General features: G+C 42.0%; 11 protein-coding genes, 2 long non-coding RNA genes and 1 pseudogene across 18 annotated transcripts; 2 read left to right on the forward strand and 12 right to left on the reverse strand.

The window, feature by feature from the left end:
• Nucleotides 1-7,432: 7,432 nt before the first annotated feature.
• On the reverse strand, nucleotides 7,433-110,553 carry LOC106545924 (E3 ubiquitin-protein ligase TRIM11-like). Of its 2 annotated transcripts, none has more exons than XM_087711686.1 (7): nucleotides 110,127-110,553; nucleotides 108,585-108,680; nucleotides 107,758-107,988; nucleotides 106,276-106,298; nucleotides 59,812-59,930; nucleotides 10,461-10,493; nucleotides 7,433-8,091 (listed from the first exon to the last, which is right to left on the reverse strand). In XM_087711686.1, exons 1-7 carry the CDS (start codon nucleotides 110,538-110,540, stop codon nucleotides 7,577-7,579), a joined length of 1,431 nt encoding a protein of 476 aa, XP_087567812.1. In that variant the 5' UTR covers nucleotides 110,541-110,553; the 3' UTR covers nucleotides 7,433-7,576. The 2 variants fall into 2 exon arrangements, with proteins under 2 accessions (XP_087567812.1, XP_087567813.1); XM_087711687.1 differs by lacking the exons at nucleotides 7,433-8,091; nucleotides 10,461-10,493; nucleotides 59,812-59,930 and adding exons at nucleotides 98,212-99,596; nucleotides 102,883-102,915; nucleotides 103,710-103,828.
• LOC148047708 (zinc finger protein RFP pseudogene) lies at nucleotides 11,898-12,407 on the reverse strand (annotated as a pseudogene).
• LOC148047709 (E3 ubiquitin-protein ligase TRIM39-like) lies at nucleotides 15,895-72,944 on the reverse strand. 4 transcript variants are annotated; one of them, XM_087711689.1, is made up of 7 exons: nucleotides 53,939-54,542; nucleotides 28,183-28,278; nucleotides 27,385-27,615; nucleotides 25,270-25,292; nucleotides 22,837-22,955; nucleotides 19,434-19,466; nucleotides 15,895-17,479 (listed from the first exon to the last, which is right to left on the reverse strand). In XM_087711689.1, exons 1-7 carry the CDS (start codon nucleotides 54,350-54,352, stop codon nucleotides 16,965-16,967), a joined length of 1,431 nt encoding a protein of 476 aa, XP_087567815.1. In that variant the 5' UTR covers nucleotides 54,353-54,542; the 3' UTR covers nucleotides 15,895-16,964. The 4 variants fall into 4 exon arrangements, with proteins under 4 accessions (XP_087567815.1, XP_087567814.1, XP_087567817.1 ...); XM_087711688.1 differs by lacking the exon at nucleotides 53,939-54,542 and adding an exon at nucleotides 32,144-32,672; XM_087711691.1 differs by lacking the exons at nucleotides 27,385-27,615; nucleotides 28,183-28,278; nucleotides 53,939-54,542 and adding an exon at nucleotides 72,757-72,944.
• Nucleotides 35,719-49,865, reverse strand: LOC148047710 (E3 ubiquitin-protein ligase TRIM11-like). Its single transcript, XM_087711758.1, has 7 exons — nucleotides 49,327-49,865; nucleotides 47,396-47,491; nucleotides 46,596-46,826; nucleotides 41,429-41,451; nucleotides 39,488-39,606; nucleotides 38,650-38,682; nucleotides 35,719-37,102 (listed from the first exon to the last, which is right to left on the reverse strand). Exons 1-7 carry the CDS (start codon nucleotides 49,738-49,740, stop codon nucleotides 36,609-36,611), a joined length of 1,410 nt encoding a protein of 469 aa, XP_087567884.1. The 5' UTR covers nucleotides 49,741-49,865; the 3' UTR covers nucleotides 35,719-36,608.
• On the forward strand, nucleotides 35,918-98,572 carry LOC148047711 (uncharacterized). The gene is made up of 2 exons (XR_015696170.1): nucleotides 35,918-36,030; nucleotides 98,518-98,572. It is a non-coding gene; the product is annotated as an uncharacterized LOC148047711 (long non-coding RNA).
• LOC148047712 (E3 ubiquitin-protein ligase TRIM39-like) lies at nucleotides 79,672-88,026 on the forward strand. Its single transcript, XM_087711759.1, has 7 exons — nucleotides 79,672-80,254; nucleotides 81,311-81,406; nucleotides 81,969-82,199; nucleotides 84,608-84,630; nucleotides 85,041-85,159; nucleotides 86,577-86,609; nucleotides 87,346-88,026. Exons 1-7 carry the CDS (start codon nucleotides 79,841-79,843, stop codon nucleotides 87,834-87,836), a joined length of 1,407 nt encoding a protein of 468 aa, XP_087567885.1. The 5' UTR covers nucleotides 79,672-79,840; the 3' UTR covers nucleotides 87,837-88,026.
• On the reverse strand, nucleotides 93,467-94,135 carry LOC148047713 (zinc finger protein RFP-like). Its single transcript, XM_087711739.1, is given in 2 exon segments — nucleotides 93,467-93,796; nucleotides 93,799-94,135. Coding segments are annotated over 2 exon segments (474 nt in total). The 5' UTR covers nucleotides 94,016-94,135; the 3' UTR covers nucleotides 93,467-93,539.
• A 2,281-nt stretch (nucleotides 110,554-112,834) lies between the features above and the next one.
• LOC148047714 (E3 ubiquitin-protein ligase TRIM11-like) lies at nucleotides 112,835-132,190 on the reverse strand. The gene is made up of 7 exons (XM_087711697.1): nucleotides 131,754-132,190; nucleotides 124,857-124,952; nucleotides 124,098-124,328; nucleotides 118,550-118,572; nucleotides 116,560-116,678; nucleotides 115,715-115,747; nucleotides 112,835-114,159 (listed from the first exon to the last, which is right to left on the reverse strand). The coding sequence occupies exons 1-7, from the start codon at nucleotides 132,165-132,167 to the stop codon at nucleotides 113,666-113,668; spliced, it is 1,410 nt and encodes a 469-aa protein (XP_087567823.1). The 5' UTR covers nucleotides 132,168-132,190; the 3' UTR covers nucleotides 112,835-113,665.
• LOC148047715 (E3 ubiquitin-protein ligase TRIM11-like) lies at nucleotides 112,835-162,065 on the reverse strand. Its single transcript, XM_087711698.1, has 8 exons — nucleotides 161,586-162,065; nucleotides 158,042-158,137; nucleotides 157,249-157,479; nucleotides 156,698-156,720; nucleotides 154,505-154,623; nucleotides 153,673-153,705; nucleotides 151,405-152,134; nucleotides 112,835-113,428 (listed from the first exon to the last, which is right to left on the reverse strand). The coding sequence occupies exons 1-7, from the start codon at nucleotides 161,997-161,999 to the stop codon at nucleotides 151,644-151,646; spliced, it is 1,407 nt and encodes a 468-aa protein (XP_087567824.1). The 5' UTR covers nucleotides 162,000-162,065; the 3' UTR covers nucleotides 112,835-113,428; nucleotides 151,405-151,643.
• LOC148047716 (E3 ubiquitin-protein ligase TRIM11-like) lies at nucleotides 134,460-148,025 on the reverse strand. Its single transcript, XM_087711693.1, has 7 exons — nucleotides 147,556-148,025; nucleotides 143,260-143,355; nucleotides 142,475-142,705; nucleotides 141,010-141,032; nucleotides 138,827-138,945; nucleotides 137,999-138,031; nucleotides 134,460-135,725 (listed from the first exon to the last, which is right to left on the reverse strand). Exons 1-7 carry the CDS (start codon nucleotides 147,967-147,969, stop codon nucleotides 135,217-135,219), a joined length of 1,425 nt encoding a protein of 474 aa, XP_087567819.1. The 5' UTR covers nucleotides 147,970-148,025; the 3' UTR covers nucleotides 134,460-135,216.
• A 74-nt stretch (nucleotides 162,066-162,139) lies between the features above and the next one.
• On the reverse strand, nucleotides 162,140-232,210 carry LOC148047717 (uncharacterized). Its single transcript, XR_015696174.1, has 2 exons — nucleotides 231,924-232,210; nucleotides 162,140-162,320 (listed from the first exon to the last, which is right to left on the reverse strand). It is a non-coding gene; the product is annotated as an uncharacterized LOC148047717 (long non-coding RNA).
• LOC148047718 (E3 ubiquitin-protein ligase TRIM39-like) lies at nucleotides 168,945-179,109 on the reverse strand. Its single transcript, XM_087711692.1, has 7 exons — nucleotides 178,683-179,109; nucleotides 177,373-177,468; nucleotides 176,559-176,789; nucleotides 174,719-174,741; nucleotides 173,255-173,373; nucleotides 172,182-172,214; nucleotides 168,945-170,155 (listed from the first exon to the last, which is right to left on the reverse strand). The coding sequence occupies exons 1-7, from the start codon at nucleotides 179,079-179,081 to the stop codon at nucleotides 169,629-169,631; spliced, it is 1,428 nt and encodes a 475-aa protein (XP_087567818.1). The 5' UTR covers nucleotides 179,082-179,109; the 3' UTR covers nucleotides 168,945-169,628.
• LOC148047719 (zinc finger protein RFP-like) lies at nucleotides 197,937-230,840 on the reverse strand. Of its 2 annotated transcripts, none has more exons than XM_087711684.1 (7): nucleotides 230,280-230,840; nucleotides 229,727-229,822; nucleotides 209,133-209,363; nucleotides 204,915-204,937; nucleotides 203,070-203,188; nucleotides 199,886-199,918; nucleotides 197,937-199,102 (listed from the first exon to the last, which is right to left on the reverse strand). In XM_087711684.1, exons 1-7 carry the CDS (start codon nucleotides 230,691-230,693, stop codon nucleotides 198,588-198,590), a joined length of 1,431 nt encoding a protein of 476 aa, XP_087567810.1. In that variant the 5' UTR covers nucleotides 230,694-230,840; the 3' UTR covers nucleotides 197,937-198,587. The 2 variants fall into 2 exon arrangements, with proteins under 2 accessions (XP_087567810.1, XP_087567811.1); XM_087711685.1 differs by lacking the exons at nucleotides 229,727-229,822; nucleotides 230,280-230,840 and adding exons at nucleotides 210,334-210,429; nucleotides 226,929-227,392.
• A 728-nt stretch (nucleotides 232,211-232,938) lies between the features above and the next one.
• LOC148047720 (E3 ubiquitin-protein ligase TRIM11-like) lies at nucleotides 232,939-243,382 on the reverse strand. Its single transcript, XM_087711683.1, has 7 exons — nucleotides 242,911-243,382; nucleotides 241,971-242,066; nucleotides 241,168-241,398; nucleotides 240,596-240,618; nucleotides 236,418-236,536; nucleotides 235,591-235,623; nucleotides 232,939-234,039 (listed from the first exon to the last, which is right to left on the reverse strand). The coding sequence occupies exons 1-7, from the start codon at nucleotides 243,367-243,369 to the stop codon at nucleotides 233,561-233,563; spliced, it is 1,440 nt and encodes a 479-aa protein (XP_087567809.1). The 5' UTR covers nucleotides 243,370-243,382; the 3' UTR covers nucleotides 232,939-233,560.
• Nucleotides 243,383-243,793: the final 411 nt, after the last annotated feature.

Genomic DNA, 243,793 nt, shown 5'->3' on the forward strand with positions numbered 1-243,793 from the left:
TCATCCTCCAGCTCCGCTCCCTCCTCCTCCCCCCACTTTGATCCTGTGGCACCATTTCACACTGCCCGGTCCCCATTCACCGTTTCAATGGCAGCTGCTCTGGAGGCCTGCAGCTCTGCCACCGCGTTTCAGTACCAGTGGATGCCAGCCTTGCAAATAAGTCAAATAAATATTTTGGGGTCTGCATGGGAAGCCCCTCCACCAGGGATGTGCAGTCACTAGAGGCAGGGGAGAGGGGGCCTCACCAGTCTCCTGAGGAAAAGGAAAGAATTTTAAAGAATTTTTTAAAAATAATTAAAGCCAAGGTAGTTGCTGCCAGACTACAAGTCACAGTGACTTGGAGTCTGCTTAGTGTTAACTGTAGGAGGAGGCAAGAGAACTATGGGCCTCCTTTGCATAAGGAATTTTTCGCCTTTTAAGAGTTAAGCAAGAGTTAAAAAGCGAAAAATTTCGTATGCAAAGGAGGTACGTGATTCTCCCGCCTCCTGATCTGGGAGCAGCGAATCATGCCTTGCAGTTCAGCATGCTTACGTTGGGCGGGTTATTTCGGAGGGCGCGCTTCAGAGGAGAGAGGAGTGGGGGAGAAGGAGGAGGCTTGCTCTTGTCAGAAGAGACCGCACGAGAGCCGAGTCCGGGAGGAGTCAGTTCTTCAAGCAAACTTCATGCTCGAGGGACCGCCTTCCCTCCCGCCGCTGTATTGGCAGAATACAGTAAAGTAAAAATGAATTTATTGACATGAAATTGCACAGGAAGGAATTAAAATCCACAGGGACGGTGTAAACTTAGAATCAATGTTACAATCAATAGTTTGAACGTTGTAGATAACTGAATTAGTTAAGTGTAAAAAGACAAAGCAGTGCTAGATTCTTAAAAAAAAAACAACTATGATGTAATGCTTAAGGTAAAGGTTCCCCTCACACATACGTGCTAGTCGTTCCCGACTCTAGGGGGCAGTGTTCATCTCTGTTTCAAAGCTGAAGAGCCAGCGCTATCGGAAGACATCTCCGTGGTCACGTGGCCGGCATGACTAAACACCGAAGGCACACGGAACGCTGTTACTTTCCCACCAAAGGTGGTCCCTATTTTTTCTACTTGCATTTTGTACGTGCTTTCAAACTGCTTATATTGAGTCTAATACTTCCTAAAGCCCTACTAGGGTTTGTTCGAATTATGACAATTATGTGTATATTTCAAAGGAAATAGAAAAAAGTGGTGAGGGAAGGGGGAGAAAAGCAGGGAAAATTTGCGAGGACCTAAGCAATCTTTGTGCCAACGTTTCAAGTAATACACCCATTGAAAGAAGAATTCCGAAGCAGGTAGATTCCTCAAAGAACAGTTTTATTGGATACATCATATTGGCACAACTGGTGAAAATCATCTCTGAAAGTTCCCGCAGTTTTTACCTAATTAAAAAAGTGAAAGTTCCCCCTTTCCCCAAATTATCAGTCACGCTGTCCAATCGAGAGGCTGGCCAGTTGCTTGGGTATTGCTCTCTTCCTCTCTGTCAGGCACCTATTAGAATGACCTTGGTTCCCACAGGAAAACTTTTTACCTTTTGCTTAAGGTAAAGGTAAATGTTCCCCTCGCACATCTGTGCTAGTTGTTCCCAACTCTAGGGAGCAGTGCTCATCTCAGTTTCTAAGCCAAAGAGCCAGTGCTGTCCAAAGACGTCTCCGTAGTCATGTGGGCGGCATCACTAAATACCGAAGGCGCACAGAACGCTGTTACCTTCCCACCAAAGATGGTCCCTATTTTTCTACTTGCACTTTTATATGCTTTTCAATTGCTAGGTTGGCAGAAACTGGGACAAGTAACAGGAGCTCACTCTGTTATGCAGCACTAGGGATTCGAACCACCGAACTGCTGACCTTTCTGATCGACTTTATTAAAGATAAAGGTATCTTCAATATTGATACACCTGAACACACTAAAGCCTATAAAGCTGCTACAGGACATCTCAATGATGGTCAGGCTATTCCTTTATAGATTGAGCAATTCTTTCAATATATAAAGCCACCTAACTACAAGCAATTCACTGTGGCATCCAACATTAAGGAAAGAGCTGAGGTGGTGCAGTGGTTAGAGTGCAGCACTGCAGGCTACTTCAACTGACTGCCAGCAGTTCGGCAGTTCAAATCTCACCAGTTCAAGGTTGACTCAGCCTTCCATCCTTCCGAGGTGAGTAAAATGAGGACTCGAGATTGTTGAGTGCAATATGCTGACTGTAAACCACTTGAAGAGGGCTGTAAAGCACTATGAAGTGGTATTTAAGTCTAAGGCAGTGGTTCCCAAAGTGAGCTGTACCGCCCCCTGGGGGCGGTGGGATGACTTAGGGGGGCACTAAGAGGCAAGAGGGGTAGCAGGGAGGTGCTAAGAGGCAAGGAAGTGGCAAGGAAGTAGGAGTTCTGGAGGTGGCCCCCTCGCAGGGCGCAAAACTCTATCTGGAATGACAGGGCCATAGAAAGGGATAGTGTGTTGTGTGTAAATAACAAGCCCCAGAAAGGCCATCCAGCCTCCAGCGAGGGCCTCATACCAGCGATAGGGAAGAAAACGGAGAAATGCATACCAATGGGTGCATTTAAAAGCAAAGCAGAGAAGCCAACTCATTTCTTTCCCAAGGCTTCTTCTCCCCGCTTGGGAGCTCCTCTCGAAATCCTTACCCACAAAGCAAGGGCTTTGCCTGGCTATTCCATTTTGTGCCCCTCCTCCCTGATTTATTTGTTTTTTAAAAAACCCGGATTGAAAAAAGCAATCCAGGGTCGCCGTAGGAGCCGAGCTTCCTTCGGCGAGTTGAGGCACGAAAGCCCGAGCGTATCGGCCTCCCGTCTGCTTTGCAGCCCAGAAGTGGGAGAACGGAGAGGCGGGTTCCTAAGCCCAGAGAGAAGAGTGCCCTGCCAATCATAAATACAGCAGGGAAGCTGAGGAGGCAGATGGGAAATACATGTGGGGGGGGGAGGAATCCGTCGTACCCGCAAGGGAGTTTTGCATGACAATAAATGGAATGGTTTCATTGGAAGTCGGGAAGAAATGGGCCATTTCAATATTTAAGGATTAAATCTAGAAATCAGGGGTTCTAGTTTTGGGTACCACAAGTTCCCCCTGTGGCTTGTGCAGACAAAGAGAGGATCAGAGTCTTGAGCTTTTCCTCTGCCTGTAACCAGGTTTTTAAAAAAAGGATACTCGGACTTCCGGGGGAGGGTTTTGCTGCCGTCGGCAGCTTAACAAAGCTGCCCTCAGAGTTCTGGTTCGTATATCTATTTAAGATCTTAGATATCTCTTTTTTCAGGCAAGAAAAAAGTAGGGAGGGACACAGCTAGTTAGAATCCTCTTTGTAGTTCGCAGCTCTTTTTTTTTGGCTGCGAACGAAAGAGAAGGATCAATGTAAGCTGAGTCACTTACTCCGGCCAGATCTTCTCAGCTGTTTTTTTCAGCTCAAGGCGAGTTACACCCCCCCCCTCAGGACAAGCCTTTGTAATTAACTCATTTAAGATCAATCCGAGCAGAGACCATACCCGTGAACCCTTTTTTCTCTCTATTTAAAATACCAGCTTCAATTTTATAAAAGACTCCTTTGTTTAATTTTTTTTTTTAATGGCGATTTTATAGCTTCCGCATTTGCTATAACGATATATCTTCAACTTCCTGGCACAGAATTAAGGAAATAACTTTTTACAAACCAATTAGCCCGGTTCCCTCGAAGATTTCTTTTTATCAATTGCCAAAAGTTTATTGAAACTACCTTATCTCAAATCAACGTGAGCAGAGACTCTGTTTGCTTTCTTTTTATAATGGCACTGAAATCGAAGCACCCCAGACGTTCTCTTACATCTCAGGCATTTGTTACAAAGCCGCAGCTCTTACCTTCCACGCCCCCTACTGGAGATTTGTTAACAAAAGAATTTCTTTTTGAGACTCTCAAAGAATTTAGAGAGGAGATGAAGCAACTTGTTACAGATTTATGTGACAAGCTTGATACCAAGATTGCTCAAACAAGGGAGGATATGACAAGAGTCATAACTGTATTGACAGATTATGTTGCTGGAATGGAAGATAAGCTGGAGCTCCTGGAGGAAGCCAACTCCAACCTGACATCTAAAATTGAAGTGCTACAACAGGAAGTTGAGAACGCAGAAAAACAACTCGTTATGACAAATTATAAAAAGATGGAGCTTGCTTTAAGAGTTAGGGGATTACGTGAAAATGAACGGGAGAATTTGAAACAGACTTTTTCAGAGGCTTTCAGTCATTTGGTGGGAAGTCCGGGACTTAACTTTGATTGGCAGATCCAAAAAATTTATCGCCAGAATTCGTGGGCGGCAAAACAGAGACAGCTTCCGAGAGACATAATTATATATTTCACTACAAGAGAATCCAGAAATGCGATACTACAAGAGTTTTATAATACCAGGCTGCGAATTGATGGACAGGACTTGATTGTTTTCAAAGAAATACCACCCCAAATGTTAAGAGCTAGGAGAGACTATGCTTTTCTAACTAAAGAACTCAGAAACCGGCAGATACAGTATAGATGGGATGTGCCATTTGGTATTATAGTTACATTTGATGACCAAAAATATCGTCTTAACTCTGTTTGGGAAGCCCGAGATTTTTATTATGAGACCCTAAAGGCGGGACACCTTGAATCACCTGGACTTGGAGAAAGACAAAGAGAAGGAGAAGAGAAACAACAAAATACACAATTACAAGACAGGAAGTATCACTTTCCCCTTCCGGAAAAGCAGAAGACCAGAGAACAAGGATCTAGCCGTGCTCCCAGACGAATTGAAAATAAAGTGGATCGTAGCAACATCTACAGGGCGGGGCATAACCTTTTCCTAGGGGGTCACAGCAACACTTGTAATAACAACACAAATAATTCATACACCATTCGAAAGCCCATCAAAAACTGAGTTTATTGACACGATTTAATAGTCAGTATGACCACCATTAGCCCTTCGAACAGCATTCAAACGAGGTGGATAAGAACACAACAAATCTTCAAACAGTTCCGTTCGATTTTCCAGATTTTTCAACACAGTTTCCAAATTCATTCTCAAAGTTTCAACCGAAACAAATTTAACATTTAATAGCTCATTCAATTCAGTTTTTTATGGGCTTTAAAATGAGGTGTCGCGGAAGTTGTAAACTGCTGTCGATCTTGCTGTGACCCCCTAGGAAAAGGTTATGCCCCGCCCTCTGGAAAATCTGGAAAATCGAACGGAACTGTTTGAAGATTTGTTGTGTTCTTATCCACCTCGTTTGAATGCTGTTCGAAGGGCTAATGGTGGTCATACTGACTATTAAATCGTGTCAATAAACTCAGTTTTTGATGGGCTTTCGAATGGTGTATGAATTATTTGTGTTGTTATTACAAGTGTTGCTGTGACCCCCTAGGAAAAGGTTATGCCCCGCCCTGTATGAACATCAGCCATTGATTAAGGAGATATTCATGAAACCTTTATAAACATCTTGCTATATTAAATAGCCTTAAAATGATATAACTTCTTTGCAAGGAAATTATACTAAATTAACTGATTTAAAATATTGGCTTAATTCTCAACTTGAACAATACTCTGTGACTTTTGTTTTGCATAAAATGGTATAGTTGTATACGGATGAAGAGACATTAATGCTGAAAGAACTGATGCTGATCTCCTTGGAAAATATATTGTATGGGACTTAAAAAAAAAAAGACGATGGATAATTCTGAACTTTTATATAAATTACTAATGAATTATTTTCCAGGGTGAGGAGGGCGGAGAGCTTGGTGTTTCTGGATCGTGGTTCAGGTTGGAGGGAGTTGGGAGGTGTGGTGTAGACGGGAGGGTAGTGGAGGTTGAATTAGAGTTTATTTTGAGATAGAAAGTAAATTGATTTTTGTATAAACTGTTATTTGATTATAATGCCTGGAAGGATACACCCAGGGAGTCTGTAGGAAGGCGGAGCATATATGAGAGGAGTACGGATGAAAATAAAATATATGTATGTGTATGTATATGTATATGTGTGTGTATATACATATATATGTGTATATGTATGTATATGGACACGGATAGAGGCAGGACGAGAAGAGTTGGAAAAGGAAACCGAGAGAAGAATTTGAGATGTGTTTACAAAAGGGACAAATTAAAGGTTTGGAATCAGACAGATATTTAGATAAAGAAATAAGGCCCCTAGCTAGAGAAGAATTCTATCTGGTTAACTTATTTGGTTTCAATACAGTTTGAAATCCTGCAAGCAATTAACTAACTGAGATTAGGAATGACGTACATTGTTCAAGTCTTAACAATGATGGGAAGCTGAGCTCAAAGTAAAGAGTTTATTGATTTTTCCTTTTTTTATTTTATTATTTCCTTCTTTTTTCCTTTTTTTTTTTTCCATCTCTCAATTTTCAATGTATTTGGTTTTAATATACTCTAGACTGTGTTTGATAAAAAGCTAAGCCGGGTATGGGATCTGGGAAGTCTGAAGGGGGGTAGGGAGGGGGGAAACATAGTTTCAATTTTCAAAACAACAAGAATGCACTTGTATACTGTTGCTCTTTTCCTTTCTTTTTTTTCTTTTTTCTTTTCTTTTCTTTCAATTTTAGTATAAAATACAAATCGAATATACTAATGAATAGCAGAAATACATCGAAGTGAGGAGTAGAGGGAAAGAAGAGGGAGGAGTAGAGAGGGAGTGAGAGGGGAATGGTAGGAGGGTGAGATGGAGGGAGGGGGAGAAAGGAACGTTAGAGGGGGAGGGAAAGTAGAGGAGGGGATTGCGGAAGGGGAGAAATGAAAGTTGGAGGGGGAGAAAGAAAGGGTGTGTGGAGGGTTGAAGTGTTATGTTGGTTTTGTATTTTGGAATATAAGAAGAGTTGTGTTTATTGTTTCTTTAATTGCACAGTATATAAGTGATTGTATAAATTGAAAATGAAAATGAAATAAAACATATATTGATTAAAAAAAAAGGATACTCCAGGTCCCACATCCTGGAGTTCGGCCTACAGTTTGGGAAATAGCTCGTTTCCACTTCCTTTGAAAAGACATTTTTTTCTGGTATCACTTCATCAAGCCCATCCATCACATTATGAATTTACCGAACAGTGAAGTAGTTACTAAATTTTACTGAGTTTACTAAGTTACTAGTTACTAAGGTTCTTGATAAATGACTATCAGACTTTGAAAACCTGCTATCACTGGATCATGTTCAACAATTTTGTTGAATTAACATTAACTAAAAAGGTTTTGAAATTGGATTTTGAATAAATGTGCAATTAATTGTCACAGTTTTGAATTTTACTGTTACTATCTTCCTTCCATCGTGCAAACCGCCCAGTCATATGACCACCCCCCAGCCACGCCCACCAAGCCACGCCCACAGAACTGGTAGTAAAAAATTGAATTCCACCACTGGGGGGGGGGGCACTGAAGATTAGTTTGTAGCACCAAGGGGGCGTTGGACTGAAAAAGTTTGGGAACCACTGGTCTACGGGCTATTGTTAAAGTATAGCAGCAAAAAGCTAAGGAACCTCTGCTTTAAAGCTGGTCAAATAGGGATTTTTCCAAAGTTTTGTTTATGGATGTCCCCTCTTTTAGGTGAGTGTCACGCAGGCACCATCATCCAAATAGAAACAGGGCAGAAGGGTGTCTCCAACCAAGGAAGGGTCTGAGAATGTGTGGAGCAGAGCTGCAGTCTTGGCATCAAAAAAGCTCACTTGTCCCCCTTCGCAGTTGAGAGAGACGCGGATCCTCGTGGGCTCCTCACTCAGCACCAGTTCCGAGCGTGCTGAGGGAGAGGAGATCATGTATTTCCCTCTCAATTTCCTAACCTGCCAGCGCCTGGTCTGCCCATCAACATTTATTACATTTGGTTGCTTTTTGGCAACCCCTACGCCCCATCCTGCTGTATCTCCTACTGTAACTTCCCAGAAATATCTCCCTGTTGAGAACCTCTGACAGCCCAGGACGTAAGGATTATATACAAATCTTATGGGGTCTGGGACAAGATATATTGCTTTAGCTGGTTTATGTCCTTTGACGCGTTTTTGATCGTCGGAGATGTCCAGGCGGTCAAGATGGGCTGTGTCTGGATCCAGAATTACATTCACTGAAAGTGGGAAGGGAAGGAAGAAGAACAAGAGCTTCAGCTGCAGACCTGGGTTATCGTGACCAAGATATCAACCTTGCAGCCTCCTCTCTGAGTTCGGTTTCTAATCACTCCCTCCAGGAATGGAAGATTCACTGCTTATTTAAACAGCACCTAAGCATTCCCTAGTTTTTTTCCAACCCCTTTATAGTGCTTCATCCCCTTCTAGCATCCTTGCACAATTCTTCTTAGCTTCCTTCTTGCAGGTGAGAAGAATTGGGAGTGAAGAGTGATTGGCTTTGCCTTCAGCTAATTCCTGGGAGGACCAAAGTGGGAACAGAAACTGGAGTTTTAATCCAGAGACCAGGCGGACAAGATGCTGCCATGTTTCAATTCTGAACTGGCAGAGTCACAGGGATAGCACCCAGAGGTAACTTGGGGCCTATGATGGAATGTGAGGAAGTTCTACCCTTTTCCCTATGACAGACCTGTCAAACTGGCGGCCCGTGGGCCGGATACGTCATGTGGAGGCCACTCACACTACGGCTCCGCAAAGGCAAAAAAATGTCGACGTACATCACATGACGGGATCAAGTTTGAAACCCACGCTCTACCAGCATCAGGATATCACAAGCATGTACAAAAAGGGGAGTGGGGAATCTTGCATAGGAAACCTCTACTTTCATCAGTTTTGATGGCCCTCAAGATGGAGACAACCCTAGTGTTCCAACTTTGCTATTTGCTTTGACCCAAAGGACCTACCGTGTTTTTCGGAGTATAAGACGCACAGGAGTATAAGATGCACCAAGGTTTTGAAGAGGCAATTTTTTTAAAAAAAATAGGTAGGTAGATAGAGGGATAGAGAGGGAGAGCACGAGAAAGAAATACAGTAGGTAGGGAGAGAGAGAGAGTAGGTAGGTAGGTAGATAAAGGGAGAGAGAGAGAGAGAGAGAGACAGAGACAGAGACAGAGAGACAGAGAGACAGAGAGAGAGAAATACAGTAGATAGGTAGGGAGAGAGAGTGTGTGTAGTTAGGTAGGTAGGTAGGTAGGTAGGTAGGTAGGTAGGTAGGTAGGTAGAGGGATAGAGAGAGAGAAATAGAAAGAGATAGAGAGAGACAGAAATACAGTAGATAGGTAGGGAGAGAGAGAGAGTAGGTAGGTATGTAAGAAGATAGAGGGGGAGCGAGAAATACAGTAGATAGGTAGGGAGAGAGAGAGAGTAGGTAGGTAGGTAGATGTTTCCATGTGTATTTATCCATGTGCTGGAGAAGGAAATCGCTGTCAATCTGCAGCACCTAAGACTTTGTTTCTGCTAGCACAGCACTTAATCAATGTAATTCTCATCAATCAGTTAAAGAGCTTTCCAAAAGGAAAAAAAAACAATTTTTGCACTCTGCAAACCTCCAAAAAATGGCTCGTTTTTCGCAAAAACGGGCCTGTTTTTTGTCAAAAATATTGCATGCATAGCCTTATGCATGCTTTCAGAGTGCTGCTGGGGGCTGGGGTAGGGGCAAAAAATGCTCTTTCTTTTTGCTCATTTCTGCCCGCCCCAGCCCCCAGGAGCTCTCTGAAAGCCTCCATAAGAGGATGCACGGCCATTTTGGTGAAGGGGCGGGGCTTTGGGAGGCAAAAAATGCTGTATTCAGTGTATAAGACGCACCCAGATTTTCAGCCTCTTGTTTGAGGGGAAAAAGGTGTGTCTTATACTGCGAAAATACAGTAACTTCTCTGCTCCCAAAGACCTGGTCTGTCACCAACTTATAATCAGACAGAAAAAACAAGGGGACTCTAAACATTCTTTTCAATACCAGCCCAAATTTTCCCATTTGTCCAGATATTCCATTCTACACCAAGATTGACTTCAATTATCTAGGTCCGTGATGGCACGCATGCCACAGGTGGCACGCAGAGCCATTTCTGAGGGCACATGAGACGTTGTCCTGTCAGCAACGCCTCGTGTGTTTCCCTGCCCTGAGAGCATGGAGCAGGGGGGCATTAAATTATAGGGGTGGGAATGTGGGCGGGTGCAATAGTGTGGGCGCGCAGGCTTTTTCCACCCAAGGCGAAAAAGGTTTGCCATCACTGATCTAGGTTATGTTTATTGGATCTTCATAATCTTTAAGGCAGTGGTCTCCAACCATGGCAACTTTAAGACTTGTGGACTTCAACTCCCAGAGTTCCTCAGCCAGCAAAGCAAAGCTGGCTGAGGAACTCTGGGAGTTGAAGTCCACAGGTCTTAAAGTTGCCAAGGTTGGAGACCATTGCTTTAAGGTATCTAATCTTATACTTTTTTCATTGCCACTGTATTATATTTCTCTTTGAGTTACTGGCATCAGAGCTTAAAACAGCAAGCGACTGAGATTCTTTTAAATTCTTATAATATTTACCTTTCTGTAGATGAAGTCCACTTTTCAGAGTATCTGGGGAAGAAAAGGGAAGGATTCAGTATCTCATCACTGGAATTAGAGCAACTGAAGGACCTCCCTACAAATAACTTGATTTCCTTTGCTTGGACTCAAATAAGGAAATAAGAAATAACTATATATATATATGACTATATATCCGTGATGGCGAACCTATGGCACGCGTGCTACCGTATCAGCGGATACGCAAGCCATTGCCCAAGCTCGGCTCCAGCATGTATGCGCATGATGACCAGCTGATTTTTGGCTGGCCTAGTCATTCTGCCTTTCCCTTCCCAGGAGTCTCCACGCGATGCACAGAGGCTCTGGGAGGGCATTTTCAGCCTCCGGAGAGTCTCCGGGGGTTGGGGGGAGGCTGTTTTCGCCCTCCCCAGTCTCCAAGAAAATTGTGCGCACATGCGCTGGGCATTGGGGGGGAAGGTCACGCACACATGTACAGGAGGCTCAGCGCAGGGGGGCATTAAATTATTGATGTGGGTATGGGAGCGCGTGCAAGCATGCACGAGCCACACAATAGCGCACATGCTTTTGGCACCCAAGGCGAAAAAGGTTTGCCATCACTGCATACATATAGCAATAGCAGTAGACTTATATACCGCTTCATAGGGCTTTCAGCCCTCTCTAAGCGGTTTACAGAGAGTCAGCATATTGCCCCCAACAATCTGGGTCCTCATTTTACCCACCTCGGAAGGATGGAAGGCTGAGTCAACCCTGAGCCGGTGAGATTTGAACCGCTGACCTGCTGATCTAGCAGTAGCCTGCAGTGCTGCATTTAACCACTGCGCCACCTTGGCTCGAGAACCCCATCCACCATCTTTAATAATAGGCAGCCTGTTTGTAAGTACAAGTTCTGACTTAAAGGAAATTCAAGTTAAAGATTGTTTTAGGGCACAGAACTTGTTCTTAACCTGGGGACTGAGATGTCACCATTGGCTGAATGAGTCACAGTTGGGTTTAAGTGCACCTATTCCATGAGCCGTGTTTTATGCAATTGGTTTGGCTTGCTCAATAAATTAATGCAAACTATATTTCATCTTATGGAAAACATTGTGAAGTCAAATATTTTTCTCTCTACTTTTTTGGAATCCCTGATTGCCAAGAAAAGTTTCATGAGAGATCATTTAAACTGGAGCCTTTTTTTTTCTTTTTAGAAACCTGAGATATTGGAACACTGCTATCATGTTTCCCCTAGTCCGTCTTTTCATTAAACTAGACATGCCCATTGATTCTTAGGGTGTTAACTTCCTTAATCTGAACTGTATAAAATTTGTATTTGTATTTGGTTTGGGGTCTTTGCTCCTTCAGCTGCTGAGACCCTTTTGATGAAGTACTTCAATAAAAGCTCCTTGAACCACATCTCCAATCTGGTTCTGATTGGCATCTGCGCCAGACTAAACCCAATTAGCATACAACAGAGGAAGCAAGTAAATTGGTCCAAGGATCGTCAGGCAGGATCTGGACGCCCCTCCGCAGCGATTCCTCCTGGCTGACTCCTACCTGGTACTCCAGGAAAGCCTCCTCTGCAGGGATCACCGAGTGGTCCTTGTGCTCTTTGGATCGGTCGCAGACCACGCAGATGAGGGTCTGGTGTTTCTTACAAAAGAGCTTGAGGGGCTCCCGGTGCTTCGGGCAAAAGCTCCCTCCTTCCTCGCCCCAACTCCCCCCGCATCGCTTGGCCACTTCCACCATCCGCGCCAGCTGCCTGTTGGGGAGGAGGCTGCGGGGCGCGAAGCTCTGTCTGCACTGGGGGCAGGAAGCCTCCGACTCCGACGCCCCCCAACTGCGAGTCAGGCAGCCCCGGCAGAAGTTGTGGCCGCACTTCGGGACGAGCACGGGATCCTGGAAAAAGTCCAGGCAAATGGAGCAGGTGGCTTCTTCCAGCAAATCCTGCAAGGACCCTTCGGCCGCCATCAGAAGGAAAAAGAATGTTAAGTTTCGTTTCTTTTCCTGCGAATCAGGTGACCGCCTTTGAGCTCTGCCCAGGAGAGACCTCCGGATGAATTGTTGTTGCTATTGCGGTTAGTTTCAGTAACTTCTTAAAGGAAAAAGATAGTATTTTGAAAAGAACAAATTGGAGAGAAGCAAGCCTTCCCAAAACGGATCCCCGATCAATTATTATTGGCCCATTCAAGTCGTTAAAAGGGGGGGGGTTAAAAATGGGGAGAAGCAAATATTATTGGGAGGGACCCCCCAATAGATTACGAATCCAAATATCCTGCTAGAGGGAAAGATATTGAAATCACCTGGGGAGAAAGAAACATCCATGGGACGGATTCACCATCAATTATTATGCAGACAGCCGCTTGTTAAATGGGAAAATGCTTTTTTTAATTAAAAAAAATAGCAGGAAGAAGGAAACATTTATGGGACAGACTGAAGTAAAGTTGGCATGGAAGAAATTGGGAGAAACAATTAGTAGCCTCAGGCCAACTTAGGACAGGGGGATCCATTGGGGGTGGGGGGAATCTGGTGGGTGGAGGACATTTTATAAGCCCTTTGTTCAAGGGCTTTGGGGGGAGACTTGGTCACTGGGACATGGACACTCCCAAGCCCCTTTCTTCATCTTGCTGTTGTTCCCAGTTGTCCCCAGTTCGGGTCTGAGCCAGGTCCCGAATCCAATGGACGCCAGACACGATGTGCAGGTTTTCTGATTGCTTTTTATTGGAGTCCTCCAAGGGAAAGGGTTCCTGGTCAAAAGGCCAAGAACCAAAAACAAAGGATTAACTGAGCTTCATACATTTTCACTAAAGGAGAAGGTGGGGACAAAGTGAAATAATAAGAAATATCCTCTAATAAACATTTTAGCAATAATTCTACAATTTGTTCTCTTGGTCTCTATCTGTCCCTATTCCTAAGCCTTGGCTAATGAATGCCCCAGGAGTTACCTAATACAGCCATCTCTATTCCTAACTTTTAGCTGAGGTCTGCAAGTTGTCTAATACTTGTTAATTTTATCAACTTTCTAACTACCCATAATTGCTACAAGCTTTACACATTCATGTTTCTTGTTGATAAGCATTCTTTGTTCTTGCTAGACTGACAAACACGCACCTCAATTACAGTCTTCCTGATTTACTTTCAAGTGTGTGCCATGACCTTGTTTTAGCAGCCAGCCCATCATTGCCATTTCGGAGGTGGCACCTCATTAATGGAATGTCCTCTCCAGAGACCCTCAGTTGGCACCAAAGGTGGCTTCATTTTGGCACCAGTTGAAGACCTCTCTGCCTTCTGTGTTGGAAAGAAGGAAGGAAGGAAGGAAGGAAGGAAGGAAGGAAGGAAGGAAGGAAGGAAGGAGGAAGGAAGGAAGGAGCCACTGATATGACTGAGGCTACTATGGTAGTAACTAAACAGATTTAGGGTCTGGAAACTATAGAGTCCTAATTTCAATAACATTCAAGAGCAATGGGGAAGCCTTAGTAACCATTTGACTAACTTAATGTGAGATATTAAAACCCAATTTTTATGCTCACAATTCAAAAGACAAGTCTGGTTCACAATTCAGAAGTTTTTATTGCAAAAAAATTGAAAATTGAAAATTGGTTACAAGCGCGGCCTCCCAGAATTCTTCCCAATGGCTTGAATACTAGGAGCTCAAAGACAGATTTCAAGTAATACAATTAATATGTTTCTACTCATCATACATGATGCCTAAGAAGAAGCCCTCCCCATTTCCAAAATCATTCATTAATTCGCATTTCAAGAGGACTGCGTGACTTTTCCTGCTGACCCCTTTTTTCCTTATCTGTGCTTCTTTTGTTATTTCAATTTAGGCGGAGGATGTTACCATCTCACCAATTGGTGTTCTTGTCTGTATTTCAATGTCAAAGGAATTTTAGCAAGTCATCCTCTATTGACTTTACTGCTTATATTTGTGCTTCAAATTTACAATCAAGAAAAACAGCGCCAAGAGTCTCACCCTTTTGTGTTACATTTTACACTTTATATGAAAGAGTAACTTATTTTTTATTTTTATTTATTTCCTCCATTAACAACTGCAGTGATTCACTTAACAACCGTGACAAGAAAGATCTTCATGGAGGCGCTACCTGCAAAAGGGTCACTGGGGTTCTGGTTCCCCCAGGCCCCTTTTCCAACCCTCCAGGCTCCTTCCCCTGACTCAGTCCATTCCTTGTGGCTCCCACTCCACTCTGCTCCCTTTGCTCAGGCACCTCCAGTTGCCCTGCTCGGCTGGACTCTGCCGTCTTCCAGCCGGTCCCCTCCGGAGTCTCCTCTCAGCAGGCGGATCACACAGTTGGGTTGTGGTCAGACAGTCAATCGGCCTTTCTTCCTCTTCCTCCTCTCTGTCACCTGCTTCTCTTGCTGGTCTCTCCTGCAACTGCCTCTGCTCCTTCCTTGATTCCCCTGCCTGCCTCCTTTTCTCTCCATCTCTCTCCTTCCTCCTCCTTTCCTCACACACTTTTCCCTACCTTTCCCCACCCTCCTTTCTCCCCTTTTCCTCAACCTGTCCTCATGCGTCGCTTCCCACTCTCACTTGGTGGGGTGGAGGCCAGGTGAGCCTGGAGGCCCCACTTCCCTTCTCTGCCCCCAAAGAGACTCACCTCTCCCTCTCTCTCTATCCCCTGCTCTCCTCCTCTTTCCTGCCAAAACCTCATTTTCATTCCTTTCTTCCACCATGATTCAGTTAAAATGGGGCAAAGCTCACTTAACAGCTGTCTCACTTGGTAGCAGAAATTTGGGGCTCAATTGTAAATCCAGGACTACCTGTATTAGGTATGTTCCTTAGGATTCCACATTTGCTCCTTTGCCAACAGAAACTCTTCAATCTTCAGTTGTTGAGTTGCTTTGAGGTGTTCCAGAGATCTGTTCTCAGCATTCAAAGCCACCATATCAGAGTTTTCCTCTTATTTATTATGTGTATCCTGCTTTTATTATTTTTACAAATAACTCAGTGACAAACCTCTCATTTTCCCAACAACCTCTGAGGTGGGTTGGACTGAGAGAGAATGACTGGGTCAGTTACCAACTGGCTTTCATGACTCAGGCAGGACTTGAACTCAGAGTCTTCCTCTTCCTAGCCTGGTGCCTTAACCACTAGACCAAACTGCATCTGATGCCCATCTCAATATTGAAGCCAGTTTTGGGTTGCCTCAGATTGTTAACACTTGGTGGCTACCTGGAGGGATCTCCCTGCAGTTTCCTTGGTTAAGATTCAGGAGTGGATTTCCATTGCCAACTTCCTAGGCCTGAGTGAGAGTGAAGGGTCCAAGGTCACCCAACTGGCCTTGTACCTAAGGGAGGATTAGAACTCATGCCTTCTACCTTGATTTCTTAACCACCACACTAGATTGGCTTCTTCTTTAACTCAAGTTACTTTTGGTTATTCAATAAAAGGCAGAGTGGCTTAAAGTAAGAAGGAAAAAAAGTGTTATTCTCAAAGAATGTATTTATTTAATAATGTATTTCATTTTAACAATTCTATTAACAATCCTTTTTTACTTTTGGCTTGAGCCAGGTGACACATTTAAGGCACATAGCACTTACATTTGCTATCTTGATAACAGATGGTATGTTTTATTTTTTTCTGTTTTCTGCGCATCTTCAGTTTCTATGTATTGCACTGAATACATTTATGGGCATAAAATTGCAAAAGAAGGAACTACAATCCATGAGACATGTATAAAATTACGATCAGTAGTCCCACTGTTGTAGATAACTTACATAAGTATAAAAGACAGAAAAAATACAAGGATTTGTTTAAAAACAATAATCCTGTGAGCTTATATTATTATTTGCTGAAGCCCTAAAATGGTTTATTGGATTATGATAATTATATGTAAAAAGGGGGAAGGAAAGAAAAAAAGAAGGGAAAGATTACAGAATATCCCGAGTTATGGGTACCTACACAATCATTGATTGAAATCAACGTTAAAGAAACAAACATGATCCATAAATGGGATGGAGATTTGCAACAGACATATAAAATCATAGCAATAGCAGTAGACTTATATACCGCTTCATAGGCCTTTCAGGCCTCTCTAAGCGGTTTACAGAGAGTCAGCATATTGCCCCCAACAATCTGGGTCCTCATTTTACCCACCTCAGAAGGATGGAAGGCTGAGTCAACCCTGAGCCGGTGGGATTTGAACCGCTGAACTGCTGATCTAGCAGTAGCCTGCAGTGCTGCATTTAACCACTGCGCCACCTTGGCTCTATCCAAATCATGATTGACAGGCTTAGCTCTAAGGTACCTTTAATACTAAAACACCTGAACACATGATGCTAACGCGTTTAAAGCTCCTAGGATACCTTGTGTTTTTTTTATCCAGACAAATAGAAATGATGATCAGGTTATTCCTTTATAGACTGATTGACAGATCAGGGTGCATAGAACAACAAAGGAAGCTGAAGTAGCAAAAGGCTGAGGAATCTCTGTTTTAAAGGCTTTCAGAGATCACCGCTTGGCAAATAGGGATTCTTCCAAGGTTTTGTCTATGGTTCTCCCTTCTTTTAGGGGAGTGTCACACAGGTGTCTTCATACAAAAAGAAACAGGGCCGAAGAGTCTCCCCAACCAAGGAAGCCTCTGAGAATGTATGGAGCAGAGTTGCTGTGCTGGCATCAAAGAAGCTCACTTGTCCCCCTTCGCAGTTGAGAGAGACACGGATCCTCTTGGGCTCCTCACTCAGGACCTGGTCAGAGTATAGTGATGGAGAGAAGATCGTGTATTTCCCTCTCCATTTCCCAATCTGCCAGTGCCTGGTCTCCTCATCAACATTTGTTAAGTTCAGTGGCTGGTTGGCAACCCCTATAGCCCATCCTTCTCTATCTCCTACCATAACTTCCCAGAAATGTCGCCCTGATGAGAACCTCTGACATCCAAGGACATAAGGGTAATGTAAAAATCTGTTGCGATCTGAGACAGGATGTTTTCCTGTAACTGGCTTAACTCCTCTGACACTTTTTTGATCTTCAGAGACATCAAGGCGGTCAGGATTGGCTGTTTCTGGATCCAGGGTTACATTCACTGTAAGGGGGAAGGGAAGGGAGGAAGAACAAGAGCTTCAGCTGAAGGCCTAGTTTGTCTTTACCCCAAAAAGTTTAACCTTCTTGTGTGAATGGGGTTCAGCCTCCAAACACCCCCTCCAGGACTGAAAGACTCATTGTTTTCTTAAAGAACACCTAAGCCATTGCCTGGTCAAGAGTTCTCCAACTTAAAGTAAGACTTGTGGATTTCAACTAACAGAATCCCGCAATGTGGCTGCTAGTCTCCAGGTCCCCTCTGCTCCCTTTCCTCCAAGAACTCCCCCACTATGTTTTTTCCATCCTCTGTTAACTTCCGGGCTGTTCAGTGCCCCTCTGGCCTTCTTGTTCCATTCACTTAAGTTGCCTTCGCCATCTTCCAGTCCAGCTGCCACTAAGCTGCACATCTTTAGGATCCATTGACTACCTGTACCGCTCTTAACTCCTCCACTCAGCTCTTCATCTCTTGGCTCCACTGATCAATCCCCCTGGTCTCTAGTCTCCCATGGGGCCTCCCCTCTGTTGATTGTCCTCCAGCTCTGCCATGCTGCCTGGAGAATTCTGGGAACTGAAGTCCGCAAGTCTTAAAGTCGCCAAGGCTGAAAATCCCTAGCCAAGTCCTTCAAACACTTCATAGTGCTCCACCTCTTCCAGCCTCCCTGCACAATTCTCTTTAGCTTCCATCTAGCTGGAGTCTTAATCCAATGGATCAGGCAGAGAAAGAGGCTGCCACGTTTCAATTTTGAACTAGCAGAGTCAGAAGGATCCCCCCAGAGGGAACTTAGGACACAGGATGGAATATGATGCAAGCATCAGGGTGTCACAGACATGTAGAAAAGGGGAGCAAACCTCTGCTTTCATCAGTCGGGTGGCCCACATGGTGGAGGAAACCCGGATGCTCCAACCTTGCTCTGTGCTTTGACCCAAAAGACCTAATTTCTTTGCTCCCAAAGACCTGGTCTCTCACCAACTTATAGTCAGGCAGTAAAATCAAGAGGATGGCCATATATCCCAGGCCACATTTTCCCATTTGTCCAGATATTTCATTCTACACCAAGATTGACTTCAGTTTTCTAGATTATGGCCCTATGGAATGAGCTACCCCCAGAGATCCGGATCATACCCACTCTCATGGCCTTCCGTAAAGCTATTAAAACCGGGCTTTTCCAGCAGGCCTGGGGCTGTTGACCTCTTGATTGAGGTACAGCCCCCCCCCCTTTGATTGGGTGCATGTTGTGTTTTTTTTCCCTTAATTTTGTTGTATCTTATTGTTTTAATCCTTTTTTTAATATTTTTCATTTCTGTAAGCCACCCGGAGTCCTCCGGGATTGGGCGGCCTATAAATTCAATAAATGAAATGAAATGAAATTATGTGTAGAACGAAGCAGAGTAGGAATAGAACAGAACAGAACAACAGCTTTATTTGGACAAGTGTGATCAGACACACAAGAAATTTGTCTCCGCTGCATTAGCTCATGTTGTATATATAAATGGCAAGTAATACTTCAGTGATGGCTAACATTTTTTGTTGAAGTGTGCCAAAAGCCGGTGGAGCATGGGGGGGGAGTTGTGCACATGTGCCCACGCCCATAATGCAATGCCCTCCCCCCTGCACATATGCGCATAACACTCTCTCCCCTAGGGCGCTTCCAAAAGCCTCTGGAAGGTGAAAAACAGCCAAATAAGTGTGTGCATGCACATTGGAGCTGACAGGGCAATGCCTTGCATGCCCTCAGAAATGGCTCCGTGTGCCACCTGTGGCACGCATGCCATAGGTTCGCCATTATGGTAATAGTTCATATATCATAAAATCATTAAAGTTTACTGGATCATCGTAGTTTTTAAGGTATCTAATCCTATATTTTTCTTTTTTGTTACATCTATTATATTTCCCTTAAAGTTACTGGCATTAGAAATTAAAATAGCAAGCAATTCCAATTCCTATAACTCATATTTACCTTCCTGTAGTTGAAGTCCACTTTCCAGAGTATCTGGGGAAGAAAAGGGAGGAATTCAGCATCTCATCACTGGAATCGGAGCAACAGAAGGGCCTCCCTTCAGATACCCTGGTTTGCTTTCCTTAGACTCAAATCAGGAAATAAGGAATATGGAAAGCCACAAGCCAGAATGTCATTGGTGGCTATATATATTTCATCAGATATAAATACATTCTACTATATATTCCGTATACAGGTAGCTCTCAACTTAAAACTACTTTTGTAGTGAAGTTACAGCGCGGCACTGACAGAACTGATTTGTGACTAGTTCTCACACTTATGACTGTTGCAGCCTCCCCAGTCACGTGATCAAAATTTGGGCACTGGGAACCAGCTTGTATTTACAACGGTTGCAGCATCCGATGGTTCTGGGATTGTCCTCTTCAACCTTCCTGGGCAACCTCTGACAGGCAAAATCAATGCATGAAGCCAGATTCATTTATCAACCCTGATTCACTTAACTGCTTTGATTTTCTGAATAACTCTGGAAAAAAAGGTCACTTAACTTGCTTGCCTTGCTTAGCGAGACAAATGTTCAGCTCAACTGAGGTCATAAGTCAAGAACTACCTGCATATATTCCATTCTACTTAGTGGAACCTGATTCTGCTTCCCCAGTCATCAGTGCATGTGGATTTGGGATACAAAGAACACAGGTAGCTTTACAATGACAACAGAGCCCACAATTTATGTTGCTATGTGAGAAATTTGATAAGTGAATGACTGCAGTTGTTAAATTGGTAACCCGGTTGTTAAGAGAAGCTGGCTTCCCCATTGACTTTGCTTGTCAGAAGGTCACAAGAGATGATCACTGCAACCGTCATAAATATGAACCCTTTGTCAAGCATCCAAAAGTAAATCATGTCGTTGTTGGGATGATACAATGGTCGTAAGTGTGAAAAATGGCCATAAGTCACTTTTTTCCAGTGTCATTATAACTGAACGATCACTGTGAGCTGTAGTAAGTCAAGGAGTACCTGTAAATGGTCAATTATGAGTAGCTAATGGTTCCTGTATTTTAGGCAGCCCATCATTAATGGGAGAAACCAGAAAGCCCCTGTTCCCTCTTGGTGCCAAGACACAAAGCCTTTCCACAGAGAAATGAGGGTGTCTCTTCCACTGATTCTGGATCCCTCTTTGATCCACGTGACATCGACCCAGAATCTCTCATGGAGGCTCTGGGATCAAAATGTCATCCAGTGGGGAAGAAGGCGGGGCTTAGCAGTGAGAAGATGGAGTTTCAGGCTACTCCTGAAATTCCTCTATACCGAAGGATTTTTGGATGGGTTCTTTGAACCCTAGCTGTCCCGGAGACGACAATGAAGGTGAGGAGAGACCCAGGACCTCAGAGATACCCGCAAATCTCTGGGGGGGGGGGTATTAACTCCTCGTGCCAATTCCTTTCTGGATTAGCTGCGTGCTAACTGAAACTGCAGGTTGCCCCTAAGAATGCTAGAAGTGATGTCATCTGGTAAGCTGATTTTATTATCCAAGAGAGACTGTTCGTGTTAAAAACTTAAGATAACTGAAACCAAAGAACAGGGAAATTTAGCGGCGAATTGGCTTTTTCTAATGGATTTATGACTGGTGGTTACTTTACTTCTTAAATGCTTCAAGAAACTCCTCGACACCCTCCCCCCTCTGAATCTCCTTAAGTGGATCGTAAAATTTATTTTCTACTAATTAGCCCGTCACGATTCGACACTTTTATTACTTTACTACTCGGCTTTGTTTACAATCACAGCCTGTGAGAGACTAAGAAGTCTGTGGGGAAAAAAAAAGTTTGCAATTTTTAACTGTGACACACATCATGGCGTCCCAAAATACCTCTAAGATTTCATTTCAGAGACTTTTTTCCGCATGTAGAGGACTCTTTGATTCTTATCAAAGACTGGAAAGAAAATTGGATCATCTGATCTTAAAATATGAAGCAAAAACTGAGATTGTTGAATGTTTAAATGCTCCTGAAATACAAACGGAAAATGTGAGAAATGGTGTCTGGTCTATCTCAGAGGAAGAAAGGAGGGGGGAAGCTATAAAGAAGACTCATTTAAAAAGACAGAGTGCAGGAGGAATGGAAAATCCACCCTTGAGAATTAAAGTTAATTTGGAAAATTTTACAAGCCCATAATAATAATAATAATAATGTTTTTATTATTATTTTCATCATTATTATTATTTCATCACTGACATTCAGAGTCCAAAGGTGCCAAAATATCTTTGTCTGGATTTGATTATGAAAACATTTGGTAAATTTATCCAACGCGTGGCAATTGGCTGGAGAGGATCTTGCTATTGGAGAGACACTGGCTGATAGATGGAAGAACGTAATTTAAAATTTAGCTAAATCTGATTACCTTAATGTGTAATAGATATAGCTGAATAATGACTGATATGGATAGTAATATATATAATTTGGAACTGGCTGATAGATTGAAGAACACAATTGAAAACTAGTTAAACCTAATTGCTTTTTCTTGTAACAGATATAGTTGAATAATAATTGATAGATAGTAATGTATATAATGTGGAGTTGATATGATAACTAACAATTGGAAGATTATACATAAAGAGTATTAACTACAATAATTATCACTATTAAAAACTAAATAAAATACATACAATCAAATGTTAATCAATACTGGGAAAATGTTATGATATATGATATAATTAAATATTATGGATGTCCAGCTAAAATAGGATATGATGATTTGATGATAATAGAGGATTTTATAAATAAGTAAATGAATTGTCAGCATGTGTTATGGATTAATTATGTAATGCATAGCTAAGGATGAAGGATGTTTAAATAACCATAGGTAATTAAAATTGGAGGTATAATGATGTTGATATGGTAAATATTCGAGTTAAGATATTTGAATTAATATGAGTTAATGGAAGAGAAGCACCAAAGCATGTTGTAACCAGTTGATATACTTCTTTTTTTTTTCTCATGATAGACACCTGTGTTTTGTTTCATTTTCCTGCCTTGTCTCTTGTCGTTTTTGTCTTTTTTTGTATTATTTTTATTTTTTATTTTAATTTTTATTTTTTATCTGTCCCTTTTTTTTTTCCTTTTTTTTTTTCCTCTCCCACCGGTGTGGGCAGGGATTGTTCAAGATTATTACTTTCATCAATATTGCTAAATAGTAATTACAGTTAAATGAAAATGGATATATAATAATGCCTTAGTTAATATGAGATGTTGGTTGACTGTGGAGGAGATGTACCAAAACTTATCTGTAATTGATTGATATAATTTTTACAGATGTAAAGAAAAATGTGTACCTGTTTTAAACTAAAATTAAAAAACATTTATTAAAAAAAAATGTCATCCAGTGTAAAACCTCGTTGGCTGTTTTTTACCTCTAAATTTTTTCATTGCACTTTTCAGAAACACAGTGATATCACTGTAGTCCCAGATATTCCAGTTCGGGTCTTCAGGTAAATCCACCAGATTCTCATATGTTTCCTTGGCCTGGTAACTGGCAAGACAAAAAAAAAAAAAACATCATTTATCATCCTGCCAATGGAAGTGTCAGGGTTCCAAATAACATCCAAAGTTAAATCAGAGTCCAAAGCAAAGAATTGCTCAAAGCTACAATTTATTAAGAAAGTCATGTTGGTACATCTGGGAAAACCCAAATCTGAGCTGCCTGGGTTTTCCCCACCCAGTTGAAAGTTCATGATCTTGCCCCCACACCCACAAGTCCATCACACGGTCCAATCTTCCACTGCCATGCTGGCAGTTCCACCCATCCAGTTCCGGTCAGGTGAAGTGGTGTAGAGACAAAGGATGACCTTGGATTCTAGAAAGGAATTTTATTTTGGCTACATAGCATTTTACTCCGTACTTTCCCCCATTATAAACAGCATAGTACTACTGCAACGTGCTCTACATGGGGCAGCCCTTGAAGAGCATTCGGAGACTTCAGCTTGTCCAGAATGCAGCCGCGCGAGCGATCGTGGGTGCACCTCGGTTCACCCACGTAACACCTATCCTCCGCGAGCTGCACTGGCTGCCTATTGGTCTTCGGATACGCTTCAAGGCGCTAGTCGTCACTTATAAAGCCCTTCATGGTATTGGACCTGGGTACTTGAGACACCGCCTGCTGCCAATTACCTCCACTCGACCGATTAGATCCCACAGATTAGGTCTCCTCTGAATTCCATCCGCCGGCCAGTGTCGACTGGCGACTACCCGGAGGAGAGCCTTCTCTGTGGCTGCTCCGACCCTCTGGAATGAACTCCCCGTGGAGATTCGAACCCTCACCACCCTCCAGGCCTTCCACAAAGCCCTAAAAACCTGGCTGTTCCGACAGGCCTGGGGCTAAAGAGCTGTTGCCCCCCCGCCTCGAATGGTATGACTGTTGTGTGTTTTTAAATTATGTATTGTTATGTTTCATCTTTTTTATTTCCTGTTTGTACTCCCCCTTCCCGATTTGAATTGTGAGCCGCCCTGAGTCCCCTTCGGGGAAAAGGGCAGCATATAAATGTAATAAAATCCAATCCAATCCAAATCCAATAGTAAAATAATAGAAAGTGTGGCAGGCCAAAGATCCAGAAAGAAATATAGCAATAGCAATAGCAGTAGACTTATATACCGCTTCATAGGCCTTTCAGGCCTCTCTAAGCGGTTTACAGAGAGTCAGCATATTGCCCCCAACAATCTGGGTCCTCATTTTACCCACCTCGGAAGGATGGAAGGCTGAGTCAACCCTGAGCCGGTGAGATTTGAACCGCTGACCTGCTGATCTAGCAGTAGCCTGCAGTGCTGCATTTAACCACTGCGCCACCTGGCTGTAGGCCTGACAGGAAGAAGCTTTGTGATGCCTGGTTGTGTGTAGCTTTTAGTTGTTAAGTGGGGGTGTAGATGGCCAGCTCATTGAATGTCGTTTTGTGTTTTCCCGTCCTTGGCTCCTGGTAAACTGCTGGTAAATCAACACTCGTGTTGACCGACAAAGGCCCCTGTTTCCCAGGCTTCACATTTCTCTGGCTAGCTATTCAAATATGGGCCCCATAGTAACCCAGTTTCAGTTTGGAGCTCCCTACTCTGGAATATTCTTGTGAATCTCTTGGCCAAAAAAATGGGTTGTATCTTACCAAATGACTGATGACTAATAGGGGTGAGGTAAATAATCATTTAGAAGATGGATATAATGTTCAAACTGATCTTGATGGATTAAAGGTAATGCAATGAAATTGAATAGAGACAAATGCAGTTACAAGTAACCTTCAATTTATGACTATTAGTTAGCAACCAGCTACAATGGCTCTCAAGAAATTGACTTACAACTATTTAACATCTGTCACAGTGTCCCTGTAATCACATGGAGACATGGAAAGATATATCAATCTCCACAAGAGAAGAATGGATGGAAAAAGTGATGGAACTAGGAAAAAATGACAAAATTGACTGCTTTAATTAGATGTGACCCATTGCTTGGCAAACGTGATGGATTTATGATAGTTGCATTACTTGGAAGAGCAATGATACTTTTAAACCATCAAACATCTGTCTCTTATTGGGGAGGACTCAACAGGTGGATAAAAATGCCAAATTAAATCTAAACATCTGGCTAACTGTGCAACCCACCATAATAATTGACCATATCAAATATTGCTAATTATACTGTTATCTGAGGTTGTCTAAGGAAATATCTAAGAAGCCCTGAAAATACAGTACGTTGTCTTGACATCCAAATACTGCTAAATAGAAACAGAACTTTCCAAAATAGGAAAACTGCTGGAGGAGCTGCTGATCTCGGAGACTGTAAGGAAAAAGTTGGATTTACTTACTTTTTCAATATGCCTCCAATGTCCTGAAAAATAAAGAGAAGAAGCACTGAAAGGAGCCATTTCCTATGTAGAAAATTAAATTCTTACATTCACAAATACACAAGTGAAACATCTGGGCAAGCAAACACTAACAGACATATAAAGTTTAATTTTTTAAATTAAAAAAATCCCATTGCTCTTTTTCCCCAAACTGTTCAACCTCTTTTAGAGAGGCATTGTTTTTACTTTCTTACATAAGAAAAATAATACCCCCGTTGAATCCAACACAATTACAATATTGGAAAAACAAAATAGTGCATCAATAGGATTTTAAAAAATCCCCTGCATTTATGCTTCCAGAATCAAGGCCCTTTGGGGAATCCAAGTGGTTATAATACTTTGTAGAAGGTCATCAGTGTTGGGTTTCTCCTGGCCTGCAGATTAAGGGGAGGGGGAAGACCCTACATAAACACCCACACCACATCCCCTAATAGGGGATAGGAACCCTAAACAGGCATTTTTACATTTGTGAAGAATATACAGAGACAGTGACCAGTACTTTGAATTCTTGCTTCTCGCATAGCCTGCTTTTTCTGTATTACATTATGTATCTCTAACATTAGCCTTTACAGGTAGTCCTTGACTAAGTAATTCATTTAACGACCGTTCCTTTCCATAGAAAGAGTCAAAAATATTTCTTAATGAGGAGTTGAAAAAGAGATTTTGAACTTGGTTGAGTGCAGCCAGAATCCTACATGGAGACATGGAAAGATATATCAATCTCCACAAGAGAAGAATGGATGGAAAAAGTGATGGAACTAGGAAAAAATGACAAAATTGACTGCTTTAATTAGATGCGACCCATTGTTTTTACTTGGAAGCTTCTTCTAAACTTTGTGCCTGAGATAGCACAAAAAATAAACTCTTTGATGCTTCATTTTCCTTCTTAAACTAATCTGTTTTACACATGGCTAATAATTACTAAATATTCAAAAATGAGGCTTTAATTTTACTTTATATTTTACTAAGCAGAAAAAAAGTTGAAAGAAAATGGTTTTTTTTCTTTTCTTTTCCCTTTATCCTACACTTATTTCCCATTCTTAGCCTTCTCCATTTCCCTGTTTTCTTTATTTTCATTTGTACTTTTCACTATTATAATTTCAATTAAATTTATGAAAAATAAAAAAAAGGACAGAGTCAAATATTCTCAAGAGGGGCTAAAGAATGCAGAGGGGAGCAGTAAAGATGATAAGGGCTCTGGAGGCCAAACCATACAATGAATGGCTAAGGGAACTCAGTATGCCCTCGCTAAAGTCCTCAACTTACGACCGGCCACAAGTCCTTGACTTACGACTGACAGCCGGCAACAGCCTAGCCACGCCTGATTGGCTAAGATGTGGCTGGCTAAGCCCGGTCTGCCAGAGGCACTCCCATTGGTTGCCCTGCTTGACAGCTCCGTATAAATAGCTGTCAAGCAGGGCAAGGTGCTGAATCCTATCGGTACATAGTTGCCTGTTGATGTTGTACAATAAATAGCTGTTCGCTCACTTCAGCCGCCTCACGTCTCGTCTGTTCCTTCGAACCTTCAACACTTAGCCTAACAAAGAGAAGGCTTAGGGGAGACATGACAGTCATCTTCCAATACTTGAAGGCCTCTCATAGGGAAAAGGGCCTCGATTTACTCCCTGTAGTCCCTGAGGGCAAATGGTGGAAACTCATCACAAGGAGCTCCAACCAGGCATGAAATGCTCTAATCCTCACTACATCTTTGGAACCAGGAGCGTGTGCTCACTTCGCTCACATGCGGTGCTTCTGCGCATTCGTAGAGCGTCTATGATTACATCTGGATGGGTGGGGGGGAGCCTCCCACTGCCGCCACTACTGGTTCACCCGAACTAGGGAGAACCTGCAGAATACCACTTCTGGAATAAGGAAGAATTTCCTGACAGTGAGAAGTATTTATCAGTGGAACAGCTTCCCTCCCTGAGTTTTGGGTGCTCCATCAATGCAGAATTCCAATAACAGTTTGGACAACCATTTTTTTCGGGCTAGTATAAGGCCCCCTGCATTGGGCAGAGAAGACCTCCAAGCACCCTTCCAGCCCTAGGATTCTATGATCTCCACTTCCTGCCTGACCTGTAAGAGTTTGCTGGCTGGCTGCTGAAGCTTCTCTTCTATCTCCTGGATGAGATGGTCAAGAGAGCAGAGTTCCTCCATGTGCGTGGCCAAACCCTCCTCCTTTCTTGCCATAATCTCCTTCTCCGTCTCTTCCATTCTAGTCAATAGAAGCTTCTCTTGTCTTTCTAACCAGAGTTGTAGCTCTCTGAATTCAGCCACTATATTTTCTCTCTCTTTTTTGATGAGGTCCTAGAACAAGAAAGAGAACAGGCAAAAGGCGTAGTTTTTATTTTATTTTAATTATTTTACTTAATTATTTTCATTTTAATTGTTTTAATAATTAAACAGATTCCTTGAAGAATCCAAAAGTGAGGTGGGAGAATTTCCTAAGGAGAAAAAAAAATACTTTTGATATTAAAAATGCAGAGGGGAAAGGTTTCTTTTTTAAAAAAGGCTCCAGTTTATATGATCTTTCATTAAAATTTTCTTGGCAATCAGAGATTCCAAAGAAAACATTTGAATTCACATTTTTTTCAGTAAGACAAAATAAGGTTTGCATTAATTTACTAAGAAAGCCAAACCCATTGCATAATACACGGCTCATGGGACAGGTGCACTTAACCCAACTGTGACTCATTCAGCCAATGGTGACATCTCAGTCCCCAGGTTAAGACCAAGTTCTCTGCTCTAATACTGTCTTTATCTTGAATTTCCTTTAACTTGTACTTACAAACAGGCTGCCTATTATTAAAGATAGCAGATAGGATTCTCCTTCCTATTAGCTCAGAAGCTCCTCACTGTTGGATCCATACTTACAAGCCTCTCCTGCAGTTTTTTCTCTGTGTCTCTTTTGTATGTAGCTATTTTTTCTTTCTGCTCCTTCTGAGCCTTCAGGCAATTCCCAACCTTCATCTAAAGCAAAAATACAAGTTTTGAGGTTTTTTTTCTTAAAGAATTACATCAGAGTGAAGACCCAGTTAGAAGATATATTCCAGTGATGACAAACCTTTTAGACTCCAAGTGCCCAAACTGCACATGCGCACATGCCCAAAATGAAAGGTGCGCATGAACATGTGATTGCATGGTGATGCACAAATGTGTGCATGCATGGACATGTACATATGCGCAGTAGAGACCCGAAGGCCAGCGGGAGGCAGGGCATCCCAACAGCAACAATGTGGCAAGAGGCAAGATCTTTTTCTTTTATGAGCTTCTGTTTTGTCATTTGCAGGGAAACAGAAGCTCACAAAAGGAAGGCAGGGCTGACGTCGCTACAACACAACATGCAATCTTGGAGCTCCAGGATTGCTCTTGATATCTCTGTTGCTGGACGGTCCTTTTGGACCTAAACTGTGCAAAGAGACGGTGATAGAGAAGAACATTTCCTGTTGATCTCAGGGATATCGCAAAGTCCCTGATCAATCCAGGAGAAAGCTCTTTTTACCGGCTACAAGAGAAGCAGCCATTTTTAAGCTGCATAAGGTTGGGACAGACCCCTGAATGAAAGCTCAGCAGGAGAGAGAGTGTGTCGTAACTGGTCAGATAAATTTTACTTTTAGAGAACACCCAAAAAGATTTAGAGTAAAGTTAAAATTGAAGACAGAAGAGAGTAAGCGGCAGATTAGCCTGAATTAAAACTATTGTGTTATCTTTTTTCTTTAATTTTGTTTCCTTTTTATGGATGAAATTTTTACAAATGCCTCTTACTTTTTAAATTGGACTGGTCTCTTTTTCCCTTCTTCTGTTTTTCTCATTTTTTGTATTTGTGGATTAAGGATTCCTTTCTTATCTTTTCTTCAAGGCACAGCAGGATTGTCCTTTTTAACCATTTTTTTTTCTTAACTCAAATAAAGCTTAAAGAGAGAGCTAAAAGCAGAGAAAAAAGAAGTAACACTGCCATCTAGAGGCTGGAGGCTTGGAAATATATATATGACGTATATCTCATGTTTCAAGGCTTCAGAATTTGTTTATTGAAAGAATAGTGGGAAGAGTACAGTTTGTTTACACAGGTGCTCTTCTGGAATATTATCAGTAGCTGGACTGTAGTAAAGGGAAAGCCTTGACTTGAAAGATTATAGTGAATTTATTTGAAACCTAGTAAAAGGCCTTGGATGTCCTAGTGGCAGAGTTTACAACCTTGAAAAATTGCGCAATATGAAGAAGAGGAGAAAATAACTTTGCAAAAAATTATGCTAGAAATTCAAAAAGTCCTAATAAGCATAGAAAGAATTGAAAAGAATCTGGGGATTATAGAACAAAGAACAGAAAGAATGGAGGGAAAAGTTGAGGATATTGATGAAACAATGATGAAACTTGAAGATATAACTCAAAGAAACTGCAGAGAAATATGAACAAAGTGACAAGAACATTGTTGATACTGACAGCAAACTGAGAGTGGAGAGAAATGATACGTATGGAATACTGAAAGGAGAGGTAGACAAATTGGATCTCTACCTCATGCTTCAAAATATAGATGAAGAAAGGGGAGAAAGCTTGACAGAAATAATGAAAATATCTTTGGCAGAAGCACCAGTGATAACCAAAGGCAAGCTGATGAAAGGAACAGATGGAGGGTTTCGAGTTTTTTTCAAAATATGCCATGAACAACAAGTTGCCAAGAGAAGATCACATAAGACTTATCAAGAAAACACCTAGAATACAGATTTTACAAATGGCAAGAGATATTGGACTGCACTACTACTGGAAGGATACAGATACAGGATGATGAAATGAAAAGTCACAATAAAATTAAGTTAAACTTAGTTAAACTTAGAGTATTATGTATAAGACACAGTAATAATAGTTATAGTCAAATAAATGATTAACAATGATAATAATGCATTTATATATACTAGATTGTTATATGGAATTTTATCAAAGCTGTAAATGAGGACCATGGAGATGAGGTGGAAAAGCTTTTTTTTTTATAAAAGATAAACAATTTTATATAGAATAGAATACAAAGATGTAACACCATTGGATGAGTCCAGGATGATGTAATAAATGTATTTTAAATTTAGTATGCTTCACATAAAAAGGATGTAATAATAGCTATATTCAATGAATGTTTAACAATCATAATAATTGTATGCACATATATTAGATTGATGATATGAGCAATGGAATGTGCGAAAATGACTAAGTTGACATGAAATTAGAGAACAAGAAGACAAATAATTTTATAGGACATGGTATCTATTTAATTAGTGGTTAAATTAAAAAAATAATATGGAATTGAAAATTTATTAGAGAATGTTACCAACACCAAAATAAGAGAATGATTTAAAATAGGATATAAAAAAATACTTATTATTGGACATGTTGAAGATGATGTAACAAATTATTATAATATAAATGAACCCATATTTAGAATACCTTGTTTAAAATGAAGAAATAATAGTGACAGTCAAACAAATGAAGTACTATAATAATGTATACAAATATTCTTGATTGACAATATGTGACTTTATATAAAATTTAAGGGATGATTGTGGAAAGGATGCACAAAAAACTTGTAACCAATCGACACACTGTACGGAATGGAAGATGTTTTTATGTTACGTGTTTTGTTTGTTTATGTTTGTTTTAAAAAATAAACACACACACACAAACACATATATATACATATATACATATACATATACACATACACATACACATACACATACACATACACATACACATACACATACACATATACATATACATATACATATACATATACATATACATATACATACATACATACATACATACATACATACATATAAGATCAAGGATATATCCTTATATATATACGTTGCATTTGTGCTGTGACACAATACATTTATATATATATAAAGCTCACAAAAGAAACCATAGAGATCTGACCTGGGCCGACGGTGATCATGCCAACAGAGGGGGCTCTGAGTGCCACCTCTGGCAGGCGTACCATAATTTCACCATCATGGATATATCCAATCATCATAAATGCATGACAATTGGCAAACATCCAAATTTTGATCATGTGACCACGGAATGCTGCAATGATTACAAGGGTGAAAATGGTTTTAAGTCATTTTTTTCAATGCTGTGGTAACTTTGAACAGTCACTAAACAAATGGTTGTAAGTGGAGGACTATGGTAAATCTGTCTTCATAAAGATTGTAGCCACAAAGGATAAAGTAGGAAGTGAAGATGTCAGGCTGGAATTAGGGAAGTTTGTTAAAAGAATGACCCAGTCAGAAAGTTGCACAGGACTGTAATAAGACCGGTAAGGAATAATGGGACACTACTAGCTAGCAACAAGAAAATTACAAGAAAGTTAGAAGGACTCAGGTTAGAAGGATGCTAAGGTACATAAACATAAACTTTGGTAACTTCTAGCTTATTATAATAATAAAATGCACAGCATTTTTTATAAGAAAGCTAATTAGCACTAAATATGCTATGTATGAAGGAGGAGGGTAAAGTGGGCCAGGACAAGAGATCAAGATACAAGTGTCAAGGAACCAATGAATGATTCTTAGGGTGTTAACTTCCTTGATCTTAAGTGTATAAAATTTGTATTTGTATTTGACTGGGGGGGTCTTTGCTCCTTTAGCTGGTGAGACCCCTTTGAAATATTTCAATAAAGGTTCCTTGCACTGCCTCTCCAGTCTCGATCCCACTGGCATCTGCACCAGGCTAAACCAAATTTGCAGATAACCGAGAAAGCAAGTAAAGTGATCTAAGGATTTCTAGGAAAATCAAGGATCTGGATGCCCCTCCGGAGCGATTCCTCCTGGCTGACTCCTACCTGGTATTCCTGGAAAGCCTCCTCTGAAGGGATCACCAAGTGGCCCTTGTGCTCTTTGGATCGGTCGCAGACAACACAGATGAGGGTCTCGTGGTCCTTACAAAAGAGCTTGAGGGGCTCCTGGTGCTTCGGGCAGAAACTCTCTCTTTCCTTGTCCGGATGGGTCCCGCATCGCCTGGCCTCTTCCGCCACCCGCGCCAGCTGCCTGTTGGGGAGGAGGCTGCAGGGCGCGAAGGTCTGTCTGCACTGGGGGCAGGAAGCCTCCGATTCCGACGCCCCCCAACTGCGGGTCAGGCAGTCCCGGCAGAAGTTGTGGCCGCAGTTCGGGATGAGCACGGGGTCTTGGAAGAAGTCCAGGCAAATGGAGCAGTTGAGTTCTTCCAGGAAATCCTGCAAAGGCGCTTCGCCCGCCATCGCCGCGCCCTCCGCCGGGAGAAAGAAAGTGAAAATTAAGCTTCTCTTCCTCTAAATCAGGTGACTGCCTTTGGGCTTTGCCTAGTTGGGAAACCGAGGTGATTTCTTGTTGTTTTTGGGGTCATTTTCGTTTATTTTTTAAAAAACTACAGTGTTTTAAAAAGAACAAATTGGGGAGGAGCAAAAATTCACAGGACAGACCCCAATCAGTTATTATTGGCCCAGCCAGCTCTTTAAAGGGAAAATTGTTTTAAAAACTGGAAAGAAGCAAACACCCTTGGGACGAACCCCGGATCGATTACAATTGATCCCAGCATCCTATTAAAGCGAAGAAAAGGGTTTTTAAAAATTGGAGAGAAGCCAAAATTCATGGGCTGTCTCTCCCCCCCCCCCATCAATCTTTTTTTTAAAGTTTTTATTTTTAGACAAACACAAACAAACGAAACAAAAAACATAAAACCATCTTTCATTACAAAAAGTGTGTCGGTTTGTTACAAGGTTTCTGTGCATCCCTTTCATAGTCACGATGGGATGTCTCAGAGATGAAGGGTAAATCAGAGTCTTTTTGGTCACTTTTTATAGGAATATCCTGCAGAGGAAGAACTGCCAGGACTGCCCCCTTTCCAGCCAGCCAATCAGGAAATGGATCAGGAAAAGCTCTAAAATGATTCTGTTTTTACATCCCCCAAACTCCCACAACTTTAACCTTAACCTGTCTGCTGTTGACCTCACCCCGTTCCTAAGAGGCCTGTAAGGGGCGGGCATAAGGGCACCATTGTGCCATCCGTCCCTGTCCAACTGTCTCCATTTATTCCTACCCATTTACTGTCTTCATATTTATGTTTATACTTATGCCTGTTAACTTCTACATGTTTGACAAACTAAAATGAATGAATGAATGAATGAATGAATGAATGAATGAATGAATGAATGAATAAATAAATAAATAAATAAATAAATAAATAAATAAATAAATAAATAAATACAGGGCAAAAGTCGCCATGAAGACTATCTTGTAGATGGAGAATATGGAATATGTAGAATGTGGAATAGGATCATTTGCTGGATGGAAATCTTCAGGTTAGATCAATGAGGTGCCTCTTAAGGCAAAAGATGGATAGAAAGAGCCATTGGTGGTCTCAGGCCAACTTAGGACAGGGGGACCCATGGGGGGAGAGGGGGGAATCTGGAGGGTGGAGAACATCTTATACTCTTTTGCCCTTTGTTCAAGGGCTTTTGGGGGAGGCTTCTTTAATCACAGCAGGGTCTCTGAGGGGACATAAGGCAGTCCCAAGCCCCCTCCTTTTCCTTGCCTTTTTGGTGGTGGCACTTAATTTCTGGAATGTCCTCCCCAGAGACAATTAATTAGCAGTCACAGTGGGTCATGTTGGCACCAGGGGAAGGTGTTTCTGTGGAAGGAAGGATCTAAATCTCTTTTAAATAATCCCCAGAAGTGGGGAGATGCAAAGCAGGAACAACCCTAGAGGGAGTCAACAAAGGCCTAAGGGAGGGAAGCCCCACCCCTTATTTAGGTATGGGGAAAAGGCGGGGCTGGCTGCCATCTTGACTTTGTTGACCTGCCTTGGGACCCCCTGGCTGTAATCCCCATCCCTTTTGCGAGTCTGTTGGGCCGAATCAGTGACTCTCAATTTGGTATCTGGGAAGTAAAATCTGTGAAGGGTCCCTGCGTCATGTGATCACCCTTTGTGATCTTCTGCCAAGCAAAGTCAAGATTCACTTAGCAACTATTTGACTAACTTAACAACTGCAGTGATTCACTTAACAACTGTGACAAGAAAGATCGTCATGGAGGCGCTACCCCCAAAAGGGTCACAGGGATCCAGGTTCCCCCAGCCCCCTTTTCCAACCCTCCAGGCTCCTTCCCCTGACTCAGTCCATTCCTTGTGGCTCCCACTCCACTCTGCTCCCTTTGCTCAGGCACTCCAGTTGCCCTGCTTGGCTGGACTCTGCAGTCTTCTCCTTCCAGCCGGTCCCTTCTGGAGTCTCATCTCAGCAGGCGGATCACACAGTTGGGTTGGTCGGCCTTTCTTCCTCTTCCTCCTCTCTCTCCTGCTTCTATTGCTGGACTCTCCTGCCACTGCCTCTGCTCCTCCATTGATTCCCCTGCCTGCCTCCCTTTCTCTCCTCCTCCTTTCCCCTACACAATTTTCTCCATTTTCCCTCACTCCATTCTCCCCCTTTCCTCAACCTATCTTCATGTGTCACTTTCCCCTGCCCCCATTGTGGAGTGGAGACCAGGTGAGCCAAGAGGCCCCATTCTCTTCTTCCCCCCCCCCAAAGACTCACCTCTTCCTCTCTCTCTATCCCCTGCTCTCCTCCTCTTTCCTGCCAAAACCTCCTCCTCTTCATTCCATTCTTCCCCAGTGATAGTTAAAATGGGGCAAAGCTCACTTAACAGCTGTCTCACTTGGTAGCAGAAATTTGGGGCTCAATTGTAAGTCCAGGACTACCTGTATTAGGTAAGTTCCTTAGGATTCCTCATTTGCTCCTTTGCCAACAGAAACTCCTCAATCTTCAGTTGTTGAGATGCTTTGAGGTGCTCCAGAGATCTGTTCTCAGCATTCAAAGCCACCATACCAGAAGTTTCCCTCCCCTTATTATTTATTGTGTGTATCCTTCTTTTATTATTTTTACAAATAACTCAAGGTGGCAAACCTATCCAACACGTCTTCCGCCTCTCATTTTCCCAACAACCCTCTAAGGTGGGTTAGACTGAGAGAGAATGACTGGCTCAAAGTTATCAACTGGCTTTCATGGCTAAGGCAGGACTTGGATTCAGAGTCTTCCTCTTCCTAGCCTGGTGCCTTAACCACTAGACCAAACTGAATATAACACCCATCTCAAAATCAAAGCCAGTTTTGGGTTGCCTCAGATTGTTGACCCCTAGTGGCTACCTGGACGGATCTCCCTGCAGTTTCCTTGGTAAAGATTCAGGAGTGGATTTCTATTGCCAACTTCCTAGGGCTGAGTGAGAGTGAGGACCAGTCACCCAACTGGCCTTGTACCTAAGGGAGGATTAGAACCCATGGCTTCCAGCTTGATTTCTTAATCACCACACTAGATTGGTTTCTTCTTTAACTCAAGTTACTTTTTGTTATTCAATAAAAGGCAGAGTGGCTTAAAGCAAGAAGGAAAAACTGTTATTCTCAAATAATGTATTTATTTAATAATTTATTTCATTTTTTAACAATTCTATTAACAATCCTTTTTTACTTTTGGCTTGAGCCAGGAGACACATTTAGGGCACATAACATTTACATTTGCTATCTTGATAACAGATGGTATATTTTATTTTTTTCTGTTTTCTGCGCATCTTCAGTTTCTAGGTATCCCATGGAGATACATTTATTGGCATAAACTTGCAAAAGAAGGAACTACAACCCACAAGAACCTATAACATTACAATGAATCCTACAATCAGTAATCCGATTGTAGTAGATAATCTACGTTAAGTATAAAAAGATAGAAAAAGTACTAGAATTTGTAAAACAAAAAAAAACTGTGAGGCCGTAAAGCTTATATTGAGTATAATATTTCCTGAAACCTTAAAATGGTTTGTTGGTTTATGACAATTATGTGTCAAAAGGAAACTGGTTAAAAAGGGGGAAGGAAAGGGAAAAAAAGGGAAAGATTACAGAATATCCTGAGTTATGGGCACCTACACTATCATTGATTGCAACTAACATGAAACAAACAAGCATGAAACATAAATGGGATGGAGAGCTGTGACAGACATATAAAATCATGATTGACAGGCTTAGCTCTAAGGTACCTTTAAGGCTGATACACCTGAACACATGATGTTAAAACCTATAAAGCTCCTAGGACACATCGGCTTTTTTATGCAGAGAAATAGAAATGATGATCAAGTTATTCCTTTATAGACTAATTGACTGATAAGGGCGGCATAGAAGAATAAAGGAAGATGAAGTAGCAAAAAGCTGAGGAAACTCTGCTTTAAGGGCTTTCAGAGATCCCCGCTTGGCAAATAGGGATTTTTCCAAGGTTTTGCCTATGGTTCTCCCTTCTTTTAGGGGAGCGTCAGGCAGGCACCTTCGTCCAAATAGAAACAGGGCCGAAGGGTCTCCCCAACCAAGGAAGCGTCTGAGAATGTATGGAGCAGAGCTGCGTTTCTGGCATCAAAGAAGCTCACTTGTCCCCCTTCGCAGTTGAGAGAGATGCGGATCCTCTTGGGCTCCTCATCCAACTTCAGAGAATCGTATTCTAATTCAGAGAAGGCCGTGTATCCCGATTCGAATTTTCCAAACTCCCACCACCTGGTCTGCTCATCAACATTTGTTAAGTTCAGTGTCTGGTTGGTAACCCCTATAGCCCATCCTCCTTCATCTCCTACAATTACTTCCCAGAAATGTCTCCCTCTTGAGAACGTCTGACAGCCAAGGAAATTACAATCTGAGACAGTATATTTTCCTTTAACTTGCTTAACTCTTCTGACATTTTTTTTATCTTTGGAGACATCAAAGCAGCCGCGATTGGCTGTTTCTGGATCCAGAGTTACATTCGCTGTAAGGGAAAAGGAAGGAAGGGGAAAAAAATAAGAGCTTCAGCTTGAGGCCTAGTTTGTGCCTTCAGCCCCAAGAGCTTAACCCTATGGCCTCTTGTGTGAATAGAGTTCAGCCTCCAAACACCCCCTCCAGGACTGAAAGACTCATTGTTTTTTTAAAGAACACCTAAGCCATTGCCTGGTCAAGAGTCCTCCAACTTTGGCAACTGTAAGACTTGTGGACTTCAACTCCCAGAATTCCCCCAATGGGGCTGCTAGTCTCCAGGTCCCCTCTGCTCCCTTTCCTCCAAGAACTCCCCCATTATGTTTTTCCCACCCTCTGTTAACCTCCGAGCTGTTTGGCACCCCTCTGGCCTTCTTGTTCCATTCACTTAGGTTACCTTCCCCATCTTCCAGTCTATCTGACTCCCCTTCAGTTACCACTAAGCTGCACCCCTTCAAGATCCGTTCATTACCTCTACCGCTCTTGGCCCCTCTGTTCACTCTTCGTCTCTTGGCTCCACTGGTCAAATCCCCTGGTCTCTAGTCTCCCATGTGACCTCCCCTCTGCTGATTGCCCTCCAGCTACGCCATGCTGGCTGCAGAACTCTGGGAACTGAAGTCCACCAACCTTACAGTGGCCAAAGGTTGAAGACTCCTGGCCAAGTCCTTCAGGCACTTCATAGTGCTCCACCTCTTCCAGCCTCCATGCACAATTCTCTTTAGCTTCCATCTTGCAGGTGAGATTAATGGGATTGGGAGTGAAGAGTGGTTGGTTTTGCCTTCACTGATTTCACAGCCAAGGTTGAACAGGGACTCTACCTGGAGCATTAATTCAGAGGATCGGGCAGAACAAGAGGCTGCCATGTTTCAATTCTGAACTGGCAGAATACAGAGGGAACTTGGGGCACATGATGGGATATGAGGAAGCTCCATCCTTTTCTCTGCGAGCATCAGGGTGTCACAGGCATATACAAAAGGGGAGGAACTTGGAAGGGAAACCTCTGCTTTCACCAGTCTGATGGCCCACATGGAAGAGGCAATCCTGATGCTCCAACCTTGCTATTTCCTTGGACTCAGAGGACCTAATTTCTCTGCTCCCAAAGACCTCATCTCTCACCAACTTATAATCAGGCAGCAAAATCAACAAGATGTTATTAGCTTGGTAGGAATTCAATATTCCTTTCAGTCCCAGACCATATTTTCCCATTTGTTCAGATATTTCATTCTACACCTGAAGATTTGCTTCAGTTTTCTAGATGATGTGTAGAATGGAATGGAGAGGAGCAGGAGTAGAACAGAACAGAACAGAACAGCAGTTTTATTTGGCCAAGTGTGATCAGACACACAAGGATTTTGTCTCCTCTGCATTAGCTCATGTTGTACATATAAATGACAAGTAATTCTTCAAAAATCATAAAATCATTAAAGTTTACTGCATCATCAAAGTCTTTAAGGTACCTAATCCTATATTTTTCTTTTTTGTTCATCTATGATGTTTCTCTTAACGTTACTGGCATCAGAGGTTAAAAGAGCAAAAATTCCAATTCCTACAACTCATATTTACCTTTGTGTAGTTGAAGTCCACTTTCCAGAGTATCTGGGGAAGAAAAGGGAGGAATTCAGCATCTCATCACTGGAATTGGAGCAACAGAAGGGCCTCCCTCCAGATACCCTGGTTTGCTTTCCTTGGACTCAAATCGGGAAATAAGGAATATGGAAAGCCACAAGCCAAAATGCCATTGTTGGCTATATATATTCCATCAGGTATAAAATATATTCTACTATATATTCCGTATACAGGTAGTTCTCAACTATTTGTGTAGTGAAGTTAGAGTGCCAATGAGAAAAGGGTTTTATGACCGGTTCTCACACTTACGACTGTTGCCACCTCCCCAGTCACATGATCAAAATTCGGGACCTGGGAACCAGCTTGTATTTACCATGGTTGCAGCATCTCATGGTTCTGGGATTGTCCTCCTCAACCTCCCTGGGGAGCTTCTGACAGGCAAAACCAATGCATGAATCCAGATTCCTTTATCAACCATGATTCACTTAACAACCGTGATTTTCCTGATTTTTTTGGTGGCAAAAACATTCGTAAAATGGGGCACTGCTCATTTAACAATTCCCTTGCTTAGCAACAGAAATGTTTAGCTGAACTGAGGTCGTAAGTCAAGAACTACCTGTATTTATTCCATTATATATAGAATAAGTGGAAGCTAATTCTGCTTCCCCAGTGATCAGTGCACATAGATTCGGGATGCAAAGAATACAGGTAGTGTCAATTTACTTCACCACTGATCCTGAAATTGATTCCTCTTTGATCCATGTGACACCAACAAGAATCTCTCTTGGATGCTCAAAATGTCATCCAGCATAAAACCTCAGCGGCTGTTTATTACCTCTCAATTTTTTCATGGCACATTTCAGAAGCACAGTGGTATCACTGTAATCCCAGATTGTCCACTTCAGCTCTAGAAGTAAATCCTGTGGATTCTCATATGTTTCCTTAGCCTGATTCCTGGTGAGACAAAATAACAGAATTGGAAGGGACCTTGTAGGTCATCTAGTCCAACCCCCTCTCCCCTGTCCAAACAGGAGACTTCACACCATTTCTGACAGATGACACTCCGGTCTCTTCTTGAAAGCTTCCAGTGATGAAGCTCCCACAACATCGGAAGGAAAGCTGTCCCAGTGGTTCATTCTCCTCAGTCAGAAAATTTCTCCTTATGTCTAGCTTGAATCTCTCCTTGATCAGTTTCCATCCATTATTCCTTGTCTGGCCTTCAGGTGCTTTGGAAAACACCTTGAACTCCTTCCTCTGTGACAAATATTGGAACAATGCCATCTGTATCCCCTGGTCCTTCTCTTCCCTGGACCAGCCATGCCCAGTTTCTGTAACCCTTATCAACCTGCCAATAGAAGCTTTCTAAACATCAATTGGTGCTTGAGGATTGGCTAGTGACAGGATCCAGTCTGTGTTGGTCACCAGAGGTTTTCTCTTCTGAGCTTTCGGACACATGCTGGAGCCCATCTTCAGGGAACCTCTCTCCCTCCCCCCCAGAATCTGTGTACTGGGCTGTTGTAAGCTTTATATGTATGTGGTGCCTGGTTGTGTGTAGCTTTTAGTTGTTACATAGGGTGTTGATGGCCAGCTATTAAGTCATTGATTGTTGTTTTCTTGTGTTGCCCCGTCCCGCATCCTAAGTACTTGGTAAGCTAGTGGTAAATCGGCACTCCTGTTGACTGATAAGAGCCCCCATTTCCCAGACTTCAATCATTTCTCTGGCTGTCTATTCAAATATGGGCACCATGATGACTCAGTGGATCCTGACTCCGAACTGCACTCATCCACCCTCATCAAGTTAAACGAGAGATCTAGTAGAACCAACTAAGATTCAGGTTTGGGCTCCCTACTCTTCAAAATTCTTGTGAATATCTTGGCCAAAACAATGGATTGTATCTTACCAATGGACTGATGACTGGTGACTAATATGGGTGATGTAGGTAATTAGATGATGGATATAACATTTAAACTGATCTTGGTGGATTTTAGTTCTACATTTAACACAATTCCTCCACATAGACTAGTGTCTAAACATAAGAACCTTGGGCTTTCTCATTCAATCTGCATTTGGGTTATAGATTTCAGATTAGGCAATCACACCTCCTCCGCCGTAATTCTTAACACTGGTACACTACAGGTTTGTGTGTTTAGTTTATACTCTTTATGTACATGACTGCATTTCCACTCACGCCAGTAATACTATTATTACATTTGCAGATGATACAACAGTTGTGGGACTCATCTCGGGGGGGGGGAAGGGGGGAGATGAGTCTGCCTATTGAGATGAGATGGACCGGTTACTTTCATGGTGTGGAGACAATAACTTGGTCCTTAATACCAATAAGACCGTATAGTGGACTACAGAAGGAACAGTTCAGACATCCAGGCCTTGGTTATCAATAGAGACCAAGTGGAACAAGTGGTCAGTTTTAGGTGCTTCGAAACTGGCCTGCATTTATGATAGTTGCATTACTTGGAACAACTTACATCCTACAATGATATCTTGAAAACCATCAAATATCTTTCTCTTCTTGGGAAAGACTCAATAGGTAGATAAACATCTGGCTGAGTGTGTGACAGACTATAAAAATTCACCATATCAAATACTGCTAATTATATTGTGTTATCTGAGGAAATGTCTAAAAGGCCCTGAAATACAGTATGTTGTCTTTACATTCAAATACTGCTAAATACAAACAGCACTTTCCAAAATAGAAATACTGCTGGAGGAGCTGTTGATCTCTAAGACTATAAAGAAAAAGGTGGATTTACTTACTTCTTCAAGATGCCTCCAATGTCCTGAAAAATAAAGAGACAAAGCATTTCCTATGAATAAAATTACACTCTTACATTCACATAATAAATGAGAGAAACGTCTGGACAATCAGACGCCAACAGACATATAAACTACTTTCATTTTTTCAATGAAAAAAATCCCATTGCTCTTTTCCCTCCAGATCTTCAAACTCTTTTTGAGAGGTATTGTTTTTACTCTTTTGCCTAAGAAAAATTATATCCCCGTTGAATCCAACACAATTACAATATTGGAAAAACAAAATAGTGCATCAATAGGATAAAATAAATCCCCTGCCTTTATGCTTCCAGAATCAAGGCACTTTGGGAAATCCAAATGGTTATAATATTTTGTAGAAGGTCATCAGAGTTGGGTTTCTCCTGGCCTTGGAGATTAAAGGGAGGGGAAGAAAATACAGAAAACACCCACCAACACATCCCCTATTGTGAAGAATACAGACAGTGACCATTACTTTGAATTCTTGCTTCTCACATGGCCTGCTTTTTCTGTATTACATTATGTAGCCCTTAGCCATTACAGGTAGTCCTTGAGTAAATAGGTTATTTAGTGATCTTTCCTTTCCATAGAAAGAGCCAAAAAGATTTCTAAATGAAGAGTTGAAAAAAAGATTTTGTACTTGGTCGAGTGCAGCCAGAATCCTGCATGCAGACATGGAAAGAAATATCAATCTCCACAAGAGAAGAATGGATGGAAAAAGTGATGGAGCTAGGAAAAATAACAAAATTGACTGCTGTAATTAGATATAACCCATTGTTTCTACTTGGTAGCAGTTTCTAAATATTGTCCTTGAGATTAAATAAATAGATTCTTGATTTTCCTTATTAGACTAATCTGTGTTTTCTAGACATGGCTAATAATGACTAAGTATGCAAAAATAAAAAGTTAGGGCTGTAAGTTTATTTTGTATTTTACTGTGTAGAAAAAAAGTTCAGACATTTTCCCCTTTTTTCTTTATCCTACACTTCTTTCCCATTCTTATCCTTCTCCATTTCCCAATTTTCTCTATTTCCATTTGTACTTTTCACTATTATAATTTCGACTAAATTTATGAAAAAGGAAAAAAAGGAAAGAGTCAAAAAGAGTATTCTGTGGAGGGCGGGGCCGAAACCGTGATGAGACGACGTGTGATCTCAGAACTCTGAGATCGCAGTCAACATTTTTATTACTGGGGGGTCCCAATGGACCTAAATCATTCCGAAGAGATGGTGAATAGGAAGATTACGTCTTGCTGATCTCGGGGAGATCGCAAAATCTCCGAAAGAAGTAAGAAAAAGTCTTCAAGCCGGTAATAAAAATTCCAGTCTTTTGTCAAGACTGACAAAGTCAGGGTGGCCCCCGAACAGACTGATGTGGAAAGAGAAAGTGTTTCCAGCTGGTGAGAAACTTTTATTGTTTAAAAAAAATGGACTGCCTATAAAACCTAAAAACCAACTTAAATCAAAAGAATAGAAGAACTTAGCCGCAAATTTAATCTTTGTAATGGTTCTGGACAGTGGTTATCTTACTTTTAAAATGTTATTTACATGGATTGAGTCTAAGCAAACCTTTTTCAAATGGATGGATTAAGCTTTCTTCTTCTAACATTTCTTTGTGATTTTCTGCAAGCTACAGATTGATTATTTTGACTTCGACATTGCAAGCTTTTACTGCCTGGCTGTTTGGCTTAAGATCTGATAAGATTTCACAGCTGTCCCTTTGAAGTTTGTTTTCGCTTACAGAGAACTTGTGAATGTATGTTTTAATCTTGCTGACCTTCTAAGAAAAAATATAACTGTGTATGGCATCCACAGAATTTTTGAATTTGCAAGGAATACTTTTAGAACTGCAAAAATTATTAAATACAGAGGAAAAAATTGAGAGAAAATTGGAATTTTTGGAGCATTTAACAATAAAATATGATGAAAAATTGAGGATGTTTTTCAAATACAAAATAAGAAGATTGAAATTCAAAAAACTGAAATGGAAGATGAATATAAAGAGATTAAACCTGTTAATATTCATGGCAATTGGTTTATTTCTGAAAAAAGAAAGAATGGAATATTGAAAGAAGAATTAAATGGAGAGAAAATTTATTTCCAAGGACAGGACATAGAAGAAGAGGAAAACATTAAATAATTTATGGACTATGAAACAATGTTCCCTCTAATTTTTTTTCAGTGTGAGCGGAAAAGTATAGTGTTTGAGCGGTACATTTTCATGCCTGAGCACCTGGATTTTTTTCACAGATGTCACCTAAGACAACAACGAAATCAGTGTTATTTGAAACTCAAAGTTATGTTTATTCAAGGGACCCGCTTAATTAAAAGTGTTCTACAATATCAGTATGACTTATAATACTGCAGGTCTGCAATATTAAAATACTTGTATAGGGGATCCTCGGGATCCCCCGAAGAGATCAAATCACAACCAGTATGCCACCTTCTTGGTATATTGTTTTTATTTTCATTGAGTTTTTTAAAATGAGCATTATTTCATCCTTTTTTCTTTATTTTTGATTGGTATCTGCAATTTGTGTTAATTCTGTTCATACATATAATATAAATGAAAAACCCAGCTCTCTTAAAAATCTTTTAAGTTCTTTGCAGTGCTCTCTTTTTGAATTGGCCAACTAATATTTCTGTTCCCCCAACTAATGCCAGGCAGAGTTAACTGAAAAAGTAATTTTTCATGAAGGGACATTTTCCTAGTATTTATGAATAACAGTTCATATTTATATCTGCTAGGTTCAGCAGAGGATGACCAATTATTCTAAAGCTATTATTGTTGCTTGTATCTCCTAATTTCAATATTTTTCTTGACACTCAGTATATCTTGCAACTATTTGCATTTGGCAAATAAATAGGGTAAGTGATTATGCTTTTTAAAGACATTTAAGTAATTAATAGTAATTAGTATTTTGCATGTTGTGTACAAAAACTGAGTATTCCATACTGGGGGAGACATTCCCCAAAACACAGGAGGAACAAAAAAGATAACATTCCCTCCCCTTCTCCTAAAAATCTTTCAACTGGAAAGTTCACAATAATTACATGCACTAACCTCTTAAAGGAGCCGTTGCAAATACCCATTTTTTTACTGTTTTACTGAAATGTGAAAACTCAAGATAAATGTTTTTAATTCATTGCTAAGGAGGGAGGGGGCAGGGGGTGTTTATTGTTTACTACTTTATTGAGGGCTCCAGATGTCACCCTGTGTCTTGCAAAAAGCATGATCTCACACCCACTAAAATCTCCCCCTCCGCCTCAGTTCATTATCCCTTTCTGCAGCCACTTTTCCTCCTCCCTCCCCAAGATTTCCCCGCCAACACCAAGAGGAACAGGAAAAGAGGCGCTATCTCTGCCCGGTGCCCCATACTACTGTGCCCCGAAAGCCAGCCGGAACCCCCCAAAGCAGCCGGTTAATGAGCTTCCCCACTTCAGTCAAGTGAAGCCTCTGCCACGAGGGGGTGGGCGCAATCCAATCCGAATGGGAGCCAACAGCCGTCGCTCATTCCCTGCTGGCTCTAGATTGTCCTGGGAACCAGCAAGTGTGAGCAAGAGAGGGCGGAAGACGCCCACTTTATCTCCCCCCCCCACCTAAGTCCGGCTGCACAACCAACCACAGAGCAAAACTTTCCCTGCCTCCGCCCCGAGAGTGGAGAGGTATAACGTCTGTGACATAAATCAGCTGGATGTTCCGCAGCTTGGAGCAGAATCGGCAGGGACTCCAACCATTATGCAAAGAAAGCCCCGGAGCGCAAAAGTTAGCGCCGGGAGCGGAGAGTGGCCTCTCATCTAACAGGATCATGCATGGCACTTGGAAACTGCTGCGCAGTGTTTCCATATTATGTGCGCGTCCGCGCATGCGTGCACTTTAGAGGGAACACTGCTATGAAATACTATTTGCAAAATATTTGATAACACTGCTGATAATTAAAGACAAGCTGAACAAGGAAACAGAAAGAGGGCATCAAGACTACACGAGAGAGGAGTTGCTAAGAGGAGTCCATACAGATTTGATCAAGAGGATGTTTGGAGGACTGGATCCACAAATGGCAGAAGACATTAGATTGTTTTGCTATTGGAAAGATACAGGTAGATAGATGGAAGAGTATAATTTAAAATTAGCTAAACTTAGTTAAATTTAGTGACAATAGGTATAGTTAAATAAAAATTGATAATGATAGCAATGTATACAATGTCTAGTGTTATGATAAGTAATAATTGGACCTGAATATTGAATGTTACCCGTGAAGGGAAGGTTAGAAATACTTTTGGACTATACATAAAGGTTATTAATAACAATAATAAAAAAGAACAAAAACTTACAAACAGCTAAGTTTTAATTATTGGGGGGAAAATGTTATGATATAGGATATAGTTAAATAAAGAAAGGATAATGATAATAAATTATATACATGCTATGAGTATAATATAAGGGAATTGGATGTAAATGGTAAACAGGGATTTGGAAGGGAGGATTAGAAAATTTTGGTATTAAATATTATGGATGTTTAGCTAGAATAGGATATGAGGATTTAATGTTAATGGAGGATTTTATAAATAAGTAAATGAAAAGCAAGTATGTGGTTATGTATTAAATCTTAATATATTTTATGATGAAGGACATTTAAATAATCATAGTCAAATAAAAGTGGAGGTATGATGATCGTAATATAATAAATATCTGAGTTAAGATATTAGAATTAATATGAATTATATTTGATGGTAGTGGAAGAGATGCACAAAAGCCTTTTGTAACCAACTGATACACTTTCTACAGTATATAAAGAAGGAGGATTTGTATGTTTGTTTTGAAAATAAAAATATGTTTTTTTTTAAAAAGAGTATTCTGTGGGAGGCACTTGAATGGCCGTCATAGAGAAAAGTGCATCAGTTTAGTCTCCTTAGCACCTAAAGGCAGAACAAGAGGCACAGGGTGGAAGGGTGGAAGCTCATCACTGTGAGAATGATTAATCACTGGAACAGCTTCCCTCCCAGAATTTTGACTTGTCCATCACTGGAGGTTTCCAATAACAGTTTGGACAACCATGTTTTCGGGATGGTATAAGGACTCCTGCCTTGGGCAGAAAAGACCTCCAAGGTCCCTTCCAGCCCTAGGATTCTATGATCTCCACTTCCTGCCTGACCTGTAAGAGTTTGCTGGCTGGTTGCTGAAGCTTTTCTTCTATCTCCCGGATGAGATGGTCAAGAGAGCAGAGTTCTTCCATGTGTTTGGCCAAACCTTTCTCCTTTCTTGCCATAATCTCCTTCTCCGTTTCTTCCATTCTAGTCAATAGAAGCTTCTCCTGTCCTTTTAACCAGAGTTGTAGCTCTCTGAATTCAGCCACTACATTTTCTCTCTCTTCTTCGATGAGATCCTGGAACAAGAAAGAAAAAAAGCAAAGGCAAACTTTTATTTTAATTATTTTACTTAATTATTTTTATTATTATAATAATGAAATGGATTCGTTGAAGAATCCAGGTGGGAGAATTTCCTAAGGAGAAAAAAATCCTTTTTGATATTAAAAAAACATGGGGGGGGAGGTTTCTAAAAAGAAAAAAAAAGCTCCAGTTTCAATGATCTCACATGAACTTTTTCTTGGCAATCAGGGATTTTCAAAAAGGAGACAGAAAAATATTTGACTTCAGAATGTTTTCCACAAGATGAAATATGGGTTCCATTAATTTATTAAGGAAGCCAAACCCATTGTATAAAACACAACTCATGGGATAGGTGCACTTAAACCCAACTGTGACTCATTCAGGCAATGGGGACATATAATTCCCCAGGTTAAGAACAAGTTCTCTGCCCTAACACCGTCTTTATCTTGAATTTCCTTTAAGTCACAACTTGTACTAAAACACAGGCTGCCTGTTATTAAAGATGGTGGATGGGGCTCTCCTTCCTATTAGCTCAGAAGCTCCTCACTGTTGGATCCATACTTACAAGCATCTCCTGCACTTTTTTCTCTGTGTCTCTTTTGTATGTAGCTATTTTTTGTTTCTGCTCCTTCTGAGCCTTCAGGCAATCCTCCACCTTCCTCTGAAGAGAAAATAAAAGTTTTGAGTTTCTTTTCCACAAAGAATTACATCAGAAGGAAGACCTAGTTAGAAGATATATGTAACCGTCAGAAATACTTGGCCGTTGGCAAGTGTCCATATTTTGATCCTGTGGCCACAGGGATGCTCCAATGACCATAACCGTGAAAAAGGGTTGTAAGTGGCTTTTTCCATTGCCGTTGTAACTTTGAACAATCACCAAATGAAAGGTTCTATGTCGAGGAATATTTGTAAGGGTGACATATGGTGAAAAGATGGCCGACAGACAACACGCCTGGGGAAGGACACCTGAAGTGTTTTTCCCTGGACTGTAGCTCTTTCAAGTGCCAACAGAAGGAATCGACATTCTTATAGGACTCTCCTGGCTTAGGAAAAGTCCTAGAATTATTCCCCCAAATCCTCTGATACAGCAAAGGTCTGTAAGTAGCTTCAGGAGCTGTGCTTCAAAGCAGCCCCTGTGCTGAAAGCTGAGGGTTGTGGAAGAAGCAGCAATTTTGGAATTTATTTTTCAAAGGGACAGTGCTTTGACTTTCACTTCTCAATCATTTTTAAGGACTATTAATCTTTACTAAGCTAAAAGAGATTTTTAAAAAGAGCTATTAGAAAGTTTTGATTTTAGAAATGTTCATAAAGAAATGTTTAGTGTTTTCAAATGGATGGGGGGGAAGTATTTTTCACTTTAAAGTTAGAGAATCTGAAAGAATACAGTGAATTTTGTTAATATAAATGGTGGTCATTTATAAAGATTATTAAGTGTAACTAGAAATACATATACATATACAGCAAGGAAGATAAAGTAGAAATGGTTAAATTGTTTCATTCAAAGAGGAGACTATATTTAATTATGTTTTTTATTTGGATATCACTTCTGGATTTTGTGCTTGTGATGAAAAATATGATGATGATTATTATTGTTTTGCTGATTAGATTTATTGTTATAGAAATGACTAATTATATACTAATGTGTAAAAGTAAAAATCTGAGGCTGGATTGTTATCTTGTACTGTGCTAAAAAGAGTTGGAAGTCAACACTTTCTTTCTTCCCTTGTACCTCAAGCTTTCTTCCTCCACCCTTTATTTCCCATTTTTATTTTTCTTTGTATTTTATACATTGATAAAACAATAAAAGCCATGAGGTAAAGGAATACTTGTAATGGCAGCAAAGTGAGTTGCCTGAGTCTCCTGCTTGCAGTCATCCCAGAAGCAACAGGTTAGGCACCGAGAAACCAAAATTTGGGCTGACATGGCTTTGGCCTAATCCAGCAGGAGAGTTTGGGAGGATCTGCACTCAAGACTTTGGAGGGGTCTATGATGATCCTCCCCTACAGCAAATGTAGAAAAGTGTCATCGGAAAGAATGCCCAGTAGTGTCTCCTTCTCCACCTGATCTCCAAACTGCAGCTGGTTAATCCTCTTGCTGAGATTTAAATTGGATCCTCCTTGTTTTTCCTTAGAAAAAGTGAGCTGGCAAAGGGAGCCTATTTCTCTCTACAGGCAACTTCCACTGCTAAGCAAGACAGTTAAGTGAAGTTTTGTCTCATTTTCCAACCTTTCTTCCCACTGTTGTTAAGTGAATCAGTGCAGTTGTTAAATTAGTCACACAGCTGTTAAACGAATCTAGCTTCCCCATTGACTTTGCTGATCAGGTGGTCACAAATGGACATGACAATTGCCAAGCATCTGAATGTTGATCAGGGATGTCAACCTGTTTTTAAACAATTGCAGGCAGGGAGATAAGGGGTGGGATAAAGCAGGAAAAAGACTGCGAGGGCTGCCACTGGACGCCCCTCCGCAGCGATTCCTCCTGGCTGACTCCTACCTGGTATTCCGGGAAAGCCTCCTCCGCAGGGATCACCCAGTGGCCCCTGTGCTCTTTGGATCGGTCGCAGACCACGCAGATGAGGGTCTCGTGGTCCTTGCAAAAGAGCTTGAAGGGCTCCCGGTGCTTCGGGCAGAAATTCCCACCTTCCTCCTCCGGATGGCCTCCGCATCGCCTGGCTACTTCAGCCACCCGCGCCAGCTGCCTAATGGGGAGGAGGCTGCGGGGCGCGAAGGTTTGTCTGCAATGGGGGCAGGAAGCCTCCGATTCCGACGACCCCCAACTGCGGGTCAGGCAGCCCCGGCAGAAGTTGTGGCCGCACCGCGGGATGAGCACGGGGTCCTGGAAAAAGTCCAGGCAAATGGAGCAGGTGGCTTCTTCCAGCAAATCCTGCAGGGGGGCTTCGGCCGCCATCACCGCCGCCTCCGCCGGGATAAGGAAAGAGAAAATTAAGTTTCCTTTCTTTTCCTGCAAATCAGGTGCCGCCTGTGGACTCTGCCCAGTTGGGAAACCGAAGTGAATTGTTGTTGCTCTTGCGATCGATCAGCTTCGCTGGCTTTTTAGAGGAAACAAAAAGTATTTTAAATAGAACAAGCAGGAAAGAAACTAATACTCACAGGACGGACCCCCGACCAATTCTTATTGGCCCAACCAGCTCGTTAAAGGGGAAATTGTTTTAAAAGCTGGGGAGAAGCAAATATTCTTGGGACGGACGTCATTTAGAATAGAACAGAATAGAATTCTTTATTGGCCAAGTGTGATTGGACACACAAGGATTTTGTCTTTGGTGCAGATGCTCTCAGTGTACATAACAGACAAGATACATTCGTCAAGAATCGTAAGGTGCAGCACTTAATGATAGTCACAGGGTACAAATAAGCAATCAGGAAACAATATCAATATAAATCGTAAGGATACAAGCAACAAAGTTTCAGTCCAGCAGTCGTAAGTGGGAGGAGATGGGTGATAGGAACGATAGCAATAGTAACGCAGCCTTAGTGAAGGGTTTGACAGTGGTAAGGAATTATTTCTTTACAGAGTGATGGCATTGGGGAAATAACTGTTCTTGTGTCTAGTTGTCAGTGTGCAGTGCTGTATAGCGTCATTTTGAGTGTAAGAGTTGAAACAATTTATGTCCAGGATGTGAGGGGTCCGTAAATATTTTCACATGCCTCTTTTTCACCCGTGCAGTGTACAGGTCCTCAGTGGAAGGCAGGTTGGCCATAATTGTTTTTCTGCAGTTCTTGTGACTTGTGGACTTCAACTCCCAGAATTCCTGAGCCAACATCACTGGATATATACAGATGATTGTAGTGTGATGAATAATTGTAACACATCTACAGTATGATTCCATTACTTATGGATTGATGACTTGAGGGGAATTGAATGGGTGGATAGCATCTTATAGGGCTTTTGGGGTAGGCTTTCTAAGTCACAATGGGGTCCCCGAAGGGACATGGACATTCCCCCACCCCCTCCTTTATCTTTCCTTTTCAGTGGTGGCACCTTCTTTATGGAATGCCCTCCCCAGAGATGGCACCCACACTGGCATTATTTTGGCACCAGGTTGGAAGGAAGGAAAGAAACTTTGGAAGAAAAATCCATCTGGTTCAGTTCCAAGCTGGAAGAAAGACGCTGGAAATAACATGGAGGCTGATTGGAAAGAGAGTCCGTTTATTGATGAAGCAGAACCAGCAGCAGCATGTGGTTCTGGGACAGCTAACCAAATGGCTAAATGAGTAGATGGATCTTTATAGTTTCTGTAACTTTGAAGTTTGGGATTTGTACAATATGGGCTTTGTGTTCTGAAAGGGTGTTAATTCTTCTTGTGGCTGATGGTTATGTCCTGTGTTAGATTTTTGGGTGAGGGGCTGCTTGCTCTAATCCTATCACTCAGGTTTTGTTAGCTGTCGAAATTGCTGTAAGGGATTTTGAAATATCCTGCCTTGAATGGACTTCTGCTGCCAGCATTTGCTTTGCTTATGAATGGAGCCATCTAGTTACCTGGCTTCCTCTTTCAATAAGCTTGTTATCTCCTTAAGTGCTGGCATCTGCTGAGGACTATTCAGAAAGACTGTGGGCTGCTTCCTGCCTCAAAGAACATGTTTTTTCCATGTCTCCTTTGGGGAAATATCATATTTTGCCTCTATTAATATTCCCCAAAATATTTCATTTTTCTAGAGGGACGGAAAGAGACACAGAGGCAGAATCCAAGTCAACATAGGACTCCAGAAACCTCAGCCAAGCCACTAGTCCCTTTTCTGTGACAAATAGAATCTGTTAAAAAGAAGGTGTTTAATTACCTCGCTGGGGAATATAAACCAGAAAGGGGTTGGGGTTGGGGATAGTACTGTTTATGCAGCCTAGAACTGTATTGGATTTTTTGGCAGCTGCTGCACACTGCTGGCTCATATTTAAATGGTTGTCCACTAGGACTCCAAGATCCCTCTCACAGTTACTACTATTGAGCAAGGTACCACCTATATTGTACCTGTGCATTTCGTTTGTCTTGCCTAAATGTAGAACCTTACTTTTTTCACCACTGAATTTCATTTTGTTAGATAGCGCCCAAAGTTCAAGTTTGTCAGGACCCTTTTGTATCTCAAGCCTATACTCAAGTTACTTTTGGTTATTCAATAAAAGGTAGAGTTGATTAAAGCAAGAAGGAAAAACAATGTTATTCTCAATGTATTTATTTAATAATGTATTTCATTTTTAATCATTCTATTAACAATCCTTTTTTACTTTTGGCTTGAGCCAGGTGACACACTTAGGGCACAGAGCACTTACATTTGCTATCTTGATAACAGATGGTATGTTTTATTTTTTTCTGTTTTCCGTGCATCTTCAGTTTCTATGTATTGCAACGGGCCATTTTTGGGAGGTCTGCAGAGTACAAAATTTCCTTGGCAATCAGGGATTCCCAAAGGAGGAGACAGAGAAATGTTTGAGTTCACAATTTTTTCAATAAGATGAAATACGGTTTGCATTAATTTAGTAATCAAGCCAAACCCATTGCATTATACACGGCTCATGGGACAGGTGCACTTAACCCAACTGTGACTAATTCAGCCAATGGTGACATCTCAGTCCTCAGGTTAAGGCCAAGTTCTCTGCCCTAACACAGTCTTTATCTTGAATTTCCTTCAACTTGTACTTACAAAGAGGTTGCCTATTATTAAAGATGGTGGATGGGGTTCTCCTTCCTATTAGCTCAGAAGCTCCCCACTGTTGGATCCATGCTTACAAGCCTCTCCTGCACTTTTTCCTCTGTGTCTCTTTTGTATGTAGCTATTTTTTCTTTCTGCTTCATTTGAGCCTTCAGGCAATTCCCAATCTTGATCTGAAGAGAAAATACAGGTTTTGAGTTAGTTTTCCTAAAGAATTACATCAGAGAGAAGACCTGGATAGAAGATATATTCCAGTGATGATGAGCCTTTTAGACTCCGGCTGCCCAAAATGCGTGTGCGCACATGCCGAAACTGAAAGGTGCGTGTGAACATGTGATTGCATGGAGATGCACGAATATGTGCATGCACGGACGTGTGCACATCTGCAGCAGATACCGGAAGGCCAGCGGGAGGCGGGGCATCCCAACAGCGACAGCGTGGCAAGAGGGAAGATCTTTGTCTTTTATGACCTTCTCTTTCGTCCTTTGCAGGGAAACAGAAGCTCACGAAAGAAACGCCATGGAGATCTGACCTGGGGTGCTGGCGCTCATTCCAGCCACAGGGGGCTCCACCTACCACATCTGGCAGGCCTGCCACAGGATTGGCATCATGGATATATTCAATCACCATAAATGCATGACAATTGGCAAACACCCAAATTTTGATCATGTGACCACGGAATGCTGCAATTATCACAAGGGTGAAAACGGTCATAAGTCACTTTTTTCAATGCTGTGGTAACTTTGAACAGTCGCCAAACAAATGGTTGTAAGTGGAGGACTATGGTAAATCTGTCTTCATAAAGATTGTAGCCACAAAGGATAAAGCAGGAAGTGAAGATGTCAGGCTGGAATTGGAGAAGTTTGTTAAAGGAATGGCCCAGGCAGAAAGTTGCACAGGACGGTAATAAGACCAGTAAGGAATCATGGGACACTACTAGCTAGCAACAACAAAATTACAGGTAAGTTAGAAGGACTCAGGTTAGAAGGATGCTAAGGTACATAGACATAAACTTTGGTAACTTCTAGCTTATTATAATAATAAAACACAAAGCATTTTTGATAAGAAAGCTAATTAGCACTAAATATGCTATGTATGAAGGAGGAGGGTAAAGTGGGCCAGGAGAAGAGATCAAAAGAAACACCTGTTAAGGAACCAATGAGTGATTCGTAGGGTATTAACTTCCTTGATCTTAAGTGTATAAAATTTGTATTTGTATTTGGCTGGGGGGGGGGTCTTTGCTCCTGTAGCTGATGAGACCCTTTTGAAGTACTTCAAGAAAAGTCCCTTCCACCACCACTCCAGTCTCGATCCCATTGGCATCTGCACCAGGCTAAACCAAATTTGACAACAGAGAAAGCAAGTAAAGTGATCTAAGGATTTCTAGGAAGACCAAGGATCTGGACGCCCCTCCGCAGCGATTCCTCCTGGCTGACTCCTACCTTGTATTCCTGGAAAGCCTCCTCTACAGGGATCACCGAGTGGCCCCTGTGCTCTTTGGATCGGTCGCAGACCACGCAGATGAGGGTCTCGTGGTGCTTACAAAAGAGCTTGAGGGGCTCCCGGTGCTTCGGGCAGAAATTCCCACCTTCCTCCTCCGGATGGCCGCCGCATCGCCTGGCCACTTCAGCCATCCGCGCCAGCTGCCGGTTAGCGAAGACACTTCGGGGCGCGAAGGTCTGTCTGCACTGGGGGCAGGAAGCCTCCGATTCTGACGCCCCCCAACTGCGGGTCAGGCAGCCCCGGCAGAAGTTGTGGCCGTACTCCAGGATGAGCACGGGGTCCTGGAAAAAGTCCAGGCAAATGGAGCAGGTGGCTTCTTCCAGCAAATCCTGCAAGGGCGCTTCGGTCGCCATCGCCGCCGCCTCTGCCAGGAAAGGCAAGAGAAAGTTAAGTTTCGCTTCTTTTCCTCTAAATTAGGTGACCGCCTTTGGGCTCTGACCAGGCAGGAAACCGAGATGATTTCTTGTTGCTTTTGCGGTCATTTTCGCTGACTTTTAAAAGACGAACTACAGTATTTTAAAAAGAACAAATTGGGGAGGAGCAAAGATTCCCGGGACGGACTCCTGGTCAATTATTATTGCTGGCCCAACCAGCTCGTTAAAGGGAAAAATGTTTTAAAAACTGGAGAGAAGCAAACATCCCTGGGACGAATCCCGGATCCCTTACAATTGATCCCAGCATCTTGTTAACGAGGAAAAAAAAGTTTTTAAAAATTGGGGAGAAGCCAAAATTCACGGGATGCCCCCCCTCCCAATCAATTATTGATCCAAACATTCTGCTAAAGGAGAGACGGACAACCTTGGCCCCTTTATGACTTGTGGGTTTCAAATGGTATGTATGGGGTCTTCTGTTTGAGCAGGGGGCTAGACTAGAAGACCTCCAAAATCCCTTCCAGCTCTATTCTGATTGGTTGATTGATTGACTTCAACTCCTAGAATCCGCGAGACAGCTGGCTCAGGAAGTTTGGGAGTTGAAGTCTGCAAATTGGACCATCGTTTTCCCCACCCCCCACTTGCTAAAGGAAAATATATTGAACAATCCTGGGGAGAAAGAAACATCCATGGGACCGATTGCCAAACAATTATTATTGATCCAACCAGCTTGTTAAAGGGGAAAATGCTTATTAAAAAAATCGGAAGAAGGGAACATTTATGGGACCAGTGAGGGTAAACTTGGAATGAAACAGACTGGAAGAAGCCCTTGATAAAAGCCCAAATCCAATGCTGCAATTGATGGGATGTCTCAGAGATGAAGGGGAAATCAGACTCATTTTGGTCACTTTTTATAGGAATATCCTACAGAGGAAGAACTGCCAGGACTGCCCCCTTCCCAGCCAGCCAATCAGGAAATGGATCAGGAAAAGCTCTAAAATGATTCTGTTTTTACATCCCCCAAAACTCCCACAACTTTAACCTTAACCTGTCTACTGTTGACCTCACCCCGTTCCTAAGAGGCCTGTAAGGGGCGGGCATAAGGGCAGCATTGTGCCAACCGTCCCTGTCCTACTGTCTCCCTTTATTCCTACCCATTTACTGCCTTCATATTTATGTTTATACTTATGCCTGTTAACTTCTACATGTTTGACAAACTAAAATGAATGAATGAATGAATGAATGAATGAATGAATGAATGAAAAATAAATAAATAAATAAATAAATAAATAAATAAATAAATAAATAAATAAATACTGGGCAAAAGTCACCTTGAAGACTATCTTGTAGATGGAGAATATGGAATATGTAGAATGTGGTATAGGATCATTTGCTGGAAGGAAATCTTCAGGTTAGACCAATGAGAGATGCCTCTTAAGGCAAAAGATGGATAGAAAGAGCCATTGGTGGTCTCAGGCCAACTTAGGACTGGGGGACCCATGGGGGGAAGTTCAAGGGCTTTGGGGGGAGGCTTCTTTAATCACAGCAGGGTCTCTGAGGGGATATAGACAGTCCCAAGCCCCCTCCTTTTCCTTGCCTTTTTGGTGGTGGCACCTCATTTCTGGAATGTCCTCCCCAGAGACCATTAATTAGCAGTCACAGTGGCGTCATGTTGGCACCAGGGGAAGGCCTTTCTGTGGAAGGAAGGATCTAAATCTCTTTTAAATAATCCCCAGAAGTGGGGAGATGCAAAGCAGGAACAACCCTAGAGGGAGTCAACAAAGGCCTAAGGGAGGGAAGACCCACCCCTTATTTACGTTTGGGGAAAAGGCGGGGCTGGCTGCCATCTTGACTTTGTTGACCTGCCTTGGGACCCCCTGGCTGTAATCCCCATCCCTTTTGCAAGTCTGTTGGGCCAAATCAGTGGCTCTCAGTTTGGTATCTGCATTTTAACATTTCTCATTTTTAATCTATATAGACAGTAAAAAGTGTCTTCTGACATTGTTTCACACTTATGACCATTGCAGCATCCTCATGATTACTTGATCAAAATTAAATCGGTTGGCAATTGGCTCGTATTTATGACGGTTGCAGAGTCCCTGAGTCATGTGATCACCCTTTGTGATCTTCTGCCAAGAAAAGTCAAGATTCACTTAGCAACCATTTCACTAACTTAACAACTGCAGTGATTCACTTAACAACCGTGACAAGAAAGAGTGTCATGTAGTGCTACCCACAAAAGGGTCATTGGGGTTCTAGTTCCCCCAGCTCCCTTTTCCAACCCTCCAGGCTCCTTCCCCTTACTCAGTCCATTCCTTGTGGCTCCCACTCCACTCTGCTCCCTTTGCTCAGGGACCTCCAGATGCCCTGCTCAGCTGGACTCTGCCGTCTTCTCCTTCCAGCCGGTCCCTTCTGGAGTCTCCTCTCAGCAGGCAGATCACACAGTTGGGTTGTGGTCGGCCTTTCTTCCTCTTCCTCCTCTTTCTCTCCTGCTTCTCTTGCTGGTCTCTCCTGCAACTGCCTCTGCTCCCCCCTTTGATTCCCCTGCCTGCTTCCCTTTCTCTCCTCCTCCTCCTCATTTCCCCGCACACCTTTCTCCATTTTCCCTCACTCCTTTCTCCCCCTTTCCTCAACCTATCTTCATTCGTCACTTTCTCTGCCCCCATGGTGGGGTGGAGGCCAGGTGAGCCAAGAGGCCTCACTTCCCTTCGCCCCCCCCAAAGAGACTCACCTACCCCTCTCTCTCTATCCCCTGCTCTCCTCCTCTTTCCTGCCAAAACTTCCTCCTCTTCATTCCATTCTTTCCCAGTGATAGTTAAAATGGGGCAAAGCTCACTTAACAGCTGTCTCACTTGGTAGCAGAAATTTGGGGCTCAATTGTAAGTCCAGGACTACCTGTATTAGGTATGTTCCTTAGGATTCCTCATTTGCTCCTTTGCCAACAGCAACTCCTCAATCTTCAGTTGTTGAGATGCTTTGAGGTGTTCCAGAGATCTGTTCTCAGCATTCAAAGCCACCATATCAGAGTTAAGTTTCCCTCCCCTTATTATTTATTGTGTGTATCCTTCTTTTATTATTTTTACAAAAAACACAAGGTGGCAAACCTACCCAACATATCTTCGCCTCTCATTTTCCCAACAACCTTCTCAGGTGGGTTGGTCTGAGAGAGAATGATTGGCTCAAATTTACCAATCGGCTTTCATGGCTAAGGCAGGACTTGAACTCAAGAGTCTTCCTCTTCCTAGCCTGGTGCCCTAACCACTAGACCAAAGTTTATTTGACGCCCATCTCAATATAGAAGCCAGTTTTGGGTTGCCTCAGATTGTTGGCCCCTGGTAGCTACCTGGATGGATCTCACTGCTGTTTTCTTGGTAAAGGTTCAGGAGTGGATTTCCATTGCCCACTTCTTAGGGCTGAGTGAGAATGATGGGTCCAAGGTCACCCAACTGGCCTTGTACCTAAGGGAGGATTAGAACCCATGGCTTCCAGCTTGATTTCTTAACCACCACACTAGATTGGCTTCTTCTTTAACTCAAGTTACTTTTGGTTATTCAATAAAAGGCAGAGTGGCTTAAAGCAAGAAGGAAAAACAGCGTTATTCTCAAATAATGTCTTTATTTAATAACGTATTTCATTTTAACAATTCTATTAACAATCCTTTTTTTACTTTTGGCTTGAGCCAGGTGACACATTTAGGGCACATAGCACTTTCATTTGCTATCTTGATAACAGATGATATGTTTTATTTTTTTCTGTTTTCTGTGCATCTTCAGTTTCTATGCATGCCACGGAATACATTTATTGGCATAAACTTGCAGAAGAAGGAACTACAACCCACGAGACACCTATAACATTACAATCAATCTTACAATCAGTAATCTGATTGTAGTAGATAACCTATGTAAGTATAAAAAGATAGAAAAAGTACTAGAATTTGTAAAAAAAAAAAAAAAACTGAGGCCGTAAAGCTTATATTGAGTATATTTCCTGAAACCTTCAAATGGTTTGTTGGTTTATGACAATTATGTGTCAAAAAGAAACTGGTTAAAAAGGGGGAAGGAAAGGAAAAAAGAAGGAAAAGATTACAGAATATCCTGAGTTATGGGAACCTACACAATCATTGATTGCAACTAACATGAAACAAACAAGCATCATCCATAAATGGGATGGAGAGCTGTGACAGACATATAAAATCATGATTGACAGGCTTAGCTCTAAGGTACCTTTAATGCTGATACACCTGAACACATGATGTTAAAGCCTATAAAGCTCCTAGGATATCTCGGCTTTTTTATGCAGAGAAATAGAAATGATGATCAAGTTATTCCTTTATAGACTAATTGACTGATCAGGGAGGCAGAGAAGAATAAAGGAAGCTGAAGTAGCAAAAAGCTGAGGAAACTCTGCTTTAAGAGCTTTCAGAGATCCACGCTGGGCAAATAGGGTTTGGCCATGTATTTCTCTCCATATTTCCTAAATTCCAGTACCCGTTCTGCACATCATCATTTGTTAAGTAAAGTCGAGCTTCGGCAACACCACTTTTTTGATCTTTGGAGACATCAAGGTGGCGAGGATTGGCTGCGTCTGGCTCCACAGTTAATTTTACTGTAAGGGGAAAGGAAAGGAGGGGGAGAAAACAAGAGCTTCAGCTTGAGGAATTCAGCATCTCATCACTGGAATTGGAGCAACAGAAGAGCCTCCCTTCAGATACCCTGGTTTGCTTTCCTTAAACTCAAATCAGGAAATAAGGAATATGGAAAGCCACAAGGCAAAATACCATCGTTGGCTATATATATTCCATCAGGTATAAATATATTCTACTATATATTCCGTATACAGGTAGTTCTCAACTATTTGTGTACTGAAGTTAGAGCGCCACTGACAAAAGTGATTTATGACCAGTTCTCACCCTTACGACTCTTGCAGCCTCCCCAGTTACGTGATCAAAATTCGAGCACTGGGAACCAGCTTGTATTTACGATGGTTGCAGCATACCATGGCTTGTCTTCTTCAAACTTCCTGAGGAGCTTCTGACAAGCAAAATCAATGCATGAAGCCAGATTCATTTATCAGTGAAGTGAACCCCGATTCACTTAGCCGTGAATTTCTGAATAACTGTGGCAAAAACATTCGTAAAATGGGGAACTGCTCACTTAACAACTGCCTTGCTTAGCAACAGAAATGTTCAGCTCAACTGAGATCGTAAGTCAAGAACTACCTGTATATATTCCATTATACTTAGTGGAAACTTATTCTGCTTCCCCAATGATCAGTGCATATGGATTTGGGCTACGAAGAATACAGGTAGTCTCGACTTACAATCATAACTAAGCCACTGATCCTGAAATCGATCCCTCTTTGATCCATGTGACACCAACCAAGAAACTCTCTTGGATTCTCAAAATGTCATCCAGCATAAAACCCCAGCGGCTGTTTATTACCTCTCAATTTTTTCATGGCACTTTTCAGAAGCCCAGTGATATCACTATAATCCGATATTGTCCACTTCGGCTCTAGAAGTAAATCCTGTGGATTCTCATATGTTTCCTTAGTCTGGTACCTGGCAAGACAAAATAGCAGAATAACAGAGTTGAAAGGGGCCTTGTAGGTCATCTAGTCCAACACACAAACGCAGGAGACCCTACACCGTTTCTGACAGATGGCAGTCCGGTCTCTTCTTGAAAACTTCCAGTGATGAAGCTCCCACAATGTCTGAAGGAAACTGTCCCAGTGGTTCATTCTCAGTCAGAAAATTTCTCCTTATGTCTAGGTTGAATCTCTCCTTCATCAGTTTCCATCCATTATTCCTTGTCTGGCCTTCAGGTGCTTTGGAAAACAGGTTGACCCCCCCCCCCCATCCTCTCTGTTACAGACCCTCAAATATTGGAACACTGCTATCCCGTCACCCCTGGTCCTTCTCTTCCCTGGACCAGCCATGCCCAGTTCCTGCAACCGTTATCAACCTGCCAATAGAAGAAGCTTTCTAAACCATCAGATGGTGCTTGAGGATTGGCTAGTGACAGGATCCAGTCTGGATTGGTCACCAGAGGTTTTCTCCTCTGAGCTTTCAGACTCGTGTTGGATGATTGGTTGCCCCTCCTCTCTTTGGAAGAACTTTATAGCTCCCGCTGCCTTAAGAAAGTTCAAAACATTCTTAAAGATCCATCTCATCCTGGAGAACTATTTTTTGAACTATTGCCATCTGGCAAACGGTACAGGATGATATAATCAAGGACAAATAGGCTGAAAAACAGCTTCTATCCCAGAGTAGGAGTTATGTTGAACTCTAATGTATAGTGCAATATAAATGCAGTATGATGGGTTTTCAATTCAATTGTGTACAATATGAAGCTCTGTGTTGTTTTTAATATTATTATACAATTGTATCACAGCGGCCAGTTGTTTCACCGGATTTGGCATTGGTTACTAGTCGGGCCCCACCCAGGGGCCTAGGACGTCGTAACGTATTTTCGTAATATACGTGCAGTTCCAAGCAGTGCAGCTTTTTGCATTTGACTGATGGTGATTTTGTCAATTTTTAACTGTTTTAAATATAATTCCAGTACTTTTGGAATAGCACCCAGTGTGCCAATTACCACTGGAATTACCACTGCTGGTTTGTGCCATAGTCGTTGAATTTCGATTTTTAAGTCCTGGTATCTTGCGATTTTTTCATGTTCCTTCTCGGCGACCCTGCTATCACCTGGTATTGCGATGTCTATGATTGTGACCTTATTTTTCTCAACCAGTGTGATGTCTGGTGTATTATGCGCCAGTATTTTGTCGGTTTGTATACGGAAATCCCACAAGATCTTGACCATCTGATTTTCGGTGACTTTTTCAGGCTGATGTTCCCACCAGTTTGTTGCTGTTTTAATATTATAATTTTTGCACAAATTCCAATGGATCATTTGTGCTACTGAATTGTGCCGCAATTTATAATCAGTCTGCGCGATTTTTTTACAGCAGCTGAGTATGTGATCAACAGTTTCGTCAGCTTCTTTGCAAAGTCTGCATTTGGCATCATCAGAGGATTTTTCGATTTTGGCCTTAATGGCATTTGTGCGGATAGCTTGTTCTTGCGCAGCCAGGATTAGTGACTCTGTTTCTTTCTTTAATGTACCTGTTTTTAACCATAACCAAGTTTGTTCCCTGTCCACTTTATCTTTTATTTTTTCCAGAAATTGACCATGCAGTGCTTTGTTCTGCCAACTCTCCATTCTTGATTTTATCACATCTTTTCTGTATTCTTGTTTTGTCTGTTGGGCCTTCAGTAGATTTTTGTTCTTTATTTCGATTAATAGATGTTCTTGACTTTCTTTTAAATAATCAGCCAGTGCATGTTTTTCTTCTTCAACTGTTTGCTTCACTTGTAATAATCCTCTGCCACCTGATTTTCGGGGCAGATACAGTCTATCAGTATCACCACGTGGATGTAAACTGTAGTGCATTGTCATTAGTTTCCTGGTTTTTTGGTCCAAAAGGTCCAAATCAGCTTGTGTCCAGTTAACTATGCCAGCTGTGTATCTTATAACTGGTATTGCCCAGGTATTTATGGCCTTGATTGTATTTCCACCATTCAATTTAGATTTCAAAATTTTCCTAACTCTGTTGGTGTACTCTTGCCTGACAATAGTTTTTACTTCTCCATGCTTGATGTTATCCAACTGCAGAATGCCTAAGTATTTGTAGGCTTCATTTTCTTTGCATTTAATTAGTTGGCCATTGGGCATTTCAATTCCCTCAGATGCAGTGATTTTGCCCCTTTTTATGGATACAGTGGCGCATTTTTCCATGCCAAACTGCATTGAAATATCGGTGCTGAATACTCGGACTGTATTTGTCAATGATTGGATTTCTATTTCTGACTTTCCATAGAGTTTCAAATCATCCATATATAGTAAATGCGAAATTTTTTCAGCTTTTTTGGCTGTTTGGTAGCCTAATTTCATTTTTTTTAAGATTACTGATAGTGGGATCATTGCGATGATGAAGAGAAGAGGTGAAAGTGAATCACCCTGGAAAATTCCTCGCTTGATATTAACCATTCCGTAGCTCTCATTCCCTACTGCCAACTCAGTTCTCCATTGTTTCATTGCCTTTTCAGTAAAGGATGTAATATTTTTGCTAATGCCAGTTGTTTCTAAGCATTTTATGATCCAACTATGTGGCAGTGAGTCAAATGCCTTTTTGTAATCAATCCAGACCATATTCAAGTTCGTTTTTCTGTTCTTACAATTTTCTAATATCATTTTATCAATTAGAAGCTGATCTTTTGTGCCTCTGCTCCTTCTTTTGTTGCCTTTTTGCTCTACTGGCAAGATGTTGTTTGTTTCCAAATAATCCATCATGTTATCTGCAATAATGCCTGTGAGTAATTTGAAGGTTGTTGGTAAGCATGTTATTGGTCTATAGTTTTCAGGTGTTGTTCCTTTAGTTGGATCTTTCTGAATCAAGTATGTTTTTCCAGTTGTTAACCATTCATCAATTTGGCCCTTTTGTAAAATTTCATTCAGTTGCCTGGCCAATATTGCATGTAAACTGGTCAGATATTTGAGCCAGAAACCATGTAATTGGTCTTTTCCAGGTGATGTCCAATTCTTTACCTTTTTAACTCGATTTTTGATCATCTCAGTTGTTATTTCTAATACTTGCATTTGTTTGTTGCCAATGCTTTTCTCAAAGTCATGTATCCACTTTGCTTCCTTGTTGTAGTCCTTTGCATTTTCCCACAATTCTTTCCAGAATTCAACTGTGGCCTGCTTTTCTGGTTTTTCACTTTTGGTGTCACCATTCACATTAAGACTTTGATAAAAACGCCGTTGGTCTGATCGAAATTGCTGATTTTGTTTATATTGGATGATTCGTGCCTCATATCTTTCAATTTTTCTAGCTGTTGCTGTTATCTGCTGTTTTACAATCTCTACAGCTTCATTGATGTTTCTTGTATCCAATCTATATCTTCTGATTAGCCGATCTATGATTTTGTTGTTTTTAAGCCGTTGCTCATGCATGTTCTTTAAGTTACTAGCATCTGCCCTTAATTTTTTGATTTTTTGTTCTAAACGGATTTTCCACTTTGGCTTTGATGCTTTTTCTGTTGTGTGACTAGGTACTTTAATTTTAATGCCTAGTTCATTAGTGACTATTACAGCTGCGCTGTACATTAACTGGTTTGTTTCCAAGATGGATCCTGGTTCAATTGTTGAAAACACTGCATTAACCATTTTCATGATAGGGGCCAAAATTTTCTTAGGCACAGTTTTTAGTGATGGTAAACGTTGCCTTTCCTCGTTAAGCAGAAAATGCTCCATGATCTTATCCTTCAATTCTTTTTGTTTTTGAGTTAGTTCATCAGTTGGTTCAATGATAACTGGTTCTAGTGGTGGTGATGTTATTTGCTCCCCGAGAGCTTCTTCTGGGAGTTCTACTATAGTGTCTTTAGTTGTGTCTTGAATGTCAGTTATTTCCGCTTGTGATATTGTTTTTTGGGTTCTGCAATTTGCCTGAATCTCCTCATATTCAACTTCACTAAACACTTTATTCCGTATAATAAATCGCCTTTGATCTGCTAGTCGTTGTTCACTAACATTTGAATCTGGATATTGTTGTTTCCATAATTCATACATTCGCTTTAAATATCCTTTTTTTTCTGGCTCTGAGTTGTAGTAACAGGCCATTATGGCACGGTTTTCATCTGCACTATATTTTTGTCGTTTTGTTGGCTGGTCCACTTGTAGCCCACTTGTCGACGGATGTCCAGGGACCCCAACATCCGCCGCGGCCCTTGTTAACCCGCGCGACGACCGATGCGGTATGGAATTCTTATTCGTTTTTTTCACCATATTGTATGGGTTGGCGGGGGGTTTTTTTTACGGGACCAGATGCCAACCTGATCCCAACCTTCCTCCTTTCTCATCCGGGCTTGGGACCGGCAACGGCGGAGTTGTTGTTGTTGTTGTTGTTGTTGTTGTTATTATTATTATTATTATTATTATTATTATTATTATTATACATTTTTACTCATTAAGAATGAACCTCAACTGAATCAAGTCAATGGTATTTGTGATGCATTATTATTGTTGTTGTTATTTTCTTCTGTATGTTGTACACTGAAGATGGCATTTAATTTCATTGTACGAGGTTCAATGACAATACATTTAAACTTAAAGGTAATGCAATGAAATATCAGTTAACATCTGTCACAGTGTCCCTGTAATCACAGTTTGGGTGCTTCGAAACTGGCATGCATTTATGATAGTTGCATTACTTGGAACAGTTTACATCCTACAATGATACCTTGAAAACCAACAAACATCTTTCTCTTCTTGGGAAGGACTCAATAGGTGGATAAACATTCAAATTTCAATCTAAACATCTGGCTGACTTTGAAACCAACCATAATAATTGATCACATCAAATATTGCTAACTATACTGTTATCTAAGGTTGTCTTAGGAACTATCTAAAGAGCCCTGATAATAAATTACATGACCTTTACATTAAAATACTGCTAAATACAAACAGAACTTTCCAAAATAGGAAAACAGCTGGAGGAGCTGCTGATCTTTGACACTATAAAGAAAAGGGTGGGTTTACTTACTTCTTCAAGACGCTTCCAATGTCCTGAAAAATAAAGAGACAAAGCATTGACAGGAACCATTCTCTACGCATAAAATTAAATTCTTAAATTCACAAAATAAATGAGTGGACAATCAGACAATAACAAAACTACTTTCATTTTTTCAATGAAAAAAAAATGTTCTTTTCCCTCCAGCTCTTCAACCTCTTTTGGAGAGATATTGTTTTTACTCTTTTGCCTAAGAAAAATTATACCCCGGTTGAATCCATCACAATTACAATATTGGAAAAACAAAATAGTGCATCAATAGGATTTTAAAAAATCCCCTGCATTTATGCTTCCAGAATCAAGGCCCTTTGGGAAATCCAAGTAGTTATTATACTTTGTAGAAGGTCATCAGTGTTGGGTTTCTCCTGGCCCTGGAGATTAAGGGGAGGGGGAGACCCTACAGAGAACACCCACCAACACATCCCCTATTGTGAAGAATACAGACAGTGACCATTACTTTGAATTCTTGCTTCTCGCATGGGCTGCTTTTTCTGTATTACACTATGTGTCCCTAACATTAGCCATTACAGGTGGTCCTTGACTAAGTAGTTCATTTAGTGACCATTCCTTTCCATAGAAAGAGTCAAAAAGATTTCTAAATGAGGAGTTGAAAAAGAGATTTTGAACTTGGTTGAGTGCAGCCAGAATTCTACATGCAGACATGGAAAGATTTATCAATCTCCACAAGAAAAGAATGGATGGAAAAAGTGATGGGAGCTAGAAAAAATGATAAAATTGACTGCTTTAAGTAGATATGACCTGTTATTTCTACTTGGAAGCTGCTTCTAAACTTTGTGCTGAGATTTCTTTAAAAAAACTCTTTTTTTTAAAATATATTTTTTATTATGTTTTCATTCTATACAATCACATATTCACTGTGCTTAATCAGGGCATATAACATTGAATAATAAACACGGCCCTCACTTATATAGAAAATGCCCTCTACAATACAAACCCAGTATACCACCTTGGCCCGCCATACACCCTCTTTCAACCCCCTCCAACTTTCATTCTTCCTTCTCACACACCCCTCTACGCCTACTTCCCCTCCCCTTCTTTCTAACCCTAACCCTATCACTCCCTCTAATCCATTCCCTCCCACCCTTCTCCTCCTCCTCTCTCTCACCCTCTCCACCCTCCTTCTTCTTTCACCCGACTCTTTCCTTCGGTATCTATTACCTTCCAGTATATTCGGTTTGTTCTATTTTCGCACTAACATTGAAAAGCCACAGTATACAAATACAATCATGGAATTTAACACATATTGTATTTCCCCCCTCCCCCCTCCCCCCTCCCCCTAAATCCCCACCTCCCTTCCCTCCCCCCGACTTCCCAAAGACCATACGTGGTATAACTTTTGGACAATCACAGTCTAAAATATCTCTACATTGAACTCAGCTTCTTACTGTTACCCAAATTTTAAACAATTTAAATTGTTACTGATACTAAGCATAAGCTATCTGGAGTTTCTTAGTCCCATATTTACTTTTTATGTAATCAATCCATTTTTTCCAGTCTCGTTTATATCTCTCGTTTGAATGTTCTTTGAGATATGCTGAGATTTTGGCCATTTCAGCTAAGTTCATAACTTTCAAAGTCCATTCTTGAATTGTAGGTAAATCTTTCTTCTTCCAATACTGCGCCACCAAGAGTCTTGCTGCCGTTATTAAATACAGAACCAAATTAGTCTCTGCTGCTGTAAAGTCAATACATATACCCAGTAAAAACAACTGGGGGGTAAATTTTATCCTTCTTTTAAAGATGTTTTGCAGGATCCACCATATTTTTATCCAAAATGCCTTGACATTACGACATGTCCACCATATATGAAAATATGTAGCATCACAAGAACCACATCTCCAACATTTAGGTTGAACATTTGGATACATAGAGGCAAGCTTTTTAGGATCTAGGTGCCATCTATAAAACATCTTATAAAAATTTTCTCTCAAGTTTTGTGCTTGTGTAAATTTCACATTTCTTACCCAGATTCTTTCCCATGTTTCAAGCATTATTGGTTCCTCGATATTCTGAGCCCATTTTATCATACAATCCTTAATCAGTTCCGTTTCAGAATCCATCTGTATTAGTACATTATATATCCTCTTTATATGCATTGAGCTTTGATCTCTTATTTGTTTAAACAAATTATCCTCAACTTTTACAAAGCCAATTTTTTGATCTGTTTTCCACCTAGCCTGTAGTTGACCATACTGAAACCACGTTTGAACTACCTTCTCTTCTTTAAGTACCTCTAAAGATTTTAGTTGCATCACCCCTCTTTCTGAGATAAGAAGTTGTCTATAGGTGGTTCTATCGTGTTTTTGTTCTACATTCATATTTTCAATTGCATGTCTAGGAATTGCCCACATGGGCACTTTATCATTTAATTTATGTTGATATTTTTTCCAAACCCGCAATAAAGCATTTCTTAAGATGTGATTTTTAAATTTCTTATCCATTTTTTTGTTAAATAACAGGTAAGCATGCCAACCATATAACAAGTCATATCCCTCGATATTCAAAATTCTGTCATTAGTTAGATGAATCCAGTCACTAATTGCAGATAATGCCACTGCGTCGTAGTATAATTTTAAGTTAGGTAATTTCAATCCTCCTCTTTCACGTGCATCTTGCATTATTTTCATCTTTACCCTCGGCTTCTTTCCTGCCCACACAAATTTGTTGATACCCTTCTGCCATTCTAAAAGATTCGCATCTCTTTTAAGTATTGGTAACATTTGAAAAAGAAATAAAAATTTTGGTAAAATGTTCATTTTTACTGCCGCTATTCTACCCAGCAAGGACAAATGCAGTTTTTCCCACCTTTTCAACTCCAACTGTATACTATGCCAAAGTGGTTCATAATTATGCTTATATAATTTCCCATTTGAGATTAAAATATTAACTCCAAGATATTTAACTTTTTTAACTACCTCACATCTTAGCATCGCCCCCAGTTCTTCCTTCTGTTTGATAGTCATATTTATAGCTAATATTTTGGTTTTTCCTAGATTTATTTTAAATCCCGAGACTTGACCATATTGATTGATCGTATTCAATAATACCCTACTAGATTCCTGCGGTTGTTCCAATATTATAACCAGATCATCTGCAAATGCACGGACTCTATATTCTTGCTGTCTAATTTTAATCCCTTTTAGACCGCCCAAGCCCCGTATCTTATTCAACAGTATTTCCAAAGTTATAATAAACAATAATGGGGACAGAGGACAGCCCTGTCTTGTACCTTTTTCAATTTGAAAGGAGTCTGTCAGACTTCCATTGACAATGATCTGGGCTGTTTGCTGCTGATATATTGCACCAATTGACCGTAAAAAGCCATCTCCTATCTGCATTTTTTGCAATGTCTTCAGCAGGAATTGCCAATTAACTCGATCAAAGGCTTTCTCCGCATCCAAAAATATGAATGCGGCCGGGATTTGATTGTTCTTTCCCAGGTATTCTAAAGCGTTAATAATTAATCTAACGTTGTTCTTCATCTGTCTGCCCTGTATAAAACCAGTTTGATCGGTATGTATCAGTTGTTGAATTACCCCCATTAGCCTATTTGCTAATATTTTAGTAAAAATTTTATAATCTACATTGAGTAATGAAATAGGTCTATAATTTTTTGGTTGGGTAAGGTCTTGGTCTTCTTTGGGTATCAACGATATGAACGCAGTCTTCCACGAAGGGGGCACTTTCCCTCCCGATTGAATTTTATTGAATAGTTCTCTGAGGGGTTCTACCATTTCTAACTGTAAATTTTTATAATAAACAGCTGTTAAACCATCTGTGCCTGGTGCTTTCCCTAACTTTAATTGTTTAATTGCCTGCAAAATTTCCCCAGAGGATATAGGTTGATTCAGCTTATGCCTATGTTCTTCTCTAACTAGGGGGATTTTCTCTTTATCTAGGTATTTGTCTATATCTCCGTCCTTAATTTTATCCCCTTTATACAACTCTGTAAAAAATTCCCGAAATACCTTTTGAATCTCTTCCTGTTGAAACACTTCCTTCCCTCTGTAACACAATTTGGATACATTTCGAGCTTTCCTTTTTTTTCTAATCTGATAAGCCAACCACCTACCGGGTTTATTTGCATTGCAGAAAGTATTATGTTTAGCATATAATAAACTGGTGGCTACCTGGTCAGAGATCAGCATATCAAACTGAGATTTTAATATAGCAATTGTTTCCCTAATCTTTGTATCTCCTGGATTCAATGTTAATTCTGACTCTTTCCCTTTAATTTCCTCTTCCAATTCTTTTCGTTTTTGCCCTTGTTTGTGTCTATGTATTTTGTTTATATTTATTAATACTCCTCTCATATACGCTTTGCTTGCATCCCATACATATTCCAAAGATGTACCCTTATTCATATTGAGAACAAAATATTCCAATAGCAATTTTTTACAATCATTAACATACTTTTCATATCTAAATAAGTTTTCATTCAACCTCCAGGACCTTCTTGCCTGGGCTACCCTTCCCAATTCCATCCAGACTGGATTATGATCTGAAAGAACTCTCGCCATAATCTTTGTCTTCTTCACCCTACAAAGTAAATCATTTGTAATTAGTATAAAATCAATCCTTGAAAGAGATTGATGTCTGTTGGAAAAAAAGGTAAAGTCATATTCTTCTGCATGCCTCTCGCGCCAAGCGTCTCGCAATTCAAAGTCGTCCAGCATGTCAAAAAAGGGTTTGGGTAACTTAGCTCGAAATTTGGTGTTCGGGCGAGCTGTCTTCTTATCTCTTTTGGTGTCGATCATGCCATTCCAGTCACCCAATAATATACAAGACTCAAAGTCCCACTGTACTAATTTAGCATGGAGATTTCTATAAAATCCATCTTGTTGTTGATTAGGAGCATAAATTCCCAAAAGTAACGTCTTTTTCCCTTCTAAGATTAAATCTAATGCAATATATCTTCCAAAGGGATCTGCTTCAATTAGCTCAGCTTTAATGTCTTTTCTTAAGTATACTACTATGCCATTTTTCTTTTCCATGGCTGAGGTCGCAAAATGTTGGCCCAGTTTGGGGTTAAACAAATATTTTTGATCGGTTGATTTGATATGAGTTTCTTGCAAACAAATTATGTCATTCTTAAACTGTTTGAGATAATGAAATATTTTCTTTCTTCTCTGTGGAGAGTTCAGTCCATTAACATTCCATGTCAAAATCTTAGTTGTCATTTTTGGTTGCCTGAAGCTTTTTTAGAGCCTCCTGCAAGGCCTGTCTCACCTTTGGTTTGGCTCCTCCCACAGCTTCTGAGCTTGTTGCAGTAGCTCCTTGATCAGTGGCCAACGATTGTTGAGATTGTTGCATAGTAGCTTGTTTATCCGTTTGTCTGGTGGTCTTACGATTGGATCTTTTTTCCTTGACTCCTTGCCCTTCCGGGAGAGGGAGATGATACATTTTATCTGATGGTTGTGTGGTTTGCTGTTTATCTTGTTCGTCTCGTGGTTTTTCACCATATCCCGAAGGTTCAGGGTATCCCATCTTCAGAATCTTATGATAGAAATCACGAGCTTTCCATACAGAACTGAGACGATATCTTTGTTTGTCCATTGTAACTATAATACCGAATGGGGCATCCCATCTGTATTGTATCTGACGCTTTCTGAGCTCTTCCACCAGAAAAGCATAATCTCTTCTGGCTCTTAGCATCTGAGGTGGTATTTCTTTCAAAACAATCAGGTCCTGTCCACCAATTTGAAGCTTAGTATTATAAGACTCTTGTAATATCATATTTCTAGATTCTCTTGTAACAAAGTATATTACCACATCTCGGGGAAGTTGCCTTTGTTTTGCCGCCCAAGAGTTAACACGAAAAGTCTTGTCAATCTGCCAATCAAAATTGGATCCCGGTTTTCCCACCAGATGGTCAAAAGCTTCAGAAAACATTTGCTTTAAGTTCTCCTGCTTTTCTTCACGCAGCCCCCTCACTCTTAATGCAAGCTCCATCTGCTTATACTGTATCATAATAATTTGTTTTTCAGCATTATCAATTTTTTGTTCCACCACTTCAGTTTTGGATATCAGGTTAGTTTTAGCTTCATTGAGAATTTCTAAATTATCTTCCATTCCAGAAATATATTCTGTTATCACATTTACAATTCCCATCATATTATCATTCATTTTAGTGACCCTAGTATCAAATTTGTCATATAGAACTTCCATCTCATTCCTTATTTCATCTTTGAAATCTTTAAGCATTTCTAGATTCTGTTCTCTGAATTCTTTAAACATTTCTAAGTTCTGTTCTCTGGATTCTTTGAACATTTCCAGAAAAAATTCTTTTGTTAGTACGTCTCCACTAGGGGGCATAGATGGTGGGGGCTGCAACTTTGTGCCAGGTATGGGAGACGTTTTCGGAGGTAATTTCACAGAGGTTGATTTGGATGCCATTATATTTTGGTTTTAATTATTTATTCTAAATTGCTAATCCACTGTGCTATGTGGAGAAAAAGAAATTCCTCCCCCCCCCCTTTTTTTCTTCTTCTTTTTTTACAAAGGGTTTTACGGAAGATTTCAAAAGAGAAAGTCCGTTTGGAATGTTTGGAATGTCTCTGTATCAACAACAAAGAGTCTTTGAAAGCTTTAAGGGAGTAGCTCTAATTAAATTATAAGAGGTTGTTTCTTTGATTCTGTAGCAGGAAGCCGGAGATAACAAATGCAGAAGCTGTAAACGCCATTTTGAAGACAATTAAACAAAAGAGGTTTTTATAACATTGAAGCTGGTATTTCAGATAGAGAAAGGTTTTAAAGTTCACAAGTTTGGTCTTTGCTCGTATTGATTTTTAATAGTCTGTTTTCTAAAGATTGTCCTAAGGGGGAGGGGTTCCTGTCTTGTGCTGTAAATAACAGCTGCGAAGTTCAGGTCGGAGTTGAATGACTCAGCTTTGGGTTGATCCTCCCCCTCCGTCCACAGCCCACAAAGAAACAAACTGTGAACTTCAAAGAAGATTCTTACCAGCTGAGATTCCTCACTGCTTTTTTCTTGTCTGAAAAAAGAGTTATCTTCTTGATATTGAGTAGATAACGAACCTGAACTCTGGGGGCAGCTCTGTTAAGCTGCCGACGGCGACAGGCCACTCCCCGGAAGCCCTCTTTAAAAAAACTCTTGATGCTTGATTTTGCTATTAGACTAATCTGTTTTTATACACATGGTTAATAATGACTAAATATGCAAAAATAAAAAGTTGAGGCTGTAATTTTATTTTGCATTTTACTGTGCAGAAAAGAAGTTCAGACACTTTTTTCCTTTTTTCTTTATCTTACACTTCTTTCCCATTCTTATCCTTCTCCATTTCCCTATTTTCTTTCTTTCCATTTCTACTTTTCACTATTATAATTTTGACTAAATTTATGAGAAATTAAAAAAAGGAAAGAGTCAAAAAGAGTGTTCTGTGGAAGGCACTACAGCCATCTCCCAATACTTGAATGGCTGCCATAGAGAAAAGTGCATCGATTTAGTCTCCATAGCACCTAAGGGCAGAACAAGAAGACCCGGGGTGGAAGCTCATCACAAGGAGATCCAACCTAAAATAAGGAAGAATTTCCCAACAGTGACAAGCATTTATCAGTGGAACAGCTTTCCTCTCAGACTTTTGGGTGATCTATCACTGGAGGCTTCCAATAACAGTTTGGACAACCATGTTTTTGGGATGGTATAAGGACTCCTGCCTTGGGCAGAGAAGACCTCCAAGGTCCCTTCCAGCCCTAGGATTCTACAGGTCCTGCCTGACCTGTAAGAGTTTGCTGGCTGGTTGCTGAAGCTTCTCTTCTATCTCCTGGATGAGATGGTCAAGAGAGCAGAGTTCCTCCATGTGCTTGGCCAAACCCTCCGCCTTCCTTGCCATAATATCCTTCTCTGTCTCTTCCATTCTAGTCAATAGAAGCTTCTCCTGTCCTTCTAACCAGAGTTGTAACTCTCTGAATTCAGATGCTACATTTTCTTTCTTTTCTTTGATGAGTTCCTAGAACAAGAAAGGAAAAAAGCAAAAGCAAACTTTTATTTTAATTATTTTATTTAATTATTTTTATTTTTATTGTTATAATAATGAAATGGATTCCTTGAAGAATCCAAGTGGGAGAATTTGCTAAGGAGAAAAAAACCCCTTTTTGATATTAAAAAGTGCAGGGAGAAAAGGCTTTTTAAAAGAAAAAAAAAGGCTCCAGTTTAAATGATCTCTCATGAAAATGTTCTTGGCAATCAGGGATTTTCCAAAAGGGGACAGAAAAATATTTGCCTTCACAATGTTTTCCACAAGATGAAATATGGGTTCCATTAATTTATTAAGGAAGCCAAACCCATTGCATAAAACACAACTCATGGGATAGGTGCACTTAAACCCAACTGTGACTCATTCAGGCAATGGGGACATTTAAGTCCCCAGATTAAGAACAAGTTCTCTGCCCTAACACCGTCTTTATCTTGAATTTCCTTTAAGTCACAACTTGTACTAAAACTCAGGCTGCCTGTTATTAAAGGTGGCGGATTGGGTTCTCCTTCCGATTAGCTCAGAAGCTCCTCACCGTTGGATCAATACTTACAAGCATCTCCTGCACTTTTTCCTCTGTGTCTCTTTTGTATGTAGCTATTTTTCCTTTCTGCTCCTTCTGAGCCTTCAGGCAATCCTCCACCTTCCTCTGAAGAGACAATACAAGTTTTGAGTTTCTTTTCCATAAAGAATTACACTGGAGGGAAGACCCAGTTAGAAGATACTGTATATTCAATCGTCATAAATACATGACAGTTGGCAAACATCCAAACTTTGATCATGGGACCACGGAATGCCTGCAATGATCATAAGGGAGAAAAATATGTCACCTTTTTCATTGAGGTTGTAACTTCGAACAGTCACTGAACGAACAGTTCTAAATCAAGGACTACCTGCAAGGGCATTAAAGGGAGAAGCCGGAGTCTCCTGGTTGCACTCACCCCAGAAGCATCACTGAGAAATGTAGTTTGGCCTCATCCAGCAGGAGTGCTTTTCAGGGTCTGCACTCAAGATTTTGGAGGACTCCATGACGATTTTGCTCTAGAGCAAATGTGGAAAGGGAGCTGGCAAAGAGAGCCTATTTCTCCCTACAGGCAATTTCCCTTGCTAAGCAATAAAAGTTAAGTGATGTTTAGAGAGGAGGCGGGGCTTAGCAGTGTGAAGACGGACTTTCAGGCTGCTCCTGAATGTCCATCTATACTGGAGACGGTTCCTTTTTGGACCCAAGCTGTCCCAAAGAGACAGTGAAAGGTAGGGGGAGACCCGGTGGTCCCAGAGACATTCGCAAAGTCTCTGGGGACCCAGGAAAAACCCTCTTTGCCAGTGACTTCCGGATTAGCCACAAGGCTATTGAAACTGCAGACCAATGTTCCCTCTAATTTTTTTTCAGTGTGAGCGGAAAAGTACAGTGTGTGAGCGGCACAGTTTCATGCCTGAGCACCTAAGAGAGCCACAGTTTGAACTGCTGTCGCGTCTGCTGGACATTTGCGCAACATTCCAAGAATCAAGCGCCAATTGCGAGCGAGGTTTCAGCCCGATGAATGCCAGGCATGAAAAGTGCCACTCAAACACTATACTTTTCCGCTCACCCTGGAAAAAAAAAAAGGCTCTCTGCTCAGCTTTTACATTGTTAGACTGGCTAGAGAGAGACATGGCACCAACAGGGTCCTGGATCCTGGCATTTTGCAGGCAACCTGTCCTCTCACATTCTTTGGAATGCAACCCATCACATGTGAATTAGATTTTGCCAATTATCCTATTAAAAGATAATCCTATTATTCTAAAATATGACTAACTCAATATTAAAAACTGTAAATATTTGATGCTGATAAATAATAGCAGTAATTGTTATTTAGTATGAGTAAAATCAGTATTGATATATCAATATAATATCTATCAAAATTGACAATAAACACTAAAATAACAATACAAATATATAATGTGAAATATAAATGTAATAAATATAATATATAAATGCAACATAAATGTAATAAAATAATTTATCATGAAATTCTCCCCCTTTAAAGTAGTACGATCAATTAAACAGTCTAGCAAGTTTGGACAATATGCTATATGTTATGTTACTTAAGAATATATATATACCTCAGAATCAGATACAACATCCACATCATTTCCAACTGAGTCAATAAAATCATATGCCATGCCAAAACTATTTTAAATAAAGATATGAAATTAATCAAGTATTGCATTTATTTTTCAAAATGAATGTACATTTTTTTATTATTTAAGTTTTGTACCCTATCTTTTCTAACGTTAACTTTAAAAACATGTTACATCAGACTACAATACAAGTAATTAAATGAAGACTAAAATAGGTGTTTTGGCATATTGAGCTTTTTATATTTCTTTCTAATATTGCTTCCTTAGTTGAGAACTTCCTCCTCAGCTTAATTACGCATTAACTGTTTGTTGCTTTTATGGTTTATTCATTCACTGCTCCCTCTTCAGTTTTTTTCACAGGGGGCAGGGCTTCCTTCCTCCCTCCCTCCCTTCTTTCCTTCCCTCCCTCCCTCCACTCCTTTGGCCACCAATTTTGATCCAATTCTCTCTCTCTCTCTCTCTCTCTCTCTCTCTCTCTCTCTCTCTCTCTCTCTCTCTCTCTCTCTCTCTCTCTCACACACACACACACACACACACACACACACGTTCTTTGGGGGGGGGTTGAATTACTCCGCCTCACTGCGCAAAGTCGGCTCAGTCGGCTCAGCATGTGTTCGGCCCCCACTTACGCCGAATCAAATCCGCGGCCGGCGGGACCAGGGGGTTGCATTTCAAAGCCGCCAGTCCTCTTGCTTCTTCTCCTTCACCAGCAAAGCTCCCGCTGGCTTCCCCGCCCGTGGCAGTGGCGTCTCTCCCTCCACGCGGAGCACCTGAGCTGGCTCCCGCGTTATCCCTCCCCCTTCCTTCTCTGCCGTGCTTTTGAGGCCGCGGGAGCTAGTAGGAAAGCGGCGGATGCCGCCGCCTCCACCTCCACAGAGTCCTGCCTTAGCCATGAAAGCCAGTTGATAACTTTGAGTCAGTAATTCTCTCTCAGTCCAACCCACCTCAGAGGGTTGTTGGGAAAATGAGAGGCGGAAGATGTGTTGGATAGGTTTGCCACCTTGAGTTATTTGTAAAAATAATAAAAGCAGGTACGCATATTGAATAATAAGGGGAGGGAAACTTAACTCCGATATGGTGACTTTGAATGCTAAGAATAGATCTCTGGAACACCTCAAAGCATCTCAACAACCGAAGATTGAGGAGTTTCTGTTGGCAAAGGAGCAAATGAGGAATCCTAAGGAACATACCTAATACAGGTAGTCCTGGACTTACAATTGAGCCCCAAATTTCTGCTACCAGGTGAGACAGCTGTTAAGTGAGCTTTGCCCCATTTTAACTATCACTGGGGAAGAATGGAATGAAGAGGAGGAAGTTTTGGCAGGAAAGAGGAGGAGAGCAGGGGATAGAGAGAGAGGGGTAGGTGAGTCTTTGGGGGGGGACGAAGGGAAGTGGGGCCTCTTGGCTCACCTGGCCTCCACTCCACCATGAGGTGAGGGGAAATTGATGCATGAAGATAGGTTGAGGAAAGTGGGAGAATGGAGTGAGGGAAAATGAAGAAAGGTGTGTGGGGGAAAGGAGGAGGAGGAGGAGGAGGGAAAGGGAAGCAGGCCGGGGGAATCAAAGGGAGGAGCAGAGGCAGTGGCAGGAAATACCAACAAGAGAAGCAGGAGAGAGAGAGGAGAAAGAGGAAGAAAGGCCGACCAACCCAACTGTGTGATCCGCCTGCTGAGAGGAGACTCCAGAAGGGACAGGCTGGAAGGAGAAGTCAGCAGAGTCTAGCCGAGCAGGGCAACTGGAGGTGCCTAAGCAAAGGGAGCAGAGTGGAGTGGGGGCCACAAGGAATGGACTGAGTCAGGGGAAGGAGCCTGGAGGGTTGGAAAAGGGGGCTGGGGGAACCAGAACCCCAGTGACCCTTTTGGGGGTAGCTCCTCCATGACGACCTTTCTTGTCACCGTTGTTAAGTGAATCACTGCAGTTGTTAAGTTAGTCAAATGGTTGCTAAGTGAATCTTGACTTTTCTTGGCAGAAGATCACAAAGGGTGGTCACATGACTCAGGGAACCTGCAGCCGTCATAAATACGATCCAATTGCCAACTGACTTAATTTTGATCAAGTAATCATGAGGATGCTGCAATGGTCATAAGTGTGAAACAATATCAGAAGACACCTTTTACTGTCTATATACATTAAAAATGAGAAATGTTAAAATGCTTATTATTTGACTTCCCAGATACCAAATTGAGAGCCACTGATTTGGCCCAACAGACTCGCAAAAGGGATGGGGATTACAGCCAGGGGGTCCCAAGGCAGGTCAACAAAGTCAAGATGGCAGCCAGCCCCACCTTTTCCCGATACGTAAATAAGGGGTGGGGCTTCCCTCCCTTAGGGCTTTGTTGACTCCCTCTAGGGTTGTTCCTGCTTTGCATCTCCCCACTTCTGGGGATTATTTAAAAGAGATTTAGATCCTTCCTTCCACAGAAAGGCCTTCCCCTGGTGCCAACACGATGCCACTGTGACTGCTAATTAATGGTCGCTGGAAGGTCATTCCAGAAATGAGGTGCCACCACCAAAAAGGCAAGGAAAAGGAGGGGCTAGGGACTGTCTGTGTCCCCTCAGAGACCCTGCTGTGATTAAAGAAGCCTCCCCCAAAAGTCCTTGAACAAAGGGCAAAAGAGTATAAGATTTTCTCCACCCACCAGATTTCCCCCTCTTCCCCCCATCGGTCCCCCTGTCCTAAGTTGGCCTGAGACCACCAATGGCTCTTTCTATCCATCTTTTGCCTTAAGAGGCATCTCTCATCGGTCTAACCTGAAGATTTCCTTCCAGCAAATGATCCTATTCCACATTCTACATATTCCATATTCTCCATCTACAAGATAGTCTTCACGGTGACTTTTGCCCAGTATTTATTTATTTATTTATTTATTTATTTATTTATTCATTCATTCATTCATTCATTCATTCATTCATTCATTCATTCATTCATTCATTTTAGTTTGTCAAACATGTAGAAGTTAACAGGCATAAGTATAAACATAAATATGAAGACAGTAAATGGGTAGGAATAAATGGAGACAGTAGGACAGGGACGGTTGGCACAATGGTGCCCTTATGCCCGGCCCTTACAGGCCTCTTAGGAACGGGGTGAGGTCAACAGTAGACAGGTTAAGGTTAAAGTTGTGGGAGTTTGGGGGATGTAAAAACAGAATCATTTTAGTGTTATGGGAAAATTAAGATCTGCCTTTTTACTTACGTAAGAATAGGAGCCGACACCTTCAACTTCCCAGAGGAGAGAGATTTTATTGAACGCGTTCAAGAGTTCAATTGATTTGCATCAAACTGAACTGTCTTAGGTAACTTTTGGCAGAGTTTTTATACCTTCAAAATGGTTATTACAAATCATACAGACGCCATATAGGCGTATACATTTTCAGGTCATAACTTCTTACTTAGGTCAGTAAGGGACATTTCGGGAAGGTTACAAATATTTCGGGAAAATTACAAATACATGATTCCCATAAGATCTTCAAAACATAATAGGGAAGTGAAGTGAACCTAATAGGGAAGTGAATCTTGGTTACTCATGAAGCTAGGAGGAAGATTACTAAGATATTGCTAAAGTATTGCTAAAATATCGCTTGCTTACAAGTTGAACTTTTGTTTTCTTAAACTGTCACTATGTCGCGTGCGCCTATGATTAATATTCTGTGGTTAACTGTCCTAATTGCCAACACAAGCATACACACTAAGTTCCTCTTTTTTAGAGAAGCAAGAAAATAAGGAACTATTTTTTCTTTTGGCAAAAGGGCATACGCAGAGTTCCAAATCTAAGCATTAGAATTAGAATTAGAATATTTAGCCTGATTAAGTATTGGGGGGGGGTTCAATTGTGGACCCCATGCTGTTTCATTAGAGCTTTTCCTGATCCATTTCCTGATTGGCTGGCTGGGAAGGGGGCAGTCCTGGCAGTTCTTCCTCTGTAGGATATTCCTATAAAAAGTCACCAAAAAGGGTCTAATTTCCCCTTCATCTCTGAGACATCCCATCAATTGCAGCATTGGATCTGGGCTTTTATCAAGGGCTTCTTCCAGTCTGTTTCATTCCAACTTTACCCCCACTGGTCCCATAAATGTTTCCTTCTTCCTATTTTTTTAAATAAGCATTTTTCCCTTTAACAAGCTGGTTGGATCAATAATAATTGTTTGGCAATCGGTCCCATGGATGTTTCTTTCTCCCCAGGATTGTCCAATATATTTCCCTTTAGCAAGTGAGGGGGGCGGGAAACGATGGTCCAATTTGCAGACTTCAAGTCCCAAAATTCCTGAGCCAGCTGTCTCGCGGATTCTAGAAGTTGAAGTCAATCAATCAATCAATCAATCAATCAATCAATCAATCAATCAACCAATAAGAATAGAGCTGGGAGGGGTTTTGGAGGTCTTCTAGTCTAACCCCCTGCTCAAACAGAAGACCATTTGAAACCCACAAGTCACAAAGGGACCAAGGTTGTCCGTCTCTCCTTTTAGCAGAATGTTTGGATCAATAATTGATCGGGAGGGGGGGCATCCCGTGAATCTTTGCTCCTCCCCAATTTGTTCTTTTTAAAATACTGTAGTTCTTCTTTTAAAAGCCAGCGAAAATGACCGCAAAAGCAACAAGAAATCATCTCGGTTTCCTGCCGGGTCAGAGCCCAAAGGCGGTCACCTAATTTAGAGGAAAAGAAGCGAAACTTAAGCTTCTCTTGCCTTTCCCAGCGGAGGAGGCGGCGATGGCGACCGAAGCGCCCTTGCAGGATTTGCTGAAAGAAGCCACCTGCTCCATTTGCCTGGACTTTTTTAAGGACCCCGTGCTCATCCCGGAGTGCGGCCACAACTTCTGCCGGGGCTGCCTGACTCTCGGTTGTGGGGCGTCGGAATCGGAGGCTTCCTGCCCCCAGTGCAGACAGACCTTCGCGCCTTGCAGCCTCCTCCCCATTAGGCAGCTGGCGCGGGTGGCTGAAGTGGCCAGGCGATGCGGCGGCCATCCGGGGGAGGAAGGTGGGAATTTCTGCCCGAAGCACCGGGAGCCCTTCAAGCTCTTTTGTAAGGACCACGAGACCCTCATCTGCGTGGTCTGCGATCGATCCAAAGAGCACAGGGGCCACTGGGTGATCCCTGCGGAGGAGGCTTTCCAGGAATACCAGGTAGGAGTCAGCCAGGAGGAATCGCTGCGGAGGGGCGTCCAGTGGCAGCCCTCGCAGTCTTTTTCCTGCTTTATCCCACCCCTTATCTCCCTGCCTGCAATTGTTTAAAAACAGGTTGACATCCCTGATCAACATTCAGATGCTTGGCAACTGTCACGTCCATTTGTGACCACTTGATCAGCAAAGTCAATGGGGAAGCCAGATTCGTTTAAAAGCTGTGTGACTAATTTAACAACTGCACTGATTCACTTAACAACAGTGGGAAGAAAAGTTGGAAAATGAGACAAAACTTCACTTAACTGTCTTGCTTAGCAGTGGAAGTTGCCTGTAGAGAGAAATAGGCTCCCTTTGCCAGCTCCCCTTTTCTAAGGAAAATTAAGGAAGATCCAATTTAAATCTCAGCAAGAGGATTAACCAGCTGCAGTTTGGAGATCAGGTGGAGAAGGAGACACTACTGGGCATTCTTTCCGATGACACTTTTCTACATTTGCTGTAGGGGAGGATCATCATAGACCCCTCCAAAGTCTTGAGTGCAGATCCCCCAAAACTCTCCTGCTGGATTAGGCCAAAGCCATGTCAGCCCAAATTTTGGTTTCTCGGTGCCTAACCTGTTGCTTCTGGGATGACTGCGACCAGGAGACTCAGGCAGCTCACTTTGCTGCCATTACAAGTATTCCTTTGCCTCATGGCTTGATGTTGATTCCTTCTGTTGGCAGCTGAAAGAGCTACAGTCCAGGGGAAAACACTTTAGGTGTCCTTCCCCAGGTGTGTTGTCTGTCGGCCATCTTTTCACCAGATGTCATCATTACAAATATTCCTCAACATAGAACCTTTCATTTGGTGATTGTTCAAAGTTACAACAGCAATGGAAAAAGCCACTTACAACCCTTTTTTGCAGTTATGGTCATTGGAGTATCCCTGTGGCCACAGGATCAAAATTTGGACACTTGCCAACGGCCATGTATTTATGACGGTTACATATATCTTCTAACTGGGTCTTCCCTCCAATGTAATTCTTTGTGGAAAAGAAACTCATAACTTGTATTTTCTCTTCAGACGAAGGTGGAGGATTGCCTGAAGGCTCGGAAGGAGCAGAAAGAAAAAATAGCTACATACAAAAGAGACACAGAGGGAAAAGTGCAGAAGATGCTTGTAAGTATTGATCCAACGGTGAGGAGCTTCTGAGCTAATAGGAAGGAGAACCCCATCCACCATCTTTAATAACAGGCAGCCTGTGTTTTATTACAAGTTCTGTCTTAAAGGAAATTCAAGATAAAGACGGTGTTAGGGCAGAGAATTTGTTCTTAACCTGGGGACTTATATGTCCCCATTGCCTGAATGAGTCACAGTTGGGTTTAAGTGCACCTATCCAATGAGTTGTGTTTTATGCAATGGGTTTGGCTTGCTTAATAAATTAATGGAAACCATATTTCATCTTGTGGAAAACATTGTGAAGTCAAATATTTATCTGGCCCCTTTTTGAAAATTCCTGATTGCCAAGAAATTTTCATGAGAGATCATTTAAACTGGAGCCTTTTTTTCTTTCTTTTTAGAACCCTTTCCCCCTCCCTGTGTTTTTTTAATATCAAAAAGGGTTTTTTTCTCCTTAGGAAATTCTCCCACCTGGATTCTTCAATCCATTTCATTATTATAACAATTAAGTAAAATAATTAAAATAAAAGTTTGCCTTTGCTTTTTTTCTTTCTTGGTCCAGGACCTCATCAAAGAAGAGAAAGAAAATGTGGTGGCTGAATTCAGAGAGCTACAACTCTGGTTAGAAGGACAGGAGAAGCTTCTATTGACTAGAATGGAAGATACAGAGAAGGATATTATGGCAAGAAAGGAGAAAGGTTTGGCCAGGCCAATGGAGGAACTCTGCTCTCTTGACCATCTCATCCAGGAGATAGAAGAGAAGCTTCAGCAGCCAGCCAGCAAACTCTTACAGGTCAGGCAGGAAGTGGAGATCATAGAATCCTAGGGCTGGAAGGGACCTTGGAGGACTCCAATCCTTTGCCCAAGGCAGGAGTCCTTATACCATCCTGAAAACATGGTTGTCCAAACTGTTATTGGAAGCCTCCAGTGATGGACAAGTCAGAACTCTGGGAGGGAAGCTGTTCCAGTGATTAATCATTCTCACTGTCGGGAAATTCTTCCTTATTTTACGTTGGATCCCCTTGTGATGAGCTTCCACCCCGGGCCTCTTGTTCTGCCCTTAGGTGCTATGGAGACTAAATCGATGCACTTTTCTCTCTGGCAGCCATTCAAGTATGGGAGATCGCTGTAGTGCCTTCCAGAGAACACTCTTTTTGACTTTTTCCTTTTTTTTCCTTTTTCATAAATTTAGTCAAAATTAAAATAGTGAAAAGTACAAATGGAAATAGAGAAAATAGGGAAATGGAGAAGGATAAGAATAGGAAAGAAGTGTAGGATAAAGAAAAAAGGGGGAAAATGTCTCTGAACTTTTTTTCTGCATAGTAAAATACAAAATAAAATTACCGCCTCACCTTTTTATTTTTGCATATTTAGTCATTATTTGCCTTGTCTAGAAAAAACAGATTAGTCTAATAAGGAAAATCAAGAATCTGGTTTTTTTTTAATCTCAAGCACAACGTTTAGAAGCAGCTTCAAAGTAGAAACAATGGGTTATATCTAATTACAGCCGTCAATTTTGTTATTTTTTCTAGTTCCATCACTTTTTCCATCCATTCTTCTTTTGTGGAGATTGATAAATCGTCCCATGTCTGCATGTAGGATTCTGGCTGCACTCGACCAAGTTCAAAATCTTTTTTGCAACTCCTCATTTAGAAATCTTTTTGGCTCTTTCTATAGAAAGGAAAGATCATTAAATGAACTATTTACGCAAGGACTATCTGTAATGGCTAATCCTATTGATGCACTATTTTGTTTTTCCAATATTGTAATTGTGTTGGATTCAACCGGGGTATAATTTTTCTTAGGCAAAAAAGTAAAAACAATACCTCTCCAAAAGAGGTTGAAGAGCTGGGGGGAAAAGAGCAATGGGATTTTTTTCATTAAAGAAATGAAAGTAGTTTATATGTCTGTTGGTGTCTGATTGTCCAGACATTTCATTCATTCATTCATTCATTCATTCATTCATTCATTCATTCATTCATTCATTCATTTTATTTGTCTCGTATGCCGCCCACTCCCGAAGGACTCTGGGCGGCTCACAATAGACAAGGGAAGGGGGATAAATAGACAAAGACAACACTTTAAAAACGCAACGTTCACAATTTCCGTGGGGCTGGATGTTTCACAAGCCCCCCGGCCTGCTGGAACAGCCAGGACTTGGTGGCTTTGCGGAAGGCCGGGAGGGTAGTAAGGGTCCAGATCTCCACGGGGAGCTCATTCCAGAGGGCTGGAGCTGCAACAGAGAAGGCTCACCCCCGGGGAGTCGCCAGCCGACATTGGCTGGCAGATGGAATCCGGAGGAGACCTAACCTGTGAGATCTAATCGGTCTTTGGGAGGTAATCGGCAGGAGGCGGTCTCTCAGGTACCCAGGTCCGATGCCATGTTGGGCTTTATAGGTAACGACCATCACCTTGAAGCGGGTCCGGAGACTAACGGGTAGCCAGTGCAGCTCGCGGAGGATAGGTGTGACGTGGGTGTAACTAGGTGCACCCACAATCGCTCGGGCGGCTGCATTCTGGACTAACTGAAGTCTTCGAACACTCTTTAAGGGCAGCCCCATGTAGTGCTTGTTACAGTAATCCAGTCGAAGTCAGAAGGGCATGAGTGACTGTCTGAAGGGCCTCCCGATCCAGGTAGGGTCGCAATTGGTGCACCAGGCGAACCTGGGCAAGGGTCCCCCTGGTCACAGCCGACAAATGGTGTTCTAAAGTCAGCTAAGGATCCAGGAGGACTCCCAAATTGCAGACCCTCTCTGAGGGGCGTATAATTTCACCCCCCAGCCTGAGAGATGGAATAGTTGGCCAATCTTTGGGAGGGAACATCAGAAGCCACTCGGTCTTGTCTGGATTGAGTACCAACTTGTTTGCTCCCATCCAGACCCTAACAGCCTCCAGGCACTGGCACATCACTTCTACTGCTTCGCTGAGTTGGCACGGGGCGGACAGATACAACTGCGTATTGTCCGCGTATTGGTGGTACTTAATCCCGTGCCGGCGTATGATCTCACCCAGCAGCTTCATGTAGATGTTAAATAGGAGAGGGGACAGGACCGAGCCCTGCGGCACCCCATAGTTGAGGGGCCTTGGGGTCGACCTCTGCCCTCCGACCAAGACCGACTGCGACTCATTTCACTCATGTATTATGTGAATGTAAGAATGTCATTTTATGCATAGGAAATGCTTTGTCTCTTTATTTTTCAGGACATTGGAGGCATCTTGAAGAAGTAAGTAAATCCACCCTTTTCTTTATAGTCTTAGAGATCAGCAGCTCCTCCAGCAGTATTTCTATTTTGGAAAGTGCCGTTTGTATTTAGCAGTATTTGGATGTAAAGACAACGTACTGTATTTCAGGGCCTTTTAGACATTTCCTCAGATAACACAATATAATTAGCAGTATTTGATATGGTGAACTGTTATAGTCTGTCACACACTCAGCCAGATGTTTAGATTGTATTTGGCCATTTTATCCACCTATTGAGTCCTTCCCAAGAAGAGAAAGATGTTTGATGGTTTTCAAGATATCATTGTAAGTTGTTCCAAGTAATGCAACTATCATAAATGCATGCCAGTTTCGAAGCACCTAGACTAGATGACCCACAAGGTCCCTTCCAACTCTGTTATTTTGTCTTGCCAGGTACCAGGCTAAGGAAACATATGAGAATCCACAGGATTTACTCCTAGAGCCGAAGTGGACAATCTGGGATTACATTGATATGACTGTGCTTCTGAAAAGTGCCATGAAAAAATTGAGAGGTAATAAACAGCCACCGGGGTGTTATGTTGGATGACATTTTGAGCATCCAAGAGAGACTCTTGTTGGTTTCACATGGATCAAAGAGGGATCGATTTCAGGATTGGTGGCTCAGTTATGATTGTAAGTTGATACTTCCTGTATTGCGCTCTACATGGGGCAGCCTTTGAAGAGTATTCGGAGACTACAAGTTGTCCAGAATGCAGCTGCGCGAGCGATTGTGGGTGCACCTCGGTACACCCACGTTACATCTATCCTCCGCAAGCTGCACTGGCTACCGATCGGTCTCCAGATACGCTTCAAAGTGCTAGTCGTAACTTATAAAGCCCTTCATGGTATTGGACCTGGGTACTTGAGAGACCGCCTGCTGCCAATTACCTCTCACAGACCTGTTAGATCGCACAGGGTCGGCCTCCTCTGGGTTCCGTCTACCAGCCAATGCCATCTGGCTATCACCCGGGGGAGGGCCTTCTCTGTTGCAGCTCCGGCCCTTTGGAATGAACTCCCCGCGGAGATTCGGACCCTCACCCTTCTCCAGGCCTTCCGGAAAGCTGTCAAAACCTGGCTGTGCCGGCAGGCCTGGGGTTGATGAGTTCCCCTCCCCTCTCGACTTGTATGGTTGTATGACTCTTGTGTATTTTAATTACGTGTATTGTGTTGGTATCCCCTTTTCCCCTTTTGAGTTGTTCGCCGTCCTGAGTCCCTCCCGGAGAAGGGCGGCATACAAATAAACGAAATCTTAATCTTAATCTATTCTTTGCATCCTGAATCTATGTGCACTGATCACTTGAGAAGCAGAATCAGCTTCCACTTATTTTATATATAATGTAATATATACAGGTAGTTCTTAACTTACGACCTTAGTTCAGCTGAACATTTCAGTTGCTAAGCAAGGGAGTTGTTAAATGAGCAGTGCCCCCATTTTACAAACGTTTTTGCCACCAAAAAAAAATCACAGTTGTTAAGTGAATTGTGGTTGATAAAGGAATCTGGCTTCATGCATTGGTTTTGCCTGTCAGAAACTCCCCAGGGAGGTTGAGGAGGACAATCCCAGAACCATCGGATGCTGCAACCATGGTAAATACAAGCTGGTTCCCAGTGCCCGAATTTTGATCATGTGACTGGGGAGGCTGCAACAGTCGTATGTGTGAGAACCGGTCATAAATCACTTTTGTCAGTGGCGCAGTAACTTCACTACACAAATAGTTGAGAACTACCTGTATACGGAATATATAGTAGAATATATTTATACCTGATGGAATATATATAGCCAACAATGGCATTTTGGCTTGTGGCTTTCCATATTCCTTATTTCCTGATTTGAGTCTAAGGAAAGCAAACCAGGGTATCTGAAGGGAGGCCCTTCTGCTGCTCCAATTCCAGTGATGAGATGCTGAATTCCTCCCTTTTCTTCCCCAGATACTCTGGAAAGTGGACTTCAACTACACAAAGGTAAATATGAGTTGTAGGAATTGGAATTGTTTGCTATTTTAAGCTCTGATGCCAGTAAGGTTAAGAGAAAGATCATAGATGAACAAAAAAGAAAAATATAGGATTAGGTACCTTAAAGACTATGATGATCCAGTAAACTTTAATGATTTTATGATTTATGAAGAATTACATGGCGGAGCTGGAGGGCAATCAGCAGAGGGGAGGTCACATGGGAGACTAGAGACCAGGGGAATTGACCAGTGGAGCCAGGAGACGAAGAGTGAACAGAGGGGCCAAGAGTGGTAGAGGTAATGAACGGATCTTGAAGGGGTGCAGCTTAGTGGTAACTGAAGGGGAGTCAGATAGACTGGAAGATGGGGAAGGTAACCTAAGTGAATGGAACAAGAAGGCCAGAAGGATGCCAAACAGCTCGGAAGTTAACAGAGGGTGGGAAAAACATAGTGGGGGAGTTCTTGGAGGAAAGGGAGCAGAGGGGACCTGGAGACTAGCAGCCCCATCAGGGGAATTCTGGGAGTTGAAGTCCACAAGTCTTACAGTTGCCAAAGTTGGAGGACTCTTGACCAGGCAATGGCTTAGGTGTTCTTTAAAAAAACAATGAGTCTTTCAGTCCTAGAGGGGGTGTTTTGAGGCTGAACTCCATTCACACAAGAGGGTTAAGCTCTTGGGGGTGAAGGCACAAACTAGACCTCAAGCTGAAGCTTTTATTTTTTTCCTCTTCCTTCCTTTCCCCTTACAGCGAATGTAACTCTGGATCCAGGCACAGCCAATGATGGCTGCTTTGATGTCTCCAAAGATCAAAAAAGTGTCAGAAGAATTAGGCCAGTTGGAGAAATATATAGTGCTGTCTCAGATTTTTTTGGCTGTCAGACGTTCTCAACAGGGAGACATTTCTGGGAAGTAATTGTAGGAGATGAAGAACGATGGTCTATAGGGGTTACCAACGAGACACTGAACTTAACAACTGTTGATGAGCAGTCCAGGCGGTGGAAGTTTGGAAAATCCAAATGGAGTTACTGGGCCCTCTCTACATTAGAATACTTTGAGTGGTACTTGGATGTGGAGCCCAAGAGGATCCGTGTCTCTCTCAACTGCGAAGGGGGACAAGTGAGCTTCCTTGATGCCAGAACCGCAGCTCTGCTCCATACATTCTCAGACGCTTCCTTGGTTGGGGAGACCCTTCGGCCCTGTTTCTGTTTGTCTGAAGGTGCCTGCCTGACACTCCCCTAAAAGAAGGGAGAACCATAGGCAAAACCTTGGAAAAATCCCTATTTGCCAAGCGATGATCTCTGAAAGCCCTTAAAGCAGAGTTTCCTCAGCTTTTTGCTACTTCAGCTTCCTTTATTCTTCTATGCCCCCCTGATCAGTCAATCAGTCTATAAAGGAATAACCTGATCATCATTTCTATTTGTCTGGATAATTGTCATAAATCAACAAACCATTTTAAAGTTTCAGGAAATATTATACTCAATATAAGCTTTATGGCCTCACAGGTTGTTTTTTTTTTTTTACAAATCCTAGTACTTTTTCTATCTTTTTATACTTACGTAGGTTATCTACTACAATTGGATTACTGATTATAAGATTGATTGTAATTTTATAGGTGTCTTGTGGATTGTAGTTCCTTCTTTTGCAAGTTTATTCCAATAAACTTATTCCGTGCAATACATAGAAACTGAAGATGCATAGAAAACAGAAAAAAATAAAAGATACCATCTGTTATCAAGATAGCAAATGAAAGTGTTATGTGCCCTAAATGTGTCTCCTGGCTCAAGACAAAAGTAAAAAAGGATTGTTAATAGAATTGTTAAAATGAAATAAACTATTAAATAAATACATTATTTGAGAATAACACTGTTTTTCCTTCTTGCTTTAAGCCACTCTGCCTTTTATTGAATAACCAAAAGTAACGAGTTAAAGAAGAAGCCAATCTAGTGTGGTGGTTAAGAAATCAAGCTGGAAGCCATGAGTTCTAATCCTCCCTTAGGTACAAGGCCAGTTGGGTGACTGGTCCTGTCACTCTCACTCAGCCCTAGGAAGTAGGCAATGGAAATCCACTCCTGAACCTTTACCAAAGAACGTGGAGAGAAATCCGTCCAGGTAGCTACCAGGGGCCAACAATCTGAGGCAACCCAAAACTGGCTTCTATATTGAGATGGGCGTCAGATCCAGTTTGGTCTAGTGGTTAAGGCACCAGGCTAGGAAGAGGAAGACTCTGAATTCAAGTCCTGCCTTACTCATGAAAGCCAGTTGGAAACTGAGTCAGTCATTCTCTCTCAGTCCCACCCACCTCAGAGGGAAAATGTTGGAAAAATGAGAGGCGGAAGATGTGTCGGAGAGATTTGCCACCTTGAGTTATTTATAAAAATAATAAAAGCAGCATACACACAATAAATAATAAGGGGGGAACGTAACTCTACAGGTAGTTCTGGACTTACAATTGAACCCCAAATTTCTGCTACCAAGTGAGACAGCTGTTAAGTGAGTTTTGCCTCATTTTATCTATCACTGGGGAAGAATGGAATGAAGAGGTTTTGGCAGGAAGGAGGAGAGCAGGGATAGAGAGAGGGTAGGTGAGTCTTTTTGGGGGGTCAAAGGGAAGTGGGGCCTCTTGGCTCACCTGGTCTCCACCTCACCGTGGGGGGAGGGGAAATTGACACATGAAGATAGGTTAAGGAAAGGGGGAGAAAGGAGTGAGGGAAAATGGAGAAAGGTGTGCAGGGAAAGGAGGAGGAGAGAAAGGAAAGCAGGCAGGGGAATCAAATTCATTTATTTATTTATTTTAGTTTGTCAAACATATAGAAGTTAACAGGTATAAGTATAAACATAAATATGAAGACAGTAAATGGGTATGAATAAATGGAGACAGTAGGATATATTCGGCTTCCTATTTTTACACTAGAATTAAAAACGCAACAGTATACAAGTGCAATGATATTACTTTAAAATCCAGCACATACTATATTTCCCCCCTCCCCCCTAGGACCTCACCTCCCTTCCTCCTCCCCTTCCCCCCCGACTTCCCAGAGCCCGTACACGGTATAGCTTTTTATCAAACACAGTCTGAAATATATTAAAACCAAGGAAATTAAAAAAAAGAAAAAAAGTCAGTAAAGTCTCTACGTTGAACTCAGCTCAAACTTTAAACAGATAAAGAGATAAATAACTCAAGGTGGCAAATCTATCCAACACGTCTTCTGCCTCTCATTTTCCCAACAACCTTCTCAGGTGGGTTGGACTGAGAGAGAATGATTGGCTCAAATTTACCAATCGGCTTTCATGGCTAAGGCAGGACTTGAACTCAGAGTCTTCCTCTTTCTAGCCTGGCACCTTAACCACTAGGCCAAACTGCATTTGACGTCCATCTCAATATAGAAGCCAGTTTTGGGTTGCCTCAGATTGTTGGCCCCTGGTAGCTACCTAGAGGGATCTCCCTGCTGTTTTCTTGGTAAAGGTTCAGGAGTGGATTTCCATTGCCCACTTCCTAGGGCTGAGTGAGAGTGAAGGGTCCAAGGCCACCCAACTGGCCTTGGACCTAAGCAGGATTAGAACTCACGGCTTTTAGCTTGATTTCTTAACCACCACTCCAGATTGGCTTCTTCTTTTACTCAAGTTACTTTTAGTTATTCAATAAAAGGCAGAGTCGCTTAAAGCAAGAAGGAAAAACTGTTACTCTCAAATAATGTATTTATTTAATAATGTATTCTATTCTATTAACAATCCTTTTTTACTTTTGGCTTGAGCCAGGTGACACATTTAGGGCAAATAGCGCTCATGGTGTCTATCTTGATAACTGATGGTGTGTTTTATTTCTTTCTGTTTTCTGTGCATTTTCTGTTTCTATGTATTGCACAGAATATATTTATTGGCATAAAATTGGAAAAGAAGAAACTACAATCCATGCGACATGTATAAAATTACAATCAGGTAAGGTCCCCGTTGGGAGAGCGAGTGCGTTCAGGGAAGTGTTGTGAGAGTTGTGTTGGAGAACACACAAACCGGCATACAGAGACACTGCAGTTTACATAGGCTTTTACTTTCATGGAAATAGAGGTATCAGAGTCCATCAAACAGTCCGTCATACACGGATAAGACAGTCAGTCATCAATGTATTTCAGTTAAGGGATAATCCAAATAACATAGTCCAGTATCATATAATCAGTTCAGTACTCAAAGTTTGCTAGCAGTTGCAAAACTTACAATAGTTCACAGCACTTTCTAACAGCCAGCTTCCAAAACACGCAGATGAGATCAGCCCAGCATCTAACAAATAGAGAGATAACAGTCATTCTGGCTCCCTCTTATGGCCCATTGAGGAAACAGCAACTGATCACATTTTACAGTATTATTTAAATAAACAGGTATAGCATTGTTACATGATTTATATATTGCCAACCCAACCATTAGATTATATTCCTAACAATGTACTTATTTATTTTGTAGAAGGTCATCAGTGTTGGGTTTCTCCTTGTCCTGGAGATTAAGGGGAGGGTGAGACCCTAAAAAGAATAACCACCACAAACCCATAATAGGGGATGGGAACCTCAAAGGCTATACAGGTATTTTGAGTTCTTGTTCTTCACATGGCCTGATTTTTCTGTATTACATTATGTGTCCCTAACATTAGCCATTACAGGTAGTCCTTGACTAAATAGTTCATTTGGTGACCATTCCTTTCTATAGAAGGAGTGCTCCATCACTGCAGGATTCCAATAAAAGTTTGGACAACCATGTTTTCGGGATGGTATAAGGACTCCTGCCTTGGGCAGAGAAGACCTCCCAAGGTCCCTTCCAGCCCTAGGATTCTATGGTCTCCACTTCCTGCCTGACCTGTAAGAGTTTGCTGGCTGGTAGCTGAAGCTTCTCTCCTATCTCCTGGATGAGATGGTCAAGAGAGCAGAGTTCCTCCATGTGCTTGGCCAAACCCTCCTCCTTTCTTGCCATAATCTCCTTCTCCGTCTCTTCCATTCTAGTCAATAGAAGCTTCTCTTGTGTTTCTAACCAGAGTTGTAGTTCTCTGAATTCAGCCATTACATTTTCTTTCTCTTTTTCGATGAGGTCCTAGAACAAGAAAGAGAAAAGGCATATTTTTATTTTTATTATTTTACTTAATTATTTTTATTGTTATTGTTACAATAATTAAACAGATTCCTTGAAGAATCCAAAAGTGAGGTGGGAGAATTTCCTAAAAAGGAAAAAAAAAAACCTTTTGATATTAAAAAGCATAGAGGCGAAAGGTTTCTTTAAAAAAAAAACAGGCTCCAGTTTAAATGATCTTTCATTAAAATTTCCTTGGCAATCAGGGATTCCCAAAGGAGGAGACAGAGAAATGTTTGAGTTCACAATTTTTTCAATAAGATGAAATATGGTTTGCATTAATTTAGTAATCAAGCCAAACCCATTGCATTATACACGGGTCATGGGACAGGTGCACTTAACCCAACTGTGACTCATTCAGCCAATGGTGACATCTCAGTCCCCAGGTTAAGACCAAGTTCTCTGCCCTAACACAGACTTTATCTTGAATTTCCTTCAACTCGTACTTACAAAGAGGCTGCCTGTTATTAAAGATGGCAGACGGTGTTCTCCTTCCTATTAGCTCAGAAGCTCCCCACTGTTGGATCAATACTTACAAGCCTCTCCTGCACTTTTTCCTCTGTGTCTCTTTTGTATGTAGCTATTTTTTCTTTCTGCTTCATTCGAGCCTTCAGGCAATTCCCAATCTTGATCTGAAGAGGAAATAGAGGTTTTGAGTTAGTTTTCCTAAAGAATTACATCGGAGGGAAGACCTGGATAGAAGATATATTCCAGTGAAGATGATCAGCCTTTTAGACTCCGGCTGCCCAAAATGCGTGTGCACACATGCCGAAACTGAAAGGTGGGTGTGAACATGTGATTGCATGGAGATGCACGAATGTGTGCATGCACGGACGTGTGCACATGTGCAGCAGATACTGGAAGGCCAGCGGGAGGTGGGGCATCCCAACAGCGACAGCGTGGCAAGAGGGAAGATCTTTTTCTTTTATGACCTTCTCTTTCGTCCTTTGCAGGGAAACAGAAGCTCACGAAAGAAACGCCATGGAGATCTGACCTGGGGTGCTGGTGCTCATTCCAGCAGAGGGGCCTCTACCTACCACATCTGGCAGACGTGCCACAGGTTTGGCATCATGGATATATTCAATCACCATAAATGCATGACAATTGGCAAACACCCAAATTTTGATCACGTGACCACGGAAAGCTGCAATGATCACAAGGGTGAAAACAGTCATAAGTCACTTTTTTCAATGCTGTGGTAACTTTGAACAGTCACTAAACAAATGGTTGTAAGTGGAGGACTATGGTAAATCTGTCTTCATAAAGATTGTAGCCACAAAGGATAAAGCAGGAAGTGAAGATGTCAGGCTGGAATTGGAGAAGTTTGTTAAAGGAATGGCCCAGGCAGAAAGTTGAACAGACTGTAATAAGACCAGTAAGGAATAATGGGACAAGACTAGCTAGCAACAAGAAAATTACAGGTAAGTTAGAAGGACTCAGGTTAGAGGGATGCTAAGGCACATATAGACATAAACTTTGGTAACTTCTAGCTTATTATAATAATAAAACGCACAGCATTTTTGATAAAGCTAATTAGCACTAAATATGCTATTTATGAAGGAGGAGGGTAAAGTGGGCCAGGACAAGAGATAAAAAAAACACCTGTTAAGAAACCAATGAGTGATTCATAGGGTATTAACTTCCTTGATCTTAAGTGTATAAAATTTGTATTTGTATTTGGCGGCGGGGGGGGGGGGGTCTTTGCTCCTGTAGCTGATGAGACCCTTTTGAAGTACTTCAAGAAAAGTCCCTTCCACCATCACTCCAATCTCGATCCCATTGGCATCTGCACCAGGCTAAACCAAATTTGACAACAGAGAAAGCAAGTAAAGTGATCTAAGGATTTCTAGGAAGACCAAGGATCTGGACGCCCCTCCGCAGCGATTCCTCCGGGCTGACTCCTACCTTGTATTCCTGGAAAGCCTCCTCTACAGGGATCACCGAGTGGCCCCTGTGCTCTTTGGATCGGTCGTAGACCACGCAGATGAGGGTCTGGTGGTCCTTACAAAAGAGCTTGAGGGGCTCCCGGTGCTTCGGGCAGAAGCTCCCTCCTTCCTCCTCCGGATGGCCGCCGCATCGCCTGGCCACTTCCGCGCCAGCTGCCGGTTAGCGAAGACACTTCGGGGCGCGAAGGTCTGTCTGCACTGGGGGCAGGAAGCCTCCGATTCCGACGCCCCCCAACTGCGGGTCAGGCAGCCCCGGCAGAAGTTGTGGCCGCACTCCGGGAGGAGCACGGGGTCCTTGAAGAAGTCCAGGCAAATGGAGCAGGTGGCTTCTTCCAGCAAATCCTGCAGGGGCGCTTCGGTCGCCATCGCCGCCGCCTCTGCCGGGAAAGGCAGGAGAAACTCAAGTTTCGCTTCTTTTCCTCTAAATTAGGTGACCGCCTTTGGGCTCCGACCAGGCAGGAAACCGAGATGATTTCTTGTTGCTTTTGCGGTTATCTTCGCTGGCTTCTTAAAGAAGAACTGCAGTATTTTAAACATAACAAATTGGGGAGGAGCAAAGATTCACGGGACGGACCCCCGGTCAATTATTATTGCTGGCCCAACCAGCTCGTTAAAGGGAAAAAGGTTTTAAAAACTGCAAAGAAGCAAACATCCCTGGGACGAATCCCGGATCCATTACAATTGATCCCAGCATCTTGTTAAAGAGGGAAAAAAAGTTTTTAAAAATTGGGGAGAAGCCAAAATTCACGGGATGCCCCCCCTCCCAATCAATTATTGATCCAAACATTCTGCTAAAGGAGAGACGGACAACCTTGGCCCCTTTATGACTTGTGGGTTTCAAATGGCATGTATAGGGTCTTCTGTTTGAGCAGGGGGCTAGACTAGAAGACCTCCAAACCCCCTTCCAGCTCTATTCTGATTGGATGGTTGATTGACTTCAACTCCTAGAATCCGCGAGACAGCTGGCTCAGAAATTTTGGGAGTTGAAGTCTGCAAATTGGACCATCGTTTTCCCCACCCCCTCACTTGCTAAAGGAAAATATATTGAACAATCCTGGGGAGAAAGAAACATCCATGGGACCGATTGCCAAACAATTATTATTGATCCAACCAGCTTGTTAAAGGGGAAAATGCTTATTAAAAAATCGGAAGAAGGAAACATTTATGGGACCAGTGGGGGTAAACTTGGAATGAAAGAGACTGGAAGAAGCCCTTGATAAAAGCCCAAATCCAATGCTGCAATTGATGGGATGTCTCAGAGATGAAGGGGAAATCAGACTCTTTTTGGTCACTTTTTATAGGAATATCCTGCAGAGGAAGAACTGCCAGGACTGCCCCCTTCCCAGCCAGCCAATCAGGAAATGGATCAGGAAAAGCTCTAAAATGATTCTGTTTTTACTTCCCCCAAACTCCCACAACTTTAACCTTAACCTGCCTACTGTTGACCTCACCCCCTTCCTAAGAGGCCTGTAAGGGGCGGGCATAAGTGCACCATTGTGCCAACCTTCCCTCTCCTATTGTCTCCATTTATTCCTACCCATTTACTGTCTTCATATTTATGTTTATACTTATGCCTGTTAATTTTTACATGTTTGACAAACTAAAATAAATGAATGAATGAATAATAAATAAATAAATAAATAAATAAATAAATAAATAAATAAATAAATAAATAAATAAATAAATAGATAAATAAATAAATAAATAAATAAATAAATAAATACTGGGCAAAAGTCGCCGTGAAGACTATCTTGTAGATGGAGAATATGGAATATGTAGAATGTGGAATAGGATCATTTGCTGGAAGGAAATCTTCAGGTTAGACCAATGAGAGATGCCTCTTAAGGCAAAAGATGGATAGAAAGAGCCATTGGTGGTCTCAGGCCAACTTAGGACAGGGGGACCCATGGGGGGAAGAGGGGGAAATCTGGAGGGTGGAGAAAATCTTATACTCTTTGTGCCCTTTGTTCAAGGGCTTTTGGGGGAGGCTTCTTTAATCACAGCAGGGTCTCTGAGGGGACAGAGACAGTCCCAGGCCCCCTCCTTTTCCTTGCCTTTTTGGTGGTGGCACCTCATTTCTGGAATGTCCTCCCCAGAGACCATTAATTAGCAGTCACAGTGGCATCGTGTTGGCACCAGGGGAAGAAGGCCTTTCTGTGGAAGGAAGCCTTATGGTGATTTCAATTCTAACGCAAAGGGACAAAAAACAGTGCCCTCCTGTTGACAATTTGTGATGACTTCAATGCTAAGGGGGGGAAAAAACAATGCCGGAATCGCAGGCACAAAAGAAAACAAACCTTTTTAATGAGTTTTATGGTTATTATTCTGTGTCTTTATTATTAGAAGCCGTGTTATTAATATTATTAGGGAAAGGGGAGGCTCAGGGGCTGCAGAAAATGCAGAGAAGTGAAAAACCTGCTTCAAAAGCCGTAACCCGTTTCAAAAACTTTGTGATGACTTCAATGCTATGGGCAAAAAAACAACTCCTGTTTCTTTATTATTAGAAGCCGTGTTATAAATAAATAAATTTTCAGGTTAGACCAATGAGAGATGCCTCTTAAGGCAAAAGATGGATAGAAAGAGCCATTGGTGGTCTCAGGCCAACTTAGGACAGGGGGACCCATGGGGGGAAGAGGGGGAAATCTGGAGGGTGGAGAAAATCTTATACTCTTTTGCCCTTTGTTCAAGGGCTTTTGGGGGAGGCTTCTTTAATCACAGTAGGGTCTCTGAGGGGACATAGACAGTCCCAGCCCCCCTCCTTTTCCTTGCCTTTTTGGTGGTGGCACCTTATTTCTGGAATGTCCTCCCCAGAGACCATTAATTAGCAGTCACAGTGGGTCATGTTGGCACCAGGGGAAGGTCTTTCTGTGGAAGGAAGGATCCAAATCTCTTTTAAATAATCCCCAGAAGTGGGGAGATGCAAAGCAGGAACAACCCTAGAGGGAGTCAACAAAGGCCTAAGGGAGGGAAGCCCCACCCCTTATTTACATATGGGGAAAAGGCGGGGCTGGCTGCCATCTTGACATTGTTAACCTGCCTTGGGACCCCCTGGCTGTAATCCCCATCCCTTTTGCGAGTCTGTTGGGCCAAATCAGTGGCCCTTTGTGATCTTCTGCCAAGCAAAGTCAAGATTCACTTAGCAATCATTTGACTAACGTAACAACTGTGGTGATTCACTTAACAACTGTGACAAGAAAGATCGTCATGGAGGCGCTACCCCCAAAAGGGTCACAGGGATCCAGGTTCCGCCAGCCGCCTTTTCCAACCCTCCAGGCTCCTTCCCCTGACTCAGTCCATTCCTTGTGGCTCCCACTCCACTCTGCTCCCTTTGCCCAGGCACCTCCAGTTGCCCTGCTCGGCTGGACTCTGCCGTCTTCTCCTTCCAGCCGGTCCCTTCTGGAGTCTCCTCTCAGCAGGCGGATCACACAGTTGGGTTGGTCGGCCTTTCTTCCTCTTCCTCCTCTCTGCTTCTCTTGCTGGACTCTCCTGCAACTGCCTCTGCTCCTCCATTGATTCCCCTGCCTGCCTCCCTTTCTCTCCTCCTCCTTTCCCTGCACATCTTTCTCCATTTTCCCTCACTCCATTCTCCCCCTTTCCTCAACCTATCTTCATGTGTCACTTTCCCCTCACCACACAGTGGGGTGGAGACCAGGTGAGCCAGGACGCCCCATTCTCTTCTCCCCCCCCCAAACGCACCTACCCCCCTCTCTCTCTCTCCCCTGCTCTCCTCCTCTTTCCTGCCAAAACCTCTTCCTCTTCATTCCATTCTTCCCCAGTGATAGTTAAAATGGGGCAAAGCTCACTTAACAGCTGTCTCACTTGGTAGCAGAAATTTGGGGCTCAATTGTAAATCCAGGACTACCTGTATTAGGTAAGTTCCTTAGGATTCCTCATTTGCTCCTTTGCCAACAGAAACTCCTCAATCTTCAGTTGTTGAGATGCTTTGAGGTGCTCCAGAGATCTGTTCTCAGCATTCAAAGCCACCATATCAGAGTTAGGTTTCCCTCCCCTTATTATTTATTACGTGTATCCTTCTTTTATTATTTTTACAAATAACTCAAGGTGGCAAACCTATCCAACACATCTTCCGCCTCTCATTTTCCCAACAACCTTCTCAGGTGGGTTGGTCTGAGAGAGAATGACTGGCTCAAAGTTATCAACTGGCTTTCATGGCTAAGGCAGGACTTGAATTCAGAGTCTTCCTCTTCCTAGCCTGGTGCCTTAACCACTAGACCAAACTGAATATAACACCCATCTCAAAATCAAAGCCAGTTTTGGGTTGCCTCAGATTGTTGGCCCCTAGTGGCTACCTGGACGGATCTCCCTGCAGTTTCCTTGGTAAAGATTCAGGAGTGGATTTCCATTGCCAACTTCCTAGGCCTGAGTGGGAGTGAAGGGACCAAGGTCACCCAACTGGCCTTGTACCTAAGGGAGGATTAGAACCCATGGCTTCCAGCTTGATTTCTTAACTACCACACTAGATTGGTTTCTTCTTTAACTCAAGTTACTTTTGGTTATTCAATAAAAGGCAGAGTGGCTTAAAGCAAGAAGGAAAAACAGTGTTGTTCTCAAATAATGTATTTATTTAATGACATATTTCATTTTAACAATTCTATTAACAATCCTTTTTTACTTTTGTCTTGAGCCAGGAGACACATTTAGGGCACATAACACTTTCATTCGCTATCTTGATAACAGATGGTATCTTTTATTTTTTTCTGTTTTCTGTGCATCTTCAGTTTCTATGTATCCCACGGAATACATTTATTGGCATAAACTTGCAAAAGAACTACAATCCACAAGACACCTATAAAATTACAATCAATCCTACAATCAGTAATCCGATTGTAGTAGATAATCTACGTAAGTATAAAAAGATAGAAAAAGTACTAGGATTTGTAAAACAAAAAACAAAAAAAAACCTGTGAGGCCGTAAAGCTTATATTGAGTATAATATTTCCTGAAACCTTAAAATGGTTTGTTGGTTTATGACAATTATGTGTCAAAAGGAAACTGGTTAAAAAGGGGGAAGGAAATGAAAAAAAAGGGAAAGATTACAGAATATCCTGAGTTATGGGCACCTACACAATCATTGATTGCAACTAACATGAAACAAACAAGCATCATCCATAAATGGGATGGAGAGGTGTGACAGACATATAAAATCATGATTGACAGGCTTAGCTCTAAGGTACCTTTAATGCTGATACACCTGAACACATGATGTTAAAGCCTATAAAGCTCCTAGGACACCTCGGCTTTCTTATCCAGAGTAATAGAAATGATGATCAAGTTATTCCTTTATAGACTGATTGATTGATCAGGGGGGCATAGAAGAATAAAGGAAGCTGAAGTAGCAAAAAGCTGAGGAAAATCTGTTTTAAGGGCTTTCAGAGATCACCGCTTGGCAAATAGGGATTTTTCCAAGGTTTTGCCTATGGTTCTCCCTTCTTTTAGGGGAGTGTCAGGCAGGCACCTTCGTACAAATAGAAATAGGGCCGAAGGGTCTCCCCAACCAAGGAAGCGTCTGAGAATGTATGGAGCAGAGTTGCTGTGCTGGCATCAAAGAAGGTCACTTGTCCCCCTTCGCAGTTGAGAGAGACGCGGATCCTTGTGGGCTCCTCATCCAAGTTCAGAGAATCGTATTCTAACTCAGAGAAGGCCGTGTATCCCCATACGGATTTTCCAAACTCCCACCGCTTTGTCTGCTTATCAGCATTTGTTAAGTTCAGTGTCTTCTTGGTAACCCCTATAGCCCAGTCTCCTTCATATCTTACAATTACTTCCCAGAAATGTCTCCCTGTTGAGAACGTCTGACAGCCAAGGAAATTACAATCTGAGACAGTATCTTTTCCTTTAACTCCCTTAACTCTTCTGACACGTTTTTGATCTTTGGAGACATCAAAATAGTCAAGATTGGCTGTGCCTGGATCCAGAGTTACATTCGCTGTAAAGGGAAAGGAAGGAAGGGGGAAAAAATAAGAGCTTCAGCTTGAGGCCTAGTTTGTGCCTACAGCCCCAAGAGTTTAACCCTACGGCCTCTTGTGTGAATGGGGTTCAGCCTCCAAACATCCCCTCCAGGACTGAAAGACTCATTGTTTTTTTTAAAGAACACCTAAGCCATTGCCTGGTCAAGAGTCCTCCAACTTTGGCAACTGTAAGACTTGTGGACTTCAACTCCCAGAATTCCCCCAATGGGGCTGCTAGTCTCCAGGTCCCCTCTGCTCCCTTTTCTCCAAGAACTCCCCCACTATCTTTTTCCCATCCTCTGTTAACCTCCGAGCTGTTTGGCACCCCTCTGGCCTTCTTGTTCCATTCACTTAGGTTACCTTCCCCATCTTCCAGTCTATCTGACTCCCCTTCAGTTACCACTAAGCTGCATCCCTTCAAGATCCGTTCATTACCTCTACCACTCTTGGCCCCTCTGTTCACTCTTCGTCTCCTGGCTCCACTGGTCAATTCCCCTGGTCTCTAGTCTCCCATGTGACCTCCCCTCTGCTGATTGCCCTCCAGCTCCCCCATGATGGCTGGAGAACTCTGGGAACTGAAGTCCACCAACCTTACAGTGACCAAAGGTTGAAGACTCCTGGCCAAGTCCTTCAGACACTTCATAGGGCTCCACCTCTTCCAGCCTCCCTGCACAATTCTCTTTAGCTTCCATCTTGAGGGTAAGATTAATGGGATTAGGAGTGAAGAGTGGTTGGCTTTGCCTTCACTGATTGGGTGAGACAGCCAAGGTTGAACAGGGACTCTACCTGGAGCATTAATTCAGAGGATCAGGCAGAACAAGAGGCTGCCATGTTTCAATTCTGAACTGGCAGAATCCAGAGGGAACTTGGGGCACATGATGGGATATGAGGAAGCTCCATCCTTTTCTCTGCGAGCATCAGGGTGTCACAGACACTGTTCCCTCTAAGGTGCGCACGTGCGCGGCCGCGCACATGGCAAGAAACCCCCGCGCAGAGGTTTCTAACTGCCGCGCAGAGGTTTCTTTCAAAGCAAACGTGGGGAAGTCCTTTGCGGGTGGCTAGAACTGGCCGCCCGCAAAGGACCTCCCCAAACTTGTTTCAGCGGCAGCTCTCAGCCTACGGCGGCAGCGTCACGCAGGCTGTGGAAGGAGCGGGAGGAGGAGGGAACCAAAGAGAGGCTTTTGCCGAGTCTGCGCCCCACAGCCAGGACCGTCCTTGCGCCTCAAGCTGCGTTTCTTCCTGCAAAGCCCTTCTGGCGTCAAGCGGAACTCTCGGGTTGCCCGAAGGGCTTTGCAGGAAGAAACGCGGCTTGAGGTGCAAGGACGGTCCTGGCTGTAAAAGCCTCTCTTTGGTTCCCTCCTCCTCCTCCTCCTCCTCCTCCTTCCACAGCTTGTGTGACGCTGCCGCCGTAGGCTGAGAGCTGCCGCTGCTGCACAACTGAGGGAGGGAGAGCGAAATCAGAGGTAGCCTCAAATTTAATTTAAATTCTTTAAAAGAATTTTTGGATTTCTCCTCACCAAACCTTTAAGACTGAAAGTTTTTCCTAACATGAACTTGAGCTAATATACTTAATATGAGAAAGGTGCAGCAATTAACACTGCTTTTTAAAAAGAACAATATTTCTCAATTGTTTATCTGTATGAAGTCTGCCTATCTTAAGTTCCTACTATACAAAAGGTATTACCTTCTAAGGCAACCTGTATACAATACATTAGTGGCCAATGTTACATTGCTCCTAATGACAAATTTAGAGCTGTGTTAAGCCTGTGAAAAAAATCCCAAATGAATAAAATCATCATTAAGACCCAATGAAAAAATTACAAAAATTATGCATAAACTTTCATGTTCCCCAAATTTCCAATCCAAAACTTAACCCAGATTCTTCAGACATAGATTTGTAATTCAGAGTCAGACTCGATTATTAGAATGAATGCATTAATCAGGGGTGAATAATGTTGGTGAAATCTCATCTAACCTTCCATAATAATAACATACATACACAAATAGCTGACAGCCACATCTCTGAAACACTATTAAATCTGAACTAAATGTTTATCTAGAACTCAAATAAATAGCTGCTTTTTGGTTTTATTTTTTTAAATATTTATCAGTCTCTCTTTTATTCCATACTTCTGGTTGAAAGACTATTCTATGTCATGCTAAACAAATGCATATTCTAGTGGTGGTGGGGGCTCGTTGGCATCTTCAGCAGCAGCCCTACCTCCTGTGAAAAAAACCGAAGATGAAGCAGATCCACGCAGATGACGTTGCTGCAACATGACTGGAGGAGGAATTCTGGGAGTTGAAGTCAGCAAGGCTTAAAGCTGTCAGGTTTGAAGACCCCTGGGGTTTTTTTCCCTAAAGGGTTAGGGGTGCAAGGGTCTTTTAACTTGACAGCTTTAAGACTTGCGTGCTTCAATGCCAGAGTTTCTGAGCCAACATTTTGGTTGCTAAGCAGGACCGTTGTTAAGTGATACTGATATTATATAACACTTTTAATTAAGCGGGTACCTTGAATAAACATAACTTTGAGTTTCAAATAACACTGATTTTGTTGTTGTCTTAGGTGACATGTGTGAAAAAAATTCAGGTGCTCAGGCATGAAAATGTGCCGCTCAAACACTATACTTTTCCGCTCACACTGAAAAAAAATTAGAGGGAACATTGGTCACAGGCATATACAAAAGGGGAGGTTCTTGCAAGGGAAACCTCTGCTTTCACCAGTCTGATGACCCACATGGAAGAGCCAATCCTGATGCTCCAACCTTGCTATTTCCTTGGACTCAGAGGACCTAATTTCTCTGCTCCCAAAGACCTCATCTCTCACCAACTTATAATCAGGCAGTAAAATCAACAGGATGTTATTAGCTTGGTAGGAATTCAATATTCCTTTCATATTTTCCCATTTGTTCAGATATTTCATTCCACACCTGAAGATTTACTTCAGTTTTCTAGATGATGTGTAGAATGGAATGGAGAGGAGTAGGAGTAGAACAGAACAGAACAGAACAGCAGTTTTATTTGGCCAAGTGTGATCAGACACACAAGGATTTTGTCTCCTCTGCATTAGCTCATGTGGTACATATGAATGGCAAGTAATTCTTTGAAAATCATAAAATCATTAAAGTTTACTGCATCATCAAAGACTTTAAGGTACCTAATCCTATATTTTTCCTTTTTGTTCATCTATGATGTTTCTCTTATAGTTACTGGCATCAGAGCATAAAATAGCAAGCAATTCCAATTCCTATAACTCATATTTACCTTTGTGTAGTTGAAGTCCACTTTCCAGAGTATCTGGGGAAGAAAAGGGAGGAATTCAGCATCTCATCACTGGAATTGGAGCAACAGAAGGGCCTCCCTTCAGATACCCTGGTTTGCTTTCCTTGGACTCAAATCAGGAAATAAGGAATATGGAAAGCGACAAGCCAAAATGCCATTGTTGGCTATATATATTCCATCAGGTATAAATATATTCTACTATATATTCCGTATACAGGTAGTTCTCAACTATGCGTGTAGTAAAGTTACAGCGCCACTGACAAAAGTGATATATGACCAGTTCTCACACATACGACTGTTGCAGCCTCCCCAGTCACATGATCAAAATTCGGGCCCTGGGAACCAGCTTGTATTTACCATGGTTGCAGCATCTCATGGTTCTGGGATTGTCCTCCTCAACCTCCCTGGGGAGCTTCTGACAGGCAAAACCGATGCATGAAGCCAGATTCCTTTATCAACCACGATTCACTTAACAACAGTGATTTTCGTGATTTTTTTGTGGCAAAAACGTTTCGAAAATGGGGGCACTTGCTTAGCAACTGAAATGTTCAGGTCAACTGAGGTTGTAAGTCAAGAACTATCTCTATTTATTCCATTATATATAGAATAAGTGGAAGCTGATTCTGCATCCCCAGTGATCAGTGCACATAGATTCAGGATGCAAATAATATGGGTAGTGTCAACTTACAAACATAACTTCACCTCTGATCCTGAAATCGATCCCTCTTTGATCCATGTGAAACCAACGAGAATCTCTCTTGGATTCTCAAAATGTCATCCAGCATAAAACCCTGGCAGGTGTTTATTACCTCTGAATTTTTTCATGACACTTTTCAGAAGCACAGTGGTATCACTGTAATTCCAGATTGTCCACTTTGGCTCTAGAAGTAAATCCTGTGGATTCTCACATGTTTCCTTAGCCTGGTACCTGGCAAGACAAAATAACAGAGTTGGAAGGGACCTTGTAGGTCATCTAGTCCAACCCCCTCCCCCCTGCCCAAGCAGGAGACTTCAGACTGTTTCTGACAGATGGCAGTCCGGTCTCTTCTTGAAAGCTTCCAGTGATGAAGCTCCCACAACGTCCGAAGAAAAGCTGTCTCAGTGGTTCATTCTCCTCAGTCAGAAAATTTCTCCTAATTTCCAGGTTGAATCTCTCCTTGATTAGTTTCCATCCATTATTCCTTGTCTGGCCTTCAGGTGCTTTGGAAAACAGGTTGAACTCCTTCCTCTCTGTGGCAGCCTCACAAATATTGGAACACTACCATCTGAGGTGGCGCAGTGGTTAGGGTGCAGTACTGCAGGCCACTTCAGCTGAATGTTATCTGCAGTTTAGTGGTTCTAATCTCACCGGCTCAAGGTTTACCTCAGCCTTCATGCTTCCGAGGTGGGTGAAATGAGGACCCAGACTGTGGGGGCAATAAGCTGACTCTGTAAACCGCTTAGAGAGGGCTGAAAGTCTAACTGCTATTGCTATCCTGTCTCCCCTGGTCCTTCTCTTCCCTAGACCAGCCATGCCCAGTTCCTGTAACCATTATCAATCTGCCAATAAAAGCTTTCTAAACACCAGATGATGCTTGAGGATTGGCTAGTTTCAGGATCCAGTCTGTGTTAGTCACAAGCCCAAGAGCCCATCTTCAGGGAAACCTCCCCCCGCCCCTGCCGAATGTGTGCACTGGGTTGTGTTGCCCCATCCCGGATCCTAAATACTTGGTAAGCTAGTGGTAGAGGTGGGTGAAATGAGGACCGAGATTGTGGGGGCAATAAGCTGACTTTGTAAACCGCTTAGAGACGGCTGAAAGCCCTATGAAGCAGTATATAAGTCTAACTGCTATTGCTATCCTGTCTCCCCTGGTCCTTCTCTTCCCTAGACCAGCCATGCCCAGTTCCTGTAACCGTTATCAACCTGCCAATAGAAGCTTTCTAAACACCAGATGGTGCTTGAGGATTGGCTTAGTGACAGGATCCAGTCTGTGTTGGTCACCAGAGGTTTTCTCTTCTGACCTTTCGGACTCATGCTGGAGCCCATCTTCAAGGAACCTCTCTCTCTCCCCCCCGCCTTGAATGTGTGCACTGAGCTGTTGTACGATTTATATTTATGTGGTGCCTGGTTGTGTGTAGCTTTTAGTTGTTACATGGGGTGTTGATGGCCAGCTATTAAGTCATTGATTGTGTTTTCTTGTGATGCCCCATCCCAGATCCTAAATACTTGGTAAGCTAGTGGTAAATCAGCACTCCTGTTGACTGATAAGGGCCCCCATTTCCCAGGCTTCAATCATTTCTCTGGCTGTCATTCAAATATGGGCACCATGATGACTCAGTGGATCCTGACTCCGAACTGCACTCATCCACCCTCATCAAGTTAAACGAGAGATCTAGTAGAAGCAACTAAGATTCAAGTTTGGGCTCCCTACTCTTCAAAATTCTTGTGAATATCTTTGCCAAAACAATGGATTGTATCTTACCAATGTACTGATGACCGGTGACTAATATGGTTGATGTAGGTAATTAGATGATGGATATAACATTTAAACTGATCTTGATGGATTTTAGTTCTGCATTTAACACAATTCCTCCACGTAGACTAGTGTCTAAACGTAAAGACCTTGGGCTTTCTCATTCAATCTGCATTTGGATTATGGATGTCCCATCTGGCCAGTCAGATTAGGCAATCACACCTCCTCTGCCCTAATTCTTAACACTGGTACACCACAGGGTTGTGTGTTGAGTTTACTCTATACTCTTTAGGTACATGACTGCATTCCCACTCACGCCAGTAATACTATTATTACATTTGCAGATGATACAACAGTTGTGGGACTCATATCTAGGGGGAAGGGGGGAGATGAGTCTGCCTATTGATATGAGGTGGACCAATTGCTTTCATGGTGTGGAGACAATAATTTGGTCCTTAACACCAATAAGACCAAGGACCTTATAGTGGACTACGGAAGGAATAGTTCAGACATCCAGGCCTTGGTTATCAAAAGAGACCAAGTGGAACAAGTGGTCAGTTTTAGGTGCTTCGAAACTGGTATGCATTTATGACAGTTGCATTACTTGGAACAACTTACATCCTACAATGATATCTTGAAAACCATCAAAGATCTTTCTCTTCTTGGGAAGGACTCAATAGGTGGATAAAATGGCCAAATTCAATCTAAACATCTGGCTGAGTGTGTGACATACTATAACAATTCACCATATCAAATACTGCTAATTATATTGTGTTATTTGAGAAAATGTCTAAAAGGCCCTGAAATACAGTATCTTGTCTTTACATTCAAATACTGCTAAATACAAACGGCACTTTCCAAAATAGGAAAACTGTTGGAGGAGCTGCTGATCTCTTATAAAGAAAAGGGTGGATTTACTTACTTCTTCAAGATGCCTCCAATGTCCTGAAAAATAAAGAGACAAAGCATTTCCTATGCATAAAATTACACTCTTACATTCACATAATAAATGAGCGAAACCTCTGGACAATCAGACACTAACAAACATATAAACTACTTTCATTTTTGTCAGTGAAAAAAATCCCATTGCTCTTTTCCCTCCAGATCTTCAACCTCTTTTGGAGAGATATTGTTTTTACTTTTTTGCCTAAGAAAAATTATGCCCCGGTTGAATCCAACACAATTACAATATTGGAAAAACAAAATAGTGCATCAATAGGATAAAAAAAATCCCCTGCATTTATGCTTCTAGAATCAAGGACCTTTGGGAAATCCAAGTGGTTATAATACTTTGTAGAAGGTCATCAGTGTTGGGTTTCTCCTGTCCCTGGAGATTAAGGGGAGGGGGAGACCCTACAAAGAGCACCCACCACCACATCCCCTATTGTGAAGAATACAGACAGTGACCATGACTTTGAATTCTTGCTTCTCGCATGGCCTGCTTTTCTGTATTACCTTATGTAGCTCTTAGCCATTACAGGTAGTCCTTGACTAAGTAATTCATTTAATGACTGTTCCTTTCCATAGAGAGCGCCAAAAAGATTTCTAAATGAGGAGTTGAAAAAAAGATTTTGAACTTGGTCGAGTACAGCCAGAATCCTACATGGAGACATGGAAAGATATATCAATCTCCACAAGAGAAGAATGGATGGAAAAAGAGATGGAGGTAGAAAAAATGACAAAATTGACTGGTGTAATTAGATATAATCCATTGTTTCTACTTTGAAGCTGCTTCTAAATGTTGTGTTTGAGATGAAAAAAAAAATAGATTCTTGATTTTCCTTATTAGACTAATCTGTTTTTTTTAGACATGGCTAATAATGACTGAATTTGCAAAAATAAAAAGTTGAGACTGTAATTTTATTTTGTATTTTACTGTGCAGAAAAAAAGTTCAGAGACATTTTTCCCTTTCTTCTTTATCCTACACTTCTTTCCTATTCTTATCCTTCTCCATTTCCCTATTTTCTCTATTTCCATTTGTACTTTTCACTATTTTAATTTTGACTAAATTTATGGAAAAGGAAAAAAAGGAAAGAGTCAAAAAGAGTATTCTGTGGAAGGCACTACAGCAATCTCCCAATACTTGAATGGCTGTCATAGAGAAAAGTGCATCGATTTAGTCTCCGTAGCACCTAAGGGCAGAACAAGAGGCACGGGGTGGAAGCTCATCACAAGGAGATCCAACCTAAAATAAGGAAGAATTTCCCGACAGTGAGAATGATTAACCACTGGAACAGCTTCCCTCCCAGAGTTCTGACTTGTCCATCACTGGAGGCTTCCAATAACACTTTGGGCAACTATGTTTTCAGGATGGTATAAGGACTCCCGCCTTGGGCAAAGGATTGGAGTCCTCCAATTTCCCCTCCAGCCCTAGGATTCTATGATCTCCACTTCCTGCCTGACCTGTAAGAGTTTGCTGGCTGGCTGCTGAAGCTTCTCTTCTATCTCCCGGATGAGATGGTCAAGAGAGCAGAGTTCCTCCATTGGCCTGGCCAAACCCTCCGCCTTTCTTGCCATAATCTCCTTCTCTGTATCTTCCATTCTAGTCAATAGAAGCTTCTCCTGTCCTTCTAACCAGAGTTGTAGCTCTCTGAATTCAGCCACTACATTTTCTTTCTCTTTTTTGATGAGATCCTGGAACAAGAAAGAAAAAAAGCAAAGGCATACTTTTATTTTAATTATTTTACTTAATTATTTTTATTTTTATAATAACGAAATGGATTCCTTGAAGAATCCAGGTGGGAGAATTTCCTAAGGAGAAAAAAAACCTTTTCGATAATAAAAAAACACAGGGGGGGAGGTTTCTAAAAAGAAAGAAAAAAGGCTTAAATGATCTCTCATGAAAATTTTCTTGGCAATCAGGGATTTTCAAAAAGGGGACAGAAAAATATTTGACTTCACTATGTTTTCCACAAGATGAAATATGGTTTCCATTAATTTATTAAGCAAGCCAAACCTATTGCATAGAACACAACTCACTTATGCAAACCTATTGCATAGAACACAACTCACTTAAGGTGCACTTAAACCCAATTGTGACTCATTCAGGCAATGGGGACATATAATTCCCCAGGTTAAGAACAAGTTCTCTGCCCTAACACTGTCTTTATCTTGAATTTCCTTTAAGTCAGAACTTGTACTAAAACACAGGCTGCCTATTATTAAAGGTGGCGGATGGGCTTCTCCTTCCTATTAGCTCAGAAGCTCCTCACCGTTGGATCAATACTTACAAGCATCTCCTGCACTTTTTCCTCTGTGTTTCTTTTGTATGTAGCTATTTTTTCTTTCTGCTCCTTCTGAGCCTTCAGGCAATCCTCCACCTTCGTCTGAAGAGAAAATAAAAGTTTTGAGTTTCTTTTCCACAAAGAATTACATCGGAGGGAAGACCAAGTTAGAAGATATATGTAACCGTCATAAATACATGGCCGTTGGCAAGTGTCCAAATTTTGATCCTGTGGCCACAGGGATGCTCCAATGACCATAACTGTGAAAAAGGGTTGTAAGTGGCTTTTTCCATTGCCGTTGTAACTTCGAAGAACCACCAAATGAAAGGTTCTATGTCGAGGAATATTTGTAAGGGTGACATATGGTGAAAAGATGGCCAACAGACAACACGCCTGGGGAAGGACACCCGAAGTGTTTTCCCCTGGACTGTAGCTCTTTCAGGTGCCAACAGAAGGAATCGACATTCTTATAGGACTCTCCTGGCTTAGGAAAAGTCCTAGAATTATTCCCCCAAATCCTCTGATACAGCAAAGGTCTGTAAGTAGCTTCAGGAGCTGTGCTTCAAAGCAGCCCCTGTGCTGAAAGCTTAGGATCTGGGTTGTTGAAGAAGCAGCAATTTTGGAATTTATTTTTCAAAGGGACAGTGTTGTGACTTTCATTTCTCAATCATTTTTAAGGACTATTAATCTTTACTAAGCTAAGAGAGGTTTAAGAAAAGGGCCATTAGAAAGTTTTGATTTTAAAAATGTTGATAAAGAAATGTTTAGTGTTTTCAAATGGATGGGGGGAAAGTATTTTTCACTTTAAAGTTAGAGAGTTTCCAAGTTTCCAAGTTTAATAAAATTTGTATGCTGCTCACTCACTCTGGGTGGCTCACAGCAAGACAAAGAAACAATATTTAAGAATAAGATTCAGAGAATCTGAAAGAATACAGTGAATTTTGTTAATATAAATGGTGGTCGTTTATAAAGATGCAACTAGAAATACATAGATCCACAGCAAGGAAGATAAAGTAGAAATGGTTAAATTATTTTATTCAAAGAGGAGACTATAATTATGTTTTTTGTTTGGATATCACTTCTGGATTTTGTGTTTGTGATGAAAAATATTATTATTGTTGTTGTTGTTGTTGTTTTGCTGATTATATTTATTGTTATAGAAATGACTAGTAATATACTAATGTGTAATAGTAAAAATCTGAGGCTGGATTGTTATCTTGTACTGTACTGTGCTAAAAAGAGTTGGAAGTCAACACTTTCTTTCTTCCCTTGTACCTCAAGCTTTCTTCCCCACCCCTTAATTTCCCATTTTTATTTTTCTTTGTATTTTATACATTGATAAAACAATAAAAGCCATGAGGCAAAGGAATACTTGAAATGGCAGCAAAGTGAGCTGCCTGAGTCTCCTGGTCGCAGTCATCCCAGAAGCAACAGGTTAGGGACGGAGAAACCAAAATTTGGGCTGACATGGCTTTGGCCGAATCCAGCAGGAGAGTTTTGGGGGATCTGGACACCCCTCCGCAGCGATTCCTCCTGGCTGACTCCTACCTGGTATTCCGGGAAAGCCTCCTCCGCAGGGATCACCGAGTGACCCTTGTGCTCTTTGGATCGGTCGCAGACCATGCAGATGAGGGTCTTATGGTCCTTACAAAAGAGCTTGAGGGGCTCCTGGTGCTTCGAGCAGAAATTCCCACCTTCCTCTCCCGGATGGCCTCCGCATCGCCTGGCTACTTCAGCCACCCGCGCCAGCTGCCTGTTGGAGAAGACGCTGCAGGGGGCGAAGGTCTGTCTGCACTGGGGGCAGGAAGCCTCCGATTCCGACGACCCCCAACTGCGGGTCAGGCAACCTCGGCAGTAGTTGTGGCCGCACGGCGGGATGAGCACGGGGTCCTGGAAAAAGTCCAGGCAAATGGAGCAGGTGGCTTCTTCCACCAAATCCTGCAGGGGGGCTTCGGCCGCCATCGCCGCCGCCTGCGCCTGGATAAGGAAAGAGGAAATTAAGTTTCGTTTCTTTTCCTGTAAATCAGGTGGCCGCCTGTGGGTTCCGCCCAGTTGGGAAACGAATTGTTGTTGCTTTTGCGATCGATCAGCTTCGCTGGCTTTTTAAAGGAAACAAAAAGTATTTTAAATAGAACAAGCAGGAAAGAAACTAATACTCACAGGACGGACCCCCGACCAATCCTTATTGGCCCAACCAGCTCGTTAAAGGGGAAATTGTTTTTAAAACTGGGGAGAAGCAAATATTCTTGGGACGGACGTCATTTAGAATAGAACAGAATAGAATTCTTTATTGGCCAAGTGTGATTGGACACACAAGGATTTTGTCTTTGGTGCAGATGCTCTCAGTGTACATAAAAAGACAAGATACATTCGTCAAGAATCGTAAGGTGCAGCACTTAATGATAGTCGTAGGGTACAAATAAGCAATCAGGAAACAATATCAATATAAATCGTAAGGATACAAGCAACAAAGTTTCAGTCCTGCAGTCGTAAGTGGGAGGAGATGAGTGGTAGGAACGATAGTAATAGTAACGCAGCCTTAGTGAAGGGTTTGACAGTGGTAAGGGAATTATTTCTTTACAGAGTGATGGCATTGGGGAAATAACTGTTCTTGTGTCTAGTTGTCAGTGTGCAGTGCTCTATAGCGTCATTTTGAGTGTAGGAGTTGAAACAATTTATGTCCAGGATGTGAGGGGTCTGTAAATATTTTCACAAGCCTCTTTTCCACCTGTGCAGTATACAGGTCCTCAGTGGAAGGCAGGTTGGCCATAATTGTTTTTCCTGCAGTTCTTGTGACTTGTGGACTTCAACTCCCAGAATTCCTGAGCCAACATCACTGGATACATACAGATGATTGCAATGTGATGAATAATTGTAACACATCTACAGTATGATTCCATTACTTATGGATTGATGACTTGAGGGGAATTGAATGGGTGGATAACATCTTATAGGGCTTTTGGGGTAGGCTTTCTAAGTCACAATGGGGTCCCCGAAGGGACATGGACACTCCCCCACCCCCTCCTTTATCTCTCCTTTTCAGTGGTGGCACCTTGTTTATGGAATGCCCTCCCCAGAGATGGCACCCACACTGGCATTATTTTGGCACCAGGTGAAGATTGTTCTATGTTGGAAGGAAGGAAGGAAACTTTGGAAGAAAAATCCATCTGGTTCAGTTCCAAGCTGGAAGAAAGACGCTGGAAATAACATGGAGGCTGATTGTAAAGAGGGTCCGTTTATTGATGAAGCAGAACCAGCAGCAGCATGTGGTTCTGGGACAGCTAACCAAATGGCTAAATGAGTAGATGGATCTTTATAGTTTCTGTAACTTTGAAGTTTGGGATTTGTGCAATATGGGCTTTGTGTTCTGAAAGGGTGTTGAACGGTAATTCTTCTTGTGGCTGATGGTTATGTCCTGTGTTAGATTTTTGGGTGAGGGGCTGCTTGCTCTAATCCTATCACTCTGGTTTTGTTAGCTGTCAAAATTGCTGTAAGGGATTTTGAAATATCCTGCCTTGAATGGACTTCTGCTGCCAGTATTTGCTTTGCTTATGAATGGAGCCATCTAGATACCTGGCTTCCTCTATCAATAAGCTCATTGTCTCCTTAAGTGTTGGCATCTGCTGAGGACTATTAAGAAAGACTGTGGGCTGCTTTCTGCCTCTAAGAACATGTTTTTCCGTGTCTCCTTTGGGGAAATATAATATTTTGCTTCTATTAATATTCTCCAAAATATTAGATTTTTCTAGAGGGAGGGAGAGAGACACAGAGGCAGAATCCAAGTCAACATAGGACTCCAGAAACCTCAGCCAAGCCCCCAGTCCCTTTTCTGTGACAAATAGAATGTGTTAAAAAGAAGATGTTTAATTACCTCGCTGGGGAATATAAACCAGAAAGGGGTTGGGGTTGGGGATAGTACTGTTTATGCAGCCTATAACTGTGTTGGATTTTTTGGCAGCTGCTGCACACGGCTGGCTCATATTTAAATGTTTGTCCACTAGGACTCCAAGATCCCTCTCACAGTTACTACTGTTGAGCAAGGTACCACCTATACTGTACCTGTGCACTTTGTTTGTCTTGCCTAAATGTAGAACCTTACTTTTTTCACCACTGAATTTCATTTTGTTAGATAGCGCCCAATGTTCAAGTTTGTCAAGACCCTTTTGTATCTCAAGCCTATACTCAAGTTACTTTTGGTTATTCAATAAAAGGTAGAGTTGCTTAAAGCAAGAAGGAAAAACAATGTTATTCTCAAACAATGGATTTATTTAATAATGTATTTCATTTTTACAATTCTATTAACAATCCTTTTTTACTTTTGGCTTGAGCCAGGTGACACATTTAGGGTAAATAGCACTTACATTTGCTATCTTGATAACAGATAGTATGTTTTATTTTTTTCTGTTTTCTGTGCATCTTCAATTTCTATGTATTGCATGGAATACATTTATTGGCATAAAATTGGAAAGGAAGTAACTATAATCCCTGAGACACTTTTAAAAGTAAAATCAGTAGTTCCACTGATGTAGATAGCTTACGTAAGTATAAAAAGACAGAAAAAATACTAGAATTTGTTTAAAAACAATAATCCTGTGAGCTTATATTGTTATTTGCTGAAGCCCTAAAATGGTTTATTGGATTATGATAATTATGTGTCAAAAGGGGGAAGGAAAAGAAAAAAGAAGGGAAAGATTACAGAATATCCCGAGTTATCGGCACCTACAGAATCATTGATTGCAACTAACATGAAACAAACAAGCATGATCCATAAATGGGATGGAGAGCTGTGACAGACATATAAAATCATGATTGACAGGCTTAGCTCTAAGGTACCTTTAATGCTGATACACCTGAACAAATGATGCTAATGCCTATAAATCTCCTACGACACATTTTTTTATCCAGACAAATAGAAATGATGATCAAGTTATTCCTTTATAGACTGATTGACTGATCAGGCTGGCATAAAACAATAAAGGAAGCTGAAGTAGCAAAAAGCTGAGGAATCTCTGCTTTAAAGGCTTTCAGAGATCACCACTTGGCAAATAGGGATTTTTGCAAGGTTTTGCCTATGATTCTCCCTTCTTTTAGGGGAGTGTCAGGCAGGCACCTTCGTACAAACAGAACCAGGGCCAAAGGGTCTCCCCAACCAAGGAAGCGTCTGAGAATGTATAGAGCAGAGCTGCGGTTCTGGCATCAAAGAAACTCACTTGTCCCCCTTCGCAGTTGAGAGAGACACGGATCCGCTTGGGCTCCACATCCAAGTACCGCTCAAAGTTTTCTAATGTAGAGAAGGCCCAGTAACTCCATTTGAATTTTCCAAACTTCCACCGCCTGGTCTGCTTATCAACATTTGTTAAGTTCAGTGTCTTGTTGGTAACCCCTATAACCCATCCTCCTTCATCTCCTACAATTACTTCCCAGAAATGTCTCCCTGTTGAGAACTTCTCACAGCCAACGACATAAGAATTTGAGACAATATATTTTCCTTCAAATGGCCTAATTCCTCTGACACTTTTTTGATATTTGGAGACATCAAAATAGTCAAGATTGGCTGTCCCTCGATCCAGAGTTACATTCACTGTAAGGTGAAAGGAAGGAAGGGGGGAAAATAAGAGCTTTAGCTTGAGGCCTAGTTTGTGCCTTCATCCCCAAGAGCTTCACCCTCTGGCCTCTTGTGTGAATGGAGTTCAGCCTCCAAACACCCCATCAAGGACAGAAAGACTCATTGTTTTTTTAAAAAACACCTAAGCCATTGCCTGGTCAAGAGTCCTCCAACTTTGGCAACTGTAAGACTTGTGGACTTCAACTCCCAGAATTCCCCTGATGGGGCTGCTAGTTTCCAGGTCCCCTCTGCTCCCTTTCCTCCAAGAACTCCCCCACTATGTTTTTCCCACCCTCTGTTAACTTCCGAGCTGTTTGGCACCCCTCTGGCCTTCTTGTTCCATTCACTTAGGTTACCTTCCCCATCTTCCAGTCTATCGGACTCCCCTTCAGTTACCACTAAGCTGCACCCCTTCAAGATCCATTCATTACCTGTACCGCTCTTGGCCCTTCTGTTCACTCTTCGTCTCTTGGCTCCACTGGTCAATTCCCCTGGTCTCTAGTCTCCCATGTGACCTCCCCTCTGCTGATTGCCCTCTAGCTCTGCCATGCTGGCTGGAGAACTCTGGGAACTGAAGTCCACCAACCTTACAGTGGCCAAAGGTTGGAGACTCCTGGCCAAGTCCTTCTGACCCTTCATAGTGCTCCACCTCTTCCAGCCTCCCTGCACAATTCTCTTTAGCTTCCACCTTGCAGATGAGATTAATGGGATTAGGAGTGAAGAGTGGTTGGCTTTGCCTTCACTGATTTGGTGAGACAGCCAAAGTTGAACAGGGACTCTACCTGGAGCATTAATTCAGAGGATCGGGCAGAACAAGAGGCTGCCATGTTTCAATTCTGAACTGACAGAATCCAGAGGGAACTTGGGGCACATGATGGGATATGAGGAAGCTCCGTCCTTTTCTCTGTGAGCATCAGGGTGTCACAGGCTTATACAAAAGGGGAGGATCTTGAAAGGGAAACCTCTGCTTTCACCAGTCTGATGGCCCACATGGAAGAGCCAATCCTGATGCTCCAATCTTCCTATTTCCTTGGACTCAGAGGACCTAATTTCTCTGCTCCCAAAGACCTCATCTCTCACCAACTTATAATCAGGCAGTAAAATCAAGAAGATGTTATTAGCTTGGTAGGAATTCAATATTCCTTTCAGTCCCAGGCCATATTTTCCATTTGTTCAGATATTTCATTCCACACCTGAAGATTTACTTCAGTTTTCTAGATGATGTGTAGAATGGAATGGAGAGGAGTAGGAGTAGAACAGAACAGAACAGAACAGAACAGCAGCTTTATTTGGCCAAGTGTGATCAGACACACAAGGATTTTGTCTACTCTGCATTAGCTCATGTTTTACATATAAATGGCAAGTAATTCTTCATAAATCATAAAATCATTAAAGTTTACTGCATCATCAAAGTCTTTAAGATACCTAATCCTATATTTTTCTTTTTTGTTCATCTATGATGTTTCTCTTAACGTTACTGGCATCAGAGCTTAAAAGAGCAAAAATTCAAATTCCTACAACTCATATTTACCTTTGTGTAGTTGAAGTCCACTTTCCAGAGTATCTGGAGAAGAAAAGGGAGGAATTCAGCATCTCATCACTGGAATTGGAGCAACAGAAGGGCCTCCCTTCAGATACCCTGGTTTGCTTTCCTTGGAGTCAAATCGGGAAATAAGGAACATGGAAAGCCACAAGCCAAAATGCCATTGTTGGCTATATATATTCCATCAGGTATAAATATATTCTACTATATATTCCGTATACAGGTAGTTCTCAACTATTTGTGTAGTGAAGTTACAGCGGCACTGACAAAACTGTTTTATGACTGGTTCTCACACTTACGACAATTGCAGCTTCCCCAGTCACATGATCAAAATTCGGGCCCTGGGAACCAGCTTGTATTTACCATGGTTGCAGCATCTCATGGTTCTGGGCATTGTCCTCCTCAACCTCCCTGGGGAGCTTCTGACAGGCAAAACCAATGCATGGAGCCAGATTCCTTTATCAACCAGGATTCACTTAACAATCGTGATTTTCTAAATAACAGTAGCAAAAACGTTTGCAAAATGGGGCACTGTTCACTTAACAACTGCCTTGCTTAGCAACTGAAATGTTCAGCTGAACTGAGGTCGTAAGTCAAAAACTATCTGTATGTAATCCATTATATATAGAATAAGTGGAAGCTGATTCTGCATCCCCTGTGATCAGTGCATGTAGATTCGGGATGCAAAGAATACAGGTAGTGTCAAGTTACAATCATAACTTCACCACTGATCCTGAAATCGATCCCTCTTTGATCCATGTGACACCAACTGAGAATCTCTCTTGGATGCTCAAAATGTCATCCAGCATAAAACCTCAGCGGCTGTTTATTACCTCTGAATTTTTTCATGGCACTTTTCAGAAACACAGTGAAATCACTGTAATCCCAGATTGTCCACTTTGGCTCTAGAAGTAAATCCTGTGGATTCTCATATGTTTCCTTAGCCTGGTACCTGGCAAGACAAAATAACAGAGTTGGGAGGGACCGTGTAGGTCATCTAGTCCAACCCCCTCTCCCCTGCCCAAGCAGGAGACTTCACACCCTTTCTGACAGATGACACTCCGGTCTCTTCTTGAAAGCTTCCAGTGATGAAGCTCCCACAACGTCCGAAGGAAAGCTGTCCCAGTGGTTCATTCTCCTCAGTCAGAAAAGTTCTCCTTATTTCCAGTTTGAATCTCTCCTTGATTAATTTCCATCCATTATTCCTTGTCTGTCCTTCAGGTGCTTTGGAAAACAGGTTGAACTCCTTCCTCTCTGTGACTGACCCTCAAATATTGGAACACTGCCATCCTGTCTCCCCTGCTCCTTCTCTTCCCTGGACCAGCCATGCCCAGTTCCTGTAACCCTTATCAACCTGCCAATAGAAGCTTTCTAAACCATCAGATGGTGCTTGAGTATTGGCTAGTGACAGGATCCAGTCTGTGTTGGTCACCAGAGGTTTTCTCTTCTGAGCTTTCGGACTCATGCTGGAGCCCATCTTCAGGGAACCTCTCTCTCCCCCCAGAATGTGTGCACTGGGCTGTTGTACGCTTTATATTTATGTGGTGCCTGGTTGTGTGTAGCTTCTAGTTGTTACATGGGGAGTTGATGGCCAACTATTAAGTCATTGATTGTTGTTTGCTTGTGTTGCCCCCTCCCGGATCCTAAGTACTTGGTAAGCTAGTGGTAAATCAGCACTCCTGTTGACTGATAAGAGCCCCCATTTCCCAGGCTTCAATCATTTCTCTGGCTGTCATTCAAATATGGGCACCATGATGACTCAGTGGATCCTGACTCCGAACTGCACTCATCCACCTTCATCAAGTTAAACGAGAGATCTAGTAGAAGCAACGAAGATTCAAGTTTGGGCTCCCTACTCTTCAAAATTCTTGTGAATATCTTTGCCAAAACAATGGATTGTATCTTACCAATGGACTGATGACCGGTGACTAATATGGGTGATGTATGTAATTAGACGATGGATATAACATTTAAACTGATCTTGATGGATTTTAGTTCTGCATTTAACACAATTCCTCCACGTAGACTAGTGTCTAACCGTAAGGACCTTGGGCTTTCTCATTCAATCTGCATTTGATTATGGATTTCCCATCTGGCCAGTCAGATTAGGCAATCACACCTCCTCCGCCCTAATTCTTAACACTGGTACACCACAGGGTTGTGTGTTTAGTTTACTCTATACTCTTTATGTACATGACTGCATTTCCACTCACGCCAGTAATACTATTATTACATTTGCAGATGATACAACAGTTGTGGGACTCATCTCGGGGGGGGGGGGGGAGATGAGTCTGCCTATTGAGATGAGATGGACCGGTTACTTTCATGGTGTGGAGACAATAATTTGGTCCTTAACACCAATAAGACCAAGGACCGTAGAGTGGACTACAGAAGGAATAGTTCAGACATCCAGGCCTTGGTTATCAATAGAGACCAAGTGGAACAAGTGGTCAGTTTTAGGTGCTTCGAAACTGGCATGCATTTATGATAGTTGCATTACTTGGAACAACTTATATCCTACAATGATATCTTGAAAACCATCAAACATCTTTCTCTTCTTGGGAAGGACTCAATAGGTGGATAAAATGGCCAAATTCAATCTAAACATCTGGCTGAGTGTGTGACAGACTATAAAAATTCACCATATCAAATACTGCTAATTATATTGTGTTATCTGAGGAAATATCTAAAAGGCCCTGAAATACAGTATGTTGTCTTTACATTCAAATACTGCTAAATACAAACGGCACTTTCCAAAATAGAAATACTGCTGGAGGAGCTGTTGATCTCGGAGACTATAAAGAAAAAGGTGGATTTACTTACTTCTTCAAGATGCCTCCAATGTCCTGAAAAATAAAGAGACAAAGCATTTCCTATACATAAAATTACATTCTTACATTCACATAATAAATGAGTGAAACATCTGGACAATCAGACACCAACAAACATATAAACTACTTTCATTTTTTCAATGAAAAAAATCCCATTGCTCTTTTCCCTCCAGATCTTCAACCTCTTTTGGAGAGGTATTGTTTTTACTCTTTTGCCTAAGAAAAATTATACCCCCATTGAATCCAACACAATTACAATATTGGAAAAACAAAATAGTGCATCAAAGGGATAAAAAAAATCCCCTGCATTTATGCTTCCAGAATGAAGGCACTTTGGGAAATCCAAGTGGTTATAATACTTTGTAGAAGGTCAATGGACCTAAATCATTCCGACGAGATGGTGAATAGGAAGATTACGTCTTGCTGGTCTCGGGGATATCGCAAAATCTCCAAAAGATGTAAGAAAAAGTCTTCAAGCCGGTAATAAAAATTCCAGTCTTTTGTCAAGACTGACAAAGTCGGGGCGGCCCCCGAACAGACTGATGTGGAAAGAGAAAGTGTTTCCAGCTGGTGAGAAACTTTTATTGTTTAAAAAAAATGGACTGCCTATAAAACCTAAAAACCAACTTAAATCAAAGAATAGAAGAACTTAGCTGCGAATTTAATCTTTGTAATGGTTCTGGACAGTGTTTATCTTACTTTTTAAATGTTATTTACATGGATTGAATCTAAGCAAACCTTTTTCAAATGGATGGATTAAGCTTTCTTCTTCTAACATTTCTTTGTGACTTTCTGCAAGCTACAGATTGATTGTTTTGACTTCGACATTGCAAGCTTTTACTGCCTGGCTGTTTGGCTTAAGATCTGATAAGATTTCACAGCTGTCCCTTTGAAGTTTGTTTTCGCTTACAGAGAACTTGTGAATGTATGTTTTAATCTTGCTGACCTTCTAAGAAAAAATATAACTGTGTATGTATATGGCGTCCACAGAGTTTTTGAATTTGCAAGGAATACTTTTAGAACTGCAAAAATTATTAAATACAGAGGAAAAAATTGAGAGAAAATTGGAATTTTTGGAGCATTTAACAATAAAATATGATGAAAAACTGAGGATGTTTTTCAAATACAAAATAAGAAGATTGAAATTCAAAAAACTGAAATGGAAGATGAATATAAAGAGATTAAACCTGTTAATATTCATGGCAATTGGTTTATTTCTGAAAAAAGAAAGAATGGAATATTGAAAGAAGAATTAAATGGAGAGAAAATTTATTTCCTAGGACAGGACATAGAAGAAGAAGAAAACATTAAAGAATTTATGGACTATGAAACAATGTTCCCTCTAATTTTTTTTCAGTGTGAGCGGAAAAGTATAGTGTTTGAGCGGTACATTTTCATGCCTGAGCACCTGAATTTTTTTCACAGATGTCACCTAAGACAACAACGAAATCAGTGTTATTTGAAACTCAATGTTATGTTTATTCAAGGGACCCGCTTAATTAAAAAGTGTTTTATAATATCAGTATGACTTATAATACAGCAGGTCTGCAGTATTAAAATACTTGTATAGGGGATCCCCGGGATCCCCCGAAGAGATCAAATCACAACCAGTATGCCACCTTCTTGGTATATTGTTTTTATTTTCATTGAGTTTTTAAAAATGAGCATTATTTCATCATTTTTTTCTTTATTTTTGATTGGTATCTGCAATTTGTGTTAATTCTGTTCATACATATAATATAAATGAAAAACCCAGCTCTTTTAAAAATCTTTTAAGTTCTTTGTGGTGAACTCTTTTAGAATTGGCCAACTAATATTTCTGTTCCCCCAACTAATGCCAGGCAGAGTTAACTGAAAAAGTAATTTTTCATGAAGGGACATTTTTCTAGTATTTATGAATAACAGTTCATATTTATATCTGCTAGGTTCAGCAGAGGATGACCAATTATTCTAAAGCTATTATTGTTGCTTGTATCTCCTAATTTCAGTATTTTTCTTGACACTCAGTATATCTTGCAACTATTTGCAAGAGGATGTTTGGAGGACTGGATCCACAAATGGCAGAAGACATTAGATTGTTCTGCTATTGGAAAGATACAGGTAGATAGATGGAAGAGTATAATTTAAAATTAGCTAAACTTAGTTAAATTTAGTGACAATAGGTATAGTTAAATAAAAATTGATAAAGATAGTAATGTATACCTACTGAGGCTAGACTTCCGGAGGCCAAACCCCCACCGTGGGGAGGAGGAACCGACCAGGTGGTTCCGCCCCAGGCGACTGATGGACCCTGTTAGGTTCCAGACGGAGCTTGGGGTCATTCCAGATGCTCTCGCCCACAGTTCGGCGGAGACTATTGCTGCGGCCTGGCACTCGGCGGCATCAGAGTCTCTGGACCGAATTGCGCCACTACGGCCCCTCCGGGTCAGCGGCTCGCGGAGGCCCCCTTGGTTCACCGAGGAGCTCCGCGAGATAAAGCGCCGGAGGAGACGCCTAGAGCACCTGTGGAGGTCCGATAGGTCCGTATCGAACCGAGCACTGTTGACAGCTTGCACCAAGGAGTATATTTGGGCATTGAGAACCGCCAAAAGATCACACATTGCCTCCTTGGTAGCGTCCGCCAAGTCCCGCCCAGCTGCCCTGTTCAGGATAACCCGCTCCCTCCTAAATAGGAGGGAGACGGGGAACCCCCTGCAGGGTAAGGCTGAGGAGTATGGTCAGTTCTTGGCGGACAAAGTTGCTCGGTTTCGATCGGAACTGGACTCCACCCCCGCAGATCCAGCCGAGACACAAGGGAATAACTTGGTAGACCATCTCTGGGTTGAGTTTCAGGATGTTGCCTCCGGGGATGTGGACAAGGCTATGCGAGCTGTGAGTTCCTCCACCTGCATACTGGACCCGTGTCCCTCTTGGCTGACTGCCAACAGCAGAGAGGTGACACGAGGCTGGATCCAGGCGGTTGTTACCGCCTCTCTTCGGGAGGGACACCTCCCCACCGCGCTTAAGGCGGCGGTGGTGAGGCCCCTCCTGAAGAAACCGTCCTTGGATCCAGCAGTTCTTAATAACTATCGTCCAGTCTCCAAACTCCCCTTTGTGGGGAAGGTTGTTGAGAAGGTGGTGGCCTTACAGCTTCAGCGTACCTTGGAGGAAGCTAACTATCTTGACCCCTTCCAGTCTGGCTTCAGGCCCGGTTACAGCACTGAAACCGCTTTGGTCGCATTGACCGATGATCTCTGGAGAGCCAGAGATGGAGGCTATGCGTCCATCCTGGTTCTCCTTGACCTCTCAGTGGCTTTCGATACCATCGACCATGGTATCCTTCTGCGATGACTGCGGGAGGTGGGGGTGGGCGGCACTGTTTTACAGTGGTTCTCCTCCTACCTCTCGGACAGGTCGCAGTCGGTGTTGGTGGGGAGGGAGAGATCGTCCCCAAGGCCCCTAACCTGTGGGGTGCCGCAGGGCTCGGTTCTGTCCCCCCTGCTATTTAACATATACATGAAACCGCTGGGCGAGATCATTCGGAGGCACGGGATTAAGTACCACCAATATGCGGACGATACGCAGTTGTATCTGTCCGCCCCGTGCCAACTCAATGAAGCGGTGGACGTGATGAACCGGGGCCTTGAGGCTGTTAAAGACTGGATGAGAGCTAACAAACTGGTGCTCAACCCGGAAAAGACCGAGTGGCTGTTGTGTTTTCCTCCCAAAAATTTGGCTAACGTTCCATCAATCAGGCTGGGGGGGCAAAATTTATACCCCTCAGACAGGGTCCGCAACTTGGGAGTCCTCCTGGATCCACAGCTGAGTTTTGACCACCATTTGTCGGCTGTGACCAGGGGGGCATTTGCCCAGGTTCGCCTGGTGTGCCAGTTGCGGCCCTACCTGAATCGGGAGGCTCTCACAACAGTCATTCGAGCCCTTGTGATCTCTAGGCTGGAATACTGCAATGTGCTCTACATGGGGCTGCCCTTGAAGAGCATCCGGCGACTTCAGCTAGTTCAGAACGCGGCCGCGCGAGTGATCATGGGCGCACCACGGTTCGCCCATATAACACCGATCCTCCGTGAGCTGCGCTGGCTACCTGTTGATCGTCGGGTGCACTTCAAGGTCTTACTTACCACCTATAAAGCGCTCCATGGTAGTGGATCTGGCTATCTGAGAGACCGCCTCCTGCCAATTACCTCCCTGCGTCCCATCAGATCGCACAGAGTAGGCCTCCTCCGAATTCCATCCGCCAGTCAGTGCCGACTGGCGACTACGCGGAGGAGAGCCTTCTCAGTTGCAGCTCCGACACTATGGAACAACCTCCCCGTGGAGATCCGTACCCTCACCACAGTCCAGGCCTTCCGCACAGCCCTCAAGATCTGGCTATCCCGTCAGGCCTGGGGATAGGATTATTCTCACCCCGCCCGAATGTTGAGTGAATGTTGTGTTTTTATGGTTAATTTCTTTTATTCACGTTTCTTTTTCTTTTAAGTTTTGTCTTGCACTCCCTTCCCCCCATTGTTGTAAGCCGCCCTGAGTCCCCTCAGGGAAAAGGGCGGCATATAAATGTTCAATAAAATCATAAATCATAAATCATACAATGCATAGTGTTATGATAAGTAATAATTGGATATGAATATTGAATGTTACCCGTGAAGGGAAGGTTAGAAATACTTTTGGACTATACATAAAGGTTATTAATAACAATAACTATAAAAAAGAACAAAAACTTACAAACAGCTAAGTTTTAATTATTAGGGGGGGAAATGTTATGATATAGGATATAGTTAAATAAAGAAAGGATAATGATAATAAATTATATACATGCTATGAGTATAATATAAGGAAATTGGATGTAAATGGTAAACAGGGATTTGGAAGGGAGGATTAGAAAATTTTGGTATTAAATATTATGGATGTTTAGCTAGAATAGGATATGAGGATTTAATGTTAATGGAGGATTTTATAAATAAGTAAATGAAAAGCAAGTATTAAATCTTAATATATTTTATGATGAAGGACGTTTAAATAATCATAGTCAAATAAAAGTGGAGGTATGATGATGGTAATATAATAAATATCTGAGTTAAGATATTAGAATTAATATGAATTATATTTGATGATAGTGGAAGAGATGCACAAAAGCCTTTTGTAACCAACTGATACACTTTCTACAGTATATAAAGAAGGAGGATTTGTATGTTTGTTTTGAAAATAAAAATATTTTTTTTAAAAAAAAGAGTATTCTGTGGGAGGCACTATAGCCATCTCCCAATACTTGAATGGCTGTCATAGAGAAAAGTGCATCAATTTAGTCTCCTTAGCACCTAAAGGCAGAACAAGAGGCACGGGGTGGAAGCTCATCACTGTGAGAATGATTAATCACTGGAACAGCTTCCCTCCCAGAGTTTTGACTTGTCCATCACTGGAGGCTTCCAATAACAGTTTGGACAACCATGTTTTCGGGATGGTATAAGAACTCCTGCCTTGGGCAGAAAAGACCTCTAAGGTCCCTTCCAGCCCTAGGATTCTATGATCTCCACTTCCTGCCTGACCTGTAAGAGTTTGTTGGCTGGTTGTTGAAGCTTTTCTTCTATCTCCTGGATGAGATGGTCAAGAGAGCAGAGTTCCTCCATTGGCCTGGCCAAACCCTCCGCCTTTCTTGCCATAATCTCCTTCTCCGTTTCTTCCATTCTAGTCAATAGAAGCTTCTCCTGTCCTTCTAACCAGAGTTGTAGCTCTCTGAATTCAGCCACTACATTTTCTTTCTCTTTTTTGATGAGATCCTGGAACAAGAAAGAAAAAAAGCAAAGGCAAATTTTTATTTTATAATAACAAAATGGATTCCTTGAAGAATCCAAGTGGGAGAATTTCTTAAGGAGAAAAAAAAACCTTTTTGATATTAAAAAACACAGGGAGGGGGGGAAGGTTTCTAAAAAGAAAGAAAAAAGGCTCCAGTTTAAATGATCCCTCATGAAAATTTTCTTGGCAATCAGGGATTTTCAAAAAGGGTACAGAAAAATATTTGACTTCACAATGTTTTCCACAAGATGAAATATGGTTTCCATTAATTTATTAAGCAAGCCAAACCCATTGCATAGAACACAACTCATGGGATAGGTGCACTTAAACCCAACTGTCACTCATTCAGGCAATGGGGACATATAAGTCCCCAGGTTTTAACACCGTCTTTATCTTGAATTTCCTTTAAGTCAGAACTTTTATTAAAAACAGACTGCCTGTTATTAAAGATGGCGGATGGGGTTCTCCTTCCTATTAGCTCAGAAGTTCCTCACCTTCTGATCAATACTTACAAGCATCTCCTGCACATTTTTTTCTGTGTCTCTTTTGTATGTAGCTATTTTTTCTTTCTGCTCCTTCTGAGCCTTCAGGCAATCCTCCACCTTTGTCTGAAGAGAAAATACAAGTTTTGAGTTTCTTTTCCACAAAGAATTACATCGGAGGGAAGACCCAGTTAGAAGATATATGTAACCGTCATAAATACATGGCCGTTGGCAAGTGTCCAAATTTTCATCCTGTGGCCACAGGGATGCTCCAATGACCATAACTGTGAAAAAGGGTTGTAAGTGGCTTTTTCCATTGCCGTTGTAACTTTGAACAATCACCAAATGAAAGGTTCTATGTCGAGGAATATTTGGAAGGGTGACATCTGGTGAAAAGATGGCCGACAGACAACACGCCTGGGGAAGGACACCCGAAGTGTTTCCCCCTGGACTGTAGCTCTTTCAGGTGCCAACAGAAGGAATCGACATTCTTATAGGACTCTCCTGGCTTAGGAAAAGTCCTAGAATTATTACCCCAAATCCTCTGATACAGCAAAGGTCTGTAAGTAGCTTCAGGAGCTGTGCTTCAAAGCAGCCCCTGTGCTGAAAGCTGAGGAACTGGGTGGTGGAAGAAGCAGCAATTTTGGAATTTATTTTTCAAAGGGACAGTGTTGTGACTTTCATTTCTCAATCATTTTTAAGGACTATTAATCTTTATTAAGCTAAAAGAGATTTTAAAAAAGAGCTATTAGAAAGTTTTGATTTTAGAAATGTTTATAAAGAAATGTTTAGTGCAGGGGTAGTCAACCTTTTTATACCTACCGCCCACTTTTTTATCTCTGTTAGTAGTAAAATTTTCTGACCGCCCACCGGTTCAACAGTAATGGTGATTTATAAAGTAGGGAAGGAACTTTACTTTATAAAATTTATAAAGCAGAGTTACAGCAAACCCCTTCCGCCCACAATGAAAGCTGGAACACCCACTAGTGGGCGGTAGGGACCAGGTTGACTACCACTGGTTTAGTGTTTTCAAATGGATGGAGGAAAAGTATTTTTCACTTTAAAGTTAGAGAATCTGAAAGAATACAGTGAATTTTGTTAATATAAATGGTGGTCGTTTATAAAGATTATTGAGTGCAACTAGAAATACATAGATCCACAGCAGGGAAGATAAAGTAGAAATGGTTAAATTGTTTTATTCAAAGAGGAGACTATATATAATTATATTTTTTTGTTTGGATATCACTTCTGGATTTTGTGATTGTGATGAAAAATATGATGATTATTATTATTGTTTTGCTGATTAGATTTATTGTAATAGAAATGACTAGGTTTAGGTTAGGTTAGGTTTATTTGGTTTGTATGCCGCCCTATTCCTGGAAGACTCAGGGCGGCTAACAATCGGAAGGGGAAGAGGTACAAAAAGAAACAAAAAGACAAACAATTTAAAAATACAGCAACAGTCATAACCTCGGATGGGGCTGGAAAATTCAACAGCCCCAGGCCTGCCGGAACAGCCAGGTCTTAGTTGTTTTGCAGAAAGCCGGAAGGATTGTAAAGGTCCAGATCTCAATGGGGAGATCATTCCAGAGGGCCGGAGCAGCTACAGAGAAGGCCCTCCCCCGGGGGGTTGCCAGCCGGCACTGGCCGGCAGATGGAATTCAGAGGATTGTGGGATCTAATAGGTCTTTGGGAGGTAATTGGCAGCAGGCAGTCTCTCAAGTACCCAGGTCCGATGCCATGTAGGGCTTTATAAGTAACGACTAGCACCTTGAAGCATGTCCGGAGACCAATGGGCAGCCAGTGCAGCTCGCGGAGGATAGGTGTGACGTGGGTGAAACGTGGTGCACCCACAATCGCTCGCGTGGCTGCATTCTGGAGCGCGTTACAGTAGTCCAGTCTTGAGGTCACAAGGGCGTGAGTGACTATTCGAAGGGCTTCCCGGTCCAGGTAGGGTCGCAATTGGTGCACCAGGCGAACCTGGGCAAAGGCTCCCCTGGTCACAGCCAACAAATGGTGTTCTAAAGTCAGCTGTGGGTCCAGGAGGACTCCCAAATTGCGAACCCTCTCTGAGGGGCGTATAATTTCACCCCCCAGACTGAGAGATGGAATAGGTAGCCAATCTTTGGGAGGGAGCATCAATAGCCACTCAGTCTTGTCGGGATTGAGTGCAAGCTTGTTCGTTCCCATTCAGACCCTGACAGCCTCCAGGCGCTGGCACATCACTTCTACCGCTTCACTGAGTTGGCACAGGGCGGACAGATACAGCTGTGTATCATCCGCATATTGGTGGTATTTAATCCCATGCCGGCGTATGATCTCACCCAGCGGCTTCATGTAGATGTTAAATAGGAGGGGGGACAGGACCGAACCCTGTGGCACCCCATAATTGAGGGTCAACCTCTGCCCTCCGACCAACACCGACTGCGACCTGTCCGAGAGGTAGGAGGAGAACCACCGAAGGACGGTGCCTCGCACTCCCACCTCCCGTAACCGTTGCAGAAGGATACCATGGTCGATGGTATCGAAGGCCGCTGAGAGGTCAAGGAGCACTAGGATAGAGGAGTGACCCCTATCCGTGGCTCTCCAGAGATCATCGATTCAGCGTGACCAAAGCAGTTTCCGTGCTGTAGCCAGGCCTGAAACCCGACTGAAAGGGATCCAGATAATCGGTTTCATCCAAAGACCGCCGGAGTTGAAAGGCCACCACTTTCTCAACAACCTTCCCCACGAAGGGGAGGTTGGAGACTGGACGATAGTTACTCAAGATGGCTGGGTCCAGAGAAGGCTTCTTCAGGAGGGGTCTCACCACCGCCTCCTTTAGGAGGGGCAGAAAGGATCCCTCCTGGAGAGAAGTGTTAACTATCATCTGGATCCAGCCACATTTCACTTCCCTGCTGGTCGAGACCCGCCAGGAGGGGCATGGGTCCAGTATACAGGTGGAGGCACTCACCGCTCCCATGGCCTTGTCCACTTCCTCAGGAGCGACAAGTTGAAACTCGCTCCATAAACTCCGCTCAAGACCTTCCCCCAGTACCTCGGCTGGCACCGTGCAATTGGAGTCCAGGTCTGTCCAAATTCGAGCGACTTTATCCGCTAGAAACTGAACAAATTCCTCAGCTCTACCTTGTAAAGGGTCATCCGCGTCCTTCCCTTTCAAGAGGGAGCGGGTTATTCTAAACAAGGCGGCTGGGCGCGATTCAGAGGACGCAATAAGAGCGGCAAAATGTGCACATTTCGCTGCCCGTATTGCCATGATATAGGCTCTCATCAGTGCTCGGTCTGACTCAGATTTACTGGCCCTCCAGCGGCACTCTAGACGTCTCTTTTGGCGCTTCATCTCCCGGAGTTCCTCGGTGAACCAAGGGGCCCTCCTGGATCCACTACCTCGGAGACCCCGCAAAGGCGCAATCCGGTTCAGAGCCCCCACTGCCACTATATTCCAAGCAGCGACTAAGGACACCACCGGACTGTGGACGAGAGCGTCAGATATTTCTCCAAGCGCTGTCTAAAATCCCATAGGGTCCATCAGGCGCCTGGGGCGGAACCACCTAATCGGTTCCTCCTCCCTACAGTGGGGGATTGGTTTCCGAAAGTCAAGCCTCAGTAGGAAGTGATCAGACCATGACAAGGGGCAAGATCTTAATACCCCTCAATTCAAGATCACGTCTCCACTGCTATGAGAAGAATACGAGGTCAAGTGTGTGACCTGCTGAGTGGGTCGAACCCCGGATTACTTGGGTCAAGTCCATGTCTGTCATGGAAGCCATGAACTCCTACGCCCCATCCGAGTGTTCACCGAGCGAAGGCAAGTTGAAGTCCCCCAGTACCATAAGCCTGGGGAACTCGACCACCAGCTCGGCTACTGACTCGAGGAGCGAGGGGAGGGCTGTTGCAACGCTGTTGGGAGGAAGGTACGTTAACAACAAGCCCATTTGACCCGCAAGGTCCAACTTCACCAACAAGGACTCACACCTGACAAGCTCCGGAGCAGGGATCCTATGAGGAACTAATGACCCTCGGATAATGATAGCCACTCCCCCATCCCTTTCCTGGGGTCGCGGTTAGGTGAAGCACCTGAAACCCTTCTGGGCACATTTCAATGAGGGGGACTCCTCCCTCCAGGCCCAGCCAGGTTTCAGTAATACATGCCAGGTCTGCCCCCTCGTCTAATATTAGGTCCCGGACGTGGGGAGCCTTGTGAACCACAGACCTGGCATTTAGCAACAACAGCCTGAGACCAGGGCCCTGACAACTCTTGCCATCTGGCCTTGGAGTGGAACTAATAGGGCAGGAAGGAGGGATCGCTGTGACGTAGTGGACCCTCCTTCCCCAGCAATGGCTAGCCCTAAAGTTCCCACCGTACCTGCCCCTCCCCGTCATGACCATAATGTTCCGGCCCACCCCCGTGTCCGTAGCCCCCATCCCCCCCGTAGCCACCGCTCTCTCCGGCCATTTAAATCAAGCATTCTAGGACTGGGGGTGGGCCTGGGCCCCCTAACTCTTTTGCAGAGCACTCAGTGGAGGAGGCGCCAGGTTGTAGTCCCAGTCCTTTCAAACATACACCTCCATTTACTCAAACAGTCCCCACTTAGCAGTTAAAAACACAAAATACAATAATAATAGGTTAATAAAAAGTGGGATCATTCACTCAGTCACACACATAACCCATGCACTCCCCATACAAGTTAAAAATTGTGCAACTGTGCAAAGTTCGTACAAGGCTTGTACTGATACAAGAGAGGAAGTCTTGATGTTCTTAATCTTTTCCTCTGCAAAGTCCAGCAGAGAGGGCATAGTCCAAAAGCCTGAAGTGATTGGAAAATTAATGTCGGTTGGAGGGGGGTGCAAGGCGAGCTCCCTGCCCACATCCCCTTCATCCCCTGCTTTCTCCTTCTGCAAAGATTAAGGCACAGAGTAGAATGCGGGTGTCAGCCTCTGCTTTGCTGTTGCTTCGGCTGCCATGAAACGGGGAGGGAGGGCATGGTATTTGGGAGGGGTTACTCATTGTGCTGGAGGAAGGTTCTGGAGTTCACCGGCTGTTCGGACTACGCATGCGTGGGAGTTTCCCGCCAGGACTAACGGCACCAACATTCCATCTTCGTGATGCCTTTTGAAGTTATCTCGCACCTGACACTTGGGAGAATTATGATTGGACTGTAACTGTGATGCCAGGGGGAGGGGAATGGGCTATTCTATATATCAATCGCTTTCGCACCTAAATATTCAGATTTCGCTTCGCTATGCCTTTAATCATTTTTAATTAGTAAAAGTACACTTGATTTCCACACATGGAGTCTCGTGGTCTTTCTTTCCTAATTATCTAATGGAGAGGTGCTGACACCAAGTTTACCCCCTCTGGCCCCATAAATGTTCCCTTCTTCTTATTTTTTTATGAGCATTTTCCCCTTTAACAAGCTGGTTGGATCAAATATAATTGTTTGGCAATCGGTCCCATGGATGTTTCTTTCTCCCCAGGATTGTTCAATATCTTTTCCTTTAGGAAGTGGGGGGTGGGGAAAACGATGGTCCAATTTGCAGACTTCAATTTCCAAAATTCCTGAGGCAGCTGTCTCGCGGATTCTAGGAGTTGAAGTCAATCAATCAATCAATCAACCAATCAGAATAGAGCTGGAAGGGGTTTTGGAGGTTTTCTAGTCTAGCCCCCTGTTCAAACAGAAGACCCCATACATACCATTTGAAACCCACAAGTCATAAAGGGGCCAAGGTTGTCCGTCTCTCCTTTAGCAGAATGTTTGGATCAATAATTGATTGGGAGGGGGGCATCCCGTGAATTTTGGCTTCTCCCCAATTTTCAAAAACTTTTTTTTCCTCTTTAACAAGATGTTGGGATCAATTGTAATGGATCCGGGTGCTGACAGCGGGGTAATAAACCGGAATCTCAGCAAGGCCGGAGGTAGATTCGAAAATCCCAGCTGACTCCAAAATGGTGGTCCGGAGGATGAAGGCAGGGGAGGGGATGGTCGGAAAGCAAAGTGGCCGTAGATAGCAGCGGCAACAACAGCAAGAGCCGAATTATTATATACTAATTATATACTAATGTGTAAAAGTAAAAATCTGAGGCTGGATTGTTATCTTGTACTGTGCTAAAAAGAGTTGGAAGTCAACACTTTCTTTCTTCCCTTGTACCTCAAGCTTTCTCCCCCCCCCTCTTCCCCCCCTTTATTTCCCATTTTTATTTTTATTTGTATTTTATACATTGATAGAACAATAAAAGCCATGAGGCAAAGGAATACTTGTAATGGCAGCAAAGTGAGCTGCCTGAGTCTCCTGGTTGCAGCCATCCCAGAAGCAACAAGTTAGGCACCCAGAAACCAAAATTTGGGCTGACATGGCTTTGGCCTAATCCAGCAGGAGAGTTTTGGGGGATCTGCACTCAAGACTTTGGAGGGGTCTATGATGATCCTCCCCTACAGCAAATGTAGAAAAGTGTCATCTGAAAGAATGCCCAGTAGTGTCTCCTTCTCCACCTGATCTCCAAACTGCAGCTGGTTAATCCTCTTGCTGAGATTTAAATTGGATCTTCCTTGTTTTTCCTTAGAAAAAGGGAGCTGGCAAAGGGAGCCTATTTCTCTCTACAGGCAACTTCCACTGCTAAGCAAGACAGTTAAGTGAAGTTTTGTCTCATTTTCCAACCTTTCTTCCCACTGTTGTTAAGTGAATCAGTGCAGTTGTTAAATTAGTCACCCAGCTGTTAAACGAATCTGGCTTCCCCATTGGCTTTGCTGATCAGAAGGTCACAAACGGACATGACAGTTGCCAAGCATCTGAATGCTGAACAGGGATGTCATCCTGCTTTTAAACAATTGCAGGCAGGGAGATAAGGGGTGGGATAAAGCAGGAAAAAGACTGCGAGGCCTGCCACTGGACGCCCCTCCGCAGCGATTCCTCCTGGCTGACTCCTACCTGGTATTCCGGGAAAGCCTCCTCCGCAGGGATCACCGAGTGGCCCTTGTGCTCTTTGCATCGGTCGCAGACCAGGCAGATGAGGGTCTGGTGGTCCTTACAAAAGAGCTTGAGGGGCTCCTGGTGCTTCGGGCAGAAATTCCCACCTTCCTCCTCCGGATGGCCGCCGAATCGCCCGGCTACTTCAGCCATCCGCGCCAGCTGCCTGTTGGGGAGGAGGCTGCAGGGGGTGAAGGTCTGCCTGCACTGGGGGCAGGAAGCCTCCGATTCCGACGACCCCCAACAGCGGGTCAGGCAGCCCCGGCAGAAGTTGTGGCCGCACCGCGGGATGAGCACAGGGTCCTTGAAGAAGTCCAGGCAAATGGGGCAGGTGGCTTCTTCCAGGAAATCCTGCATAGGGGGTTCGGCCGCCATCGCCGCCGCCTCCGCCGGGATAAGGAAAGAGGAAATTAAGTTTCTTTTCTTTTCCTGTAAATCAGGTGGCCGCCTGTGGACTCTGCCCAGTTGGGAAACCGAACTTAATTGTTGTTGCTCTTGCGATCCATCAGCTTCGCTGGCTTTTTAAAGGAAACAAAAAGTATTTTAAATAGAACAAGCAGGAAAGAAACTAACACTCACAGGACGGACCCCCGACCAATTCTTATTCAACCAACCAGCTCATTAAAGGGAAAATTGTTTTTAAAACTGGGGAGAAGCAAATATTCTTGGGACGGACGTCATTTAGAATAGAACAGAATAGAATTCTTTATTGGCCAAGTGTGATTGGACACACAAGGATTTTGTCTTTGGTGCAGATACTCTCAGTGTACACAAAAAGACATTCGTCAAGAATCGTAAGGTGCAGCACTTAATGATAGTCACAGGGTACAAATAAGCAATCAGGAAACAATATCAATATAAATCGTAAGGATACAAGGAACAAAGTTTCAGTCCTGCAGTCGTAAGTGGGAGGAGATGGGTGATAGGAACGATAGCAATAGTAACGCAGCCTTAGTGAAGGGTTTGACAGTGGTAAGGGAATTATTTCTTTACAGAGTGATGGCATTGGGGAAATAACTGTTCTTGTGTCTAGTTGTCAGTGTGCAGTGCTCTATAGCGTCATTTGAGTGTAGGAGTTGAAACAATTTATGTCCAGGATGTGAGGGGTCTGTAAATATTTTCACACGCCTCTTTTCCACCCGTGCAGTATACAGGTCCTCAGTGGAAGGCAGGTTGGCCATAATTGTTTTTCCTGCAGTTCTTGTGACTTGTGGACTTCAACTCCCAGAATTCCTGAGCCAGCATCACTGGATATATACAGATGATTGTAGTGTGATGAATAATTGTAACACATCTACAGTATGATTCCATTACTTATGGATTGATGACTTGAGGGGAATTGAATGGGTGGATAACATCTTATAGGGCTTTTGGGGTAGGCTTTCTAAGTCACAATGGGGTCCCCGAAGGGACATGGACACTCCCCCACCCCTCCTTTATCTTTCCTTTTCAGTGGTGGCACCTTGTTTATGGAATGCCCTCCCCAGAGATGGCACCCACACTGGCATTATTTTGGCACCAGGTGAATATTTTTCTATGTTGGAAGGAAGGAAGGAAACTTTGGAAGAAAAATCCATCTGGTTCAGTTCCAAGCTGGAAGAAAGACGCTGGAAATAACATGGAGGCTGATTGGAAAGAGAGTCCGTTTATTGATGAAGCAGAACCAGCAGCAGCATGTGGTTCTGGGACAGCTAACCAAATGGCTAAATGAGTAGATGGATCTTTATAGTTTCTGTAACTTTGAAGTTTGGGATTTGTGCAATATGGGCTTTGTGTTCTGAAAGGGTGTTGAACGGTAATTCTTCTTGTGGCTGATGGTTATGTCCTGTGTTAGATTTTTGGGTGAGGGGCTGCTTGCTCTAATCCTATCACTCTGGTTTTGTTAGCTGTTAAAATTGCTGTAAGGGATTTCAAAATATCCTGCCTTGAATGGACTTCTGCTGCCAGCATTTGCTTTGCTTATGAATGGAGCCATCTAGATACCTGGCTTCCTCTATCAATAAGCTAGTTATCTCCTTAAGTGCTGGTATCTGCTGAGGACTATTAAGAAAGACTGGGGGCTGCTTTCTGCCTCCAAGAACATGTTTTTTCCGTGTCTCCTTTGGGGAAATATAATATTTTGCCTCTATTAATATTCCCCAAAATATTTCATTTTTCTAGAGGGAGGGAGAGAGACACAGAGGCAGAATCCAAGTCAACATAGGACTCCAGAAACCTCAGCCAAGCCACCAGTCCCTTTTCTGTGACAAATACAATCTGTTAAAAAGAAGATGTTTAATTACCTCGCTGGGGAATATAAACCAGAAAGGGGTTGGGGTTGGGGATAGTACTGTTTATGCAGCCTAGAACTGTGTTGGATTTTTTGGCAGCTGCTGCACACTTCTGGCTCATATTTTAATGGTTGTCCACTAGGACTCCAAGATCCCTCTCACAGTTACTACTATTGAGCAAGGTACCACCTATACTGTACCTGTGCATTTTGTTTGTCTTGCCTAAATGTAGAACCTTACTTTTTTCACCACTGAATTTCATTTTGTTAGATAGTGCCCAATGTTCAAGTTTTTCAGGACCCTTTTGTATCTCAAGCCTATACTCAAGTTACTTTTGGTTATTCAATAAAAGGTAGAGTTGCTTAAAGCAAGAAGGAAAAACAATGTTATTCTCAAACAATGTATTTATTTAATAATGTATTTTATTTTTACAATTCTATTAACAATCCTTTTTTACTTTTGGCTTGAGCCAGGTGACACATTTAGGGCACAGAGCACTTTCATTTGCTATCTTGATAACAGATGGTATGTTTTATTTTTTTTTGTTTTCTGTGCATCTTCAATTTCTATGTATTGCATGGAATACATTTATTGGCACAAAATTGGAAAAGAAGTAACTTCAATCCATGATACACCTTTAAAAGTAAAACCAGTAGACCGACTGTTGTAGATAACTTACGTAATTATAAAAAGACTATAAAAATACTAGGATTTGTTCAAAAACAATAATCCTGTGAGCTTATATTATAAGGGAAAGATTACAGAATATCCCAAGTTATGGGCATGTACACAATCATTGATTGCAGCTAAGAATAAACAAACAAGCATAATGCATAAATGGGATGTAGAGCTGTGACAGACATATAAAATCATGATTGACAGGCTTAGCTCTAAGGTACCTTTAATGCTGAAACACCTGAACACATGATGTTAAAGCCTATAAAGCTCCTACGACACGTTTTTTTTATCCAGACAAATAGAAATGATGATCAAGTTATTCCTTTATAGACTGATTGACTGATCAGGGAGGCATAGAACAATAAAGGAAGCTGAAGTAGCAAAAATCTGAGGAAACTCTGCTTTAAGAGCTTTCAGAGATCCCCACTTGGCAAATAGGGATTTTTCCAAGGTTTTGCCTATGGTTCTCCCTTCTTTTAGGGGAGTGTTATGCAGGCGCCTTCGTATAAACGGAAGAAGGGCCGAAGGGTCTCCCCAACCAAGGACGCGTCTGAGAATGTATGGAGCAGAGTTCCTGTGTTGAAATCAAAGAAGCTCACTTGTCCCCCTTCGCAGTTGAGAACGATGCCGATGCTCATAGGCTCCTCAATCAGGACCAGGTCATAGCATTTTGATGGAGAGGCGGCCTTATATTTCCCTCTGCATTTCCCAATCTGCCAGTGCCTGATCTGCTCATCAAGATTTGTTATGTTCAGTGGCTGGTTGGCAACCCCTATAGCCCATCCTTCTCTTTTTCCTACAATTACTTCCCAGAAATGTCTCCCTGTTGAGAACGTCTGGCAGCCAAGGACACAAGGCTTATGTACAAAACTGTTGCAATCTGAGACAGGATGTTTCCCTTTAAATGGCTTAACTCCTCTGACTCTTTTTTGATCTTCAGATACATCAAGGCGGTCAAGATTGGCTGTGTCTGGATCCAGAGTTACTGTAAGGGGAAAGGGAAGGGAGGGGGAAAAAACAAGAGCTTCAGCGTGAGGCCTAACAGCTTAATCCTACGGCCTCTTGTGTGAATGGGGCTCAGTTTCCAAACACCCCCTCTAGGACTGGAAGACTCATTGGTTTTTTAAAATAATATCTAAGCCGTTGTCTGGTCAAGAGTTCTCCAACTTTGGCAACTGTAAGACTTGTGGACTTCGACTCCCAGAATTCCCCTGATGGGATGGCTAGTGTCCTGCCAGCTGCTTTCTGCTCCCTTTTCTCCAAGCACTGAGGCTCTCCCACTGTCTTTTTCCCAACCTCTGTTAATTTTCAGCCTCTTCAGTGCCTCTCTGGCCGTCTTGTTCCATTCACTTAGGTTGCCTTCGCCACCTGCCAGTCCATCTGACTCCCCTTCAGCTGCCATAAGCTGCAAACCTTCAGGATCTGTTCATTACCTGTACCGCTCTTGGCTCCTCCACTCAGCTCTTTGTCTCTGGGCTCCACTGGTAAATCCCCCTGGTCTCTCGTCTCCCATGGAGCCATCCCTGTGCTGATTGCCCTCCAGCTCCGCCATGCTGGCTGGAGAATTCTGGGAACTGAAGTCCACAAGTATTACAGTGCCCAAAGGGTGAAGACTCCTGGCCAAATCCTTCAGGCACTTCATGCTGCTCCACCTCTTCCAGCCTCCCTGCACAATTCTCTTCAGCTTCCATCTTGCAGATGAGATTAATGGGATTTGGAGTGAAGAGTGGTTGGCTTTGCTTTCAGTGATTTGGTGAGACAATGAAGGTTGAACAGGGACTCTACCTGGAGCATTAATCCAGAGGATCAGGCAGAACAAGAGGCTGCCATGTTTCAATTCTCAAATGGCAGAGTCAGAAGAATCCCCCAGAAGGAACTTGGGACACACGGTGGGATGTGAGGAAGCTCCACCCTTTTCTCTGCGACCATCAGGATATCACAGACGGGTACAAAAGGGGAGAGATCTTGCACAGGAGACCCCTGCTTTCATTAGTCTGATGGCCCACATGGTGGAGGAAACCTTGATGCTCCAACCTTGCTATGTGCTTTGACTCAAAGGACCTATCATATTTAAATAAATATAAAAGTATAAAACACACCTTTTTTCCCTCAAAAAAGAGGCTGAAAATCTGGGCACGTCTCATACACTGAATATAGCATTTTTGTGCCTCCAGAAACTCGGCCCCTTCACCAAAATGGCCGTGCATAACCTTTAGGAGGTTTTCAGAGTGCTCCTGGGGACTGGGGAGGGCAGAAATGAGCAAGAAATGGGCCCCCAGGAGCACTCTATAAGCCTCGTGAAGCCTATGTATGCCTTTTGACAAAAATGGGCCCATTTTTGTGAAAAACGGGCTGTTTTTGTGAAAAACGGGCTGTTTTTGGGAGGTCTGCAGAGTACAAAAACGTTTTTTTTTAATTTGCCTCTTCAAAATCTCAGTGCGTCTTATACTCCGAAAAATATGATAATTTCTCTGCTCCCAAAGACCTGGTCTCTCACCAACTTATAGTCAGGCAGTAAAATCAAGAGGATGTTATTAGCTTGGTGGGAATTCAATATTCCTTTCAATCCCAGGCCATATTCTCCCATTTGTCCAGATATTTCATTCTATACCAAGATTGACTTCAGTTTTCTAGATGATGTGTAGAATGGAATGGAGTGGAAAAGGAGTAGAACAGAACAGAACTATAGTTTTATTTGGCCAAGTCTGATCAGACACACAAGGAATTTGTCTCTGCTGCATTAGCTTATATTGTACATATAAATGGCAAGTAATAGTTCAGTGAGTTTTGTCACATTTTGTCGATGCGTGCCAATAGCCGGGGGAGCGGGGGGGAGGTTGTGCATGTGCTCACACCCACAATGCAATGCCCTCCCACCATGCATGTGCAAATAACCCCCCACCCTGGGTGCATGTGCACAAGCCTCATTGAAACCTCTGGACTTCCAGTTGTGCGTTGAGCTGTTTTTCTCTCTCCGGAGGCTTCAGAGGGCGAAAAACGGCTGAAAATCAGCTGCTGGACCTGACAGGGCCACACCTTGTGTGCCCTCAGAAATGGCTCCGGATGCCACCTGTGGCAGGCATCACGGTAATTTTTCATAGATCATAAAATCATTAAAGTTTACTGGATCATCATAGTCTTATATAGTATCTAATCCTATATTTTTCTTTTTTTGTTAATCTATGATGTTTCTCTTAAAGCTACTGGCATCAGAGCTTAAAACAGCAAGCAATTCCAATTCCTACAACTCATATTTACCTTTGTGTAGTTGAAGTCCACTTTCCAGAGTATCTGGGGAAGAAAAGGGAGGAATTCAGCATCTCATCACTGGAATTGGAGCAACAGAAGGGCCTCCCTTCAGATACCCTGGTTTGCTTTCCTTGGACTCAAATCAGGAAATAAGGAATATGGAAAGCCACAAGCCAAAATGCCATTGTTGGCTATATATATTCCATCAGGTATAAATATATTCTACTATATATTCCGTATAAAGGTAGTTCTCAACTATTTGTGTAGTGAAGTTAGAGTGCCACTAACAAAAGTGATTTATGACCGGTTCTCACACATACGACTGTTGCAGCCTCCCCAGTCACATGATCAAAATTCGGGCCCTGGGAACCAGCTTGTATTTACGATGGTTGCAGCATCTCATTGTTCTGGGATTTTCTTCCTCAACCTCCCTGGTGAGCTTTTGACAGGCAAAATCAATGCATGAAGCCAGATTCCTTTATCAACCATGATTCACTTAACAACCGTGATTTTCGTGATTTTTTTGTGGCAAAAACGTTTTGAAAATGGGGGCATTTGCTTAGCAACTGAAATGTTCAGCTCAACTGAGGTTGTAAGTCAAGAACTATTTGTATTTATTCCATTATATATAGAATAAGTGGAAGCTGATTCTGCTTCCCCTGTGATCAGTGCACTTAGATTCAGGATGCAAATAATACGGGTAGTGTCAACTTACAAACATAACTTCACCACTGATCCTGAAATCGATCCCTCTTTGATCCATGTGAAACCAACGAGAATCTTTCTTGGATGCTCAAAATGTCATCCAGCATAAAACCCTGGCAGGTGTTTTATTACCTCTCAATTTTTTCATGACACCTTTCAGAAGCACAGTGAAATCACTGTAATTCCAGATTATCCACTTTGGCTGTAGAAGTAAATCCTGTGGATTCTTATATGTTTCCTTAGCCTGGTACCTGGCAAGACAAAATAACAGAGTTGGAAGGGACCTTGTAGGTCATCTAGTCCAACCCCATCTCCCCTGCCCAAGCAGGAGACTTCACACCATTTCTGACAGATGACACTCCGGTCTCTTCTTGAAAGCTTCAGTGATGAAGCTCCCACAACGTCCGAAGGAAAGCTGTCGCAGTGGTTCATTCTCCTGTCAGAAAATTTCTCCTAATTTCCAGGTTGAATCTCTCCTTGATTAATTTCCATCCATTATTCCTTGTCTGGCCTTCAGGTGCTTTGGAAAACAGGTTGAACTCCTTCCTCTGTGACTGACCCTCAAATATTGGAACACTGCCATCCGAGGTGGCGCAGTGGTTAGGGTGCAGTACTGCAGGCCACTTCAGCTGAATGTTATCTGCAGTTTAGTGGTTCTAATCTCACCGGCTCAAGGTTGACTCAGCCTTCCATCCTTCCGAGGTGTGTGAAATGAGGACCCAGACTGTGGGGGCAATAAGCTGATTCTGTAAACCGCTTAGAGAGGGCTGAAAGCCCTATGAAGTGGTATATAAGTTTAACTGCTATTGCTATCCTGTCTCCCCTGGTCCTTCTCTTCCCTAGACCAGCCATGCCCAGTTCCTGTAACCGTTATCAACCTGCCAATAGAAGCTTTCTAAACACCAGATGGTGCTTGAGGATTGGCTAGTTTCAGGATCCAGCTGGTGTTGGTCACAAGCCAAAGAGCCCATCTTCAAGGAACCTCTCTCTCTCCCCCACCCCGAATGTGTGCACTGGGCTCTTGTATGATTTATATTTATGTGGTGATTGGTTGTGTGTAGCTTTTAGTTGTTACATGGGGTATTGATGGCCAGCTATTAAGTCATTGATTGTTGTTTTCTTGTGTTGCCCCATCCCGGATCCTAAGTACTTGGTAAGCTAGTGGTAAATCAGCACTCCTGTTGACTGATAAGGGCCCCCATTCCCAGACTTCAATCATTTCTCTGGCTGTCTATTCAAATATGGGCACCATGATGACTCAGTGGATCCTCACTCCGAACTGCACTCATCCACCCTCATCAAGTTAAACGAGAGATCTAGTAGAACCAACTAAGATTCGGGTTTGGGCTCCCTACTCTTCAAAATTCTTGTGAATATCTTGGCCAAAACAATGGATTGTATCTTACCAATGGACTGATGACCGGTGACTATTATGGGTGATGTAGGTAATTAGACGATGGATATAACATTTAAACTGATCTTGAGGGATTTTAGTTCTGCATTTAACACAATTCCTCCACGTAGACTAGTGTCTAAACATAAGAACCTTGGGCTTTCTCATTCAATCTGCATTTGGATTATGGATTTCAGATTAGGCAATCACACCTCCTCCGCCCTAATTCTTAACACTGGTACACTACAGGGTTGTGTGTTGAGTTTACTCTATACTCTTTAGGTACATGACTGCATTCCCACTAACGCCAGTAATACTATTATTACATTTGTAGATGATACAACAGTTGTGGGACTAATCTCTGGGGGGGGGGGAAGGGGGGAGATGAGTCTGCCTATTGATATGAGGTGGACCAATTGCTTTAATGGTGTGGAGACAATAATTTGGTCCTTAACACCAATAAGACCAAGGACCTTATAGTGGACTACAGAAGGAATAGATCAGACATCCAGGCCTTGGTTATCAATAGAGACCAAGTGGAACAAGTGGTCGGTTTTAGGTGCTTCGAAACTGGCAGGCATTTATGATAGTTGCATTACTTGGAACAACTTACATCCTACAATGATATCTTGAAAGCCATCAAACATCTTTCTCTTCTTGGGAAGGACTCAATAGGTGGATAAAATGGCCAAATTCAATCTAAACATCTGGTTGAGTGTGTGACAGACTATAACAATTCACCATATCAAATACTGCTAATTATATTGTGTTATCTGAGGAAATGTCTAAAAGGCCCTGAAATACAGTATGTTGTCTTTACATTCAAATACTGCTAAATACAAACGGCACTTTCCAAAATAGAAATACTGCTGGAGGAGCTGCTGATCTCGGAGACTATAAAGAAAAGGGTGGATTTACTTACTTCTTCAAGATGCCTCCAATGTCCTGAAAAATAAAGAGACAAAGCATTTGCTATGCATAAAATTACATTTTTACATTCACATAATAAATGAGAGAAACCTCTGGACAATCAGACACTAACAAACATATAAACTACTTTCATTTTTGTCAGTGAAAAAAATCCCATTGCTCTTTTCCCTCCAGATCTTCAACCTCTTTTGGGGAGGTATTGATTTTACTTTTTTGCCTAAGAAAAATTATACCCCAGTTGAATCCAACACAATTACAATATTGGAAAAACAAAATAGTGCATCAATAGGATTTTAAAAAATCCCCTGCATTTATGCTTCCAGAATCAAGGCCCTTTGGGGAATCCAAGTGGTTATAATACTTTGTAGAAGGTCATCACTGTTGGGTTTCTCCTGTCCCTGGAGATTAAGGGGAGGGGGAGACCCTACAGAGGACACCCACCACCACATCCCCTATTGTGAAGAACACAGACAGTGACCATTACTTTGAATTCTTGCTTCTCGCATGGCCTGCTTTTTCTGTATTACATTATGTAGCTCTTGGCCATTACAGGTAGTCCTTGAGTAAATAGTTCATTTAGTGATAGTTCCTTTCTATAGAAAGAGCCAAAAAGATTTCTAAATGAGGAGTTGAAAAAAAGATTTTGAAGTTGGTCGAGTGCAGCCAGAATCCTACATGCAGACATGGAAAGAAATATCAATCTCCATAAGAGAAGAATGGATGGAAAAAGAGATGGAGGTAGAAAAAATGACAAAATTGACTGGTGTAATTAGATATAACCCATTGTTTCTACTTTGAAGCTGCTTCTAAATGTTGTGTTTGAGATTTTAAAAAAATAGATTCTTGATTTTCCTTATTAGACTAATCTGTTTTTTCTAGACATGGCTAATAATGACTAAATATGCAAAAATAAAAAGTTGAGGTGGTAATTTTATTTTGTATTTTACTGTGCAGAAAAAAAGTTCAGACACACATTTTTCCTTTTTTTCTTTATCCTACACTTCTTTCCTATTCTTATCCTTCTCAATTTCCCTATTTTCTCTATTTCCATTTGTACCTTTCACTATTTTAATTTTGACTAAATTTATGAAAAAGGAAAAAAAGGAAAGAATCAAAAAGTGTGTTCTGTGGAAGGCACTACAGCCATCTCCCAATACTTGAATGGCTGTCATAGAGAAAAGTGCATCTAAGGGCAGAACAAGAGGCACAGGGTGGAAGCTCATCACAAGGAGATCCAACCTAAAATAAGGAAGAATTTCCCGACAGTGAGAATGATTAATCACTGGAACAGCTTCCCTCCCAGAGTACTGACTTGTCCATCACTGGAGGCTTCCAATAACAGTTTGGACAACCATGTTTTCGGGATGGTATAAGGACTCCTGCCTTGGGCAAAGGATTGGAGTCCTCCAAGGTCCCTTCCAGCCCTAGGATTCTATGATCTCCACTTCCTGCCTGACCTGTAAGAGTCTGCTGGCTGGCTGCTGAAGCTTCTCTTCTATCTCCTGAATGAGATGGTCAAGAGAGCAGAGTTCCTCCATTGGCCTGGCCAAACCCTCCTCCTTTCTTGCCATAATCTTCTTCTCCGTTTCTTCCATTCTAGTCAATAGAAGCTTCTCATGTCCTTCTAACCAGAGTTGTAGCTCTCTGAATTCAGCCACTACATTTTCTCTCTCTTTTTTGATGAGGTCCTAGAACAAGAAAGAAAAAAAAAGCAACGGCAAACTTTTATTTTAATTATTTTACTTAATTATTTTTATTGTTATAATAATGAAATGGATTCCTTGAAGAATCCAGGTGGGAGAATTTCCTAAGGAGAAAAAAAAACCTTTTTGATATTAAAAAAAACACAGGGGGAAAGGTTTCTAAAAAGAAAAAAAGGCTCCAGTTTAAATGATCTCTCATGAAAATTTTCTTGGCAATCAGGGATTTTCAAAAAGGGGCCAGATAAATATTTGACTTCACAATGTTTTCCACAAGATGAAATATGGTTTCCATTAATTTATTAAGCAAGCCAAACCCATTGCATAAAACACAACTCATGGGATAGGTGCACTTAAACCCAACTGTGACTCATTCAGGCAATGGGGACATATAAGTCCCCAGGTTTTAACACCGTCTTTATCTTGAATTTCCTTTAAGTCAGAACTTGTACTAAAACACAGGCTGCCTGTTATTAAAGGTGGCGGATGGGGTTCTCCTTCCTATTAGCTCAGAAGCTCCTCACCGTTGGATCAATACTTACAAGCATCTCCTGCACTTTTTCCTCTGTGTCTCTTTTGTATGTAGCTATTTTTTCTTTCTGCTCCTTCTGAGCCTTCAGGCAATCCTCCACCTTCCTCTGAAGAGAAAATAAAAGTTTTGAGTTTCTTTTCCGCAAAGAATTACATCAGAAGGAAGACCCAGTTAGAAGATATATGCAACCGTCATAAATACATGGCCGTTGGCAAGTGTCCAAATTTTGATCCTGTGGCCACAGGGATGCTCTAATGACCATAACTGTGAAAAAGGGTTGTAAGTGGCTTTTTCCATTGCCGTTGTAACTTCGAAGAACCAGCAAATGAAAGGTTCTATGTCGAGGAATATTTGTAATGGTGACATCTGGTGAAAAGATGGCTGACAGACAACACGGCTGGGGAAGGACACCCGAAGTGTTTTCCCCTGGATTGTAGCTTTTTCAAGTGCCAACAGAAGGAATCGACATTCTTATAGGACTCTCCTGGCTTAGGAAAAGTCCTGGAATTATTCCCCCAAACCCTCTGATACAGCAAAGGTCTGTAAGTAGCTTCAGGAGCTGTGCTTCAAAGCAGCCCCTGTGCTGAAAGCTGAGGAACTGGGTGGTGGAAGAAGCAGCAATTTTGGAATTTATTTTTCAAAGGGACAGTGCTTTGACTTTCACTTCTCAATCGTTTTTAAGGACTATTAATCTTTACTAAGCTAAAAGAGGTTTAAAAAAAGAGCTATTAGAAAATTTTGACTTTAGAAATGTTTATAAAGAAATGTTTAGTGTTTTCAAATGGATGGGGGTGGAAGTATTTTTCACTTTAAAGTTAGAGAATCTGAAAGAATACAGTGAATTTTGTTAATATAAATGGTGGTCGTTTATAAAGATTATTTTTTTTAAAATATATTTTATTCATTTTCACATTCCATTTTACAATCACTTATATACAGAGTATTTGCTATAAGAAAAAATAATAATAATAATAATAATAAAAAAACACAACTCATCATTCACAACCCCACCTGACACTTCCATCCTCCATACACCCCATCTACCCCCTCCAACTTTCCTTTTCTCCCTCTAACGCTCCCCTCCTACTTCCCTTTCCCCTCAAACCTTCCTTCTCCCCTTACTCCCAACACACCCTCCTTGCATTCCCCTTACTCCTTCCTTACTCTTCCCTCCTCTTTCCCTCTACCTCCCTCCTTGGTGTATTCCTTTATTCAAGTGTTGTTTATTATAATCTGATAAAAAGTAAAATAAACCAAGGGGAAAAAAAAATTTTTAAGAAAGAAAAGAGTAAAAAAAAAAAAAGGAGAAAAAAAAGAACAACCGTATATAAGTGCATTCTTGTTCTTATTGAGACTATGTTAACACCCACCCACCCACCCCCCAAAAATCCCCATCCCTACTCCTCCCGACTTCCCAGGGCCCACACCTGGCACTGCCTTCTATCTAAAGTATCTTATATTCATATGGATTAAAAATAAAAATAATATATTAAAGGGGAAAAAAAACCAAAAAAAAAAAGAAAGAAAAGAACAAAGAAAAAAAAAGAAACTCTTTGTGTTAAGCTCAGCCCCCCATCTTTATCTATGCTTAAATAGTGTAAATCATTCTATCTATATTTTATTCTCGTCTCTTGCTTCTTTGTTATTTACCCCGACCTCCTGTAGACTCTCCCGTTCCTCTTCCTTAACCTTGTATTCAGATAAACATTTATCCAAATTTGTAAAATAATTTCACCAAGCTTTCCCTTCTAATAAAAATTAGATAGCATAGATCATTCCACATATTCAAATAATACTTTCAACAAAAATCAGTTTACCTTCCGTTTTAAAATTATCTTATCCAGCTTTCCCTTCTAACAGAATTTAAACAACATAAATCATTCTGCATTCATTTTACATATATACATTCAGTATCACCCCACCAATATACGTAAATCATTCCGCATGCATTTTACCCTCATCCCTTGCTTCTCTAATATTTGCCACTATCAAATATGCAAGCATTAGTTTAAAATCTAGCTCAAAATAATTAGTTTCAACAAAAATCAGTTTACCTTCTATTTTAAAATAATCTCTTCAAACTTTCCCTTCTAACAAGATTTAAACAGCATAAATCATTCTGCATGCATTTTACATATATACATTCAGTATCACCCCACCAATAAGTTCCCCTTTTCCTGCCGGAGAGAGGTCGCAAACCCCCATTCAATCCACAACTTTAGTGAATATTTTAGAATGTCTAAATCCTCAAACTCCGCTTTTCTGCTTCTCCTCTTTTCCAAGTGAATCAGGAAGTCCCGCCTTCAAAGTCTTGTAATAAAAATCTCGAGCCTCCGAAACAGAATTAAGACGAAGTTTTTGATTCTCAAATGTGACCGTAATACCGGCTGGGGCCTCCCATCTATATTGAATCTGTTGATTTCTAAGCTCTTTAGTTAAGAAGGTATAGTCCCTTCTTGCCTTTAACATCTGGAAAGGTATTTCTTTGAAGACAATCAAGTTCTGGCCATCAATTCTCAAACTATTATTGTAAAATTTTTGCACGATCGCGTTTCTGGATTCTTTTGTGGAGAAATATATAATTATGTCCCTCGGGAGCTGTCGCTGTTCCGCTACCAACGAATTCTGGCGATAGATTTTCCGAATCTGCCAATCAAGATTAAGTCCCGGGCTTCCCACCGCATGGCTGAGGGCTTCAACAAAGGTCTGTTTCAAATTCTCTCGCTCCTTTTCGCGGAATCCTCTGACTCTTATTGCGAATGCCTTCTTATTAAAGTTTATCATAACGAGCTGTTCCTGAGTGTCTCTAATTTTTTGTTGTAAAATTTGAATATTAGTAGTCAAATTAGAATTAGCCTCCTCCAAACTTTCCAATTTATTCTCTATTTCAGCGGTATAATCTGACAGGGCAGACACGGCTGCAAACGTATTCGCCTTCATTTGGTCAATTTTAGACTTTAAATCACCATATAGCTCCAATACAAATTCCTTAATTTCTTGTTTAAAATCATTAAAGATTTGAAAAAAAAATTCCTGTGTTAAGAATTCTCCAGTAGAGGGCGTAGGAGACAAGGGCTGCGATTCCAGTATAAATTCTTTAAATTCCTTCACAGATTCTTTAGGCACATTTGTAGAGAGACGCTTAGATTTTGACCTGGGTGCCATTATAAATCAACAAATAAACAGTGCTTTCGCTCCCCTCTGTTTCCAAAAAAAACAAAAACAAAATTATTTTGTTAAAGAGCGGTCTGCAGGAAGGTAAAACCGGCTACGTACATCCCTATCAGTCACCAATGGAGAGAAATCGCCATTTTGAAGTCCGTTTAAACAAAGAAGCCTCTAAGACGAATGGTGCTGGTATTTAAGATAGTAATAAAAGCATAAATCTCACAGGAGTGGGACCCGCCCGTATTAATCCTAGCTTCAAACAACTTTGCTTTGTCCTGGGGGGGGGGGGGGCTCGCCTGTCTGGGGCTGCAAAAAAAGGCAGCTGAGAAGAACTGGCTGGAGATAAAAGCTCCGCTCCCGCTGGATCTAATCTCTGTCCACAGCCAAAAAAAAGGAGAAAGGCTGTGAATTACAAATAGACCCTAGCACACAGAGCTACTTCCTGCCCCTTTCTTAGCCAAAAAGGGGTGATATCTATGATCTTAATTAGATATACAGACCAGATCTCTGAGAGGAGCTCGGTTGAGCTCTCCTCGGCAACAGGCTCCGCCCCCCGGTTTATAAAGATTATTAAGTGCAACTAGAAATACATAGATCCACAGCAAGGAAGATAAAATAGAAATAGTTAAATTGCTTTATTCAAAGAGGAGACTATATTTAATTATGTTTTTTGTTTGGATATCACTTCTGGATTTTGTGTTTGTGATGAAAAATATGATTATTATTATTATTGTTTTGCTGATTATATTTATTGTTATAGAAATGACTAATTATATACTAATGTGTAATAGTAAAAATCTGAGGCTGGATTGTTATCTTGTACTGTGCTAAAAAGAGTTGGAAGTCAACACTTTCTTTCTTCCCTTGTACCTCAAGCTTTCTCCCCCCCTCTTAATTTCCCATTTTTATTTTTCTTTGTATTTTATACATTGATAAAACAATAAAAGCCATGAGGTAAAGGAATACTTGTAATGGCAGCAAAGTGAGCTGCCTGAGTCTCCTGGTTCCAGTCATCCCAGAAGCAACAGGTTAGGCACTGAGAAACAAAAATTTGGGCTGACATGGCTTTGGCCTAATCCAGCAGGAGAGTTTTGGGGGATCTGCAACTCCGCAGCGATTCCTCCGGGCTGACTCCTACCTGGTATTCCGGGAAAGCCTCCTCCGCAGGGATCACCGAGTGGCCCTTGTGCTCTTTGGATCGGTCGCAGACCACGCAGATGAGGGTCTCGTGGTCCTTACAAAAGAGCTTGAGGAGCTCCCGGTGCTTCGGGCAGAAATTCCCACCTTCATCCTCCGGATGGCCTCCGCATCGCCTGGCCACTTCAGCCACCCGCGCCAGCTGCCTGTTGGGGAGGAGGCTGCGGGGCGCGAAGGTCTGTCTGCACTGGGGGCAGGAAGCCTCCGATTCCGACGACCCCCAACTGCGGGTCAGGCAACCTCGGCAGAAGTTGTGGCCGCACGGCGGGATGAGCACGGGGTCCTGGAAAAAGTCCAGGCAAATGGAGCAGGTGGCTTCTTCCACCAAATCCTGCAGGGGAGCTTCGGCCGCCATCGCCGCCGCCTCCGCCGGGATAAGGAAAGAGGAAATTAAGTTTCTTTTCTTTTCCTGCAAATCAGGTGACCGCCTGTGGACTCTGCCCAGTTGGAAACCGAAGTGAATTGTTGTTGCTCTTGCGATCGATCAGCTTCACTGGCTTTTTAAAGTAAACAAAAAGTATTTTAAATAGAACAAGCAGGAAAGAAACTAATATTCACGGTACGGACCCCCGACCAATTCTTATTGGCCCAACCAGCTCGTTAAAGGGAAAATTGTTTTAAAAACTGGGGAGAAGCAAATATTCTTGGGACGGACGTCATTTAGAATAGAACAGAATAGAATTCTTTATTGGCCAAGTGTGATTGGACACACAAGGATTTTGTCTTTGGTGCAGATGCTCTCAGTGTACATAAAAAGACAAGATACATTCGTCAAGAATCGTAAGGTAGAGCACTTAATGATAGTCGTAGGGTACAAATAACCAATCAGGAAACAATATCAATATAAATCGTAAGGATACAAGCAACAAAGTTTCAGTCCTGCAGTCGTAAGTGGGAGGAGATGGGTGATAGGAACGATAGCAATAGTAACGCAGCCTTAGTGAAGGGTCTGACAGCGGTAAGGGAATTATTTCTTTACAGAGTGATGGCATTGGGGAAATAACTGTTCTTGTGTCTAGTTGTCAGTGTGCAGTGCTCTATAGCGTCATTTTGAGTGTAGGAGTTGAAACAATTTATGTCCAGGATGTGAGAGGTCTGTAAATATTTTCACGGTGTTAAGTCTGCAACAGAAGTTAGTAACGAATAAGCCGCTGAAACGTCACTCACAGCCACCGAAGGTAAAACAAATAATAGCTTTACTTGCATAACAAAAATAGGATAAATAGTCTCCAAACAGACTATAAGCAGTCTTGAAGTATATACACAGTCTAATTACAATACATTGAAGTTACAGTTGCTCAACTCATAATTCACCATGTAGACAGGTAACTACTATACAGACTAGCCAACATCCAATACACGGTCTTCAGTAACTATTAGGAACAATCAGGAGCATCAGGAGGATTCTGTAATAGTTCCTTCCTCCTTTTATGGCTGCTTAAAGCAATTAGCATCCAACTACATCTTTCTAGCATTTAAAGTAACAGATACATTTGTTACAATCATGGCTTATGCTCATATATATACATTGCCAAGCCAAGACTAGGGTTATATCCCTAACACACGGGCCTCTTTTCCACCCGTGCAGTATACACGTCCTCAGTGGAAGGCAGGTTGGCCATAATTGTTTTTCTGCAGTTCTTGTGACTTTTGGACTTCAACTCCCAGAATTCCTGAGCCAGCATCACTGGATATATATAGATGATTGTAGCGTGATGAATAATTGTAACACATCTACAGTATGATTCCATTACTTATGGATTGATGACTTGAGGGGAATTTGAATGGGTGGATAACATCTTATAGGGCTTTTGGGGTAGGCTTTCTAAGTCACAATGGGGTCCCCGAAGGGACATGGACACTCCCCCACCCCCTCCTTCATCTTTCCTTTTCAGTGGTGGCACCTTGTTTATGGAATGCCCTCCCCAGAGATGGCACCCACACTGGCATTATTTTGGCACCAGGTGAAGATTTGTCTATGTTGGAAGGAAGGAAGGAAGGAAGGAAGGAAGGAAGGAAGGAAGGAAGGAAGGAAGGAAACCTTGGAAGAAAAATCCATCTGGTTCAGTTCCAAGCTGGAAGAAAGACGCTGGAAATAGCATGGAGGCTGATTGGAAAGAGAGTCCGTTTATTGATGAAGCAGAACCAGCAGCAGCATGTGGTTCTGGGACAGCTAACCAAATGGCTAAATGAGTAGATGGATCTTTATAGTTTCTGTAACTTTGAAGTTTGGGATTTGTGCAATATGGGCTTTGTGTTCTGAAAGGGTGTTGAACGGTAATTCTTCTTGTGGCTGATGGTTATGTCCTGTGTTAGATTTTTGGGTGAGGGGCTGCTTGCTCTAATCCTATCACTCTGGTTTTGTTAGCTGTCGAAATTGCTGTAAGGGATTTTGAAATATCCTGCCTTGAATGAACTTCTGCTGCCAGCATTTGCTTTGCTTATGAATGGAGCCATCTAGTTACCTTGCTTACTCTTTCAATAAGCTCGTTATCTCCTTCCATGCTGCCATATGCTGAGGACTATTAAGAAAGACTGGGGGCTGCTTCCTGCCTCAAAGAACATGTTTTTTCCATGTCTCCTTTGGGGAAATATAATATTTTGCCTCTATTAATATTCCCCAAAATATTTCATTTTTCTAGAGGGAGGGAGAGAGACACAGAGACAGAATCCAAGTCAACATAGGACTCCAGAAACCTCAGCAAAGCCACCAGTCCCTTTTCTGTGACAAATAGAATCTGTTAAAAAGAAGGTGTTTAATTACCTCGCTGGGGAATATAAACCAGAAAGGGGTTGGGGTTGGGGATAGTACTGTTTATGCAACCTAGAACTGTGTTGGATTTTTTGGCAGCTGCTGCACACTGCTGGCTCATATTTAAATGGTTGTCCACTAGGACTCCAACATCCCTCTCACAGTTACTACTATTGAGCAAGGCACCACCTATACTGTACCTGTGCATTTTGTTTGTCTTGCCTAAATGTAGAACCTTACTTTTTTCACCATTGAATTTCATTTTGTTAGATAGTGCCCAATGTTCAAGTTTGTCAGGACCCTTTTGTATCTCAAGCCTATACTCAAGTTACTTTTGGTTATTCAATAAATGGTAGAGTTGATTAAAGCAATAAGGAAAACGTTGTTATTCTCAAATAATGTATTTATTTAATAATGTATTTCATTTTTACAATTCTATTAACAATCCTTTTTTACTTTTGGCTTGAGTCAGGGGACACATTTAGGGCACAGAGCACTTACATTTGCTATCTTGATAACAGATGGTATGTTTTATTTTATTTTTCTGTTTTCTGTGCATCTTCAGTTTCTATGTATACCACGGAATACATTTATAGGCATAAACTTGCAAAAGAAGGAACTACAACCCACGAGACACCTATAATATTACAATCAATCCTACAATCAGTAATCAGATTATAATAGATAACCTCCGTAAGTATAAAAAGATAGAAAAAGTACTAAGATTTGTAAAACAAAATAAAAACCCTGTGAGGCCGTAAAGCTTATATTGAGTATAATATTTCCTGAAACCTTAAAATGGTTTGTTGGTTTATGACAATTATGTGTCAAAAGGAAACTGGTTAAAAAGGGGAAAGGAAAGAAAAAAAGAGGGAAAGATTACAGAATATCCTGAGTTATGGGCACCTACACAATCATTGATTGCAACTAACATGAAACAAACAAGCATCATCCATAAATGGGATGGGGAGCTGTGATAGACATATAAAATCATGATTGACAGGCTTAGCTCTAAGGTACCTTTAATGCTGATAACACCTGAACACATGATGTTAAAGCCTATAAAGCTCCTAGGAAACCTCGGCTTTTTTATGCAGAGAAATAGAAATCATGATCAGGTTATTCCTTTATAGACTAATTGACTGATCAGGGAGGCATAGAAGAATAAAGGAAGCTGAAGTAGCAAAAAGCTGAGGAAACTGCTTTAAGGGCTTTCAGAGATCCACGCTGGGCAAATAGGGATTTTTCCAAGGTTTTTTCTATGGTTTTCCCTTCTTTTAGGGGAGCGTCATGCAGGCCTCGTCTTCGTACAAAGAGAAACAGGGTTGAAGGGTCTCCCCAACCAAGGAAGCGTCTGAGAATGTATGGAGCAGAGCTGCGGTTCTGGCATCCAAGAAGCTCACTTGTCCCCCTTCGCAGTTGAGAGAGACACGGATCCTCTTGGGCTTCTCATGCAAGTACCGATAAACGCGTCCTAATGTAGAGAAGGTCCAGTATCTCCATTGTAATATTCCAAACCGCCCGGTCTGCTCATCAACATTTGTTAAGTTCAGTGTCTGGTTGGTAACCCCTATTTCCCATCCTCCTTCATCTCCTACAATTACTTCCCAGAAATGTCTCCCTGTTGAGAACGTCTGACAGCCAAGGACATAACAATCTGAGAAAATATATTTTCCTTCATCTGACCTAATTCTTCTGACAATTTTTTGATCTTTGGAGACATCAAAGCCGGCATGATTGGCTGTTTCTGGATCCAGAGTTACATTCGCTGTAAGGGGAAAGGAAGGAAGGGGGGAAAAGCAAGAGCTTCAGCTTGAGGCCTAGTTTGGGCCTTCACCCCCAAGAGCTTAACCCTCTAGCCTCTTGTGTGAATGGGGTTCAGCCTCCAAACACCCCATCCAGGACTGGAAGACTCATTGTTTTTTCAAAGAACACCTAAGCCATTGCCTGGTCAAGAGTCCTCCAACTTTGGCAACTGTAAGACTTGTGGACTTCAACTCCCAGAATTCCCCCGATGGGGCTGCTAGTCTCCAGGTCCCCTCTGCTCCCTTTCCTCCAAGAACTCCCCCACTATCATTTTCCCATCCTCTGTTAACTTCCGAGCTGTTTGGTAACCCTCTGGCCTTCTTGTTCCATTCACTTAGGTTACCTTCCCCATCTTCCAGTCTATCTGACTCCCCTTCAGTTACCACTAAGCTGCATCCCTTCAAGATCCGTTCATTACCTCTACCGCTCTTGGCCCCTCTGTTCACTCTTCGTCTCTTGCCTTCACTGGTCAATTCCCCTGGTCTCTAGTCTCCCATGTGACCTCCCCTCTGCTGATTGCCCTCCAGCTCCGCCATGCTGGCTGCAGAACTCTGGGAACTGAAGTCCACCAACCTTACAGTGGCCAAAGGGTGAAGACCCCTGGCCAAGTCCTTCAGGCACTTCATAGGACTCCACCTCTTCCAGCCTCCCTGCACAATTCTCTTTAGCTTCCATCTTGCAGGTGAGATTAATGGGATTGGGAGTGAAGAGTGGTTGGTTTTGCCTTCACTGATTTCACAGCCAAGGTTGAACAGGGACTCTACCTGGAGCATTAATTCAGAGGATCGGGCAGAACAAGAGGCTGCCATGTTTCAATTCTGAACTGGCAGAATACAGAGGGAACTTGGGGCACATGATGGGATATGAGGAAGCTCCGTCCTTTTCTCTGCGAGCATCAGGGTGTCACAGGCATATACCAAAGGGGAGGATCTTGCAAGGGAAACCTCTGCTTTCACCAGTCTGATGGCCCACATGGAAGAGCCAATCCTGATGCTCCAACCTTGCTATTTCCTTGGACTCAGAGGACCTAATTTCTCTGCTCCCAAAGACCTCATCTCTCACCAACTTATAATCAGGCAGTAAAATCAACAGGATGTTATTAGCTTGGTAGGAATTCAATATTCCTTTCATATTTTCCCATTTGTTCAGATATTTCATTCCACACCTGAAGATTTACTTCAATTTTCTAGATGATGTATAGAATGGAATGGAGAGGAGTAGGAGTAGAACAGAACAGAAAAGAACAGCAGTTTTATTTGGCCAAGTGTGATCAGACACACAAGGATTTTGTCTCCTCTGCATTAGCTCATGTTGTACATATAAATGGCAAGTAATTCTTCATAAATCATAAAATCATTAAAGTTTACTGAATCATCAAAGTCTTTAAGGTACCTAATCCTATATTTTTCTTTTTTTGTTCATCTATGATCTTTCTCTTAAAGTTACTGGCATCAGAGGTTAAAATAGCAAGCGATTGCAATTCCTACAACTCATATTTACCTTTGTGTAGTTGAAATCCACTTTCCAGAGTATCTGGGGAAGAAAAGGGAGGAATTCAGCATCTCATCACTGGAATTGGAGCAACAGAAGGGCCTCCCTCCAGATACCCTGTTTTGCTTTCCTTGGACTCAAATCAGGAAATAAGGAATATGGAAAGCCACAAGGCAAAATGCCATTGTTGGCTATATATATTCCATCAGGTATAAATATATTCTACTATATATTCCGTATACAGGTAGTTCTCAACTATTTGTGTAGTGAAGTTACAGCGCCACTGACAAAACTGTTTTATGATCGGTTCTCACACATACGACAGTTGCAGCCTCCCCAGTCACATGATCAAAATTTGGGCACTGGGAACCAGCTTGTATTTACGATGGTTGCAGCATCTCATGGTTCTGGGATTGTCCTCCTCAACCTCTCTGGGGAGCTTCTGACAGGCAAAACCAATGCATGGAGCCAGATTCCTTTATCAACCATGATTCACTTAACAACAGTGATTTTCGTGATTTTTTTTTTTTTTTGCAAAAACGTTTAAAAAATGGGGGCACTTGCTTAGCAACTGAAATGTTCAGCTCAACTGAGGTCGTAAGTCAAGAACTATCTCTATTTATTCCATTATATATGGAATAAGTGGAAGCTGATTCTGCATCCCCAGTGATCAGTGCACATAGATTCGGGATGCAAAGAATACAGATAGTGTCAACTTACAAACATAACTTCACCTCTGATCCTGAAATTGATCCCTCTTTGATCCATGTGACACCAACGAGAATCTCTCTTGGATGCTCAAACTGTCATCCAGCATAAAACCTCAGCGGCTGTTTATTACCTCTGAATTTTTTCATGGCACTTTTCAGAAACACAGTGGTATCACTGTAATCCCAGATTGTCCACTTCGGCTCTAGAAGTAAATCCTGTGGATTCTCACATGTTTCCTTAGCCTGGTACCTGGCAAGGCAAAATAACAGAGTTGAAGGGACCTTGTAGGTCATCTAGTCCAACCCCCTCTCCCCTGCCCAAGCAGGAGACTTCACTTCATTTCTGACAGATGACACTCCGGTCTCTTCTTGAAAGCTTCCAGTGATGAAGCTCCCACAACGTCCGAAGGAAAGCTGTCGCAGTGGTTCATTCTCCTCAGTCAGAAAATTTCTCCTAATTTCCAGGTTGAATCTCTCCTTGATTAGTTTCCATCCATTATTCCTTGTCTGGCCTTCAGGTGCTTTGGAAAACAGGTTGAACTCCTTCCTCTCTGTGGCAGCCTCACAAATATTGGAACACTACCATCTGAGGTGGCGCAGTGGTTAGGGGGCAGTACTGCAGGCCACTTCAGCTGACTGTTATCTGCAGTTTAGTGGTTCTAATCTCACCGGCTCAAGGTTTACCTCAGCCTTTATCCTTCCGAGGTGGGTGAAATGAGGACCCAGACTGTGGGGGCAATAAGCTGACTCTGTAAACCACTTAGAGAGGGCTGAAAGCCCTATGAAGCGGTATATAAGTCTAACTGCTATTGCTATCCTGTCTCCCCTGGTCCTTCTTTTCCCTAGACCAGCCATGCCCAGTTCCTGTAACCGTTATCAACCTGCCAATAGAAGCTTTCTAAACACCAGATGGTGCTTGAGGATTGGCTAGTTTCAGGATCCAGTCTGTGTTGGTCACAAGCCCAAGAGCCCATCTTCAGGGAATCTCTCTTTCTCCCCTCCAGAATCTGTGCACTGGGCTGTTGTACACTTTATATTTATGTGGTGCCTGGTTGTGTGTAGCTTTTAGTTGTTACATGGGGTGTTGATGGCCAGCTATTAAGTCATTGATTGTTGTTTTCTTGTGTTGCTCCATCCCGGATCCTAAATACTTGGTAAGCTAGTGGTAAATCAGCACTCCTGTTGACTGATAAGGGCCCCCATTTCCCAGACTTCAATCATTTCTCTGGCTGTCTATTCAAATATGGGCACCATGATGACTCAGTGGATCCTGGCTCCGAACTGTACTTATTCACCTTCATCAAGTTAAACAAGAGATCTAGTAGAAGCAACTAAGATTCAGGTTTGCGCTCCCTACTCTTCCAAATTCTTGTGAATATCTTGGCCAAAACAATGGATTGTATCTTACCAATGGACTGATGACCGGTGACTATTATGGGTGATGTAGATAATTAGACGATGGATATAACATTTAAACTGATATTGATGGATTTTAGTTCTGCATTTAACAAAATTCCTCCACGTAGACTAGTGTCTAACTGTAAGGACCTTGGGCTTTCTCATTCAATCTGCATTTGGATTATGGATTTCCCATCTGGCCAGTCAGATTAGGCAATCACACCTCCTCCGCCCTAATTCTTAACACTGGTACACCACAGGGTTGTGTGTTGAGTTTGCTCTATACTCTTTATGTACATGACTGCATTCCCACTCACGCCAGTAATACTATTATTAAATTTGCAGATGATACAACAGTTGTGGGACTCATATCTAGGGGGAAGGGAGGGAGATGAGTCTGTCTATTGATATGAGGTGAACCAATTGCTTTCATGGTGTGGAGACAATAATTTGGTCCTTAACACCAATAAGACCAAGGACCTTATAGTGGACTACAGAAAGAATAGTTCAGACATCCAGGCCTTGGTTATCAATAGAGACCAAGTGGAACAAGTGGTCAGTTTTAGGTGCTTCAAAACTGGCATGCATTTATGATAGTTGCATTACTTGGAACAACTTACATCCTACAATGATATCTTGAAAACCATCAAAGATCTTTCTCTTCTTGGGAAAGACTCAATAGGTGGATAAAATGGCCAAATTCAATCTAAACATCTGGCTGAGTGTGTGACAGACTATAAAAATTCACCATATCAAATACTGCTAATTATATTGTGTTATCTGAGGAAATATCTAAAAGGCCCTGAAATACAGTATGTTGTCTTTACATTCAAATACTGGCAAATAGAAACGGCACTTTTCAAAATAATACTGCTGGAGGAGCTGTTGATCTCGGAGACTATAAAGAAAAAGTTGGATTTACTTACTTCTTCAAGATGCCTCCAATGTTCTGAAAAATAAAGAGACAAAGCATTTCCTATGCATAAAATTACATTCTTACATTCACATAATAAATGAGTGAAACGTCTGGACAATCAAACACTAACAAACATATAAACTACTTTCATTTTTTCAATGAAAAAAATCCCATTGCTCTTTTCCCTCCAGATCTTCAACCTCTTTTGGGGAGGTATTGTTTTTACTTTTTTGACTAAGAAAAATTATACCCCGGTTGAAACCAACACAATATTGGAAAAACAAAATAGTTCATCAATAGGATAAAAAAAAATCCCCTGCATTTATGCTTCCAGAATGAAGGCACTTTGGGAAATCCAAGTGGTTATAATACTTTGTAGAAGGTCATCAGTGTTGCGTTTCTCCTGTCCCTGGAGATTAAGGGGAGGGGGAGACCCTACAGAAAACATCCATCACTACATCCCCTATTGTGATATAAAGACTCCTGCCTTGGGCAAAGGATTGGAGTCCTCCAAGGTCCCCTCCAGCCCTAGGATTCTATGATCTCCACTTCCTGCCTGACCTGTAAGAGTTTGCTGGCTGGCTGTTGAAGCTTCTCTTCTATCTCCTGGATGAGATGGTCAAGAGAGCAGAGTTCCTCCATTGGCCTGGCCAAACCTTTCTCCTTTCTTGCCATAATCTCCTTCTCCGTTTCTTCCATTCTAGTCAATAGAAGCTTCTCCTGTCCTTCTAGCCAGAGTCGTAGCTCTCTGAATTCAGCCACTACATTTTCTCTCTCTTTTTTGATGAGATCCTGGGACAAGAAAGAGAGAAGGCAAAAGGCGTAATTTTTATTTTATTTTAATTATTTTACTTAATTATTTTCATTTTAATTGTTTCAATAATTAAACAGATTCCTTGAAGAATCCAAAAATGAGGTAGGAGAATTTTCTAAGGAGAAAAAAAATACTTTTGATATTAAAAATGCAGAGGGGAAAGGTTTCTTTTTTTTAAAAAAGGCTCCAGTTTATATGATCTTTCATTAAAATTTTCTTGGCAATCAGAGATTCCAACATTTGAATTCTCATTTTTTTCAGTAAGATGAAATAAGGTTTGCATTAATTTACTAAGAAAGCCAAACCCATTGCATAATACACGGCTCATGGAACAGGTGCACTTAACCCAACTGTGACTCATTCAGCCAATGGTGACATCTCAGTCCCCAGGTTAAGACCAAGTTCCCTGCTCTAATACTGTCTTTATCTTGAATTTCCTTTAACTTGTTCTTACAAAGAGGCTGCCTATTATTAAAGATAGCAGATAGGATTCTCCTTCCTATTAGCTCAGAAGCTCCCCACTGTTGGATCCATACTTACAAGCATCTCCTGCACTTTTTCCTCTGTGTCTCTTTTGTATGTAGCTATTTTTTCTTTCTGCTCCTTCTGAGCCTTCAGGCAATTCCCAACCTTCATCTAAAGCAAAAATACAAGTTTTGAGGGTTTTTTTCTTAAAGAATTACATCAGAGGGAAGACCCAGTTAGAAGATATATTCCAGTGATGACAAACCTTTTAGACTCCAAATGCCCAAACTGCATATGCGCACATGCCCAAAATGAAAGGTGCGCATGAACATGTGATTGCATGGAGATGCACAAATGTGTGCATGCATGGACATGTATATATGCACAGTGGAGACCCAAAGGCCAGCGGGAGGCGGGGCATCCCAACAGCAACAATGTGGCAAGAGGCAAGATCTTTTTCTTTTATGAGCTTCTGTTTTGTCATTTGCAGGGAAACAGAAGCTCACAAAAGGAAGGCAGGGCTGACGTCGCTACAACACAACATGCAATCTTGGAGCTCCAGGATTGCTCTTGATATCTCTGTTGCTGGACGGTCCTTTTGGACCTAAACTGTGCAAAGAGACGGTGATAGAGAAGAACATTTCCTGTTGATCTCAGGGATATCGCAAAGTCCCTGATCAATCCAGGAGAAAGCTCTTTTTACCGGCTACAAGAGAAGCAACCATTTTTAAGCTGCATAAGGTTGGGACAGACTCCTGAATGAAAGCTCAGCAGGAGAGAGAGTGTGTCATAACTGGTCAGATAAATTTTACTTTTAGAGAACACCCAAAAAGATTTAGAGTAAAGTTAAAATTGAAGACAGAAGAGAGTAAGCGGTAGATTAGCCTGAATTAAAACTATTGTGTTATCTTTTTTCTTCAATTTTGTTTCCTTTTTATGGATGAAATTTTTACAAATGCCTCTTATTTTTATCACTTTTATTATTTATTATTATTTATATTAACACTGGAAGTTCTATTAATAGAAATTAGAAAGAATCAAGAAATAAAAGGATTAAAAATAAAAAAGAGGAATATAAAACACAGGCATTTGCGGATGATATGGTATTTATATTAAAGGAAACATTAAAATCAGGAATTAAATTAATCCAAAAAATAGAGGAATTCGGTAGGGTAGTGGGACTTAACATTAACAAGAACAAAACAAAGATCATTACGAAGAATTTCACCAAAAAATAAGAGCAAGAATTAGAGCAAAACATGGGAATGCAGATAGTAAAAAAGGTAAAATATTTAGGAATTTGGCTGACAGAGAAATGCTCAACAATTAAGGAAGACAATTATGATAAAATGATTCAGAAAAGTTTTGCAAAATTGGAAGAAACTACAAATATCACTAATGGGAAGAATTGCCATTGTTAAAATGAATATACTACCAAAATTTTTATTTTTATTTCAAGTAGCACCGATTAGCTTAGGGAAAAACTTTTTCACAGATTTAAACAAATTAATTGCACAATTTATTTGGTCAGGAAAAAAACCACGAATTAAATTAAAATTGTTACAGGACAGTAGAGAAAAAGGAGGATTTGGACTTCCCGATTGGGAGCTTTATTATCAAGCAGCAACTCTCACCTGGCTAAGGGACTGGATCAATCTAAAAAACCGAAGATTACTAACAATGGAAGGTTACAATTTGGAACTGGGTTGGCATGCCTTTATCTGGGATGGGAAAGTCAAAACCCATAGTTATTTCCAAAAACTTTTAATTAGAAAAGCTCTATGTCAAATATGGTTAAAAATCAAAACAAAACACTACAACAAAATCCCAATCTGGCTATCCACCATGGAAGCTCTGATATACCTGAACATATTGGACATAAACAAGATAATAAGATATAAAACATATTAGATAACCAAGAAAGACTAAAAACAAGGCAAGAATTGAAAGAGGAGGGAATAGACATAGGCTGGTGGCCCTATTTACAAATACAGGCAAGGTATAAAAAAGACAGGGAAAGGGATGGATTTTATAAGGAGCCACAAGAACTGAATAAAATTCTACAGGGAACCGAAGAAAAATTGAGTACAAAATATATCATTATTTATTAAAATTTAAAATGGAAGAAGAAACTGAAAGTAACGATGATAACATGGGAGACAAATTTTGGGTATACTATAAAATTGGCGAATGGGAAAAAAATTGGGGAAAAAATTGCAAATTAATGATGGTAACAGGATACAGAGAGAACATGTACAAGATGTTCTACAGATGGCATTTCCCACCAGCAAGAATTGCGAAAATGTTCCTGGAGTGCTCACCTATCTGTTGGAAATGCAACCAACAACACGGAACATACTTCCATATGTGGTGGACTTGCACATCTGCAAAAAAATATTGGGGAAAAAATAAAAGATTGGCTGGAAGAGATTCCCACACACCAAATTGAACAAAAACCGGAATTATTTCTGTTAGGAATTATAAAAGGAAATTATGAAAAAAAAATTAGATACTTAATTCTACACATAATCATGGCAAGATTTAAATTCACACAAAACTGGAAAAATAATTACGCACCAAGAGAAGAAAATGTAATAAAAACAATATTGAAATGTGCAGAAATGGATAGGCTCACGAAAGAATTAAAAGAGAAAAAAGAATCTGAATATCAATCCGTATTGGATTTAGGGTACAATTGGCTAGAGGAAAGGGGGGGAAGCATGAAAGCAAATAAGAAAGGAAGAAAGATCAATAAATTAATAAACAACTACATAAGCGGAAAATAATTAAAAGATAGAAATACGAAATAGACTGTAGCAAATAAATAATAGGAAATGGATACAAAACGACTCAAATATAATAAAGGTTGTTTTATACATAGAATGTATAGAATGTTACATATAGAATGAAGAAAAAAGATGTATGAAATAATATAAATGCACATATATATAAAGTTATAGTTATAAAAGATTTATTTGTACAGAGAAAAGAATCACAACAGATATGTAAAAGAAATGTAATGTATTGCAAAGATGTGAAGTTTGTATAAACAAAATAAAAAATATTTTAAAATATATTTTTTTTAAAAAGACCAGTAAGGAATAATGGGACACTACTAGCTAGCAACAAGAAAATTACAAGAAAGTTAGAAGGACTCAGGTTAGAAGGATGCTAAGGTACATAGACATAAACTTTGGTAACTTCTAGCTTATTATAATAATAAAACGTACAGCATTTTTGATAAGAAAGCTAATTAGCACTAAATATGCTATTTAAGAAGGAGGAGGGTAAAGTGGGCCAGGACAAGAGATCAAAAGATACAAGTGTCAAGGAACCAATGAGTGATTCTTAGGGTGTTAACTTCCTTGATCTTAAGTGTATAAAATTTGTATTTGGCTGGAGGGGGCGGTCTTTGCTCCTTTAGCTGATGAGACCCTTTTGAAGTACTTCAAGAAAAGTCCCTTCCACCGCCTCTCCACTCTCGATCCCATTGGCATCTGCACCAGGCTAAACCAAATTTGCAGACAACAGAGAAAGCAACTAAAGAGATCTCAGGATGGCCATGAAGACGAAGGACCTGGATGCCCCTCCGGAGCGATTCCTCCTGGCTGACTCCTACCTGGTATTCCTGGAAAGCCTCCTCCGCAGGGATCACCGAGTGGCCCTTGTGCTCTTTGGATCGGTCGCAGACCACGCAGATGAGGGTCTCGTGGTCCTTACAAAAGAGCTTGAGGGGCTCCTGGTGCTTCGGGCAGAAATTCCCTCCTTCCTTGCCCGGATGGCCCCCGCATCGCCTGGCCTCTTCCGCCACCCGCGCCAGCTGCCTGTTGGGGAGGAGGCTGCAGAGCGCGAAGGTCTGTCTGCACTGGGGGCAGGAAGCCTCCGATTCCGACGCCCCCCAACTGCGGGTCAGGCAGTCCCGGCAGAAGTTGTGGCCGCAGTTCGGGATGAGCACGGGGTCCTGGAAGAAGTCCAGGCAAATGGAGCAGTTGAGTTCTTCCAGGAAATCCTGCAAGGGCGCTTCGCCCGCCATCGCCGCGCCCTCCGCCGGAAGAAAGAAAGTGAAAGTTAAGCTTCTCTTCCTCTAAACCAGGTGACCGTCTTTGGGCTTTGCCTAGTTGGGAAACCGAGGTGATTTCTTGTTGCTTCTGGGGACATCTTCGTTGGCTTAAAAAAAAAAACTACAATATTTTAAAAAGAACAAATTGGGGAGGAGCAAAAATTCACAGGACGGACCTCCGGTCAATTATTATTGGCCCAACCAGCACTTTAAAGGGAAAATTGTTTTAAAAACTGGAAAGAAGCAAACACCCTTGGGACGAACCCCGGATCGATTACAATTGATCCCAGCATCCTGTTAAAGCGAAGAAAAGGGTTTTTAAAAATTGGAGAGAAGCCGAAATTCATGGGCTGTCTCTCCCCCCCCCCCCCATCAATCTTTTTTTTTAAAGTTTTTATTTTTAGACAAACACAAACAAATGAAACAAAAAACATAAACCATTTTTCATTACAGTGTGTCGGTTGGTTACAAGGTTTCTGTGCATCCCTTTCATAGTCACCACTAACAATTCATATAAAATCACATTATCAAATCAAATATAATTTTATACATTACTATTATGGTACCTCATATATTTGACTATTACCATTATTCTTCATTTTCCACAAGGCTTATTAAGTATTGGGATCATTTATACCATAGCAGTTCAATACATCATCTCAAATTTCTCCAGTAATAAAATATTTTTATATTATATTCTATATCATTCAATGTTCTTATATTTACAATATTCTATGGTAGCTTTCATTTCCATATTTTTTTATCTAATCACAAATAGAATAAATCCCATATCCTATAAAATTGTTTATCTCCTTGATCTCTAATTTCAAATGTCAATTTACTCATTTCAGCACATTTCATTATTTTATAAATACCTTCCTCCTGCATTCCCCCCCCCCCCCATCAATCATTGATCTACACATTCTGCTAAAGGAGAGTTTGGGGACCGTGGCCCCTTTATGACTTGTGCATTTCAAATGGTATGTATAGGGTCTCCTGTTTGAGCAGGGGGCTAGACTAGAAGACCTCCAAGGCCCCTTCCAACTCTATTCTGATTGGTTGATTGATTGACTTCAAATCATGAGACAGCTGGCTCAGGAATTTTGGGAGTTGGAGTCTGCAAATTATAAAAGGGCCATTGTCCCGTTCCCCCCTTAAAGGGAAAGATATTGAACAATCCTGGGGAGAAAGAAACATCCATGGGACCGATTGCCAAAGAATTATATTTGATCCAACTAGCTTGTTAAAGGGGAAAATGCTTATAAAAAAAATAGGAAGAAGGGAACATTTATGGGGCCAGAGGGGGTAAACTTGAAATGAAACAGACTGGAAGAAGCCCTTGATAAAAGGCCAAATCGAATGCTGCAATTGATGGGATGTCTCAGAGATGAAAGGGAAATCAAACTCTTTTTTGTCACTTTTTATGGGAATATCCTGCAGAGGACTGCCCCCTTCCCAGCCAGCCAATCAGGAAATGGATCAGGAAAAGCTCTAAAATGATTATGTTTTTACATACCCAAACTCCCACAACTTTAACCTTAACCTGTCTGCTGTTGACCTCACCCCATTCCTAAGAGGTCTGTAAGGGGCGGGCATAAGCGCAGCATCGTACTTACTGTCCCTGTCCTATTGTCTCCATTTATTCGTAACTATTGTATTTTTCGGAGTATAAGATGCACCGGAATATAAGACGCACCAAGGTTTTGAAGAGGCAAATTGAAAAAAAGGTAGGTAGATAGAGTGATAGAGAGAGAGAGAAAGCGAGAGAAATATAGTAGGTAGTAGGGAGAGAGAGTGAGTAGTTAGGTAATTAGGTAGATAGATAAAGGGACAGAGAATAGAGAAATACAGTAGGTATGGAGAGAGAGAGAGTAAGTAGGTAGGTAGGTAGGTAGGTAGGCAGGCAGGCAGGCAGGCAGGCAGGCAGGTAGGTAGGTAGAGGGATAGAGAGAGAGAGAGTAGATAGGTAGGGAGAGAGAGAGTAGATAGGTATGTAGGTAGATAGAGGGAGAGAGAGAGAGAAATACAATGGGTAGGTAGGGAGAGAGTAGGTAGGTAGGGAGAGGGGGAGGGAGAGAATTCCAGTAGATAGGTAGGGGGGAGAGAGGGTGGGTGGGTGGGTGGGTAGGTAGGTAGGTAGGTAGGTAGGTAGGTAGGTAGGTAGATGGAGAGAGAAAGAAATACAGTAGGTACGTAGGTAGAGGGAGAGAGGAGGGAGGTGGAGGGAGGGAGGGAGAGAGTAGGGAGATGTTTCCATGTGCTGGAGAAGGAAATATCTGACAACCTGTAGCATCTAAAACTTGTTTCTGCTGGCACAACACTTGATCAATGTAATTCTCATCAACCACTCTAACTAAAGAGCTTTCCAAAAGGAAAAAAAGGTTTTGTACTCTGCAAACCTCCCAAAAACGGGCCCATTTTCTTTTTTAAAAAAATGCATGGAGGCTTATAGAGTGCTCCAGGTTTGGGGGGGGAGGCATAAACGAGAGAGTGAGTAGTTATGTAGGTAGATAGGTAGGTGGATAAAGGGTGTGAGAGAGAGAGAGAGGGGGGGGGGGTAGGGAGTAGATAGGTAGGGAGAGAGAGAGAGTAGTTAGGTAGGTATGTAAGTAGGTAGGGAGAGAGAGAGTAAGTAGTTAGGTATGTAGGTAGCTAGAGGGAGAGAGAGAACTACAGTAGGTAGGGAGGGAGAGAGAATAGGTAGGTAGGTAGATGGAGGGAGGGAGAAAGAGAATAGGGAGGGAGAGAGAAATACAGTAGGTAGGTAGGGAGCGAGAGAGTAGGTAGGTAGGTAGATGTTTCCAGGTCTATTTATCCATGTGCTGAAGGAGGAAATTGCTGACAATCTGCAGAACCTAACACTTTGTTTCTGCTGGCACAGCACTTGATCAATGTAATTCTCATCAATCACTCTAACTAAAGAGCTTTTCAAAAAGGGGAAAAAGTTTTTGCCCTCTGTAAACCTCCCAAAAAAGGTCTGGTTTTTTTTTTTGTTGCAAAAATGGGCCCGTTTTCTTTTTAAAAAAAGGCATGGATACCCTTATGGAGGCTTATAGAGTGCTTGGGGGGGGAGGGCAAAAGTCACCATGAAGAGGCAGCCTGGGTCTGTCCTTGGAAGGGCAACAAAGAAGACTATCTTGTAGATGGAGAATATGGAATATGTAGAATGTGGAATAGGATCATTTGCTGGATGGAAAACTTCATTTTTACAATTCTATTAACAATTCTATTTGACTTTTGGCTTGAGCCAGGTGACACATTTAGGGCACAGAGCACTCACACGTTCTATCTTGATAACAGATGGTAAGTTTTGTCTACTGTCTTCTGGGCATCTTCTGTTTCTATGGACACTTACACAATCACTGATTGCAACTAAAATTAAACAAATAAGTCATGAGCCATAAATGGGATGGAGTGTTGCAACAGACCTATAAAATCATGATTGACAGGCTTAATTGTAAGGTATCTTTAATGCTGATACACCTGAACACATGATGCTAGCACCTATAAATTACCTAGGAAACCTCATTTTTTATCCAGACAAATAGAAATGATGATCAGGTTATTCCTTCATTGACTGATTGACTGATCAGGGTGGCATGGAACAATAAAGGAAGCTGAAGTAGCAAAAAGCTGAGGAATCTCTGCTTTAAGGGCTTTCAGAGATCCCCGCTTGGCAAATAGGGATTTTTCCAAGTTTTTTCCTATGGATGTCCCTTCTTTTAGGGGAGCATCATACAGACACCAACAGGCAAATATAAATAGGGCCAAAGGGTCAGTCCAACCAGGGAAGCCTCTGAGAATGTATGGAGCAGAGTTGCTGTGCTGGCATCAAAAAAGCTCACTTTTCCCCCTTCGCAGTTGGGAGAGATGCGGATCCTCGTGGGCTCCTCACTCAGGACCTGATCAGAGTATACTGATGGAGATAAGATTGTGTATTTCCCTCTCCGTTTCCCAATCTGCCAGCACCTGGTCTGCTTATCAACATTTGTTAAGTCCAGTGGCTCTTTGACAACCCCTGTAGCCCATCCTTCTCTTATCTCCTACAATAACTTCCCAGAAGTGTCTCCCTCTTGAGAATCTATGACAGCCGAGGATATAAGAAAAATATACAAATCTGTTGCGGTCTGAGATACGATTGTTTTCTTTAAGTGGCTTAACTCCTTGGACCCTTTTTCGATCTTCAGAGAGATCAAGGTGGTCAAGATTGGCTGTGCCTGGATCCAGAATTACATTCACTTTAAGGGGGAAGAGAAGGGAGGAAGGAAGGAGAAGAATAATAGCTTCAGCTGCAGGCCTAGTTTGTGTCTTCACTCCCAAGAATTTACACAAGTCTCTTGTGTGAATGGAGTTCAGCTTCCAAATACCCCTTCCAGGACTTGGACACTCGTTTTTTTTTTTAAACAAAATGTAAGCCGTTGCCTGGTCAAGAGTCCTCCAACTTTGGCAACTGTAAGACTTGTGGACTTCAACTCCCAGAATTCCCCTGATGGAGCTGTTAGTCTCCAGGTCCCCTCTGCTCCCTTTTCTCCAAGCATTCAGACTGCCCTACTGTCTTGTCCTATCCTCTGTTAATTGCTGGCCTGTTCAGTGCTCCTCTGGCGTCTGGCCTTCTCGTCCCACTCATTTAGGTTGTCTTTGCCACCTGCCAGTGAATCTGCCTCCCCTCCATCTGCCACTAAGCTGCCTGCCTTCAGAATCCATTGATTAGCTGTCCCACTCTTAGCTCTACTGCACAGCTGTTTGTCTCTTGGCACCACTGCTCGATTCCCCCAGTCTCTAATCTCCCACGTGGCCTCCCCTCTGCTGATCGCCCTCCAGTTGCACCATATTGGCTGGAGAATTCTGGGAACTGATGTCCACCAGCCTTACAGTGGACAAGATTGAAGACCTCTGGCCAAGCCCTTCAAACAGTTCATAGCACTTCACTTCTTCCAGTCTCCCTGCACAATTCTCTTTAGCTTACATCTTGCAGATAATCCTAACCCTCCTTGAAAGGCCCTGCTCCCCCTCAAGTGGGAAGATGCTGCAAACCCTAACCCTAACCCTTCCTCTTCCTCCTCCTCCTCCTCCTCCTCCTCCTTTCTCACCCTTTCCTCAACCTTTCCCCATGCTTTGCTTTCCCCCTCATTCTGTCGGGTCGAGGCCAGGTGAGCCAGGAGGCCTTCTCTCCCTCTCTGCTCCCTCTCACCATCTCTCTCTCTTGCTATCCTCCTTCCTGCCGAAACCTCCTCCTTTACCTTCCCTTCTCCCCCTTCCTCCATGATGCACTTAAAATGGGGCAAAGCTCACTTAACAGCTGCCTCACTTGGAAGCAGAAATCTAGGGCTCAATTGTGGTTGTAAATTGAGGACTACCTGTATTAGGTACGTTCATTAGGATTACTCATTTGCTCCTTTGCCAACAGCAGCTTCTCAATCTTCAATTTTTAGATGCTTTGAGGTGTCCCACAGAAGGGCTCTTAGCCATCAAAGTCACCACATTAGAGTTAAGTTTCACTCCCCTTATTTATTTGTATCTCGCCTTTATTAATTTTACAAATAACTCAAGGTGGCAAACCTATCCAACACATCTTCCTCCTCCCATTTTCCCAACAGCCTTCTGTGGTGGGTTGGACTGAGAGAATGACTGGCTCAGTTACCAACTGGCTTTCATGGCTACGCCAGGACTTGAACTCCCAGTCTTCCTCTTCCTAGCCTGGAGCCTTAACCACTAGATCATACTGGATCTGACACCCATCTCAATATCGAAGCCAGTTTTGGGATGCCTCAGATTATTGGCCCCTGGTGGCTACCTGGATGACTCTCCTTGCAGTTTCCTTGCTAAAGATTCAGGAATGGATTTCCATTGCCCGCTTCCTAGGGCTGAGTGAGAGTGGTGGGTCCTAAGGTCGCCTAGCTGGCTTTGGGCCTAAGGCAGGATTGGAACTCATGGTTTCTAGCTTGATTTCTTAACCACCACACTAGATTGGCTACTCAATAAGAGTCAGAGTGGCTTAAAGCAAGAAGGAAAAAGAGTGTTATTCGGCATCTTGTCAGGTAATGTATTTAATTAATAATGAATTCTGTTGTGGCCTGGCAGGAGCCATTAGAGCTGCCATCAGACTCCGACAGCGAGGGGTCTTATGAGTTGGCCTTGGAGGAGGTGGAGGACCCTGGACAGGGTGTCAACTCCGAGCAGGGCGAGGAGAGACTGGCTGGCCACCAGGTGGCGGCAGAGCATTGGATCAAAGGGAATGTTCCTGAAAGCATCTGGGAGTTGTATCAGGATGCATGCAGGCGTAGGTCTACTCAGCGTAAAGAACAAAGGAGTAACTACAGGAGGTGATTGCGAACAGCTGAGGCTGATCAAGATCCCCTCCTGCTGATAAAAGAGACTGCAGGTGCCACGCCCTAGTTGCAGAAGTCAACATTCCGTTCCTGTTCTGGTGTTGGGTCTTGTTCGCGTTCACAACCCGAGAGAAGCCAACTTGGATAAGTGGTTTTGAGATAAGAGAAGCCGGGTTTGCATTTTGTTATGAGTTATAGGACTTTTGCCAGAGCTATTATCTTTGTTTATTTGGGCTTGCAGCCAACAGGAGCTTGGACTGATTAAAAGAAACCTTTTGAGTTACGTGGCTTTTGGCTTTCATTCCTGGACGGAGAAGGGGGGGTCAGAACAGAATTCCATTTTTACAATTCTATTAACAATTCTACTTGAATTTTGGCTTGATCAGGTGAAACATTTAGTCTACATACTGCTCACACCTCATATCTTGATAACAGATGGTTTTGTTTTTGTCTTCTGTCTTCTGTGTGTCTTCTTTCTATGTATGTACAGTATTATGCTGAATAATCACTGATTTGTTTGATTTCAAACAGTATAAAACAAATAACGCCACTCTAAAGTAGAAATAAAATCTCATATTGGCAAATAAAATAAGGTAAAAATACATTTATTGATATAAAATTGCAAAGGAAGGAACTACAGCCCATGAGACATCTATAAAATTACAATCACTCTTACAATGAGTTATCCGAGTCCTGTAGATAACTTAGATAAGTATAAAAAGAGACAAACAGTAATAAGATTTGTAAAAAAAAAAAAAAACAACCATGAGGCTGTACTTTCTGAAGCCCCGCTAGGGTTGTTGAGATTATAAAAATTATGTGTATATTTAAAATAAAACAGAAAAAAAGCAGAGGGAAGAAAAAAAGCAGGGAGGGATTACAGAATATATTGAATAATGGGAACCTACACAATCACTGATTGCAACTAAGCATGAAACAAACAAGCATGGTACATAAATGGGCAGGAGACCCCTGATGGGCATCTAAAACCCATGATTTATGGGTTCGGCTGTAAGATAAGCCATCTTTAATATTGATAAACCGGAAGAAAGGACATTACAGCCTATCAAGCTTTCATTGGACACCTCCTTTTTTAGACTGACTGACTGACTGAGCCATTCCTTCAATTTCCAATGCTAGACAACTGCAAGCAACTCAGTGCAGCATATAATACTCAATCAAGGAAGCTGAATTAGCACGAAGCTAAGGAACTGTTGCTTTAAAGGCTTCCAGAGATCATCGCTTGGTAAATAGGGATTTTTCCAAGTTTTGCCTATGGACGTCCCTTCTTTGAGGGGAGTGTCAGGCAGGCACCACCATCCAAATAGAAACAGGGCAGAAAGGTCTCCCCAACCAAGTCTGAGAATGTATGGAGCAGAACTGCTGTTCTGGCATCAAAAAAGCTCACTTGCCCCTCTTTGCAGTTGAGACAGATGCGGATGCTCATGGGCTCCTCGGTCAGGACCAGGTCAGAGCGTCTTGACGGAGAGATGGCCTTGTATTTCCCTCCCCATTTCCCAATCTGCCAGCGCCTGGTCTGGTCATCAATATCTGTTAAGTTCAATGGTTTGTTGGCAACTCCTATACCCCATCCTCCTCTATCTCCTACAATTACTTCCCAGAAATGTTGTCCTGATGAGAACCTCTGACATCCAAGGACATAAGGATTATATACAAATCTCTTGCTGTTTGGGACAGCATTTATTTCTTTAATTGGTTTAAGTCCTTTGACCCTTTTTCGATCTTCGGAGATGTCAAGCCAGTTGGGATGGGCTGTGTCTGGATCCAGAATTACATTCACTGTAAGGGGGAAGGGAAGGGAGGAAGGAAGGAGAAAAATAAGAGCCTCAGCTATTTACAGGTTAGAAACAGGTTTAAAAGTGATAAGGCACGTTTCGGGATCTACCCAAACCCTCAGGGGCTAGATAAGATCTTGTTTGGTGGAGACAAGAAAATGTTATCGAAGATCTACCAATTTTTGACCTGCCAAGATACTAATGAAGAGATGGACAAAAGCCTTCTAATAGTATGGGAGAGAAACCTAGGTTATGAAATTGAAATGGGCAAATGGTGGGATCTATGGAGTAAGACCATTAAACTTACAACATCTACTGCATTCAAAGAAAACATATACAAGATGGTTTATAGGTGGCACTTCCCCCCAACGAGGTTAGCTAAGATGTTTCCTGGGTTATCTCCATTGTGTTGGAAATGTGGAAGAAAGGATGGCACATTCTATCATATTTGGTGGTCCTGTACTGAGGCCACGAAATATTGGAAAAGGATTAAAAAATGGTTAAAAGAGGTTACCGGGGCAAACATTGAATGGAGACCTGAGAACTTGTTACTAAGCACCAAACCAGATAACATAAACAGCTCAATATGGCATTTGAGCCTGCATATAATTGTGGCCGCAAGAATAACCTATGCACAATTTTGGAAATCCACCACTATACCGTCGGAAGATGCTATAGTTAAAAAGATCTACGAATGTGCAGAAATGGACAGAATGACGGGTTGGCTGAGGGACAAAGGAGAAACAGAACATTATCTTAGCTGGAACCTATGGTATATGTGGGCGACTAGGAGAACAGCAGGGACTTAAAATGGGGAAAGTTAACATAGGTACCGTAATAGATCCCTGAATCTTGCAATGAGAAGATGTGGCTTAGAGACCTAATAATGAGGAAAGAAAGAAAAAACTGGGCTGTGAATGACTGTCACCGTGGGGGGGGGGAGGGGGGGTTGTATGTTTAAAACAGCATTTGTATATGTATGTTTTACTTTATATTGTTATGTATGATTTGTTTTGCTTATGTCGTTGTATTTATGTCGTTGTATTTTTCTTCCTGTTTTTTAAAGGTAATAATGTTTAATAAAAATTATATTAAAAAAAAAAAAGACACCTGCCTAAGTCTTTCAAAGACTTCATAGTGCTCCACCTCTTCCAGCCTCCCTGCACAATCTCTTTAGCTTCCATCTTGCAGATGAGATTAATGGGATTGGGAGTGAAGAGTGGTTGGCTTTGAACAGGGACTCTATCTGGAGCATTAATCCAGAAGATCAGGCAGAGCAAGAGGCTGCCATGTTTCAATTCTGAACTGGCAGAGTCAGAAGGATCCCCCAGAGGGAACTTAGGACACATGTTGGAATCTGAGGATGCTGAGCCCTTTTTTCTGTGACCATCAGGGTGTCACAGGCATGTACAAAAGGGGAAGATGTTGCACAGGAAACCTCTGCTTTCATCAGTCTGATGGGCCTCAATGTGGAGGCAACCCTGATGCTCCAACCTTGCTATGTGTTTTGACTCAAAGGGCCTAATTTCTCTGCTCCCAAAGACCTGGTCTCTCACCAACCTTTGGTCAGGCAGTAAAATCAAGAGAATGTTATTAGCTTGGTAGGAACTCAATATTCCTTTCAGTCCCAGGTTATATTTTTCCATTTGTCCAGATATTTCATTCTACACAAAGATTGACTTCAGTTTTCTAGATTATGTATAGAACGGAACAAAACAGAATGAAGTAGAGTGGAGTAGAAGTAGGGGAGTAGAACAGAACAGAATAGAACAGAAAAAGCTTTATTTGGCCAAGTGTGACCAGACACACAAGGAATTTGTCTCCTCTGCATTTCCTTATGTTGTATATATCAATGGCAAGTAATAGTTCATAAATCATAAAATCATTAAAGTTTACTGGATCATCGTTGTCTTATATAGTATCTAATCCTATATTTTTCTTTTGTTGTTAATCTATGATGTTTCTCTTAAAGTTACTGGCATCAGAAATTAAAATGGCAAACAATTGCAATTCCTATAACTCATATTTACCTTCCCGTTGTTGAAGTCCACTTTCCAGAGTATCTGGGGAAGAAAAGGGAGGAATTCAGCATCTCATCACTGGAATTGGAGCAACAGAAGGGCCTCCCTTCAGATACCCTGGTTTGCTTTCCTTGGACTCAAATCAGGAAATAAGGAATATGGAAAGCCACAAGCCAAAATGTCATTGTTGGCTATATATATTCCATCGGGTATAAATATATTCTACTATATATTCCGTATATACGTAGTTCTTGACTTACAACTACAGTATTTGTTTAGTGAAGTTACAGCGGCACTGACAAAGGTGATTTATGAGCGATTCTCACACTTACGACTGTTGCAGACCCCCAAGGCAAAAAAGGTCACTTAACTTGCTTCCCTTGCTTAGTAACAGACATTTTCAGCTCAACTGAGGTCATAAGCCAAGAACTACCTGCATCTATTCCATTCTACTTAGTGGAACCTTATTCTGCTTCCCCAGTCATCAGTGCATGTGGATTTGGGATACAAAGAACACAGGTAGTCTTACAATGACAACAGAGCCCAGAATTTATGTTGCTACGTGAGAAATTTGGTAAGTGAATGACTGCAGTTGTTAAATTGGTAACCCGGTTGTTAAATGAAGCTGGCTTCCCCATTGACTTTGCTTGTCAGAAGGTCACAAGAGATGATCACTGCAACCGTCATAAATTGACAAGCTTCCAAAAGTAAATCATGTGGTTGTGGGGATGATACAATGGTCGTAAGCGTGAAAAATGGTCATGTCACTTTTTTTCAGTGCCATTATAACTGAACGATCACTGTGAGCTGTAGTAAGTCAAGGGCTACCTGCAAATGGTCAATTATGAGTAGCTAATGGTTCTTGTATTTTAGGCAGCCCATCATTAATGGGAGAAACCAGAAAGCCCCTGTTCCCCCTCTTGGTGCCAAGACACAAGGCCTGTCCACAGAGAAATGGTGTCTCTTCCACTGATTCTGGAATTGATCCCTCTTTGATCCACGTGACATCAACCCAGAATCTCTCATGGAGGCTCTGGGATCAAAATGTCATCCAGTGTAAAACCTCGATGGCTGTTTTTTACCTCTAAATTTTTTCATGGCACTTTTCAGTAACAAAGTGGTATCACTGTAATCCCTGATATTCCACTTCGGGTCTTCAGGTAAATCCACCGGATTCTCATATGTTTCCTTAGCCTGGTAACTGGCAAGACAAAAAAAAACATCATTTATCATCCTGCCAATGGAAGTGTCAGGGTTCCAAATAACATCCAAAGTTAAATCAGAGTCCAAAGCAAAGAATTGCTCAAAGCTACAATTTATTAAGAGAGTCATGTTGGTACATCTGGGAAAACCCAAATCTGAGCTGCCTGGGTTTTCCCCACCCAGTTGAAAGTTCATGACCTTCCCCACCCACCCACCCACCCACCCACAAGTCTATCGCACGGTCCAATCTTCCACTGCCATGCTGGCAGTTCCACCCATCCAGTTCCGGTTAGGTGAAGTGGTGTAGAGACAAAGGATGACCTTGGATTCTAGAAAGGAATTTTATTTTGGCTACATAGCATTTTACTCCTTACTTTCCCCCCATTATAAACAGCATAGTAAAATAATAGAAAGTGTGGCAGGCCAAAGATCCAGAAAGAAATATGGCTGTAGGCCTGACAGGAAGAAGCTTTGTGATGCCTGGTTGTGTGTAGCTTTTAGTTGTTAAGTGGGGGTGTAGATGGCCAGCTCATTGAATGTCGTTTTATGTTTCCCCGTCCTTGGCTCCTGGTAAACTGCTGGTAAATCAACACTCGTGTTGACCGACAAAGGCCCTTGTTTCCCAGGCTTCACATTTCTCTGGCTAGCTATTCAACTGTGGGCCCCATAGTAACCCAGTTTCAGTTTGGGGCTCCCCGCTCTGGAAAATTCTTGTGAATCTCTTGGCCAAAAAAATGGGTTGTATCTTACCAAATGACTGATGACTAATAGGGGTGAGGTAAATAATCATTTAGAAGATGGATATAATGTTCAAACTGATCTTGATGGATTAAAGGTAATGCAATGAAAATGAATAGAGACAAATGCAGTTACAAGTAACCTTCAATTTATGACTATTAGTTAGCAACCAGCTACAATGGCTCTCAAGAAATTGACTTATAACTATTTAACATCTGTCACAGTGTCCCTGTAATCACAATTCGGGTGCTTGGCAAACGTGATGGATTTATGATAGTTGCATTACTTGGAAGAGCAATGATACTTTTAAACCATCAAACATCTGTCTCTTCTTGGGAAGGACTCAATAGGTGGATAAAATGTCAAATTCAATCTAAACATCTGGTTGACTATGCAATCAACCATAATAATTGAGTATATCAAATATTGCTAATTATCCTGTTATCTGAGATTGTTTGAGGAAATATCTAAAAAGCCCTGATAACACATTACGTAACCTTTACATCCAAATACTGTTAAATAAAAACAGAACTTTCCAAAATAGGAAAACTGCCAGAGGAGCTGCTGATCTCTGAGACTGTAAAGAAAAGAGTGGATTTACTTACTTCTTCAAGATGCCTCCAATGTTCTGAAAAATAAAGAGACAAAGCATTGAAAGGAGCTATTTCCTATGCATAAAATTAAAATCTTACATTCACAAAATAAATGAGTGAAACATCTGGAAAAGCAGACACTAACAGACACATAAACTACTTCCATTTTTTTTCAATGAAAAAGTGCCATTGCTCTTTTTTCCCAAACTGTCCAACCTCATTTGGAGAGGTATTGTTTTTGTTTTCTTGTCTAACAAAAGTTATACCCCAGTTGAATCCAACACAATTACAATATTGGAAAAACAAAATAGTGCATCAATAGGATAAAAAAAAATTCCCTGCATTTATGCTTCCAGAATCAAGGCACTTTGGGAAATCCAGGCGGTTATAATACTTTGTTTTATAACCACTTGTGTCATCAGTGTAGGATTTCTCCTAGCCCTGGAGATTAAGAGGAGGGGGAGACCCCACAAAGAACACCCACCACCACATCCCCTAATAGGGGATAGGAACCCTAAGCAGGCATTTTTACATTTGTGAAAAATATACAGAGACAGTGACCAGTACTTTGAATTCTTGCTTCTCACATAGCCTGTTTTTTCTGTATTACATTATGTATCTCTAATATTAGCCTTTACAGGTAGTCCTTGACTAAGTAGTTCATTTAGTGACCGTTTCTTTCCATAGAAAGAGTCAAAAAGATTTCTAAATGAGGAGTTGAAAAAAAGATTTTGAACTTGGTCGAGTGCAGCCAGAATCCTACATGCAGACATGGAAAGATATATCAATTTCCACAAGAGAAGAATGGATGGAAAAAGTGATGGGGCTAGAAAAAATGACAAAATTGACTACTTTAATTAGATATGACCCATTATTTCTACTTAGAAGCAGCTTCTAAACTTTGTGCCTGAGATAAAAAAAAATGAACTCTTGATGCTTGATTTTCCTTATTAGACTAATCTGTTTTTAGACATGGCTAGTAATTACTGAATATTCAAAATATTCAAAAGAGTTGAGGCTTTAATTTTATTTTGTATTCTATTGTGCAGAAAAAGGTTGAAAGACAATGGGTTTTTCCCCCCTTTATCCTACACTTATTTCCCATTCTTAGCCTTCTCCATTTCCTGGTTTTCTCTATTTCCATTTGTACTTTTCACTATTATAATTTTGACAAAATTTATGAAAAAGGGGGGAAAAGGACAGAGTCAAAAAGAATACTCTGTGGAGAGGCTAAAGAATACAGAGAGGAGCAGTAAAGATGATAAGGGCTCTGGAGGCCAAACCATACAATGAATGGATAAGGGAACTCTGTATGCTTAACCTAACAAAGAGAAGGCTTAGGGGAGACATGACAGTCATCTTACAATACTTGAATGGCTCTCATAGGGAAAAGGGCATTGATTTACTCCCTGTAGTCCCTGAGGGCAAATGATGGAAGCTTATCACAAGGAGAGCCAACCAGGCATGAAATGCTCTAATCCTCACTACTGCTTTGGAACCAGGAGCGTGTGCTCACTTTGCTCATGTGCGGTGCTTCTGCGCATACGTAGAGCATCTATGATTACATCTGGATGGGTGGGGGGAGCCTCCCACCGCCACCACTACCGGTTTACCCGAACTAGGGAGAACCTGCAGAATACCACTTCTGGAATAAGGAAAAGTTTCCTGAGAAGTATTTATCAGTGAAACAGCTTCCCTCCCTGAGTTTTGGGTGCTCCATCACTGCAGGATTCCAATAACAGTTTGGACAACCATGTTTTTGTGACTGTATAAGGACTCATGCCTTGGGCAGAGAAGACCTCCAAGGTCCCTTCCAGCCCTAGAATTCTATGATCTCCACTTCCTGCCTGACCTGTAAGAGTTTGCTGGCTGGCTGTTGAAGCTTCTCTTCTATCTCCTGGATGAGATGGTCAAGAGAGCAGAGTTCCTCCATGTGCGTGGCCAAACCCTCCTCCTTTCTTGCCATAATCTCCTTCTCCATCTCTTCCATTCTAGTCAATAGAAGCTTCTCCTGTCCTTCTAACCAGAGTTGTAGCTCTCTGAATTCAGCCACTACATTTTCTTTCTCTTCTTTGATGAGGTCCTAGAACAAGAAAGATAAAAGGCAAAAGGTGTTGTTTTTATTTTATTTTACTTATTTTACTTAATTATTTTTATTTTTATTGTTACAATAATTAAACAGATTCCTTGAAGAATCCAAAAGTGAGGTGGGAGAATTTCCTAAGGAGAAAAAAAACTCCTTTTAATATTAAAAAGCACAGAGAGGAAAGGTTTCTTAAAAAAAAAAAACAGGGTCCAGTTTAAATGATCTTTCATTAAAATTTTCTTGACAATCTGGGATTCCAATCAAGGAGGCAGAAAAATGTTTCAGTTCACAGTTTTTTCAATAAGATGAAATATGGTTTGCATTAATTTATTAAGCAGACTAAACCCATTGCATAAAACACGGCTCATGGGATAGGTGCACTTAACCCAACTGTGACTCATTCAGGCAATGGGGACATATAAGTCCCCAGGTTAAGAACACGTTCTCTGCCCTAACACCGTCTTTATCTTGAATTTCCTTTAACTTGTACTTACAAACAGGCTGCCTATTATTAAAGATAGCAGATAGGATTCTCCTTCCTATTAGCTCAGAAGCTCCCCACTGTTGGATCCATACTTACAAGCCTCTCCTGCAGTTTTTCCTCTGTGTCTCTTTTGTATGTAGCTATTTTTTCTTTCTGCTCCTTCTGAGCCTTCAGGCAATTCCCAACCTTGATCTGAAGAGAAAATACAGGTTTTGAGTTGAGAATTACATCGGAGAGAAGACCTAGTTAGAAGATATATTCCAGTGATGACGAACCTTTGAGACTCCAAGTGCCAACATTGCGCGTGTGCGCATGTCCAAACTGAAAGGTGCATGTGAACATACCCTTGCATGGAATGTGCGCATGCACGGACGTGTGCACTTGTGCAGCAGATACCAGAAGGCCAGCAGGAGGTGGGGCATCCCAACAGTGACAGCGTGGCAAGAGGGAAGATCTTTGTCTTTTATGACCTTCTCTTCCATCCTTTGCAGGGAAACAGAAGGTCACGAAAGAAACGCCATGGAGATGTGACCTGGGGTGCTGGCGCTCATTCCAGCAGAGGGGGCTCCACCTACCACATCTGGCAGGCATGCCATAGGTTTGGCATCATGGATATATTTAATCCTCATAAATGCATGACAATTGGCAAACATCCAAATTTTGATCATGTGACCACGGAATGCTGCAATGATCACAAGGGTGAAAACAGTCGTAAGTCACTTTTTTCAATGCTGTGGTAACTTTGAACAGTCACTAAACAAATGGTTGTAAGTGGAGGACTATGGTAAATCTGTCTTCATAAAGATTGTAGCCACAAAGGATAAAGCAGGAAGGGAAGATGTCAGGCTGGAATTGGAGAAGTTTGTTAAAGGAATGGCCCAGGCAGAAAGTTGCACAGGACGGTAAGGAATAATGGGACACTACTAGCTAGCAACAAGAAAATTACAGGTAAGTTAGAAGGACTCAGGTTAGAGGGATGCTAAGGCATATATAGACATAAACTTTGGTAACTTCTAGCTTATTATAATAATAAAACGCACAGCATTTTTGATAAGAAAGCTAATTAGCACTAAATATGCTATTTATGAAGGAGGAGGGTAAAGTGGGCCAGAAGAAGAGATCAAAAGAAACAAGTGTCAAGGAATCAATGAGTGATTCTTAGGGTGTTAACTTCCTTGATCTGGTATTTGTATTTGTCTCAGGGTCTTTGCTCCTTTAGCTGGTGAGACCCTTTTGAAGTACTTCAAGAAAAGTTCCTTGCACCACCTTACCAGTCTCGATCTTATTGGTATCTGCACCAGGCTAAATCAAACAATGGAGAAAGCAAGTAAAGTGATCTCAGGATGGTCAGGAAGACCGAGGATCTGGATGATCCTCCGCAGCGATTCCTCCTGGCTGAGTCCTACCTTGTATTCCTGGAAAGCCTGCTCCTCAAGGATCACCCAGTGGCCCCTGTGCTCTTTGGATCGGTAGCAGGGCACGCAGATGAGGGTCTCGTGGTCCTTACAAAAGAGCTTGAGGGGCTCCCGGTGCTTCGGGCAGAAGCTGCCTCCTTCTTCCTCCGAATGGCCTCCGCATCGCCTGGCCACTTCCACCATCCGCGCCAGTTGCCTGTTGGGGAGGAGGCTGCGGAGACTAAAGGCCTGTCTGCAATGGGGGCAGGACGCCCCCCAACTGCGGGTCAGGCAGTCCCGGCAGAAGTTGTGGCCGCACTCCGGGATGAGCACGGGATCCTGGAAAAAGTCCAGGCAAATGGAGCAAGTAGCTTCTTCCACCAAATCCTGCAAGGGCGCTCCAGCCGCCATCGTCGCCCCCTCCGCTGGAAAAGGCAAGAGAAACTTAAATTTCGCTTCTTTTCCTCTAAATCAGGTGACCGTCTTTGGGATCTGCCCAAGCGGGAAACCGAGATGATTGGTTGTTTCTGTTGTGGTCATCTTCGCTGGCTTAAAAAAAAACTACAGTATTTTAAAAAGAACAAATTGGGGAGGAGCAAAAATTCACAGGACGGACCCCTGATCAGTTATTATTGGCCCAACCAGCTCTTTAAAGGGAAAATTGTTTTGAAAACTTGAGAGAAGCAAATGTCCCTGGGATCGATTACAATTGATCCCAGCATCTTCTTAAAGAGAAGAAAAGGGTTTTTAAAAACTGGAGAGAAGCCAAAATTCCTGGGATTCCCCCCCCCCACCCCTCACCCCTCCCCCATCAATTATTGATCCACACATTCTGCTAAAGAAGAGGTGGGGAACCTTGGCCCCTTTATGACTTGTGGATTTCAAATGGTATATAGAGTCTCCTGTTTGAGCCGGAGGCTAGACTAGAAGACCTCCAAGGTCCATTCCAGCTCTATTATGATTGAGCCAACCAGGTTGTTAAAGGGGAAAATGCTTTTTAGAAAACTTGGAAGAAGAAAAACACTTATGGGATGAAATGGAGTAAAGTTGGCATGGAAGAAACTGGGATAAAGCCTTCATACAAGCCCAAATCCAATGCTACAATTGATAGAATGACTCACAGATGAAGGGGAATGTAGAAAATATAATCCTTTCTCTAACTTCTAACCCTAACCCTTCAGGCAAAAGATGGATACTGTAGGAAGTTATCACCAGCCCTCTCCCAGAAAAATGAAATATCATAGGAAATGTTGAAAAGGCAGAATACAGATATGAAAAGGAAGAAACATGTTTTAAAAGACAGAATAGCTCCCTGTAGCTTCCTGCCCATCCCCACTTTGTCAATGGGCCATTAAGAAGGCCAAGCTAGTCCCTTTACATAATAAAGAGTTCTCCACTTCAGCTCCAGGGGGTGGGATTAAGGCATAATAATATTGGCACTTTACCCAACTCATCACGTGGCATCTGAGAACTCAACCAAACCTGGATTCAAAACGCAGCCTAGAGAGTTGCCCCTGCATGGCCCCATGGGAGTCTGACAACCAATCAGAATAAAAGCTCAAGATCAAAGGCCAGAGAGGGCATAAAACCAGGGACTCAGCATCTCAGTCCTTCCTTCTCTTTTCTCCACCAACATTGAAGCATGCGATCACCTTTTCTGTTCAGAGCTCAAGCCATGTGGTCCTGTCCACCATTAAAACCATCTTTCCAAGCAGCCTCCATGTCTCCAGTGTCTTTTTCCCCACTTGGAGCCGAACCCAGAAGGACATTTTTTTCATCAATACAAAGAGTAATTAATAGTCTCAGGCCAACCTAGGACAGAAGGGGAACCTATCTCGGAATAGGGGGATCAGGTGAGTGGAGAATATTTTATAGACCCTTTTATGAAGGTCTTTTGGGGGAGACTTTCTTAGTCACAAGGGGTCCCCGAGGAGATTGAGTTTAAACTGTTGCAGCCAATCTCATTACCAATTCAGGACACAAAACCACGAAGGGTTGGAGAACTCAGGTTTATTTGCACAACGGTTCAGCGCATTAATAGGAGAAATTCTGAACCTCGGGCTACGGCCAAGGTATTACTTTTATATATTTCGCAAAGCCAGCACCGCCTGGGCGTTATGCTTCATTAGCTTTTTATCAGTGCAAATCATAGGGAAAGGAGAAGTCCAACCATAGAGAAGTTCAATAACTGATGAATTTGCTACAGATCCATATACACCATCTGTTACTTTCTGTCCACATCCCTTGCACATGCCATATGTCCGGTTACAGGAATTATCTAGTACATAGTTTATTATTGGTTACATTAAGCAAGGTCTCTTTCCTATAAGCAAGTTGCAACATATAAGCAAATTAACGTCTGCATTTTATAGTGTTTTTCCACTCTGCCTCAAAACTATTGAAGAAGATCTAGGCAGTTGTTGAGTCTAGTGTTGTTTGTAACATTGATGATTCCCTCAGGGGGGATGGTTGGTGTCTGACAGTTGCTGATGATATTGCGTATTTTTGTAATATCCTCAGTTTCATTGGTGTCCTCCAGACCAAATAAAATAGCATTGGGATGTTTTTGTTCTCATTCAATGGCATCTTTGATGAGTAAAAAGATGTTATTTGTTTGGTTGGTGGTTATTTGTGGCTGTGGTTGTGGCAGTGGTTGTGGAATTGGTTGTGGTTGTGGAAGTGGTTGTTGAATTGGGATAGGATTTTGAGTTGTTGAATATTCACTTTTCTGTGCTGTAATTTCTTTTCCCAAAAGATGTAAAACGAGCTTCTAAACATTGTACTGATCGTGCTTCTAGACATGCTTCTATTGTAAGGTAGTCTGATAGATCTAATTATAGCCAAAGTTATATAGTCAATATTCAATATCAAATATTCTGATCAAAGTCGAGGTTTTGCATCATTAGTAGAAAAACAGTTGCTGAAGTGTCAGTAAGTATTTTTATGCATCTGGGAACAAGCAAACCCAGACAGGGAGTTTCCTGTTATTCTGCAAGATGTTTCTTGTTTTGCTTCTCTAAGCCTCCCTATATGTCACACATGATCTATAATGTGCTGACCATGGATATATTTTTGGAATAGTAACTGTTAGCCATCTGGCATAGACATTTTTGGTTCCTCTTATTACCTTATATGCTTAGATACTGCCTCTACAGATGTTTACGTAATTTGCACTACAAATGTATGTTTTTAGGAACCTTTCGGGGTTCAAACGTTTGTGCTTGTTTGGCATGTTTGAACCTGCGCATTCAATAAACTTTTCCTATATTGCATCGCTTGGCTTGATTGTCTCTTAATTCTACTACAATTGTGTGCAGGGATGTTTGTTGTGTTTTAATGGTTATTCTATGTTTTCGACCCTATCAGGCAGGGCAATGAAATTGTTGGGTTCAGAAATGAGGAACTGTAGGTGTTGTTTGTAGGCTGCCTGTTTGTTTAATCTCAAGCAGGTGTGGTGGGCATGCTTGTTACATAGGCTGCATTTCTTGAATTCCTCATGTTTATTGGTAGTGTCATTGCATTCATAGCATGCACAGGTGTCATATGGGTTGTTGTTGGTAAAGATATCTTTCTTTTGTGGGTGTTTGGTGGTGGAGTGTTTGGAGGTTTTGCCTGGCATGGTAGATTTGTTGTGTAGATGTGTAGTTGGCTACTTATTATTTGTTGGTTTTTGGAGTTGAATTAGTTAATCTGTTATTTGTTGGTATGGATTAATTTATCTCTTATTAGCTGGTAATCGATGCCACACTAATCAATAGCACTAACTATTCAATATGATAGTCAGGCAACTAATTAATCAATGCTGCTCTAATCTCAGTAATTACAGTTATACAATAAAACAGTGATTAAAATCTCTCTAATCAGTTAAACGAATCAATTAAAACTGCTATACAATTAATCAACCACAATCAATTATATTAATCAATATATCAGTAATCAGTGAATCAATGTCAGTAAACAAGTCAAGCAATCAATTATTAATTAGATAATTGCTACACCAGTTAGTAGATAAATCAATTATTGTAGACTATTAATAAATCTATTAATTAATGATATATGTCTTGAGGTAATGAAGTAATGAGGTATTGAGGCTCCATAATGATTATATTATAATAATAATAATAATAATAATAATAATAATAATAATAATAATAATAATAATAATAGCGTCACAATTCAGTAGCACAAATGATCCATTGGAATTTGTGCAAAAATTATAATATTAAAACAGCAACAAACTGGTGGGAACATCAGCCTGAAAAAGTCACCGAAAATCAGATGGTCAAGATCTTGTGGGATTTCCATATACAAACCAACAAAATACTGGCGCATAATACACCAGACATCACACTGGTTGAGAAAAATAAGGTCACAATCATAGACATCGCAATACCAGGTGATAGCAGGGTCGCCGAGAAGGAACATGAAAAAATCGCAAGATACCAGGACTTAAAAATCGAAATTCAACGACTATGGCACAAACCAGCAGTAGTAATTCCAGTGGTAATTGGCACACTGGGTGCTATTCCAAAAGCACTGGAATTACATTTAAAACAGTTAAAAATTGACAAAATCACCATCAGTCAAATGCAAAAAGCCGCACTGCTTGGATCTGCACGCATATTACGAAAATACGTTACGACGTCCTAGGCCCCTGGGTGGGGCCCGACTAGTAACCAATGCCAAATCCGGCGAAACAACTGGCCGCTGTGATACAATTGTACAACAACAACAACAACAACAACAACAACAACAACAATAATAATAATAACTCCGCCGTTGCCGGTCCCAAGCCCGGATGAGAAAGGAGGAAGGTTGGGATCAGGTTGGCATCTGGTCCCGTAAAAAAACCCCTGCCAACCCATACAATATGGTGAAAAAAACGAATAAGAATTCCATACCGCATCGGTCGTCGCGCGGGTTAACAAGGGCCGCGGCGGATGTTGGGGTCCCTGGACATCCGTCGACAAGTGGGCTACAAGTGGACCAGCCAACAAAACGACAAAAATATAGTGCAGATGAAAACCGTGCCATAATGGCCTGTTACTACAACTCAGAGCCAGAAAAAAGAGGATATTTAAAGCGAATGTATGAATTATGGAAACAACACGCAGACTGATTATAAATTGCGGCACAATTCAGTAGCACAAATGATCCATTGGAATTTGTGCAAAAATTATAAGATTAAAACAGCAACAAACTGGTGGGAACATCAGCCTGACAAAGTCACAGAAAATCAGATGGTCAAGATCTTGTGGGATTTCCGTATACAAACCGACAAAATACTGGCGCATAATACACCAGACATCACACTGGTTGAGAAAAATAAGGTCACAATCATAGACATCGCAATACCAGGTGATAGCAGGGTCGCCGAGAAGGAACATGAAAAAATCGCAAGATACCAGGACTTAAAAATTGAAATTCAACGACTATGGCACAAACCAGCAGTGGTAATTCCAGTGGTAATTGGCACATTGGGTGCTATTCCAAAAGCACTGGAATTACATTTAAAACAGTTAAAAATTGACAAAATCACCATCAGTCAAATGCAAAAAGCCGCACTGCTTGGATCTGCACGTATATTACGAAAATACGTTACGACGTCCTAGGCCCCTGGGTGGGGCCCGACTAGTAACCAATGCCAAATAAGGCGAAACAACTGGCCGCTGTGATACAATTGTACAACAACAACAACAATAATAATAATAATAATAATAATAATAATAATAATGCTGATGAAACTGTTGATCACATACTCAGCTGCTGTAAAAAAATTGCGCAGACTGATTATAAATTGCGGCACAATTCAGTAGCACAAATGATCCATTGGAATTTGTGCAAAAATTATAATATTAAAACAGCAACAAACTGGTGGGAACATCAGCCTGAAAAAGTCACCGAAAATCAGATGGTCAAGATCTTGTGGGATTTCCGTATACAAACCAACAAAATACTGGCGCATAATACACCAGACATCACACTGGTTGAGAAAAATAAGGTCACAATCATAGACATCGCAATACCAGGTGATAGCAGGGTCGCCGAGAAGGAACATGAAAAAATCGCAAGATACCAGGACTTAAAAATCGAAATTCAACGACTATGGCACAAACCAGCAGTAGTAATTCCAGTGGTAATTGGCACACTGGGTGCTATTCCAAAAGCACTGGAATTACATTTAAAACAGTTAAAAATTGACAAAATCACCATCAGTCAAATGCAAAAAGCCGCACTGCTTGGATCTGCACGCATATTACGAAAATACGTTACGACGTCCTAGGCCCCTGGGTGGGGCCCGACTAGTAACCAATGCCAAATCCGGCGAAACAACTGGCCGCTGTGATACAATTGTACAACAACAACAACAACAACAACAACAACAACAACAATAATAATAATAATAACTCCGCCGTTGCCGGTCCCAAGCCCGGATGAGAAAGGAGGAAGGTTGGGATCAGGTTGGCATCTGGTCCCGTAAAAAAACCCCTGCCAACCCATACAATATGGTGAAAAAAACGAATAAGAATTCCATACCGCATCGGTCGTCGCGCGGGTTAACAAGGGCCGCGGCGGATGTTGGGGTCCCTGGACATCCGTCGACAAGTGGGCTACAAGTGGACCAGCCAACAAAACGACAAAAATATAGTGCAGATGAAAACCGTGCCATAATGGCCTGTTACTACAACTCAGAGCCAGAAAAAAGAGGATATTTAAAGCGAATGTATGAATTATGGAAACAACACGCAGACTGATTATAAATTGCGGCACAATTCAGTAGCACAAATGATCCATTGGAATTTGTGCAAAAATTATAAGATTAAAACAGCAACAAACTGGTGGGAACATCAGCCTGACAAAGTCACAGAAAATCAGATGGTCAAGATCTTGTGGGATTTCCGTATACAAACCGACAAAATACTGGCGCATAATACACCAGACATCACACTGGTTGAGAAAAATAAGGTCACAATCATAGACATCGCAATACCAGGTGATAGCAGGGTCGCCGAGAAGGAACATGAAAAAATCGCAAGATACCAGGACTTAAAAATTGAAATTCAACGACTATGGCACAAACCAGCAGTGGTAATTCCAGTGGTAATTGGCACATTGGGTGCTATTCCAAAAGCACTGGAATTACATTTAAAACAGTTAAAAATTGACAAAATCACCATCAGTCAAATGCAAAAAGCCGCACTGCTTGGATCTGCACGTATATTACGAAAATACGTTACGACGTCCTAGGCCCCTGGGTGGGGCCCGACTAGTAACCAATGCCAAATAAGGCGAAACAACTGGCCGCTGTGATACAATTGTACAACAACAACAACAACAATAATAATAATAATAATAATAATGCTGATGAAACTGTTGATCACATACTCAGCTGCTGTAAAAAAATTGCGCAGACTGATTATAAATTGCGGCACAATTCAGTAGCACAAATGATCCATTGGAATTTGTGCAAAAATTATAATATTAAAACAGCAACAAACTGGTGGGAACATCAGCCTGAAAAAGTCACCGAAAATCAGATGGTCAAGATCTTGTGGGATTTCCGTATACAAACCAACAAAATACTGGCGCATAATACACCAGACATCACACTGGTTGAGAAAAATAAGGTCACAATCATAGACATCGCAATACCAGGTGATAGCAGGGTCGCCGAGAAGGAACATGAAAAAATCGCAAGATACCAGGACTTAAAAATCGAAATTCAACGACTATGGCACAAACCAGCAGTGGTAATTCCAGTGGTAATTGGCACACTGGGTGCTATTCCAAAAGCACTGGAATTACATTTAAAACAGTTAAAAATTGACAAAATCACCATCAGTCAAATGCAAAAAGCCGCACTGCTTGGATCTGCATGCATATTACGAAAATACGTTACGACGTCCTAGGCCCCTGGGTGGGGCCCGACTAGTAACCAATGCCAAATCCGGCGAAACAACTGGCCGCTGTGATACAATTGTATAATAATAATAATAATAATAATAATAATAATAATAATAATAATAATAATAATAATAATAATAATAATAATAATAAATAACTCCGCCGTTGCCGGTCCCAAGCCCGGATGAGAAAGGAGGAAGGTTGGGATCAGGTTGGCATCTGGTCCCGTAAAAAAACCCCCGCCAACCCATACAATATGGTGAAAAAAACGAATAAGAATTCCATACCGCATCGGTCGTCGCGCGGGTTAACAAGGGCCACGGCGGATGTTGGGGTCCCTGGACATCCGTCGACAAGTGGGCTACAAGTGGACCAGCCAACAAAACGACAAAAATATAGTGCAGATGAAAACCGTGCCATAATGGCCTGTTACTACAACTCAGAGCCAGAAAAAAGAGGCTATTTAAAGCGAATGTATGAATTATGGAAACAACAATATCCAGATTCAAATGTTAGTGAACAACGACTAGCAGATCAAAGGCGATTTATTATACGGAATAAAGTGTTTAGTGAAGTTGAACATGAGGAAATTCAGGCAAATTGCAAAACCCAAAAAACAATATCACAAGCGGAAATAACTGATATTCAAGACACAACTAAAGACATTATAGTAGAACTCCCAGAAGAAGCTCTCGGGGAGGAAATAACATCACCACCACTAGAACCAGTTATCATTGAACCAACTGATGAACTAACTCAAAAACAAAAAGAATTGAAGGATAAGATCATGGAGCATTTTCTGCTTAATGAGGAAAGGCAACGTTTACCATCACTAAAAACTGTGCCTAAGAAAATTTTGGCCCCTATCATGAAAATGGTTAATGCAGTGTTTTCAACAATTGAACCGGGATCCATCTTGGAAACAAACCAGTTAATGTACAGCGCAGCTGTAATAGTCACTAATGAACTAGGCATTAAAATTAAAATACCTAGTCACACAACAGAAAAAGCATCAAAGCCAAAGTGGAAAATCCGTTTAGAACAAAAAATCAAAAAATTAAGGGCAGATGCTAGTAACTTAAAGAACATGCATGAGCAACGGCTTAAAAACAACAAAATCATAGATCGGCTAATCAGAAGATATAGATTGGATACAAGAAACATCAATGAAGCTGTAGAGATTGTAAAACAGCAGATAACAGCAACAGCTAGAAAAATTGAAAGATATGAGGCACGAATCATCCAATATAAACAAAATCAGCAATTTCGATCAGACCAACGGTGTTTTTATCAAAGTCTTAGTGTGAATCGTGACACCAAAAGTGAAAAACCAGAAAAGCAGGCCACAGTTGAATTCTGGAAAGAATTGTGGGAAAATGCAAAGGACTACAACAAGGAAGCAAAGTGGATACATGACTTTGAGAAAAGCATTGCCAACAAACAAATGCAAGTATTAGAAATAACAACTGAGATGGTCAAAAATCGAGTTAAAAAGGTAAAGAATTGGACATCACCTGGAAAGGACCAATTACATGGTTTCTGGCTCAAATATCTGACCAGTTTACATGCAATATTAGCCAGGCAACTGAATGAAATTTTACAAAAGGGCCAAATTGATGAATGGTTGACAACTGGAAAAACATACTTGATTCAGAAAGATCCAACTAAAGGAACAACACCTGAAAACTATAGACCAATAACATGCTTGCCAACAACCTTCAAATTACTCACAGGCATTATTGCAGATAACATGATGGATTATTTGGAAACAAACAACATCTTGCCAGTAGAGCAAAAAGGCAACAAAAGAAGGAGCAGGGGCACAAAAGATCAGCTTCTAATTGATAAAATGATATTAGAAAATTGTAAGAACAGAAAAACGAACTTGAATATGGTCTGGATTGATTACAAAAAGGCATTTGACTCACTGCCACATAGTTGGATCATAAAATGCTTAGAAACAACTGGCATTAGCAAAAATATTACATCCTTTACTGAAAAGGCAATGAAACAATGGAGAACTGAGTTGGCAGTATGGAATGAGAGCTACGGAATGGTTAATATCAAGCGAGGAATTTTCCAGGGTGCTTCACTTTCACCTCTTCTCTTCATCATCGCAATGATCCCACTATCAGTAATCTTAAAAAAAATGAAATTAGGCTACCAAACAGCCAAAAAAGCTGAAAAAATTTCGCATTTACTATATATGGATGATTTGAAACTCTATGGAAAGTCAGAAATAGAAATCCAATCATTGACAAATACAGTCCGAGTATTCAGCACCGATATTTCAATGCAGTTTGGCATGGAAAAATGTGCCACTGTATCCATAAAAAGGGGCAAAATCACTGCATGTGAGGGAATTGAAATGCCCAATGGCCAACTAATTAAATGCAAAGAAAATGAAGCCTACAAATACTTAGGCATTCTGCAGTTGGATAACATCAAGCATGGAGAAGTAAAAACTATTGTCAGGCGAGAGTACACCAACAGAGTTAGGAAAATTTTAAAATCTAAATTGAATGGTGGAAATACAATCAAGGCCATAAATACCTGGGCAATACCAGTTATAAGATACACAGCTGGCATAGTTAACTGGACACAAGCTGATTTGGACCTTTTGGACCGAAAAACCAGGAAACTAATGACAATGCACTACAGTTTACATCCACGTGGTGATACTGATAGACTATATCTGCCCCGAAAATCAGGTGGCAGAGGATTATTACAAGTGAAGCAAACAGTTGAAGAGGAAAAACATGCACTGGCTGATTATTTAAAAGAAAGTCAAGAACATCTATTAATCGAAGTAAAGAACAAAAATCTACTGAAGGCCCAACAGACAAAACAAGAATACAGAAAAGATGTGATAAAATCAAGAACGGAGAGTTGGCAGAACAAAGCACTGCATGGCCAATTTCTGGAAAAAATAAAAGATAAAGTGGACAGTGAACAAACTTGGTTATGGTTAACAACAGGTACATTAAAGAAAGAAACAGAGTCACTAATCCTGGCTGCGCAAGAACAAGCTATCCGCACAAATGCCATTAAGGCCAAAATCGAAAAATCCTCTGATGATGCCAAATGCAGACTTTGCAAAGAAGCTGACGAAACTGTTGATCACATACTCAGCTGCTGTAAAAAAATCGCGCAGACTGATTATAAATTGCGGCACAATTCAGTAGCACAAATGATCCATTGGAATTTGTGCAAAAATTATAATATTAAAACAGCAACAAACTGGTGGGAACATCAGCCTGAAAAAGTCACCGAAAATCAGATGGTCAAGATCTTGTGGGATTTCCGTATACAAACGGACAAAATACTGGCGCATAATACACCAGACATCACACTGGTTGAGAAAAATAAGGTCACAATCATAGACATCGCAATACCAGGTGATAGCAGGGTCGCCGAGAAGGAACATGAAAAAAGCGCAAGATACCAGGACTTAAAAATCGAAATTCAACGACTATGGCACAAACCAGCAGTGGTAATTCCAGTGGTAATTGGCACACTGGGTGCTATTCCAAAAGCACTGGAATTACATTTAAAACAGTTAAAAATTGACAAAATCACCATCAGTCAAATGCAAAAAGCCGCACTGCTTGGATCTGCACGCATATTACGAAAATACATTACGACGTCCTAGGCCCCTGGACGGGGCCCGACTAGTAACCAATGCCAAATCCGGCAAAACAACTGGCCGCTGTGATACAATTGTATAATAATAATAATAATAATAATAATAATAATAATAATAATAATAATAATAATAATAATAATAATAATAATAATAATAATGCAACCCGTATCAATCATTAGCACCAGTCAATGCTATTTGTGATGCATTTTTGAATGTTCAGTTGGCTGAGTTTCATGTTTTATGAATAAAGTATATATAATAATAATAATATTGGATTATTCACCAGCACCTTTGCCAACAGCAGCTCCTCAATCTTCAGTTGTTGAGATCCTTTGAGATGTTCCAGAGAGCTGCTCTTAGCATTCAAAGTCACCATATCAGAGATAATTTTGTATCCTGCCTTTCTCCTTTTTACTAATAACACAAGGTAGCAAACATACCCAACACATCTTCCTCCTCCTATTTCCCCCACAACAGTCCTGTGTTAGGATAGGAAGGGATGCTTGAGAGGATAGGAAAAGGGCTTAAGGGGGAAATGGAGAAAGAGGCCCAGGGAAAGGGAGAGGGAGTGAAGGCAATAGGGACCATAGGAGAGGCTTCTGTCGGGCAAGCCAGAGGGAGAGAAGGGGGAGAGGAGAGGCTTCTGTGGGGCAGGCAGGGGAATCCATGAAGGAAGAGAGGCGGTGGAAGGAGAGGCCAGCAGGCAATTCAAGAGAGAGGGGGGGAGGGAGGGAGGGAGAAGGGATGACCAGCCACATGAATACCATCTCATTATGTGACCTAACAGCTGGGAAGACTGACCACCACACTATATGATCCAGGCCAGTAGAGGTCCCTGAGTGAGGAACCAGCGTGGACTGGCGTCATATCAAGAGAGCGAGAACACCAAATCCAGCAGCCCTTTCAAGGGTAGTGCTATCATCTATGTATCTATCATCTATCTATCTATCTATCTATCTATCTATCTATCTATCTATCTATCTATCTATCTATCTATCTATCTATCTATCATCTATCTATCTATCTATCTATCTTATCTATCTACCTACCTACCTACCTACCTACCTACCTACCGTATATATTTGTGTATCCTGTCTTCATCCTTTTTACTAATAATTCAAGATGGCAAACACATGCAACACATCTTCCTCCTCCTCCTCTTTTTTCCCCACAACAATCCTGTGAGGTGGGTTTGGACTGAGAGAGAATAACTAGCTCAAAGTCACCCAGCTGGTTTTCATGACTAAGGCGGGTCTTGAACTCACAGTCTTCCTCTTCCTAGCCTGGTGCTTTAACTACTAGATCAAACTGAATCTGACTCCCATCTCAATATCAAGGTCATTTTTGGGGTCCCTCTGATTGTTGACCCCTGACATTTGGATATATCTCCCTGCAATTTTCTTGGTAAAAAGTCAGGAGTGGCTTCCCATTGCCTGCTTCCTGGGGCTGAGTGAGAGTAACGGGTCCTAAAGTTGCCCAGCTGGCTTTGGGCCTAAGTCAGGATTAGAACTCATGGTTTCAAGCTTGATTTCATAACAATCACACTAGATTGGCTTGGTTTTTTTAGTTAGTAAAAGTCATAGTGGCTTAAAGCAAGAAGAAAAAAGAGTGTTATTGTCAAATAATGTATTTATTTAATGATGTATTTCATTTTTATAATTCCATTAACAATTCTATTTCAATTTTGGCTTGAGTAAGATGACCAGACGTCCCGCTTTTGGCGGGACACCCCCGCCTTTTGATGCATATTCCCGCGTCCCGCCCGCTTTTTAAAAAGGCACGCTTTTTTTGGCGCTGGCAGCTCCCGCCCATCAGCTGCTGGGCTGGCTCATCGTTTCGTTCTATGCTACCTACAAATTTAAGCCAGCCCAGCCTGCCGCTCACTAATTTGATTGGCTGGACTCCAGCCAATCAGTGAGCTGGCCAACCAGCTCACTGATTGGCTGGACTCCTTAGCTGAGGACACATGCGCGAGTTCTCCATTTTATTTCGTCTTTCTTTCTTGTTGGGGTTGCAGCTGCTGCGCTTACTCACTGGTGGTGAGTATGTTTTGTATTGTCTAATTAATTTGGTACCGTGGGAATCGGGAGGCGCTGGGGGGAGGAGACGTTGCTGGTCGCCGCGTGCTCCCGCGCTCGCGGCTGAGGAGGGGGAGGAGGGGGAAGCAGCCCGGCGTTGCTCGCGGAGGAGGAGGAGGAGGGGTGGAAGGCAAGCAGCCCGGCGTTGCGTTGCTCGCGGAGGAGGAGGGGGGAAGGCAAGCAGCCCGGCGTTGCACGCGGCGGAGGAGGAGGAGGGGTGGAAGGCAAGCAGCCCCGCGTTGCGTTGCTCGCGGAGGAGGAGGAGGAGGGGGGAAGGTAAGCAGCCCAGCGTTGCACGCGGCGGAGGAGGAAGCAGCCCGGCGTCGCTGCTCGCCGCGCGCTCCCTCGCTCGCGGCCAGGCTTTGGTGCTGCCTTTCCCGCTCTGTGCGTGCTGCCCAGACCAGACCTCTCTTCCTTCCGTGGAGTCCGTTTGTGAATCCATGGGATTCGCCGCGGAAGGAAGAGATATCGGGGGAGCGGCGGACGCCAGCAGAGAACGTCCCCTCGCTTCTGGGCCTCCCCGCTGCTGTCCCGATCTCTCTTCCTTCCGTGGAGTCCGTTCGTGAATCCATGGGATTCGCCGCAGAAGGAAGAGAGGTCGGGGGAGCGGCGGACGCCAGCAGAGAACGTCCTCTGGCTTCTGAGCCTCCCCGCTGCTGTCCCGATGTCTCTTCCTTCCGTGGAGTCCGTTCGTGAATCCATGGGATTCGCCGCGGAAGGAAGAGAGGTCGGGGGAGCGGCGCCGCCAGCAGAGAACGTCCCCTCGCTTCTGGGCCTCCCTGCTGCTGTCCCGATGTCTCTTCCTTCCGTGGAGTCCGTTCGTGAATCCATGGGATTCGCCGCGGAAGGAAGAGATATCGGGGGAGCGGCGCCGCCAGCAGAGAACGTCCCCTCGCTTCTGGGCCTCCCCGCTGCTGTCCCAATCTCTCTTCCTTCCGTGGAGTCCGTTCGTGAATCCATGGGATTCGCCGCGGAAGGAAGAGATATCGGGGGAGCGGCGCCGCCAGCAGAGAACGTCCCCTCGCTTCTGGGCCTCCCCGCTGCTGTCCCAATCTCTCTTCCTTCCGTGGAGTCCGTTCGTGAATCCATGGGATTCGCCGCGGAAGGAAGAGATATCGGGGGAGCGGCGCCGCCAGCAGAGAACATCCCCTCGCTTCTGGGCCTCCCCGCTGCTGTCCCAATCTCTCTCCTTCCGTGCAGGAGAGGTTGGGGCGCTGCACGAACGGACTCCTCGCGGCCGCTCCCACGCTCTCGGAGACAGCGATCCCATGCACGAAGAGGCAGGAGGAGAGGTTGGGGTGCTGCACGAACGGACTCCTCGCGGCCGCTCCCACGCTCTCGGAGGCAGCGATCCCATGCACGAAGAGGCAGGAGGAGAGGTTGGGGCGCTGCACGAACGGACTCCTCGCGGCCGCTCCCACGCTCTCGGAGGCAGCGATCCCATGCACGAAGAGGCAGGAGTCCTCTGTGGGAGCTCTGTCAAAGCGCACCTTTCCCGTGTCGGCGGCTGTATTGACCGCCCCGCTGCTTTCTCTTCCGCCTCCTCCTCCTCCCCTTCTGCCATGAGCAGCAGCAACGGCAGCCGAGCTGGGAAATGGGCGCTTTGGCAGGGCTGTGGGAGCCCTGTCAAAGCGCACCTTTCCCGTGTCGGCGGCTGTAGGGACCGCCCCGCCGCTTTATCTTCTTCCTCCTCCTCCTCCCCTTCCACCCGCAGCAGCAGCAACGGCAGCAGAACCGGGAAAGGAGCGCTTTTGAAGGGCTTCCGCCACGCCCCCAAGGACCGCTGACCTCGCGCCTCCGTTTCTTCTTCTTTCCCAGCCTTCCCAGTTAGCTTGCTTGAAGCTCCGAGGAGGCGGGAGGAGGGTCGCAGGAGTGGAAGTGGGGGGAGGTCTTCCCAGCCGGGAAGAGCTGAGAGGCTGCCGGCCCCTTTCGCAGGAAAGTTAACTTTTCTTGGCGAAATCCTGCCCCCCCCCCCCCGCGTGGGTGAGTGGTAGGCTGTCCTCTTCCCGCAAGCCGCCCGGAGTTACCTGTGTGTGAGGTGGGCTGCCCTATGCATTTGCGTGTGTGCGCTGGAAAGAGAGTGAAAAAGAGAGGGAGAAATAATTATATTAATTAGATAGATCAGTCTTTCTCCACCTTGGAGACTTGAAAGTGTGTGGACTTCAACTCCCAGAAAGGGAGTTGGGAGAAAGGGAGAAAGGAGGAGAGAATGAAAGGATGATGGAAAGAAGAAAGAGGTAAGGAGAGGAGGATGGAAAGGAGAGAAAGAGGGGGAGAGAGGGTAGAAAGGGGAAGAGGAAGAGCAGGAGTAGGAGAAAGGTAAGGGAAGAAGGAAGGGAAAGGAGAGCAGGAAGGAAGAAAGTAGAGAAGGGAGGAAGGGAGAAAAGAAAGGGAAAATAAGGTGGTGTTATAACAGGAGGAAGGGATGGTAAACAAAGCAACCCAAACTGTATATTATAACCTATTAAATGAAATAATAAATGTATAAGAATGATAAATGTTAAAACACTTGTAACCAAATGACATGCTATATGTGATGATGGGTTTTTTTCTTTTTGTTTTGTTTTTATTGTTGTGGGTATGTGTCGTCTATGTAACAAAAAAAAATAAAAAAGTTGATAGGCAAGAGGAAGGAGGAAGGAAGGAAAAAAGAAAAAGAGGGAGAGAGGAAAGAAGAAAAGATGGAACTAGAAAGCAAAGAAGGGAGGGAGGGAGGAAAGGGGAAGACAGGGAAAGAGTAGAAAGACAGAGAAGGTGAAGGTAGATAGGCAGAAGGAAGGAAGAAGGAAGAAATAGGAAAGGAGGGAAGAAGGAAGGAACAGAAGCGAAGAAATGGAAAGAGCAGAAAGACAGAGAAGGTAGATAGGCAAAAGAAATGAAGCTGAAAGAATGGAAGGAGGAAGGAAGAGAAAAAAAGAGGAAGGGAGTGAGTGAGGAAAGAAGAGAGGATGGAAGGAGAAAGGAAGGAAGAGAGGGAAAGAGCAGAAGACAGATAAGGTGAAGGTAGATAAGCAAGAGGAATGAAGGAAGAAGTGAGGAGTCTCGAGGAGGGGGAAAACATTTAGTGACCAAAGTTACAATGGCATTGAAAAAAGTGACTGATGACCATTTTTCACACTTAGCGACCATTTTCACACTTAGCGACCGTTGTGGCATCCTCATGGTTACGCGATCAAAATGTTGATGTTTGGCAACAGATTCGTATTTCTGATGATAGTTTGAAATGGTGACAGTATAAATTATTGCTGGTGTAATACTTAACAATGGTTTTTAAGGATTTCTTTTATTTATAGAATACCTTTTTTATTATTTTGGGGGGATTTTTACTTTTAAATTGTTTATAAAATGTATTTACTACAAGAAATGTTCCTTTTTGCAAATGTGATCTTTGCAAATCTTTGTGATGCAATATGTTCAGACCAGGTTTATGTGTCTCAAAGTGGCTGCTATTCTATGGGCAGGCCAGGTTGGTGCAAGGCAGCTTTGCCAGATTTGGTGTGTTTCACCCTCATTGAATTTTATATCGTATAAAGAATGGAAGGAGGAAGGAAGAGAAAAAAGGAGGAAGGGAGTGAGTGAGGAAAGAAGAGGATGGAAGGAGGGAGGAAGGACCATTTTTGCGACCATTTTTCACACTTAGCGACCGTTGCGACCATTTTTCACACTTAGCGACCGTTGCAGCATCCTCATGGTCACGTGATCAAAATTTTGTTTGGCAACAGATTCGTATTTATGCTGGTTTCAGTGTCCTGGGGTGACCTTTTGACAAAAAATTTTTTTTTTAATCAAGCCCCCCCCCCCCCCCCCCCCCGGTAAAGGGTGTCCCTCTTTTCCAATCTGAAAATCTGGTCACCTAGGCTTGAGCCAAGTGACACATTTAGTCCCCATAGTGCTCACATCTCCTATCTTGATAACAGAAGGCATGTCTTGTTTTTGTCTATTGTCTTCTTCATCTTCTTTTTCTGTTGTTACACTTAATAATCACTGATTTGTTTCATTTCAAACAGCATAAAACTAATAATGTCACTCTAAAGTAGAACAATACTTACAGTTTCAGGCCTTGTGTGTGTCTTTACCCCCAGCATATTTAACTCTACAGCCTCTTGTATGAATGGGGTTCAGCTTCCAAACAGCCCCTCGAGGACTGGAAGAGATTGTTTTTTTAAACAACACCTAAGCCATTGCCTGGTCAAGAGTCCTCCAACTTTGGCAACTGTAAGACTTGTGGACTTCAACTCCCAGAATTCCCCCGATGGGGCTGCTAGTCTCCAGGTCCCGTCTGCTCCCTTTTCTCCAAGAACTCCCCCACTATGTTTTTCCCACCCTCTGTTAACCTCCGAGCTGTTTGGCACCCCTCTGGCCTTCTTGTTCCATTCACTTAGGTTACCTTCCCCATCCTCCAGTCTATCTGACCCCCCTTCAGCTACCACTAAGCTGCACCCCTTCAAGATCCGTTCATTACCTCTACCGCTCTTGGCCCCTCTGTTCATTTCTTCATCTCCTGGCTCCACTGGTCAATTCCCCTGGTCTCTAGTCTCCCATGTGACCTCCCCTCTGCTGATTGCCCTCCAGCTCCACCATGCTGGATGGGGAATTCTGAGAACTGAAGTCCACACGTGTTACAGTGGCCAAAGGTTGAAGACCCCTAGCTAAGTCCTTCAAATGCTTCATTGTGCTCCTCCTCTTCCAGCCTCCCTGCACAATTCTCTTTAGCTCCATTCTTGCAGATGAGATTAATGGGATTGGGAGTGAAAAATGATTTACTTTGCTTTCAGTGATTTGGTGAGACAGCCAAGCTTGAACAGGGACTCTAGAGGGACTCATTAATAAGGCAGAGCAAGAGGCTGCCATGTTTCAATTCTCAACTGGCAAGAGTCAGAAGGATTCCCCAGAGGGAACTTTGGACACATGTTGGAATGTGAGGAAGCTCAGCCCTTTTCTCTCTGACCGTCAGGGTATCACAGGCATGTACAAAAGGGAAGATCTTGCACAGGAAACATCTGCTTTCATCAGTCTGATGGCCCATATGGTGGAGGAAACCTTTTTTTTTTTTTTTACAAATCTTTTTATTTCCATTTCATTCTATACAATCACATGTTTACTGTGCAACCGAGGCATATAACATTGGGTAATAAACACAGCCCTCACTTTTATAGAAAATGCCCCCTACAATACAAACCCAATATACCGCCTTAGCCCACCATACACCCTCTTTCATCCCCCTCCAACTTTCATTCTTCCTTCTCTCATACCCCTCTACACCTACTTCCCCTCCCCCTCTATCTAACCCTAACCCTATCACTCCCTCTCTTAATCCATTCCCTCCCTTCCTTCTCCAGTGGAGGAAACCTTGATGCTCCAACCTTGCTATTTGCTTTGACCCAAAGGACCTAATTTCTCTGCTCCCAAAGACCTCGTCTCTCACCAACTTATGGTCACCAACTTATGGTCAGGAAGTAAAATCAAGAGGATGTTATTAGCTTGCTAGGAATTCAATGTTCCTTTCAGTCCCAGGCCATATTTTCCCATTTCTCCAGATATTTCATTGTACACCAAGATTTACTTCAGTTTTCTAGATTTTGCATAGAACAGAACACAGTGGAGGAGCAAAATAGAGTCAAGTAGAACAAAACGGAATACAGCAGAACAACAGCTTTATTTGGCCAAGTGTGATCAGACACAATCCATGATTCACCTATAATTATTTTAGATAACTTACGTAAGTATAAAAAGATAGAAAAAGAACTAGGATTTGTAAAAAATAATAATAATAATAAACCTGTGAGGCTATAAAGCTTATATTGAGAGTAATACTTGCTGAAGCCCTGCTAGGGTTTGTTGGATCATGACAATTATGTGTCAAAAGGAAACTGGCTAAAAAGGGGGAAGGAAAGAAAAAATGAAGGGAAAGATTACAGAATATACCAAGTTATGGGCACCTACACAATCATTGACTGCAACTAACATGAAACAAACAAGCATGATCCATAAATGGGATGGGGAGCTGTGACAGACATATAAAATCATGATTGACAGGCTTATATCTTTAATGCTGATACACGATGCTAAAGCCCATAGAGCTCCTAGGACACCTTGGTTTTTTTATGCAGAGAAATAGAAATGATGATCAAGTTATTCCTTCATTGGCTGATTGAGTGATCAGTGTCAGAAGAATAAAGGAGGCTGAAGTAGCAAATAGCTAAGGAAACTCTGCTTTAAAGGCTTTCAGAGATCCCCGCTTGGCAAATAGGGATTTTTCCAAAGTTTTGTCTATGGAGGTTCCTTCTTTTAGGGGAGTGTCAGGCAGGCACCAAGAGGCAAACAGAAATAGGGCAGAAGGGTCAGTCCAACCAAGGAAGCGTCTGAGAATGTATGGAGCAGAGTTGCTGTGCTGGCATCAAAAAAACTCACTTGTCCCCCTTCGCAGTTGAGAGAGACGCGGATCCTCTTGGGCTCCTCACTCAGGAACAGGTCATAGCATTCTGACGGAGAGGCGGCCGTGTGTTTCCCTCCACATTTCCAAAACTCCCACCGCCTGGTCTGCTCATCAACATTTGTTAAGTTCACTGGCTTGTTGGCAACCCCTACACCCCATCCTCCTCTATCTCCTACCATAACTTCCCAGAAATGTCTCCCTGTTGAGAACATCTGACAGCCAAGGACACAAGGATTATATACAAATCTGTTGCGGTCTGAGAAACGATTGTTTTCTTTAACTGGCTCAACTCCTCTGACACTTTTTTGATCTTTGGAGACATCAAGGCGGTCAGGATGGGCTGTGTATGGATCCAGAGTTACATTCACTGTAAAGGGAAGGGAAGGGGAGTGAGGGAGTGAGGGAGGAAGGAGAATAAAAGCTTCCGGCAGTAAAATCAACAGGATGTTATTAGCTTGGTAGGAATTCAATATTCCTTTCATATTTTCCCATTTGTCCAGATATTTCATTCCACACCTGAAGATTTACTTCAGTTTTCTAGATTATGTGTGGAACAGAGCGGAGGAGGAATAGAGGAGTAGAACAGAACAGAACAACAGTTTTATTTGGCCAAGTGTGCATCAGACACACAATGAATTTGTCTCCACTGCATTAGCTCATATTGTACATTTAAATGGCAAGTAATAGTTCAATGATGGCTAACCACACCCATAATGCAATGCCCTCCCCCCCCCACGCATGTATGCACAAACACCCCCCACCTGTGCACACATGTGAATATGCCTCACTGAAGCCTCTGGAATTGCGGGAGGCCCATTGGGCCATTTTTTGCCCTGCGCAGGCTTCAGGAAAGGCCTGGGGAGGGCAAAAAACGGCTGAAAATCAGCTGGCCAGTGCACACATGCAGGCTGGAGCTGACCGGGCAACGCCTTGCGTGCTCTCAGAAATGGCTACGCATGCCACCTGTGGCACGCATGCCATAGGTTCACCATCATGGTAATAGTTCATAAAATCATTAAAGTTTACTGGATCATCATAGTCTTATATATTATCTAAACCTGTATTTTTCTTTTTTGGTTACTCTATCATATTTCTCTTAAAGTTACTGGCATCAGAGCTTAAAATAGCAATTCCTACAACTCATATTTACCTTTGTGTAGTTGAAGTCCACTTTCCAGAGTATCTGGGGAAGAAAAGGGAGGAATTCAGCATCTCATCACTGGAATCGGAGCAACAGAAGGGCCTCCCTTCAGATACCCTGGTTTGCTTTCCTTGGACTCAAATCAGGAAATAAGGAATATGGAAAGCCACAAGCCAAAATGCCATTGTTGACTATATATATTCCATCAGGTATAAATATATTCTACTATATATTCCATATACAGGTAGTTCTTGACTTACAACTATTTGTGTACTGAAGTTACGGCAGCAATGACAAAGCTGATTTATGACCGGTTGTCACACTTACGACTGTTGCCGCCTCCCCAGTCACGTGATCAAAATTCAGGCACTGGGAACCAGTTTGTATTTACGATGGTTGCAGCATCCGATGGTTCTGGGATTGTCCTCTTCAACCTCCCTGGGGAGCTTCTGACAGGCAAAACCAATGCATGAAGCCAGATTCATTTATCAACCACGATTCACAACAATTATGATTTTCTGAATAATTCTGGCAAAAAAGGTCACTTAACTTGCTTGCCTTGCTTAGTAACATAAATTTTCAGCTCAACTGAGGTCGTAAGTCAAGAACTACCTGCATCTATTCCATTCTACTTAGTGGAACCTTATTCTGCTTCCCCAGTCATCAGTGCATATGGATTTGGGATACAAAGAACACAGGTAGTCTTACAATGACAACAGAGCCCACAATTTATGTTGCTATGTGAGAAATTTGGTAAGTGAATGACTGCAGTTGTTAAATTGGTAACCCGGTTGTTAAATGAAGCTGGCTTCCCCATTGACTTTGCTTGTCACAAGAGATGATCACAGCACAGCAACCGTCATAAATATGAACCCTTTGTCAAGCATCCAAAAGTAAATGTCAGTTGGTCTTGCCTGAACTTTCATTTCTCGAAGTCCCACTGATGGGATATTCTCATGTCCAATCTGCCCAGAGACCGAGGTTAAAGTTGAGGCCACTCCCCTCTACTTCCTCTACATGGCTCCAGTTTAATCGAAGGTCAATGTTCCAAAGAAGAACCTGGGAAGGAAGGGTAAAAGAAAGACAACACCCCAACCCAGGACCCCGACTGACCCAGCAGCCAATAAAAACCTGGCTCAGGACCCCTTACACTGGCAAGCGCCTCAACTAGGGTGGAAAGTGATTCCTCCCGCAGGACTTCGAGAAATGCAGTTCAGGTAAGACCAACTGACATTCTCCGAAGTAGCTTGTGGGAGGAGTCACTGATGGAACATACCAAAGCTTGATGTCGATGGGAGGGAATCACTGGGCCTGAGTCACTTGAGTGTCCAGCACTCCCTGCAGAACCCTCCTACCAAAAGAAGCCTCAGCTGAAGCATAAGCATCCAGCTGGTGATGCCTGATGAAAGGTGAGGGCGAAGCCCAGGTGGCTGCCCTACAAATATCCTCAATGGGCGCCTGAGTCGACCAGGCCGCAGACGTGGCCGCACTCCTGGTGGAATGTGCCGTGATGCCAGCCGGCACTGGAAGCCTGCGAGCCTCATACGCCCTAGTGATGGCCAATCTAATCTACCTGCCGATAGTAGCTGGGGACACCCTTGTCCCTAGGGTAGAGGGCTGGAAGGAGACGAAGATCGCCTCCGACCTCCGGAAAGAGGCTGTGCGTTTCAGATACACAGCGCCCTTCTTACATCCAGGCAATGCCAGGAACATTCCCTCTCCCTGGTTGACGCTGGATAGAAATCCGGGAGAACTACCTCTGGAGCCCTATGGAAGAGAGAGTTAATCTTGGACAGAAAGGAAGGGTCACGCCTAAGAATGACCCTGTTGTCATGAAATATGCACAGGTCAGCCCTAGAGGACAGAGCGCCAAGCTCAGAAATGCGCCTGGCGGATGTAATTGCCACCAGGCAAACTGCCTTAAGGGTGAGAAACTGAAGGCTCACCATCTTCAAAGGCTTGAAAGGTGCCTCAATCAGCATCTGAAGGACCGTGGGCAGGTCTCAAGTGGGGAACCGATTAACCACAGGAGGCCGAAGTTTAGCTGCCCCCTGAAGAAACCTCTTAATAATCGGATGGTGTGTCCACCAATGAAGACAGTTGAACCTGGGGTGGCACGGGATTTTGAAGGTTGCATCACTGGTCCCATCCCTCTGGTGCCACTGCAGCTCCCTGGCATGGATGCGGGCCCACGGAACTATGGTGGGCCTACGGAACTATGCCTCCCATATGTGGCCAAGATGGCATTGCTGATCCACAGCTCGGACCCCAATACTGGGATGCGCAGCAGGAGACTGTCCCTGATTCACGGAGGAATTTTGCCTCCTGTGCCCCTCCAGCACTCACAGTGGCTCTGAAACAGTGCCTTTGGCGAATATAGAGGAGCAATGATCCTTGCGCTCCAGACACGAGAGCCTGCTCTCCGCCTCTCCAAAATGGCCGTCAACCACGCGGTCCGAAAAAACAGGAGCTCTGCCTTGCACGCACCTCCGCGACTTGCAGAGCTCCAGCAACCCCCAATGGAATGGCCGCCAATGGTCTCGGAGGCTTGAAAGCCCTTGGCAAAGCCCTGCTTATGCCTGGCAGCAAACACACAAGGGAGCCGATAGGAGAAGAGATGGGAGAAGTCAGGATAGGAAAAAATTCTCACTCAAAAGTTAAATCAGAAGAGCCATGCAAAAACAGTACTCTTATGGGCCGAGACTGAGATTAAACTGGAGCCATGCAGAGGAAGTAGAGGGAAGTGGCCTCAACTTTAACCTCAGTCTCTGGACAAATTGGACGTGAGAATAACCCATCAGTGACTCCTTCCACAGGCTACTTTGGAGAATCATGTGATTGTGGGGATGCTACAATAGTCATAAGTGTGAAAAACGGTCATAAATCACCTTTTTTCAGTGCCATTATAACTGAATGATGACTGTGAGCTGTAGTAAGTCAAGGACTATCTGTAAATGGTTGATTATGAGTAGCTGTATTTTAGGTAGCCCATCTTTAATGGGAGAAACCAGAAAGCCCCTGTTCCCCCCTCTTGGAAAGACACAAGGCCTGTCCACAGAGAAATGAGGCTGTCTCTTCTACTGATCCTGGAATTGATCCCTCTTTGATCCACATGACATCAACCCAGAATCTTTCTTGGATGCTCTGGGATCAAAATGTCATCCAGTGTAAAACCTTGATGGCTGTTTTTTACCTCTAAATTTTTTTATGGTACTTTTCAGAAACACAGTGGTATCACTGTGATTCCAGATTATCCATTTCAGGTCTTCAGGTAAATCCACTGGATTCTCATACGTTTTCTTAGCCTGGTACCTGCCAAGACAAAAGAACATCATTTATCATCTTGCCAATGGAAGAAGCTTTGTGATGCCTGGTTGTGTGTAGCTTTTAGTTGTTAAGTGGAGTGTAGATGGCCAGTTCATTGATTGTTGTTTTCTTGTGTTGCTAATTCCTTGGCTCCTGGTAATCTGGTGGTAAATCATCACTCCTGTTGACATCACTCCTGTTTCCCAGGCTTCAGTCATTTCTCTGGCTAGCTATTCAAATATGGGCCCCACTCTTGAAAATTATTGTGAATCACTTGGCCAAATAAATTGGGTTACATCTTACCAAATGACTGACAACTAATGACTAAGGTGGGTGAGGTAGATAATCATTTAGAAGATGGATATAACATTCAAACTGGTCTTGATGGATTAAAGGTAATCCAATGAAATTGAATAGAGACGAATACAGTAACAAGTAAACTTCAATTTATGTCTATTAGTTAGCAACCAGTTACAACAGCTCTCAAGAAACTGACTTACAACCATTTTTGCACTTAACGTCTATCACAGTGTCCCTGTAATCACAATTTGGGTACTTGGCAAATGGGATGAATTTATGATAGTTGCATTACTTGAAAGAGCTTACATCCTACAATGATACTTTTAAAACCATCAAACATCTAAATAGAAAAGAAAATATTAAATATATAAGTATATATCCAGAAGCGAGATATAAAGGGGGGAGGAAATATAGCAATAGCAATATAGCAATAGCAGTAGACTTATATACCGCTTCATAGGGCTTTCAGCCCTCTCTAAGCAGTTTACAGAGAGTCAGCATATTGCCCCCAACAATCTGGGTCCTCATTTTACCCATCTCGGAAGGATGGAAGGCTGAGTCAACCCTGAGCCGGTGAGATTTGAACCGCTGAACTGCTGATCTAGCAGTAGCCTGCCGTGCTGCATTTAACCACTGCGCCACCTTGGCTCTAGTTAGAATACATTAACGAAGATAAGGAAATAAGAAATGATATCAAATTATATTTGGGTTTGCGGAAGTACCATCCCAAGGAAACAAAAACTGAGATCTGAAAGAGACATCTATAATAATAGAAAAGAGAGAGAGGAGGAGAGAATGAAAGGAGGATGGGAATAAGAAGAAAGAGGTAAGGAGAGGAGGATGGAAGAGAGAGGAAGAGAAGGAGAGGGTAGGAATGGGAGCAGGAAGAGTAGGAGAAAGGTAAGGGAAGAAGGAAGGGTAAGAAGAAGAAGGAAGAAAGTAGAGAAGGGAGGGAGGGAGAAAAGAAAGGGAATAAGGTGGTGTTACAACAGGAGGAAGGGATGGTAAATAAAGCAACCCAAATCGTATATTATAACCTATTAAATGAAATAATAAATGTATAAGAATGATAAATGTAAAGAAGAATAACCATTATGTGAAAGTATACTTAAAATGGAGAAGAAGAAAAAATTCTGAGAAAACCATCAAACATCTGTCTCTTCTTGGGAAGACTCAATAAGTGGATAAAATGGCCAAATTCAATCTAAACATCTGGCTGAGTGTGTGACGGACTATAACAATTCACCATATCAAATACTGCTAATTATATTGTGTTGAAAGTTCTCTGAGGAAATATCTAAAAGGCCCTGAAATACAGTATGTTGTCTTTACATTCAAATACTGCTAAATACAAATGGCACTTTCCAAAATAGGAAAACTGCTGCAGGAGCTGCTGATCTGAGACTGTAAAGAAAAGGGTAGATTTACTTACTTCTTCAAGAAGCTTCCAATGTCCTAAAAATAAAGAGACAAAGCATTGAAAGGAGCAATTTCCTATGCATAAAATTAAATTATTACATTCACAAAATAAATGAGTGAAACATCTGGACAGACACTAAGACATATAAAGTACTTCCATTTTTTCAATGAAAAAAATCCCATTGCTCTTTTTTCCCAAACTGTTCAACCTCTTTTAGAGAGGTATTGTTTTTACTTTCTTTTTTATTTTTTAAAGATTTTTTTTATTTTTGAATAAACACAGACAAAAACACAAAAACACCACAAAACCATCTTCCATTTACAAATTATAGAAAGTGTGTCAATTGGTTACAAAAAAAAACTTTGCATACCTTCCACAGTCATCACCTATAATTCATATCAAGTTATATATTTTAAATCAAGTAGATAGATAGAGAGATAGATAGATAGAGAGAGAGAGAGATAGATAGATAGATAGATAGATAGATAGATAGATAGATAGATAGATAGATAGATAGATAGATAGATAGATAGATAGATGGCAGGCAGACAGACATAGATATAGATAAATAGATAGATGGATGGATGGATGGATGGATGGATGGATGGATGGATGGATGGATAGATAGATGGCAGGCAGGCAGGCAGGCAGACAGACATAGATATAGATGGATGGATGGATGGATGGATGGATGGATGGATGGATATGTTGTAACAAAGGCAACAGTAAAAAAAAATATTGGGTTTCTGTCTGGATGGTCTCTTGTGACGAGGTGATGGACAGAGAATGGAAGCAGTGAACTTACTCCCATATTTGGGCATACCGGGGGTTGTAACTCTAAAATAAATATATTTTATTTTTATTTTTATTTTTATTTTTATTTTTATTTTTATTTTTATTTTTATTTTTATTTTTATTTTTATTTATATATATATATATATATATATATATATATATATATATATATATATATATATATATATATATATATATATATATATATATATATATATATATATATATATATATATATATATATATAAAACTACCATCATACCTCAATCTTCATTTCACTATAATTGTTTTTATGTCCTTTTATATAAAATATTCCCAATTTTTTTTAAAAAAAAACACACCACATAATGGCATTCTGTTAACTGTTTCCATTATCATCCAATAACATTACAGCTTTATGACATGTTCTCAATAAAAAATGATATTTAATAACAGTTTCTAGACCTCCTTTCTTAATCACTGTTTATAATTTATATCCAATTTCCTTTTATCACACACACACACACACACACACACATATATATATACATTATTTTTAACTAAATCTGACTTATTTTTTTATTTTAAGCTTTCATACATAACAGAATTTCTAAACTTCCTTTCATAGTCACCATTTGCAATTTATGTCAAATTTCCTCTTATCAAACCAATACATATGAATACATTGTTATCATTATCAATTATTTATCTAATGTTATCCATTATCACTTCATTTTTTTACATAATGCTCTAAATTTAACTAAATTTGACTAATTTTTTATTATAAGTTTTCATATATCAACCTGTGTCTTTCCAGTAATAGTGCAGTCTTATGTCTTTTGCCATTTGTGGGATTAGCCTTCTGGTTGTATCCTTAATAAGATTTGTATGGACTTCTCTTCGCAACTTGTTGCTTGTTGCATATCTTATATAATTTCAAAACCCTTCATCTGCTTCTTTAATCAGCTTATCTTTGGTTATCAATAGTGATTCTGACAAAATTTCTCTCCTTAGCTCCATCAATTGTTCTCTTTTTTCTTCTTCTATACCTTGAAATCTAGGGTAGAGCTCCTGTCCATCTATCTCCTCTTTCCATATTCCACTCTTTCCATTTCCAACCACGCTCAGTTCACTGTTGGTATCAACAATTATCTTGACTCTTTGTTCATTTTTCCCTTCAGTTGTTGGGATTCTAATCTCCACGTTTTCCAATTGATGAACATCTTCAATTTTTCCATCAAATTTTACTGTTTTACAATCTATGTTTTCCAATCTCTTCTCAATTTTCTCTGTTACTTCTAATAGTTTTTGAATTTCAAACATAATCTTTTGCAATGTTAAGATTTCTTTTTGAAGTTGCAACTGGTAAACACTGCCACTCTAGCTTTCAAAACTTTTTATTAGATTTGACACAAGTTCATTTATAATCTTTCAAAACAAGGCTTTGTTTTCACTTCTCTCCAGCTGCCAATGAAGCTCCCAAAGAGCACCTGTAAAAACAACCCATGCTCTTCTCCTTATCTCTCTCTATAAAGACATTGAAGAACCTTGAAGTACAAAGTCAAAATGATCAAAGCGAAAGAGGAAAGGGCAATGTTTCCAGGACTCAAGCCTCCAACCTCCAAGTGGCAGTGTTGCTTTCTTTCCCTCTGATATTACAACTCTCTTTTAATTCCTTTTATATCTTCTTTATATTCCAGGCTTAAAAGAAACAAAATTCGTAAGTGAAGCAAAATAGAAAAAAAAACCTCATCCAAACTAGTATTATAAAAATAAAGAAAAGGATTTTAATCCATAGGTAAAAAGAAGAAGAAGAAAAACTAATCCGTTCACTTTAAAAAATAGGAAATATTTGCAAACATTCCATCCATCAAAGTAAATTTAAAAAAGGATAACATACTGTCCAATGTAGCTTAATTTCGTCACTTATTTTCTTCTGTTTTCAAATTTAATTTAGCTTTAATTTTGGGGGGGGCAGTCTCTTTTGTAACAATAAGATTTCCTCACCAGATGGACACACTTTCTCTTTCCGTTTTCCTCCCGTTCCAGAGCTGTCCCAACTTCAGGAGCTTTTGGCTGTGCTTCTGTCGCCGGCAAGAAGAGATTCTCTTGGATCAATCAGGGACTTGCGATGTCCCTGAGATCAACAAGACGTACTCTTCCCTGTCACCATCTCTTCAGGACAGTTTAGGTCCAGCGGCAAAAGTATTGACTGCGATCTCGGAGCTCCGAGATTGCACATCGTACTGTTGCGACGTCAGCTCCTGTCTCACCTTTTTTTACTTTCGTGTCTAAGAAAAATTATACCCCAGTTGAATCGAACACAATTACAATATTGAAAAAACAAAATAGTGCATCAATAGGATAAAAAACCCTCCATTTATGCTTCCAGAATCAAGGCACTCTGGAAAATCCAAGTGGTTATAATCTCCACAAAAAGTGATGGAGCAAGAAAAAATGACAAAATTGACTGCTAATTAGATGTGACCCATTGTTCCTACTTGGAAGCAGCTTCTAAGCTTTGTGCCCAAGATAGAAAAAATGATGCTTGATTTTGCTTATTAGACTAATCTATTTTTAGACTTGGCTAATAATTATTGAATATTCAAAAATAAGAGCTGAGACTGTAATTTTATTTTGTATTTTATTGTGCAATAAAAGGTTGAAAGACAGTGTTTTGTTTTCCCTTTATCCTACACTTCTTTCCCATTTTTAGCCTTTTCCACTTCCCTGTTTTCTTTATTTTCATTTTACTTTTCACTATTATAATTTCAATTACATTTATGGAAAAAAAGGAAAGACAAATAGAGTATTCTGTGGAGAGGCTAAAGAATGCAGAGGGGAGCAATAAAGATGATAAGGGCTCTGGAGGCCAAACCATACAAGGAACTCTGTATGCTTAGCTTAACAAAGAGAAGGCTTAGGGGAGACATGACAGTCATCTTCCAATACTTGAAGGCCTCTCATAGGGAAAAGGGCATCGATTTACTCCCTGTAGTCCCTGAGGGCAAATGGTGGAAGCTCATCACAAGGAGATCCAACCAGGCATGAAACGCTCACTACGGCTTTGGAACCAGGAGCGTGTGCTCACTTCACTCACGTGCGGTCCTTCTGCGGTCCTTCCGCGCATGCGTAGAGCGTCTATGATTACATCTGGATGGGTGGGGGGAGCCTCCCACTGCCGCCACTACTGGTTCACCCGAACTAGGGAGAACCTGCAGAATACCACTTCTGGAATAAGGAAGAATTTCCTGACAGTGAGAAGTATTTATCAGTGGAACAGCTTCCCTCCCTGAGTTTTGGGTGCTCCATCACTGCAGAATTCCACTAACAGTTTGGACAACCATTTTTTTCGGGCTAGTATAAGGCCCCCTGCATTGGGCAGAGGTTTGGAGCAGAAGACCTCCAAGGTCCCTTCCAGCCCTAGGATTCTATGATCTCCACTTCCTGCCTGACCTGTAAGAGTTTGCTGGCTGGCTGCTGAAGCTTCTCTTCTATCTCCTGGATGAGATGGTCAAGAGAGCAGAGTTCCTCCATGTGCTTGGCCAAACCTTTCTCCTTTCTTGCCATAATCTCCTTCTCCGTCTCTTCCATTCTAGTCAATAGAAGCTTCTCCTGTCCTTCTAACCAGAGTTGTAGCTCTCTGAATTCAGCCACTACATTTTCTTTCTCTTTTTTGATGAGGTCCTAGAACAAGAAAGAGAAAAGGCAAAAGGCATATTTTTTATTTTTTTAATTATTTTATTTAATTATTTTAATTTTAATTTTAATTATTATAATATATGGATTCCTTGAACAATCCAAAAGTGATGTGGGAGAATTTCCTAAGGAGAAAAAAAACTCCTTTTGATATTAAAAATTGTAGTGGGGAAAGGTTTTTTAAAAAAGGCTCCAATTTAAATGATCTTTCATTAAAATTTCTTTGGCAATCAGGGATTCCCAAAGGAGGAGACACAGAAATGTTTGAGTTCACAATTTTTTCAATAAGATGAAATACAGTTTGCATTAATTTAATAATCAAGCCAAACCCATTGCATAATACACGGCTCATGGGATAGGTGCACTTAACCCAACTGTGACTCATCCAGCCAATGGTGACATCTAAGTCCCCAGGTTAAGAACAAGTTCTGTGTCCTAACACCGTCTTTAACTTGAATTTCCTTTAAGTCAGAACTTGTACTAAAACACAGGCTGCCTGTTATTAAAGATGGCAGACAGTGTTCTCCTTCCTATTAGCTCAGAACAGGGGTGGGTTTCTCGCCCCGTTCCAACCGGATCGGTTGGAACGAGGCCGGCGGCGTCCTCACGCACACACACGGCGCGCGTGTGCACGCATGTGGCGTCCTCGCGCACGCACGCGGTGCACGCGTGCATGCACGCAGCACGCGCATGCATATTAGCATCTGCGCGATGCTCCAGCTGCTCCTGGAGGATCGCGCAGGCGTTCTGCGCATGCGTGGAAAGCGCGAAATTCAAAAAAACCGGGTAAGGAGCGGGCACGGGTGTGCGGGCGCGGGCGGGCGCGGGCGCGGGCTTCGCCGTTCCCGGAAGTTACTTACTTCCGGGTTCGGCGACCAACCGGATCGCAGGGACCGGTGCGAACCGGTTGAAACCCAGCCCTGGCTCAGAAGCTCCCCACTGTTGGATCCATACTTACAAGCCTCTCCTGCACTTTTTTCTCTGTGTCTCTTTTGTATATAGCTATTTTTTCTTTCTGGTTCATCTGAGCCTTCAGGCAATTCCCAATCTTGATCTGAAGAGGAAATACAGGGTTTTTTTTTAAAAAAAATTTAGTTTTCAAAAGAGACACAACACAAAAAATCCTTTTTCTTTACATACTGTAGAAAGTGTATCAGTTGGTTACAAAAAATTTTAATGTGTTTCTTTCATAGTCACCCATGATTCATATTAATTCTAGTATTTTAAATCAAATATATATGTACATATTACCATCATCCTACCCCCATTTGACTATAATTGTTTAAGCGTCCTTCATCATAAAACATACCAAAACTCAAGACATAACCACATACTGGCATCTGAATTGCTATTTCTAGTATCCCAATAACACTATTCCTTATGGCCTATTCTAGCTAAACATCAATAATATTTAGTAACAAAGGTTTCTAATCTTCCTTTCCAAATCACTATTTACAATTTACATCCAATTTCCCCATGTTGTATCCATCCTATATTTACATTGTTATCATTATATCTCCTTTATTTGACTATATCCATTATCATAATTTAGTTCTTTTTTATTAATCTTTATATGTAACCAAACCATTTCTCATATTCCTTTCATAGGTAACATTCAATATTCATATCCAATTATTACTTGTTATACCAATACATATGTGTACATTGTTATCATTTTCAGTTGTTTATTTAACCATATCTATTGTCACTAAATTTCACTAAGTCCAACTAGTTTTAGATTAAACATTTTCATCTATCAGCCTGTATCTTTCCAGTAGCGAAACAGTCTCATGTCTTCTGCCATTTGTGGCATCAGTCCTCTAATCGTCTCCTTAATCAAGTTTGTATGGACTCTTCTTTGCAATTCATTGTTTATTTATTTTGATGCCCTTCTTCTTTTTCCTTAATCAGCTTATCTTTAATTGTCAGTGTTGTTATCAATGGTGTTACTAATAAAATTTCTCCCTTTAAGTCCATAAGTTCTTTTATTTTTTCTTCTTCCTTATCTTGCCATCTAGGGTCGGGTTCCCATCCATCTAGTTCCCCTTTCCATATTCCACTTTTTCCATTTTCAGACAGAAACCATTTGCCATAGATGTCAGCAGATTTGATTTCTTTGTAGTCATTTTTCACTTTATTGCTTGGGACTCTACCCTCTATTTTTCACATTTGATAAGCATCTCCATCCTTTTCATCATATTTTTTCTGTTAGATGCTCTAATTTTTCAAACATTTTCTCAAATGTATTTGATAGTTTCTGTACTGCAAACATTATCTCTTGCAAGCTGTCAGTTTCTCTCTGTTGTTGAAAATAAACCATTGTTTCCAGCTGTTAAAACACCGCTGCTCTGATTTGGAAGATTTTTACAAGGTTACACCTAGGTCCACCATGAGATCTCTGGTTAAGGATATACTTAAAAGGAACATTTGTATATGGGAATGGCATGCTTTTTTATGGTATAAGGGAACTAAAGCACATGGTTAGTCTAGAAGACATTATATAAGGGAGGCTTTGCTATTAAATTGGGAAAAGGTTAAAAGATTACACTACTTAAAAAATCCAGTCTGGATATCAATGATTGAAGCATTTTCATACCCAATAATATATAAAAAGTAACAAACAGTTAGAGGGTGAACTCAAATCTATTCAAGAGTTGAAACAAGAAGGAATGGAAATGAATTGGTACTCATATGTACAGATACAATCTAGATATAATGAAGATAGAAAATCAAAAGGTCTTTACAACAAAATGACTGAGTTAGATAATTTTTTAACAGGTACTGATGAAAAAGTAATTAAAAAATTATATGGATATTTATTAGAGGTTAAATTACAAGAGGAACAAGGTAAAGAAAATATGATAGCTTGGGTGAAAAACTTTGGGCATGGGATTGATTTAGAGAAATGGCAGAAATTGTGGTCTCAAAATTATAAAATGACAATGTCAACTGCATATAGAGAAAATTTGTATAAGATGTTTTACAGCATCTACCCCCCAACAAGAATTGCAAGAATGTCCAAGAATAAATCAGAAAAGTGCTGGAAATGTCATCAGATACCGGGCTCATATTACCACATATGGTGGACTTGTATTGAAGCCAAAAGATACTGGACTAAAATTCACATGTGGTTGGAGAAAATGATACACAAACAGATAGATCTTAAACCAGAGATTTTTTTACTGGGAATTATACCAGAAATCTGTAACAAAGACTTAAAATATTTGATTGTAAACATTTTAACAGCAGCTAGAATTGTATTTGCAAAAAACTGGAAAAATGAAACAATACTAAAACAGGAAGAAGTTATTCTAAAACTAATGGTATGCGCTGAAATGAGCAAATTGACATTTGAAATTAAAGAACAAGAAGACGAGCAATTTTATAAGATATGGGATTTGTTTTATCAGTGGCTGGAAAAAAAAACCTGAAATGAAAAATGTTTTACTTATGTTTTAATTGAAGGAGATAAGTGATAATACAACTATGTTGTTAAATAGATTAATAACGATACAATGAAAGACTGATATATATATATATATGAATTGAATAATTTAGAACTTTTTGTTTTAAAATGGATAATAATGAATCTATGTATATTTGATAGAGGATTGATGATATAATGTGTAACCCTAAGTGTATATTATAAAGATATCCTGTTGATAAATAATTTTAATAAGGAAGTAATCAAAAATTGGTATAGCTCAGAGGCTTTTGACTGTCTGGTGGGAAGACCGGGATCCAATTTTGACTGGTAGATCGACAAAATTTATCGCGTTAATTCTTGGGCGGCCAAACAGAAGCAACTCCCCCGAGATGTGGTAATATACTTTGTTACAAGAGAGTTCAGAAACATGATACTACAAGAGTCCTATAATACCAGGCTTCAAATTGGCGGACAGGATTTGATTGTCTTGAAAGAAATACCACCTCAAATGCTAAGAGCCAGGAGAGATTATGCCTTTCTGGTGGAAGAGCTCAGAAAGCGTCAGATACAGTATAGATTGGACGTCCCATTTGGTATTATAATTACATTTGACAAGCAAAGATATCGTCTCAACTCTGTATGGAAAGCTCGAGATTTCTATCACAACATCCTGAAGGTGGGACACCCTGAATCATCTGGATATGGAGAAAGACCACGAGAAGGACAAGATAAACAGCAAACTACACAACTACCAGACAAAATGTACCATCTCCTCCCCCCGGAAGGGCAAGGGGCCAGGGAACAAAGACCTAACCGTATGACTACCAGACAAATGGAAAAACAAGCTACAACGCAACAATCTCAACAATCACCGGCCATTGACCAAGGAGTAACAGCAACAAGCTCAGAAGCCATGGGAGGAGCCAGGCCAAAGGTTAGACAGGCCATGCAGGAGGCTCTAAAAAAACTTCAGGCAACTAAGAATGACAACTAAGATTTTGACATGGAATGTTAACGGACTGAACTCTCCACAGAAGAGAAAGAAAATATTTCATTATCTTAAACAGTTCAAGAATGATATAATTTGTCTGCAAGAAACTCATATCAAATCAACTGATCAAAAATACTTGTTTAATCCCAAATTTGGTCAACATTTTGTGACCTCTGCTACGGAAAAGAAAAATGGCATAGTTGTATACTTAAGAAAAGACATTAAAGCTGAACTAATTGAAGCAGATCCCTTTGGAAGATATATTGCACTAGACTTAATCTTAGAAGGGAAAAAGACACTACTTTTGGGAATATATGCCCCTAATCAACAGCAAGACGGATTTTACAGAACTCTTCATGCTAAATTAGTACAGTGGGACTTTAAGTCTTGTATAATATTGGGTGACTGGAATGGCGTGATTGACACCAAAAGAGGTAAGAAGACATCTCGCCCAAATACTAAAATCCGAGCTAAGTTACCCAAATCTTTTTTTGACATGATGGACGATTTCGAACTGCGAGATGTTTGGCGAGAAAGGAATGCAGAGGAATGTGACTTCACCTTTTTTTCTGATAGACATCAATCTCTTTCAAGGATTGATTTTATACTAATTACTAATGATTTGCTTTCTAGGGTGAAGAAGACAAAGATTGCGGCGAGAGTTCTTTCGGATCATAATCCAGTTTGGATGGAATTGGGAAGGGTAGTCCAGGCAAGAAGGTCTTGGAGGTTGAATGAAAATTTATTTAGATATGAAAAGTATATTAATGATTGTAAAAAATTGTTATCTGAATACTTTGTTCTTAACATGAATAAGGGTACATCTATGGAATACGTATGGGATGCAAGCAAAGCGTATATGAGAGGAGTACTAATGAACATAAACAAAATACATAGACACAAACAAGGGCAAAAACGAAAAGAATTGGAAGAGGAAATTAAAGGGAAAGAGTTGGAATTAACATTGAATCCAGGCGATATAAAGGCTAAGGAAGCAATCTCCATATTAAAATCCCAATTTGATATGCTGATCTCTGACCAGGTAGCCACTAGTTTACTATATGCAAAACATAACACTTTCTGTAACGCAAACAAACCAGGCAGGTGGTTGGCTTATCAGATTAGGAAAAAAAGAAAAACTCGAAATGTATCCAAATTGTGTTATAGAGGGAAGGAGGTGTTTCAACAGGAGGAGATCCAAAAGGCATTTCGGGAATTTTATACAGAACTGTACAAAGGGGACAAAATTAGGGGTTTAGACATAGATAAATATTTAGATAAAGAGAAAATTCCACTAGTTAGAGAAGAGTACAGGCAAAAGTTGAACCAACCAATAACCTCTGGGGAAATCCTGCAGGTAATCAAACAACTAAAGTTAGGGAAAGCACCAGGCACAGATGGCCTAACAGCGGTTTATTATAAAACTTACAGTTAGAAATGGTAGAACCTCTTAGAGAATTATTTAACAAAATTCAATCGGAAGGTAAAGTGCCCCCATCATGGAAAACAGCGTTTATATCATTGATACCCAAAGAAGATCAAGATATTACCCAGCCAAAAAATTATAGACCTATTTCACTACTTAATGTAGATTATAAAATTTTTACTAAAATACTAGCAAATAGGTTAATGGTGGTTATTCAACAATTGATACATACTGACCAAACAGGTTTTATACAGGGGAGACAGATGAAGAGCAATGTTAGATTAATCATTAATGCTTTAGAATATTTGGGAAAGAACAATCAAATCCCTGCTGCGTTCATATTTTTGGATGCTGAGAAGGCCTTTGATCGAGTTAATTGGCAATTCCTGTTGAAGATATTGCAAAAAATGCAGATAGGAGATAGCTTTTTACGGTCAATTAATGCAATATATCAACAGCAAACAGCCCAAATCATAGTCAATGGAAGTTTAACAGACTCTTTTCAAATCGAAAAAGGTACAAGACAGGGCTGTCCTTTGTCCCCACTATTGTTCATTATAACTTTGGAAGTATTATTGAATAAAATACAGGGCTTGGATGGTTTAAAAGGGATCAAGATTAGACAGCAAGAATGTAGAGTCCGCGCCTTTGCAGATGATTTGGTCATAATATTGGAACAACCGCAGGATTCCAGTACGGTCTTAATGAATACGATTAATCAATATGGTCAAGTCTCTGGCTTTAAAATAAATTTAGGAAAAACTAAAATATTAGCCATAAATATGAATACTAAACAAAAGGAAGAATTAGGAGTGATGCTAGGATGTGAGGTAGTTAAAAAAGTCAAATATCTTGGAGTTAATATTTTAACTTCAAATGGGAAATTATATAAGCATAATTATGAACCACTTTGGCATAGTATACAGACGGAGATGAAAAAATGGGAGAAATTGCACTTATCTTTGCTGGGTAGGATAGCGGCAGTGAAAATGAACATTTTACCAAAATTTTTATTTCTTTTTCAAATGTTACCAATACTTAAAAGAGATGCGAATCTTTTAGAATGGCAGAAGGGTATCAACAAATTTGTATGGGCAGGAAAGAAGCCGAGGGTAAAGATGAAAATAATGCAAGATGTACGTGAAAGAGGAGGATTGAAACTACCTAACTTAAAATTATATTATGATGCAGTGGCATTATCTGCAATTAGTGATTGGACCCATTTAACCAACGATAGAATATTGAATATTGAGGGACATGATCAATGTTCCCTCTAATTTTTTTTCAGGGTGAGCGGAAAAGTATAGTGTTTGAGCGGCACAGTTTCATGCCTGAGCACCTAAGAGAGCAACAGTTTGAACTTCTGTCTTGTCTGCTGGACATTTGCGCAACATTCCAAGCGCCAAGCACCAATTGTGAGCGAGGTTTCAGCCTGTTGAATGCCAGGCATGAAAATGTGCTACTGAAACACTATACTTTTCCGCTCACCCTGAAAAAAAAAAGACTTCTGCTCAGCTTTTAGATCATTAGACTGGCTAGAGAGAGACATGGCACCAACAGGTCCTGGGTCCTGGCATTTTGCAGGCAACCTGTCCTCTCACATTCCTTTGGAATGCAACCCATCACATTTGAATTAGATTTTGCCAATTATCCTATTAAAAGATAACGCTATTATTCTAAAATATGACTAACTCAATATTAAAAACTGTAAATATTTAATGCTGATAAATAATAGCAGTAATTGTTATTTAGTATGATTAAAATCAGTATTGATATATCAATATATCTATCAAAATTGACAATAAACACTAAAATAACAATACAAATATATAATGTGGAATATAAATGTAATAAATATAATATATAAATACAACATAAATGTAATAAAATAATTTATCATGAAACTCTCCCCCTTTAAAGTAATAAGATCAATTAAATAGTCTAGCAAGTTTGGACAATATGCTATATGTTATGTTACTTAAGAATATATATGCCTCAGAATCAGATACAACATCCACATCATTTCCAACTGAGTCAATAAAATGATATGCCATGCCAAAACTATTTTAAATAAAGATATGAAATTTATCAAGTATTGCATTTATTTTTCAAAATGAATGTAGAAATTTTTTTATTATTTAAGTTTTGTACCCTATCTTTTCTAACTAACGTTAACTTTAAAAAGATGTTACATCAGACTACAATACAAGTAATTAAATGAAGACTAAAATAAGTGTTTTGGCATATTGAGCTTTTTATATTTCTTTCTAATATTGCTTCCTTAGTTGAGAACTTCCTCCTCAGCTTACTTACGCATTAACTGTTTGTTGCTTTTATGGCTTATTCATTCACTGCTCCATCTTCAGTTTTTTTCACAGGGGGCAGGGCTTCCTTCCTTCCTTCCTTCCTTCCTTCCCTCCCTCCACTCCTTTGGCCACCAATTTTGATCCAACTCTCTCTCTCTCTCTCTCTCTCTCTCTCTCTCTCTCACACACACACACACACACAGACACGTGTTCTTTGGGGGGGGTTGAATTACTCCGCCTCACTGCGCAAAGTCGGCTCAGCATGTGTTCGGCCCCTGCTTACGCTGAATCAAATCTGCAGCCGGCGGGACCATTTCAAAGCCGCCAGTCCTCTTGCTCCTTCTCCTTCACCGGCAAAGCAGCGGCGGTGGTGCCTCCCCCTCCGCTCGGAGCACCTCAGCTGGGCTCTGGGTTATCCCTGCCATCGCCTCCACCTCCGCCGCTTTCCTACTAGCTCCCGTGGCCTCAAAAGCACGGCAGAGGAGGAAGGGGGAGGGATAACGCGGGGGCCAGCTCAGGTGCTCCGCGTGGAGAGAGAGGCACCACTGCGGGAGCTTTGCTGGTGAAGGAGAAGAAGCAAGAGGACTGGCGGCTCATCAAAACAAGTCTGGGGAGGTCCTTTGCAGGCGGCCAGTTCTAGCTGCCTGCAAAGGACTTCCCCACGTTTGCTTTGGTAGAAAGCTCTGCGCGGCAGTTAGAAATCTCTGCGCGGAGGTTTCTAGCGACGTGCGCGGCCGCGCACGCGCGCACCTTAGAGGGAACAGTGGACATGATTTGGTATATGGTTGGCATGCTTACTTGTTATTTAACAAAAAATTGGATAAGAATTTTAAAAATCATATTTTAAGGAATGCTTTATTGCGGGTCTGGAAAAAATATCAACACAAATTAAATGATAAGTTGCCCATGTGGGCAATTCCTAGACATGCAATTGAAAACATGAATACAGAACAAAAACATGATAGAATCACTTACAGACAACTTCTCACTTCAGAAAGGGGGGTGTTACAATTAAAATCTTTAGAGGTACTAAAAGAGGAGAAGGTAGTTCAAATATGGTTCCAGTATGGCCAATTACAGGCTAGGTGGAAAATAGACCTAAAAACTGGTTTTGTCAAAGTTGAGGATAATCTGTTTAAACAAATAAGAGATCAAAGCTTAGGTATTTAGGTATTTATTAATGCTTATAGGCCGCCCTTTTCCCTGAGGGGACTCAGGGCGGCTTACATAAAATAAGGGGGAGGGTATACAGACAATAGACACAACAATACATAGAAATAAAATAGTAAGCAACATTCATTCATCATTCGGGTGGGGGCAATTATCTTTGTCCCCAGGCCTGACGGGCTAGCCAGGTCTTAAGGGCTGTGCGGAAGGTCTGGACGGTGGTGAGGGTACGAATCTCCACGGGGAGATCGTTCCAAAGGGTCGGAGCTACTACTGAAAAGGCTCTCCTCCGTGTAGTTGCCAGTCGGCACTGACTGGCAGATGGAACTCGGAGGAGGCCTAATCTATGTGATCTAATTGGTCGCAGGGAGGTAATTGGCAGGAGGCGGTCTCTCAAGTACGCAGACCCACTACCATGAAGGGCTTTATGAGTGATAAGTAGCACCTTGAAGCGCACCCGGAGATCAACAGGTAGCCAGCGCAGCTCGCGGAAGATAGGTGTTATGTGGGTGAACCGAGGTGCACCCACAATCACTCGCGCAGCCGCGTTCTGGACTAGCTGAAGTCGCCGGATGCTCTTCAAGGGCAGCCCCATGTAGAGCACATTGCAGTATTCCAGCCTAGAGGTCACAAGGGCCCGAGTGACTGTTGTGAGGGCCTCCCGGTTCAGGTAGGGTCCCAACTGGCGCACCAGGCGAACCTGGGCAAATGCCCCCCTGGTCACAGCCGTCAAATGGTGGTCAAAAGTCAGCTGTGGGTCCAGGAGGACTCCCAAGTTGCGAACCCTCTCTGAGGGGTATAAAGTTTGACCCCCTAGCCTGAGCGATGGAACACTGATCAAATTATTGGGAGGAAAGCACAACAGCCACTCAGTCTTCTCCGGGTTGAGTACAAGCTTGTTAGCCCTCATCCAGTCCATAATGGCCTCAAGACCTCGGTTCATCACGTCCACCGCTTCATTGAGTTGGCACGGGGCGGACAGATACAATTGAGTATCGTCCGCGTATTGATGATATCTTATCCCGTGCCTCCGAATGATCTCACCCAGCAGTTTCATGTAGATGTTGAATAGTAGGGGGGATAAGACCAAACCCTGCGGCACCCCATATGTTAGGGGCCTAGGGGTCGATCTCTGCCCCCCCACTAACACCGACTGCGACCTGTCCGAGAGGTAGGAGGAGAACCACTGTAACACAGTGCCTCCCACCCCCACCTCCCGCAGTCGTCGCAGAAGGATACCATGGTCGATGGTATCGAAAGCCGCCGAGAGGTCGAGGAGAACCAGGATGGAGGCATGACCTCCATCTCTGGCTCTCCAAAGATCATCGGTCAATGCGACCAAAGCGGTTTCTGTGCTGTAACCGGGTCTGAAGCCTGACTTAATGCATATAAAGAGGATATATAATGTACTAATACAGATGGATTCGGAAATGGAATTGATTAAAGACTGTATGATAAAATGGGCTCAGAATATTGAGGAACCAATAATGCTGGACATGTGGGAAAGAATATGGGTAAGAAATGTGAAATTTACACAAGCACAAAATTTGAGAGAAAATTTTTATAAGATGTTTTATAGATGGCATTTAGATCCCAAAAAGCTCGCTTCTATGTATCCGAATGTACAGCCTAAATGTTGGAGATGTGGTTCTCTTGATGCTACATATTTTCATATATGGTGGACATGTCGAAAGGTTAAGGCATTTTGGATAAAAATGTGGTGGATCATGCAAAATATCTTCAAAAGAAGGATAAAATTCACCCCTCAGTTATTTCTACTAGGTATATGTACTGACTTTACAGCGGTAGAGACTAATTTGGTTCTGTACTTAATAACGGCAGCAAGACTGTTGGTGGTGCAATACTGGAAGAAGGAAGACGTGCCTACAACTCAAGAATGGACTTTGAAAGTTATAAACTTAGCCGAGATGGCCAAAATTTCAGCATATCTTAAAGACCACTCAAACGAGAGATATAAACGAGACTGGAAAAAATGGATTGACTATACACAAAGCAAATATGGGACTAAGAAACTCCAGATAGCCTATGCTTAAGATTAGCAATAAGTTAAACTGTTTAAAGTTTGGGTAACAGTAAGAAGCTGAGTCCAACATAGAGATCTTATCGACTTTTTTCCCCCTTTAATCTCCTTTGTTTTAAGATATTTTAAACTGTGTTTGTTAAAAAGCTATACCGTGTACGGGCTCTGGGAAGTCGGGGGGAGGGAAGGGAGGTGGGGTTTTAGGGGGGGAGGGGGGAAATATAATATGTGTTAGATCATAAAGCACATGATTGCACTCGTATACTGTGGCTCTTTAATGTTAATGTAAAAATAGGACAAGCTGAATATATTGATAGACAATAGAAATACACCGAAGAGAGGAGTAGAGCGAAAGAAGAAAGAGGGGTAGAGAGGGTGGGAGAGAGGATTGGAGGCAGGAGGAGAAGGAAGGGAGGGAATGTATTGGGAGAGAGGAGTGATAGAGGGGGAGGGGAAGTAGGAAGTAGAGGGGAATGTTGGAAGGAAGAACGAAAGTTGGAGGGGGGTGAAAGAGGATGTATGGTGGGTCAAGGTGGTATATTGGGTTTGTATTTTGGGGGGTATTGTCTATAAAAGGGAGGGCTGTGTTTATTATTCAATGTTATATGCCCCGGTTATGCACAGTATACATGTGATTGTATGGAATGAAAAGGAAATAAACATTTTAAACTTAAAAAAAAAATTGGTATATATATGAAGTGAGTATTTAGAATACCTTGTTGAAAAATGAAGGAATAACATTTTTGTTTGAATATATGATCTACAAGGACAATAATGAAGATAAGCATACTCGATGGATGATTGGTGGGATTATACATGATTGAAAATAGTGATATATAAATATAAACAGTTGGTAAATTCTTTTATACTGTAGAAATATTCAGAATGGGATAAGTGATTATATAAAGGTATATTGTTATTAAACAGACAATCAAGAATGTAAGGGAATTAGGTTTATTGAAAAGAAAGAAATATTAATCGTAATTGAATACATGTTGTACAATGAAAGTGAGGTATCTAGTTATATTAGACGGAAAATCTGTGATTGTATATGTAATTGAGAATATGGATGCAAAAACACTTGTAACCAAACGACATGCTGTATGTAATGGATGAGAATTTTTTATGTTGTTTTTTATGTTTAAAAATAAAAAAAATGAAAAAAGGAACATTTGTATAAACAAATGGTGCTTTACTTCTTATCACTTTCTATAAACAAACTGTGAGTCTTTAAAGTTCCAGACCAGGATAATCAGTAGTGAAAGTAAAAGTATTTTGTTTTCAATACACAAGTTTCCACTCTTCAAGTAGCAGTGTTATCTCTCCCTTTGTTGTTACAATTGTTTCAATTCTTTGTTCTTTTTGTATCTTTTAATATTCCAAGTTTTAAAAAAGTCAAATTCTTACATGAAATAGAGAAGAAAGAGTAAAAGACACACGTAGTGATGAATAAAGAGATATTGAGGTGATATTGAGATTGGTAAAGGCACAAGACAAGGATGCCCGTTATCCCCCCTACTGTTTATCTTTACATTAGAACCCCTTCTTAGAATAGTGAGGAGTGATATACAAATTAAAGGGTTACGAGCTAAAGCTCAGGAATTTAAGGTCCAGGCTTTTGCCGACGACCTTGTTTTTATTCTGGAGGATCCTATGGCTTCTGGGATACAACTTTTACGTAAAATAGAGGAGTACAGTATGATAGCGGGGCTACGTATAAATAAAGAGAAGACAAAACTGTTAATTAAGAATATGACTTTGAACCGGAATGGGAAGTACAAAGCCTATTGGGATTAACATGGCCCATAAAACACAATACTTGGGAATTTGGCTCACGGAGAGATGTTCCTCTATCAAGGTAGATAATTATATGAAATTACTACAACAGGTATCTAAGGATATGACTAATTGGAGTGGTAAACAACTGTCTTTGATGGGCAGGATTGCAACAATTAAGACACATGTACTACCGAAATTTTTGTTTTTGTTTCAAACAGCACCAACTAAATTGGACAAAAAAAAATTTAAATCCTTGGAGACAATAGTGGCTCAATTTATATGGCAAGGCAAGAAAGCACGAATTAAAGCTCAAATGTTGCAAAAACGTAAAGAACTGGTGGGCTTCGGAGTACCCAACTGGGAAGCATATTATAATGCAGCAATTATGACATGGGTGAAGGATTGGGTGACGTTGAGTAGAAGGCGCCTATTGGCTATAGAGGGACATGACCTCCCCCAGGGATGGCATGCCTCCCTCTGGCAAGAAAGAGATACCCCCCATAGGTACTTCATGGGACATTATATTTTGAAGATTTTGATGGGGGTGTGGGAAAAGATGAGGAAAAAATACTATCTTAGGGTTCCGTGCTGGTTGGCACCGTTAGAGGCATTAACACATCCCAGTGTATTTAATTGGACAAGAAACATAACATATAAAGACATTATGACAGAAGATGGCAACATGAAAACAAAGATGGAATTAGAGCAGCAGGGCAGGAATCTGGAATGGTGGGAATATTTACAGATTAGAAATAGGTTTAAAAGCGATAAGGTACGGTTTGGGATCCACCCAAACCCTCAGGGGCTAGATAAGATTTTGTTTGACAGAGATAAGAAAATGTTATCGAAGATTTATCAATTTTTGACCTGTCAAGATGCTAAAGAAGAGATGGATAAAAGCCTTCTAATAGCATGGGAGAGAAACTTTGGCTACGAGATTGAAATGGGCAAATGGTGGGATCTATGGAGTAAGACTATTAAACTTACAATATCTACAGCATTTAAAGAAAACATATACAAGATGGTTTATAGATGGCACTTCCCCCCAACGAGGTTAGCCAAAATGTTTCCTGGGTTATCTCCACTGTGTGTATGGAATGTAAACCAGAGAATTTTTTATTAAGCATAAAACCAGAAAACATGAGTAAATCTATATGGCATTTGAGCCTACATATAATTGTGGCCACAAGAATAACCTATGCACAATTTTGGAAATCTACTATCATACCATCGGAAGATGCCATAATTAAAAAGATCTATGAATGTGCAGAAATGGACAGAATGACGGGTTGGCTGAGGGACAAAGGAGAAACAGAACATTATCTTAGCTGGAACCTATGGTATATGTGGGCGACAAGGAGAACAGCAGGGACTTAAAATGGGGAAAGTTAAATAGCAGTTGTTAACAATGGGAACTAAAAATGAACATGGGTATTGTAATAGATCCCTGAATTTTGTAACGAGAAGATGCTGCTTAGAGACTAAACAATGAGGAAGGGGAAAAAAAGTTGGGCTATGAATGTCACCGTGGTGGTGGTGGTGGGGTTGTATGTTTAAAATTGTATTTGTATTTGTATGTTTTACTCTTTAAAAAAATGTATAACCAATAAAGATTATTTTAAAAAACAGAAATTTAGTCCGTAGGTTGTGAAAATAATAATAAAAATTATAGAAGAAAACTTGATCCATTCATTTCAAACGGTTTGCATAAATTCCATCCATGAAAATAACGTTTAAAAATTAAGATAACACACTGACCAAAACCATCCAAAGCTTAATTCCGCTGCTTATTTCTTTTATTCTTAGATTTAAATTAGCTTTAAGTTTTTTATAGGCAGTCTCTTTTAAGACGGATAAAAATTCCTCACCAGCTGTAAACACTTTCTCTTACGTTTCCTTCCCTTTTGGAGCTGTCCCTACTTCATCAGCCTAGGGGCTGAGCTTTTAATGCCAGCTAAAAGACCTTCTCCTGGATCAATCAGGGACTTTGAGATGTCCCTATGATCAGCAGAACGTACTCTTCCTGTTCACTGTCTCTATGAGAAGGTTTAGGTCCGATTGGACCATCCAGCGATAAAAGTATTGGCAGTGATCGGAGCATCAAGATCGAACGACCATTTCGTAGCAACGTAGGCTCCTCCCTCGAGAAAATATAGGTTTTGAGTTGAGAATTACATCAAAGAGAAGACCTAGTTAGAAGATAAATTCCAGTGATGATGAAACTTTTAGACTCCAAATGCCGACATTGCGCGTGTGCACATGTCCAAACTGAAAGGTGCATGTGAACATACCCTTGAATGGAATGTGCGCATGCACAGACATATGCTTATGCACAGAAGAGACCCGAAGGCCAGCGAGAGGCGGGGCATCCCAACAGCGACAGCGTGGCAAGAGGGAAGATCTTTTTCTTTTATGACCTTCTCTTTCATCGTTTGCAGGGAAACAGAAGCTCAGGAAAGAAACGCCATGGAGATCTGACCTGGGGTGCTGGCGCTCATTCCAGCAGAGGGGGCTCCACCTACCACATCTGGCAGGCCTTCCATAGGTTTGGCATCATGGATAAATTCAATCCTCATAAATGCATGACAATTGGCAAACACCCAAATTTTGATCATGTGACATTTAGACATTTTTTTTTTAGACATTTTATTAGGATTTATAGGCCGCCCTTTTCCCTGGGGGGACTCAGGGCGGCTTACAATCACAGGGAAGGGGGTGCAATACCAAAAGACAAACAATATGTGAACAGAATAAAATAATAAAACACAACTTGCATTCAACAGTCAACACTCGGGCGGGTAAATTGGGAACCTATCCCCAGGCCTGATGGGAGAGCCAGGTCTTGAGGGCTGTGCGGAAGGTCTGGATGGTGGTGAGGGTACGGATCTCGACGGGGAGGTCGTTCCACAGGGTCGGAGCTGCAACAGAAAAGGCTCTCCTCCGTGTAATCGCCAGTCGACATTGCCTGGCAGATGGGATTCGGAGGAGGCCCAGTCTGTGCGATCTGATCGGTCGGAGGGAGGTAATCGGCAGAAGGCGGTCTCTCAAGTACCCAGATCCACTACCATGGAGTGCTTTAAAGGTGGTCATCAGTACCCTGAAGCACACCCGGAGATCGACAGGTAGCCAGTGCAGCTCGCGGAGGATGGGTGTAACGTGGGCGAACCGCGGTGCGCCCACTATCACTCGCGTGGCTGCATTCTGGACTAACTGCAGTCGCCGGATGCACTTCAAGGGCAACCCCATGTAGAGCCCATTGCAGTATTCCAGCCTAGAGATCACAAGGGCTCGAGTGACTGTTGCGAGAGCCTCCCGGTTCAGGTAGGGCCGCAACTGACGGACCAGGCGAACCTGGGCAAATGCCCCCCTGGTCACAGCTGACAACTGGTGGTCAAAAGTCAGCTGTGGATCCAGGAGGACTCCTAGGTTGCGGACCCTATCTGAGGGGTATAAAATGTGACCACGGAATGCTGCAATGATCACAAGGGTGAAAACAGTCATAAGTCACTTTTTTCAATGCTGTGGTAACTTTGAACAGTCACTAAACAAATGGTTGTAAGTGGAGGACTATGGTAAATCTGTCTTCATAAAGATTGTAGCCACAAAGGATAAAGCAGGAAGTGAAGATGTCAGGCTGGAATTGGAGAAGTTTGTTAAAGGAATGGCCCAGGCAGAAAGTTGCACAGGACAGTAATAAGACCAGTAAGGAATAATGGGACACTACTAGCTAGCAACAAGAAAATTACAGGTTAAGTTAGAAGGACTCAGGTTAGAAGGATGCTAAGGTGCATAGACATAAACTTTGGTAACTTCTAGCTTATTATAATAATAAAACACACAGCATTTTTGATAATAAAGCTAATTAGCACTAAATATGCTATGTATGAAGGAGGAGGGTAAAGTGGGCCAGAAGAAGAGATCAAAAGAAACATTTGTCAAGGAACCAATGAGTGATTCATAGGGTATTAACTTCCTTGATCTCAAGTGTATAAAATTTGTATTTGTATTTGGCTGGGGGGGGGGGTCTTTGCTCCTGAAGCTGATGAGACCCTTTTGAAGTACTTCAAGAAAAGTCCCTTCCACCACCACTCCAGTCTCGATCCCATTGGCATCTGCACCAGGCTAAACCAAATTTGCAGACCAGAGAGAAAGCCGAAGCGCCCCTGCAGGATTTGCTGGAAGAAGCTACGTGCCCCTTTTGCCTGGACTTTTTCCAGGACCCCGTGCTCATCCCGCGGTGCGGCCACAACTTCTGCCGTGGCTGCCTGACTCTCGGTTGTGGGGCGTCGGAATCGGAGGCTCCCTGCCCCCAGTGCAGGCAGACCTTCGCCCCCTGCAGCCTCCTCCCTAAGGATTTCTAGGAAGAGCAAGGATCTGGACGCCCCTCCGCAGCGATTCCTCCTGGCTGACTCCTACCTTGTATTCCGGGAAAGCCTCCTCCGCAGGGATCACCGAGTGGCCCCTGTGCTCTTTGGATCGATCGCAGACAACGCAGATGAGGGTCTGGTGTTTCTTACAAAAGAGCTTGAGGGGCTCCCGGTGTTTCGGGCAGAAGCTCCCTCCTTCCTCCCCCGGATGGCCGCCGAATCGCCTGGCTACTTCAGCCATCCGCGCCAGCTGCTTGTTGGGGAGGAGGCTGCGGGGCGCGAAGGTCTGTCTGCACTGGGGGCAGGAAGCCTCCGATTCCGACACCCCACAACCGAGAGTCAGGCAGCCTCGGCAGAAGTTGTGGCCGCACCGCGGGATGAGCACGGGGTCCTTGAAGAAGTCCAGGCAAATGGAGCAGGTAGCTTCTTCCAGGAAATCCTGCAGGAGGGCTTCGGCCGCCATCGCTGCCGCCTCCGCCGGGATAAGGAAAGAGGAAATTAAGGTTCGTTTCTTTTGCTGCAAATCAGGTGCCGCCTGTGGGTTCCGCCCAGTTGGGAAGCCGAAGTGAATTGTTGTTGCTCTTGCGATCGATCAGCTTCGCTGGCTTTTTAAAGTAAACAAAAAGTATTTTTTAAATAGAACAAGCAGGAAAGAAACTAATACTCACAGGACGGACCCCCGACCAATTCTTATTGGCCCAACCAACTCGTTAAAGGGAAAATTGTTTTAAAAACTGGGGAGAAGCAAATATTCTTGGGACGGACGTCATTTAGAATAGAACAGAATAGAATTCTTTATTGGCCAAGTGTGAGCACCAAAAGTGGAGGAAGAGCGGGGGTCACGCGTGCATGCACGCGGGGGTTGCGCGTTAGCATTATGGGTGTGGACACACCCGCGCACAACCCCCCTGCGCTCCCACTTTTGACAGACGATCCAGAAAAGGTTAGCAATTCCTGATATATAGACTCTGTCCAAAAGATCAGCCGAGTCAATTGCCATTTTCCAAATAAATCAGTGAGGGAAAGTAGCATTGAGTCCTATCCTGAGGTAGCAGCCATATGTGTGACTCAAGGCCACCGGCAGTGTTCCCTCTAAGGTGCGCGCATGCGCGGACGCGCACATAATATGGAAACACCGCGCAACAGTTTCCAAGTGCCCTGCATGATCCTGTTAGATGAGACGCCACTCTCCGCTCCCGGCACTAACTTTTGCACTCCTGGTCTTTCTTTGCATAAGGGTTGAAGTCCCTGCCGATTCTGCTCCAAGCTGCGGAACATCCGGCTGATTTATGTCACAGACGTTATACCTCTCCACTCTCGGGGCGGAGGCAGGGAAAGTTTTGCTGTGGTTGGTTGTGCAGCCGGACTTAGGTGGTGGGGGAGATAAAGTGGGCATCTTCCGCCCTCTCTTGCTCACACTTACTGGTTCCCAGGACAATCTCGAGCCAGCAGGGAACGAGCGACGGCTGTTGGCTCCCATTCGGATTGGATTGCGCCCACCCCCTCCTGGCAGAGGCTTCACTTGACTGAAGTGGGGAAGCTCATTAACCGGCCGCTTTGGGGGGTTCCGGCTGGCTTTCAGGGGCACAGTGGTATGGGGCACCGGGCAGAGATAGCGCCTCTTTTCCTGTTCCTCTTGGTGTTGGCAGGGAAATCTTGGGGAGGGAGGAGGAAAAGTGGCTGCAGAAAGGGATAATGAACTGAGGCGGAGGGGGAGATTTTCGTGGGTGTGAGATCATGCTTTTTGCAAGACACAGGGTGACGTCTGGAGCCCTCAATAAAGTAGTAAACAATAAACAGCCCCTGCCCCCTCCCTCCTTAGCAATGAATTAAAAACATTTATCTTGAGTTTTCACATTTCAGTAAAACGGGAAAAAAATGGGTATTTGCAACGGCTCCTTTAAGAGGTTAGTGCATGTAATTATTGTGAACTTTCCAGGTGAAAGATTTTTAGGAGAGGAGGAGGGAATGTTATCTTTTTTGTTCCTGCTGTGTTTTGGGGAATGTCTCCCCCAGTATGGAGTACTGTTTTTGCACACAACATGCAAAATACTAATTACTATCAATTACTTAAATGTCTTTAAAAAGCATAATCACTTACCCTATTTATTTGCCAAATGCAAATAGTTGCAAGATATACTGAGTGTCAAGAAAAATATTGAAATTAGGAGATACAAGCAACAATAATAGCTTTAAAATAATTGGTCATCCTCTGCTGAACCTAGCAGATATAAATATGAACTGTTATTCATAAATACTAGGAAAATGTCCCTTCATGAAAAATTACTTTTTCAGTTAACTCTGCCTGGCATTAGTTGGGGGAACAGAAATAGTAGTTGGCCAATTCTAAAAGAGATCACCACAAAGAACTTAAAAGATTTTTAAGAGAGCTGGGTTTTTCATTTATATTATATGTATGAACAGAATTAACACAAATTGCAGATACCAATCAAAAATAAAGAAAAAAAGGATGAAATAATGCTCATTTTTAAAAACTCAATGAAAATAAAAACAATATACCAAGAATGTGGCATACTGGTTGTGATTTGATCTCTTCGGGGGATCCCGGGGATCCCCTATACAAGTATTTTAATATTGCAGACCTGCAGTATTATAAGTCATACTGATATTATAGAACACTTTTTAATTAAGCGGGTCCCTTGAATAAACATAACTGAGTTTCAAATAACACTGATTTCGTTGTTGTCTTAGGTGACATCTGTGAAAAAAATTCAGGTGCTCAGGCATGAAAATGTACTGCTCAAACACTATACTTTTCCGCTCACACTGAAAAAAAATTAGAGGGAACATTGCTCAGAACCTCCTCACTGTTGGATCAATACTTACAAGCATCTCCTGCACTTTTTCCTCTGTGTCTCTTTTGTATGTAGCTATTTTTTCTTTCTGCTCCTTCTGAGCCTTCAGGCAATCCTCCACCTTCCTCTGAAGAGAAAATACAAGTTTTGAGTTTCTTTTCCACAAAGAATTACATCGGAAGGAAGACCCAATTAAAAGATCATCATAAACACATGACAGTTGACAAACATCCAAATTTTGATCCTGGGACCACGGAATGCTGCAATTATCATAAGGGTGAAAAATATGTCACTTTTTATTATTTATTTATTGTTAAATTAGTCACACAGCGAATCTGGCTCCTCCATGGACTTTGCTGATCCGAAGGTAGCAAAGGGTGATGACAAGAGCCCAGATGAGAAACATTATACTGGACAAGCACCTGAATTTTGATCAGTGACAACTGGAATGTCAACCTGCTTTTAAACAATTGCTTTTAAACAATTGCAGGCAGGGAGATAAGGGGTGGGATAAAGAAGGAAACAGACTGCGTGGGCTGCCACTGGATGCCCCTCCGCAGCGATTCCTCCGGGCTGACTCCTACCTGGTATTCCGGGAAAGCCTCTTCCGCAGGGATCACCCAGTAGCCCTTGTGCTCTTTGGATCGGTCGCAGACCACGCAGATGAGGGTCTGGTGGTCCTTGCAAAAGAGCTTGAGGGGCTCCCGGTTCTTCGGGCAGAAATTCCCACCTTCCTCCTCCGAACGGCCTCTGCATCGCCTGGCCACTTCAGCCACCCGCGCCAGTTGCCTGATGGAGAGGAGGCTGCGGGGCGCGAAGGTCTGTCTGCACTGGGGGCAGGAAGCCTCCGATTCCGACGCCTCCCAACTGCGAGTCAGGCAGCCCCGGCAGAAGTTGTGGCCGCACTCCGGGATGAGCACGGGGTCCTTGAAGAAGTCCAGGCAAATGGAGCAGTTGGGTTCTTCCAGCAAACCCTGCGGGGGAGCTTCGGTCGCCATCGCCGCAAAGTTATGTTTGGCTTCTTTTCCTGCAACTTAGGTGACCGTCTGTGGGTTCCGCCCAGGAGAGAAACCGAGGTGAATTGTTGTTGGACTTGCGGTCATCTCCGCTGGCTTCTTAAAGAAGAACTAGAGGATTTTAAAAGGAACAAATTGGGGAGGATCAAAGATTCACGGGACGGACCCCCGATCAATTATCATTGCTGGCTCAATCAGCTCGTTAAAGGGGGAAAATCTTTTAAAAACTGGAGAGAAGGAAACATCCCTGGGACGAACCACCGATCGATTACAATTGATCCTAGCATCCTGTTAAAGAGAACAAAAAGTTTTTAAAAACTGGGGAGAAGCCACAATTCATGCAATTCCCTCCGCCGATCAATTTATTGATCCAAACATTCTGCTATAGGAAGTTAAAACCCACCCCTCTCTTAGAAAAATGAAATATTCTGGGAAATATTGAAAGGGCAGAATATTATATTTCCCTGGATCAGAAATGGAGAAACATGTTTTTAGGCAGGAAGCAGACTCACCCTTAATAGCCCCCACTTTTGCCAATGGCCCATTAAAAAGCCTGGGTCAGTCTATTCTACATAACAAAGTCCCCCTCCAGGGTGATAGGATGAAGGCATGATAGTCTTAGCCCTTTACCCATCTCACCACAGGGCACTCTGGAAGAAGCAATGTTCAACCAAATCTGGACTCAAAGCCTACAGAGTTGCCCCTGCATGGCTCCATGGGATTCTCACACCAGTCAGAATACAAGATCAAGATCAAAGGCCAGAGAGGGCATAAAACCAGGGACTTTCAGCATCTCGGTCTCCTTTCTTCTTCACCCAACATCTGGAAGGATGTGACCCCGCTTTTCTGTTGAGGTGCTCAAATGATGTTTCACCATTAAACCATGGCTGCCGCCATGATTACTTGATTAAAATTCAGTCGCTTGGCAATTGACTTGTATTTATGACGGTTGCAGGGTCCGTGAGTCATGTGGTCACCCTTTGTGACCTTCTGCAAAGCAAAGTCAAGATTCACTTAGCAACCATTTGACTAACTTAATAACTGCAGTGATTCACTTAACAACTGTGACAAGAAAGATCGTCATGGAGGCACTACCCCCAAAAGGGTCACTGGGGTTCTGGTTCCCCCAGGCTCCTTCCCTCCAGGCTCTTTCCCCTGACTCAGTCCATTCCTTGTGGCTCCCACTCCATTCTGCTCCCTTTGCTCAGGCACCTCCAGTTGCCCTGCTCGGCTGGACTCTGCCGTCTTCTCCTTCCAGCCGGTCCCTTCTGGAGTCTCCTCTCAGCAGGCGGATCACACAGTTGGGTTGTGGTTGGCCTTTCTTCCTCTTCCTCCTCTCTCTCTCCTGCTTCTCTTGCTGGACTCTCCTGCAACTGCCTCTGCTCCTCCCTTTGATTACCCCGGCCTGCTTCCCTTTCCCTCCTCCTCCTCCTTTCCCCGCACACACTTCTCCATTTTCCCTCACTTCTTTCTCCCCCTTTCCTCAACCTATCTTCATGTGTCAATTTCCCCTGCCCCCATGGTGGGGTGGAGACCAGGTGAGCCAGGAAGCCCCCTTTCCCTTCACCCCCCCCCAAAGATTCACCTCTTCCTCTCTCTATCCCCTGCTCTCCTCCTCTTTCCTGCCAAAACCTCCTCCTCTTCATTCCCTTCTTCCCCAGTGATAGTTAAAATGGGGCAAAGCTCACTTAACAGCTGTCTCACTTGGTAGCAGAAATTTGGGGCTCAATTGTAAGTCCAGGACTACCTGTAGAGTTAAGTTTCCCTCCCCTTATTATTTATTGTCTGTATCCTGCTTTTATTATTTTTACAAATAACTCAAGGTGACAAATCTACCCAACACATCTTCCGCCTCTCATTTTCCCAACAACCCTCTGAGGTGGGTTGGACTGAGAAAGAATGACTGACTCAAAGTTATCAACTGGCTTTCATGGCTAAGGCAGGACTTGAACTCAGAGTCTTCCTCTTCCTAGCCTGGTGCCTTAACCACTAGACCAAACTGAATAAAGATTCAGGAGTGGATTTCCATTGCCAACTTCCTAGGCCTGAGTGAGAGTGAAGGGTCCAAGGTCACCCAACTGGCCTTGTACCTAAGGGAGGATTAGAACCCATGGCTTCCAGCTTGATTTCTTAACCACCGCACTAGATTGGCTTCTTCTTTAACTCAAGTTGCTTTTGGTTATTCAATAAAAGGCAGAGTGGCTTAAAGCAAGAAGGAAAAACAGTGTTATTCTCAAATAATGTATTTATTTAATAATGTGTTTCATTTTAACGATTCTATTAACAATCCTTTTTTATTTTTGTCTTCAGCCAGGAGACACATTTAGGGCACATAACACTTTCATTTGCTATCTTGATAACAGATGGTATCTTTTATTTTTTTCTGTTTTCTGTGCATCTTCAGTTTCTATGTATCTCACGGAGACACATTTATTGGCATAAACTTGCAAAAGAAGGAACTACAACCCACGAGACACCTATAACATTACAATCAATCTTACAATCAGTAATCCGATTGTAGTGGATAATCTACGTAAGTATAAAAAGATAGAAAAAGTACTAGGATTTGTAAAAAAAAAAACAAAAAAAAAACCTGTGAGGCCTTTTATTGAGTATAATATTTCCTGAAACCTTAAAATGGTTTGTTGGTTTATGACAATTATCCAGACAAATAGAAATGATGATCAGGTTATTCCTTTATAGACTGATTGACTGATCAGGGGGACATAGAAGAATAAAGGAAGCTGAAGTAGCAAAAAGCTGAGGAATCTCTGCTTTAAGGGCTTTCAGAGATCCCCGCTTGGCAAATAGGGATTTTTCCAAGGTTTTGCCTATGGTTCTCCCTTCTTTTAGGGGAGCGTCAGGCAGGCGCCTTCATCCAAATAGAAATAGGGCCGAAGGATCTCCCCAACCAAGGAAGCATCTGATAATGTATGGAGCAGAGTTCCTGTGCTGGTATCAAAGAAGCTCACTTGTCCCCCTTCGCAGTTGAGAGAGACGCGGATCCTCTTGGGCTTCTTATTCAAGGACCGACGAAAGTATTTAAATATAATCCGTTTGGATTTTCTAAACACCCACCGCCTGGTCTGCTCATCAACATTTGTTAAGTTCAGTGTCTTCTTGGTAACCCCTATAGCCCATCCTCCTTCATCTCCTACAATTACTTCCCAGAAATGTCTCCCTGTTGAGAACGTCTGACAGCCAAGGAAATTACCATCTGAGGGAATATATTTTCCTTTAACTCGCTTAACCCTTCTGACACTTTTTTGATCTTCGGAGACATCAAAATAGTCAAGATTGGCTGAGCCTGGATCCAGAGTTACATTCACTGTAAGGGGAAAGGAAGGAAGGGGGAAAAAATAAGAGCTTCAGCTTGAGGCCTAGTTTGTGCCTTCAGCCCCAAGAGCTTAACCCTGCGGCCTCTTGTGTGAATGGAGTCCAGCCTCCAAACACCCCCTCCAGGACTGAAAGACTCATTGTTTTTTTAAAGGACACCTAAGCCATTGCCTGGTCAAGAGTCCTCCAACTTTGGCAACTGTAAGACTTGTGGGCTTCAACTCCCAGAATTCCCCCGATGGGGCTGCTAGTCTCCAGGTCCCCTCTGCTCCCTTTCCTCCAAGAACTCCCCCACAATGTTTTTCCCACCCTCTGTTAACCTCCGAGCTGTTTGGCATCCCTCTGGCCTTCTTGTTCCATTCACTTAGGTTACCTTCCCCATCTTCCAGTCTATCTGACCCCCCTTCAGTTACCACTAAGCTGCACCCCTTCAACATCCGTTCATTACCTCTACCGCTCTTGGCCCCTCTGTTCACTCTTCGTCTCTTGGCTCCACTGGTCAATTCCCCTGGTCTCTAGTCTCCCATGTGACCTCCCCTCTGCTGATTGCCCTCCAGCTCCACCATGCTGGCTGCAGAACTCTGGGAACTGAAGTCCACCAACCTTACAGTGGCCAAAGGTTGGAGACTCCTGGCCAAGTCCTTCAGGCACTTCATAGTTCTCCAACTCTTCCAGCCTCCCTGCACAATTCTCTTTAGCTTCCATCTTGCAGGTGAAATTAATGAGAATGGGAATGAAGAGTGGTTGGCTTTGCCTTCACTGATTTGGTGAGAGTGAAGGTTGAACAGGGACTCTACCTGGAGCATTAATTCAGAGGATCGGGCAGAACAAGAGGCTGCCATGTTTCAATTCTGAACTGGCAGAATCCAGAGGGAACTTGGGGCACATGATGGGATATGAGGAAGCCTCGTCCTTTTCTCTGCGAGCATCAGGGTGTCACAGGCTTATACAAAAGGGGAGGATCTTGCAAGGGAAACCTCTGCTTCCACCACTCTGATGGCCCACATGGAAGAGGCAATCCTGATGCTCCAACCTTGCTATTTCCTTGGACTCAGAGGACCTAATTTCTCTATTCCCAAAGACCTCATCTCTCGCCAACTTATAATCAGGCAGTAAAATCAACAGGATGTTATTAGCTTGGTAGGAATTCAATTTTCCTTTCAGCCTCAGGCCATGTTTTCCCATTTGTTCAGATATTTCATTCTACACCTGAAGATTTACTTCAGTTTTCTAGATGATGTGTAGACTGGAATGGAGAGGAGTCGGAGTAGAACAGAACAGAAAAAAACAGCAGCTTTATTCGGCCAAGTGTGATCAGACACACAAGGATTTTGTCTCCTCTGCATTAGCTCATGTTGTACATATAAATGGCAAGTAATTCTTCAAAAATCATAAAATCATTAAAGTTTACTGCATCATCAAAGTCTTTAAGGTACCTAATCCTATATTTTTCTTTTTTGTTCATCTATGATGTTTCTCTTAAAATTACTGGCATCAGAGCTTAAAATAGCAAGCGATTGCAATTCCTATAACTCATATTTACCTTTGTGTAGTTGAAGTCCACTTTCCAGAGTATCTGGGGAAGAAAAGGGAGGAATTCAGTATCTCATCACTGGAATTGGAGCAACAGAAGGGCCTCCCTCCAGATACCCTGGTTTGCTTTCCTTGGATCAAATCGGGAAATAAGGAATATGGAAAGCCACAAGCCAAAATGCCATTGTTGGCTATATATATTCCATCAGGTATAAATATATTCTACTATATATTCCGTATACTGGTAGTTCTCAACTATTTGTGTAGTGAAGTTACAGCGCCACTGACAAAAGTGATTTATGACCAGTTCTCATACATACGACTGTTGCAGCCTCCCCAGTCACATGATCAAAATTCGGGCACTGGGAACCAGCTTGTATTTACCATGGTTGCAGCATCTCCTGGTTCTGGGATTGTCCTCTTCAACCTCCCTGGGGAGCTTCTGACAGGCAAAACCAATGCATGGAGCCAGATTCCTTTATCAACCATGATTCACTTAACAACAGTGATATTCGTGATTTTTTTGGTGGCAAAAACGTTTCAAAAATGGGGGCACTTGCTTAGCAACTGAAATGTTCAGCTCAACTGAGGTTGTAAGTCAAGAACTATCTCTATGTATTCCATTATATATAGAATAAGTGGAAGCTGATTCTGCATCCCCAGTGATTAGTGCACATAGATTAAGGATGCAAATAATACGGGTAGTGTCAACTTACAAACATAACTTCACCTCTGATCCTGAAATCGATCCCTCTTTGATCCATATGAAACCAACAAGAATCTCTCTTGGATGCTCAAAATGTCATCCAGCATAAATCCCTGGCTGGTGTTTATTACCTCTCAATTTTTTCATGGCACTTTTCAGAAGCACAGTGGTATCACTGTAATCCCAGATTGTCCACTTTGGCTCTAGAAGTAAATCCTGTGGATTCTCACATGTTTCCTTAGCCTGGTACCTGGCAAGACAAAATAACAGAGTTGGAAGGGACCTTGTAGGTCATCTAGTCCAACCCCCTCTCCCCTGCCCAAGCAGGAGACTTCACATGATTTCTGACAGATGACACTCCGGTCTTTTCTTGAAAGCTTCCAGTGATGAAGCTCCCACAACGTCCGAAGGAAAGCTGTCGCAGTGGTTCATTCTCCTCAGTCAGAAAATTTCTCCTTATTTCCAGGTTGAATCTCTCCTTGATTAGTTTCCATCCATTATTCCTTGTCTGGCCTTCAGGTGCTTTGGAAAACAGGTTGAACTCCTTCCTCTCTGTGGCAGCCTCACAAATATTGGAACACTACCATCTGAGGTGGCGCAGTGGTTAGGGTGCAGTACTGCAGGCCACTTCAGCTGACTGTTATCTGCAGTTTAGTGGTTCTAATCTCACCGGCTCAAGGTTTACCTCAGCCTTCATCCTTCCGAGGTGGGTGAAATGAGGACCCAGACTGTGGGGGCAATAAGCTGACTCTGTAAACCGCTTAGAGGGCTGAAAGCCCTATGAAGCGGTATATAAGTCTAACTGTTATTGCTATCCTGTCTCCCCTGGTCCTTCTTTTCCCTAGACCAGCCATGCCCAGTTCCTGTAACCCTTATCAATCTGCCAATAGAAGCTTTCTAAACACCAGATGGTGCTTGAGGATTGGCTAGTTTCAGGATCCAGTCTGTGTTGGTCACAAGCCCAAGAGCCCATCTTCAGGGAATCTCTCCCCACCCACCCCCGAATGTGTGCACTGGGCTGTTGTACGCTTTATATTTATGTGGTGCCTGGTTATGTGTAGCTTTTAGTTGTTACATGGGGTGTTGATGGCCAGCTATTAAGTCATTGATTGTTGTTTTCTTGTGTTGCCCCGTCCCGGATCCTAAATACTTGGTAAGCTAGTGGTAAATCAGCACTCCTGTTGACTGATAAGGGCCCCCATTTCCCAGACTTCAATCATTTCTCTGGCTGTCTATTCAAATATGGGCACCATGATGACTCAGTGGATCCTGGCTCCGAACTGCACTCATCCACCTTCATCAAATTAAACGAGAGATCTAGTAGAAGCAACTAAGATTCAGGTTTGGGCTCCCTACTCTTCAAAATTCTTGTGAATATCTTGGCCAAAACAAAGGATTGTATCTTACCAATGGACTGATGACCGGTGACTAATATGGGTGATGTAGGTAATTAGACGATGGATATAACATTTAAACTGATCTTGATGGATTTTAGTTCTGCATTTAACACAATTCCTCCACGTAGACTAGTGTCTAACCGTAAGGACCTTGGGCTTTCTCATTCAATCTGCATTTGGATTATGGATTTCCCATCTGGCCAGTCAGATTAGGCAATCACACCTCCTCCGCCCTAATTCTTAACACTGGTACACCACAGGGTTGTGTGTTGAGTTTACTCTATACTCTTTAAGTACATGACTGCATTCCCACTCACGCCAGTAATACTATTATTAAATTTGTAGATGATACAACAGTTGTGGGACTCATCTCTGGGGGGGTGGGAGCAATGTTCCCTCTAATTTTTTTTCAGTGTGAGCGGAAAAATATAGTGTTTGAGCGGCACATTTTCATGCCTGAGCACCTTAATTTTTTTCACAGATGTCACCTAAGACAACAACGAAATCAGTGTTATTTGAAACTCAAAGTTATGTTTATTCAAGGTGCCCGCTTAATTAAAAGTGTTATATAATATCAGTATCACTTAACAACGGTCCTGCTTAGCAACCAAAATGTTGGCTCAGAAACTCTGGCATTGAAGCACGCAAGTCTTAAAGCTGTCAAGTTACAAGACCCTCGCACCCCTAACCCTTTAGGAAAAAAAAACCCAGGGGTCTTCAAACCTGACAGCTTTAAGCCTTGCTGACTTCAACTCCCAGAATTCCTCCTCCAGTCATGTTGCAGCAACGTCATCTGCATGGATCTGCTCCATCTTCGGTTTTTTTCACAGGAGGCAGGGCTGCTGCTGAAGATGCCAACAAGCCCCCACCGCCACTAGAATATGCATTTGTTTAGCATGACATAGAATAGTCTTTCAACCAGAAGTATGGAATAAAAGAGAGACTGATAAATATTAAAAAAAATAAAACCAAAAAGCAGCTATTTATTTGAGTTCTAGATAAACATTTAGTTCAGATTTAATAGTGTTTCAGAGATGTGGCTGTCAGCTATTTGTGTATGTATGTTATTATTATGGAAGGTTAGATGAGATTTCACCAACATTATTCACCCCTGATTAATGCATTCATTCTAATAATCGAGTCTGACTCTGAATTACAAATCTATGTCTGAAGAATCTGGGTTAAGTTTTGGATTGGAAATTTGGGGAACATGAAAGTTTATGCATAATTTTTGTAATTTTTTCATTGGGTCTTAATAATGATTTTATTCATTTGGGATTTTTTTCATAGGCTTAACACAGCTCTAATTTTGTCATTAGGAGCAATGTAACATTGGCCACTAATGTATTGTATACAGGTTGCCTTATAAGGTAATACCTTTTGTATAGTAGGAACTTAAGATAGGCAGACTTCATACAGATAAACAATTGAGAAATAGTGTTCTGAGCCAAGGTGGCGCAGTGGTTAAATGCAGCACTGCAGGCTACTGCTAGATCAGCAGGTCAGCGGTTCAAATCTCACCGGCTCAGGGTTGACTCAGCCTTCCATCCTTCCGAGGTGGGTAAAATGAGGACCCAGATTGTTGGGGGCAATATGCTGACTCTCTGTAAACCGCTTAGAGAGGCCTGAAAGGCCTATGAAGCGGTATATAAGTCCACTGCTATTGCTATTGCTATTGCTATTCTTTTTAAAAAGCAGTGTTAATTGCTGCACCTTTCTCATATTACGTACATTAGCTCAAGTTCATGTTAGGAAAAACTTTCAGTCTTAAAGGTTTGGTGAGGAGAAACACAAAAATTCTTTTGAAGAATTTAAATTAAATTTGAGGTTACCTCTGCTTTCGCTCTCCCTCCCTCAGTTGTGCAGCAGCGGCAGCGGCAGCTCTCAGCCTACGGCGGCAGCGTCACGCAGGCTGTGGAAGGAGGAGGAGGAGGAGGAAACCAAAGAGAGGCTTTTACCGGGTCTGCGCCCCACAGCCAGGACCGTCCTTGTGCCTCAAGCCGCGTTTCTTCCTGCAAAGCCCTTCGGGCAACCCGAGAGTTCCGCCTGATGCCCGAAGGGCTTTGCAGGAAGAAACGCGGCTTGAGGCGCAAGGACGGTCCTGGCTGTGGGGCGCAGACCCGGTAAAAGCCTCTCTTTGGTTCCCTCCTCCTCCCCCTCCTTCCACAGCCTGCGTGACGCTGCCGCCGTAGGCTGAGAGCTGCCACTGAAACAAGTTTGGGGAGGTCCTTTGCGGGCGGCCAGTTCTAGCCGCCTGCAAAGGACTTCCCCACGTTTTCTTTGGTAGAAATCTCTGCGCGGCAGTTAGAAACTTCTGTGCGGGGGTTTCTTGCCATGTGCGTGGCCGTGCAGCCGCGCACCTTAGAGGGAACAGTGGGTGGGAGGTGAGTCTGCCTATTGAGATGAGGTGGACCAATTGCTTTCATGGTGTGGAGACAATAATTTGGCCCTTAACACCAATTAGACCAAGGACTTTATAGTGGACTACGGAAGGAATAGTTCAGACATCCAGGCCTTGGTTATCAATAAAGACCAAGTGGTCTGTTTTAGGTGCTTCGAAGCTGGCATGCATTTATGATAGTTGCATTACTTGGAACAACTTACATCCTACAATGATATCTTGAAAACCATCAAAGATCTTTCTCTTCTTGGGAAGGACTCAATAGGTGGATAAAATGGCCAAATTCAATCTAAACATCTGGCTGAGTGTGTGACAGACTATAACAATTCACCATATCAAATACTGCTAATTATATTGTGTTATCTGAGGAAATGTCTAAAAGGCCCTCAAATACACTACGTTGTCTTTACATTCAAATACTGCTAAATACAAACAGCACTTTCCAAAATAGAAATACTGCTGGAGGAGCTGCTGATCTCTAAGACTATAAAGAAAGGGGGGATTTACTTACTTCTTCAAGATGCCTCCAATGTCCTGAAAAATAAAGAGACAAAGCATTTCCTATGCATAAAATTACATTCTTACATTCACATAATAAATGAGTGAAACGTCTGGACAATCATATATATAAACAATATAGACAATCAAACATATAAACTACTTTCATTTTTGTCAGTGAAAAAAATCCCATTGCTCTTTTCCTTCCAGATCTTCAACCTTTTTTGGGGAGGTATTGTTTTTACTTTTTTGACTAAGAAAAATTATACCCCCGTTGAATCCAACACAATTACAATATTGGAAAAACAAAATAGTGCATCAATAGGATAAAAAAAATCCCCTGCATTTATGCTTCCAGAATCAAGGCACTTTGGAAAATCCAAGTGGTTATAATACTTTGTAGAAGGTCATCAGTGTTGGGTTTCTCCTGTCCCTGGAGATTAAGGGGAGGGGGAAGACCCTACATAAACACCCACCACTACATCCCCTATTGTGATATAAGGACTCCTGCCTTGGGCAAAGGATTGGAGTCCTCCAAGGTCCCTTCCAGCCCTAGGATTCTATGATCTCCACTTCCTGCTTGACCTGTAAGAGTTTGCTGGCTGGTTGCTGAAGCTTCTCTTCTATCTCCTGGATGAGATGGTCAAGAGAACAGAGTTCCTCCATTGGCCTGGCCAAACCCTCCTCCTTTCTTGCCATAATCTCCTTCTCCGTATCTTCCATTCTAGTCAATAGAAGCTTCTCCTGTCCTTCTAACCAGAGTTGTAGTTCTCTGAATTCAGCCACTACATTTTCTCTCTCTTTTTTGATGAGGTCCTGGAACAAGAAAGAAAAAAAGCAAAGGCAAACTTTTATTTTAATTATTTTACTTAATTATTTTTATTGTTATAATAACGAAATGGATTCCTTGAAGAATCCAGGTGGGAGAATTTCCTAAGGAGAAAAAAACCCCTTTTTGATATTAAAAAAAACACGGGGGGGGGGGAGGTTTCTAAAAAGAAAGAAAAAAGGCTCCAGTTTCAATGATCTCTCATGAAAATTTTCTTGGCAATCAGGGATTTTCAAAAGGGAGACAGAAAAATATTTGACTTCACAATGTTTTCCACAAGATGAAATATGGTTTCCATTAATTTATTAAGCAAGCCAAACCTATTGCATAAAACACAACTCATGGGATAGGTGCACTTAAACCCAACTGTGACTCATTCAGGCAATGGGGACATATAATTCCCCAGGTTAAGAACAAGTTCTCTGCCCTAACACCGTCTTTATCTTGAATTTCCTTTAAGTCAGAACTTGTACTAAAACACAAGCTGTTATTAAAGATGGCGGATGGGGTTCTCCTTCCTATTAGCTCAGAAGCTCCTCACCTTCTGATCAATACTTACAAGCATCTCCTGCACTTTTTCCTCTGTGTCTCTTTTGTATGTAGCTATTTTTTCTTTCTGCTCCTTCTGAGCCTTCAGGCAATCCTCCACCTTCGTCTGAAGAGAAAATACAAATTTTGAGTTTATTTTCCATAAAGAATTACACTGGAGGGAAGACCCAGTTTGAAGATACAGTATATTCAATCGTCATAAATACATGACAGTTGGCAAACGTCCAAACTTTGATCATGGGACCATGGAATGCCTGCAATGATCATAAGGGTGAAAAATATGTTACTTTTTTATTGAGGTTGTAACTTCAAACAGTCACTGAACGAACAGTTCTAAGTCAAGGACTACCTGCAAGGACATTAAAGGGAGCAGCCGGAGTCTCCTGATTGCACTCACCCCAGAAGCATCACTCAGAAATGAAAGTTTGGCCTCATCCAGCAGGAGTGCTTTTCGGGGTCTGCACTCAAGATTTTGGGGGACTCCATGACGATTTTGCTCTAGAGCAAATGTGGAAAGGGTGCTGGCAAAGGGAGCCTATTTCTCCCTACAGGCAATTTCCCTTGCTAAGCAATAAAAGTTAAGTGATGTTTTTGCCACAGTTGTTAAGTGAATCCCTGCAGTTGTTCACTTGGTAATACATTGTAAAACGATTCCAGCTTCCCAACTGACTTCGCTTGTCAGAAGGTCGCAAAAGGGGATCACCCTTTTATCTTAACTCTATAAAATTTGCATTTATATATGGTTCAGGTTGGGGTCTGGGCTCCTTTAACTGCTGAGACCCTTTTGCTGAATAAAAGTCCCTTGAAGGGCCTCTCCAGTCTGGTTCTGATGAGCATCTACGGCAGGCTAAACCCAGTTTGCAGACCACAGAGAAAGCAAGTAAAGAGATCTCAGGAAGGCCAAGGATCTGGACGCCCCTTCGCAGCGATTCCTCCTGGCTGACTCCTACCTTGTATTCCTGGAAAGCCTCCTCCGCAGGGATCACCGAGTGGCCCTTGTGCTCTTTGGATCGATCGCAGAACACGCAGATGAGGGTCTCGTGGTCCTTACAAAAGAACCTGATGGGCTCCCGGTGCTTCGGGCCGAAGCTCCCTCCTTCCTCGCCCCTAGGACCTCCGCATCGCCTGACTTCTTCCAGCACCCGCGCCAGCTGCCTGTTGGGGAGGAGGCTGCGGGGCGCGAAGGTCTGTCTGCACTGGGGGCAGGAAGCCTCCGATTCCGACGACCCCCAACTGCGGGTCAGGCAGTCCCGGCAGAAGTTGTGGCCGCACTCCGGGATGAGCACGGGGTCCTGGAAAAAGTCCAGACAAATGGAGCAAATGGCTTCTTCCAGCAAAACAGGCAAGTACGGAACACCCGCCATCATCGTCTTATCTGCCGGGAAAGGAAAAAGAAAGTTAAGTTTCATTTCTTTTCCTCCAAATCAGGTAACGCCTTTGGGTTCCGCCCAGGCAGGAAACCGAGGTGATTTGTTGTTGCTCTTGCGGTCATCTTCGCTGGCTTCTTAAAGAAGAACTACAGGATTTTTAAAAGGAAAAATTGAGGTGTAGCAGAAATTCACGGGACGGACCACTGACCAGTTATTATTGGCACCATCAGCTCGTCAAAGGGGAGGGAGGAGTTTTTAGCTTCTTCTCCCTTCTTCCCCTCCTCCTCTTCCTCCTCCTCCTTCCCCCGTATTCGTCATCGGACGTTGGCGATCAGGTTGCCGATCCCGTTTTTATCAAAAGTTCTGCTTTTTGATATCTAGGGATAAAATCTTTTTAAAATCTGCGAAGAAGCAAATATTCTTGGGAGGGACCCCCAATCAATTACTGTATCTGCTAAAGGGG

The sequence above is a fragment of the Thamnophis sirtalis genome, unplaced genomic scaffold (assembly GCF_051295495.1).
Source record: "Thamnophis sirtalis isolate CommonGarterSnake01/CBP01778 unplaced genomic scaffold, rThaSir2_p1.2 scaffold_3, whole genome shotgun sequence".
Lineage (NCBI taxonomy): Eukaryota > Metazoa > Chordata > Lepidosauria > Squamata > Natricidae > Thamnophis > Thamnophis sirtalis.

Bases quoted from the DNA above. Each gene is read 5' to 3' on its own strand.
- LOC148047710 (XM_087711758.1), bottom strand. From the start codon at position 49,740: ATGGCGGCCGAAGCCCCCCTGCAGGATTTGCTGGAAGAAGCCACCTGC. The intron at 47,492-49,326 runs GTAGGAGTCAGC...TTTTCTCTTCAG, and splicing joins AGGCTTTCCCGGAATACCAG to AGGAAGGTGGAGGATTGCCT. The intron at 46,827-47,395 runs GTAAGTATGGAT...TTCTTGTTCCAG, and splicing joins AAAAAGTGCAGGAGATGCTT to GATCTCATCGAAGAAGAGAG.
- LOC148047709 (XM_087711689.1), bottom strand. From the start codon at position 54,352: ATGGCGACCGAAGCGCCCTTGCAGGATTTGCTGGAAGAAGCCACCTGC. The intron at 25,293-27,384 runs GTCAGGCAGGAA...TTTATTTTTCAG, and splicing joins CAGCCAGCAAACTCTTACAG to GACATTGGAGGCATATTGAA. The intron at 17,480-19,433 runs GTAAATATGAGT...TCCCCCTTACAG, and splicing joins TGGACTTCAACTACAGGAAG to TGAATGTAACCCTGGATCCA.
- LOC148047712 (XM_087711759.1), top strand. From the start codon at position 79,841: ATGGCGACCGAAGCGCCCTTGCAGGATTTGCTGAAAGAAGCCACCTGC. The intron at 80,255-81,310 runs GTAGGAGTCAGC...TTTTCTCTTCAG, and splicing joins AGGCTTTCCAGGAATACCAG to ACGAAGGTGGAGGATTGCCT. The intron at 86,610-87,345 runs GTAAATATGAGT...TTCCCCTTACAG, and splicing joins TGGACTTCAACTACACAAAG to CGAATGTAACTCTGGATCCA.
- LOC106545924 (XM_087711686.1), bottom strand. From the start codon at position 110,540: ATGGCGGCCGAAGCCCCCCTGCAGGATTTGGTGGAAGAAGCCACCTGC. The intron at 108,681-110,126 runs GTAGGAGTCAGC...TTTTCTCTTCAG, and splicing joins AGGCTTTCCCGGAATACCAG to ACGAAGGTGGAGGATTGCCT. The intron at 107,989-108,584 runs GTAAGTATTGAT...TTCTTGTTCCAG, and splicing joins AAAAAGTGCAGGAGATGCTT to GATCTCATCAAAAAAGAGAA.
- LOC148047714 (XM_087711697.1), bottom strand. From the start codon at position 132,167: ATGGCGGCCGAACCCCCTATGCAGGATTTCCTGGAAGAAGCCACCTGC. The intron at 116,679-118,549 runs GTAAGTAAATCC...TTGTCTTGCCAG, and splicing joins ATTGGAGGCATCTTGAAGAA to GTACCAGGCTAAGGAAACAT. The intron at 114,160-115,714 runs GTAAATATGAGT...TTCACCTTACAG, and splicing joins TGGACTTCAACTACACAAAG to TGAATGTAACTCTGGATCGA.
- LOC148047716 (XM_087711693.1), bottom strand. From the start codon at position 147,969: ATGGCGGCCGAAGCTCCCCTGCAGGATTTGGTGGAAGAAGCCACCTGC. The intron at 143,356-147,555 runs GTAGGAGTCAGC...TTTTCTCTTCAG, and splicing joins AGGCTTTCCCGGAATACCAG to AGGAAGGTGGAGGATTGCCT. The intron at 138,946-141,009 runs GTAAGTAAATCC...TTGTCTTGCCAG, and splicing joins ATTGGAGGCATCTTGAAGAA to GTACCAGGCTAAGGAAACAT.
- LOC148047715 (XM_087711698.1), bottom strand. From the start codon at position 161,999: ATGGCGGGCGAAGCGCCCTTGCAGGATTTCCTGGAAGAACTCAACTGC. The intron at 154,624-156,697 runs GTAAGTAAATCC...TTGCCTTGCCAG, and splicing joins ATTGGAGGCATCTTGAAGAA to GTACCAGGCTAAGGAAACAT. The intron at 153,706-154,504 runs GTAATAAACAGC...TTTCTTCCCCAG, and splicing joins TGCCATGAAAAAATTCAGAG to ATACTCTGGAAAGTGGATTT.
- LOC148047718 (XM_087711692.1), bottom strand. From the start codon at position 179,081: ATGGCGGCTGGAGCGCCCTTGCAGGATTTGGTGGAAGAAGCTACTTGC. The intron at 177,469-178,682 runs GTAGGACTCAGC...TTTTCTCTTCAG, and splicing joins AGGCTTTCCAGGAATACAAG to ATCAAGGTTGGGAATTGCCT. The intron at 176,790-177,372 runs GTAAGTATGGAT...TTCTTGTTCTAG, and splicing joins AAAAACTGCAGGAGAGGCTT to GACCTCATCAAAGAAGAGAA.
- LOC148047719 (XM_087711684.1), bottom strand. From the start codon at position 230,693: ATGGCGACCGAAGCTCCCCCGCAGGGTTTGCTGGAAGAACCCAACTGC. The intron at 199,919-203,069 runs GTAAAAAACAGC...TTTCTTCCCCAG, and splicing joins TACCATAAAAAAATTTAGAG to ATACTCTGGAAAGTGGACTT. The intron at 199,103-199,885 runs GTAAATATGAGT...TTCCCTTTACAG, and splicing joins TGGACTTCAACTACACAAAG to TGAATGTAACTCTGGATCCA.
- LOC148047720 (XM_087711683.1), bottom strand. From the start codon at position 243,369: ATGAAACTTAACTTTCTTTTTCCTTTCCCGGCAGATAAGACGATGATG. The intron at 236,537-240,595 runs GTAAGTAAATCC...TTGTCTTGCCAG, and splicing joins ATTGGAGGCATCTTGAAGAA to GTACCAGGCTAAGGAAACAT. The intron at 235,624-236,417 runs GTAATAAACACC...TTTCTTCCCCAG, and splicing joins TGCCATGAAAAAATTGAGAG to ATACTCTGGAAAGTGGACTT.